This window comes from Lathyrus oleraceus, chromosome 2 (assembly GCF_024323335.1).
Source record: "Lathyrus oleraceus cultivar Zhongwan6 chromosome 2, CAAS_Psat_ZW6_1.0, whole genome shotgun sequence".
NCBI lineage: Eukaryota > Viridiplantae > Streptophyta > Magnoliopsida > Fabales > Fabaceae > Lathyrus > Lathyrus oleraceus.
In genome coordinates, this window is record NC_066580.1 from 436,216,907 (window position 1) to 436,505,264 (window position 288,358).

At 35.0% G+C, this 288,358-nt stretch overlaps 6 protein-coding genes, 4 long non-coding RNA genes, 13 other non-coding genes and 3 pseudogenes across 40 annotated transcripts; 14 read left to right on the forward strand and 12 right to left on the reverse strand.

Moving 5' to 3' along the window:
• The first annotated feature begins 29,323 nt into the window (after positions 1-29,323).
• LOC127120064 (uncharacterized) lies at positions 29,324-32,644 on the forward strand. The gene is made up of 2 exons (XR_007803032.1): positions 29,324-29,555; positions 31,881-32,644. It is a non-coding gene; the product is annotated as an uncharacterized LOC127120064 (long non-coding RNA).
• Positions 29,564-31,658, forward strand: LOC127120063 (uncharacterized). Its single transcript, XR_007803031.1, has 2 exons — positions 29,564-31,013; positions 31,181-31,658. It is a non-coding gene; the product is annotated as an uncharacterized LOC127120063 (long non-coding RNA).
• On the forward strand, positions 30,281-30,397 carry LOC127124763 (U5 spliceosomal RNA). Its single transcript, XR_007804233.1, has one exon. It is a non-coding gene; the product is annotated as a U5 spliceosomal RNA (small nuclear RNA).
• LOC127124112 (U1 spliceosomal RNA) lies at positions 31,494-31,655 on the forward strand. Its single transcript, XR_007803749.1, has one exon. It is a non-coding gene; the product is annotated as a U1 spliceosomal RNA (small nuclear RNA).
• LOC127124806 (U5 spliceosomal RNA) lies at positions 32,150-32,271 on the forward strand. The gene has a single exon (XR_007804278.1). It is a non-coding gene; the product is annotated as a U5 spliceosomal RNA (small nuclear RNA).
• A 211-nt stretch (positions 32,645-32,855) lies between the features above and the next one.
• On the reverse strand, positions 32,856-33,843 carry LOC127120059 (uncharacterized). The gene has a single exon (XM_051050440.1). The coding sequence runs from the start codon at positions 33,784-33,786 to the stop codon at positions 32,932-32,934; it is 855 nt and encodes a 284-aa protein (XP_050906397.1). The 5' UTR covers positions 33,787-33,843; the 3' UTR covers positions 32,856-32,931.
• Positions 33,844-41,311: 7,468 nt separating this feature from the next.
• Positions 41,312-41,450, forward strand: LOC127124521 (uncharacterized; annotated as a pseudogene).
• Positions 41,451-41,959: 509 nt separating this feature from the next.
• Positions 41,960-42,120, forward strand: LOC127124180 (U1 spliceosomal RNA). The gene has a single exon (XR_007803807.1). It is a non-coding gene; the product is annotated as a U1 spliceosomal RNA (small nuclear RNA).
• Positions 42,121-42,368: 248 nt separating this feature from the next.
• Positions 42,369-43,537, reverse strand: LOC127120061 (uncharacterized). The gene has a single exon (XM_051050443.1). It carries the CDS (start codon positions 43,480-43,482, stop codon positions 42,628-42,630), a length of 855 nt encoding a protein of 284 aa, XP_050906400.1. The 5' UTR covers positions 43,483-43,537; the 3' UTR covers positions 42,369-42,627.
• Positions 43,538-45,083: 1,546 nt separating this feature from the next.
• On the forward strand, positions 45,084-46,248 carry LOC127120066 (uncharacterized). The gene has a single exon (XM_051050447.1). The coding sequence runs from the start codon at positions 45,246-45,248 to the stop codon at positions 46,101-46,103; it is 858 nt and encodes a 285-aa protein (XP_050906404.1). The 5' UTR covers positions 45,084-45,245; the 3' UTR covers positions 46,104-46,248.
• Positions 46,249-48,715: 2,467 nt separating this feature from the next.
• LOC127120067 (uncharacterized) lies at positions 48,716-229,264 on the reverse strand. Of its 18 annotated transcripts, none has more exons than XR_007803038.1 (6): positions 228,699-229,264; positions 193,585-193,636; positions 192,586-193,010; positions 114,008-114,116; positions 112,710-112,919; positions 111,543-112,360 (listed from the first exon to the last, which is right to left on the reverse strand). It is a non-coding gene; the product is annotated as an uncharacterized LOC127120067 (long non-coding RNA). The 18 variants fall into 18 exon arrangements; XR_007803046.1 differs by lacking the exons at positions 111,543-112,360; positions 112,710-112,919; positions 114,008-114,116 and adding exons at positions 189,742-190,617; positions 190,967-191,176; positions 192,265-192,373; XR_007803048.1 differs by lacking the exons at positions 111,543-112,360; positions 112,710-112,919; positions 192,586-193,010 and adding exons at positions 48,716-48,777; positions 114,329-114,753.
• On the reverse strand, positions 48,784-52,101 carry LOC127120068 (uncharacterized). Its single transcript, XR_007803051.1, has 4 exons — positions 51,652-52,101; positions 51,186-51,237; positions 50,187-50,611; positions 48,784-49,974 (listed from the first exon to the last, which is right to left on the reverse strand). It is a non-coding gene; the product is annotated as an uncharacterized LOC127120068 (long non-coding RNA).
• LOC127124556 (U5 spliceosomal RNA) lies at positions 50,724-50,840 on the reverse strand. The gene has a single exon (XR_007804035.1). It is a non-coding gene; the product is annotated as a U5 spliceosomal RNA (small nuclear RNA).
• Positions 51,647-51,869, forward strand: LOC127124776 (small nucleolar RNA U3). The gene has a single exon (XR_007804248.1). It is a non-coding gene; the product is annotated as a small nucleolar RNA U3 (small nucleolar RNA).
• Positions 75,989-76,095, reverse strand: LOC127125035 (small nucleolar RNA R71). Its single transcript, XR_007804501.1, has one exon. It is a non-coding gene; the product is annotated as a small nucleolar RNA R71 (small nucleolar RNA).
• LOC127124568 (U5 spliceosomal RNA) lies at positions 114,866-114,982 on the reverse strand. Its single transcript, XR_007804044.1, has one exon. It is a non-coding gene; the product is annotated as a U5 spliceosomal RNA (small nuclear RNA).
• LOC127124782 (uncharacterized) lies at positions 115,790-115,977 on the forward strand (annotated as a pseudogene).
• LOC127125036 (small nucleolar RNA R71) lies at positions 173,119-173,225 on the reverse strand. Its single transcript, XR_007804502.1, has one exon. It is a non-coding gene; the product is annotated as a small nucleolar RNA R71 (small nucleolar RNA).
• LOC127124579 (U5 spliceosomal RNA) lies at positions 193,123-193,239 on the reverse strand. The gene has a single exon (XR_007804055.1). It is a non-coding gene; the product is annotated as a U5 spliceosomal RNA (small nuclear RNA).
• On the forward strand, positions 194,031-194,235 carry LOC127124783 (uncharacterized; annotated as a pseudogene).
• Positions 227,766-227,882, reverse strand: LOC127124752 (U5 spliceosomal RNA). The gene has a single exon (XR_007804220.1). It is a non-coding gene; the product is annotated as a U5 spliceosomal RNA (small nuclear RNA).
• On the forward strand, positions 228,694-228,916 carry LOC127124775 (small nucleolar RNA U3). The gene has a single exon (XR_007804247.1). It is a non-coding gene; the product is annotated as a small nucleolar RNA U3 (small nucleolar RNA).
• A 23,206-nt stretch (positions 229,265-252,470) lies between the features above and the next one.
• LOC127120069 (lysine histidine transporter-like 8) lies at positions 252,471-255,644 on the forward strand. The gene is made up of 5 exons (XM_051050449.1): positions 252,471-253,041; positions 253,467-253,603; positions 253,693-254,120; positions 254,721-254,852; positions 254,940-255,644. The coding sequence occupies exons 1-5, from the start codon at positions 252,614-252,616 to the stop codon at positions 255,426-255,428; spliced, it is 1,614 nt and encodes a 537-aa protein (XP_050906406.1). The 5' UTR covers positions 252,471-252,613; the 3' UTR covers positions 255,429-255,644.
• Positions 255,645-265,214: 9,570 nt separating this feature from the next.
• On the reverse strand, positions 265,215-265,287 carry TRNAK-UUU (transfer RNA lysine (anticodon UUU)). The gene has a single exon. It is a non-coding gene; the product is annotated as a tRNA-Lys (tRNA).
• A 7,230-nt stretch (positions 265,288-272,517) lies between these two features.
• On the forward strand, positions 272,518-277,182 carry LOC127120070 (lysine histidine transporter-like 8). Its single transcript, XM_051050450.1, has 5 exons — positions 272,518-272,929; positions 274,431-274,567; positions 275,108-275,535; positions 276,177-276,308; positions 276,524-277,182. Exons 1-5 carry the CDS (start codon positions 272,577-272,579, stop codon positions 277,010-277,012), a joined length of 1,539 nt encoding a protein of 512 aa, XP_050906407.1. The 5' UTR covers positions 272,518-272,576; the 3' UTR covers positions 277,013-277,182.
• A 708-nt stretch (positions 277,183-277,890) lies between these two features.
• On the reverse strand, positions 277,891-282,906 carry LOC127120072 (protein S-acyltransferase 10). Its single transcript, XM_051050451.1, has 11 exons — positions 282,539-282,906; positions 282,206-282,320; positions 281,132-281,206; positions 280,922-280,993; positions 280,669-280,806; positions 280,560-280,593; positions 280,024-280,133; positions 279,374-279,460; positions 278,735-278,818; positions 278,489-278,554; positions 277,891-278,283 (listed from the first exon to the last, which is right to left on the reverse strand). The coding sequence occupies exons 1-11, from the start codon at positions 282,630-282,632 to the stop codon at positions 278,121-278,123; spliced, it is 1,038 nt and encodes a 345-aa protein (XP_050906408.1). The 5' UTR covers positions 282,633-282,906; the 3' UTR covers positions 277,891-278,120.
• Positions 282,907-288,358: the final 5,452 nt, after the last annotated feature.

Here is a 288,358-nt window from a genome sequence, read left to right on the forward strand (position 1 = left end):
AGATTGAATCTTGAAACAAACTTATACAATTATACTTCAACTTCTATTCCAAAAATTATACGTTACAAAAAATTTATTATTAAATATCTCACAAGAGTTAATTACAATTAAACACAGTTATCACACTTTATATAATTAAGACGTTTCACCTTCAATCTAAAAAAAATAATGATAAAAAATATAACAACTACACTATTTTGTTAAATTACAAAACATCATAAAAAACAACATCTATTATCTATTATAATAAATCTAATGCAACGAGTTATGTTGCGACACATAGTATGGCATGTAGGTTATACTGAATCTTGAAACAAACTTATACAATTATACTTCAACTTCTCTTCCAAAAATTATATGTTACAAAAAAATTATTATTAAATATCTCACATGAGTTAATTACAACTAAGCACAACTATCACTTTTTATATAATTAAGTCTTTTCACCTTACATCTATAAAAAATAATGATAAAAAATATATCAACTACACTATTTTGTTAAATTACAAAACATCATAAAAAACAACATCTATTATCTATTATATTAAATCTAGTGCAACGGGATATTGTAATACCCCGTATTTCCATAAATGCCTAAATTCCTATTAATTGAGATCAACTGAGTTCCTATGTGCTCTAAAAGTTGCCAATAGGGATAAATAGAGCAAATAGTGAGTTCAGGTTGACTTAATTGATATTATTTGGAACTGGCCTTTTATTAATTGGGACATTTTGGTAACACTAATAATGGGTCAATAGCTCTGGTAGAACAAATATTACAAGTTAGTGTCACTTGAGATATTTGTTACTACCACTTCACCACTTTCTAACCACACAAATCTTAATGGCCACTTGTTTATGACCTTTGACCCACTCACCAGCATATGTTTGTGTCTTATACCACCTACTACTTGCCTTTTTGTTTTCTATGTATCAGAAAGGATAAGTAGAGAGAAAGGAAAGCATAGAAAGAAAGAGGAAGCTTAATAGAAGAAGGAAAAGCAAGGCTAGTGGAGAAGAAGAAGAAGGGAAAAACTTGGAACCAACACCATCATCTTCATCCTCATCTCATCTTCAACAACTTCTCCTCTTCAATTTCTTGAGGTGGATTCTGGTTAGAAACTTTAGGTTTCTAGAAAAGTTAGGGTTGTAGAATGTTAGATAAATCATGAATATCCATGCTATAAGATGAATGTGTTCTTGCTCTTGTTGATTTCCATGAACATGTGTCTTGATGTGTTTTATGATTGGTATGATAATATGATTTGTTATGGTTATGTTATGATGTTAAAATCCTTGTAGTTATGAATTTGGGATTCTTGTTGTACATGTGTATATGAGCATGTAGTGAGATGGATGTGTTGGAAGAATGAGTGTAGGTTTGATTGGAAATGGAGCTACAGAGGAAAATGGTGTTCTGAGAAGTGGAAAAATGAAAATATGAGTGAACCAATCGATTGGCCCCTGTTATCAATCGATTGACAGCCTTTGGTTTAGCAGAAAAATGAAACTTTTACAGGACCAATCGATTGACACTGCATGTCAATCGATTGCACAAACTTGTTGTTTATGAACAGTGGAAATTTTCAGCAGTATCAATCGATTGACACTCAGGATCAATCGATTGACACTCAGCAAATTTTTAAAAAACATAAATGTGAGTGGAACCAATCGATTGGGCTTCCCCAACCAATCGATTGACTCAAGTTAAAAACCTCAAAATCCATTTCCTAAGTGTTTCTAAATGCATTCTTCCATCCATTAATCAATTGTGATGCTATGTTTATGTTGAATACATGTTAATGGTGAAAATAACATGATGAATCTAGTAAGTTAACCTAGGATTGAAATTAGGTCATGAGTGAGGTTTATAATCTAGATAATGCGAGAATACGGTATTCTTTCGTATGACGCATTGTATGGATCATGGCATGTTATTGTTGTGTATTGTGGTGAATGAAGTCACCTATGATTGATGAATTTTGTTATGGTGCGTGTAACCATGATTGTAGAACCGATCATGTATTCAGAATGTGTGTTTTCTGTGATGGTACACATCTCTATTGTTATGCTTAGACGTGTAAGCATTGGGACTTGGGACCAATGATTCGAGCCTCAATTGGGTTTGAGTCCCAACCATGGCGGACATGGGGGAAAGGTGGACACCTATGTGGGTTAGAGTCCCATACGGTGAAAGATACCCTAGGTGGGTTAGAGTCCCATACGGGTGACGGTCGCTTGAACTGGGGATTAAGCCTCATAGAGGACCTGATATCCACCGCGAAAGTCGAATCATACGAGCATGCATAAACTGGGTCTGGCTTAGACGTAAGTCCGTTCGGGAATTGATGCGTCGTGATCTGAATAATGATCGTGGTTGAGTTATGAGAACTCAGATGCATGTTGCCATACAATTGCGAGTTAGTTTCCCCATAGCTCAAGTCTTCGTTCCCTTGTTGACTTGAGTTGGATATGAGCTGAACATCGATTAGAAAACCCTGTAGAGCCGAGTGGACCCATAAGATAGGGAACCCACTCAGATGCATGTTATTGATTATTTTTCAGGTGGTTCTGAGCAGGATAAGGATAAGGGCAAGATAGAGGGAAGTCTTGCTTACCTGAGGACTAGTGGCTTTTCTTCCGCTGTGTAGATATTTTTGAGATCATTGTCTAATGATCTAGATCAGTAGTTTTATTTTGGGCACTCTTATGTACATTTATGCCATATTGTGTTATTTTGGGCATGTATTTGGATATGTACACTATGTTGCTAGGCACTTATGTATTTCAGTACCAGTATTACACTATGTATAATATGTATTCTAGACATATATTATATGTGGGTGTTAGAGATATGTTGTGACACATAACATGCCATATAAGTTATATTTGCCACATCAATTAAAATTTGATGTGTCATCTTGAAGATTGAATCTTGAAACAAACTTATACAATTATACTTCAACTTCTATTCCAAAAATTATATGTTACAAAAACTTTATTATTAAATATCTCACAAGAGTTAATTACAGTTAAAAACAATTATCTTTCTTTATATAATTAAGTCTTTTCACCTTACATCTATAAAAAATAATGATAAAAAATATAACAACTACACTATTTTGTTAAATTACAAAACATCATAAAAACAACACCTATTATCTATTGTATTAAATCTAATGCAATGGGTTATATTGTGACACATAATATGCCATGTAGGTTATATTTGCCACATCAAGTAAAATCTGATGTGTCACCTTTAAGAGTGAATCTTGGAACAAACTTATACAATTATACTTCAACTTCTATTCCGAAAATTATATGTTATAAATTTTTTATTATTAAATATCTCACAAGAGTTTATTACAATTAAACACAGTTAGCAATCTTTATATAATTAAGTCCTTTCACCTTACATCTATAAAAAATAATAATAAAAATATAATAATTACACTATTTTGTTAAATTACAAAACATCACAAAAAACAACATCTATTATCTATTATATTAAATCTAATGAATCGAGTTATGTTGCTACACATAATATGCCATGTAGGGTATATTTGCCACATCAATTAAAATCTGATATGTCACCTTTAAGATTGAATCTTGGAACAAACTTATTCAATTATACTTCAACTTCTATTCCAAATATTATATGTTATAAAAAATTTATTATTAAATATCTCACAAGAGTTAATTACAATTAAACACAATTATCACACTTTATATAACTAAGTCTTTTCACCTTACATCTATAAAAAATAATGATAAATAATATAATAACTACACTATTTTGTTAAATTACAAAACATCATAAAAACCAACATCTATTATCTATTATATTAAATCTAATGCAACAGGTTATGTTGCGACACATAATATGACATGTAGGTTATATTAAATCTAATGCAACAGGTTATGTTGCGACACATAATATGCCATGTAGGTTATATTTGCCACATTAATTTAAATCTGATGTGTCATCTTTATAATTGAATCTTAAAACAAACTTATACAATTATACTTCAACTTCTATTCCAAAACTTATATGTTACAAAAAATTTGTTATTAAATATCTCACAAGAGTTAATTAGAATTAAACACAATTATTACACTTTATATAATTAAGTCTTTTTACCTTACATCTATAAAAAATAATGATAAAAAATATAACAACTACACTATTTTGGTAATTTACAAAACATGATAAAAAACAACATCTATTATCTATTATATTAAATCTAATGCAACGAGTTATGTTGCGACACATAATATGGCATGTAGGTTATATTGAATCTTGAAACAAACTTATACAATTATACTTCAAATTATATTCCAAAAATCATATTTTACAAAAAAATTATTATTAAATATCTTACTTGAGTTAATTACAACTAAGCACAATTATCACTCTTTATATAATTAAGTCTTTTCACCTTACATCATTAAAAAATAATGATAAAAAATATAACAACTACACTATTTTTTTAAATTACAAAACATCATAAAAAACAACATCTATTATCTATTATATTAAATGTAATGCTACGGGTTATGTTGCGACACATAATATGCCATGTAGGTTATATTTGTCACATCAATTAAAATCTGATGAGTCATCTTTAAGATTGAATCTTGAAACAAACTTATACAATTGTACTTTAACTTCTATTCCAAAAGTTATATGTTACAAATTTTTTATTATTAAATATCTCACAAAAGTTAATTACAGTTCAACGCAATTATCACTCTTTATATAATTAAGTCTTTTCACCTTACATCTATAAAAAATAATGCAATGGGGTTATGTTACGACACATAATATGCCATGTAGGTTATATTTGCCACATAAAATTTGACGTTTCACCTTTAAGATTGAATCTTGGAACAAACTTATACATTTATACTTCAAATTCTATTCCAAAAATTATATGTTACAAAAAATTTATTATTAAATATCTCACAAGAGTTAATCACAATTAAACATAATTATCACTCTTTATATAATTAAGTCTTTTCACCTTATATCTATAAAAAATAATGATAAAAAATATAACAACTACACTATTTTGTTAAATTACAAAACATCATAAAAAACAACTACTATTATCTATTATATTAAATATAACGCAACGGATTATGTTGCGACACATAATATGCCATGTAGGTTATATTTGCCATATCAATTAAAATCTGATGTATCTCCTTTAAGATTGAATCTTGGAACAAACTTATACAATTATACTTCAACTTCTATTCCAAAAACTATATGTTACAAAAAAATTATTAATAAATATCTCACAAGAGTTAATTACAATTAAACACAGTTAGCAATCTTTATATAATTAAGTCTTTTCACCTTACATCTATAAAAAATAATAATAAAAAATATAATGACTGCACTATATTTTGTTAAATTACAAAACATCACAAAAAACAACATCTATTATCTATTATATTAAACCTAATGTGACAGGTTATGTTGTGACATATAAAATGCCATGTAGGGTATATTTGCCACATCAATTAAAATCTGATATGTCACCTTTAAGATTGAATCTTGGAACAAACTTATACAATTATACTTCAACTTCTATTCCAAAAATTATATGTTACAAATTTTTTATTATTAAATATCTCACAAAAGTTAATTACAATTCAACACAATTATAACACTTTATATAATTAAGCCTTTTCACCTTACACCTATAAAAAATAATGATAAAAAATATAACAACTAAACTATTTTGTTAAATTACAAAACCTAAAAAAAAAATCATCTAATATCTATTATACTAAATCTAATGCAACAGGTTATGTTGCGACACATAATATGACATGTAGGTTATATTAAATCTAATGCAACGGGTTATGTTGTGACACATAACATGCCATGTAGGTTATATTTGCCACATTAATTAAAATCTGATGTGTCATTTTTAAGATTGAATCTTGAAACAAACATATATAATTATACTTCAACTTCTATTCCAAGAGTTATATGTTACAAAAAATTTATTATTAAATATCTCACAAGAGTTAATTACAATTAAACACAATTATCACACTTTATATAATTAAGTATTTCCACCTTACATATATAGAAAATAATGATTAAAAATATAACAACTACATTATTTTGTTAAATTACAAAACATCATAAAAAACAACATCTATTATCTATTATATTAAATCTAATGCAACGGGTTATGTTGCGATACATAATATGGCATGTAGGTTATACTGAATCTTGAACCAAACTTATACAATTATACTTCAACTTCAATTCCAAAAATTGTATGTTACAAAAAATTTATTATTAAATATCTCACATGAGTTAATTACAACTAAGCACAACTATCACTCTTTATATAATTAAGTCTTTTTACCTTACATCTATAAAAAATAATGATAAAGAATATATCAACTACATTATTTTGTTAAATTACAAAACATCATAAAAAACAACATCTATTATTTATTATATTAAATCTAATGCAACGGGATATGTTGCGACACATAATATGCCATGTAGGTTATATTTGTCACATCAATTAAAATCTGATGTGTCACCTTTAAGATTGAATCTTGGAGCAAACTTATACATTTATACTTCAACTTCTATTCCAAAAATTATATCTTACAAATTTTTTATTATTAAATATCTCATAAGAGTTAATTACAATTAGACATAATTATCACTCTTTATATAATTAAGTCTTTTCACCTTACATCTTTAAAAAATAATGATAAAAAATATAACAACTACACTATTTTGTTAAATTACAAAACATCATAAAAAACACCATCTATTATCTATTATATTAAATCTAATGCAAGGGATTATGTTGCGACACATAATATGCCATGTAGGTTATTTTTGCCATATCAATTAAAATCTGATGCATCACCTTTAAGATTGAATCTTGGAACAAAATTATTAATAAATATCTCACAAGAGTTAATTATCATTAAACACAGTTAGAAATCTTTATATAATTAAGTTTTTTCACCTTACATCTATAAAAAATAATAATAAAAATATAATAACTACACTATTTTGTTAAATTACAAAACAACACAAAAAACAACATCTATTATGTATTATATTAAATCTAATGCAACGAGTTATATTGCAACACATAATATGCCATGTAGGGTAGATTTGCCACATCAATTAAAATCTGATATGTCACCTTTAAGATTGAATATTGGAACAAACTTATACAATTATACTTCAACTTCTATTCCAAAAATTATATGTTACAAAAAACTTACTATTAAATATCTCACAAGAGTTAATTACAATTAAACACAATTATCACAATTTATATAATTAAGTCTTTTCACCTTACATCTATAAAAGTTAATGATAAAAAATATAACAACTACACTATTTTGTTAAATTACAAAACATCATAAAAAATAACATCTAGTATCTATTATATTAAATCTATTGCAACAGGTTATGTTGCGACACATAATATGCCATGTAGGTTATATTAAATCTACTGCAACGGATTATATTGCGACACATAATATGCCATGTAGGTTATATTTGCCACATTAAATTAAATCTGATGTGTCATCTTTAAGACTGAATCTTGAAACAAACTTATACAATTATACTTCAACTTCTATTCCAAAAATTATATGTTACAAAGAATTTATTATTAAATATCTCACAAGAGTTAATTACAATTAAACACAATTATCACACTTTATATAATTAAATCTTTTCACCTTACATCTATAAAAAATAATGATAAAAAATATAACAACTACTCTATTTTGTTAAATTATAAAACAACATAAAAAACAACATCTATTATCTATTATATTAAATCTAATACAACGGGTTATGTCGCGACACATAATATTCCATGTAGGTTATATATGCCACATCAATAAAAATCTAATGTGTCATCTTTAAGATTGAATCTTCAAACAAACTTATACAATTATACTTAAACTTCTATTCCAAAAATTATATGTTACAAAAATTTTATTATTAAATATCTCACAAGAGTTAATTATAGTTAAACACAATTATCACTCTTTATATAATTAAGTCTTTTCACCTTACATCTATAAAAAATAATGATAAAAAATATAACAACTACACTATTTTGTTAAATTACAAAACATCATAAAAAACAACATCTATTATCTATCATATTAAATATAATGCAATGGGTTATGTTGCGACACATAATATGCCATGTAGGTTATATTTTCCACATCAATTAAAATCTCATGTGTCACCTTTAAGATTGAATCTTGGAACAAATTTATACAATTATACTTTACGTCTATTCCAAAAATTATATGTTACAGATTTTTTATTTTTAAATATCTCACAAGACTTAATTACAATTAGACATAATTATCACTTTTTATATAATTAAGTCTTTTCACCTTACATCTATAAAAAATAATGGTAAAAAATATAACAACTACACTTAATGTGCCATGTAGCTTATTTTTGTCAAATCAATTAAAATCTGATGTATCACCTTTAAGATTGAATCTTGGAACAAACTTATACAATTATATTTCAACTTCTATTCCAAAAATTATATGTTACAAAAAAATTATTAATAAATATCTCACAAGAGTTAATTACAATTAAAAACAGTTAGCAATCTTTACATAATTAAGTCTTTTCACCTTACATCTATAAAAAATAATAATAAGAGTATAATAACTACACTATTTTGTTAAATTACAAAACACCAGAAAAAACAACATCTATTATCTATTATATTAAATCTAATGCAACGAGAGTTATGTGGCAACACATAATATGCCATGTAGGATATATTTGTCACATCAATTAAAATCTGATATGTCACCTTTAAGATTGAATCTTGGAATAAACTTATACAATTATACTTCAACTTCTATTCCAAAAATTATATGTTACAAAAATATTATTATTAAATATCTCACAAGAGTTAATAACAATTAAACACAATTATAAAACTTTACATAATTAAGTATTTTCACCTTACATCTATAAAACATCATAAAAAACAACATTTATTATCTATTATATTAAATCCAATACAACAGGTTATGTTGCGACACATAATATGCCATATAGGTTATATTAAATCAAATGCAACGAGTTATGTTCCGACACATAATATGCCATGTAGGTTATATTTGTCACATTAATTAAAAACCGATGTGTCAGCTTTAAGATTGAATCTTGAAACAAACTTGTACAATTATACTTCGACTCCTATTCCAGAAATTATCTGTTACAAAAAATTTATTATCAAATATCTCATAAGAGTTTATTACAATTAAACATAATTATCACACTTTATATAATTAAGTATTTTCACCTTACATCTATAACAAAATAATGATACAAAATATAACAACTACACTATTATGTTAAATTACAAAACATCCTAAAAAACAACATCAATTATCTATTATATTAAATCAAATGCAACGAGTTATGTTGCGACACATAATATGACATTTAGGTTATATTGAATCTTGAAACAAACTTATACAATTATACTTCAACTTCTATTCCAAAAATTATATTTTACAAAAAAATTATTAATAAATATCTCACATGAGTTAAATACAACTAAGCACAATTGTCACTCTTTATATAATTAAGTCTTTTCACCTTACATCTATAAAAAATAATGATAAAAAATATAACAACTACACTATTTTGTTAAATTACAAAACATCATAAAAAACAACATCTATTATATATTATGTTAAATCTAATGCAACAAGTTATGTTGCGGCACATAATATGCCATGTAGGTTATATTTGTCACATCACTTAAAATCTGATTTGGCACCTTTAAGATTGAATCTTGGAACAAACTTATACAATTATACTTCAACTTTTATTCCAAAAATTATATGTTACAAACTTTTTATTAATAAATGTCTCACAAGAGTTAATTACAATTAAACGCAGTTAACAATTTTTATATAATTAAGTCTTTTTCACCTTACATCTATAAAAAATAATAATAAAAAATATAATAACTACACTATTTTATTAAATTACAAAACATCACAAAAAACAATATCTATTATCTATTATATTAAATCTAATGCAACGGGTTATGTTGCGATAAATAATATGCTATGTGGGGTATATTTGCCACATCAATTAAAACATGATCTGTCACCTTTAAGACTGAATCTTGGAACAAACTTATATAATTATACTTCAACTTCTATTCCAAAAATTATATGTTACCAAAAGTTTATTGTTAAATATCTCACAAGAGTTAATTACAATTAAACACAATTATCACTCTTTATATAATTAAGTCTTTTTTCCTTACATCTATAAAAAATAATAATAAAAAATATAACAACTACACTATTTTGTTAAATTACAAAACATCATAAAAAACAACATCTATTATCTATCTATTATATTAAATCAAATGCAACAGGTTATCTTGCGACACATAATATGTCATGTAGGTTATATTTGGCACATCAATTAAAATTTGTTGCGTCATATTTAAGATTGAATCTTGAAACAAATTTATACAATTATACTTCAACTTCTATTCCAAAAATTATATGTGATCCGCTGTCGCACACGGGTCAAAACGAGTAATAATATATAGTAAACGGAAAGCGACACCTCGAGTATCGTATCGCAAGGATTCTTGATAAATTAACCAAGTATGAAAACAAAATATGGGGGTTTCAATTCGATTTAGAATAAGTGATTGTGAAAAGTGATTAAAAAAAGTGATTATAGAATAAGCTGACACGAACCAACCTACTGCATCATCTTCCGACTTATCATTGATTCTTATAAAATTCCAAATCCCTTACGGGTCTGCTCCTATTCGATTACACTTACCATTAACAAGCGTAAAGGAAATTATGCGAGTAATATTCCCAAATTCCTAATTAAGCAAACGGATTAAAAACTATTGTGAATTAAGCAGACGCAACTTGATCGTTTATGATAAAATAAAAGCTATGTTAACACGAAATTGATTCGGGATCATCATTCATTAATCGAATTTAAGGATTTTATCCTATAGCAACAATTAGATTAAGCAAATAATTGGAATTATAAGAAGAATTCAAAGGAAACAAATTGGAATTAATAAAAACCTTAAAGCGGATTCTGAATTACAGCAGGTTGATTCAAAAGGGATTAGTTCTCCATAGTCATCTTCCTAGCTCTCAAAAAATCGTACATGAACAGAAAAGCGTAACCTTGTTTTTGGCTGCCTAACCTAGGTAAAAACACCCAAACCCGTTTCACAACTCAACCGGGTCAAATGTACGATCCAGGCCCAATACAACTAACCCAAACAAAATATAAAAATAATGCAGCAGCTTCAACGAAATTTCCGGCCCTGCTACAGTCTGATTCAACTCTCGACTTCTGAACAAAAGTTGTAGTCAATCCGATACTCCTAGCTCAAGATATGATTTTTCTCGCGAAAGCTGCTAATGCTGAAAATTAAATACGAAAATTAATAAGTGCAAAAATAAAATAAATTATGAAAACACATTAAAACATAAAAATAATCAAAGCAAACCGAAGAAATGCTTAAGTACAAACATGGAAGAACGTGCATCAAAATGCACTGATCAAATTCTCCCACACTTGAACTTTTGCACTCCGAGCAAAATGAAAAACAAAACAAAACACAGACACATCAACGGTTACTCATTCTAGGCTACAAGTCATCTTCGGTTAAGTTTGCTTCGATAGGTACTAATCTTGCACACTAAGGACATTGTAAGAACATTAATCCACAGTTATGCAGACATAAACCTCCTGAATACACAAATCAACTTGAATCATGTTATTATATTAAAGCCTAACTTACTCATCCTTCTTTGGCTCTTTTTCATTCAGGCGCAATCACATTAAGCCCGTTATCTCCACACACTCATAGCAAGGCGACCGGTTAGTGACTCTGATCCTTTTTTGCACGGGGTTCTTGTACTTAAGTGTCATAACCCTTTACTTACTCAATTATAGTTGCGGGGGATCGGACCGTAATCCGCCCTACCAAGTTCAGCACCAGAAACCGCTGAACCAACTACAAAAGAGTCTTATTTCCAACTTTTTTTGAAGGTTCCACAACCGTTGGGTTAAGTGACCGGGTGAGGGTCACCAAACTTAGAAGGTGCATTCCTTTATTTTTTTTCTCTCTTTTTTTTTCTTTCGGAACACTCACTTATCTTCATCGGCTTCCCTGCGTAAAATGTGTGTGAGACGGTGCTGACTACTGAAATAAACTACTCAAGAGCTGTTAGAGGATGAGAATGTAAGGCTAAAACATAATAAAAATTCAACTCAATTTCCATATGCAGGAGACTTACGGTGTTAAAACAATACCGATCTTGTGAATTTTTCCCAAGTCTCCGCAAACTAATCTCAAATTAGTCAGTCTATAGCCTAAAACTTTCAAGAAGATGCATTTTTTTTAATTTTAAATATTAACCAAAAACAGAGAAAAATAAAACAAAGAAAACAAACAAATAAATGGTTCCCTCCCCCACACTTAAAACATACATTGTCCTCAATGAAAGAGCATAAATATAAAATAAGAGTGAGAGAAAGGAAAGAACACATCCGAGGAGTCAAGGTGGATAAGTGATTGCATAAGCAGCCTTTCCCAAAGAGATCTCTTCTATAGTCTCTTCTTCCAAAGTCGGGTTCTCATGGAGTAGCTTTGGGGAGTGTCCATTGACCTTGAAATTTTGATTAATGCATTTGTCTTGTATTCCAGGATCAAAGAAGTATCTTCGATAAGTAAAAGTGTTGAATGGATACGTGAAAGTGATCTCCTTTTTTACAACATCAAGAATTAAAGGATTATGGGGCTGCCTCACTACTTTTGTTTCATCTTTAAGTGAGATCCTATGCATACATATGGATGAGCTAATATCACGAGTGCCAACCAAGGTCCATCCAATTCCCTTCTTATATTTCTGATTAAGTTGAAGCTTTGATGAATAATATGAATCCTCGGGAAGTGGTTTAGGCTCTAAAGAATGTGGTTGTTCAATGCATGGTATGTTTGGGGAAGCCAGAATGTCAAGAGCTTCATCCAAATAAACAACTTCGTTTATACTATCACCCTGCAAGGCAGCATCAATCTCAGCACAAACAACACAAAGGTTAGTGTTAGTATAATCATCACATGAATAAACATCATCAAACTCAGATAGAGATGGAAAATCAAGTGAAAATAATTCAGAAAAGGTGTCATCAACCAACTCAGAGATCAATTCAATATGAAAAATAGAATTCTCCTCCAAGGGGTGTTTCATGGCATCGAAAATGTTAAATTTTGCGACAATGTCACCAAATTCCATGGACATGGTTCCATCGTCGACATCAATTTTTGTTTTCGCCGTTTTCATGAACGGTCTGCCTAAAATGATGGGCGATCTGCTTGAATTTGTTTCTCCATTCATGTCCAGAATGTAGAAATCTGCAAGAAAAATCAAGTCATTAACTTGAACAAGCACATCTTCCACTACTCCAATGGGGCGAGCATTACTTTTGTTCGCTAGTTGAATGATTAAACCTGTATGCTGTAAAGGACCAAGATCAAGGTTATTATAAACAGAAGTAGGCATAACATTAATGCCTGCTCCCAAATCAAGCATGTAATTGTCGAATTTACTATCTCCAATGGTACATGGAATATAAAAAGTTCCTGGATCCTTGCACTTTTAGGGTATGGCCTGATTGAGGGATGAAACAGTAGCTTTTTCAGGTGAATGTTTAGGCTGGATAAGGGCTGAAATGTTTCGTCCCAAATTTACTCTCTCATTGCCCGTCAACCTTTTCTTACTTGTGCACAAGTCTTTTAGAAATTTTGCATACTTTGGAAGCTGCTTAATAACATCAAGTAGCAGATTGTTTACCGCAACCTTTCGGAAAACATCCAGTATCTCTCTTTCTTTGTCTCCCTCCTCAATTCTTTTATTTTTCAGAACTCTATGTGGGAAAGGGACTGGTGGCCCATACTCCTTTTCTTTAATTTTTTCAGTTTCGACCACAACAGAAGAATGAGAAGAAAGTTCAGCTGCGTGAGGCTCAGAAGGAGAAAGTTCAGAAGTTACCTCAATGATTTTTTTATTTTTTTGAGGGGTTGGTTCTGTAACTTTTCCGGATCTCAAAGAAATTGCGCTCACATTAGCATTAGGACCATTCAGATTGACAACTGTCTGGGCTGGAAGTTGGTTCGAACCTTGAGCTTGCATGTTATTTATTTGAGTAGCAAGTTGTCCCATCTGTGTGTTCAAGGTCTGAATGCTAGCATCGGTCCTTTGTTGGAACTGGAGGTTGTTCACGGCCATTTGCTTAACAATATCCTCCAAGGATGGTTCGGAAGGTGCAGGGGAAGCCACTTGAGGTGAGTTCTGTTGTTGGCTGGTTTGTGGGTTTCCATATCGAAGGTTGGGATGGTTCCTCCAATTGGGATGGTATTTGTTGGTGGACAGGTCAGGAGTGTTGTTGTACCTGTTTTGATTGTAAAGGTTGGCTGCATAAGCTTGTGGCAACTCAGTAAAGGACTCGTCTCTCAGAATAGAACAAGTATCGGTCGGGTGCTCAGGAGAAGTACAAATGCCACACAAAGTTGTTGTTTGAGGTTTTGCTACTGCCAGCTGTTTGACTAAGGCAGTGAGTTCGTCAATTCTGGTCTCTAAGGCTTTGTTGGAAGAAACTTGAATTTGACTCACACCTTTGCTTTGCACAGAATTGTCTCTAGTGGTGAACTGTTGAGAATTAAGAGACATATTTTCAATAAGGGCTTTGGCAGCAGCTGGAGTTTTATCGACTAATGCTCCACCACTAGCAGCATCAAGAATGTTCCTGTCCATCGGTAACAACTCCTCATAAAAGTATTGGATGAGGAGTTGCTCAGTGATCTGGTGTTGAGGGCAGCTAGATACCAAGTGCTTGAATCTCTCCCAATACTCGGTCAGCGACTCATTGCCTTGTCTAATACCACAAATCTCCTTTCTTATTGAGGCAGCTCTGGAGGCAGGAAAATATCTTTCCAAGAACACTTTTTTCAGGGCTGTCCAACTTGCAATTAAGTTTGGCTCGAGATAATAAATCCAATCCTTTGCTGCACCCTGCAATGAAAAAGGAAAAGCTCGAAGTTTGATGTGGTCTTCAGTTATTCCTTCAGGCCTCAACGGTGTAGAGCACACAACCTTGAATTCTTTGAGATGTTTATGTGGATTCTCACCTGCAAGACCATTAAACTTTGGCAACAAGTGTATCAAACCAGATTTTAGTTCAAAAGGAGTGTCAGCTTCAGGATATTCAATACACATGCCATTATAATTCACATCAGGGACAGCTAACTGCCTTAAAGTTCTTTGGTCAGCCATAGTCAAAAACAAACACAATGAAGGAAAACGATTAAAATAAATTTAGAAAAATAAACTAACACCGAAATTAATCTAATGACGTCAATTAAAATTTTCGAGAATTTTTTCAAAATTTTCTAAAACTATCAAAACAGAAAAAAGAATCATAAAAAATAGAAAAATAAGGAATTTCGGTTTTTTAGGATGGCATCCACTATTTATCCCATAAATAAAGGCTTTTGATTACTGATTTTTTCCTAATGAATCGACAAAAAATCGGAATAATCTGAGATAATTTGTTTAAAAACAGATTTTTTTTCCTAAACCGCAAAAAGACCAAGACACAAGAAGTTTAGAGAAAAAATGCTAAAACACAATACCTAAAATTATAATATTGGTTAAGATCTACAAGAGTCCCCGGCAACGGCGCCAATTTGATCCGCTGTCGCACACGGGTCAAAACGAGTAATAATATATAGTAAACGGAAAGCGACACCTCGAGTATCGTATCGCAAGGACTCTTGACAAATTAACCAAGTATGAAAACAAAATATGGGGGTTTTAATTCGATTTAGAATAAGTGATTATGAAAAGTGATTAAAAAAAGTGATTATAGAATAAGCTGACACGAACCAACCTACTGCATCATCTTCCGACTTATCATTGATTCTTATAAAATTCCAAATCCCTAACGGGTCTGCTCCTATTCGATTACAATTACCATTAACAAGCGTAAAGGAAATTATGCGAGTAATATTCCCAAATTCCGAATTAAGCAAACGGATTAAAAACTATTGCGAATTAAGTAGACGCAACTTGATCGTTCGTGATAAAATAAAAGCTATGTTAACACGAAATTGATTCGGGATCATCATTCATCAATCGAATTTAAGGATTCTATCCTATAGCAACAATTAGATTAAGCAATTAATTGGAATTATAAGAAGAATTCAAAGGAAACAAATTGGAATTAATAAAAACCTCAAAGCGGATTCTGAATTACAACAGGTTGATTCAAAAGGGATTAGTTCTCCATAGTCATCTTGCTAGCTCTCAAAAAATCGTACATGAACAGAAAAGCGTAACCCTGTTTTTGGCTGCCTAACCTAGGTAAAAACACCCAAACCCGTTTCACAACTCAACCGGGTCAAATGTACGATCCAAGCCCAATACAACTAACCCAAACAAAATATAAAAATAATGCAGCAGCTTCAACGAAATTTCTGGCCCTACTACAGTCTAATTCAGCTCTCGACTTCTGAATAAAAGTTGTAGATCTTTTTCTTAACTTTCCATCGACTGGTAGCACGTCTCAATCCGATACTCCTAGCTCAAGATATAATTTTTCTCGCGAAAGCTGCTAATGCTGAAAATTAAATACGAAAATTAAATAAGTATAAAAATAAAATAAATTATGAAAACACATTAAAACATAAAAATAATCAAAACAAACCGAAGAAATGCTTAAGTACAAACATGGAAGAACGTGCATCAAAATGCACTGATCAATATATTACTAAAAATTTATTATTAAATATCTCACAAGACTTAATTACAATTAAACACAATTATCACTCTTTATAAAATTAAGTCTTTTCACCTTACATCTATAAAAAATAATGATAAAAAATATAACAACTGCACTATTTTATTAAATTACAAAACATCATAAAAAAATAACTTCTATTATCTATTAAATTAAATTTAATGCAACAGGTAATGTTGCGACACATAATATGCCATGTAGGTTATATTTCCCACATCAATTAAAATTTGATGTGTCACCTTTAAGATTGAATCTTGGAACAAACTTATACAGTTATACTTCAACTTCTATTCCAAAAATTATATGTTACAAAAATTTTATTATTAAATATCTCACAAGGGTAAATTACAATTAAACACAACTATCACTCTTTATATAATTAATTTTTTCACCTTACATCTATAAAAAATAATAATAAAAAATATAACAACTACATAATTTTGTTAAATTACAAAACATCATTAAAAATAACATCTATTATCTATCTATTATATAAAATCTAATGCAACGGATTAGGTTGCGACACATAATATACCATGTAGGTTATATTTGCCACATCAATTAAAATCAGATGTGTCATCTTTAAGATTGAATATTGAAAGAAACTTATACAATTATACTTCAACTTCTATTCCAAAAATTGTATTTTACAAAAAATTTATTAATAAATATCTCACATGAGTTAATGACAACTAAGCACAATTATCACTCTTTATATAATTAAGTCTTTTCATCTTACATCTATAAAAAATAATGATAAAAAATATAACAACTACACTATTTTGTTAAATTACAAAACATCGTAAAAAAAACAACATCTATTATCTATTATATTAAATCTAATGCAACAGGTTATGGTGGGACACATAATATGCCATGTAGGTAATATTAAATCTAATGCAACGGGTTATGTTGCGACACATAATATGCCATGTAGGTTATATTTGCCACATCAATTAAAATCTGATGTGTCATCTTTAAGATTGATTCTTGAAACAAACTTATACAATTATACTTCAACTTCTATTCCAAAAATTACATGTTAGAAATTTTTTATTATTAAATATCTCACAAGACTTAATTACAATTAGACATAATTATCACTCTTTATATAATTAAGTCTTTTCACCTTACATATATAAAAAATAATGATAAAAAATATAACAACTACACTATTTTGTTAAATTACAAAACATCATAAAAATCAACATGTATTACCTATTATATTAAATCTAATGCAATGGATTATGTTGCGACACATAAAATGCCATGTAGGTTATTTTTGCCACATCAATTAAAATCTGATGTATCACCTTTAAGATTGAATCTTGGAACAAAATTATACAATTATATTTCAACTTCTATTTCAAAAATTATATGTTACAAAAAAATTATTAATAAATATCTTACAAGAGTTAATTACAATTAAACAGAGTTAGCACTCTTTACATAATTAAGCCTTTTCACCTTACATCTATAAAAAATAATAATAAAAATATAATAACTACACTATTTTGTTAAATTACAAAACATCACAAAAAACAACATCTATTATCTATTATATTAAATCTAATGCAACGGGTTATGTGGCGACACATAATATGCCATGTAGGGTGTATTTGCCACATCAATTAAAATCTGATATGTCACCTTTAAGATTGACTCTTGGAATAAACATATACAATTATACTTCAACTTCTATTCCAAAAATTATATGTTACAAAAAATTTATTATTAAATATCTCACAAGAGTTAATTACAATTAAACACAATTATAACACTTTATATAATTAAGTCTTTTCACCTTACATCTATAAAAAATAATGATAAAAAATATAACAACTACACTATTTTGTGAAATTACAAAACATCATAAAAAACAACATCTTATCTATTATATTAAATCTAATGCAACAGATTATGTTGTGACACATAATATGCCATGTAGGTTATATTAAATCTAATGCAACGGGTTATGTTGCGACACATAATATGCCATGTAGGTTATATTTGTCGTATTAATTAAAATCTGATTTGTCATGTTTAAGATTGAATCTTGAAACAAACTTATACAACTATACTTCAACTCCTATTCCAAAAATTATATGTTACAAAAAATTTATTATCAAATAACTCACAAAAGTTAATTACAATTAAACACAATTATCACACTTTATATAATTAAGTATTTTCACCTTACATCTATAAAAAATAATGATACGAAATATAACAACTACACAATTTTGTTAAATTAAAAAACATCATAAAAAATAACATCTATTATCTATTATATTAAATCTAATGCAACGAGTTATGTTGCGACACATAATATAGCATTTAGGTTATATTGAATCTTGAAACAAACTTATATAATTATACTTCAACTTCTATTCCAAAAATTATATTTTACAAAAAATTTATTAATAAATATCTCACATGAGTTAATTACGACTAAACACAATTATCACTCTTTATATAATTAAGTCTTTTCACCTTACATCTATAAAAAATAATGATAAAAAATATAACAACTACACTATTTTGTTAAATAACAAAACATCATAAAAAACAAAATCTATTATCTATTATATAAAATCCAATGCAACGTGTTATGTCGCGACACATAATATGCCATATAGGTTATATTTGTCACATCAATTAAAATCTGATGTGTCACCAACATGCTAATCAGAAGTAGCTTCATCAAAGTCTTGAAAAGTCTCTGATGACACGTGGCCTCTGAAAAGCATCAGGTTATGAGACTCAAAAAAAGAATAGGGATTACTTCTAATTCTTTTATAAAAATACACGTGTCTGAAAATTGCTATGCTAGCTGGGAAGCTATTGTTGGTGCAAAGGTAGAATATATGATGAATGGAAATATTCTTATTCAGAGAATGATGGCTACAAAAAGGATTAAAAGTTACAATGATTGACACCCTATTTATAAGCCTCTAACAAACTTAAATATGAATCAAATCTAATATTTAAATCTAATATCTAACAAACTTAAATATGAATCAAATCTAATATTTAAATCTAATATCTAACAAACTTAAATATGAATTAAATCTAATAATTAAATCTAATACCATCCCTTAATTCATATTCCATCAAAACTTGTAACACCAATTTCATCCCTTAATCTGAGAAATTGATCAGTCTTGATAGCTTTCGTCAGAACATCTGCCAACTGCTTCTGAGTGCTGCAGTGTACAACTTCTAACACTCCCCTCTGAACTTGATGTCTCAGAAAATGATACTTGGTCTCAATGTGCTTGCTTCTCCCATGCAACACTGGGTTTCTGGCAAGATTGATTGCAGACTTGTTGTCAATCATCAGCTTCAGAGGTTTGTTTACTTTAATCTTCAGATCCTGCAATAGATTCAGAATCCACACAGCTTGGCATGCAGTAACAGCACCTGCAATATATTCAGCTTCACAAGTTGACAACGCCACAACAGGTTGCTTCTTGGAACACCAAGAAATGGGACCTCCCAGAAATTTGAATAAGTACCCAGACGTACTTCTTCTGTCAACTCTGTCTCCACACCAATCAGAATCTGAATAACTCTGAAGTTCTGACTCATCCTTTCTTCCAGAAGGAAATAATACTCCATACTTCAGAGTTCCCTTGATATACCTCAGAATCCTGACTGCAGCTTGGTAATGGGACCACTTAGGTTTACTCATGAACCTACTAACCATCCCAACTGAATAGCAAATATCAGGTCTGGTATTGCACAAATACCTCAGAGAACCAACCAACTGTTTGAAGGTTGTAGCGTCCACATCCTTTCCATCAGAGTCAGAATCCAGTTTCTGATTTGTATCAGAAGGTGTGACAGCAATCTTACAATTCTCCAGTTCAAATCTCTTCAGAAGTTCTAATTCATACTTGAGCTGATGCAAAATAATACCTTTCTCAGAGTATCTGAATTCCATCCCTAGAAAGTATGTCATTTTGCCTAGATCAGTCATTTCGAATTCATTCATCAGAACTTTCTTGAACTTGGCTATCTCCTGTTCAGAACTTCCAGTCAGCAGTATATCATCAACATATAAACATACCAGAGTCATATTTCCTTCAGAAGTATGCTGAACATAGACACCGTACTCCATCTCACATTTCTGAAAGCCTTGCTTCTTGAAAAATGAATCAATCTTCTTATTCCAAGCTCTGGGCGCTTGTTTCAATCCATATAGAGCTTTGTATAATCTGTACACCATCCCTTCCTGATTCTTTTTCACAAATCCAGGAGGTTGTGACACGTAAACTTCTTCTTCTAATGGACCGTTCAGAAATGCAGATTTTACATCTAAATGCATCAGAGGCCAATTCCTGTTAGCAGCTATTGCAATCACCATTCTGATTGTTTCATGTCTTGCTACAGGTGCAAACACTTCAGAGTAATCTAGCCCAGGTTTCTGTAGAAATCCTCTGGCTACCAACCTTGCTTTATGTTTGCCAATTGAACCATCTGGCTTTAACTTCTGCTTGAAAACCCATCTGACGCTGATGGTTTTCTTGTCTGTTGGAAGTTCTGTCAGCTTCCATGTCTTGTTTCTCTCTATAGCATCAAGTTCTTCTTTCATGGCCTTCAGCCAGAGCTTCTGCTTAAGAGCCTCTTCTGTACTTATGGGTTCAGAGTCTACTAACATGGCACACTGAATAACTTCTCCTTCAGAGTCTACTTCAGTGTCTTGCAGCATGTCAAATTCTGCATATCTTCTGGGGATGTTTCTGATTCTTTGTGGTCTCTGAACTTGTTCAGAGTCTTGAGCTTCAGAGTTTCTAGCTTCAGATGGTTGACTTCCTCCAGAGCTTTGATCATCTTCAGGGTCTGGCATATTTCCAGAGTCTGAATTGCCACCAGAATCTGGATTACCATCAGAGTCTGGGTCATCAGAGTCTGGATCATCAGAGTCACCTTCATCTTCTGAGTCTTCTCCAGAGTCAGAATCACTACCAGAATCAGAATCAATATCAGAGTTTACTCCAGCCTCAGAAATTCTGAACTCTGACCTTTCTTCAGAGGTTCTAACATCAGAGTCAGATTGAGACTTATCCCAATTCCAAACTTCTGATTCCTTCACAATCACATCTCTGCTGAATTCAATTTTATTGGTTTCTGGACAATAGAGCTTGTATGCACCTGTACTGTGGTACCCTATCAGAATCATCACTTTGCTTCTATCATCCAGCTTCTGTCTTCTGGCTTCTGGAACATGTTTATAGCAAACAGAACCAAACACCTTCAGATGACTAACACTTTGCTTATCTCCAGTCCACTTCTGTATTGGAACTATTTCCTTCAACTTCTTCGTAGGACATCGGTTGAGTACATACGTTGCGGTGGCAATAGCTTCTCCCCAGAGCTTCTGAGGAAGCTTCTTCTCCTTTAGCATGCTTCTCACCATATCAAGCAAAGTTCGGTTTCTTCTTTCAGCAAGACCATTGTGTTGAGGGGTATAAGGAGCAGTAACCTCATGCTCAATTCCATTCTCCTCACAGAACTTCTGGAACTCTTTGGAGTTATACTCACCTCCATCGTCAATTCTAAGAATCTTCAGCTTTTGACCACTCTGATTCTCAGCCTTCATTCTGAACTTCTTGAATTCATCAAACACCTCGTGTTTAAACTTAATAAGGGATACCCATGTCATTCTTGTGAATTCATCAACAAATAACACAAAGTATTTATTCCCTCCCATCGATGCTACTGGAAATGGACCACACACATCAGAATGTACAACTCCCAAGGCATGTTTTGCTCTTGGAGCAGTTTCTGACGCAAATGGCAATCGTGGTTGTTTTCCTTCCATGCAAACTTTGCATGACTTTTCAGGCTTCTTAATTGCAGGAATTCCATGTACCAACTTCTTTGAATTCAGATGTTTTAAGCTTCTGAAATTCAAATGACCAAATCTTCTGTGCCACAGCTCACTCTCCTTCTCAGCACTTGTTGCACTAAGACATTCTGAGTCTGCAGTTCTGACATTCACCTTGAATGTTCTATTCCTTCCCTGTTCTGACTCCATAATCAACTTCTGATTGCAGTCATACAGCTTCAGAAGATTGTCCTTCATGGTAACTGAAAAACCTTTCTCAATTAATTGTCCCACACTCATCAGATTGCTTCTGATGCCATGTACATACCACACGTTCTGAATCAATGTTGTTTTCCCATTGTTCAGAGTCACTCTGACATTTCCCATACCTTCTGCATTAAGATATTTGTCATCAGCACATCTGATCTTTGTCCTCTTTTCAGAGTCAAAGTCAACCAGCCATTTCTTGTTTCCAGTAAGATGATTTGAACAGCCAGTGTCCATATACCACCAGTCTATCAGATCCATATTATCAGATTCAGAGGCCATCAATAGCACAGATTCGTCATCAGAACTTCTGGCTATATTTGCTTCTTCTGATTTTCTCTCCTTGTTTGACCAACAGTCTCTAGCAAAGTGACCAAACTTCTTACAACAGTAACATTGGATTTTCTTCTTGTCATACTTCTCTTTTCCCTTCTGAGCATTCTTTTGTCTATCAGAGGTTGAGCTTTCTGACTTCTGACCACCATCAGATCTTCTCCTGGCTTCTGACTGCTTCTGATACCTCCTATCAGAAGTTGCTTTCAGAGCCTGCTGCTCTACTTCCCTTTCAGAAGTTCTTTCAGTCAAACGCAACTCTTGCGCTTCTAGACTGCTCTGCAGCTCTTCAATTCTCATTGTGCTCAGATCCTTGGAATGTTCTATTGCTACCACAATGTAATCAAATTGAGAGGTAAGGGATCTCAATACCTTCTCCATGATTGTTTCTTCAGAAAGAGTTTCTCCACACGCTTTCATCTCATTAGTGATCAGAATCACTCTGGAGATGTATTCAGAAACTTTCTCATTATTCTTCATGTTGAGATTCTCATATTGCTTTCTCAAGGACTGAAGCTTCACCTTCTTCACTGATGCGTCACCACCATAACATCTAACCAGTGTGTCCCACGCAGCCTTTGCTGTCGTTGAATCTGCAATCTTCTCAAACACATTTACATCAACACATTGATGAATGAAGAACAATGCTTTATGATCCTTCTTCCTTACTTCCTTCTGCGCGTTTTTCTGTTCATCCGTCGCATCTGCTGCTACCGGAACATAACCATCAGTGACAAGATCTAAAACATCTTGAGCACCGAACAGTACACGCATTTGGATCATCCAACGATTCCAGGTTTTACCGTCAAATACTGGAAGTTTGGTGTTCATGTTGCCGTTTCCGTTCATCTTTCTACCTTGCACAGTACACTCAGATTTCTCACACAGTGTTTCCCAACCCACAGAATTAAAATTCTGATCAGATTTTGTTCAAGATTCAACACGAATCTAAGAATCAAAATCAAACACACAAGACCTCACGTTCACTCGTGTTTCCCGTGTTTCCCAATGAATCTGAACCGGAGCTCTAGATACCAATTGTTGGTGCAAAGGTAGAATATATGATGAATGGAAATATTCTTATTCAGAGAATGATGGCTACAAAAAGGATTAAAAGTTACAATGATTGACACCCTATTTATAAGCCTCTAACAAACTTAAATATGAATCAAATCTAATATTTAAATCTAATATCTAACAAACTTAAATATGAATCAAATCTAATATTTAAATCTAATATCTAACAAACTTAAATATGAATTAAATCTAATAATTAAATCTAATAGCTATTTGGGCATAATCTGTAGAGTAATAATGCTTTACTCTTTGGATTCTCCATGGCCTCTCTCTCTTGTTATTTATTACTTTCTCTTAGTACTTCTTTATCTTAGTTGTTGGTTTTCCAAAAGATTTTATGTGATTTGTTTTTTCAAAATCTAGTTGTCTCAAATATTTCTCTCTCTCGGTTTTGCCTTTTCATTCCCTATTTAAATTGATCTCTCTCAATCTAAGTTTTTCATTCTGGTTTTATAACATGCCTCTCAAACCTGGTTGACACAATTGTGCAACCTTGCCCTTATTTTCAAAAGCTCATATCTCTCGTTCCTGTCCTAACCTGAGATGACCTTTATCTCAAACCTTGGTGTGAAAAACCAACTGGAGAGCATCAATGAAAGGCTAGTTCTCCTTAAAGAATTGGGAGTCTCTGACTATGATCTTATACTTCCTTTTCATTTAGGCGTAAGAATGAAATTTCCTCAAGAAATTTTCAACCTTCTGAAGATAACACTGCCTTTCTTTGAGAGAAAGTTGCTCTTCATTCCTTCTGAACGAGTTCTTGGTGAACTCTTCTCTCTGCAAGGAAAGATTGTAAGTCTGGATGAAGTTTCATTTAACCCTGAGCTGAAAAGTTACTGGTGAAGATCATGTTGGTTCTTAAAGAAAGTTCAACTCCATCTTCTTCTTCTTCCATCAGACTTCGACAGTCTTTCTAAGTTGCCTTTGCCTGATTCTTTTGAAAAAAAATTGTAGTCATTTCCTTTTCTTTTCCATTTTTGTAACTTGCTCTTAGAGCATTCTTAGTTTCTTTTTTGTGTATAGTTTTATTTTGTTTAGATTTTGAGATTTAATGTTTATGTATTATTCTTGATTATGGTTTGTATGACTTGTAAAACATCTTCAATCAATGAATGCATATTATAACATTATGTCAAATTTTCTTCTTCTTAAGACTTGTAAGTTCATATTTTTAGTTTTATTTGATGTATTTTTTTCTTCTTATGGTTAATTAGATGTATAAAATGAAAATGAAATATCAAGTCAAGAGTATTGTGTTTTTCTTTATGAATTATGAACTTCTTATCCGTTTACAATAAATGAAACAATTAATGATTAAAAGGGTGATATGCTAATTAAAAAGGAAAAATAGTTTCATTGAACTAAAGGAATAATTACAAAAAAGATGTTTGTAACATTAATCCTAATAATCCCTAGGTCTCCAAGCGTAGAATTTTTTTTAGTTTATGTCAAATATTTTAGAGTTTTTTTTTTCTTTTCAAAATTTTGTGCATTTAAATTGTTTTATTTTTTTTAGTTTTATTGTTCTTATCTTTCTTTTCAAATAATTTTGATAATGACAAAGGAGGAGAAAATGCATAGAGTATTTAAGAAGAGATTAAAGTATGAAAACTTGAACAAAGCAGTTTCTGCCAAAACAAATTTTGAAATTATAAGCCTTAATGTTATTTATATTTTTGAGTAATTTATCTTAATAACTAATTTTAATTAAACAAAGACAATGACTTAAGGAAAGCTACAAACTTTACCCTAATGAACTGTTAGACAAAAGGAAGAGCTTTCAAATCTCAACCTAAGGTGTGCCAAACTTAGGGGGCGCTTACAAACCTCAGACCCTGTTGTTAGGATTTGTTGATTAAAATTATAGGATTAAATTAACATAGATAAAGAGTTAATGAGAGCTTACAAACCTCAAACCTTGTCTTAATGGAATATCAAACTTAGGGGCAGCTTACAAATCTCACCTTAATGGACTGTCTAACTTAGGGGGAACTTACAAACCTCATACCCTAATGTTATAATGTGTTAATTAAATCATCAATCATTATTCTTAAATAAATTTGTTTGTCATCATCAAAAAATGGGGAGATTGTTGGAACAAGATTTGTTCATGCCCTTAAAAGGTTTTGATGATAACAAAGTATTTAAAGAAAAATGGGATTTACTAATGGTTGTTCAAATGTGTAGGATCAAAAGACATTAACCTTGATATAAATCAAGTTAATCACTTATAAGAATCATTAAAGAGAAGCAAAGTTATTATGAATCTAAATGATCATAACCAAGTCTGCATGATCTGAAGTCAAACTATATCAAGGTTTCAAGCCTATCAAAAACCTCAGTTCCATAAAGAAGTGATTCAGATTCTGATTGATCAGAATCTGTAAGTTATTCACCAGCATCTAAAGGCTTCAGACTCTGGTCTAGATCCAGCCTCTGATGACCACTCAACTTCTGAAAGACTGAAGAGCATATGATCCGTACACCATACCAAAGCAATATTGTATTATTAAAGCCCCATAATTCTGGACAAACTCTACTAGAATTTTGTTTTGCAAGGCTTAAGTAATAAAGATATGACATCTTCAGTTTGCTCTACCTGTTGGTAGATGTCTAGTACCTTGAAAGGTACTGAGAGTGTTACTACTATTAAATGGACAAAGCTTCATACTAAATGCTAATCTCCAACGACTCTCTTGGCATACTTCTTCAACATGCCTGCTCATTATGTTCAAACTCTCTAATGACTATTTTCCTAATCCTATAAAAGGAAGTTCAAGGATATGAAGAAGATGCTGAAGATGATTGATCAAGTTGATCAACATAGGTTCGTTGACTTTGATTGAAAACTCTAAATATGCTAAAGATTCAAATACCGTAGAAGTCTTTGAATATGTTGTTAATAGAACCATACAATACAAAGATGATATGATACAAGTAAGAACACTTATGTATATATGTTAGCTTGTATAATATAGTCTTAAGATTTCTTACCATTGCTAATCTTAGAAATCTTAGAAACATAAGGACCTGTGTTGTAACTATACACCACTGATAAGAGTATCAAGTGCATTTGTAATTACTATTCTAAACTACTGATTAGAATATGTAAGAAGTCTCTTGTCGAGTGCTTGAGCAAAAAAGTCTCTTTTTGGATAGATTGAGCATTTAAGTATCATGTCTGCGGGCAGAGCAAAAGTCTCTTTTTGTATAATTAAGCATTAAAGTCTCATGCTTGCATAGAGCAGAAGTCTCTTTCAGGGTTTGATTGAGCATGAAGTCTCTTTCCGTGGGATTGAGCAGGAAGTCCTGAACGGGTTGTTCAGACAATGAATTTTGTTGCTTGTTGTTTAATTGAGCAAATTGTAATCTGATTGATTATAATGAAAATATCTTGTGCTGCAAGGGGACTGGACTACTCTCGGTTTGAGAGGAACCAAGATATATTGTGTGTCTCTTTATTTACTTTTGCATTTATATTCCAATGTGCAACAAACTCTGATGTCTGACTCTTACTTGGATCAGAATCTGAGCTTGACATCTTAGTTTCTGAACAGGTTTGAGAAAAAGAAGTAAATTTTCATATACACAATTCAATCTCCCTTCTTGTGTATACTTTTTAAGCCTTAATATATGTCAAAGGTTCCTTATGCTAGTGATAATGGTTGTTTAATGTATATTATGGTATATCCTAGACCAGATTTGACACAAGTTGTAAGTCAAGTTAATAATTTTATGTCCAAAGTGATCAAGTGTCATTGGGAAAGAATCAAGTCAATTTTCAGGTACTTGAAGGGTATAAGGGGTCATGATTTCTTGCTTAACATTGAAAATAATGATCTTTCAATTGTAGGATATATTGATTCAGACTATGTTTGTGAAATGGATGATAAAAGATCTACAGTAGGGTATGTCTTTACTTTATTATGAGGACTTATTTGTTGGAAATCATTAGTTCAATCCATGTCGACAACTGAATCAGAGTACATGGCATCAAGTGAAGTTGCTAAAGAAGCCTTATATCTTACAAAATTGGATAAGAGATTTGGGTGTTGGGCAATGAGGAGTTCGGTTGCATTGTGATAGTCTTTGTGATATTTATTGGGTAAACAATCAGGTTTATCATGCTAGGACCAGGCATATTGATGCGAGGTTTCACAAGATTAGAGAGTTACTTGCATTTGGACACATATTACTTGAAAATATTCATACTTTAGAGAATGCAACTGATATGTTGATCAAGCCAATCATGAGTGACAAATTCAAGCATTGCTTGAACTTGTTACATATTTCTCAAAGTTAAGTAGGATATGTACCTCCTCGGTTGTCAGGATGTGATCGTCATGCATAAAGTGTTCATAGGGGTTTGATATTCGTCAAGGTGGAGATTGTTGAGTATAACTTATATTAAGACAAAGAGAAACACAATATGTGAAGATTTCAAATGAGTCTTAAGCCCAATTGTTTGTTGTGGGTAGGTGACTAAGGGTGCAGAAGCTGTAGCTCCACGCGATACAGTTTAGGGATATTATTGTAAACTGAGTCGTAGTATTATATATATTGTCTGTAACACTGTAACCCTAATTATTAGGCAAAAATCAAAGAAACTATAGTTACTCTATAGTCACATAGGTAGACATAATTGACCAAAGTCCATTAATAAAATTCATTCATGTTGATTGATTTTTTTATGTTCTAACATATTTATTCATAATAAAAAAATTAGTTAAAAAAAATTTAAAATTTAATATGATTTAAATAAATAAAAATAATTTAAAATTAAATTTGATTAATTTTCTTAGAAATACATTATGAAGTTTTTATACATAATCAAAATGAAATGGAGTATGTGTGAGTAAATCAAACACTAGCTTCAACATAATGGGCAAAAACGTGTCACAACTGACATTTGTTAAAGTGCATTGTTGCCTTGAACATAGTTAGATACGTGGCAACAAGTACAGAAACTAAAATAAAACACTTTTTTCACCATGAGAGGGAAAAAATGGATAAACGTTTTGTCTTCCTTTTGTTACTGTTTCCATTTCCACTTGCAAAGCTTTGTAAACCGCATTAACACCAGCTAGAAGCTTCCATGGATGTTCTCTCTGTGAAGCAAGCAAGGTAAACAATATCATTCATTCCTATCTCAACTTTTTTCATAAATATAGTAATTTGCAAATGATGTTTTGCTTCTGCTGTTGCAAAAAAGGGTTTTGAATCTGTAGGAACTTGCCATGTAAAATTGCTTTTCTCATCATCATTATCTCATTCTATTAGTATGTATCCAAGAGCAAAACACTTGATTAAATCCAAATGATTGATAAAAAAGTTACTACATTCATATGTATCAAATGCCTTTTTAATGTTAATTTTAAGGGATATAGGTTTCTAGTTTTCAATGATATATAAGCACCACCAGGCTAGAATTCAGGTTTGGAAAGTTCCTTTAGTTGTAGTATGAGAAATCTCTTGTTTGGCATTAACTCAGATTGTATACTCCATCCTTGCCTATCATCTTTCATTGCTTTAATTCTTCACCTTCTCTTGCAATCAAGAGTACTATCTTCTACAGGATTCTTTTCTATGCTATAGGCTCTAACCATATGATTCTTTTGTATGCTATAGGCTCTAACCATAGGATTCTTTTGTATGCTATAGACTCTAACCATAGCTTAATACAACTCCTAGGTGAGTTTTTATTCATGTGCATTGAAATTCAATTGTTGCTAGATTGGGAGGGTCAAGTGAGTGGGTATCAGATTTTAAATCCCACATTGTCTATTTCATAAAATTAACTATGCTGCTTACGTATAAACAAAAGGACCTCTGATTGCTAACAGTTACGGAGCCGTGTGATGATGACATAGTGAACTATTCTTTCGCCTTTTACTAAAGAATACCGTGTCAGCGTCACAATTAGCGGCATATGCTAGTTTTTGGAAGAGTCCTCTTAATTGAGGGTTCTGCAATTTAGTTTAAGGTTATAATATTTTTTCTACCATCAACTTCACTAGACAAGAGCAATACGGAAAGGGACCATAATGTGCAAATTCTTCTCGTAACACACATTTTTGTAAAATAGATAGTAACTAATAAATTGTTTTGTTGAAGCTTTGCATTTCTGCTATTCTGTCGTGTCTCGAGATCCATAAATTATTTTGTTGAAGCTTCGCAAAAATTTTAAGCTATTCAGCAATGCAAACAAAGTCCACTAGCGAGAATCGCGTCTCGAGATCCATAAATTGTTTTGTTGAAGCTTTGCAAAAAAATTCTGCTATTCAGCAATGCAAACATAGTCTCCTTGCGAGAATTGCGTCTCGAGATCCTTGCAAGCTGCCGCAGCTACATATAGATCACATGCTTCATTACTGAATTTCCGATTCTGGTCAGCACAAGATTTGGCAACGGCGCAAGTTTGTCTAAAAACCTAATTTTATTCTTCATCATAATCACACACTTCATGGAACGCGACTAGGAATGATATTTCTTACCATCCAGAAGAGCAGTGACAAGAGGGGCTGAAGTACTTTTAGCAAGATGCTTGTAGTATGCAGCTCGTGGAGGCATGGTGAAGAAGAGGTAGCTCAATGCTCTTTTGAGCTCTTATACCATATTAGTGAATGAAACTGAACCAGAGAGAGGCTTCAGATGCTCTTTTGAATCATCTGCTTATCTCGGACTTGTCATTCATGATTCTATCAACACCATCTTTGTCTCCTAAATATTTTTCCACTGCATGGTTTCAGATGTAGAAAAAGTAGGGGTCAAGCTGGGAAGATGAAGAAAAATGTCACAAAGTTATATTCGGCTACACATGAGGTTGCAAATGTGAGTTGGTGTATGAATTGTTGATCCACTAAACTGATATAGACCGTGTACATACAACTCCAACACTAAATCTTAGGAACAAATATGTCCTGATTTAGATTTAAATGATGATTATCTTTCACAAAAAACGGGATGAATCAATCTCATGTCATCTGAATCCCACACCGGAATTGTTAGAATGAATAGCAAGGAAGATGAGGTATAAATAACAAGTGTGTGACACATTGCAATATACTTACCTGGATGGGGTCAATGGGTGATCATGAAGGCCCATGGCCTAGGCAAGTGACTTCCATTGCACTTAAGGAGGGGTGCTTGCCTAAGGTCTACCCAAGTGGTGGAACCTACATCATAATTTGTTGCTGTGGGGGCCTGCGTTCGCGCGGCCCTCTTCAAGTTAAGTTTGTAAAATACTTTTTTAAAAGGGTCACTAGACTTGTATCATAAGGAGACATAAATAATTAAGTCTTGCTGTGCTTGACGAGGGTAAGTCTTGGGAGTAATATAATGGTTTTTGTTTGTAACTTTTGGGTTTACATAATAGAAAAGCTGCTTACAAGTCTTAATCTTTCTAGATTTTGTTGGTGATGTTCCAATGTGTAATCTGATGTTTGGCAGTAGCTCAGTCTGTATACTCTATGTGCTTGCACATTTTGGTGAGGGTGTTGTATATCATCTTTCATTGGTGAGGTTTTTAAAAGATGGAACAAATCAATTAGCTCAATACAGTTCCTCTGTTGCAAGGTGAGTTGTTACCTTTTGTTGTTTCATGTGTTATATTTGCATTGAAATTCAGTTGTCACTAGACTGTGATACTTTAGTTATTTAAGATAGGGTCAATTGAGTTGATAACAAACTTAAGGACCTCTGGTTGCCCTTAATTACAGAGCCGTGTGATGATAACATAGTGAACTATTCTTTCGCCTTTTACTAAAGAATACCGTGTCAGTGTTACAATTAGCGGCATACGCTAGTTTTTGGAAGAGTAAAGTCCTCTAGATTGAGGGCTTTGCAATTTAGTTCGAATTTATCAATTTTCATTGATGATTTTTAAGCTTAGTTTATTTTTAAAATTTTAGAAACTTTAATACTATGATTGACAAAAATTTAAATTTTATAGGTATAATGCATTATTAGGGTTCCATAAAACTAGTTGGATCATATTTCTGTGGTGTATTGTCCTTGGAACAAAATTAGCTATTTCTCTTTTTCTAGCATTTTGGGCACTTGATGTTATGGTTTTGTGGCATAAAACAAAAACTTGTGATACATTACCCTGATGTCTTTCCATAACAGTATCTTGCTAGCTACTCATATTAGATTGAGGTTTCTCTGGGTGTATCTTGGAATTATCAGAATTAGATGTGTTTTGGAGACTTCCATTCAATGGTTAATATCTACTTTGTTCTATATAAAAAAGGAATGTTGGGTAGGATTTACTCGAGATAACTTATCTGATATGAGTAGAGAGTAATCTGTTTAAAGTGCATAGGTAAAACAAACATGAGATGAGTAGAGTGTGATAATTATTTTAAAATTTTCATTGTATTTGATTGAAATGTGTGACTATTGAATTGTATGTATCTACAGAAACAAAAAATTTCAATCCTCAGCAGATCCTTAAAATTTGGATGCTTTTGCTTTGGGGAGAAAATAAAGACCCAACAAACTATTGAGTCATGTTCAAAAGACAAACTCTAGTTTTAACCAAACGCCTAAATACACTTTCCAAACCTTTCTCTAGCCCTTCAGTTGCACTCTCCAATGCTTCAAAACATTCATGTGCAACCTGCATCTTGACAACATCAGAACCTTCGCGTAAAAGGGTCCTTAAGGATGCATCCACACACTGCAGTTCATTTAAATTCTCCTCCTCACATGATGATGTCCTCCTATGCATCAACTTTGCCATTTTCAACCATTTGGTTGCCTTTGACTTGGGAGCCAAGAAAGACAAAATGGATTGAAAGATAGACATGTTCATTAGTATAACCTCTCTAAGAACTCTTATCACAGAAATGACTTCTTGATCTTGGTTCAAAAGTGTGGAAGCTCCAAATTTACTTTCCATTTGTTTTAGAGATGTGATCAACTTTTTGACATTTTTCTTCATCTTCTTTGTGAAGAAGTTATATTCGGCTACACTTGATTCGATGCTTGAATCTCCCTTTCTTCTTCTAAGAGAACAGTGAAGGGCTTCAACATTTTCTTTAATGTCTAACATGGTGTCTCTTGTAATACCACAAACATCCAAAAATTTCACCGAACCATCCAACAACTCTTCCACAAAATTCTCACCTTGATGCCGAGAAATGGCCTTTTGTGTCGATGCCATATTGAGAAAATCTTCCAATGAAATATACAAATCTTCCAGCAAAGAAAGGCCAATGGTAATTGAATCAGATGTGGATGTTGATGTGGTTTCCCATGTCTTGATTTTGCTTAGCTCTTGTTCTATTCTAGTGGAGTTAGGATGAGATTGAGAAGGAAAACTATTAGAGCGAACATGATTCTTTGTTGCCATATTGCTCTTTAATTTGTTTTTATTTTCTTCAAAGATAATTGCAAAGCTGAATGTTTGTGTGATGTTACCAAGCCCTTGAACCTCTCTTTATATAAGACCTACTCATTATTAATATCATATAATAAAGAAATAAAATAGGTAGCACTTGTTAATGGAGGTGTAGAGCATGTGGTGCTTGCATGAGTTTTCCTTTGAATATGGTAAGCATGTCACATGTCAACCCAACATTGTGAATTTATTAATGGTATTCTGCAAGATGCTTATATCATTGAAATGTGTTTTAGGTGCACGATGAATATCACTGGCATGTCTTTCAAGTGTTGGTAATCAGAAAACATCATTAGTATTCAACTAGTTTGCTATCTCTGTAGAGACATAACACTCATAATTGCCATTATAAAAATTGATGTTTCTTATTGCTTCTTACATGTCATTCATGCACACACAACCAATTAATAGAATAAAAATTGTATATAATTTAGTTTGGCTTGATCATATCCAACAAGATCTGGATCTCATCTTTCGATAATCCATTCTTTAAACTATTTAGCTCCTCAACAATGGAACATGCCAGGCAAATAGATACCTCTGAACCAAAACAACGCATTCTTTTTAATTAGAAACAAAGTGATTTAAGAAGTTTTATATTTGGCAAGAGTGTTTGGCACAAGTGTGACAAGTTTACTAATTTAAAAGGAAAACTCGTGTTTCTACCACATGCATGCTCACATGTGATGCATTATATTCTTGAATGAAGCATGAATTGCTTGGTATTATATATTGTTAGTGTCAAAGAAGATATTAAGAATGTTAGGAAGTTGATGATATAATGGATGGAGATTTTGTAGTATTCCCATTGTTGAATGAAGGTTATGAACTCACTGCTTTAAGTAGTGTGCTTAAAGAAGTTAATTGGACAAACATTTCTATCTTGTGAAGAGAACTTGGAGAGTTTCAATGAGTTGCATTGTGTCGACAGAGGGAAAAAGTAATTTGTCGACTCCATAAGTAGGCTCAAGCAACCATCTTGAAGTTGGTTCAAACATTTTTTTTCTACCATTCAAAAACTGTTTCCAACAATCAAATGTTGATTACTCACTATTTACAGAGGTTTGTAGGGATCCAATTATTATGGTGCGACTATGTTCATGACATGGTCACTTTCCAAGGCAGAAATAACAGTGTGTCAAAGAAAATATACACATATCAGAAGAAGTTGGGTATTTATTCTAGAGGCATTTAATTACTGTTTTGGTTTCAGATTTTGAATGAAATTAAGGTTGCGATGAAACATTTTGGAAAGTTAAATACTATAGTGATAAATGCGGTTATAGAGGCTTGTGTTCGTTGTGGTGATATCGATTCAGCTTTTAAATTGCATCTAGTAAGGGGTATAGTGCTTTCTGAATAAAGTCGACTGTTGTAAAATATTTTACTGATATATTAAAAAGTAATTTTTACATGTTACATCTACATGCTTTAAATAAGAGAGAATAGAAAACCTAATGGGCTTTGACTAATGGGCCTCATTACTAATAGAAATAATTACTATTTACAATCTAATATTTACAACACTCCCCCTCAAGCTGATGAATGGATATCTATCATTCCCAGCTTGCAAGTAAGTTGCTTGAATCTTTCTGTTGGTAAGCCTTTTGTTAACACATCTGCCAGCTGATGCCCGGAAGGAACGTAAGATGTAGTTATCAGTCCACTATCCAACTTCTCTTTGATAAAATGTCGGTCAATCTCAATGTGTTTAGTCCTGTCATGCTGAACAGGATTATGAGCAATACTAATAGCCGATTTATTGTCACAAAACAATGTCATAGGACCTTCACATTGTATCTTCAAGTCTTCTAGAATTTGTTTCATCCACAATAGCTCACAAATTCCTAGTGCCATAGCTCTAAATTCTGCCTCGGCGCTTGATCGAGCAACTACACTTTGCTTCTTACTCTTCCAAGCTACAAGGTTACCACACAGAAAAGTACAATAGCCTGACGTAGATCTTCTGTCACTCACTGATCCGACATAATCCGCATCAGTGTAAGTCTCCATAGTTAGATTTCCACCTCTTTTAAACAAAAGTCCTCTCCCTGGAATTGCTTTAAGATATTGTAGAACGCGGTCTACAGCCTGCAAATGTCTCACCCTCGGATCATGCATGAATTGGCTCACCACACTGACTGCATATGCCAAATCTGGTCTAGTGTGTGCCAAGTAAATCAATTTTCCCACTAATCTCTGATATTGACCCTTGTCAACTTTGTCACTTTCCTCCTCAAAGTTTATCCTGTGATTTTGTTCAATGGGAACACTTGCAGGTTTGCATCCAAGTTTGCCAGTTTCCTGCAAAAGATCAAACACATACTTCCTTTGAGAAATAAAGATGCCTTGCTTTGAGTAGGCTACCTCAATTCCCAAGAAATACTTGAGTTGCCCAAGGTCTTTCATCTCAAACTCTGCTGATAATTTCTCTTTGAGGAAATGTCTCTCAATCAAATCATCTCCTGTAACAATAATATCATCAACATAAACAAGAAGTACAGTCAGTTTTCCTCCTTGTGAATGTTTAAAAAATAAAGTGTGGTCTCCTTGACTTTGCTTATAGCCCAAGCACATCATTGCCTTTGTGAATCTTCCAAACCATGCCCGAGGGGACTGCTTTAGTCCATATAAGGCTTTCTTCAATTTACACACCTTGTTAGCTCCATTTGTTATGCCAACACCTGGTGGAATCTCCATATACACTTCTTCCTCTAAGTCTCCATGCAAGAACGCATTTTTAACATCAAACTGTTGCAATTCCCATCCACATGAAGCAGCAAGAGATAGTAAAATTCGAACAGTATTCATCTTTGTCACTGGGGCAAATGTCTCCTCATAATCAATACCATACGTCTGAGTATAACCTTTTGCCACTAGTCTTGCTTTGTACCGATCAAGTGTACCATCAGATTTGTACTTTACAATATAGATCCATCTGCATCCAACTGGACTTTTGTCTCTTTTCCTTTCAATAATCTCCCAAGTACCATTTTTTTCAAGTGCTCTCATTTCCTCATCCATAGCTTGGAACCAATTTCTATTTTGCAATGCTTCTTCAACAGATGATGGGATTTTCACAGAATCAACAGCTGCAATAAAACTTTGATATTGTGTGGAAAGATGTTTAGTGGAGACATATTGAGAGATAGGGTGTCGATATAGGGAGAGACAAGATCTTTTATCCTTCCTCAAAGCAATGGGTAAATCAACTGGATTAGTGTCACAAGTATCAGAAATGGCACAATCATCACTAGAGGAATCATTTTCAGTACTTACCTCCGGTTCAGGCGATTGAATTTGTTTCTGGAGAAGGTCAGGTTTACTTCTTCTCTGATACACTAGAGTTGGTGCTGGAGGTGCTGATTCCTGTAAAACAGAAGGCCTTGAAGGACCAGGAACACTTACTGGCTCAGATTCAGGTGTTGAACTAGGACTCAAACTCAAACTAGGTGACAACTCGGGTTCAACAGAGGGAACACTGATAGGTGTTCTAGGGAGGCTAGGACCAAGGATCAGAAACTCAGACTAAGACTCTGACTCTGACTCTAAGTCACTTATGTTCTCCCCCAGAGACTGAGAACGAGTGAAATATGACACATTTTCATGAAAGGTGACATCTTTGGGGACAAAGAATTTTCGACTCGGAGGATGATAACATTTGTACCCTCTTTTGTTGGGTGCATAACCCAGAAAGATACATCTGACAGCACGGGGATCCAATTTGTTGCGATATTGTTTGTGAACATGAACAAAAGCAACACAACCAAAAATGCGAGACTCAAGAGTGTGTAAGATAGGAACAGATGGAAAACGTGAAAGCATAAATTGGGCAGGACTTTTATTACCTAACACTCGAGATGGGACCCGGTTAATCAGATAGGCAGCAGTAAGAATTACCTCACCCCAATAAGAGGTAGGAACAGACATTTGAAAAAGGAGAGATCTAGCAACTTCAAGTAAATGACGATTTTTTCTTTCTGCGACACCGTTTTGTTGTGGGGTGTCAACACATGTGAATTCATGGAGAATGCCATGTTTACTAGTGAAGTTGGAAAAGGTATGATTGACATATTCTTTACCATTGTCAGAACGAATTCTTTTTATGCCTTTCCCAAATTGCGTTTGTACCATATTATAAAATTGGATAAATATTTGTGGTACTTCGGATTTAGTATTCATCAAGAAAATCCAAGTTACCCGAGTACAATCATCAATAAATGAGACAAACCATTTTGCACCAAAAATATTAGAGGTAGGGGCAGGTCCCCAAACATCAGAATGAATCAAATCAAAAGGTTCATCACTTTTATTAAAACTGGAAGGAAAAGATACACGATTGTGTTTTGCCAACTGGCAAACATCACACTTAAAAGACTCAACAGAATGGTGTAAGAACAACGACGGAAACATAGACTTAATTATATAAAATGGAGGATGACCGAGACGCTTGTGCTGAAGCCAAATTTGTGAGGCTGAAGAGGAAGACTGAGACTAGAAACAGGAGGACAACACCTTTGGATGGTCATCAGAGAAGTAGTATAACCCTTCCTTTTCCTTAGCAATTCCAATCGTCTGCCCCGTGGTAAGGTCCTGAAAAACACAATGGGACATAGAAAAAATTACTTTACAATTCAAATCACGGGTAAGCTTATGGATGGAAATAAAATTGTGGGAAAGTGTGGGAACATGAAGCACAAATTGCAACTGGAATGGAGGTTGCAAGTCAATATTTCCAGTGCCAACAACACAAGCATGAAAGCCATCAGCAACAGTGATATAAGGAATACTCGAAGGTGTGGTATAAGAGCATAATAATGTGGAATCAAATGTCATATGATTAGTAGCACCAGAGTCAAGAATCCACGCATTCTTAGGAATATTACCACAAAGAGTAAGAGATCGGGAACACAAACTCTTACTAGTAACTGCTAGAGACCCAGAACCAGAAGGCTTACTCATGGAGTCAAGCATAGACTTCAACCGTTCCACATCATTCTGACTGAAGGAGGAAAGATCAGTTCCCCTCTTTTCAAAGCTTTCAGTATCCTGGACATGTGTAGCAACATTGCCGGTAAGCCAATAACCTTTTTGAACGACAAAATCCTTAGCATTAAATGGGGCTGGTGGATTTGTGGGAGGTGGAGGTGGAGGTGGTTGATCGTTAATAATCTCAGCCATTGAAAGGACAATCGAGAGAAAACAAACCAAGAAACAAGATGGGTTAGGGTTTCAAAGATGAGTGAACAAAAACAAGAAGCACGATGTGCTACAACACAAAACAACAATGACCCAAACACCCAAAAACAACAACAAATTGCAAACTGCAGTAAAAAAAAACTCCGCTACAAGGCGGCTAAGGTTTAGGCGGAACCGAATCCCCCAAAATCGGGAGTTCTTGATACCATGTTGTAAAATATTTTACTGATATATTAAAAAGTAATTCTTACATGTTACATCTACATGCTTTAAATAAGAGAGAATAGAAAACCTAATGAGCTTTGACTAATGAGCCTCATTACTAATAGAAATAATTACTATTTACAACACCGACAAATATAAGTTTAGGTTCATGTTATTATATATGACGGTACGAAACTGTGCTTATAATCCAATACTCATGAAAACACCAAGTGACTTTTCAACTTCATGAAAAAAGGTCAACCACATCTAGAAGAAAAAAAGTAGTCACCTATATAAAATATAAACTGAAGTTAGATTAATAAACATCATCAACTATATGTATCTAATTGAAATTGTTGAGAATCCGTTATCAATCGGTTAGTATTTATTGATATTCAATTAGTTATAAGTGTAAATTATATTATTATCTACGGTGTATATCTATTTTGTATATAAATATATAGTATGTGTGATCTTATTATTCGACACACAGAGATACAATTACAACATGATATCAGAGTCTTGATACAATTTCCACGTGTTTGGTTTGGTCAATTCAGTTCTACCTTGATACAGTTTGATATGGCTAGATGTGAAACATATCACTTTATTTTTTTTCCTTCATTCCTCCACCGGTCAACGCATCTTTCTTGTGGTCTATGTTGATGACATTGTTATCACTGGAGACGATACATAGGGTATCCAGCGATTCAAAACTCGTCTTTTCAAAAAATTTCAGACAAAAGATTTGGATCCACTCAAATACTTCTTAGGTATTGAAGTTGCTCAGTCCTTATCAGGCATTGCAATTATCCAACGTAAGTATGCATTAGACATCCTAATTGAAATTGGTATGCTTGACTGTCGTCTGATGGATACTTCTATGGATTCCAACGTCAAGCTTCTTTCGGGTCAGGGGGAGCTATTGAAAGAATCGGGAAGATATTGACGTTTAGTGGGTAGACTCAACTATCTTACCATCATCAGACCAGATATTACTTTTGCAGTGAGCATTGTGAGTTAGTTCCTGAGCGCTTCTTGTGATACTTATTGGAATGCAGTTATTTAGATGCAGACTAGGCAGGATCATCATCGGATAAGAGATTCACTTCTGGATATTGTGTTCTTATTGGAGGAAATATGATCTCATGGATGAGAAAGAAACAAAATACAATTGAACTATCTAGTGCTGAAGCTGAATATCGTGTTATGGAAGCAACATTGAAGGAACTTGCATGACTTAAGAGTTTGCTTTCAGAATTTAGGTTGGGAGACATTTAGGTCACAAAACTCATATGCGACAATCAAGCGGCACTCAAATTGCATCCAATCCGGTTTTCCATGAACAGACCAAACACATAAATAGATTGTCACTATGTAAGAGACAAGGTACTGTCAGGAGAAATAACCATAAAATTTGTCAAATCTGAAGATCAACTGGCTGATATGTTTACCAAGTCTCTCAAAGGTTCTCGAATGAACTATATTTGTAACAAGCTAGAATCATACAATATATACAATCCGGCTTAAGGGGGAGTGTTGAGAATCCGTTATCAATCAATTAGTATTAATTGATATTTAATTAGTCATAAGTGTAAATTATATTATTATTTATTAGGTATACCTTTTTTGCATATAAATATACGTGTGATCATATTCGACACACAGAGATACAATTAAAACGTCTATTATAATATATTAAAACAGAAGCGCGCATTCTCATGCTAACAATTCTATTTCATTTGTGTCGTATCATCTCATAGTTCTATGTGACACTTCCCAAAACTCATTTTTACTATTCAAAAGGTTAGATACAATACTTACTCTATTGGAGGTCACGGGTTCGAACTCTCGCAAAGACAAAAAATATATCATTTTGAATAAAATGGTTTAACAAACCAACCATTACTCTAACTATCCAACCATTACTCTAAATATGTATATTCCCTTAATAGTTACTTCAACTAAGAATATTACAAAATTCAAAAATAACAGAGATGTGAGAATCAAAACACAATAAAATATTTTTTGTTTTCCTAAAATTATAGTAATAAAAATAACATTTGAAACAAATATTTTTGCGCTTAGGGCAATGAGGTTCTATCTGAGGCGCGTCTATTGCTGGTTGAAAACTATTTCCAAACCCCCTCTTAGGCTTGGTTTTAACTCAAGCCTTTGAGAATTTTTGGAAGGACTCATTTTTGGGTAAAGTCCTACAAATTTAGTTCAATATATTTGTATGTTTTTTAAGATAAACTTTGTAAGTAGATACTCTATTTTTTTTCAATTTATTCAAACTTTGTTTTTTATTTTAGCATAAAATATAACATAACATAAAATATAGTCCTGGAACTTACATTATAGTAACAAAATTAACATTGATCTACTTTTTCAAGATTAAAAACCTTAACTTGAAACAAAATAAAAACTGATATGAATGGTAAGATTTGATCTTAGTTGATTTCATAACAAGAGCAAAGTCATGCAATCCTAATGGAGGTTGCAAATGTGAGTTGGTGTATGAATTGTTGATCCACTAAGTTGATATAGACTGTGTACATACAATTCCAGCACTAAATCTTGGGAACAAATATGTCTTAGATTTAAATGACGATTATCTTTCACAAAACATATCATGTTAACCCTAGCCCCACATCGGAATTGTTAGAGTGAATAGTATGGAACATGAGGTATCAAGAAAAAGTGTGTGATTCAGTGTAACATACTTACCTGGATGGGGTCAATGGATGATCATCAAGGTCCATGGCCTAGGCAAGTGACCTCCATTGCACTTAGGAGGGGTGCTAGCCTAAGGTCTACCCAAATGGTGGAACCTACGTCATAATTTGTTGTTGCGGGGGCCTGCGTTCGCGCCGCCCCTCCCAATCTAAGTTTAATGTTTTTTTATGGGTTTGGTGGTCTAGTGAAGAAGTAGAGTGTTTATATGCCCATTGAATAGTAGATGGTCACTCCCAAGGATGCTGCAAACACAAAAAGGTAAAAAGAGTTCTTATGTAGTGGTCTTCTTAGAACTGAAATACACAGATCATATGTAGTGGTCTCCTTAGATCTGAAACACACAGTGCAAGCCTATAGCATATTTGCTTTGTGGTGTTTTTTAGAACAAAATTGGCTTTCAAAGTGGTAGTAAGTTGAAGCTGATGAATTGTTAAACCATTTTGAAGTTATTGTATGTAGATTTTCATTGAAAAAAGGAATTATACTACTTTTATTCTATGCTTAATATTTTAGATTTTACACATGATATCTACTTTGTTCTAGAATTTACACATGATATATGTATGTATACAAACAATTTTTTTTCAATCCTCAGCAGATCCTTAAAATTTGGATGCTTTTGCTTTGGGGAGAAAATAAAGACCCATCAAACTATTGAGTCATGTTCAAAAGACAAACTCTAGTTTTAACCAAACACCTAAATACACTTTCCAAACCTTTCTCTAACCCTTCAATTGCATTCTCCAAAGCTTCAAAACTTTCAAGTGCAACCTGCATCTTGGCAACATCAGAACCTTCGCGTAAAAGGGTTCTTAAGGATGCATCCACACGCTGCAATTCATTTAAATTCTCCTCCTCACATGATATTCTCTTCTTATGCATCAACTTTGCCATTTTCAACCATTTGGTTGCCTTTGACTTGGAAGCCAAGAAAGACAAAGTGGATTGAAAGATAGACATGTTCATTACTATAACCTCTCTAAGAACTCTTATCACAGAAACAACTTCTTGATCTTGGTTCAAAAGTGTGGAAGCTCCAAATTTACTTTCCATTTGTTTTAGAGATGTGATCAACTTTGTGACATTTTTCTTCATCTTTTTTGTGAAGAAGTTATATTCGGCTCCACTTGATTCGATGCTTGAATCTCCCTTTCTTCTTCTAAGAGAACAGTGAAGGGCTTCAACATTTTCTTTAATGTCTAACATGGTGTCTCTTGTAATACCACAAACATCCAAAAATTTCACCGAACCATCCAACAACTCTTCCACAAAATTCTCACCTTGATGCCGAGAAATGGCCTTTTGTGTTGATGCCATATTGAGAAAATCTTCCAATGAAGTATACAAATCTTCCAGCAAAGAAAGGCCAATGGTAATTGAATCAGATGTGGATGTTGATGTGGTTTCCCATGTCTTGATTTTGCTTAGCTCTTGTTCTATTCTTGTTGAGTTAGGATGAGATTGAGATGGAAAACTATTAGAGCGAACATGGTTTTTTGTTGCCATATTGCTCTTTAGTTTGTTCTTATTTTCTTCAAAGATAAATTGCAAAGCTGAATGTTTGTGTGATGTTACCAAGCCCTTGAACCTCTCTTTATATAAGACCTACTCATGAATCATGATATTGGTTGATAATTATTAATATCATATAGTAATAAAGAAATAAAATAGGTAGCACTTGTTAATGATGGTGTAAAGCATGTGGATGCATGCATGGATTTCCCTTTGAATATGGTAAGCTTGTCACATGTCAACCCAACATTGTGAATTTGTTAATGGTATTCTGCAAGATGCTTATATTATTGAAATGTGTTTTAGGTGCATGATGAATATAACTGGCATGTCTTTCAAGTGTTGGTAATCAGAAAACATCATTAGTATTCAATTAGTTTGCCATCTCTGCTGACACATACCACTCATAATTGCAATTATAAAAATTGGTGATGCTTATTGCTTCTTACATGTCATTGATGCACACAACCGATTAATATAAATATAAATTGCATATAATTTCGTTTGGTATCTATATTTTGATCATATCCAACAAGATATGGAAGGAAGAGTGTATTTGAAAGGTCGATTACTATTAGAGATGGGAACATTGAAAAATAAGGAAATGTGTCAGTAATTTGGTTGTAACTTAAGCTTAAATCTTGGAGTGAGTATCTAGCACAACCCAACAATTTACGAAGAATGATTGAAATGTCTCCAGAATCATGAATAGCTCTTACAAAAAGAGAGTCAAGAGCACTTGGTAACATCACCAAACATTAGAAGAAGAAACAACAAACTAAAGAGCAAGATGGAAGCCTTTTAATCATGGGTAAGACCTAGTTGATTTTACCAAAACAAGCATACACAAATACAGAATCAACTCATTTTCTCATGGCCTTTCAAGCGCATATTCCACAAGTATTGTATTCCATAATTGCAATATGTGCATGCAGTACATGCAGTTAACCTCTCTAAATCAAATGTGAGCATTTTCCTTAAAATTTGGTAAGCTTGTCACACTTGTGCCGAACATTGTGCACTATTAAACCGAAAACCTCATTAGTCACTAGTTACTTTCTAATATAAAAAAAGTGTTGTTTTTGATTCAGAGATATCTATTTTCTGGTATGTTTCATTGTTGAGGTGCTAGAACTATAAAATGGTTTAAATTAAACAATCGATATTACAAGGATGAGATCCAGATCTTGTGGGAAATGATAAAAAGATGCTACAATAATTTTCTGGCAATTTTCTGATATATTATTTTTATTTTTATTAATAATGGATTAATTGCACCAGTGGCATGCCATCTGAGAAGCAATAAGCAGCACCAATTTTTATAATTGCAATGATAAGTGTCATGTGTTAGAGGAAGCAAATTAAATGATGACTAATCATGTTTTCTGATAACCAACACTCGGAAGACATGCCAGCTATATTCATCATGCACCTCAAACACATTTCAGACTCATAGCATCTTTGCAGAATATGACATGTCATACTATTAACAAATTGACAATGTAGGGTTGACATGTGACAACACTGACAAGCTTACCATATTCATGCATGCACCACATGCTCTACACCATCATTAACAAGTGCTACCTATTTTATTTCTTCATTATGTGATATTAATAATTATCAACCAATTTCATGAGTAGCTCTTATATAAAGAGAGATTCAAGGGTTTGGTAACATCACACAAACATTCAGCTTAACAATCATCTTAGGAAACGAAAAAAAAAGAAGAAACAACAAATTAAAGAGCAATTAAGATGGCAAGCAAGTACCATGTTCGTTCAAATAGTTTTCCTTCTCAATCTCATCCAAGCTCTACAAGAATTGAACAAGAACTCAACAAAATCAAGACATGGGAAGCCACATCTACATCTGATTCAATTACCAATGGTCTTTCCATGCTTGAAGATTTGTATATCTCTTTGGAGGATCTTCTCAATATGGCATCAATACAAAAGGTCATTTCTCATCATCAAGGTGAGAAATTTGTGGAAGAGTTGTTGGATGGTTCAATTAAAATTTTGGATATTTGTGGCATCACAAGAGACACCTTGTTAGAAATTAGAGAAAATGTTCAATCACTTCACTCTTCTCTAAGAAGGAGAAAGGGAGATTCAAGCATTGAAAAAAGTGTATCCGAATATAAATTCTTCTCAAAGAAGATGAAGAAGAATGTCACAAAACTTATCTCATCTTTAAAACATATGGAATGTAAATTTGGCGCTTCCTCCCTTTTAAATCAAGATCAAGATGTTGTTGCTGTGATAAATGTTCTTAGAGAGGTCATTGTTATGAACATGTCTATCTTTCGATCCATTTTGTCTTTCTTGGCTTCCAAGTCAAAGGCAACCAAATGGTTGAAAGTGGCAAAGTTGGTGCATAGAAAGGAAGTATCGTGTGAAGAGAATTTAGAGAGTTTCAATGAATTGCAGTGTGTAGAAGCATCTTTGAGAACCCTTTTAAGAGAAGGTTCTGATGCTTCCAAGATGCGGGCAACACATGAAAGTTTGGAGGCTTTGGAGAATGCAGTTGAAAGGATAGAAAATGGTTTGGAATGTGTGTTTAGGCGTTTGGTGAAATCTAGAGTTTCTCTTTTGAACATCATGACTCAATAGTTTGTTGGGTCTTTATTTTCTTTCCAAAGCATCCAAATTTTATGGATCAGCAGAGGATTTTTTTAGTCTAATCATTTTGTATAGATACATATACAATTCAATAGTAATACAGTAGGATGAAATACAATGAAAAGTTTATTACCCTCTACTTATTTCATGTGATATTTTCTCCATCTTTTCTTGTCTCTCATTAAATAAAAGACTTCAAATAACGATATAGTGACCGACAAGCTATTAAACAACCTTAGAAACTTCATATATTCACCTTCCTTTATGGTAATGCTTTTGAAGATAAAATTTCTTTAACTTCATATATTTAGCACCCCCTTTGCTTTAATAGCTCCCAAATATGTGTTTCTAGATTTCCGTGGGATGCTTCTGTATTCTTGTTAATAGTATTCAAGATCACTCTGGTTTCTCTATAAATCCTTTGGTAAAGTATGTATGTATTCCAAATCATCAAGATTATGCGAAGGACAAAGTTTTATCATTAATTTATACATTTACCATGCATCATAGAGACTGGGTGTTTCCTTGCTCGAATTCGATTATGTCAGCCATTCGGTATTATTAGAAATAGTCACAACTTCTTATTTCTTTGAGTTACACCCATTGGATTGCAGAGTGAACTTGCATCTGAAATTTGCTAAGTGTTCATATGCATCAATCAGAGCACTTTCATCAAATGGAGTATCTTATACCTGTAAGAACAAATTTTTGTATCTTGAAGTTATATGGAGTTGTCGGTTTGAATCCATAGTTTACTCCTTCGTCATCAGTATGAAGTTCAAAATGTTCCAGAATACGGTTATATGGTTCATCCATATTTTCTTCTTGTTGTTTAATTACTCAAATAGCTTGCCAGATTACTCTAGCGATTCTCTCGATTTCTTGATCAAACTACAAATCTTTCAACCTCGCACCTTGCATAAACCAAACAAACCGATAACTTCAGTAGTATCTTTTCAACAAAGTTATAAATAACAGAAAATAAAAACATAATTTTAAAAAGCACTAAAATTTCAAGTAGAATCACATATATTTTCTTTATTGAAATGATCAACGATCCTCAACAACGACATAATTTTGTTGAGGTAAAAACTTATGTCGCATTGTGCCAAGAAAAACCACAAAGTGGCAAGTAAATTTTTGTATCCACGAATATTGTTTTAAGCTCGTACAAGAACAAAGTGAATGTACTTGTGATTCTAACATAATTTATGAGTAACAAAATAGGGATGCGCGGAGCACGATTGATTGATTGTGTGTATAATTGTAAATTTGAAAGTTGCAAGTTAAATTGTCAGATATGATAAAAAGTGATTAAGTTCCTCTTTTGAATCATCTATTGCTAGATGTGAGAATTTTGATGACTATTCATATAATAAATCTAATCTAATTATGACATTTTAACAAAATACGAAACGGTAGCCTTTCAACCCTTGTTATGCTCTGAGTCTCCAATCTCAAGGTGACCTAGTTCGTGATAGCAACCCCTAGATGTTTGGAGTCTCAAACTGCTAAAACAAATGTTTTGTGGCACATAAAATCAGAAGATAGTTTTACAAAACATGGATTTTCGCCTCACAGCCCCAGATGTCAAAAGTCTTCAATTACAAGGATACTTGCTTCGTCAAAGCAACTCCGCAGATGTTGGGAGTTTCCCATCGTTAATACAATTTTTTTATAGAACATAAAACTAGACTAATAAATGAGATTATTTATGTCGCAATACAAACTATCATTACAATACCGTAGTCCTATTGATCGAATAATCTAATTAACGCTAAGTCTCATTCCCTCTAGATCAATTCTCCGAATTCCATAGATAGAAGAAAGCATTAAGTTCAAAGAAAACTATATAATTACAATAAGAAGATCATTACAAATCAACCACCAAGAATTACATTGAATCACATGTTTAGAGTAGAATCCTCTGTAAGGAACCTAATATAAGAGAACTAGTCACTCATACTTAAGGGATCCATGGTTTTAATAATTGAAAAGAAAATAATAAGGCTTACAATGATAAAGAACAAGTTTCTAATGATAGCCTTAACTTTCTCATCTTCCTATAAAATTGTTTCTTTAATTCGATTACTTTCATTTGATTAATTTGATTGTTGCTTATAGGATAAAGTTGATTAAATTCGATTGTTTGTATGATCCTTAATTATAATCACGTTAGCGTAACTTTTTCGTTATCGTGTTTGATTAAGTTGTGTTTGCTTAGTTCGCGACTACTTAAATCTGTTTACTTAATTAGGAAATTAGGAACACACATCGTATAATACCAATTGTGCTTGTCAGTGAGTATTGTAATCGAATATGATTGAATCCGCTTAGGGAATTGAAATCATAAGAGTCGATGATAAAGTCGGATATTGAAACAGTAGATTAGCTTATTTATCAATTTTGTTTTTACCTTAATCATTTTTTATTGAAGTTATGAACCTAAAAAATCCCTCATTGTTACGATCATTTGGTTGAAAATTTCAAGAGTCCCTGTGATACGACTCGAATGTTGCTTCTGTTTTACTATATTTTTAAACTTGTTTTTGACCCGTGTGCGACAGAGGATTAGCCATCAATAATACTAGAAAAATTTCATCGTTGAGATTCTGACATAATGTACATAAGGAATTGTTTTGTAGTTCAATTGTAAAGTATTTCGCTGGAAAAAAATACAAATTAGTTCAATGGATATATCTAGTAATGAATTGTTGTATCAAGTAGCAAATGACTTGTATGAAGCAATGCAATTTGCTATGTCATTAATAAAAGAGCACTGTGTGAAAGATGATTTTGCAATCGTTCCGCTAGTTATATTTAATTGTTGCAACATTGAAGGATATTATCAATAACCTAATTCAATTCTATGAAGGCATAAGGCTATGTTGCTATAACTTACAAAGTTATGATAGATTGGAAAATCTATGAATTTTTTGATAATATTCATTCAATAATGGGGATACTTCAAATTCAACATCCATCTTCTTCAATGGTATGATCAACTTCGTCTTCTTTGACACTAACTATATATAATAGCAAGAAATTTACCCTTCATTCAAAAATAATAATGCAGCACATACAGCTAGTCTCTCTTAATCAATGTAAGCATGTGGTAGCAACATGAATTATCCTTAAAATTTTGTAAGCTTGTCACACTTGTTCCAAACATGGTGCTTTGTTATACATGCCATGATAATAATAATAAAATGGGAATGAGGTGTATAACTGAAATGTCCTCCGAGTGTTGGTATAGTAAACCTCAATAGTCACTTTGTTTCTTATTAACAAATTCACAATGTTGGGTTGACATGTGACAAGCTTACATATTCAAAGGAAAATCATGCATGCACCATATGCTTTATACCATGATTAACAAGGGTTACCTATTTTATTTCTTTATTATATGAAATTAATAATTATCAACTTAATAATTATCAACCAATTTCATGAGTAATGGACACACTTATGTTTTATACCTCGTGTTTCGTACTATTCACTCTGACAATTCTGATGTGGGACTTAGATAACATTGTATCGGTTCATTCTAAAGACAACGGTAAATTATCCAGCTACTTGATTTCTTTTGTCCCTCAATGCATTTCCAACGGTGATTTTTCATATACGAGTAACAAAATATTCAAGACCAAACTAAGACAGAGTAGAGTGTCTAGCCATTGATTATCGGTAACAATTAATAATACAAACATACGACGAAAAATCAACTGAACCGAATGGGAATGAGGTGTATACCTAAAATGTCCTCCGAGTGTTGGTATAACTAAAATGTCCTCCGAGTTGGAAACTAGAATAAGTAGAATTCTAAATGCCAATCATGGGGAACCCTTTTATATCTTGAAGTCTACAACCAAAATACATAGCATAATGATAAGCAAAATATATTTGGGAATTCAAAATGAAAGCCTAATACATAGCATAATGATAAGCAAAATATATCTAGGAATTCAAAACGAAAGCCAAAACAGATGAACGAACTGAAATCAATAACTAAAGCATCCCAATCAAGCGACAATTGAATTTCAACGCAAATATAGCACATGAATAAGAACTCACCTCACAAGAGAAGAGGAGCACACATATATAGCACATGATTAAGAACTCACCTCGCAAGAGAGAGACTTTACCTTATTGTACAAACGCAGGTCAGCAGATTATGCAAGCATTATAAACAAAAATACCAAATTCCAATGAAAGATAAAACAAACTGTACTCTTTATTGAACAACAAGGTGATCCATTTAACCTTTTCAAAGAAAAATACATACACCCTGCAAGAATGGTTAAGCACATAGGAGTATACAAACTGAGCGACTGCTGAACATTTCAAGATTTCAAACGTTTTATCCAATCACAGGAAAGGATTTTCAAAGGCCATCATAAAAAAGTTCTCAATCTTGTGTTCTCACTTCTAGGATGGCGGAGAGCCAAATTTCCACCATACCGGCCGCCGGCAAGCCCAAAAACCAACATGTGCTTCTTCTAATGCAACAAGGAAACAGAAACATTATAATTCAGCTGTTAAAGAATCAGTATTCATTTCAATTCAGAATAATAAATAGTATAGAGAGAGAAAATTGAACTAAAATTGCAGAGCCCTCAATATAGAGGACTCTTCCAAAAACTAGCGTATGCCGCTAATTGTGACGCTAACACGGTATTCTTTAGTAAAAGGCGAAAGAATAGTTCGCTATGTCATCATCACACGGCTCCGTGATTGCAATAGGTAGATGTCATTTCATTTTATATATGAAATCCTAATTTCTTTTATCCATTAGATGATGTGGGATTTAATGTTAGATACCCACTCACTTGACCATACCTTTTCTAAATCTGAAGCCTTTCGCGGAACAAATCTTTGGGATTATAGGCTTCTAACTGTATAAGTCCTAATCTAACATGTTTATACTATATAGTATCCTACAACATTCGTTCAAACATTGATTTGAAAAGATATTTTATGCTAATGACAAGAAACAGCACAAAGTAATGGCTTCACACTAATCTAGCGATAATTGAATTTCAACACAAATATAGCTTGTGAATAAGTACTCACCTTGCAACAGAGAAGCTGTATTGAACACAAGTTTCAGCAGCATGCTTTTGTCCTGGAAGTTGTTAACATGGCAAATGAATAGAGCAAATAGCAATCATCTATAAATCAAACCAACAATGGTCTATAAAGTTATGCAATCATCACAGGCCTAACATATTTGCATAAACATACAATATTTACACCTAATTTTATAATAATAAGAATGCTGCTCAGAAATGATCTACAAAACCCCAAATGAATAATAAAATTGAAATTCCAAGATACACCAGAGAAACTTCAATATAATTACACAAACATAAACAATATACAATAAACATCAAATCATCATTATGCACCACTCTTGTGACATTTTTAACATAAATAAAACTAGAGTTACAGCAAAAACTATTATATTCCTCCCACATCGTTGAAACCCAGAAAATCTTAAACTTTTATATATCTCAGTCTAACTGCTGATGAATACGACCTTACTTGAACAGGATCTGTTCTATAGGCTCGTACTACTGTGTCCTTGATTTCTAAGGAGACAGGAACATAAGTCTGGTGGATGAATCATGACCGTGTGATCAGAGCGTGATTAACGGTCCAGATGATCTGCATGTTGTGGTCATCATCCAAGCTGTAGATGATCGTTCTCAGTTGGTGCCTACCAACTGGGGTGGTCACACGGTGTTCTGACAGACTCAAATCCTTTTTATTTTTTTGCAAAAAAATTGATTATACCTTGCTTGGTTCCTAGAAGGAAGATGGAAGCTTCTCGTTGTATTTTCCTTATGGTGTTGGTGAAGTCCTTATCTCGTTGTATTTGGCTTATGGTGTTGTTGATGCAACTGGAAATGGTAACAGTAAATTAGAGAGCTAGGGCTCTTTCTTCTTTCATTTTTTGGTTTGGTAAAGTCATTTTTTTTTGCGGAGTTGCCACATAATGTTTAATTATAATGATGAATATTAACATTGTGATAATGAATGAATATCATTTATTTTAAACAAAAACAATTCATTAATTTTTGAAAAATTCCTTAAAGTAATCAATTATATCATACTCAGTAACCATTGGCACTATATCTAATAATTTTAATATCTAAAAGTTGAAGGTATTACAAATATTAATTTTGAAATAATATTTTGTTAAGTGACTTATGATTATCTTTTGATGGGTTATAAATTTTATAATTAATTTTGAAAAATACAATACACTATCAAATGATGTTTAAACTCAAGGTTAACCTCAATATTATCATTTGAATAAATTAATTATAATAATTAATGTTAAATATTAATTTAATATATTTTATTAAATAATTTTATAGTATATAGATTCACAATTCGTTTATCACTCTATCATATAAAAATAGTATTCACTGTATGTCCTTTTAAAATACAATCTAAGGTGGAAAGACATATATTTTTCTTCCAAGTTGAAAAGGCATATATGATACACAAATCATAAATAATATGCATTATTTCCCCGCAGTTTGTGGAACTAAGACGGATGTGTGAGTTTTTTTAATGAACAATGTTAACATTCGCATTCTATAATCAACTTTCTTGTATACTCGAGCATGAGTGACTTAAGCGTTTGTTTGTTTGCAATAGATTGGATGCGCATGGATCAAACTCTAGCAGTTAAACATTACTTTTATGCTCACGCATGGAGGCTTAAGCTTCGTTCACGGTAGAACGGAAGTAATGCGTCCTTTCTGAAAAGGTTTTAAATAGAAAATGATGCCCAAAGGCCAAAACTGAGTTTGATGAGGTGAGTTTGTTTTTATTCTGAAAAGAAAGTCGTGATTTGAATCATATTAAATCCTATGAATGGAGGTGAATACGATGAGTAACTGGGTCATTCGTCTCATACCCAAAGATATTCAGAATGAGGATAAGAATGTTTCATTCTCACCCCTTATCCATTGCTTAAGGCTTGTGACATACAATTCTAATCGTATTTGGTAATTGGTTTTGAGTTTATTCACGAAATGATTTTAGTCTTACTGAAATAAAGAAAACAAAAGGAGAAAAGGGAAACCCTAGAAGGTTGAAGTCTGATCTTCAATATGCACCTCATATCTTTATAGAAAAGCACTTAACAGTTACCTGATTTAAATTGCACTAAGGTCTATGAATAAAGGTGAATACGATGAGCAACTAAGTCATTCATCCTGTACCCAAAGATATTCAGAATGAGGATATGAATGCACTACTCTCACTCATTCTCTATTACTTAAGGCTCATGACGTGCAATCTGAATCATAACTGACGAATGTTGGTGCTCCTTTGCTTATTGATCCTGCTGATGTAATATTGTTAGTGAAGAAGAAACTTGACAATCATTTGATTTGAGTTGCGCTAAAGTTTATGAACGAAGGAGAATACTTTGAGTAGGTAGGGCCTATACAATTCTAATCGTATTTGTTAATTGGTTTTGAGTTTATTCACGAAATGATTTCAGTGTTACTGAAATAAAGAAAACAAAAGGAGGAAAGGGAAACCCTAGAAGGTTGAAGTGTGATCTTCAATATGTACCTCATATATGTGTAGAAAAGTACTTAACAGTTACCTGATTTAAATTGCACTAAGGTCTATGAATAAAGGTGAATACGATGAGCAACTAAGTCATTCATCCTGTACCCAAAGATATTCAGAATGAGGATATGAATGCTCTACTCTCACTCATTCTCTATTACTTAAGGCTCATGACGTGCAATCTGAATCATAACTGACGAGTGTTGGTGCTCCTTTGCTTGTTGATCCTGCTGATGTAATATTGTTAGTGAAGAAGAAACTTGACAATCATTTGATTTGAGTTGTGCTAAAGTCTATGAATGAAGGAGAATACTTTGAGTAGGTAGGGCATATACCCCGTACTCAAAGGTACTCTAGACAAGGGTAGGAGAGACTCACTCTCATCATTCTTCGTTACTTAAAACTCATGACACACAACTTGAATCATGATTGACAAGTACTGATACATCTTTGTTGCAACACGTTTTTGTCCATAATTGTGTTTAGATAAGATAAAACAAATTCAACTCACATTTTTCTAAGAAACTAGTAATATACATTTAAAATGATATAATGATAGGATATGCATTTGTAAATATCAAATGAGTAATTTAATTATTAATGAGTTATATAAATTATATCGTTTCTTTTAAACAAAAAAAATTCATTAATTTTTGATTTTTTTTTAAGTAATGAATTACATATACTCAATATTCATGGGCAATATATCCAATAATCCTAATGTCATTGTGGTTGATATAATTATAATTTGATGAGCTCTAATCTTATTATTCCTTAAAACAAAATTCATATCGGTCCAATGAATATAATTTATTTTAAACAAAAAAATTCATTAATTTTTGAAAAACACCTTAAAGTTATAAATTACACCATACTCAATAATTATTGGCAATATATTCAATAATTTTAATATTATTGTCGTCTGATACAATTCTAATAGCTATTTAACGGACTTTAATGTTATTATTCTTTGAAACAAAATTCGGATTGGTCCAATGAAAAAATATTTTTTTTATTTTATTATTTGGTTAATAATATCTTTTAAATAGGTTTCGACTTTTTATTGTATTATAATAAATATACAAATGAAAATTTGGTTACAAGTAAAATATTATGCGTATGCACCTCATATCTTTATAGAAAAGTACTTAACAGTTACCTGATTTATATTGCACTAAGGTCTATGAATAAAGGTGAATACGATGAACAACTAAGTCATTCATCCTGTACCCAAAGATATTCAGAACGAGGATATGAATGCACTACTCTCACTCATTCTCTATTACTTAAGGCTCATGACGTGCAATCTGAATCATAACTTTAATGTTATTATTCCTTGAAACAAAATTTGGATTGGTCCAATGAAAAAAAATTTAATTTTTTTTCTGTCATTTGGTTAATAATATCTTTTAAATAGGTTTCAACTTTTTATTATATTATAATAAATATACAAATGAAAATTTGGTTACAAGTAAAATATTATGCGTAAATAATTGAACCATAAGAAAATTGAGTGATTGAATTTTTTGAGTTGGCATAACTCGTCGATTTAGACTTATTACAAATTCAATCAATATATTTATTTTATAAAAAAAATTATTTAATTATTAATATTCTTATTAATAATTTAATATTTATAAATTTAAATAATATCATTTTCGAAATTTAACAACAACAACAACAGGTCAGCAGATCCATTTTTTTCTAGCTAATTATTTGCTTTGGTTATTTATACATCTTTAAAATATTGTCCTTTGTTGATAGTAATTCATTCCTATTCATTTAAATTCATAGCCAAAAGTTTTATTCTCAAATCCATTATTATTGTTTCTTAATTGTAGTTCTCCTCTTATCATTCAAGCTAAAATCTGTATTTAAAAAAAAACGCTCTTTATAGGATTTGATTTTGTTATTGGGCAAAAATTAAGTTGAATAATTTTCTTAAAAGTTGAAGATATTAGGAATATTAATTTATTGTTTCCTCGACACTTCGATAATAGGGTGTTTCGACAAGAACATGCTTCGACACCATGAATTATAATTTAACAAAAAAAGACATTATCTTCATTATGGAAAAAGTGATAATCCTAGACTTGATAATATTTCTAAATTATTGTTTGCTCAAATATGAATAGAGCTACATATACAAATCGATTAATCAACTCATACCAGACACCAAAAACATTAATTTAAAGGTTTAATAGGTACTATCACTCTACCATCATCTATCCTAAAGGAAAGCTTACAATAAAATAAACCATGTCGTTCTTAAACCAGAAATCAAAATTAAAGTAAAGTATTGTAGTTTAATAATTTTACTTCACATGATATTATTCTCTTATACATCAATTTTGCAAAGAAGGATAAAAGGGAATTATTGGAAGTTAGATATGTTTTTTCACAATGACTTGCCTAAGCACTCTAATCAAAGCAGCGAGTTCATAATTTTCATTCAATAATGGGGATACTTCAAATTTTCCATCCATCTTCTTCAATGGTATGATCAACACTAACTATATATAATAGCAACAAATGTACACTTCATTCAAAAAAAATAATAGCATGTGGTAGCAACATGGATTTTTCCCATTAAATTTTGTAAACTTCACACTTGTTCGAAACATTGTGAAACATTGTGCATTATTAGGCTGATATATATAAATAAAGAGAGTGTTGATTTTGGTTCATAGGCATCAATAGGCTGGCATGTTCCATTGTTGAGGAGCTAAATGGTTTAAACAATGGATTTTAAATTTTTTTTGAACGTTGGCACCTACAGAGTCTACGTTGACAAGATATGTATGTGTTAGACATTCCGAGTTGAATATCTCAACGCAAGTGTTGCAAGGTGAATACCTCCATGCAATACAACACATGTTGACACGCAGTCATACTGCCTGCTTTAACTTAAGTGTCGTGAGATGAAAAACATCCATTATAAAAGATATATATATAAGATATACAAATTTAATAATCTCGATCCGTCGAAAATGTATATTTTAGTAAAAATAAATAAATGAAATAATTAAATAATTATCAACCCGTGCGTGGGCACGGATCACGCAATATCTTTATAAATAGTAAATAAATATAGTATAGTGATGGTTAACAAATATATATATATATATAAATGATATATAAATTAAATAGTTTCGGTCCATCGAAAAGGTATATTTTAATAAATATAATTAAGTGGCCATTTACCCACAACATCGTTATAGAAAGTAAATAAATAAATATAATATAATAATGATTAAGAAATGCATGTAAAAGATACACAAATTGAATAGAATGTAAAAAAAATGCTTGAGAAGATTAAAGAGATATGTAAATTTATAAAAGACTAAATTACATTTTTAACCCTCTATTATACACGGTTCACGAAATCAGTCCCTCCATTTCAGTTTTAACCGTTTTGGTCCCCCTTTCTCTTTTCTAATAAATTATTTGATGATGTGTACATTTTTTTTTAATATGTGACATATTTTAAGTGACATTGATCTTGCTAGTTTATACTCCTACTTTATTTTACATATCATTTATTTTCTTATATTAATTAATGAAAATAATTTTTTTTATAAAAGTATTAAAAACATATTACTCCTACAACAAAAATAATTAATTAATAAAAATAGAACACTAAACTAAATTTAGAAAATAAATTATTTATAAAATTAGAATAAATTTATATATTATTCATGATCTTAATTTGTAAAGAATAAAACCATGAAAATTCAAATCAATTAAAAACAAAATAAACAAAATCATTCACATATATTTCTCCAATAATTAATATTATAAAACTCATTCAAACAACCAACGAATTCTAAACAGTGCATAATCTCTCTAAAGAAGAATGAACAAAAAAATAGAATAAAACAAACAAAATCATCTATTTCTTTTAGGGTGTGTTTGGTTTGGGATAGATGGAGGGGAGGGGTGGGAAAATTTCTAATAAAATATGTTTGGTTCAAATTTTAGGAGGGGATGGGAGTAAAATCCTCAAAAACATAATTTTTGCATTCCTCTGAATTGGAAGATTTGGAGGGGAGATGAGAGAATATGAATTTTGATATTTAAAAAATTATTATATTTACTAAAATATCATCAGTTTAACTTTAGTATTTCAAAATTATTTATTTTCTTTCGTATGTGATTTTTCTCGATTGCTTCCATTATTATAATCATTCTCGACCTTCAAATTATTTTCAAATTTTTGTATTTAATATAAATCATAATCATTGCACTTTTATTTGTATTTTTAATAATTCTTTTTTTGTTTATATATATTCATTTTTTTCTTCTAATACTATTATCCTATCATATTTTTTTATATCAAATTTTAAATCATTCATTTTATTTAGTTTTATTTATTTATTTTATTAAACATTTTGAACCATTAATATTTAATAATAAGTTATTTTATGCATTTGTTTTGTTAGATGATTTATCACGATTTAAACGTTGTTATTAATATATAGTTTAATTTGTGTTGGAGAATTATAATTTGAATTAAGTGTACTTAATTTTTTAACGTTATGTGGTAAATTAATACTTTTTTAATCATTCAATATTAGAAATTTTATTAACAAAAAAATATGAATAAATTTTTTACATTTAAATATCATATCACTTATATAAGATCATAAAAAACCCAAGTCACTTTTAATTAAAATCTCTTTCTTCCCCTTCTTGAAAACTTTAAACAGAAAAAAAAAACATCATTTGTTTGGTGTGGAAAGCTTCAAAGATCATAGAAAATAAAGTAAGAAATGAACATGAAAATCCAAATATGGGAAACAACGAAAAGATGGAAGCCAGATCTAAATCATTATCGTCTACCTTTGGATTGCGAATATTTTGTGATGGCGGTGGCAACGAGTTTACGACAATTGAAGGAGGATTTTACATAGTTAAGATCTTGCTGATGTTGATCTCTTAACACCATGGGGACAAGTCTGTCCTTAATGTTATCACTATTTGACTTTTCTTTGTTGCTACGCTGATGAATGTGAATGGAATGGAAGAACTATTCTACCAGATGTAATGTTCAAAGGAGAATCTCCAATTTCAGTTTCTATATTTTTTCAATTTATTTGTTTCTTTTTCTTTTCAATTTCTTCTTTTTAATTTAACCATTAAGGTTCTTTTTAATCACCGAAATAACCACCTTTCATTGTCGATGCGCCAGTTGAACTGTCGCATCTAGTTAGCATTCAAAGGAGACGCTCAAGTCATTGGCGCATGCAACCAAGCATGTGAAGGCATCACATGCATTGGTGCATGCATGTAGGCATGTGAGTATACGCCATATGCATTGGCGTATGCATGTGCCATGTGTGTGGCGTTTAAGGCAATGACACATGCATGTGTGTGTTGATCTATAAATACAATGCGTATCTCCTATAATTTTTCACACAACTTCTTACCCTCCTTCCATTTTCCTTCAATCTCCTTCAATTTTCTTTTCTTTAAAATATCTGAATATTCATATATTCACAAAAGAAATGTCGATTTAATATTTTCAGCAGTGCAGCCTCCGATAAAGATCTAACTTTGGAATATCGAAACGTTCAAACGTCTTAATAGGATGTTGAACCATTGGTTAGATTGAGAAATTGCAGAGGGTGAAAGGATCAAAAGAATTCAATGGCTTTAATCCACGTTCAACCAAAATGTAGAAGTTCGTGTATGGGTGGATATTAAGACTGACAGGGACGTTCACAGGATGATGTATACTGATCGGAAAAATAGCAAGTGTACTATTTTGCCTGTTATAGTAATAAAGGGGAAATTCCCCGAATGTCGATCTCAAGGACTGCAAGTTAATATTGAGTTCAATTTTTATCGTTCAATTAAACAAAAATTATAATTGAGGTTTTTAAATTCAAAACTACAAAAATAAAGGCAAATGAAAATAATAATAATAAATAAGGGTTTGCAAGGTATGAGGAACAATATCATGGAAGGTGTATGATTTATCACTGTAACAACTCTGAGTCATTATTGCATCAACAAATATCAATTACTACCAGTTCTCAAGGGTATTTTCTCTCAAGTCCTTGGTGAGAAAACTTTTAATCATTCTACCCTAATTTCTATGTCCATAGGCAATTGGGGTGAAGTTAAGCTTTATTATATCAAAAATACTCTAATTCACACAAGGTATCCCTAGTCCTAGGTGATATCTACTGCAGAGTAACCTTATAAAAAACCTTACCAATGGTGGTCCAGCCTAATTGATAACCATAAAACAATCTCGATTGGTCCGAAAGAGAAAGCATTAAACACATTAAAAGGTTACCGCAAGAATAATATTATAAATGCAATCGTAAACTCAAAGTCATTACAATTCTAAATCAGGGACACCCCCTAGCATTGGGGGATTTAACTACTCATACTGTTCAAAACAAATTCAAGAATAAAAATACACATTACAACTAATTGGATGACTTGGATCTTCAATCGCTTCCACTCATGAAAATCTTCCGCTCTCCAAATTCTTTGATCTCTGTAATCCTTGACCGTCTGACAATCATGTGTTCGCCTCGTTGCAAGATCCCCCTTTTCTATTGTAGAAACTATCCTAATATAGTGAAAATCCCTTGGCAGAAAGTGGAAATCTCCAAAACGTTCATGCAGCTTAAGCCCGGTGAAAAAACCTGAAAACTGGAAAATTAGCATTTTAGGCTGACACTGGCCGTGTCAGGTTGACACTGTCAGTGTCAGGATGATACGGGCAGTGTCAGGCTGACACGGGGCAGTGTCAGGCTAATACAGGCAGTGTCAGCTGAAACGGGCGACCGTGTCAGACCAATGTTTTGGGCATTACTTGTTCTTTCTTGGACTTCCTCCTGACACGGCCCGTGTCAGGTGACACGGGTGGCCGTGTCAGGTGACACGGGTGGCCGTGTCAGGTGACACGGGTGCCCGTGTCAGGTGACACGGGTGCCCGTGTCAGGCCTCCTGAACTAGGAAATCTTTTTTTTTCGTATGTCGAAACTTTCCACTTTCTCACATTGAACCCATTGGATCTTCTTCGTGGACCTGAAGGGCATAAACACGACAACCAAAGCATAAAATCACGAAAACACAAAATAAAACTGACAATTAATAAAATTGCTTAAATAACTTATGAGAATGAAAATTAACTTTAAAGGTACCATAATGCGTACACAATGTCTAAATATCCTTGGTTTCTTGTCGGATAAGCAACGAAAACATAGTGAAAATGGTGACTGATCACAACCCCAAACTTAGCTCATTGCTTGTCCTCAAGTAATGTCCTATACGACAAAGTGTCACTTCCCAAAATTTGTATTCTTACCATGATACTGCTGAAATCTTCCGTCAACGTCTTCACTCTTCCTTGTATAGTTCTTGCTTTTCCTAATGAGTTTTATGTCCCACTTCCTCATCGAGGTACCGCTTCACCTATCAGCTTACATCACACTCTCACCAAGTCTCTCGGGGTTAAAGTGTTTTCACTATCAATTAAGAATATGCAATATCAACTCATAAGTTTGAATATTTTCTCCTTTCGTATCAACTACACACAACACACAATTTTTGAGGTCTTTCGGGTTGTAACGGGGCTTGGGTTATGGTGTGGTAAATACAAACAAAAAGGAAAACAAGTGGTTTTGCGTTCAAAGTCAATGTTAATATTCTTTTCACTATGTTTTATTCTTTTCTTTTTCAATTACTCGGTTTTTCTTTGATATTCTCTCTTTTTTGTTGCAACTGAGTGCTCTTTCTTCGGTGAGTGCTTCTTTCGAACCATCGACTACATTTCATTTTCTCAATTTTTTTATGGTCATTTTTCTTCTTCTTCTTCTTTTCGTACTCACCTTGGTTTTTGATACTTATGAGGTTTACCCCAAACTTAGAATTTAACACATCTTAATGACATCACATTGACTCTGAACAGGGTAAGGAAGTGTTTTGGACCGCGAGTTACATTTATGTGGTTAGATAAATAAGGGGTACATGCTCAAATGGGGTTAACTAGGGATAACATTAACGGGATGACTATAAAGGCTCAGGGCTTTAATCAAACGACATGCCTCGGTGTATGTATATATCCAATGCAATTCCCAGAGAACCTACACAAAGTTAGAGTGATAAAGACATACTTGAATATCGCTCATGATGACAAATGTGTTTGGCTTTTTATGCACTCACCATGTTAGGTAAAGCTTGACAGCATCCACAATACTTCTAGTATGGTGCGACTTCTTACTCAACTCAGAATGCATAGGGAACCTACGTTAGTTGAGCTTTAGAAGTTGCGTCCGATCTTTTCTTCAATAGTATCGACTTTATGGGAAAATCCTTCACAACAAGCAACCGTAAATGGAGTGATCCTTTCATCCACTATCACTCATGGTCATCACCTAATCCAACAGTACACTAAGACCCTGAAATACATGCAGCACATGATACCTGATAGTAAAAATAAACCACATGTGAACCGGTAAAAATTAAAAATTGGGAAATAGTCAACAAAAATAAAAGCAAAAAGCATAGTAAAACCTCCCCCACACTTGAACTAAACATTGGCCTCAATGTTTTCGAACAAGATAGAAGGAGGGTGACTCACAGTTCCCTACTGAGGGGGCTGGGGCGGGAAATGCGACATGCCCACACGAAATTCAAAATTTTCAAACAAATTTCAAATCCGCAAGCCTGACACGGGCCATTTCAGGTTGTTGTTCTGCTCATTTTTCCATGTGAGTACCTTCACCCTTTTATGCAAGGCACTGTGTAAACCTACAATAACAAACAAACACAACCAATAATTAGAAATAAAAACGCATGGGTTGCCTCCCACGAAGCGCTTCGTTTAATGTTGCATGGCTCGACTGTTCATTTTCCCTTGTTATGGAGGGATTTCAGCCATAGTTTCTTTCTCTGAATCTGAGTGATCAGAGGGAACTTCTTCTTTGGAATCCAATATAGCGTTTCTGCGTCTTTGGTGAAGGGTTCTCTCGATTTCTGCGTCAAAAAGAAATTTTTCGGAGGGTTCTCCTCGCATACATAGATTAGTGAATGAAAATATATAAATGACAGAAAAATAATTTTATTGCAGAGCAACAAAATTTTAATTGAACTTAAAATTAAAATCGATATTTTGGCAGTCCCCGGCAACGGCACCAAAAACTTGATCGGAAAAATAGCAAGTGTACAATTTTGCCTATTATAGTAATAAAGGGGAAATTCCCCGAATGTCGATCTCAAGGACTGCAAGTTAATATTGAGTTCAATTTTTATCGTTCAATTAAACAAAAATTATAATCGGGGTTTTTTAATTCAAAATTATAAAAATAAAGGCAAATGAAAAAAATAAAAAAAATAAAGGTTTGCAAGGTATGAGGAACAATGCTAGGGAAGGTGTATGATTTATCCCTATAACAACTCTCAGTCACTATTGCATCAACAAATATCAATGACTATCAGTTCTCAAGGGTATTTTCTCCCAAGTCCTTGGTGAGAAAACTTTTTATCATTCTACCCTAATTTCTATGTCCATAGGCAATTGGGGTGAAGTTAAGCTTTATTATATCAAAAATTCTCTAATTCACACAGGGTATCCCTAGTCCTAGGTGATATCTACTGCAGAGTAACCTTATAAAAAACATTACAAATGGTAGTCCAACCTAATTGATAACCATAAAACAATCTCGATTGGTCCAAAAGAGAAAGCATTAAACATATCAAAAGGTTACCGTAAGAATAATATTTTAAATGCAATCGTAAATACAAAGTCATTACAATTCTAAATCAGGGACACCCCTTAGCATTTGGGGTTTAGCTAGTCATATTGTTCAAAACAAATTCAAGAATAAAAATACACATTACAAGTAATTGGATGACTTGGATCTTCAATCGCTTCCGCTCATGAAAATCTTCCGCTCTCCAAATTTCTTGATCTCTGTAATCTTTGATCGTCTGACAATCATGTGTTCGCCTCGTTCCAAGATCCCCCATTTTCTATTGTAGAAACTATACTAATATAGTGAAAATCCCTTGGAAGAAGGTGGAAATCTCCAAAACGTCCCTGCAGCTTAAGCCCGGTGAAAAAGCCCGAAAATTGGAAAATTAACGTTTTAGGCTGACACGGACAGTGTCAGGCTGACACAGGGCAGTGCCAGGCTGACACGGGCGGCCGTGTCAGGCCACTGTTTTGGGCATTACTTGTTCTTTCTTGGACTTCCTCCTGATAGGGCCCGTGTCAGGTGACACGGGATGGTGTGTTAGGCCTCCTGAACTAGGAAATCTTCTTTTTTCGCATGCCAGAACTTTCCACTTTCTCGCATTGAACCCATTGGATCTTCTCCGTGGACCTGGAGAGCCTAAACACGACAACCAAAGCATAAAATCACGAAAACACAAAATAAAACTGACAATTAATAAAATTGCTTAAATAACTTATGAGAATGAAAATTAACTTTAAAGGTATCATAATACGTACACGGTGTCTCAATATCCTTGGTTTCTTGTTGGATAAGCAACTGAAACATAGTGAAAATGGTGATCGATCATATACTATGTTCAAAATTATTTTTATGGTTGTAATCGCATAGTTATGTTGTTGTAATGACATAGTTATGTTGTTTATGTGTTGTATTTGTTAGTGATGGTATTTTATTTTTTGTAGTTTGTTGTGTTATTGTTTAAGTGTTGCTTATGTGTTGTATGTGTTGTATTTGTTTGTGATGATATTTTCTCACAAAGTTATTATATGAAATGAATGTTGTTTTTAATATAAAGCAAAAGAGTTACAATTAAAATTATCTTGTTGTATTTGTTCCAACACTGGGATAGTTAGTACGATTATGATCAGGCTGACGACATGAACTACATAATCTAACAGTTTTGTTCGCCGTATCCATTTCGGTTCGAATATTGGTGCTGTTTGGGAAACCCTTTTTCTTTCTTTGCATTATTTCATTATGCCAGAGAATTTCCCCTTGATATGCAGGCCAATAATCCTCTTTTTCTACCACTAAAAAACTAATTTTGTAAACATTGCAAAGACTTATGACTTTGTAAACATCAAATAGTAAGTAGAATGAATCTCGTCGAACCTTTGAACATGTCGTTATGACATGGGAGTAGGGCATACGAAAGGCTTTGAACTTTTTGCAGTCATACCAACCTCTATCTAGTTCCACTCTATAATGTCTCCTCGACATGCCTTCATTGTGATCCATGGGCTCAGCAACACTGTACCAACCTTTAGTACGGTCAAATAGTGTGGCCACATGTGTGTTAGTTTTGGCAGCTTCCCCTCTAATGAATTTCATTGAAGCATCATTGAACAACTGCCCACATTGTAACACTTAACTCCATTTGGAATGTCTGGTCTCAAACAGCGTCCTAGCCTGAAATAGGTTGCTTGCACTAAAGCGCTTATAATAAGTTTCGGATTCCTTTGAAGATAAAGTTCATTGATTCCATAAGATTTGTTGTCATGTGGCCCCAACGTTGACCGTTGTCGTATGCCCTCGTCCACTTCTCCAATGGAATACTGTTAGTCAACCTTACTGCATCTGCGTTTGACAATTTGATATCTTCACAGTATTGTTTGAAAGAAGGTTACGTTAATGCATACCTTGCGTTGACAACCTTCTTCTGCAACATTTTGTCTTTGATCTCCCGCATGAAATTTTGAGAGATATGTCTAATGCAGTAGACATACGTTGACGGAGGATCCTACCATCGATTATCAATGTTTTTGTAGGCACTCACTATCAACGGAGAAAATCAAAGACGAAAAGGTACTCTTTTCTCAAAATTTTCGAGGAAGAGGACGTGGTCGTGGAGGACGTGACAGTGGTCGAAGTGGTAGAGGCAGCAACTTCGAGAGAGGACAGTCGAGTCAGCAAAATTGGCGTGGCAGAGGACGTGGTCAAAGAGGTGGTAGGTCGAACCATTCCAACTTTGAATGCTACAAGTGTGGGAAGTATGATCATTATGCGAAGGATTGTAACTCATTCAAATGCTATAACTGTGATAAAGTGGGACATCTTGCAAAAGATTGTCGAATCGAAAAGAAGGTAGAAGAAACAACCAATCTAACTTTGGAAGCTGAAGCAAATGAAGGTTTTCTCTTGATGGCTCAAAATGAGATCAACACAAATGACAACGTTTGGTATCTTGACTCAGGAGCAAGTAACCATATGTGTGGTCACAAACACCTGTTTAAGGAATTGAGAAAGATTGAAGACGGAAATGTGTCTTTTGGAGATGCATCAAAAGTGAAGGTCGAAGGCAAAGGAACGATCCGTTACTTGCAGAAGGATGGGTTGATTGGGTCAATTCAAGATGTTTATTATGTACCAAATCTTAAGACCAATATCTTGAGTTTGGGACAACTTACAGAAAAAGGTTATTCGATACTGATGAAAGAACGGATACTGCATTTGAAGGACAAACTGGGACATCTGATTGCTCGTGTCGAAATGGAGAAAAATCGAATGTACAAACTGAATCTGATAAACGTTCGAGAAAAATGTTTACAAGTAAGTGTCGAAGACAAAGAGTCACTATGGCATCTACGCTTTGGTCATCTACATCATGCTGGTTTAAAAAGGTTGGCGAAAAGGAACATGGTGCATGGACTACCAGATATAGATTATGAAGGAAAGTTCTGTGAAGAATGTGTGCTTAGCAAACAAACAAGAACTTCATTTCAAAAGAAGGCAGAATATCAAGCTAAGCATATCCTTGATTTGATTCACACCGACATATGTGGGCCAATCACGCCAGAATCTTTCAGTAGCAAAAGATACTTTATTTCCTTTATCAACGATTACTCACGGAAGACATGGGTCTATTTCTTGAAAGAAAAGTCTGAAGCATTCGAGGTGTTCAAAAGGTTCAAAGTAATGGTGGAGAAGGAAACCGACAGACACACTAAAGCAGTTCGATCAGATAGAGGTGGTGAGTATACTTCGATAGCTTTTATGAAGTATTATGAAGAGCAGGGTATAAGGAGATTTCTAACTGCAACATACTCACCTCAACAAAATGGGGTGGCTGAAAGGAAGAATCGAACAGTCCTTGACATGGTTCGTTCAATGCTTAAAAGCAAGAACATGCCAAAGGAATTTTGGGCAGAAGCTGTAAAATGTGCCATTTATGTTCAGAATCGATGTCCACATTTGAAGTTAGAAGATCAAACACCACAAGAAGCGTGGAGCGGACAGAAGCCAACAGTTTCTCATCTCAAAGTATTTGGAAGTGTGGCTTATGCACACGTACCAGATCAACGAAGAACGAAACTTGAAGACAAAAGTCAGAAATACATACTCATAGGGTATGATGAGAAAACAAAAGGGTACAAGCTATTTGATCCCATAAGAAAGAAGGTGATAGTGAGTAGAGACGTTCGAATAAACGAAACAAGTAAGTGGGACTGGAACAGTTCGACAAAAGCTGTTGTCGAAGTTGAAGAATCATTTGTCGCTGTACCTTCAAACATTTCGACAAAACTTGAAGATTCTGACAATGAAGATGAACCTACACAACCCAGAATGCGAAGTTTGCAAGATCTGTATGATTCGACAAGTGAAGTGCACCTTGTATGTCTCTTGGCAGATGCTGAAAACATCAGTTTTGAAGAAGCAGTACGAGACAAGAAGTGGAAAAGTGCTATGGACGAAGAGATGAGGGCGATTATCCACAACAACACTTGGGAACTAGTTGAATTTCCAAAAGGTAGTCAACCCATTGGTGTAAAGTGGGTATTCAAGAAAAATATGAACGCTCAAGGAGAAATAGAACGATACAAAGCGAGACTTGTTGCGAAGGGATACAAACAAAAAGCAGGAGTTGATTATGACGAAGTATTTGCACCTGTTGCAAGAATGGAGACAATTCGATTACTCATATCTCAAGCTGCTCAATTCAAATGGCCAATATTTCAAATGGATGTCAAAACAGCTTTTCTGAATGGTGTACTAGAAGAAGAAGTCTATGTCGAACAACCACTCAGGTACATGAAAGCTGGAGAAGAGAAGAAGGTACTAAAATTGAAGAAAGCGCTATATGGGCTGAAGCAAGCACCGCGGGCATGGAACACACGTATCGACACATATTTCAAGGAGAACGGGTTCGAGCAATGTCCGTACGAACATGCCCTCTATGTGAAGAAAAATGGAATGAATGTAATACTTGTTGCTCTCTATGTCGATGATCTTATTTTTTTGGGCAGTAATGATCAGATGATAGAAGAATTCAAAAGCACAATGACACATGAATTCGAGATGACAGATTTAGGCCTGATGAGATTCTTTCTTGGTCTGGAAGTTCGACAAGAAGAAACAGGAATCTTCATCTCACAAGAAAAATATGCAAAAGAAATCTTGAAAAGATATAAGATGGAAGACTGTAATCCGGTTTCGACGCCAATGGAACCAGGAACAAAGTTGTCGAAATTTGATGGAGGAGAACGTGTCGAAGCAGGAAAATATCGAAGTTTGGTAGGAAGTCTTTGCTACCTCACATGTACAAGACCAGATATCTCATTAAGTGTAGGCATTGTGAGTCGATTCATGGAGGAGCCAGTTTACACACATTGGAAGGCATTGAAGCGAATTCTGAGGTACATCCAAGGAACAGTGTCACTTGGGATGTTTTACTCGAATTCAGACAAATACAAGCTGGTTGGTTACTCTGACAGTGATTGGTGCGGAGACATAGACGATCGAAAAAGCACTTCTGGATATGTATTCTTCATGGGAAATACTGCATTCACTTGGCTTTCTAAAAAGCAGCCAATAGTAACACTTTCGACATGTGAAGCAGAATATGTAGCAGCATCCTGGTACGTTTGTCATGCAATATGGCTCAGAAGATTGATGAGTAAAATGGAGCTAGAACAGAAAGATGCAACAATAATACAAGTTGACAACAGGTCAGCAACTGAGTTAGCAAAGAATCCAGTAAACCATGAAAGGAGCAAACACATTGACGTTCGCTTCCACTTCATTCGAGAACACGTGAAGGAAGGAAATGTCGAATTGAAGCATGTAGTAAGTAAGGACCAAGCAACAGACATTTTCACAAAACCACTATCAAAAGAAATCTTCGACAGAGGCAAGAAATTGATAGGCATGATGAATAGAAGAAACATTTAAGTTTACAGAGGAGTTTTGTTGAATAAACTTTAATGTTAGAGTTAATGGGTTTTTAATAATAAGTTAATAGAGAGATTTGGAAGGTCAATAGACAGTGGCCAAATTAATAGTATTTACTAATTTTGATAACTCCTAGAATAGTTAAAGTCTCTGAGTATGTATAAAGACCAAAATTGTACTCAAATGAAAATACAGAAGTTTATAAAACTACTCGCTTCTTCTGTCAATATTTTGATCATATCCAACAAGATATGGAAGGAAGAGTGTATTTGAAAGGTCGATTACTATTAGAGACGGGAACATTGAAAAATAAGGAAATGTGTCAGTAAATTGGTTGTAACTTAAACTTAAATCTTGGAGTGAGTATCTAGCACAACCCAACAATTTACGAAAAATGATTGAAATGTCTCCAGAATCATGAATAGCTCTTATAAAAAGAGAGTCAAGAGCACTTGGTAACATCACCAAACATTAGAAGAAGAAACAACAAACTAAAGAGCAAGATGGAAGCCTTTTAGTCATGGGTAAGACCTAGTTGATTTTACCAAAACAAGCATACACAAATACAAAATCAACTCATTTTCTCATGGCCTTTCAAGCGCATATTCCACAAGTATTGTATTCCATAATTGCAATATGTGCATGCAGTACATGCAGTTAACCTCTCTAAATCAAATGTGAGCATTTTCCTTAAAATTTGGTAAGCTTGTCACACTTGTGCCAAACATTGTGCACTATTAAACCGAAAACCTCATTAGTCACTAGTTACTTTCTAATATAAAAAAAGTGTTGTTTTTGATTCAGAGATATCTAGTTTTGGATTCCTTTGAAGATAAAGTTCATTGATTCTATAAGATTTGTTGTCATGTGGCCCCAACGTTGACCGTTGTCGTATGCCCTCGTCCACTTCTCCAATGGAATACTGTTAGTCAACCTTACTGCATCTGTGTTTGACAATTTAATATCTTCACGGTATTGTTTGAAAGAAGGTTATGTTAATGCATACCTTGCGTTGACAACCTTCTTCTGCAACGTTTTGTCTTTGATCACCCGCATGAAATTTTGAGAGATATGTCTAATGCAGTAGACATGCGTTGACGGAGGATCCTACCATCCATTATCAATGTTTTTGTAGGCACTCACTATTGAAGGGTGTCAGGGTCTGAGATCAAACATAACTTAGGCTTAGGAGCAACGTGCAATCGAAGATTTTTTAGGAAAAAACTTCATCCCTCAGCAGTCAACCCTTCAACTAGAGCAAAGACGATTGGAAAAATGTTGTTGTTGCCATCTTGTGCCATTGCCATCAGTAGCGTTCCTTTATATTTCCCGTACAACCATGTAACATCAATTTGTATAATAGGTTTACAGAAAGCAAAACCTTTGATGCATGGTTGATACGCCCAAAAGAGTCGGTGGAATACTCCATTACCAATAGCACAAGTCCCGTCTAGGGTATACACCGACAATGTTTCCAAATTGACAATAGTCCATGGAGCATAATTTATATGAGCCACCAACTATTTAGGAAGTTGTTTGTAAGACTCCTCACAATTTCCAAACACTTTTTCAACCATCTTAGTCCTAACTATCCAAACCTTCATATATGATAAAGTATAGTTGTGCTGTGTTACAATATGCGAGATTATTGTACTCACCTTTAACAACGGATTATCGCTAATGGCAGCCAAAATTTCATCGCATATTAACTGAGAGATGAGTTTGAGATGGTTTTGCATTGGGTTCATGATTAAACATGTGTGAACTGGACCCATAGAACCAATCTCCCAAGAATCACTCCTCTTCCTATAAGATGTTGACAATCGGAACAGGCAGAGCTCATTTCAACAATAAATCTTATACCTTGTTGCATTAGTTCGATCAACCTTGTAATCAGCTGATAATTCCATGTGATACTTTTTAATGGCTCTGACACAGTCTTCTTTTGTGTGAAATATGTCTCCTTCTTTCAATGATCCTTGAATTTGCACATAAGGATTGTAAAATATATCTGATGAAGGTTCATCTGCACCCAAATTCAAGCTTGTCATGTGTTGAGGTGGAAAATATACATGACTAGCTGGTAATGGCTCTTCTTCTTCATCATTCACCATTGAATCAACCAATAACTCGGCTTCTTCTTCTTCCTTGTCAACAACATTGACTTCAACTTATTTGTCGTTATCAGTTTCACAAAACATTTTGTGACGGATCAACAAACTGAGACACTTAATGTTGTTGTGTGAATATATATAACTCTATTCATTCTACCCAGATTTTTCATGACTGAGAAATATATGTTGAACATCATCATCATCATCTCAAATCTACAACTGATAAAACTTTATTTGGTTGTCTGCAAAGAACACCATATTTTTGTAGATGATTTGTCCCATCTAACTACACTTCAATTTCTTTTCTATTCTTTGTTTCAAATGTGAAAATTTTGATCGTCGATTTATTGTAAAACGAGTTACTTCTGTGTTGCAAAAACAAAAACCGAATAAGTGACACTCAAATATTTCACTATCGGTATGGGCACTGATCATGTAATATGATGATGAAGACATTTTTTTAAAATGTAGGTTTAGTGTTTGATGGTGAGTGCATTGATCACATATTAGCATGCAGTTAAATAAGGTAGATGGTGAAGGCAAATGTATTGATGACGTAAAGAATCTACAGGATTCCATGCAGAGACAAGACAAGGCAAACACCCTTACTAATGGCGCATGCAAGATTCTTCTGCCCTAATAAGCCAACGCATGTGCCTGCATGATTCTCTGCAAAGATGATTTTTGCCTAATAATACAAGGCAAACGCCCTTATCAATGGCGCATACAGCAACCCATACGCACTATTCATTGGCGCCTACTCCCATGCATGCTTAAACACAAGGCATGCTCCCTTACCTTTGGTGCCTACTCCCATGCATGAAAAAGTCCAATGACGCCTACACTTATACATCACATGTTGCAACTTTCCAACCTATCTCATCTATAAATATTGCAACAACTCACAACACTCAACATCTGCAACACTCAATACCTGTAACACTCAATACCTGCAACACTCAACCTCAGTGTAACACTCAATACCTGCAACACTCAACCTCAGTGTAACACTCAATACTTACAACATTCAACCTCTGCAACACTCAACCTCACTGCAATACTCAATCTCTCTGCAATACTCAATTTCTCTGCAATGATCAATCTCTCTGCAACATTATGTCTCTATTGACTATGGATGAGGAACATCGAGGAACAATTGATAATATTGAGACATTTGTATGTTATTACTTAATATTATTTATTACTTATTCTTATTCTTATTCTTATTTCGTAGCAAAATGTCTCTATTGTTTATTACTCCTTCTTACTTATTTCTTACTTATGTTTTATTAGGACCCAAAGAGATTTTGATGTCGTGTACATGAATATGTACCACACGATCCTTTGATCGAACCATATATTTGAGTATGCGATTTTGGTAATCTACTCAACATAGTCTCATACTCGGTTGACTATAAATTTATTCTTGCTTTGTTAGAGAGATAGAGACCCGAGACCCACACATTTCACCTTCCTTTCGGTGAGTGTATCGTCACACTTGAGGACATCTACATGTTGTTAGGTCTACATATCAATGGTAAGGCCGTCAATGGTAGAGTTAACCAAGATAACTCTATATGCGATGAATTATTAGGTGCCCCTTTGTGTGGAGACACAACTACGGGAAAGACTTATGGTCAAGCTAGGGATCAAGGTATTAATTTAAAATATCTTAAACAATATTATGAAAGTATAACATTAAATGAAGAATCTACCGAGTATGAAAAGATAATTAAAGCTCGGTGTTATATTATGATTCTATTTGGTAATTTTTTATTTCCTGAAAGTACTGGTAATACGGTAAATATCATGTATTTTCCGTTCTTATGAAACATAAATAAGGTAACCACATATAGTTGGGGTTCAGCTGTTTTGTTCCATCTATATAGTTGGTTGTGTAAAAATGCTAAAAAAATACTTGTACGTTTTATTATCGTGCCTATTTGCTACAAGCATGGGGTTGGTCAAGACTGCTGTCACTTGCCCCAGTCAACAAGAATCCATTCATATTCCCCTTTGCAACAAAGTAAGTTTAAAATTGTACCATCTAATTTATTAGACTTTATACTACAACTAACTGTAAATAATATTTTTCCAATCTTTTCGATCTATGTGGTCAGTTAAAGGGATGAACTACAACAGGTGTCTGAAACACGTTGTACTAGTTTATCGCAATTTTTTAGACCAAGTTGGACCAGACGATGTAATACTACTACGCAACTCTACATTTGATTTAAAAAAAATCATCCTATTACATATCATCTAATCATGTCATATTCTTGTACAGTTTATCTAGAGACCATATTTGGGTCTTGATCATCAGGTTAACCATGATGATGATGCAATTTGGACAGCAAAAACACCAATTATTCGGTTCACTACTGTGGAGATGCACCAGAGTGACCGTGTAAAACTGTACTTCGACATGCAACAACAAACTCTAGAACCTCTGACGTGTTTGGGAGATTGGCATCAACAAAGAGTCGATGGTCAATGGGATTATTCTAACTAGAGAGACTTCACAAAAGAGATGTGTCGCCATTAGAGGAATCGACGAAAACACATCTTAAACGAACCAGTCATACGTGGTGTTAGACTAACTGAACATTATATGGCATGGTTTAGGTCGGTTACAACGCCACAGTGATAACATGAAATAATTTCACATTTTCGAACTCGATTTAATTAAATTATATTATTATTTGTTCCGATTTATTTCATATTATTCGATATTACTTGGTATTTTCGCTTCTATTTATCTCAGGTAACTTATTTGAAGCATAAGTGAAAAAGGAAGAAAAGGGGGTGCAAAAAGAGAATGAAAAGCAATTCCACTAAAGCCCAGCCCACAATTATCAGCCAGAAGCGTTGAAGCTGTGACGAGCGCCACACAAGGTGTGACGAGCGTCACACCCCCAGCTAAGTGTTACGAGCGTAACACAAGGTGTGACGAGCGTCACACCCCCATTCCTATATTTTTGGGTTTGACGCGTAACAGAAGCAACGGAAGCACGTTCCTCCTCTTTCTTCGCTTGACCAATTGACATGAGAAAGTTACCAAAGGGAAACGGTTACAAATGAGAGTAATATAAATAGAGCCAAAGATCCAACCCTGCAGCTCTCTCACGCTCATCTCAATTTTCCAGTTTTCGGCACAACATTATTTTCACTACTTTTTATTATTTTCAGCACTTACTTTCCTAGCAATTTTTATTTCCTTTTCTTTTCCAGTCAATCTTTCAAGCACTTAATTAATTTTTCACACAATAGTTTCTACACCGGAAACTATTGTGTATCTTTTACTGGATCTAACCTTACGTTAGATCATAGTATTTTATCCCTTCGCTTTTATTTTGCTGTCCGATTGAAGAGTTTAAGAACAAATCCAACCGGTCTGTGGTGGAGTGTTCAAGATTGCTATTAATTATTCAGGTTCTTTAATTTATTGTTTTAATTTATATATGCCCCGCATTTCTGTTTATTTATATTGTTTGCCTGATATGGTTTTATTTAAGCATGATAATTGTTTAGACCTGTTTAGCATGTCCGGCTAATTAATTTAGATATCGGTATGTAAAGTAAGCGGAATAAGGAATCAAAAACCAAGTTGGTTTAATTTCATTTAAAAATAAATCACTCTTTTTATAGTCTCAATTTACAGGGTTAATCCCAAAGTTTTTGTACGAGAGTAAAAGACATAAAGAAGTTAAAATTAATAGAACGAAAGTTTGAGTTTTTAACTGGACAGTGTAAATTGGACATTAATTTTAAATCAGGGCGAAAGCAATTTTTAGAGTTAATTAAATTCTAATCTTTTTCAAATAGTATTTTTAAAGGTTAAATGTGAGGACGAGAGTTAAGCATTTAAGTTTAATTATATAATCTAAGTCAACAGAGTGAGAGTTTGAGACGAGGGTGTTTAAACGGTTATTATTTTAATAAAAAGAGTTTCTATAGATTCTATTGTTTTCAAAAAGCGATTTTGGACTTAACTAATAAGTGACAGCTACGTTAATATAAAGTCATGGTCTATTCAACAGAGCGAGAGTTTGAGAAAAGGTTTTTAATCAATAGTGTCTACTGAAAAGATTTCTTTTAAAACCAAGAAACCAACGAAGATTTGATTCCCTAATTACGACGAACTACATACCGATATCCGCTTAATTAATATTTAATTTAGATCTAATTTTAGTTTTACTTTTCCCCAAAACAATCAAAGTATCATCCGCCTTAGCTTTACGAAGTAACCTTAGAAAACGGTATATCGATTCATAAGTCCCTGTGGGATCGATATCTTTTAAAACTACGCGATAGAACAGTGCACTTGCAGTTAGTACCCCAATTCGACTCATAAAGTCGCGATCAAGTTTTTGGCGCCGTTGCCGGGGACTTTTATTTAGTCGATATCGTAACTCTCCTGTTACGCTTTAGAGACTAAGGCAATTTTTATTTTTCATTTTTTCTTTCGTTGATTTGTATGCCACACACTCGCTCACAAGGCGAGCCATTTTACTTATGAATCAACGACATTGAACTATATCTCTGAGTCTTACGATGAATTCGGGAATATCGTGCTGCAAACAATCTCCCTCTTATCGAAGTGCCCGACCTCAAAACTCTTCTTCCTTCGCCGATACCCGAGATGGCAGAACCAACTTGTGCTCTTCGAGATTACGCCGCTCCATCGCAAGATGAGCCGCATTCGAGTATTGCTCCACCCGCAATCGAAGCAAACAACTTCGAACTTAAGCCTTCGCTGTTACAAGCAGTGCAACAGAACCAATTCTCTGGAAATCCTACCGAGGATCCAAACCTTCATTTATCCGTATTTGTCCAATACGCTGATACTGTTAAAGCTAATGGTGTCACTTCAGAGGCAATTCGACTTCGTCTCTTTCCTTTCTCGTTAAGAGATAAAGCTAGAAGATGGCTTCAGTCTCTTCCTTCCAACTCAGTCACCACATGGAACGAGTTGAAGAAAGTCTTCCTTGCCCGATATTTTCCTCCAAGCAAAACAGCTATGTTGAGAGCCCAGATAAATGGATTTAAACAGAAAGATAACGAGTCTCTTTTCGAAGCATGGGAAAGATACAAAGACATGATGAGACTTTGTCCACACCATGGTTTAGAGGACTGATTAGTAATTCATACCTTCTATAATGGTCTCTTATACAACACAAGGTTAACAATAGACGCCGCCGCAGGTGGTGCGCTTATGGATAAACCTTATGCCGATGCTTATCAACTTATCGAAAGCATGGCCCAAAACCATTATCAGTGGGGAAGCGATCGAACAATGGTAGAGAAACCTCAAACGAAAAGTGGCATATACGAGATAAGTAGCCTCGATCATGTTAATGCAAAAGTGGATGCTCTGGCCCAGAAAATTGAAAGTTTAAATGTATCACCTCCAGCCACCGTGGTTGCCGCAACTCAAAATTGCGAAGTCTGTGGAATCCAAGGTCAGACTCCTGCAGATTGTCAACTCCTAACAGGAATCCAAGCAGAGCAAGTGAATTATGCTCAAGGAAATCCCTACTCGCATACCTATAACTCTAACTAGAAGAACCATCCTAATTTTTCATATAAGAGTAATAATGCTTTATACGCACCAGGACAAGCTCCAAGTCAAGCCCCAGCTATACCTCCGGGATATCAAAAGCCGATCCCATCTACACCTAACAATAACGTTCCTAGGAAATCCAACTTGGAAATCATGATGGAGAACTTCATAGCTTCTCAACAGCAAACCAATAAAGATTTCTTAAACCAGAATGTACACACTAGAGAACAAATTAAACAACTAGCAAGTAAAGTAGATGCCCTGACCACCCATAACAAAATGCTGGAAACACAAATCTCACAAGTAGCTCAACAACAAGCCTACTGCTGCCCCAACTGGCACATTTCCTGGACAGCCCCAACCTAACCCGAAAAGCCACGCTCATGCCATCATATTAAGAAGTGGAACGGAAGTAGAAGGACCGTCTGATCCAAGGATGGAAAACCAAAACTCTAAAAAGTCAACTGAGGAAGAAAGTAAACCTAAGGAAAAGGAAGAGAGTAATAAGGAAACCGTAGAAAAGAAAGAACCTTATGTACCTCCACCACCTTATAAGCCACCTATCCCTTACCCTCAAAGGCTTATTAAAACCAAAGATGCGGGCCAATTTAAAAAATTTGTTGACCTACTGAAACAATTAAACGTCACAATTCCGTTTACAGAAGCTATTACGCAGATGCCCTCATATGCTAAGTTCTTAAAAGAAATTCTTTCTAATAAAAGGAAACTTGAAGATAGCGAAACCGTTACACTCACTGCTGAATGTAGCGCCATAATCCAGAATATGCCTCCAAAACTTAAGGATCCTGGTAGTTTCTCTATACCCTGTCACATAGGAAAATTTGTCATAGATAAGGCTCTATGCGATTTAGGAGCCGGTATCAGTGTTATGCCTTTATCCATATGCAAGAAACTGGAAATGGGAGAATTAAGACCAACTAAAATGTCTGTGCAACTAGCAGATCGTTCTGTTAGATATCCTGTAGGAATTCTTGAAAACGTTCCCGTGCGCATAGGACAATTCTACATTCTAACCGATTTTATAATTATGGACATTAGAGAAGATGAAGTTACACCCATTATATTGGGAAGACCATTCTTAGCAACCGCCAGTGTGATCATAGACGTAAAACGAGAACGACTCACTTTCGAAGTAGGAGAAGAGAAAATTGAGTTCATTCTTTCCCAATTTTTAAAAGCACCTGCAATAGATGACACATGTTACTTTATGGATATCATCGATGAATGCATAAAAGAAACAGAGTTAGAAAATGACAAATTGTTTGACTATCGTGTAGAAGACGAACTTAACCAATGTTTAGCAATGACATCGGATCCTGCACAATGCCTTAAGAAACCAAACCTCGACCTGAAAACACTTCCCAAAAATCTGAGATATGAATTCCTAGACTTAGAACTTGAACGACCAGTAATAGTTAATGCAGACCTAGGAAAACTCGAAACCGAAAAACTCCTACATGTCTTAAGAAAATATCCAACCGCACTAGGATACAACATCACCGATCTTAAAGGAATAAGTCCTTCTATTTGTATGCATCGCATCATGCTAGAAGATTGTAAAACCTCTAGGGAACATCAGAGGAGACTAAACCCGATCCTGAGTGAGGTAGTGAAGAAGGAAGTAACAAAGTTATTAGAGGCAGGTATCATATATCCTATATCTGATAGCAAATGGGTTAGTCTTGTACACGTAGTACCAAAGAAAGGAGGTATAACAGTTATTGAAAATGAAAAAGGAGAAACTATAACCAAACGAATCGAATCGGGATGGAGAATGTGCATTGACTATAGAAAACTAAACAAAGCAACCCGAAAAGATCATTTCCCTTTACCATTCATAGACCAGATGTTAGAACGATTAGCAAAACATTCTCATTTCTGCTATCTAGACGGTTACTCAGGCTTCTTTCAAATACCAATTCATCCTGATGACCAAGAAAAGACAACATTCACATGTCCTTTTGGTACCTTCGCTTATCGACGAATGCCGTTTGGCTTGTGCAATGCTCCCGCAACCTTCCAAAGGTGCATGATGGCAATATTCGCCGATTTTCTCGAAAATATCATGGAAGTATTTATGGACGATTTTTCCGTATGCGGACAAAGCTTTGAAGGATGTCTTGAAAACCTAGAAAGAGTTCTAAAGCGATGTGTAAAAGTAAACCTAGTACTTAATTGAGAAAAATGTCACTTTATGGTACAAGAAGGAATTGTTTTAGGACACATCATATCAAATAGAGGAATTGAAGTAGACAAAGCCAAAATAGAAGTAATCGAAAACCTTCAACCTCCGAAAACTGTGAGAGAAGTACGAAGCTTCTTAGGACACGCCGATTTTTACCGACGATTCATTAAAGACTTCTCTAAAATAACTAAACCTTTGACCGGATTATTAATGAAAGATGCTGAATTCATCTTTGACAATAAATGTTTAGAAGCATTTCAAACGCTTAAACAAGCATTGATCTCTGCGCCCATAATGCAGACCCCGGATTGGAATGAACCATTCGAAATAATGTGTGACGCAAGTGATTACGCCGTGGGTGCTGTTTTAGGACAACGAAAGGATAAAAAGCTTCACGTCATATATTACGCAAGTAGAACTCTAGATGAAGCACATATGAATTACGCCACAACCGAGAAAGAACTCTTAGCAGTAGTATTTGCACTAGATAAATTTCGTTCTTACTTGGTCGGAGCTAAAATAATCGTTTACACTGACCATGCCGCCATTAAGTACCTCTTAACAAAAAAGGATGCTAAACCTAGACTCCTAAGGTGGATCTTGTTGCTACAAGAATTCGATCTGGAAATCAAAGATAAGAAAGGAACTGAAAACGTAGTAGCAGATCACCTCTCTAGACTCGAAAACCTGGAACCGGAAAGAACATCGATCAACGATGATTTCTCGTACGATAAACTTATAGCTACTTTGGAAGAAAATAAAGCTGATAAACAGGTAGAGACCACCTTAGCTATATGTGTTACACCATGGTACGCTGACTTCGTCAATTGTTTAGCTGCCGGAATAGTTCCACCTAATTTATCTTACCAACAAAAGAAACGATTCTTCCATGACATAAAACATTATTACTGGGATGACCCTTTACTTTTCAAAAGAGGCCCCGATGGTATTTTCCATCGGTGTATACCTGAAGAAGAGATAGAAAATATAATCCAACATTGTCACTCCGCTCCTTATGGTGGACATGCAAGTACATCCAAGACCTGCTTCAAAATCCTACAAGTCGGTCTTTATTGGCCAAACATATGGAAGGATGTGCATGCGGCTATCAAGAAATGTGATAGATGTCAACGCACAGGAAACATATCTAGACGTGACGAGATGCCACAAAAGGGCATTTTGGAAGTAGAGATTTTCGACGTGTGGGGAATAGATTTCATGGGACCTTTTCCACCTTCTTTCGGTAACAAGTACATACTCGTAGCGGTTGACTACGTATCAAAATGGATTGAAGCTATAGCTTCTCCAACAAACGACACACGAGTAGTAACTAGACTCTTTAAGAATATAATATTTCCGAGATTTGGTGTCCCAAGAATAGTAGTCAGTGATGGTGGATCGCATTTCATATCTAAGATACTCGAAAAACTACTGTTTAAGTATGGTGTAAGACATAGAGTAGCGACACCTTACCATCCTCAAACCAGTGGACAAGTGGAGGTGTCTAACAGAGAAATCAAACAAATATTGGAAAAAACAGTCGCCACCTCAAGGAAAGACTGGTCATCGAAACTACCGGAAGCTTTATGGGCATACCGAACCGCTTACAAAACTCCCATAGGGACAACCCCATTTAAGCTTATTTATGGAAAATCTTGCCACCTCCCGGTAGAATTAGAACATAAGGCCTACTGGGCTATTAAAAATCTAAATTTAAACTATAAGGCCGTTGGTGAAAAGCGAATTCTTGACATAAACGAATTAGAGGAACTTCGACAAGACGCCTACGAAAATGCCAGAATCTACAAAGAAAGAACGAAGAAATGGCATGATAAACGTATATCAAGAAAAATCTTCAAACAAGGCGATATAGTCCTTTTGTTCAACTCTAGACTTAAGTTATTCCCAGGAAAACTACGTTCTAGATGGTCAGGCCCTTTCCAAATCACCAATGTCTTTCCAAGTGGAGCTGTGGAAATTAAAGGCAAATCTATGGAACCATTTATCGTAAACGGGCAGCGTCTAAAACATTACCACTATGCAGAGAACAATGAAGATTTGCAAGTCCTGCACTTAGACGTAATGCCTCCAGAAGTTATAGATTATATTTGATAGTTTTTATGTCGAGCTTGCGACATTAAACAAAGCGCTTCGTGGGAGACAACCCACAAATATTTTTTATTTTTTTTTATTTTTTTATTATTCCTTTAAAATTTTATTTAGTACTTCTTCTTAATTTATTTTAACTTATAAAATTTTTCTTCTTTTCTTCTTTCGGCATTTGGCCAAATCCTGACTAAAACTCTTGTTTTTCTTTTCTCTAGCTAACACTAACCTGATGGGACAAATTGATCGTATGGGTATCAAATTCAGAGGGAAAGCTCAGAAACAAAAGTTTGAGGAACTAGCAGAGAGAGAGATGTTACCTAGTTTGTATGCTGATGATTGGGCAATGACTGCCCTTGGACTAAGAGAGAGTGTCCTGTATTTGCTGAGTCAAATAGGGTGGGAAACCACTCCTATCCGAAGACAATTCGTCACTTACCGGAGACTAACGCTGGAATTCCTTAGCTCCCTGATCTATCTACCCAGCCATGGAAAAGGAATAAGCAGAGGTTTCATTCAATTCAGAATGTTCAACATGGAGTATCAATTTAACATTCAAGATTTTACCAACCTTTTAGGTTTCCCTACCTCTTTTGATACATTCACAGTGAGCCAAGAAGACCTTTTTGAATATAGAGAACTTGAACATTTTTGGGGAAATTTGACTGAAAATGACGACCCCGAGGAACATGAGTTTCTTTCTGGAAACATACATAATCCGGCCTTTCGTTATTTCCATAAGATCCTGGCCCACACCCTTTTTGGGAAGAAGTCAAATAGTACTACAGTATCACGTGATGAACTCTTCATCATGTTTTGTGCTTCCCAGAACCGTCCTGTGAATGGTGCCACTTTTATGTTGGCGAACTTTGACCGCCTTATCCAAGATGAACGAGCACCAATTCAAATAGCCGGATTGATAACCATGATTGGTAATGCTATCGGATTACGTCAACCTATGCTTGACCTAAGCCCTTTCTGTGGCCTTGCGACTATGAGTATACCCTTCCTCTTCAACATTATGTTTATAGCAAACCTCGGGCCTGAAGAGTTTGAGCTTATAATTAACAACCAAGTTCTTTGCCTATTCACCTTGCCTAGTCCGAGGACTAGTGTTCATAACCGCAATAACTGACTCTACAATCTGAACGGAATACCCTCTCCTGCTAGATCTACTGAATCCATCCAGGACTATGAGATTTGTGACGACCAGATTCCTTATGCTGAGTCTGACCCTCAGACACCATCTGGTTATTATAATATTGACCCTCCTCCTCAACCCGTCCCGACCGAAGAGTCGGCAATACCCGATCCTAGACATCATATGCCCGGAGATAATTATAACACCATCATTCAAGCCTTGATGTCAGAACAAAACGCCCTCAGAGAAGAGTTAGCTAACATGGGACAAGAATTTCTGGGATGCATGAGCAGTATGACAAATCAATTCCACGAGTTGCTAAACCGTGTTAACTCCTTTGCTCCTCCAGCCAGAGATCATGCAAGTGGCTAGAAGTTGTTTTTCTTAGTTACTTAGTTTTAGTTTAGGCTATTTATTAATTTTGTTTCACATTATTTTTAATGTTAGTATTTGTTTTTCTTTCGCATGTTTGCCTTTGGTCTTCCAATGTTACATTATGATTATTTTATGAAGCTATTGCATTATTGGTTTATTTTATTTTGATCTATGCAATTTCTATAATTACAAGTAATGATATCCATTATATGCTATGTCTGTTAAAGAAATACATATATTATGGTAGTAGAATAGCATGCAAGGAAATTTAAAAGCATTACAATAGCAAAATAAAATAAGCATAAGCAAAACAAAATAACAATAAAATAAAATAAAATATAATAGTAAAAAAAACAAATTAGGAAGAACGCAAGCAGTGACCGTTGCAAACTTACTGTGTGACGAGCGTCACACACTCCATCACGGTCGTCACACCAAGTGCCTGTGACGCCCGTAACACCTCTGTCACGAGCGTGACACCTTCAGACTAGGTGAACGTTAGTAACCGTTGGAGACACGGCCGTTACACCACCCACTTTTTACCTTCCCCATTCATTCACCCATTTACTCACACTTACCCACATTTATTTATTTTTCACCCACTCCCTTTCCAACTTCCAAATTTTTTTCCTATAAATACCCACCATACCTTTCTTCATACACCACAAACCATTCTATAAAATACCTTTCATTTTCTTACATTTTACTTCTTTCAACCCACTTATCAGTATGGCGGGAAACCAAGCATTCGGAAATATCATCTTCCGATTCGAAGATGATAATTATCAAAGGGAGCAGTTCGAGCGTTTCGAACAGCGAGGTGTCGTATCTACCAGGTATCCTGATTTAACTTGTTTACAAGAATTAGGATTACTTCAAGGTATACAATGGATGTTCCGCCTTGCTGATTTAACCTTTCTATGCACTCATAATCAACCTACTACCCATCTCTCACCTTAGAATTTTTAAGTTCTTATTCGTACAACACTCCCACCGGTGAAGACGAGTACTTAACCGGTACCGTAACCTTCCGCATGTTCAACACCGAATACTCACTATCCCAGGATCAGCTGAGTGCCATGCTACAGTTCCCTGTAGGAGACCGAGTCCACCCAAGAATCCCTCCGAACTCCCAGTGGCAAATAAACGCCTTCGACCTCTTTAGAAAAATATCCGGTGTGGAAACCAACAACTGGGATGTGCTACTTGCTTCGCATATACATAACCCCACCATCCGGTACTTTATCCGCATCCTGCAAAACACAGTTTTTGGAAGACCGAACAACAGCAAAGTCAACGCCAAGGAATTATTCTTCCTCCACTGCGTCTTTGCAATGGATACAAAGGTAAACGCTGCTTCTTTCTTATTTCATCATATCCGCACTCTATATGCTAGAGGCCGCCAACCTTTCGTGATTGGAAGATTAATAACCTCCATAGCACTTGGTTTAAATCTAGGGGACCGACTCCAAAATTTAGAATCTTTGCCACCCCTATCTATGGATACCAGTTACTGTCGCTCCAGCCACCTAATCAAAAACAGGGTAGGCGGAGGATACTATCTTATGGTAAACAACCAAGAAGTCCCAAGCGTTGTTCTGCCTAATGTCGCATTACGCGAAAAACCGGCGGGAAAACAGAACAACAGAGCCGCCACCGTGCGTTATTTATCCCAAAAGAGGGAAAGGAAACGCTCAGAGTAAACCTGGAAAAGACATGGTCTCGCGACCAAAGAGAATGGGATCGGGAGTCGGTTATGCGAAGGGAAGGTATTAGCACCCCTACGCATTCGTCGTACTCGACGGGATCCACGCACAATAGGAAGGAAAATTGGTTGCTAAAACACTGCTCAAACACACACAGGCTGAAAGAGACACAAGGAAACAAACAAGACTGACTCGGCAGGACATCGCATCCTGGGCCTACTTAGTCTATCAAGCATAGACATCAGAGTCTAAGTAGTTCGGACTGGGGAAACGACACATGCTCGCTAGGATATCGCATCCTATGCATACGTATCTCCTTTGGACGAAGGAGAATCAGAGCATCCGTAGCTCGGCTAACACGCACACAAACAAACGCAGGCAAAGGCAAACGTGGAGCCCGACAACCAAATGATGGAATTATGTCGGCATCCGAACCGAAACACACTCAAAGGGCAAACATGGAGCCCGACAACCAATTGATGGGATTATGTCGGCATCCGAACCGAAACACACTCAAAAGGGCAAACATGGAGCCCGACAACCAATTGATGGAATTATGTCGGCATCCGAACCCAAAACACACTCGAAAGGGCAGACGTGGAGCCCGACAACCAATTGATGGAATTATGTCAGCATCCGAACCCAAAACACACAACCGCATGCAACAAGAAGAAGGGTCTCAATTGCAACTAGGGCAAGAGAAAGGGGAGGTCTCAATCGCAACGAGGGCGAGAGAAAAGAATTAGTGTTAGTGGTTAGTCAAACTCGGCAAGACATCGCGTCTCGTGCCTACGTATCTCACCTGAACGTGAGAATCAGAGTTGCCGTAGTTCGGCTAAACTATTCCTGTTGGTTTGTGTTTTTTAGTGGACGACGTCACTACGCAATCTACCGGATGCTCGACCTTTGGAGACTTACTCACCTGTAGTAGAAGGAGTTGACGTATCCTTAAGAGGGGATAATGTTTGTTTGTGTTTTAGGAAAGCTCAAGCAAGAAAGGAAGTCCTATACGAAGGAACCGTGCTACCTTAATTGACATGCAAACGAGACTACGCGGAGTCTAGCAAACCTAGGGGATACAATCACACCACACAAACATATACAGCATGAAATAAACACACCAACAAGGGGGCTCAAACATCAGGGCTAGGCTTTAGTCGAGGGGTCATATCAACCTCAACAAACAAGCCTCTGTATCGGGGTCAGGTTAGCTCTTAACCTTGCCATTGAGGGGCTAAGGTGAAGCTAGATGAAAGGTGATGAAGGGTGTGCCTCATTGCTTCTATCTCAAGTCAGAGAGAGCATCAGACAAGGGAGCGTGGGTCCAGAATGGGGGGACCCTTCTACGCTCAGGACATAGACTCGACTGTACAATGTACAAGATCTTGGGCTTGGATCTCAATGCTACAACCATGTAATGGGAGCAAGGAGAAGACTCACAGAATAGTGGGGGATAGATTGCTTATCCCTACCTTCCACCAATTGCCTCAAATGAGGACTTTCCCTGCTTAGGACAAATATAAACATGCACAAGCATTGCCTCTTAAGGAGGACTTCAGACAGTTTGCCCGGCCAAATAACGGGCCGGGTCTCCAGACTACATGAAGAAGAAGGTGCAATACCTCAATGCTAATTGCTTATAAGCAAAGCAATGCAAGTTCTTAAGAGAACTGAGCAACTAAGGGTACCTGAAAAAGTCAAACAGGATCAGCATCCCATTCAAAATCAAACATACATCAATACAATAATCAATCAACAAGGGACAATCAAACAACAATGTGCATGGCACAAGGCTCGAGTGAAGCAAACATCCTACAAAACAAACACATTAGTATACAATGATCAAAGTAAACATCCAAAATATGAAACAACTTCCTTAAGCATTAACCTTTTAACCTGCAAAATCAAAATCAAACTCAAAGGTAAGCAACAAGACCTCTAGGACAAGCCTAGGGTCCAAAAGAGGGAAAAATGTTAAAACAGCAAGCTAATCATGATCAAATTCAAAGTATTTCACATACAAAGGGATCCCAATTGGTCCCATATTCAAACTATGCTCTCATTTCAATTTATGCAACATATAAGGCAAAAGACGCAATGCGGAGTCTCATACAAGCAACCAGCGAGATCACATTCAAATAAATGCCAACATGGCATCAAAAAATCCACAAAAATTATGTTCTAACCATAAGGCATTCAACAAGCCACATGTTAATTTTCAAGTCATTTGGACTAGTAGATCAATAGGAATTAATTAAACCTATCGGAGCATGCAAAAACAACATCAAATGAAGCCTACAATTATACACCAACTTCAATTAGATGGTAAACAGTAATGGTGCATTATAAATCAGTGGGACCAAAGCCAAAAGATAGCTACAGGGGTTAAGAATTATCCTATCAATTTTCATGGTCATTAGACTAAGCGTGTGCATATGGCAACATGTAGACTAAAGGTTACACTAGTTAGGCCACAACAATGGTCGGCAGCAAGGAAAAATACTAATCAAATCGAAAATGGATTGCAAAAATCCACAAAAATTCACAGGGGGTGTTAACATGTCAAACAAGCTTCATGCAAAAATTCAAGGCCATTGGCCATAGGGAAGCATGGTAAACAATTAGAGAAACTCAGCATGTCACTTGATGTCACATTATTTCATACTCAAATTTACCAATTCATATATAATAAACCATAGACTCAAAAATTATGAAATCTATGTCAAAAAATCCAGAAGGATGTCAAGAATCAATATCTCAATTTTCATTTAATTTGGATATAGCATGTGGTCTCTATAATTAAAATGGTAAATCATGTAGAAATATGTGTACATTAAAAACATTCTATGGCAATTTATTTTTTTCACCAAGCACAAATTTAGTTTTTTATTCTATAAAAAAGTAGAGAGAAAATGATGATCAACAAAAAAAACCTTGCGTTTTTTGGATTAGAATTGATGATTATATGATTTTTTAAAGTTTTTAAATATTTATTTAACATTTATTTGACATTTAAAATGGATTTAATTAATTATATTATGATGCAGTGGCAAAGGCGTAATTATTAAACTACAACTCAAAACGCTGCGTTGCAAACAGATGAAACGGACGGCTGTGATTTGGCCTGGCAAGGAAAAACACGGAAACGCAATTGAAACGAGGACGGGACGGATCAACGAGCAAAATTTCCAGAAAATGGATGAATGTTCTTCGCAGTTCATCAGTTCTTCGCCTGCGAACTTAGGTTTCGGGCAAATCGTAACAGAAATCCACAATCTCCATACCGATCGAACCGGTTCTTGATCGCGAATATAAATATGTGAACAATTTCATCTATCAATTCGTACACAGAACAAATCGAAAGCAAGAAGGATACGCATCGAAACCTAGATTGACAATAATTCACTCAATTTTCAACGAAAACACAAACCACAAATTGATACATGATCCATGAACTACAATCTACAATATCCCTAACAAGATTTAAGCTATTGCGCGATGCGAAATCCAACCTTCTTGAGTACAGTACCGGCGGAACCGTGCGATCGAGCTTCCAATCGTGAAACAGGTACAAGACGTTGCTTCAGGATGCGTATGATGATATTCTTGCAGCTCGAGAATCTCCGAATCGAACAAATTCTTGGACTGTGATGGAAGCCAGCAGGTTTTACAACAGTTGCAAATCGACGGCGATTTCACTCCAATCTTCCTCAACAGCAGTTCAAGATTACCTGCAAGTCAATAATCAACAGAGAAATTCGCTCCAAATTGATGAAGTCTTGGTGAATGATCCAAAAAATGTTGTGAAAAATTTTGAGCAAAAATGAGAGAAATTGAGATTTTGGTTTTTGGATTTTCTGTTATGATGAATAGTGATTGCAGAGAAAATGTGATTGTGAGATTGTGATTAACCTTTTTTCTGTTATGGATTTAAGTATATATATGGATTCTTAATCCCTCCTTAACCATGATTAAGCATGAAAAAGTGATTAGTGCAAAATAGCTCATGTAGTGCATTTTGGATTTTTTTTCTTTTTGAAGCTTAGCAGCATTTTTAGCAGCATTTTTCAATTGGAAACAATCAAAAATATCCTTTGGGAGCTGGTTGCATTGGCCTCATTTTCAAATTCTCCATATTTCTCATTTTGGACGATTTTGCCCCTCCTTCTAAATAATTCACTTCAAAAATGGCCTTTTGCATGGAGCATTTTCAAAGAAATCCGATTATGCACCATTGAAGTACACATTAAATGGAGTTTGTGCATATAAAGAATTTGCAATTTGGACAATCCATGTGGTAGTTATGGCCTCCTGATTACGGGTCTTTTTTGAACTTCACTGAACCATATTTTGCAAACCGCACATAAGATTTTTGAGTTCTTGGACTTTTTGGAATGGTGAGAACAAGATCTTCAACTTTCATGTTGGACACAATTCCATTTGAAGCTTGTATGATGAAGTTATTTTGAGGAGAAAAAGTTTCCATTTTGGGCAGCTGAAATTACAGGTCCACTTGCCATTTTGGGAAACTGTCTGCCTGAGCTCAATTCCTTCAACCTTGGTCTTTGAAATGCCAAATGAAGTTTATATAGACATGAATGAGACATATTCAACCAATTCCAATCATCAAATCACTGATTAAATGTACAGTTGACCACAGTTGACTTTTATTGACTTTTGGTTGACTGAACAATGACTGGTGACTTCTGAGCATCCAATCTTTGGCCAAACCACTTCAAGATGATCCTTGGACCATATGAGCTTGAAAAATCAACCCTAGGGCTTTGTCCCAATGAAAATGGCACTTGCTTGCTTGATTGACTGATTCTCCTGATCAGTCTGACCTGATTCATCAACTGAGCTTGCACTTGGGCAAATGGACAATGCAATGTTATGCAATGGACATTGTTGATGCTATGACCTAATATGAAATGAATGTACAAAATGGTAGGGTGCAAATTTGAGGTGCTACAGCTGCCCCTATTCAATCAACTGGGAACCCGAATGGATGAGAGCAACGGCTGTCAGACTTTCAGGGTAAACAGGGATTGAATACCAAGTACCGCAGAAATTTGCACACTGCTGGGGATTTTTATTGTTTTCTTCTTTTTCTGCTTCAGAGGTACAACCACATCCAGACATCGACACACGATGCATGGGAACAGGAATCATCTCAACTAGATGCCAACGGACAACTAGGAAACACTCAACGTTTACCAAAACCAACGGAGAGGTAACTCAACTCTACTGGGGATAACCAGGAAAGGATACAACCATACGTCAGCGGACGTAATGGGGAAAAACTCAACGTTTACCAAGACCAACGGAGAGGTAGCCAGACATTAATGAATGAATGGAAGGAGAGATACAACCATACGTCAGCGGACGAAATGGGGAAAAACTCAACGTTTACCAAGACCAACGGAGAGGTAACCAATCATTAATGAATGAATGGAAAGAGAGATACAACCATACATCAGCGGACGTAATGGGGAAAAACTCAGCGTTTACCAAGACCAACGGAGAGGTAACCAATCATTAATGAATGAATGGAAAGAGAGATACAACCATACGTCAGCGAACGTAATGGGGAAAAACTCAGCGTTTACCAAGACCAACGGAGAGGTAACCAGACATCATAGGATGAATGGGAAGACTCGACCAGACGTCATCGGACGAAAGGGAGAAGGAGAAAACTCAGCCAGACGTCATAGGACGAAAGGGAGAAGGAGAAAACTCAGCCAGACGTCATAGGACGAAAGGGAGACTCAACGTTTATCGACACCAACGGAGAAGGAGGAAACTCAGCCAAGACGTCATAGGACGAAAGGGAGACTCAACGTTTATCGACACCAACGGAGAAGGAGAAAACTCAGCCAAGACGTCATAGGACGAAAGGGAGACTCAACGTTTATCGACACCAACGGAGAAGGAGAAAACTCAGCCAAGACGTCATAGGACGAAAGGGAGACTCAACCAGACGTCATCGGACGAAAGGGAGAAGGAGAAAACTCAGCCAGACGTCATAGGACGAAAGGGAGAAGGAGAAAACTCAGCCAGACGTCATAGGACGAAAGGGAGACTCAACGTTTATCGACACCAACGGAGAAGGAGGAAACTCAGCCAAGACGTCATAGGACGAAAGGGAGACTCAACGTTTATCGACACCAACGGAGAAGGAGAAAACTCAGCCAAGACGTCATAGGACGAAAGGGAGACTCAACGTTTATCGACACCAACGGAGAAGGAGAAAACTCAGCCAAGACGTCATAGGACGAAAGGGAGACTCAACGTTTATCGACACCAACGGAGAAGGAGGAAACTCAGCCAAGACGTCATAGGACGAAAGGGAGACTCAACGTTTATCGACACCAACGGAGAAGGAGGAAACTCAGCCAGACGTCATAGGACGAAAGGGAGACTCAACCAGACGTCATAGGACAAAAGGGAGAAGGAGAAAGCCACTTCACGAGGGAAAGGCACCACAACCGGAAACCGAATAGGACGTCTACTGGGAATTCTGGTTGGGAAGTCAACCAGACATTAATGAATGACTGGGAATAGGGTATACAATCAGACGTTCATGGACGAATGAGAAAAACGCAACGTTTATCGAAACCAACGGGGAGGTAAATCCACTTGGGGAAAGGTACAACTAGACGTCATAGGACGAATAGGAAAAACTCGACGTTTATCGACACCAACGGAGAGGAGGAAACTCTGAGGGGAATCATATGGTATTACCAAATGATCTGCGGGGAACAATCAACTATACGTCATAGGACGCACAGGAAAAACTCGACGTTTATCGACACCAACAGAGAGGAGTAAACTTCTGGGGACGACCCTGCGGGGAAACATATCAACTATACGCCAACGGACGCGTAGGAAAAACTCGACGTTTATCGACACCAACGGAGAGGAGTAAACTTCTGGGGACGACCCTGCGGGGAAACATATCAACTATACGCCAACGGACGCGTAGGAAAAACTCGACGTTTATCGACACCAACGGAGAGGAGGAAACTTCACTAGGGAAGAGTGAACGCAACCAAATCATCAACGGATAATTGGGAAAAACTCGACGTTTATCGACACCAACGGAGAGGAGTAACTTCACTAGGGAAGGGACGACGTTACGAACATCGAAAGATGATGTTTACTGACATCAAAGAAGACCAGACACTACGCATGACTGGGAAAGCACCGAAAGACGGTGTTTACCGACACCAAAGAAGACCAGACACTACGCATGACTGGAAATCACCGAAAGATGGTGTTTACCGACACCAAAGAAACAACACACGCGGGTGCTAACGGGATACTGACATCTACAAGATGACAGGGCAAGGCTGATCACTTGCAAGGGATCTCACTGGGGAACAAGGTCACAACAGCGAGCAAACAGGAAGGAACACCAAGGATACCGGGTTGTAGGTATGAAACAGGTGACCGACCAAACGTGAATTGGTTGTGTTCAAAAACACTCAACATCCTGAAGAGGGCTAGAAAAGCAGTCTTGTTAGAGGATGGACATCCGATTCCACAAGGAATACGAATCTTACTCGACTGGGGAGGACGACTTCGACCCAAGAGCGCGTGAGACAGATTATCTATAGCCGTCAAAACGTAGATAATAGACTCGCATGGAAGATTATCCATAACCGGGTTGGAGGTTGTTAAATGGATAAACGACCGAAAAGAAAGGCATCGGGTACCAGGAATAGGTATGCAAAGATGACCAATCAAAAGGGGATAAAGTTGCTTACTCGGAGCAAGTATCCAAAAGGAAGGGGAAGACCCACTGGGGACAATACTGCTTGATCAAGGCCAGTATCCAGAAGGGACAAGACTATCAATACCGCAAACTGGGTACTGATAACTGCAAAGAGGGGATTACATCTACCGGTTTGTAGGCAGAAAACCACAGAAAAGTAACCAGTCATCATCGGGATGAGCACAAAGGGTTAACTCCACCAAGGGGACAAAAATGGGATTTTACAACTGCCAGCTTGTGGGTAGAAAACCACAAAGATAGGACTTACAACTACCGGTTTGTAGGTAGAGGCCAACAAACAGAATGAACCACAAAGGCTACCTCTGCTAGGGGATGAAAGTGGGATTTTACAACTACCGGTTTGTAGGTAGAAAACCACAAAGATAAGACTTACAACTACCGGTTTGTAGGTAGAAGCCCACAAATTCCGCTGAGGATAAGATGAATGAGTGCCGGTTAGTGAGCAACTATTCATTTATGCCCCAGGGAAAAACAGGAGACAGCCACAAGGAAGCCAATTCGGGATCGATCCAAAAAGGCAAACTGAACCAAGACATCCTAATGAGGAAAGAACTCACTAGGGAAAACCCATCCCAAGGGGAGGGAACGGAAACAACCGTCATCCACGAGGACACAACTCGTGGGGAGCGCAGAAGGAAATGACAGACATTTTCTGCTTAAAGGGTCAACTCTACATGGAGAGATCAGACACCCCCACATCTGCTAAGGAAAAAGATCCAAGCTGGCAAGATGCTACCAATTGGGGAGTAACAACGATGGGGATACCCCCTCACTTGCGGGGTCACTTGTTGGGAAAACACCTCTCTCAACCCTGCTGGGGAACCCAATTCTGAAATCGATCCAAGCGATGCTAAACTCTTTCCAACAACCCATTCCTGGTCAATTCACCACGGCCTCGGGCTAATGGATATGCTTGCAATGCAGATGCATGAGTTTTTTTTAGCGTAATCTCCCATGATTATGGAAATGCCACGCACTAATGATGCAATATGTTATGCTTATCTACATGATGAATGCATAAACACGCGTCTCCTCCAGAGACAACACTGAGGAACTCCAGGAACTGCACTGAGGATCTCATTACCACGTCAACTTCCACCCTGCTGGGGAAAGACAAACCTTGCTGGGGATGATCTCCATCGAACCCGGACTTGCTTGGCGATTACCCTGCTAGGGGAGGCAACCCATGCTTGTCTCTACTGGGGATGATTTCACCTTGCTGGGGGAGAACCATCAACACAAACTCTGCTGGGAAGGCAGTTTCAGACTTGGAAAACAATCACAACTCCGCTGGGGATACGGCAACCTTCAGGCTTGCTGAGGAGGCACTGATCTCGAATCTGCTAGAGAGATGACACTCTCAAACCCATTGGGGAAATACGGCCTATCGGACACGGGCCGCCCTTCGATTCGTCGAACACTGGTGTTCACCATCCTACCACAGTGTTGACTTTCCACTTTTGAGAACTTCCAGAATCGTCTGGACTCTTCTGATTCATCCCACGAAGATCGAATTCCTGGGATTCATACAAACTTTCCAGTCTTTAGACTTTGAAGAGTCTTCTTGATTAAATCTTCCAGGATCGTCGTCCTTCTTTCGTCGTCCTTTCATTGTTCGTCTATCCTTTGCCCCTGGTTGGACTCTGTGGGGATCTTTTGTCAAAAGGCTTCATATCACTACTCGCCAGCGAATGAAGATATCTAACAGCACCTGCACAAGAGATTGTTAGATAAAAGCGTGCCCCAGGCATGCCAATGCTTCAACATCTTGGTCACTCAAACCTCCAAATAAGATTTCCAGATTTCAATCTTATAAGCATGCATCGGAAGGGACCTCTATGTTTCAAAATGCAAGTATTCTTTATCAAAACGAACGGATGTTTTCGTAATCAAAGCGGTAATGAAAACAAAAACATAATTATTTGACTGAACACACGCTTTATTGACTGAAACAAAAAAATGGCTCAGAATTGAGCAACCCACAGGAGGCAAACCCTGGAAAGAGGTGATTGCGCATAAAAGGAGAAAATCTATCCTAATGGCAATGTGAAACCGTGATCTCATCGGGTTCCAACTCGGTTAAACCTCATATGTCCTCAAGACTTTCCGCACTTTCGGCCTTCTGAACAAGGCGCTTCCAATCGGTCTCTGTCGGAGATTAGCTGAGATGTCTTAACCAAAGCACAAACGATCATGCTGGACGTAGTTGTTCGTTTCAATCCCTCTTTTGCCTGGACCGCCCTTTCGGGTTTCAGTCCATCGGGATACCCTTTTTTGCCCAAGTCGCCCTTGTGGGGTTTTCGACTTGCCGGGTGTACAGTTTTTTCATTATCCCTAACTTTTGCCCGAACCTTTTCTCTTTTTTCCTTGGTTCGCCGGGATGCCCTTTTTTGCCTGGACTCTTTTATTCTTTTTGTCCAGCGGGTCAATTTTTCACGAAGTATCTTTTAACTGCGTCCGCATTCACAGGGGATGGAAAATCTTCATCATTCGTGGTTATCGATCACAAAGCTCTGTCAGAGGAGACTTTTTTGACCACGAATGGACATTCATAACTGCTTATCCATTTGCCCCACGATCGTTGAGGAGGAAGGATCTTTTTCAACATCACATCTCTTCCATGCTACCCACGAGGTCCCACTTCTCGGTTAACAACACGCTTCATTTACTGGGTACAACCGCCCCATGACAAGTAACTGTCGAACTTTTTCCCGCGGTCAGGCTCGACACGCTATACCGAGTCCTCATCCACTCGCCCTTTTTCAAACTTCTCATCCATCCGGACTCTCCACAATGAGATCTGGCCTCCAGCAGGCAATATCACTTCCATCCCATATTGAATGAGGAAGGCGCTGCCCCAGTAGATGCACGTACCGAAGTACAACACTCAGGACCAACTTCGTACTCAGCCACCATCGTTGGTGCATTCAAATGTTGTCGGGGAAGCACCAGCTCATTCACTTTAAACTTTCCCCATCAGACATCAGAATCCGTTCGGATTCAGGGTCAGGCCCCTCCTCCGGGATCGGTCACTCTCAATCTTTCGATTTGAGTACCTCGAGATGTCCTCATCAGGGACTCCAAACTTCCTTGGTTGAGAATCATTGATGGGTTGTTGGGCGAGATAACCATACAATACCTCCTCTTGATTGCTTTCTGGGAGATATACCGAATATCGTATTCAGTCGACATCATTTGCCCTCTCGCAACCCGTCCGTTCAACGCTATCTCCTCAAGCACATACTTGATCAGATCCATTTTGGACATCCACAAAGTGGTATGAATCAGCATACACTGTCTCAATCGGCGAGCAGCCTATGCCAAAGTACATCAAGTTTTTTCGAACAGTGAGTGTATTGTTTCACAGTCGATAAACTTTTTGCTTAGGTAAATTGCGTGCTCTTTTCGACAAGACTAGTCATGCTGACACAGTACGCACCTCATAGACCCCTTGAGGGCTGTCAAGTACCTGATTAACAGTTGTTTCTTCCAAGGAAGGCATCAGAATCAGAGGTTCCTGCTACTCATTTTCCTTTCCATGCCCCTTGGCAGTCACCATTCCACCTGACCATTTGATTTCCTTTTTTCTCGGCTCAGGCGTTTCTTGTATTGTTTTTTTCTCTGTTTTTTTTTTGCAGGAAAAACCTCGATTCCTCTTTTATTCACAACATGCCTCGGCAGCTTGCTGGACAACACTCCATAAGTGCACTGACTTAGACTCAACAGTATGAGTTATCTCCACCGGTCAAACAACTTGATCAAGTCCACCGGGTGCCCCTCTTCTGCTTGGGACTTTGTCATCATGTCATCAACATGGCATTCGCTTTCACGATGAGTCATATCATGAAACAAAGTCACCGTAGCCCTTTGATTCGTGGCACCGGCCTTCTTCTTCACTAGAGGATAGTCTTCTCTCGATGGTAGCTCGTGCCCCATAACATGGGTATTCCACCCTGGTGTATCTGGATGCAACCAGGTGAAGATATCAACCTGCTCTTTCAACAGGGCTACCATTCTGTTCTCGACTCGCCTCTGAAGCGGCCTCAACTTTCATTTCCCTTCTGACCTCGGCGGTACTTGGGATGACAATCTTGACTTGCTCCTCGTGTGGTTGAATCACCTTCTCCTCTTGTTTCAACAACTTGGCCAATTCCAGCAGATCACAAAATTCTTCGCCTTCTTCTTTGGCATGATAGCTTGGATTGTCGAAGTCATATAGAGGTGTAACCAAATTGTTATCGATGAGATCAGGAGGGTGGTCGCTTTTGTGGATGGAACGAGACAAGTTCAAAAGGGAAAAAATGAAAACAAACATTGCCATTTTTATTTTTTTAAAACTGCAAAAAATGAAAAACAGGGAACACCGCTTTTGATCACAAAAACATCCATTTATTACTGATGCAAAATGTTGCAAAATGAAACACATGAGGTGGCCCTTACAATGGACCATTACGTTTCGGGCAAAACGTATGGCTTTCATGCAAACAAAATTAAAACACAGAAATGCTACACTTCCGGATGAGCGACAGTGGTGATTTTGGAGGCCTTCCAATTGCCTGGTACGCACGACTTTATCCACAACTCGAGCTCATGGTCACAGTCGATCTCCTCACTCACTGAACAAACATGACCAGGATCCAGCATTCCTGCACTGACAAAGGTGTACGATGGACGACGTCCTCTGTTTGGTCTAGACGACTTTTGATCTGGCCGATAACCGATCCCAAACATGTCTGCCTTTACCGGTGTTACGTGGATCCATCAGTTTGGATTTGTGGCCCCTAGCAGGATATTTGAGCAAACAAGCTATGCACACCGGTTGACACCTACAAAACAACAAATGGGTTAGTATGACTCACACATGCAATGTCTATCCGTACTAGGAATATTCTGTCCTTTGATTCCGGTTTCATCGAGACAGATAAAATTTTATCAACAACATTCTGACATCTGGATGTCTCTCAACCTGAGTCTCTGTTAAAAATAATGGACCTTGAGTACGGACAGACATGAGTTGAATGCAGATGAATGCGAAATGAGACCAATGCGAATGCATGAATGCAGGTCACTGTGCCACCAAGTCATCTGAGGACCCATCAAATCTCTGGACCAGTCACAGTCATCGGGACTAAGTCACCATAAATCCGACTTGGGGAGTTCCGAAATAAACGGAACCGGAGATTACATTACTATCACAGGAACATCCACTGAACGGATGACAGCCAGATCCTCTGAACCGGTACTTTCAAATTCAACCCGGGGATCCGAAATAAACGGAACCCGCTGATAAACCACGGACAGAACTCCGGCGTCCCAGAAATAAATGTCCATAATTCACAGTCACCATCAGTACCAAGAGTCACCAACAAGTCACCAACAAGTCAGCAACAGTACCTGTAATAATGATCCCCTCCCACTCACGGGTGTCATCTAGGCCAGGGTAAGGTCAAGAGAAACGCAGCATAAATAACCTTTCGCAGAATATCATCCTGTGCACACCCGATGTATGCACCGATAATATCCCACCAGGGTCTGAACTGCTCGTGATATCAATGTTCCGCTAAGTGGCGCCATACCACCCGCTTCCCATGAATCACTCTATTCCTAAGTTTCCTAGATTGCACTCATAGCCTGGGTATTGGGCCTTTTACCTCGAGTAACTCCCACCCCAAACAGAGAAACACAGCCAGCACAGCAGATAAAATGAATGAATGCAAACATAAATGCACACATTGGATGCAAACAGTAAATGAATGAATGCAATAAATAACAGCAGATAGCAACCAAAACCCTAACCTAGAGAGCGCTAGGAGAGACTCGCTTAGGGAAGAAGGACCAGCACAGGTCAACTTCTCTATTGTCCCCAGCAGAGTCGCCAGCTGTCGCATTACGCGAAAAACCGGCGGGAAAACAGAACAACAGAGCCGCCACCGTGCGTTATTTATCCCAAAAGAGGGAAAGGAAACGCTCAGAGTAAACCTGGAAAAGACATGGTCTCGCGACCAAAGAGAATGGGATCGGGAGTCGGTTATGCGAAGGGAAGGTATTAGCACCCCTACGCATCCGTCGTACTCGACGGGATCCACGCACAATAGGAAGGAAAATTGGTTGCTAAAACACTGCTCAAACACACACAGACTGAAAGAGACACAAGGAAACAAACAAGACTGACTCGGCAGGACATCGCATCCTGGGCCTACTTAGTCTATCAAGCATAGACATCAGAGTCTAAGTAGTTCGGACTGGGGAAACGACACATGCTCGCTAGGATATCGCATCCTATGCATACGTATCTCCTTTGGACGAAGGAGAATCAGAGCATCCGTAGCTCGGCTAACACGCACACAAACAAACGCAGGCAAAGGCAAACGTGGAGCCCGACAACCAAATGATGGAATTATGTCGGCATCCGAACCGAAACACACTCAAAGGGCAAACATGGAGCCCGACAACCAATTGATGGGATTATGTCGGCATCCGAACCGAAACACACTCAAAAGGGCAAACATGGAGCCCGACAACCAATTGATGGAATTATGTCGGCATCCGAACCCAAAACACACTCGAAAGGGCAGACGTGGAGCCCGACAACCAATTGATGGAATTATGTCAGCATCCGAACCCAAAACACACAACAGCATGCAACAAGAAGAAGGGTCTCAATTGCAACTAGGGCAAGAGAAAAGGGAGGTCTCAATCGCAACGAGGGCGAGAGAAAAGAATTAGTGTTAGTGGTTAGTCAAACTCGGCAAGACATCGCGTCTCGTGCCTACGTATCTCACCTGAACGTGAGAATCAGAGTTGCCGTAGTTCGGCTAAACTATTCCTGTTGGTTTGTGTTTTTTAGTGGACGACGTCACTACGCAATCTACCGGATGCTCGACCTTTGGAGACTTACTCACCTGTAGTAGAAGGAGTTGACGTATCCTTAAGAGGGGATAATGTTTGTTTGTGTTTTAGGAAAGCTCAAGCAAGAAAGGAAGTCCTATACGAAGGAACCGTGCTACCTTAATTGACATGCAAACGAGACTACGCGGAGTCTAGCAAACCTAGGGGATACAATCACACCACACAAACATATACAGCATGAAATAAACACACCAACAAGGGGCTCAAACATCAGGGCTAGGCTTTAGTCGAGGGGTCATATCAACCTCAACAAACAAGCCTCTGTATCGGGGTCAGGTTAGCTCTTAACCTTGCCATTGAGGGGCTAAGGTGAAGCTAGATGAAAGGTGATGAGGGGTGTGCCTCATTGCTTCTATCTCAAGTCAGAGAGAGCATCAGACAAGGGAGCGTGGGTCCAGAATGGGGGGACCCTTCTACGCTCAGGACATAGACTCGACTGTACAATGTACAAGATCTTGGGCTTGGATCTCAATGCTACAACCATGTAATGGGAGCAAGGAGAAGACTCACAGAATAGTGGGGGATAGATTGCTTATCCCTACCTTCCACCAATTGCCTCAAATGAGGACTTTCCCTGCTTAGGACAAATATAAACATGCACAAGCATTGCCTCTTAAGGAGGACTTCAGACAGTTTGCCCGGCCAAATAACGGGCCGGGTCTCCAGACTACATGAAGAAGAAGGTGCAATACCTCAATGCTAATTGCTTATAAGCAAAGCAATGCAAGTTCTTAAGAGAACTGAGCAACTAAGGGTACCTGAAAAAGTCAAACAGGATCAGCATCCCATTCAAAATCAAACATACATCAATACAATAATCAATCAACAAGGGACAATCAAACAACAATGTGCATGGCACAAGGCTCGAGTGAAGCAAACATCCTACAAAACAAACACATTAGTATACAATGATCAAAGTAAACATCCAAAATATGAAACAACTTCCTTAAGCATTAACCTTTTAACCTGCAAAATCAAAATCAAACTCAAAGGTAAGCAACAAGACCTCTAGGACAAGCCTAGGGTCCAAAAGAGGGAAAAATGTTAAAACAGCAAGCTAATCATGATCAAATTCAAAGTATTTCACATACAAAGGGATCCCAATTGGTCCCATATTCAAACTATGCTCTCATTTCAATTTATGCAACATATAAGGCAAAAGACGCAATGTGGAGTCTCATACAAGCAACCAGCGAGATCACATTCAAATAAATGCCAACATGGCATCAAAAAATCCACAAAAATTGTGTTCTAACCATAAGGCATTCAACAAGCCACATGTTAATTTTCAAGTCATTTGGACTAGTAGATCAATAGGAATTAATTAAACCTATCGGAGCATGCAAAAACAACATCAAATGAAGCCTACAATTATACACCAACTTCAATTAGATGGTAAACAGTAATGGTGCATTATAAATCAGTGGGACCAAAGCCAAAAGATAGCTACAGGGGTTAAGAATTATCCTATCAATTTTCATGGTCATTAGACTAAGCGTGTGCATATGGCAACATGTAGACTAAAGGTTACACTAGTTAGGCCACAACAATGGTCGGCAGCAAGGAAAAATACTAATCAAATCGAAAATGGATTGCAAAAATCCACAAAAATTCACAGGGGGTGTTAACATGTCAAACAAGCTTCATGCAAAAATTCAAGGCCATTGGCCATAGGGAAGCATGGTAAACAATTAGAGAAACTCAGCATGTCACTTGATGTCACATTATTTCATACTCAAATTTACCAATTCATATATAATAAACCATAGACTCAAAAATTATGAAATCTATGTCAAAAAATCCAGAAGGATGTCAAGAATCAATATCTCAATTTTCATTTAATTTGGATATAGCATGTGGTCTCTATAATTAAAATGGTAAATCATGTAGAAATATGTGTACATTAAAAACATTCTATGGCAATTTATTTTTTTCACCAAGCACAAATTTAGTTTTTTATTCTATAAAAAAGTAGAGAGAAAATGATGATCAACAAAAAAAACCTTGCGTTTTTTGGATTAGAATTGATGATTATATGATTTTTTAAAGTTTTTAAATATTTATTTAACATTTATTTGACATTTAAAATGGATTTAATTAATTATATTATGATGCAGTGGCAAAGGCGTAATTATTAAACTACAACTCAAAACGCTGCGTTGCAAACAGATGAAACGGACGGCTGTGATTTGGCCTGGCAAGGAAAAACACGGAAACGCAATTGAAACGAGGACGGGACGGATCAACGAGCAAAATTTCCAGAAAATGGATGAATGTTCTTCGCAGTTCATCAGTTCTTCGCCTGCGAACTTAGGTTTCGGGCAAATCGTAACAGAAATCCACAATCTCCATACCGATCGAACCGGTTCTTGATCGCGAATATAAATATGTGAACAATTTCATCTATCAATTCGTACACAGAACAAATCGAAAGCAAGAAGGATACGCATCGAAACCTAGATTGACAATAATTCACTCAATTTTCAACGAAAACACAAACCACAAATTGATACATGATCCATGAACTACAATCTACAATATCCCTAACAAGATTTAAGCTATTGCGCGATGCAAAATCCAACCTTCTTGAGTACAGTACCGGCGGAACCGTGCGATCGAGCTTCCAATCGTGAAACAGGTACAAGACGTTGCTTCAGGATGCGTATGATGATATTCTTGCAGCTCGAGAATCTCCGAATCGAACAAATTCTTGGACTGTGATGGAAGCCAGCAGGTTTTACAACAGTTGCAAATCGACGGCGATTTCACTCCAATCTTCCTCAACAGCAGTTCAAGATTACCTGCAAGTCAATAATCAACAGAGAAATTCGCTCCAAATTGATGAAGTCTTGGTGAATGATCCAAAAAATGTTGTGAAAAATTTTGAGCAAAAATGAGAGAAATTGAGATTTTGGTTTTTGGATTTTCTGTTATGATGAATAGTGATTGCAGAGAAAATGTGATTGTGAGATTGTGATTAACCTTTTTTCTGTTATGGATTTAAGTATATATATGGATTCTTAATCCCTCCTTAACCATGATTAAGCATGAAAAAGTGATTAGTGCAAAATAGCTCATGTAGTGCATTTTGGATTTTTTTTCTTTTTGAAGCTTAGCAGCATTTTTAGCAGCATTTTTCAATTGGAAACAATCAAAAATATCCTTTGGGAGCTGGTTGCATTGGCCTCATTTTCAAATTCTCCATATTTCTCATTTTGGACGATTTTGCCCCTCCTTCTAAATAATTCACTTCAAAAATGGCCTTTTGCATGGAGCATTTTCAAAGAAATCCGATTATGCACCATTGAAGTACACATTAAATGGAGTTTGTGCATATAAAGAATTTGCAATTTGGACAATCCATGTGGTAGTTATGGCCTCCTGATTACGGGTCTTTTTTGAACTTCACTGAACCATATTTTGCAAACCGCACATAAGATTTTTGAGTTCTTGGACTTTTTGGAATGGTGAGAACAAGATCTTCAACTTTCATGTTGGACACAATTCCATTTGAAGCTTGTATGATGAAGTTATTTTGAGGAGAAAAAGTTTCCATTTTGGGCAGCTGAAATTACAGGTCCACTTGCCATTTTGGGAAACTGTCTGCCTGAGCTCAATTCCTTCAACCTTGGTCTTTGAAATGCCAAATGAAGTTTATATAGACATGAATGAGACATATTCAACCAATTCCAATCATCAAATCACTGATTAAATGTACAGTTGACCACAGTTGACTTTTATTGACTTTTGGTTGACTGAACAATGACTGGTGACTTCTGAGCATCCAATCTTTGGCCAAACCACTTCAAGATGATCCTTGGACCATATGAGCTTGAAAAATCAACCCTAGGGCTTTGTCCCAATGAAAATGGCACTTGCTTGCTTGATTGACTGATTCTCCTGATCAGTCTGACCTGATTCATCAACTGAGCTTGCACTTGGGCAAATGGACAATGCAATGTTATGCAATGGACATTGTTGATGCTATGACCTAATATGAAATGAATGTACAAAATGGTAGGGTGCAAATTTGAGGTGCTACACCTAACATTGCCCTCACAAATGTCACCAACCCCAACCGCTTCATCTACGATCTGACTGCTCCCGAAGCTACCGAGCCTTCACACGCAAACCCGACTCCAGACGAGTTTGAAGAAATGAAGCAAGGTGATCAGGTTCCTGCACAACAATCAGGCCCGCTCAACCCTTCCGATAACGCAGCTGGTCTATCCTCACGGCGTCGTCGACGAAGAAGGCCAGCAACCAATGATGATATCATGGATGCTATTGATGGTATGCAAGCGCAGAATCTCAAAGTGATGCAAATGATGCGCCAGATGCAACAACAACAGGAAGCGAGAAATGCCATAACCGACCAGCGGTTCACTGAGTTGCTCAGCAGGTTTGACGACTTAGAAGTACGTCAACGATCACCAGGTCCATGAACAAGAGGCGGCAGACAGCATTGATTTTAGTTTCTTTTTCTTTTTTCTATTTCTTTTGTTTTCTTTGAAACATTAGGGACAATGTTCCAGTTAAGTGTGGGGGGAAAAACCTTGTTCTTTCAGCCTTCCTTTTTCAAGTATGTTATTTTCCCTTTCATTGTTATTTCCCTTTCTTATTATTATGAAAAAAAAAGTTTTATAATACATATTTATTTTAAATTAAGTCCCTAGTGTGAAAAATTTCCTATTATCTATTCCCCTTAATTTTCTTGAGCCATAACAAAAATTTAACACAATCAATAAATATAAAGGTTGTTTATTTTATCAAACTTGAGTGAAATCAAGACAAAATTATTACCATACCAACGCTCTAAACAAACCTCAACATGTTAGATCAGAAAAGTACCTATTATACCAACCCCTTGAACTTTTAGTTTTATAGTAACCCCGAGTAGTTTATACAAGAAGTCAGCACCATCTTAATAGCAAACTACGTGGAGAGCCGATGAATATAAGTGAATGATTCCCAAAACAAAAAAATATATATATATATCAGGAAATGCACTAATTAAGTTAGGTGATCCTTACCAGATCATTTAATCTAAAGGTTGCAGATCATACAAAAGCATGATACGAAAGATCCATTATGAATTGGTTCAGCAGGTATCTGGTACTGAACTTGGTAGGGCGGACTACGGTCTGATCCCCCGCAATTTGCAATGGACTAAATAACGAAGTTATCCAACTTATGTACCAGAACTTCAAGCTAAAAAGGGGATCAAAATCACTAACCGGTCACTCCACTATGTGCGCGAAACGATAAAGGGCTTAATGTGATTTCGCTAGAATGAAAACGGGTGAAATAAGAGTAAAGGAACTAGGCTAGTTATAGTAGCATGACTCGAACTGGTTTGCATAAGGTGAGGTTATCTGAGGTTGTAACGGTAGTTGTTGATGTCAAGATTAAACCCAGGATACTTCTAAACAAGCTTTACTTGCAACCTGGTACGAATTGATGTGTGTTTTGAAATTTCATCTGACCAAATTTTTAAAACGATTTCTATATTGTATCTTGCTTGAGGACAAGCAAAGGTCTAAGTATGGGGGAATTTGATAACATGAAATAATTTCACATTTTCGAACTCGATTTAATTAAATTATATTATTATTTGTTCCGATTCATTTCATATTATTCGATATTACTTGGTATTTTCCCTTCTATTTATCTCAGGTAACTTATTTGAAGCATAAGTGAAAAAGGAAGAAAAGGGGGTGCAAAAAGAGAATGAGAAACAATTCCACTAAAGCCCAACCCACAATTATCAGCCAGAAGCGTTGAAGCTGTGACGAGTGCCACACAAGGTGTGACGAGCGTCACGCCTCCAGCTAAGTGTTACGAGCGTAACACAAGGTACGACGAGCGTCACACCCCCATTCCTATATTTTTGGGTTTGACGCGTAACAGAAGCAACGAAAGCACGTTCCTCCTCTTTCTTCGCTTGACCAATTGACGTGAGAAAGCTACCAAAGGGAAACGGTTACAAATGAGAGTAATATAAATAGAGCCAAAGATCCAACCCTGCAGCTCTCTCACGCTCATCTCAATTTTCCAGTTTTCGGCACAACATTATTTTCACTACTTTTTATTATTTTCAGCACTTACTTTCCTAGCAATTTTTATTTCCTTTTCTTTTCCAGTCAATCTTTCAAGCACTTAATTAATTTTTCACACAATAGTTTCTACACCGAAAACTATTGTGTATCTTTTACTGGATCTAACCTTACGTTAGATCATAGTATTTTATCCCTTCGCTTTTATTTTGCTGTCCGATTTAAGAGTTTAAGAACAAATCCAACCGGTCTGTGGTGGAGTGTTCAAGATTGCTATTAATTATTCAGGTTCTTTAATTTATTGTTTTAATTTATATATGCCCCGCATTTCTGTTTATTTATATTGTTTGCCTGATATGGTTTTATTTAAGCATGATAATTGTTTAGACCTGTTTAGCATGTCCGGCTAATTAATTTAGATATCGGTATGTAAAGTAAGCGGAATAAGGAATCAAAAACCAAGTTGGTTTAATTTCATTTAAAAATAAATCACTCTTTTTATAGTCTCAATTTACAGGGTTAATCCCAAAGTTTTTGTACGAGAGTAAAAGACATAAAGAAGTTAAAATTAATAGAACGAAAGTTTGAGTTTTTAACTGGACAGTGTAAATTGGACATTAATTCTAAATCAGGGCGAAAGCAATTTTTAGAGTTAATTAAATTCTAATCTTTTTCAAAAAGTATTTTTAAAGGTTAAATGTGAGGACGAGAGTTAAGCATTTAAGTTTAATTATATAATCTAAGTCAACAGAGCGAGAGTTTGAGACGAGGGTGTTTAAACGGTTATTATTTTAATAAAAAGAGTTTCTATAGATTCTATTGTTTTCAAAAAGCGATTTTGGACTTAACTAATAAGTGACAGCTACGTTAATATAAAGTCATTGTCTATTCAACAGAGCGAGAGTTTGAGAAAAGGTTTTTAATCAATAGTGTCTACTGAAAAGATTTCTTTTAAAACCAAGAAACCAACGAAGATTTGATTCCCTAATTACGACGAACTACATACCGATATCCGCTTAATTAATATTTAATTTAGATCTAATTTTAGTTTTACTTTTCCCCAAAACAATCAAAGTATCATCCGCCTTAGCTTTACGAAGTAACCTTAGAAAACGGTATATCGATTCATAAGTCCCTGTGGGATCGATATCTTTTAAAACTACGCGATAGAACAGTGCACTTGCAGTTAGTACCCCAATTCGACTCATAAAGTCGCGATCACACAGTTTGTGTTTGAGACAAGGTATTTGATTGATCCAAGCCAACGAGCTTCGTCATCAAACGCCCAACAATAATCCCCGCTCAAGAACAATGTCAACCCACCCAAACCCAAAGACCAACCTCACATCATCACCCTACCATATACACCCAACCACCAAACACCCAACCTCGCAACCAATTCATGTCACACACCCAAACTCAAAACCAAGAATCAAACCCTAACCACCAACAATCATACGCAACCATCATAATAGTCTATAGCCTAGATGATTCATATGATTCAGCATCATACCATCGTAGCCCCCCACCAATGAACATATAAACATCTCATCGCCACAACACCCAACCATTGTTTGACTTTATTACAGCACATAAACCATTGCTTCATTTCCAAAATGATTCAATGTCCCAATTCGGGAAACCATATCGTCCACAATCCACCCAACCACAACGACCCAACCACGACAACATGGACACCGAACTCAATTACGGAAGCGCCATTAGCGACAACCCCCATCTATTGGTGACGAATGATGACAAATCTATCAAATATCACTGAACCTTCCACCAGACCTTCACACCAGCCATCATTGCATCATGCCAGCACTCAAAGATCCCAAACACCTCACAGAAATCGTGGGAGACCTCGAAGACAGGCTACCTGGATGTTGAACATGAGGGCGTTTCAATCGGGCGGATCATTGATTTTCTTGTCAATTTTATGTATTTTTACTTTATAATATAATATAATTTTTAATTTAAGTATTTAATTAAATTAATTATAAATTATAAATTATAATTTTTTTTTTAAAATATGGAAAGTGCATGCGTCACATGCATTGGCGCATACACTGATGTAGTATATGCATGCGCCAATGCATGCGGCTTCAAGGTAAGCATGCGCCAAGGCCATTGACGCATATGCTCATTTGCAATGCATGCATGTGCTAATGACTTGGGTGCCTCCTTTGAATGCGAATTAGATGCGCCAATTCAATTGACGCATCAGTAATGAAAGGTGGTTGTTTCGGTAATTAATTTAAAAAATAGATTATTTTATTATTTTATTTAAAAAAGATGGTTATTTTAAGAAAAAAAATTATACCTTTTCCGTTTATAAAAATATTTGTAGCAAAAAATACATTCTTTTCAATTTATAACATTATATTTTTTCATATATAAAATTAAAGTCCATCATAAAAGTATTTGAATTTTTCCCGTATATAAAAGTTTTTTTCATATATAAATATATTTGTATCATATATAGTTTATTATATTATTAATGACAAATAAATATTATTATAACAATTTAAGATAAATTTCTAAAAATAATGAATTTTCTTCCGTTAAAAGTAATCCTTTTATTCTTTAATACTTTCAAAATAAATCATTTTCCCAAATATTCTAATAGATATATTAAATTGAAAATAATAAAATAGATATGTTATATGTTATTTTAATAAATCATAATATTTATAAAAGTAATGTTTTTTTTCGATTATGTAAAAATTAATATACGTGAAATAATTAAGAAAATAATATATTTATATTAGTTAAGAAAAAAAAAGGTGATTATTACCAATTTATTTGAATGACACACTCTTAATTATATTATTTAATCTATCAAACAACTTTCATTCGAATTTTAAATAAAATAAATAATTTATAGTTTTATATATACACAAACAATTTGTTGGAATTTTTATTATTAAGACTCAATTTTAGTAGGAATATACACCACAAAAATTAAAAACAGAACCTATGTATTTTTCAAACTTTAATCTTTTTTAAGTTTTTTCTTATCAAAATCCCCATGTTTTATTTTGACACAAGATCTCAAATTTTTGTATGCACAACAAAATGGCTATTCTATTTGTACAGGTGTTAATTTATTTTCTCTGAGTTTGAAATCGCAGTCTTTCTATCTTTTTAAATATTTTTCCCCTTTAGCAGAAATAATTTCCTTATTCAAAATAGCGGAATTGTTCTTGAACTTGAGTAGTTTTGATGTATGACTTCAAGAAGGATAAACATTATTAAATGCCCCATTGATGACTTTCTTTTCATCTAATACATCAATGGATTTCACTGAGGTGGATAAATCATCAAGTGGTTTTCTTCCTCCAAAATCAACATTATAAAAATAATTAATTTCATAAAGATAATCACATAAAATCACAAAAATTTACCAATTTAACTGATACAAACTTGATTTCCCAACATATTAAAGTTCAAAAGCACAAAATATAGAAAATCAAATATTCACACATGTTATATTGAAGTTAAATTGATGTTATCGCTAAAGCTTCATCTGAATGATCATCAAGAAGGTAAAAAGTCAAAGACTCAAGTAAAGAGTGTTTGCTTATACTAAATATAGTTGTAAAGTCCTCTAGTATTTTTCTCCATTTTTCATCAGGAACAACCTAGTGGCGATTGTACAAATAATTAAGAAATTATAGAATTTAAGGAAAGAAATATTCATAAAATAATAACCATCATCGACAAAAACATCCAAAGTTCCAAAATGTAAAAAGTAAGGGTGGTAAAAGGATACAATTGTTTGTTTTGCAATCACAACATCATAACTTCCATGCAAAAAGAGTAAGTCAGTAACATTTTGATTCAACACAAACAATGAAATTAAGCTGAATCTATAAAAAAAAAACTAATTACTCTAACATCTAAAAACTGTTAGTCTCTAGAACTTGATCTGATTTTGTTTGAAACCTGATTACTTGTGCACACTGATATGATAAAGGCAAGTTGTTTGTGTTTTATTTTTGTAACCAATTAGCCAAAAGTCAATCCTGAAAAATATTATCCCTTGTTTGAAAATCTCATTGAGCCTATTTATCTCATTTTTTGTTTATAACACATTAAAAACCTAAAAATGAAAAAAAAATGTTATCACCCTATTCAAATGGTTGAAAAAGTCTTGTTTGAAGTTGTGTGAGATTATATAATTATAGTTTTGATATTTCATTCAAAAGTTGGCAGAAAATAGAAAAAGAAGAAGAAAAAAAATAGGGGGAAAAAAGAAGGATGACAATACATATTCTTTCAATTTGAAAGGTTGATAAAAAAGAGAAAAGAAAAGAGAAATAATCGCAAGGTTGTTATTGAAAGTGAATGAAGGTTTATTGAGTTCAACTCATGTAGTTTCTTTCAATTTTCTTTTGACCCTTTTAATTTTAGCCTAATACCCCTCAGGATCCATCTCACCATTACATCGGCCAGGTTACAACCCGAATAAAAGTCTTTTTGATCTTGTGCATGTATTTCAATTATGGATGTTAGAGTTTTTTCAAGCTTATGGTAATGCTAATTTTCATGATGTACTTTGAGTGTAAACAGACAACCTAAACACTTGAGAGTTGAGGGAATTTTATAATATGGGATCTTGATGTTTATGATGTGCTCTTTAGTAAACTGTCTGCTTATTTGATTTGAATGTCACGAAAAGTTACTCATTAACACCATATTCTTGAAAATTGGAATTAGGATTTTGCTTATCATTTGTCATCCTGAAAACCTTTGAAATTTCATGTTCGATTTTGTTCTTATTTTTCTGTTCTAAATTTTGAATTTGAAATTTTACTCCGAGTACAAAAGTTTAAGTTGAGGGAATTTGATCAGTGTATTTTAATACACTATCTTTTACTTTGTGCTAAGATTTTTATATGCCTTCTCAAATTATTTTAATTTCTATTAATAGATTTTTGGAAGTTAAGTTGAGTTATGCTTATTTTCTGAATAAGTGCTTATTTTCTGAATAAACCATTATTCACGCCTCCTAGTTGTACAAGTCATAACTTAAGCTACGAAAACCGGATTAACGCGTTCTAATATGCCTTGGAAATCTGAGAGGGTAAGCTACAAGTTTTATGTTGAAGTCAGAAGTAAATTCGGAGTTAATAAGAGTCGCATAATTAATTTCAATTCAGACTTATAAAAATACTTAGTTTTTGGATCATTTTTGTATTTTTTTGGGTCGGTTGCTATTATGACTGAATTCCATTGCTCTATTTGAACAAATTAGTAGTTTTAGGATTCATTATTCAGCATTCGCGACATAGAGAATAAGGCATACGAATTCTATGGAGAACTAATTCCCATAAGGCTGGTCTGTTGTATTCGAATTTCAGTTTGAAGTTTTTATAAATTCCAATTTAATTTTGATTTTCTTTTCAAGTATTCCTATAAAGTTGTTTCCTTAATTCGATTACTTTCATTTGATTAATTTGATTGTTGCTTATAGGATAGAGTTGATTAAATTCGATTCTTTGTATGATCCTTAATTATAATCACGTTAGCGTAACTTTTTCGTTATCGTGTTTGATTAAGTTGTGTTTGTTTAGTTCGCGACTGCTTAAATCTGTTTACTTAATTAGGAAATTAGGAACACACATCGTATAATACCAATTGCGCTTGTCAGTGGGTATTGTAATCGAATATGATTGAATCCGCTTAGGGAATTGAAATCATAAGAATCGATGATAAAGTCGGATATTGAAACAGCAGATTAGCTTATTTATCAATTTTGTTTTTACCTTAATCATCTTCTATTTAAGTTATGAACCTAAAAAATTCCTCATTGTTACGATCATTTGGTTAAAACTTTCAAGAATCCCTGTGATACGACTCGAATGTTGCTTCCGTTTTACTATATTTTTAAACTCGTTTTTGATCCGTATGCGACAGAGGATCAGCCATCAATAACACTAAAAAAGTTTCATAGTAGATCAGATAGAAATAATATGATGAGAAATCGTGTTAAGAGGAATAAGACATGGTCATCATCTCTGCTAAGTAGGAGCGTCAGCATAAGATCTAGGCAGATAAATCTGAACCATATAATCCAAAACCTCAACTTTAAAAGCATGGTGTGTATATGCTTGAGGTTCAAACTATGACATATCCTGAAGGTGCACATGACACGTCAATATTGACACTTTATGAAGAAAATGTGGCCATACATATTCCGAAGGATCGTATTATATGTCATTCCATTTAGAAAATTTTACAATTTATTCTCTTTTTCTAGTCTAGTGAAGTCCCACTTAAATTGTTGAGAAAACTTCAACAATAATAGTGAACCTGTTAATAGATTCAAATACATCAAGCTCTCGTTGAATTTAACTTTGATATTAAATTCATTAAGATTGAATATGTATGAACCTGAAGAATGGTAACTAAAATAAATGGTCTCAAGCAACCAAAATAACTTATAATTAGTGATAGAAAATTCGCAACAAGCAAGAGGAAAGAAATTTGCTTATTTAGTTCGATAAAAGTGATCTTCTATAGGGGATAGAGTGATTATCCGATTCATTATACTTCCTAGAATTGTTACAAGAGATTATAAAAGAGTTATAGAGAATGATAAAGATACATATTTATAATTTCACAAATTCGATAGATCCATAACGGGCCTAAAACACGTCTCATTAAACAAAAGAATTCATGAATTGATGACTATGAACCACCCAAACTAGACTTGCTATCCTAAAAATTCCGATCGGCGGACCAAACTACCGCCTCCTATCGCAGGTCGGCCACTGAAGCTCTGCCCCTTTATTGGTCGTCACCGTCGCACTATGAACCATTGGTTCTGCCATTGCAGCTCCATCACCGGTCGTGGTTTTTTCCGCCGCCACCGTGGTTATGGCGCCTCCCTTTACCACAACAAACTCAACACGACTACCACTGTCTTGTCGAATCGTCACTCCGTGAATTCTACGTCATTCGTTGGTCTTGATGGTGCTTTTCGTCTTTCTTCAACTTTGGTTTCTACAACTTTTACAATTATTCACTTTGACTTTAAACTATGGTGATGTCAATTAACCTATAAACCACCTTGTTGCTCTCTATCATATTAAAAGCATTATTCGACAACCTTGATAAAGTTCAAGCCACACTTGAACGTTGATCTTTCCACTTGGATCCACTTGCTTTCAACTACTTTTTCTGCTCATGTAGTATAATAAACCCGCACATATGATTCTTTAACCATATTTGACTCTACTGCTTTCAAATGCATCCATGATGATCTCTATATTTGAGTGTTGCAACCTTTCAGCCACATTTAAAGCATATCTATCAAAGACAACATAATCGTATCTTTGAGATGGTATAATCTGCTTCCTCTATTTATCACGATCAAATGATAATCTGAGACCTATGTAATTGTTCTCTCACTACTATTAGTATCCATAACAGGAACCTCCACTTCAAACTAAGTTTTCCCTGCTATAGTTTTTAAAATTTTCATCTCTAGGTCTTTATTCTTCCTCCCATTCTTCGGCTCGCTGAAAGTAATACATATGTGAACGGTAAACTTTGGTCCTCCAGATTCTACTTCCCACAACTCATAACCTCTTCCATCTCTTAGATATTCATTTAAGACATAATTCACAAAATAAATAAATAAAAAATGATAAGAAGGTCGCTAATTTGATTGCTCTAGAATAAATGTGGTTCTCTGATGTTATTTGATATAGACGATTGGCTAATCTTACCACCACAAATTTCAACATAATTGAGCATGAGGAGACAAGAAGTTCTAGGTCTAGAAACCCTAGAACCCCATAATAAAAGGTCAATAAAGGCATCACATTAAGTAAGGTACACAATTTCTAACTCAAAATTGCCACACACCTTTACATTCGACTCTTATTAACTTGGGCATCAGAGTGTTTGCAACTATCACCCCTATACTGAGCTAGAGCAACCAGACAATATTGGCATGACGGAATTCACCATCAGATCCAAATCCACTACTCCATCTGTGAATTACGAAGGACTCGTTGAGATTCTGACATAATGTACATAAGGAATTGTTTTGTAGTTCAATTGTAAAGTATTTCGCTGGAAAAAAATACAAATTAGTTCAATGGATATATCTAGTAATGAATTGTTGTATCAAGTAGCAAATGACTTGTATGAAGCAATGCAATTTGCTATGTCATTAATAAAAGAGCACTGTGTGAAAGATGATTTTGCAATCGTTCCGCTAGTTATATTTAATTGTTGCAACATTGAAGGATATTATCAATAACCTAATTCAATTCTATGAAGGCATAAGGCTATGTTGCTATAACTTACAAAGTTATGATAGATTGGAAAATCTATGAATTTTTTGATAATATTCATTCAATAATGGGGATACTTCAAATTCAACATCCATCTTCTTCAATGGTATGATCAACTTCGTCTTCTTTGACACTAACTATATATAATAGCAAGAAATTTACCCTTCATTCAAAAATAATAATGCAGCACATACAGCTAGTCTCTCTTAATCAATGTAAGCATGTGGTAGCAACATGAATTATCCTTAAAATTTTGTAAGCTTGTCACACTTGTTCCAAACATGGTGCTTTGTTATACATGCCATGATAATAATAATAAAATGGGAATGAGGTGTATAACTGAAATGTCCTCCGAGTGTTGGTATAGTAAACCTCAATAGTCACTTTGTTTCTTATTAACAAATTCACAATGTTGGGTTGACATGTGACAAGCTTACATATTCAAAGGAAAATCATGCATGCACCATATGCTTTATACCATGATTAACAAGGGTTACCTATTTTATTTCTTTATTATATGAAATTAATAATTATCAACTTAATAATTATCAACCAATTTCATGAGTAATGGACACACTTATGTTTTATACCTCGTGTTTCGTACTATTCACTCTGACAATTCTGATGTGGGACTTAGATAACATTGTATCGGTTCATTCTAAAGACAACAGTAAATTATCCAGCTACTTGATTTCTTTTGTCCCTCAATGCATTTCCAACGGTGATTTTTCATATACGAGTAACAAAATATTCAAGACCAAACTAAGACAGAGTAGAGTGTCTAGCCATTGATTATCGGTAACAATTAATAATACAAACATACGACGAAAAATCAACTGAACCGAATGGGAATGAGGTGTATACCTAAAATGTCCTCCGAGTGTTGGTATAACTAAAATGTCCTCCGAGTTGGAAACTAGAATAAGTAGAATTCTAAATGCCAATCATGGGGAACCCTTTTATATCTTGAAGTCTACAACCAAAATACATAGCATAATGATAAGCAAAATATATTTGGGAATTCAAAATGAAAGCCTAATACATAGCATAATGATAAGCAAAATATATCTAGGAATTCAAAACGAAAGCCAAAACAGATGAACGAACTGAAATCAATAACTAAAGCATCCCAATCAAGCGACAATTGAATTTCAACGCAAATATAGCACATGAATAAGAACTCACCTCACAAGAGAAGAGGAGCACACATATATAGCACATGATTAAGAACTCACCTCGCAAGAGAGAGACTTTACCTTATTGTACAAACGCAGGTCAGCAGATTATGCAAGCATTATAAACAAAAATACCAAATTCCAATGAAAGATAAAACAAACTGTACTCTTTATTGAACAACAAGGTGATCCATTTAACCTTTTCAAAGAAAAATACATACACCCTGCAAGAATGGTTAAGCACATAGGAGTATACAAACTGAGCGACTGCTGAACATTTCAAGATTTCAAACGTTTTATCCAATCACAGGAAAGGATTTTCAAAGGCCATCATAAAAAAGTTCTCAATCTTGTGTTCTCACTTCTAGGATGGCGGAGAGCCAAATTTCCACCATACCGGCCGCCGGCAAGCCCAAAAACCAACATGTGCTTCTTCTAATGCAACAAGGAAACAGAAACATTATAATTCAGCTGTTAAAGAATCAGTATTCATTTCAATTCAGAATAATAAATAGTATAGAGAGAGAAAATTGAACTAAAATTGCAGAGCCCTCAATATAGAGGACTCTTCCAAAAACTAGCGTATGCCGCTAATTGTGACGCTAACACGGTATTCTTTAGTAAAAGGCGAAAGAATAGTTCGCTATGTCATCATCACACGGCTCCGTGATTGCAATAGGTAGATGTCATTTCATTTTATATATGAAATCCTAATTTCTTTTATCCATTAGATGATGTGGGATTTTAATGTTAGATACCCACTCACTTGACCATACCTTTTCTAAATCTGAAGCCTTTCGCGGAACAAATCTTTGGGATTATAGGCTTCTAACTGTATAAGTCCTAATCTAACATGTTTATACTATATAGTATCCTACAACATTCGTTCAAACATTGATTTGAAAAGATATTTTATGCTAATGACAAGAAACAGCACAAAGTAATGGCTTCACACTAATCTAGCGATAATTGAATTTCAACACAAATATAGCTTGTGAATAAGTACTCACCTTGCAACAGAGAAGCTGTATTGAACACAAGTTTCAGCAGCATGCTTTTGTCCTGGAAGTTGTTAACATGGCAAATGAATAGAGCAAATAGCAATCATCTATAAATCAAACCAACAATGGTCTATAAAGTTATGCAATCATCACAGGCCTAACATATTTGCATAAACATACAATATTTACACCTAATTTTATAATAATAAGAATGCTGCTCAGAAATGATCTACAAAACCCCAAATGAATAATAAAATTGAAATTCCAAGATACACCAGAGAAACTTCAATATAATTACACAAACATAAACAATATACAATAAACATCAAATCATCATTATGCACCACTCTTGTGACATTTTTAACATAAATAAAACTAGAGTTACAGCAAAAACTATTATATTCCTCCCACATCGTTGAAACCCAGAAAATCTTAAACTTTTATATATCTCAGTCTAACTGCTGATGAATATGACCTTACTTGAACAGGATCTGTTCTATAGGCTCGTACTACTGTGTCCTTGATTTCTAAGGAGACAGGAACATAAGTCTGGTGGATGAATCATGACCGTGTGATCAGAGCGTGATTAACGGTCCAGATGATCTGCATGTTGTGGTCATCATCCAACTGGGGTGGTCACACGGTGTTCTGACAGACTCAAATCCTTTTTATTTTTTTGCAAAAAAATTGATTATACCTTGCTTGGTTCCTAGAAGGAAGATGGAAGCTTCTCGTTGTATTTTCCTTATGGTGTTGGTGAAGTCCTTATCTCGTTGTATTTGGCTTATGGTGTTGTTGATGCAACTGGAAATGGTAACAGTAAATTAGAGAGCTAGGGCTCTTTCTTCTTTCATTTTTTGGTTTGGTAAAGTCATTTTTTTTTGCGGAGTTGCCACATAATGTTTAATTATAATGATGAATATTAACATTGTGATAATGAATGAATATCATTTATTTTAAACAAAAACAATTCATTAATTTTTGAAAAATTCCTTAAAGTAATCAATTATATCATACTCAGTAACCATTGGCACTATATCTAATAATTTTAATATCTAAAAGTTGAAGGTATTACAAATATTAATTTTGAAATAATATTTTGTTAAGTGACTTATGATTATCTTTTGATGGGTTATAAATTTTATAATTAATTTTGAAAAATACAATACACTATCAAATGATGTTTAAACTCAAGGTTAACCTCAATATTATCATTTGAATAAATTAATTATAATAATTAATGTTAAATATTAATTTAATATATTTTATTAAATAATTTTATAGTATATAGATTCACAATTCGTTTATCACTCTATCATATAAAAATAGTATTCACTGTATGTCCTTTTAAAATACAATCTAAGGTGGAAAGACATATATTTTTCTTCCAAGTTGAAAAGGCATATATGATACACAAATCATAAATAATATGCATTATTTCCCCGCAGTTTGTGGAACTAAGACGGATGTGTGAGTTTTTTTAATGAACAATGTTAACATTCGCATTCTATAATCAACTTTCTTGTATGCTCGAGCATGAGTGACTTAAGCGTTTGTTTGTTTGCAATAGATTGGATGCGCATGGATCAAACTCTAGCAGTTAAACATTACTTTTATGCTCACGCATGGAGGCTTAAACTTCGTTCACGGTAGAACGGAAGTAATGCGTCCTTTCTGAAAAGGTTTTAAATAGAAAATGATGCCCAAAGGCCAAAACTGAGTTTGATGAGGTGAGTTTGTTTTTATTCTGAAAAGAAAGTAGTGATTTGAATCATATTAAATCCTATGAAATATGGAGGTGAACACGATGAGTAACTGGGTCATTCGTCTCATACCCAAAGATATTCAGAATGAGGATAAGAATGTTTCATTCTCACCCCTTATCCATTGCTTAAGGCTTGTGACATACAATTCTAATCGTATTTGGTAATTGGTTTTGAGTTTATTCACGAAATGATTTTAGTCTTACTGAAATAAAGAAAACAAAAGGAGAAAAGGGAAACCCTAGAAGGTTGAAGTCTGATCTTCAATATGCACCTCATATCTTTATAGAAAAGTACTTAACAATTACCTGATTTAAATTGCACTAAGGTCTATGAATAAAGGTGAATACGATGAGCAACTAAGTCATTCATCCTGTACCCAAAGATATTCAGAATGAGGATATGAATGCACTACTCTCACTCATTCTCTATTACTTAAGGCTCATGACGTGCAATCTGAATCATAACTAACGAATGTTGGTGCTCCTTTGCTTATTGATCCTGCTGATGTAATATTGTTAGTGAAGAAGAAACTTGATAATCATTTGATTTGAGTTGCGCTAAAGTTTATGAACAAAGGAGAATACTTTGAGTAGGTAGGGCCTATACAATTCTAATCGTATTTGTTAATTGGTTTTGAGTTTATTCACGAAATGATTTCAGTGTTACTGAAATAAAGAAAACAAAAGGAGGAAAGGGAAACCCTAGAAGGTTGAAGTGTGATCTTCAATATGTACCTCATATATGTGTAGAAAATTACTTAACAGAAACCCTAGAAGGTTGAAGTGTGATCTTCAATATGTACCTCATATATGTGTAGAAAAGTACTTCAATATGTACCTCATATATGTGTAGAAAAGTACTTAACAGTTACATATACTCAATATTCATGGGCAATATATCCAATAATCCTAATGTCATTGTGGTTGATATAGTTATAATTTGATGAGTTTTAATCTTATTATTCCTTAAAACAAAATTCATATCGGTCCAATGAATATAATTTATTTTAAACAAAAAAAATTCATTAATTTTTGAAAAATTCCTTAAAGTTATAAATTACATCATACTCAATGATTATTGGCAATATATTCAATAATTTTAATATTATTATTGTCTGATACAATTCTAATAGCTATTTAACGAACTTTAATGTTATTATTCCTTGAAACAAAATTTGGATTGGTCCAATGAAAAAATATTTAATATTTTTTTGTCATTTGGTTAATAATATCTTTTAAATAGGTTTCAACTTTTTATTATATTATAATAAATATACAAATGAAAATTTGGTTACAAGTAAAATATTATGCGTAAATAATTGAACCATAAGAAAATTGAGTGATTGAATTTTTGAGTTGGCATAACTCGTCGATTTAGACTTATTACAAATTCAATCAATATATTTATTTTATAAAAAAATAATTTAATTATTAATATTCTTATTAATAATTTAATATTTATAAATTTAAATAATATCATTTTCGGAATTTAACAACAACAACAGGTCAGCAAATCCATTTTTTTCTAGCTAATTATTTGCTTTGGTTATTTATACATCTTTAAAATATTGTCCTTTGTTGATAGTAATTCATTCCTATTCATTTAAATTCATAGCCAAAAGTTTTATTCTCAAATCCATTATTATTGTTTCTTAACTGTAGTTCTCCTCTTATCATTCAAGCTAAAATCTGTATTTAAAAAAAATGCTCTTTATAGGATTTGATTTTGTTATTGGGCAAAAATTAAGTTGAATAATTTTCTTAAAAGTTGAAGGTATTAGGAATATTAATTTATTGTTTCCTCGACACTTCGATAATAGGGTGTTTCGACAAGAACATGCTTCGACACCATGAATTATAATTTAACAAAAAAAGACATTATCTTCATTATGGAAAAAGTGATAATCCTAGACTTGATAATATTTCTAAATTATTGTTTGCTCAAGTATGAATAGAGCTACATATACAAATCGATTAATCAACTCATACCAGACACCAAAAACATTAATTTAAAGGTTTAATAGGTACTATCACTCTACCATCATCTATCCTAGAGGAAAGCTTACAATAAAATAAACCATGTCGTTCTTAAACCAGAAATCAAAATTAAAGTAAAGTATTGTAGTTTAATAATTTTACTTCACATGATATTATTCTCTTATACATCAATTTTGCAAAGAAGGATAAAAGGGAATTATTGGAAGTTAGATATGTTTTTTCACAACGACTTACCTAAGCACTCTAATCAAAGCAGCGAGTTCATAATTTTCATTCAATAATGGGGATACTTCAAATTTTCCATCCATCTTCTTCAATGGTATGATCAACACTAACTATATATAATAGCAACAAATGTACACTTCATTCAAAAAAAAAAATAGCATGTGGTAGCAACATGGATTTTTCCCATTAAATTTTGTAAACTTCACACTTGTTCGAAACATTGTGAAACATTGTGCATTATTAGGCTGATATATATAAATAAAGAGAGTGTTGATTTTGGTTCATAGGCATCAATAGGCTGGCATGTTCCATTGTTGAGGAGCTAAATGGTTTAAACAATGAATTTTAATTTTTTTTTTGAACGTTGGCACCTACAGAGTCTACGTTGACAAGATATGTCTGTGTTAGACATTCCGAGTTGAATATCTCAACGCAAGTGTTGCAAGGTGAATACCTCCATGCAATACAACACATGTTGACACGCAGTCATACTGCCTGCTTTAACTTAAGTGTCGTGAGATGAAAAACATCCATTATAAAAGACATATATATAAAAGATATATATAAGATATACAAATTTAATAATCTCGATCCGTCGAAAATGTATATTTTAGTAAAAAAAATAAATGAAATAATTAAATAATTATCAACCCGTGCGTGGGCACGGATCACGCAATATCTTTATAAATAGTAAATAAATATAGTATAGTGATGGTTAACAAATATATATATATAAATGATATATAAATTAAATAGTTTCGGTCCATCGAAAAGGTATATTTTAATAAATATAATTAAGTGGCCATTTACCCACAACATCGTTATAGAAAGTAAATAAATAAATATAATATAATAATGATTAAGAAATGCAGGTAAAAGATACACAAATTGAATAGAATGTAAAAAAAAAGCTTGAGAAGATTAAAGAGATATGTAAATTTATAAAAGACTAAATTACATTTTTAACCCTCTATTATACACGGTTCACGAAATCAGTCCCTCCATTTCAGTTTTAACCGTTTTGGTCCCCCTTTCTCTTTTCTAATAAATTATTTGATGATGTGTACATTTTTTTTTTAATATGTGACATATTTTAAGTGACATTGATCTTGCTAGTTTATACTCCTACTTTATTTTACATATCATTTATTTTCTTATATTAATTAATGAAAATAATTTTTTTTATAAAAGTATTAAAAACATATTACTCCTACAACAAAAATAATTAATTAATAAAAATAGAACACTAAACTAAATTTAGAAAATAAATTATTTATAAAATTAGAATAAATTTATATATTATTCATGATCTTAATTTGTAAAGAATAAAACCATGAAAATTCAAATCAATTAAAAACAAAATAAACAAAATCATTCACATATATTTCTCCAATAATTAATATTATAAAACTCATTCAAACATCCAACGAATTCTAAACAGTGCATAATCTCTCTAAAGAAGAACGAAAAAAAAAATAGAATAAAACAAACAAAATCATCTATTTCTTTTAGGGTGTGTTTGGTTTGGGATAGATGGAGGGGAGGGGTGGGAAAATTTCTAATAAAATATGTTTGGTACAAATTTTAGGAGGGGATGGGAGTAAAATCCTCAAAAACATAATTTTTGCATTCCTCCGAATTGGAAGATTTGGAGGGGAGATGAGAGAATATGAATTTTGATATTTAAAAAATTATTATATTTACTAAAATATCATCAGTTTAATTTTAGTATTTCAAAATTATTTATTTTCTTTCGTATGTGATTTTTCTCGATTGCTTCCATTATTATAATCATTCTCGACCTTCAAATTATTTTCAAATTTTTGTATTTAATATAAATCATAATCATTGCACTTTTATTTGTATTTTTAATAATTCTTTTTCTGTTTATATATATTCATTTTTTTCTTCTAATACTATTATCCTATCATATTTTTTTATATCAAATTTTAAATCATTCATTTTATTTAGTTTTATTTATTTATTTTATTAAACATTTTGAACCATTAATATTTAATAATAAATTATTTTATGTATTTGTTTTGTTAGATGATTTATCACGATTTAAACGTTGTTATTAATATATAGTTTAATTTGTGTTGGAGAATAATAATTTGAATTAAGTGTACTTAATTTTTTAACGTTATGTGGTAAATTAATACTTTTTTAATCATTCAATATTAGAAATTTTATTAACAAAAAAATATGAATAAATTTTTTACATTTAAATATCATATCACTTATATAAGATCATAAAAAACCCAAGTCACTTTTAATTAAAATCTCTTTCTTCCCATTCTTGAAAACTTTAAACAGAAAAAAAACATCATTTGTTTGGTGTGGAAAGCTTCAAAGATCATAGAAAATAAAGTAAGAAATGAACATGAAAATCCAGATATGGGAAACAACGAAAAGATGGAAGCCAGGTCTAAATCATTATCGTCTACCTTTGGATTGCGAATATTTTGTGATGGCGGTGGCAACGAGTTTACGACGATTGAAGGAGGATTTTACATAGTTAAGATCTTGCTGATGTTGATCTCTTAACACCATGGGGACAAGTCTGTCCTTAATGTTATCACTCTTTGACTTTTCTTTGTTGCTACGCTGATGAATGTGAATGGAATGGAAGAACTATTCTACCAGGTACAATGTTCAAAGGAGAATCTCCAATTTCAGTTTCTATATTTTTTCAATTTATTTGTTTCTTTTTCTTTTCAATTTCTTCTTTTTAATTTAACCATTAAGGTTCTTTTTAATCACCGAAATAACCACCTTTCATTGTCGATGCGCCAGTTGAACTGTCGCATCTAGTTAGCATTCAAAGGAGACGCTCAAGTCATTGGCACATGGAGCCAAGCATGTGAAGGCATCACATGCATTGGCGCATGCATGTAGGCATGTGAGTATACGCCATATGCATTGGCGCATGCATGTGCCATGTGTGTGGCGTTTAAGGCAATGACACATGCATGTGTGTGTTGATCTATAAATACAATGCGTATCTCCTATAATTTTTCACACAACTTCTTATCCTCCTTCCATTTTCCTTCAATCTCCTTCAATTTTCTTTTCTTTAAAATATCTGAATATTCATATATTCACAAAAGAAATGTCGATTTAATATTTTCAGCAGTGCAGCCTCCGATAAAGATCTAACTTTGGAATATCGAAACGTTCAAACGTCTTAATAGGACGTTGAACCATTTGTTAGATTGAGAAATTGCAGAGGGTGAAAGGATCAAAAGAATTCAATGGCTTTAATCCACGTTCAACCAAAATGTAGAAGTTCGTGTATGGGTGGATATTAAGACTGACAGGGACGTTCACAGGATGATGTATACTGATCGGAAAAATAGCAAGTGTACTATTTTGCCTGTTATAGTAATAAAGGGGAAATTCCCCGAATGTCGATCTCAAGGACTGCAAGTTAATATTGAGTTCAATTTTTATCGTTCAATTAAACAAAAATTATAATTGAGGTTTTTAAATTCAAAACTACAAAAATAAAGGCAAATGAAAATAATAATAATAAATAAGGGTTTGCAAGGTATGAGGAACAATATCATGGAAGGTGTATGATTTATCACTGTAACAACTCTGAGTCATTATTGCATCAACAAATATCAATTACTACCAGTTCTCAAGGGTATTTTCTCTCAAGTCCTTGGTGAGAAAACTTTTAATCATTCTACCCTAATTTCTATGTCCATAGGCAATTGGGGTGAAGTTAAGCTTTATTATATCAAAAATACTCTAATTCACACAAGGTATCCCTAGTCCTAGGTGATATCTACTGCAGAGTAACCTTATAAAAAACCTTACCAGTGGTGGTCCAGCCTAATTGATAACCATAAAACAATCTCGATTGGTCCGAAAGAGAAAGCATTAAACACATTAAAAGGTTACCGCAAGAATAATATTATAAATGCAATCGTAAACTCAAAGTCATTACAATTCTAAATCAGGGACACCCCCTAGCATTGGGGGATTTAACTACTCATACTGTTCAAAACAAATTCAAGAATAAAAATACACATTACAACTAATTGGATGACTTGGATCTTCAATCGCTTCCGCTCATGAAAATCTTCCGCTCTCCAAATTCTTTGATCTCTGTAATCCTTGACCGTCTGACAATCATGTGTTCGCCTCGTTGCAAGATCCCCCTTTTCTATTGTAGAAACTATCCTAATATAGTGAAAATCCCTTGGCAGAAAGTGGAAATCTCCAAAACGTCCATGCAGCTTAAGCCCGGTGAAAAAACCTGAAAACTGGAAAATTAGCATTTTAGGCTGACACTGGCCGTGTCAGGTTGACACTATCAGTGTCAGGATGATACGGGCAGTGTCAGGCTGACACGGGGCAGTGTCAGGCTAATACAGGCAGTGTCAGCTGAAACGGGCGACCGTGTCAGACCAATGTTTTGGGCATTACTTGTTCTTTCTTGGACTTCCTCCTGACACGGCCCGTGTCAGGTGACACGGGTGGCCGTGTCAGGTGACACGGGTGCCCGTGTCAGGCCTCCTGAACTAGGAAATCTTTTTTTTTTCCGTATGTCGAAACTTTCCACTTTCTCACATTGAACCCATTGGATCTTCTTCGTGGACCTGGAGGGCATAAACACGACAACCAAAGCATAAAATCACGAAAACACAAAATAAAACTGACAATTAATAAAATTGCTTAAATAACTTATGAGAATGAAAATTAACTTTAAAGGTACCATAATGCGTACACAATGTCTAAATATCCTTGGTTTCTTGTCGGATAAGCAACGAAAACATAGTGAAAATGGTGACTGATCACAACCCCAAACTTAGCTCATTGCTTGTCCTCAAGTAATGTCCTATACGACAAAGTGTCACTTCCCAAAATTTGTATTCTTACCATGATACTGCTGAAATCTTCCGTCAACGTCTTCACTCTTCCTTGTATAGTTCCTGCTTTTCCTAATGAGTTTTATGTCCCACTTCCTCATCGAGGTACCGCTTCACCTATCAGCTTACATCACACTCTCACCAAGTCTCTCGGGGTTAAAGTGTTTTCACTATCAATTAAGAATATGCAATATCAACTCATAAGTTTGAATATTTTCTCCTTTCGTATCAACTACACACAACACACAATTTTTGAGGTCTTTCCGGTTGTAACGGGGCTTGGGTTATGGTGTGGTAAATACAAACAAAAAGGAAAACAAGTGGTTTTGCGTTCAAAGTCAATGTTAATATTCTTTTCACTATGTTTTATTCTTTTCTTTTTCAATTACTCGGTTTTTCTTTGATATTCTCTCTTTTTTGTTGCAACTGAGTGCTCTTTCTTCGGTGAGTGCTTCTTTCGAACCATCGACTACATTTCATTTTCTCAATTTTTTTTATGGTCGTTTTTCTTCTTCTTCTTCTTTTCGTACTCACCTTGGTTTTTGATACTTATGAGGTTTACCCCAAACTTAGAATTTAACACATCTTAATGACATCACATTGACTCTGAACAGGGTAAGGAAGTGTTTTGGACCGCGAGTTACATTTATGTGGTTAGATAAATAAGGGGTACATGCTCAAATGGGGTTAACTAGGGATAACATTAACTGGATGACTATAAAGGCTCAGGGCTATAATCAAACGACATGCCTCAGTGTATGTATATATCTAATGCAATTCCCAGAGAACCTACACAAAGTTAGAGTGATAAAGACATACTTGAATATCGCTCATGATGACAAATGTGTTTGGCTTTTTATGCACTCACCATGTTAGGTAAAGCTTGACAGCATCCACAATACTTCTAGTATGGTGCGACTTCTTACTCAACTCAGAATGCACAGGGAACCTACGTTAGTTGAGCTTTAGAAGTTGCGTCCGATCTTTTCTTCAATAGTATCGACTTTATGGGAAAATCCTTCACAACAAGCAACCGTAAATGGAGTGATCCTTTCATCCACTATCACTCATGGTCATCACCTAATCCAACAGTACACCAAGACCCTGAAATACATGCAGCACATGATACCTGATAGTAAAAATAAACCACATGTGAACCGGTAAAAATTAAAAATTGGGAAATAGTCAACAAAAATAAAAGCAAAAAGCATAGTAAAACCTCCCCCACACTTGAACTAAACATTGACCTCAATGTTTTCGAACAAGATAGAAGGAGGGTGACTCACAGTGCCCTACTGAGGGGGCTGGGGCGGGAAATGCGACATGCCCACACGAAATTCAAAATTTTCAAACAAATTTCAAATCCGCAAGCCTGACACGGGCCATTTCAGGTTGTTGTTCTGCTCATTTTTCCAACTTTTTCCATGTGAGTACCTTCACCCTTTTATGCAAGGCACTGTGTAAACCTACAATAACAAACAAACACAACCAATAATTAGAAATAAAAACGCATGGGTTGCCTCCCACGAAGCGCTTCGTTTAACGTTGCATGGCTCGACTGTTCATTTTCCCTTGTTATGGAGGGATTTCAGCCATAGTTTCTTTCTCTGAATCTGAGTGATCAGAGGGAACTTCTTCTTTGGAATCCAATATAGCGTTTCTGCGTCTTTGGTGAAGGGTTCTCTCGATTTCTGCGTCAAAAAGAAATTTTTTGGAGGGTTCTCCTCGCATACATAGATTAGTGAATGAAAATATATAAATGACAGAAAAATAATTTTATTGCAGAGCAACAAAATTTTAATTGAACTTAAAATTAAAATCGATATTTTGGCAGTCCCCGGCAACGACACCAAAAACTTGATCGGAAAAATAGCAAGTGTACAATTTTGCCTATTATAGTAATAAAGGGGAAATTCCCCGAATGTCGATCTCAAGGGCTGCAAGTTAATATTGAGTTCAATTTTTATCGTTCAATTAAACAAAAATTATAATCGGGGTTTTTTAATTCAAAATTATAAAAATAAAGGCAAATGAAAATAATAAAAAAAATAAAGGTTTGCAAGGTAGGAGGAACAATGCTAGGGAAGGTGTATGATTTATCCCTATAACAACTCTCAGTCACTATTGCATCAACAAATATCAATGACTATCAGTTCTCAAGGGTATTTTCTCCCAAGTCCTTGGTGAGAAAACTTTTTATCATTCTACCCTAATTTCTATGTCCATAGGCAATTGGGGTGAAGTTAAGCTTTATTATATCAAAAATTCTCTAATTCACACAGGGTATCCCTAGTCCTAGGTGATATCTACTGTAGAGTAACCTTATAAAAAACATTACAAATGGTAGTCCAACCTAATTGATAACCATAAAACAATCTCGATTGGTCCAAAAGAGAAAGCATTAAACATATCAAAAGGTTACCGTAAGAATAATATTTTAAATGCAATCGTAAATACAAAGTCATTACAATTCTAAATCAGGGACACCCCTTAGCATTTGGGGTTTAGCTAGTCATATTGTTCAAAACAAATTCAAGAATAAAAATACACATTACAAGTAATTGGATGACTTGGATCTTCAATTTCTTCCGCTCATGAAAATCTTCCGCTCTCCAAATTTCTTGATCTCTGTAATCTTTGATCGTCTGACAATCATGTGTTCGCCTCGTTCCAAGATCCCCCATTTTCTATTGTAGAAACTATACTAATATAGTGAAAATCCCTTGGAAGAAGGTGGAAATCTCCAAAACGTCCCTGCAGCTTAAGCCCGATGAAAAAGCCCGAAAATTGGAAAATTAGCGTTTTAGGCTGACACGGACAGTGTCAGGCTGACACAGGGCAGTGCCAGGCTGACACGGGCGGCCGTGTCAGGCCACTGTTTTGGGCATTACTTGTTCTTTCTTGGACTTCCTCCTGATAGGGCCCGTGTCAGGTGACACGAGATGATGTGTTAGGCCTCCTGAACTAGGAAATCTTCTTTTTTCGCATGCCAGAACTTTCCACTTTCTCGCATTGAACCCATTGGATCTTCTCCGTGGACCTGGAGAGCCTAAACACGACAACCAAAGCATAAAATCACGAAAACACAAAATAAAACTGACAATTAATAAAATTGCTTAAATAACTTATGAGAATGAAAATTAACTTTAAAGGTATCATAATACGTACACGGTGTCTCAATATCCTTGGTTTCTTGTCGGATAAGCAACTGAAACATAGTGAAAATGGTGATCGATCATATACTATGTTCAAAATTGTTTTTATGGTTGTAATCGCATAATTATGTTGTTGTAATGACATAGTTATGTTGTTTATGTGTTGTATTTGTTAGTGATGGTATTTTATTTTTTGTAGTTTGTTGTGTTATTGTTTAAGTGTTGCTTATGTGTTGTATGTGTTGTATTTGTTTGTGATGATATTTTCTCACAAAGTTATTATATGAAATGAATGTTGTTTTTAATATAAAGCAAAAGAGTTACAATTAAAATTATCTTGTTGTATTTGTTCCAACACTGGGATAGTTAGTACGATTATGACTAGGCTGACGACATGAACTACATAATCTAACAGTTTTGTTCGCCGTATCCATTTCGGTTCGAATATTGGTGCTGTTTGGGAAACCCTTTTTCTTTCTTTGCATTATTTCATTATGCCAGAGAACTTCCCCTTGATATGCAGGCCAATAATCCTCTTTTTCTACCACTAAAAAACTAATTTTGTAAACACTGCAAAGACTTATGACTTTGTAAACATCGAATAGTAAGTAGAATGAATCTCGTCGAACCTTTGAACATGTCGTTATGACATGGGAGTAGGGCATACGAAAGGCTTTGAACTTTTTGCAGTCATACCAACCTCTATCTAGTTCCACTCTATAGTGTCCCCTCGACATGCCTTCATTGTGATCCATGGGCTCAGCAACACTGTACCAACCTTTAGTACGGTCAAATAGTGTGGCCACATGTGTGTTAGTTTTGGCAGCTTCCCCTCTAATGAATTTCATTGAAGCATCACTGAACAACTGCCCACATTGTAACACTTAACTCCATTTGGAACGTCTGGTCTCAAACAGCGTCCTAGCCTGAAATAGGTTGCTTGCACTAAAGCGCTTATAGGTAAGTTTCGGATTCCTTTGAAGATAAATGTAGCACCTCAAATTTGCACCCTCCCATTTGTACATTCATTTCATTTTAGGTCATTAACATTGCATTCACATTGCATAGTCCATTGCATTGCATCAGTCAGGACTGGCATCAGGAGAAGTCAATTGTGCAAGAGATCAAGTTTTTCCATGAGACAAAGGCCCTATGGGTGTTCCAATGAGCTTATGTGAACCCAAGGTTCATTTTGATGCAATTTGGCCAAGTGTTGAAAGCTCAAAGTCCATGGTGTATGACCAAGTCATCTGAGGCCCATAAAAGTCAACTGTAAGTCAACTGAGGGCTAGGAGGTGGAGAGATGGGTTGAGACGCTTCCTTCATGTCCCAAAGAAGTTCATTTGTCATTATAAATACTTATCTTGAAGAATTTGAGGTTAGAAATCATTTCGTTCTTTTCTCGAATTAATCTTGGAAATTCAAGTTGAGTTGGATGATCCGAGTTGATTACTGAAAAGTTGATTTGGTTGTGGAAATTTAATCATGGTTGCATTGAGCCCATTCTTTTCTTTTTTTGTTAAGTCCATAAGTTTGGTCCATTAACCATTTTCCAAATTGATCCATTTTCTAAACATTCATTCAATATCCACGTTTGTCCATATTTCATCTTGATAGACCATTTTCAAAAGCCCATTAACCATTTTTCAAATAATTCCATTTCATTATTCAAATCATAATCCATAATCCATTTAGTTTGATTTTAACACAATCCATTTTTTACAATAATCCATTATCCATATCCAATTTAGTTTATCCGTTTAAAACCAATTGCCATTATCCAATCATACCCATATCCATTTGTACAAAACCAAAATTCTTTTCTGCATAAAATTCTGCATTGCATTTAACAGCAACACATCCAAAATTCTGCATAAAACTGCATAAAATTCTGCATTGCATTTAACAGCAACACATCCAAAATTCTGCATAAAACTGCATAAAATTCTGCATTGCATTTAACAACAACACATCCAAAATTCTGCATAAAACTGCTATAAAAATTCTGCATCATCAAAATTCAGCATTACAAAAATTCTTTTCTGCATAAAATTCTGCATAAAATTCTGCATCATAAAATTCAGCATTAAAATTCTGCATCAAGTACAATCAAAATCCTGCATTAAAATCAAAACAAAATTCTGCATAAAATCAAAATTAATTTCCTGCATAATGAAATAACAGAAATCTTCATTCTTGTATGAGTATAAATAGTGCAAAGCCATAACAGAAAGGAGGGAGGATCCATAACAGAAAAATAACAGAAATTGGAGGAAGCTTTTTCATCCTCTAACCTCTCGTTTCTTCGTCTTCCATCTTCTTCCATTCCTCCACCATCACAAACTCTTCCAATCCTTCAACCACCGTAACCGTTTTTCAATTCACAATCACCTTCATCAAAAACTCCAAACTCCATAGCCAAACCTTCAACCACTACGAATCCGTAACCGTAACCGTAATCTCCGTTCACCGAAACCTTCAACCGCTTCCAATCTTCACTCTTCAATTCTTCCACATTAATTTATCATCATCACAACCGAACCACCAAAGATCCTGCAACAATTCTGCAGCAATTATCTCCTTTCTCGGAAGTGATAAGCAGAAGAAAAAAGAAGAAATAATAGAAAAGAGAAATCCAGAAGAGATCGGAATAATCGGAAACTCACGATCCAAGAGACTTCTTCTTCATTTCGATCGGCAATACCGGTATTACGTCTTCGTCTTCATCTCAAAGAGGAGATGCGAGCGAGGCCTTCATCATCCACCAAGAACCTTCAACAAAATCCGTAGAAGCTCGCAACTCGTAACGGAATTGGTGAGAAGCTACAATCAGAAAGAAACCGATAATTGAGGAAGCAGTAGAAGGAACCAAAACCGTAACCGAAACCGTGATCTCCACCTTCATCAAACCTTCACCTCTCTACAATTTTCCAGATTTTCTTCTTCCTTCTTTCTAGTTCTTCTTCCTGAATCTTCCACTTTCTTCTGGTTCCCGCACCATAACAATCTCACAGTAATCACTGCGAATTGAAAACCGCACCGATTCTCGCATCTCGAGATCTCACCACACCAATTCATCACGAAACCAAGCATCACAACAGAGGAAGATCGTAACGAGCCTTTGCGCCTCGATTCACCAGCAGTTTCTTCAGCGAGTTTCGACGAAATCCAAGATCTTATCCACAAAGCAACGACGCCGAGCGCAAACCGGGATTCTCCATTTCAGCGCCACAATCCAGCGATTCCTCATCCGCTCCATCAACGACGCGACGCAGCAAGTGGAAATCGAACAACCTCATTGGACGTCGAAGTCGGGGAGCTCTTTTCTCTTCAAATTCCGTTACCCGCACGTGAGAATTAACTGAATATTGATTTCGTTTCCAATGTCGAATTGGTGAAAGGATGAGTGATGAGGTTAGTCTCAAGATTTGTTTGTTTTCCTGCTTGTTTCAATGTCCTCTTTAGAGTTGTGGAATATGGATATGGAGTTGAAAATTGCTTTTGGTCCTTTCTGCACTTGCAACCCTGGTAAGGGCCCGAGAGGACACACCACACTCACTCCCACGGGCCTGGTTCTTGTCTTAGGCCCAGTGAGATACACACTCCATTTCAATTAGTGCACCCCTGCGATTGGGCTTAGCCGTCCTTTCCAATTCTAAGCCCAGTCTGCTGCATCTTGATCCACTGCACTTTGTTTTATATAGTTATTAATTGATAATTGTTTTGGATAATATTAGGTTTAGTTTCGGTTAATTAGGATGATTAGATAAATTTAGAATTAGGTATTATCAGAAAATTAGAAGATATTAGAAGTTTTTGGATTGAATTAGTGATTGATTCTAGAATTAGTTTAATTAGGTTAATCGGTTTAATTAGATTAATTAGAAATGTTAAAAACTGATTTTAGAATTAGTGAAGTTGATTAGAAATTTTGGATTAATTTTAGAGATAGGATAATAGGTTGATTAGTGTAATAGACTTTTAGGTGTATTAGAATTAATAGAGATTAGTTCAATCTTAGAATTCTAGATCTTAATTAGGAACCTTAGTTTATTCAGAAATAGAAATTTTTAGGAATGTTGGTTAGAAATTAGAATATTTTAGATATTAATTTAGCTTTAGAAATTAGAATTAGTTTAGAATTTAATTGTTTTAAATAGAACTTACCTAGAGTAGAATTTTAGTTCAATATTACTCCCTAATTGTGAAATGACTATTCTACCCCTAGGCTTAGAAGTAATTCAATCTCACATGCTCCCTTAATTTTAGGACCTATCATCACTTGAGTAAATGAATTTCATGTGGAGTTTGAGCTTCCGTTTTGGATTTTTGTTCCTCTTTAACCCTAGGCTTGTACTAGTGGTTTGTGATCTCACTTTTGAGTTGTGTTTCAGGTTAATAGCACAAATGGCCTATGCTGGATGATGTGCCTCCATTGGAGTTGACTTGTGACTTGTATATGGCTAATTTTGACTTTGTTTTGCAGGGTTTGATATTTGAGTTTGAGCCTTAATGACTTGCACCTTGGTGCATTGGCTTGTGTTTGTCTGTTTATAGTTAATTGTGAACCATTTGCTGTTTAGTTGTGTGATTAGTATACTGATGATATTTGATTGATTTCAGGTACATTAGTTGCTAATATTGCTTTGCTTTGCTTGATAAGCAATTTGCACTGAGGTATGATTTCCTTACTCCATGTAGTCTGGAAGACCTGACCTGTTACTTGGCCAGGCACCTGTCTGAAGTCCTCCTTAAGAGGCGATGTTTGTGATTGTTTACCTTTGTGCCAAGCAGGTGAAGACCTCTATGAGGCAATTGGCGGATCAAAGGGATATGCAATCTATCCCCCGCTATTCTGTTGAGTCGTCCCTCTGCTCACACTACTGTGTTGATGCATTGGGACATAAGCCCAAGATCTTGTACAGTGTACAATCGAGTCAGAGTCTTGAGCGTAGAAGGGTTCCATCTTTCTGAACCCACGCTCCTTTGTCTGAAGCTCTCCCTGACCAGGGATAAGAGCTGTGAAGTCTCATCTTCACTCACCTTTCATCAGCTTCACCTTAGACCCTCAATGTCAAGGTTAAGAGCTAACCTTACCCCGATACAGAGGCTTGTTTGTTGAGGTTGATATGACCCCTCGACTAAAGCCTAGCCTTGATGTTTGAGCCCCTTGTTGGTGTGTTTATTTCATGCTGTATACGTTTGTGTGGTGTGATTGTATCCCCTAGGTTTGCTAGACTCCGCGTAGTCTCGTTTGCATGTCAATTAAGGTAGCACGGTTCCTTCGTATAGGACTTCCTTTCTTGCTTGAGCTTTCCTAAAACACAAACGAACATTATCCCCTCTTAAGGATACGTCAACTCCTTCTACTACAGGTGAGTAAGTCTCCAAAGGTCGAGCATCCGGTAGATTGCGTAGTGACGTTGTCCACTTAAAAAACACAAACTAACAGGAATAGTTTAGCCGAACTACGGCAACTCTGATTCTCATGTCCAGATGAGATACGTAGGCACGAGATGCGATGTCTTGTCGAGTTTGACTAACAACTAACACTAATTCTTTTCTCTCGCCCTCGTTGCGATTGAGACCTTCCCTTTCTCTTGCCGTAGTTGCAATCGAGACCCTTCTTCCGCCTGTGTCTTTGTTTTGTGTTGTTGTGTGCTTGGAAGCTGATGTAAGTCCATCGAGTGGCGTTCGGGTTCCAGTGTGTGTTTTGGTTCGGATGCTGATGTAAGTCCAGTGATTGGCATTCAGGCTCCTCGTTTGCCTCCTTGTGTGTGTTTTTGGTTCGGATGCTGATGTAAGCCCAGTGATTGGCATTCAGGCTCCACGTTTGCCATTGCCTGTGTTCGTTTGTGTGCGTGTTTGCCGAGCTACGAATGCTCTGATTCTCCTTCGTCCAAAGGAGATACGTATGCATAGGATGCGACGTCCTAGCGAGCATGTGTCGTTTCCCCAGTCCGAACTACTTAGACTCTGATGTCTATGCTTGATAGACTAAGTAGGCCCAGGATGCGATATCCTGCCGAGTCAGTTTCAGTCTGTTTTCTTGTGTCTCCTTCAGCCAGTATGTGTGTGTGTGAGCAGTGTTTTTAGCAACCATTTTCCCTTCCTATTGTGCGTGGATCCCGTCGAGTACGACGGATGCGTAGGGGTGCTAATACCTTCCCTTCGCATAACCGACTCCCGATCCCATTCTCTTTGGTCGCGAGACCACGTCTTTTCCAGTTTTACTCTGAGCGTTTCCTTTCCCTCTTTTGGGATAAATAACGCACGGTGGCGGCTCTGTTGTTCTTGTTTTCCCGCCGGTTTTTCGCGTAATGCGACAGCTGGCGACTCTGCTGGGGACTTACTAGAGAAGTTGACCTGTGCTGGTCCTTCTTCCCTAAGCGAGTCTCTCCTAGCGCTCTCTAGGTTAGGGCTTTGGTTGCTTTGTGCTGTTATTTATTGCATTCATTGTTTATTGTTTGCATTTATTGTTTGCATTAATGTTTGCATTCATTCATATTCATCTGCTGTGCTGGCTGTGTTTCTCTGTTTGGGGTGGGAGTTCTATGAGGTAAAAGGCCCAATACCCAGGCTATGAGTGCAATCTAGGAAACCTAGGAATAGAGTGATTCATGGGAAGCGGGTGGTATGCGCCACTTAGCGGAACATTGACATCACGAGCAGTTCAGATTCTGATGGGGTATCATCGGTGCATACATCTGGTGTGCACAGGATGATATTCTTGAAAGGGTTGTTTATCCTGCGTTTCTTTTGACCTTACCCTGGCCTAGATGACACCCGTGAGTGGGAGGGGATGCTCATTACAGGTACTGTTGCTGACTTGTTGGTGACTTGTTGGTGACTCTTGGTACTGATGATGACTGTGAATTATGGACATTTATTTCTGGGACGCCGGAGTTCTGTCCGTGGTTTATCAGCGGGTTCCGTTTATTTCGGATCCCCAGGTTGAATTTGAGAGTATCTGTTCAGAGAATCTGGCTGTCATCCGTTCAGTGGATGTGCCTGTGATGATAGTGATATAATCTCCAGTTCCGTTTATTTCGGAACTCCCCAAGTCGGATTTATGGTGATTTAGTCCCGATGACTGTGACTGGTCCAGAGGATGAGTCTTCAGATGACTTGGTGGCACAGTAACCTGCATTCATGCATTTGCATCGGTCTCATTTCGCATTCATCTGCATTCAACTCATGTCTGTCCGTACTCAGGGTCCATTATTTTTAATAGAGACTCAGGTTGAGAGACACCAGATGTCAGAATGTTGTTGATAAAATTTTATCTGTCTCGATGAAACCGGAATCAAAGGACAGAATATTCCTAGTACGGACAGACATTGCATGTGTGAGTCATACTAACCCATTTGCTGTTTTGTAGGTGTCAACCGGTGCGCATAGCTCGTCTGTTCAGATATCCTGCTAGGGGCAATAAATCCGAACTGATGGATCTTCCCAATGCCGACATCCTCGAACTGAAAGAAATGGTGAGAGATTTGTTCAGTATTGTGCAAGGGCTTGCCTTGGGGCAGAAAGCCATGGCCGAGAGATTGGAAAAGATTGAGAAGTGGTTGATGGTGGAGAAAGTTCAGGGAAAAGCTCTGTCACCCGAGGTGACAAATCCCTCTGACTCTGTAGCAAAGAAACTCTCTGGTAGTGGTCTGCTCGAGAAAGAGGTTGACTCAAGAGGTGTGCCAGCAAAGAAAGAACGCAGTAAGGATCGTTATCATCCTTATGCTGCTGCTGTAACCACTCCTGTTGGTAATCCACATGTACCCCAGCAACAACCACAACCTCAACAGAAAGCACAAAGGGCTAAGAGCTTAGTGAAGAAGGAAAAGGTTGATCGTCAATTTGAGGAGCCACCTGTGACCTTGTATACGTGCGTTTTCGACGCCATGAGATTTGGTGTAAGAAATGATTTTTTCGACAAATGATGACATGGGTTGAAACGATTTGGTTGATAAGTGTTGATTCGACACTTCGACAAAATGGAAGTTTTGATATTTCGACAAAGATATTTGCAACTAGAAAAGCACTTTCGACAAGACACGGAAGACATTGCAGTATGTTGATAATTCGACAAAAATCCTGAAGGAAGGCGTCATTTCGACTTAATGTATAAATTTGAGTTTGAAAAGTTGTGACGTTTGGCAGAAGACGCGTGGAAGCATCTGGCGAAAGGAGGAAAGCCATGTGTCGTAGTTTTAGGATTTAGTCGTTAATGACAGTTATGTTATTTATGTATATATAGGGTAGTTATTATCTAAAAAGGGTGTGAAAAATTACTTATACAAAATTCCTGAAAACACTCAAAGTACCCGTGTGAGAGAAAAGAGTCATATTTGGAAAATGTATGTGTAAACAAACACCAATTCTTTCAAAGTTTATTTTATAAAGTTCAAAGTTCTTGACCAATCCCTTTTATGTTTTCCAGTCATTTATCTTTCTGCACTTTCTACTTTTCGATATTTTACATTTCATCAGTTAAATTCTGCCATTTACTTTATCTTGTTAAATCTACATCTACTTAACATTTTAATCAACATATTTCGACGTAAAACACTTAGGGAACAGAAATGAAAGATATGAAAGTGATTTTAGACATCTTCAAGACCATCTAAATCTGCACATGTCCTAGGATTTGTGTGGTTGATCCTGCAAGTGACCCAATTCTACAAGTTTTGGTAAACCAGAGGTTGTTCGCCAAATTTCACAGCGAACAAATTGGCACGCCCAGTGGGACTGTGCAGAAAATTTAGAAAGTTAGATAATCACTAATCAAAATTTGTTCTTCATTGTATGAGACTGAGAAGCGGTAAATTAGCCGTGTCCGAAGTAGAAATACCTAAAAGAACAAGAGTAAGGAAAATGGCGAACCAGCCAAATAATCCTAACGAATCCATCCCAGTATCTAACCCTGTCCCTTCGACAGAAGGCAATATAGGATCGGTCCCTGTGTCAGAGGCTGTACCTTCGTCAGCGGGGTCGATACCAGCGGTTTCGATGTCACAAAACGCGCCTAGTTCGTCCTTCAGGGCACAACAAATGCCCATTGGGACACCCCCCCCTGTGGGAAACACTTCCAGGCCTTTTGTAACGAATTTCACCATGCCTCCGCCTGGTAGGGAACAGCCCTTCGGAATGCCAACTTCGGTGATGGCAAGTTTACATAATTCCCCGTTAGTATATTCAGATTCAATGGCCAACGTGTCTTCACCCTTACAAGGGTCAGGATATGCTGGAAACGTGAGTAGACTGAATCAACAACCATTTTACGTGCCGCCGATAACAAATAATTCTGCGCAAGTGATTAGACAGCAGATGGACGAGAGTAATCATGATATGGTCCAAATGTTGACGCAACAAATGGGAGCGGTGTTTAATCCACTAATACAAAACACCACTCAAACAAACCAAGTATTGGCAGCGCAAATGACGCGCATTGCTGATTTCTTTGGAGTCCCTCAAACTCGACACAGAGAACAAGTGATTCATAACCCAGCGGTAGCGGTCCAGGAAGAGCCTACGATAAACCAGATACCATTAGACAATCCTCAAACGAACGTCAGAAACCAAGAGGATGTAGTCGAACAACCTCGTGTCGAAATCCCCATTCCACAAGAGCCTAGAAGGATAGTAATCCAGAGAGGCCAGGACGCGGATGCTGTATTGCAACAACGGATACGGTATAATAATCCGCCTGTCGAAAACAACTTGGCAGCCATGGTCGAAACGATAATGGCACAAAATGGGATGAACACGGGTTTGCAAAGGCCTAGTTACGCATCCCCACTATCAGAATACATTCTGCAAGAAGAACTGCCACCAAGGTGGAAAGTCCCTAAGTTCACAAAGTTCTCAGGGGACACTAGTGAGTCCACTATAGAACATGTGGCACGTTATCTGATCGAGGCAGGGGAGATAGCCCGTAACGAAAATTTGAAAATAAAATATTTCCCTAGTTCCTTAACAAAAAACGCGTTTACTTGGTTTACATCTTTGCCTGCAAACTCAGTATACACGTGGACCCAATTAGAAAGGCTGTTCCATGAGCAATTCTACATGGGACAAACGAAAATAAGCCTGAAAGAATTAGCCAGTGTCAAGAGAAAACACTCCGAACCAATAGATGATTATTTAAATAGGTTCAGATTGCTAAAGGCTAGATGTTTCACCCCAGTGCCAGAACATGAGTTGGTCGAAATGGCCGCAGGGGGACTAGATTATTCCATAAGGAAGAAACTAGATACCCAGTATCTGAGGGATATGGCACAATTAGCGGATAGAGTGAGACAGGTCGAAAGGTTAAGGGACGAAAAATTCAGGGCAAATAAAAATAAAAAGAGAGGGTAGCCTATGTAGGGGTTCGCCAAGATGACGAGTTCGACGAAAACGAACTAAATAATTTCGACGAACAAGAGATCGACCTAGCAGAACTAAAGCAAGGCCCACCTTATTCGTGCAAAGTACTAACGCCGTCGAACGGGAACCCAGTCGAAGCCAACGATAAGTTCCCCAAAAGGACTTATACGTTCGACATTACTAAATGTGACGAAATCTTCGATCTGTTGGTTAAAGATGGTCAATTAATAAAACCACCAGGCGCTAAAGAACCGCCTGTGGAACAACAGAAAAAGAGAGGTTTTTGTAAATACCATAATTTTCTGGGCCATAAGACGTCTCGTTGTTTCCTTTTCAGGGATCTCGTGCAGAATGCTATCCGTGACGGAAGGCTCAAGTTTGGGGACAAACCAAAACAACAAATGAAGATCGACTCGAATCCTATGCAAGCAGTCGAAGCCCACTACGCTGAACCATCCGTCGTGAACATGGTGGAGGCCGAAGTTGCTCCTGATGGCAATTCGGAAATGGTGGAAGCCCCTGGAAGCTTCGACGCAAATGTCAACATGGTCGAGATTACTGATGATCTCGCAAGCCAGAAAAGAATAGAAACTACTGAAGGTTTCGACAAGAAGGACGGTGACAATGCTGTCGAGAATGTGGAGTTTCGACAAGAGGAGAATTGGGACCGCTTGGGACAGCCAAGTGGGAAATATGATTTTCTTGTGAAGTACAACGCGCCGGCAAGCTATCAGATCGATATCGACACAATCCAACCAAGCGGCTGGGGAGATGCTTCTTCAGAAAACAATGAGGAAATAGTCGACGAAACGGAGCATACCCCTAATACGAAGGAGAGGGTTACTGAAGACCCAGCAATTGAAAACAAGGCTGCTGAAGGCTTTGATTCTGCCAAAACGAAGAATGGTGATATCGCCAACTGCGTCAACACTATGGGGCCCTTCAGTAAAGAAATCACAAAAATCAAAGCAGAAGCCGCTGACGGTCCTTCGAAGCCCATGATCAGTGGGATTCTGCGTAGAACAATGGAAGACCCCAGAAAGAATTGGAACAAATGCTGTTGCAAACATGGTCCCAGGACCATATCTTGGTGCTGCTGCCCAGAGAAAGAGTTCGACCAGACACCAAAAGGCGTCGAAGGCGAAGAAGAGAGGCTCATCAGGAAGATGAACGAATTGAGCATCACCGACGAACGAACTGTTGGGGTAAATATGGTAGAAATATCTCAGAAGGACCAGGTCGAAGAGGGCGAAGATCGCCGTCAGAAAGAATACCAAAGGCTGGCGTACCCTAGAGAGGAGGAAAACTTAATGGAATTCATCAAGAGGTGCCAAAGGATGAAAACCGAAGTGATGTTGTGCCCACGCTGCAGCGCAGTCTTCGACAGGAAGGCAGCAACCAACCTGGAAGCGGTGGATAAGACCAAAAGGAAAGAGAGTTGGGGAACGGTGAGATACGACCCAAGGAGAAGTAATCACCACCAGTGGAGGCACGGAGAGAGACGCCAGAACACCTATAAACCATCTGACAAAGCCACAGACGACAAATGGGTTCAACCCATTAGGGACGCCCAGGGACAGAAGAAATGGGGAAAGTTCGAGGTTCAGAGAGGCGCGTCGATGGAGGGCAAGAAGGAAATGGAAAAACACAAGCCAAGACCATACCCATCAGAGAATTACAAAGGCAAAAATCCCATGTCCAGGTCCCAATGGAGGAGGTTCCAAAGGCAAAAGAGGGCAGAAACGGAGATGGCGAAAAAGAACATGAATGGTCCAAACGAAGCAGAATCTAGCAACAATCGTCAGACAAGGAGCAGGAAAGAGACTCCCCTCCAGATCAATCCTAGCAGAGTTGTCGAATCAGTGGCGTCGAAAGAGAAGATGCAGGAAGATGATGAAGTAACCGACAGTTTTAACTCTGACTCAGAGGCATCCTTCAACGTGATTTGCAACGTTGTCTCTGTTCTCCCTAGAGACTATGATAGAGTCATGGAAATCGAGGATGAAGGAGACGAAATGGAGGAAGAAACAATGGCACACAAGCCTGTCTGCTACTATGTGATGAACAACGGATGCGTCGAAGAGCAGAACGCTTTTTTCGAAAGACCAGACGACTCCATGAAAGCGCATTTGAAACCTCTGTTTATAAAAGGAAAGGTGGAAAATGTCGGCGTGAATAAGATACTGGTGGACGGGGGAGCGGCAGTGAATTTGATGCCCCACTACATGCTGAAGAAGATTGGAAAAGACGATTCGGACGCGAAGCCCCACAACATGGTGCTGTCGAATTACGAAGGGAAGATAGGAACAACTATGGGAGTCATCCAAGTGAACTTAACTGTAGGAACCATAACAAGACCTACGATGTTCATAGTCATCGCTTCAAAAGCCAACTACAACCTGCTGCTTGGTAGGGAATGGATTCACGACGTAGGAGCGGTACCCTCTTCAATGCACCAGCGGATAGCCATATGGAGGCCAGATGGAATCGTCGAAAACATCGAGGCTGACCAAAGCTACTTCATGACCGAGGTAAACACCGTCAACAGCCAAAGCTTCGACAAAAACCTGGCTCATATACCTCCTTGCAGTCCGGCAGGATTCGACTTGAAGACGACAGACAATGCCTATTGTTCCATGTACCTGCATCCAACGCATGGATTCCAATGGGATAAAGAAGTGATTGGCGAGACTTACATATGGGGTACCACTCATATAGCGCCGACGGGATGGGGGAGTGAATTTGACAATGACGAGTGAACAATCAGCGATTGAAAAGATTACGGCTTACATAGCCGAAAACAAACTAAAAGAGGCCCTTGAGGCTGAAGTAAAAAATATGGCTGTCGAAGCCAACCAAGAGAACTCCAACAAACAATGTCCCCAAGAGGACGTTGCGGAAGATCATGTCACCAACCAAATGGGCGGATGGCAACACCAAAAGCTTGACGCCATTTACGACGACGAACCTCTGGGGTTCGAAAAAGATCCAGTGTCAACAAACGAAAAGATGGTGGCGCAGGATCCTTTAGAAGAAATAAACTTAGGAGTGGGGGCAGAACAGAGACCAACGTACATAAGCGCAAAAATGAACCCCCAGTTCAAGGTCGAAATAGTCCAGTTGCTGAAAGAATTCAAAGATTGCTTCGCATGGGATTATGACGAAATGCCTGGTCTTGACAGAAGTCTGGTCGAAATGCAGTTGCCAATAATGGAAGGGAAGAAGCCAGTAAAGCAGACTCCGAGACGCTTCGCACCAGAAATCCTGTCGAAGATAAAAGAAGAGGTCGAAAGACTTCTAAAATGCAAGTTCATCCGCACAACCAGGTATGTCGAATGGATTGCAAATATTGTTCCAGTAATTAAGAAAAATGGCAAACTAAGGGTATGTATTGATTTTCGAGACTTAAACTCGGCTACCCCAAAGGATGAATATCCTATGCCAGTGGCAGAAATGCTCATAGATTCTGCAGCCGGCCATGAGTACTTAAGTATGCTAGACGGATACTCTGGCTATAACCAAATTTTTATCGCTGAAGAAGACGTTCCTAAAACGGCTTTCCGTTGTCCTGGAGCCATAGGAACGTATGAATGGGTAGTAATGCCTTTTGGTTTAAAGAACGCTGGAGCAACTTACCAACGTGCCATGAATTCCATCTTTCATGATTTCATCGAAACTTTATGCAAGTGTATATTGACGACATTGTGATTAAGTCTGTTTCAGGAAAAAATCATATAGATCATCTTCGACAATCCTTTGAAAGGATGAGGAAGTTTGGTTTGAAAATGAACCCACTTAAATGTGCTTTTGGTGTGCAGGCGGGTGATTTCTTAGGCTTTGTGGTCCATAAGAAGGGGATCGAAATAAACGAAAATAAAGCCAAGGCCATAATGGAAGCGAAAGCGCCATCAACCAAAAAGGGGTTGCAGTCTCTGCTAGGGAAAATCAACTTTCTCAGAAGATTCATCTCCAACCTCAGTGGGAAGACACAAGCTTTCTCTCCTCTACTTCGACTAAAGAAAGAAGACTTCGCATGGGGGCAAGAACAGCAAGCGGCTTTCGACAAGATCAAGGAGTACCTGGCTAATCCCCCAATCCTGATGTCTCCTTGCAGAAAAAGAAATATGAGATTGTACATTTCGGCATCAGACAAAACATTAGGAAGTATGTTGTGTCAAGAAGATGAGAATGGCGTCGAAAGGGCCATTTATTATCTCAGTAGAGTCCTGAACGATGCCGAAACTAGATATAGCATTATAGAAAAGTTATGCCTATGTGTATATTTCTCTTGTATTAAACTAAAGCATTATATAAAACCTGTCGATGTATATATTTCTTCCCATTTCGACGTAATAAAGTATATGTTATCTAAATCTATTTTACATAGTCGAATTGGAAAATGGGCTTTAGCTTTAACAGAATACTCCTTGAAATACCTGCCTTTAAAAGCAGTGAAAGGACAAGTGGTCGCCGATTTCATAGCGGACCACTCTATAAACAAAGACGTAGAATACGTCGAACTGGAACCTTGGAAACTGTACTTCGACGGTTCCAGTCATAAAAATGGAACTGGCGTTGGGATGTTGATTATTTCTCCTGAAAAAATTCCAACAAAATTCAAGTACAAAGTTGAAAGTCTGTGTTCAAATAATGAAGCAGAATACGAAGCTTTGATCGCTGGACTTGAAATCTTGTTGAAATTGGGGGCAACAAAAGTCGAAATAATGGGTGATTCCGAACTGGTAATAAAGCAGTTGACGAAAGAGTATAAGTGCGTGAAAGAGAATTTGATCATGTACTTTGTAATAGCCAATAGACTTCTCAAGGCATTCGACAATGTCAGCTTCAGGCACATTCCTAGGTTGGAGAATCAAGAAGCGAATGATCTTGCTCAACTAGCGTCCGGATACAAGGTGTCGAAGGAAAAGTTAGAAGAAGCCATCGAAGTCAGAAGAAGAGTCGTATCCACCAGGTTGTCCCCATCAGACCTAGAGTCAATAAGATTAGGATACGGTGACGAAGAAAACTTCGAGATATTCAACATAGATGATTCAGGAATAACAGACTGGAGAAAGCCTGTCAAAGATTATCTACAAGACCCAAATCAGAAAGCAGAAAGAAAGGTAAAATACAGAGCTTTGAGTTACGTACTTTTGGGAAATGAATTGTTCAAAAAGACTGCAGAAGGAGTTTTGTTGAAATGCCTGAGTGAGGACGAAGCCTACATGGCCTTGTCAAATGTACACAGTGGAGCGTGTGGCGCGCACCAAGCAGGTCACAAAATGAAGTGGCTTTTATTTCGACAAGGAATGTATTGGCCAACAATGCTGAAAGATTGTGTCGAATTCGCAAGAGGTTGTCAGGAATGTCAAGTACATGCAGGCATACCTCATGTCCCTGCAAGTGAGTTGCACTCAATTATAAAACCTTGGCCATTCAGAGGATGGGCGTTGGACTTGATCGGGGAGATTCGACCAGCTTCCTCAAAAGGGCAAAGGTACATTTTGGTTGGGATAGACTATTTTACAAAATGGACCGAAGCCATACCATTGGCGAATGTGGATCAAGAAGCAGTCATAGACTTTATCCAAAAATACATAATTTACAGATTTGGGATACCTGAGACAATAACAACAGATCAAGGATCTGTGTTCACTGGTAAAAACATGCAGAAGTTTGCACAAGAAACAGGTTTTAAGCTCCTTACTTCGACGCCTTACTACGCTCAAGCAAATGGGCAGGTTGAAGCAGCCAACAAGGTAGTGATAAACTTGATTAAGAAACACGTGGGAAAAAAGCCTAGAAATTGGCATAAAACTTTGGATCAAGCCTTGTGGGCTTGTCGAACGTCCCCCAAAGAAGCAACAAATTCGACTCCATTCAAGTTGACTTACGGACATGATGCAGTTTTGCCAGTCGAAATATATCTGCAGTCAGTTAGAGTGCAAAGGCATCACGAAATCCCATCAGATACATATTGGAGTATGATGATGGACGAACTAGTTGACTTAGACGAAGAAAGGCTGCGCGCGCTAGACCTAATAAGAAGACAAAAGAGGAGAGTCGAAAGATTTTACAACAAGAGAGTGAGATCCAAGACCTTCTTAATAGGTGATCTTGTGTGGAAAGTAATCCTTCCTATGGATCGAAAAGATAAATTAATGGGAAAGTGGTCTCCTAAATGGGAAGGACCTTTCCAGGTTTTGAGAACATTCTCAAACGGCGCGTATGAAATAGAAGAAATAGAGAAGGATAAGAGAATCCTAAGAATAAATGGCAAGTATTTGAAAAAATATAAGCCTATATTGCAGGAAATAAAAATAGTAACAGAATAAGTGCAAAACATAATTGTGATAAGATGGGCCAAATAAAAATGGCATTCAAAAGTTATTACAAAGAAAGCCTCACAGGGCTGAGAGTTGCTAAAATAAATTCGACTAAAAATTAAAATTGGCAAAAGTATCCTTCAAAGTGGCAAACTTCTGCCTCTGGAGTTGGAGTCGATGATCACAAAGACTTTTGTGAGTAGAGAGAGTCTCAATCTCTTGACTAAGTTGATGGGCTTTCTCTGCATGTCGAATACCCACCCTCAATTCTTCGTCAATCTCGCTCTGTTTGGGTTGCTGAATGGATGCCTTACGTTTCTCCTCTTGAGAGATTTTTTCTTGAAGGGCTGCTATCTGTGTTTTCCATTTTTGAATATTGTCATTGCAAGCGGCAACTTCTTCGACGTACGTTTCAGAAAGCTTTTGCAATTTTGAAACTTTGTGAGTCGAAGTCGAAACGGCATCCCATTCAGCAGTTTGAGTTTCAGACTTGGAGGAGATTTGAGCGGTAAGATCCCTTTGACGATGGAGATCCGCAGTGGCCAAGTCAATGAGAGTCATCAACTCCATCACAAAACTTCCAATCTCAGCAGAAGTTTCCAAAACATTCACTTGCTTCAAGAGTTTCTTAAGACTAATTTGAGCAAGGGAATTCTCTTCCAAGACTTTAAACAAATCAACATCAAGGATTTTCGTTTTGATCTTGGTCAGGAGGCTGCCAAGTGATGGTGCTTCAGAAGTTGCCCCAGAAGTGGTCGAACTACTCTGAGAAGAATCCTGGAAATTGAAACGGGTGCTAAGCATGGCTTTCAGATACTCCAAAGGTCTTTGCACTTTGAGATTTTCAAGCTCCTCGCGAGAGAAACTGGTCGAACCAGCTGATTTGCTACTCCCTTGGACCCGGCCAGGAGCAGGTGGAGTGTTTCGCGTCGAAGTATGCTCGACCTCTGTTCGTTTCGACTGATTGTCCCCATCTCTGGCAGCTTCATCTTCAGGAGTATCTTCGACCACAACCTCCATTTCAATATCATCACCCTAAGGTGCAGCACGTAATCCTGGATGAGGAGGAGATTCGTCTTCAGAGGCTTCACCCACAGTGGTGTCGAACTCTCCTACGGTTTGCATATCATGGTCACTGATGGAGACATCTTCCTCTGGGGCTATTTCCTCCAGAATTTTCTCAGGCGTTTTTTCCACAACCACTTGTTCCTGGAAATAAATTCTAAGATTTAGAAGGAAAGATGTAGGAAAGGTAAAACATATGCTGTCGAAATAAAAATTACCTCAGGAATTTCAGTATTAAAACTGGACTTCCCACTCCCCATATCTTTCGACTGAGGCTTGGCAGGAGAAGCACTGGCAGGATCCTTCCTGATTGGGTTAGCAATGGACCTTTGGGAAGAGACCTTCGTGAGTTTCTTTTTCTTCTGAGGGGGAGGAATTAACTCTGGAGATTCATCACCAGACTCTTCATTAGGGACTTTATCCTCTTCTTTCTCCTCTTCATTCTTTTTCTTTTGGATTGTTGGGGGTTTTCGACTTACCTAGTCATACAGGCCAAAGCCAGTTAGTTCCAAATAATGGAAGGAAAATAATAAGAAGAAAAAAAAGTTTTGTACCTTTGTCGAAGGCTTTTTAGCAGTACTGGGCGACGCTTCGACAGCAGCTTTCTTAGCAGGGATCTTCACGGCTAAGGAAAGAAATAAAATTCAGAAACAAATATAAGAGATACATGATAAGACAGTTAGAATAACAGAAGGAAAAATCATATTTTTCTGTGAACACCTTCAAGAATGGTATCTTCCACGCGAACGTGTTCTATTCCAATATGAAGGTGTCCTGGATATTCGCCCAGATGATACTTAGTCGGAACCACACGCTCAACAGGTTTTTGATACTTTTGACGAAGATTTTTCATAAAATCCCCACAAAGGAACCAGTCTGGAAGTGGAAAACCAAACGCCACCCCAAAGTCAGCAGTTGGCAAAGGAGGAAACTTTGGTGGATGACAATTGAAAGCAAGGTCATAGCGCGCCTCTGGTGAAAGAGTGGAAGGCAATGACAGTTTTTTAAACTTCTCTGTCAATTTGCGTTTTAATTCAGCCGCTGCTTCGCATATGGTTCGACTAAGATCATCAGGTCTATACGCAGTTTCAAAATATTTTTGAAATTTCTGTATTTCCTTAATATGTCGTTGAATACCTTTTTTGGTCCGATCCTGCACAAAAGCGAAAGCATTTGTCAAATGTGTAGCAAAAGCAGCTACGTCGAAAAATTTGTTGGAATAATAATCCTTCCACCATTCATCAAACTCAGGAGTGCATAGGAATGATGGTCGAAAAATAACTGGTCGAATGTCGAGAGAAGCATCAGCTAGTTTCTTCGACAGCTCTTTGCCTTCGTCTTCAGTGTGAAGGGAGTTATAAAAAATGATGGATCCCTTTTTGGGAAATATAGGTTGAGGTTTGATTTGGATTAGACCAAACTGTCTAGAGACAAGGTTGGGTTGATAAACTATCAAAGCAATTTGATGTTTAGTGGTGGTACGGTAAGAAAAAAGGAGCCTAGGGGTTAAGAAAGATTCCCAAACATTCAGAAATGTATTTTCATCCTTTTGCATCTCCAGAGGCAGTTGTTGGGTAAACCACTTAGGTCCAATCTTTCTATCAGCAAAAGGTGCCATGGTCGAAGTAAATTGATACCTTTTAGCAAACATCATAACATAGCTTTTAAAAGCTTGTCGAAGGCCGATTCCTTCGTCAGTTGGCGTTAGTAGCACTAATCTTGGCCATTCGACAGTCCTATCGCTTACTTCTTCTTCATCTATTTCTGGTGCTACAGGCAGATTGGCTTCAAATGTGGCATTGAGCCATAGTTGCAAGAGCCAAAAAGGTCCTGACAAGTTGATTTTCCCTTGGGTTTTGGTGTTCTTTAAGAAATGTACGCTCTCGCTCAAAGATTCATAGAGATTCGCCAGAATCATTTCGCTCAAACATAGTTTCGTGCCTGCATGAAGCTGATTGGCTATGGTGATAAATCTCTTGGCAACTTGAAGAGAGCGAGAACAGAACACATATTTGGACAGCCATAATGTCAAAAAGGCTATATGTTCGACATCCAAAACTTCAGTGGTACTCTTATCATGGTAATAGGACATGAATAAGGAGTAGGGTGCAAGGCTAGTCTCGAAGGCAATGGTATCTTCACTTAAGACAGTAGGGTCGAAATCTATACCATTGGGGTGAAGACCAACAATGGCTGCTGCGTCAAAAAGGGTAGGCGTAACCATCCCACAAGGAAGGTGAAAGGTGTTGTAAGTACTGTCCCAAAAGTAGAGAGAAGCCAAAAGCATATTTGGGCAGATATTGGGTCCTACTCTCGACAACTGGATAAGGTCGAAAATGCCTATTTCTTTCCAAAAAGACCCTTTAACCTTTTCTATTTTATCTAACCAAGATACGTAGTCAGAAGGATCTTTCGACCATGGGCAGGTTCTAAATATCCTGGGAAAATTCAAATAGGCTAAGTCCAACTCTCCAATATCTGTCGAACTTGATGAATCTTTCTGTTCTACAACTTTCTCTTTAGGCTGAGGTTTTCTTCCAGCGCCTATGGGTTTTGTGTGAAAGTAAGAGGGAAAAAACTCTCTTAAATGCTCTGGTTTAATCTCTAGGTTCGGAAGGGGACCTAACATAGCGTGATAATTTCCAGAAATAAGAACAGGGATTAATACCTGAGATTTATAGATGCAGTCTTTCTCCTTTTCATTTGGAGGTTCCGGAACATACTGTTGATTTCCAATGGTCATTGGCCCTTTTAAATCATGCACAGGAGGAAAAGATGAGTCTTGTTTCTTCTTGGAGTGTTTACTGCTTGAGGGTTTTTGAGGCGCCATTGCTGAAAGAAAGCTGAAGAAGATTTCTCAGAAAATGTGAAAAGCTTGAGAAATGGGTATGAAGAAGGAAATCTGAAACGTAAAAGGGTTTAAAGAAAAGGTTTATGGGTATTTATAGGAAGAAGATGTTGAAACGTTTTAGATGGTAATGGTGTTAGTGGGACACGTGGCCATTTCTGATGGAAATGAAAAAGAGGTAGAAGTTGAAAAGAAACCATGACGTGAGGAAGTGATGGAAGTAGGCTGTGAACGTGGGCTAGACGTGACATTGTGGAGAAAGTGTAATGATGAATCTGCATTGAAAATTGAGATTATCAGACTTGCATTTAATGAGGTTTAAATGACATGGCATCAAAGCACTGATTGACAACAAATGACTGTTTCTCCAAGAACAAACAGTCGAAACGTCTTTGCTGGGGGGCAATTTGTATACGTGCGTTTTCGACGCCATGAGATTTGGTGTAAGAAATGATTTTTTCGACAAATGATGACATGGGTTGGAACGATTTGGTTGATAAGTGTTGATTCGACACTTCGACAAAATGGAAGTTTTGATATTTCGACAAAGATATTTGCAACTAGAAAAGCACTTTCGACAAGACACGGAAGACATTGCAGTATGTTGATAATTCGACAAAAATCCTGAAGGAAGGCGTCATTTCGACTTAATGTATAAATTTGAGTTTGAAAAGTTGTGACGTTTGGCAGAAGACGCGTGGAAGCATCTGGCGAAAGGAGGAAAGCCATGTGTCGTAGTTTTAGGATTTAGTCGTTAATGACAGTTATGTTATTTATGTATATATAGGGTAGTTATTATCTAAAAAGGGTGTGAAAAATTACTTATACAAAATTCCTGAAAACACTCAAAGTACCCGTGTGAGAGAAAAGAGTCATATTTGGAAAATGTATGTGTAAACAAACACCAATTCTTTCAAAGTTTATTTTATAAAGTTCAAAGTTCTTGACCAATCCCTTTTATGTTTTCCAGTCATTTATCTTTCTGCACTTTCTACTTTTCGATATTTTACATTTCATCAGTTAAATTCTGCCATTTACTTTATCTTGTTAAATCTACATCTACTTAACATTTTAATCAACATATTTCGACGTAAAACACTTAGGGAACAGAAATGAAAGATATGAAAGTGATTTTAGACATCTTCAAGACCATCTAAATCTGCACATGTCCTAGGATTTGTGTGGTTGATCCTGCAAGTGACCCAATTCTACAAGTTTTGGTAAACCAGAGGTTGTTCGCCAAATTTCACAGCGAACAGACCTACACCCTTTTGTTCAGGAGATTGAGGGATTTGGGGTTAGTCCGGCCAAGGATTTTGATTCCCATAGCACAACAGAAGAGGCCTGCACACTATGATGAGAATGCCAGGTGCGAGTTCCATTCTGAGGCACCCGGGCACAGTGTTGAGGGTTGTAGGGCTTTCAAGCATGTGGTCCAGGACATGGTGGACTCCAAGATCATCAGCTTGGCACAGATCATGGATGGGGATGTTAACCCTGTACCCAGGAAGAGTCCTGTAAAGATGAGGATGGTGAAAAAGGTCAAGAAAGGAATGGAGGTGACTGAGGAAGATCAGTTAAAGGGTCCGATGCCTGCGGTCCCAAAACCTCTGATGAATGATGGAGCTTTCCCTGGTACTGATAATTGGTGTGCGACCGTCACCACAGAGGGGTGTGTATTGATAGGAGATACGACCCAGAAGATGATAGAAGTAGAAATGGACAGTGAAAAATTTGAAACACCCAGTCAAGCAATCGAAACCGTCAAGGTGGAGAATGCTGTTGTTATTGAGAAGGAGAAGAAGTTGTCCATTTCTTCTTATAAACAAGCTTTGGAGGTGGTGAAGAACAAAGAGGCCCGAGGCTGGGGAAGGATCATTGACATAGTGGTAAAGGCAGACATGTTCGGGATTGGTTATCCAGATCAAGAGTCGTCTAGACCAAACAGAGGACGTCGTCCGCCGTACATCTTTGTCAGTGCAGGAATGCTGGATTCTGATCATGCTTGTTCAGTGAGTGAAGAGATCGACCGCGACCGCGAGCTAGAGCTGTGGATAAAGTCGTGCGTACCAGGCGACTGGAAGGCCTCCAAAATCACCATTGTCGCTCATCCGGAAGTGTAGTATTTCTGTGTTTTGATTTTGTTTGCATGAAAGCCATACGTTTTGCCCGAAACGTAATGGTCCATTGTAAGGGCCATCTCATGTGTTTCATTGTGCAACATTTTGCATCAGTAATGAATGGATGTTTTGTGATTAAAAGCGGTGTTCCCTGTTTTTCACTTTTTGCAGTTTTAAAAAATAAAATAAAAATGGCAATGTTTTTATTTCCTTTCCTTTTGATTCGTTTGGTTCCGACCACAAAAGTGATTACCCTCCTGATCTCATCGATAACAATTTGGTTACACTTCTATATGACTTCGACAATCCAAGCTATCATGCCGAAGAAAAAGGCGAAGAAGATTATGATCTGCTGGAATTAGCTAGGTTGTTGAAACAAGAGGAGAAGGTGATTCAACCACACGAGGAGCGAGTCAAGATGGTAATCCCACGTACCGCCGAGGTCAGAAGGGAAATGAAAGTTGAGGCCGCTTTAGAGGCAAGTCAAGAACAGAATGGTAGCCCTGTTGAAAGAGCAGGTTGATATCTTCACCTGGTTGCATCAAGGTACACCAGGGTGGAATACCCATGTTGTGGGGCACGAGCTACCATCGAGAGAAGACTATCCTCTAGTGAAGAAGAAGGTCGGTGCCACGGATCAAAGGGCTATGGTGACTTTGTTTCATGATATGACTCATCATGAAAGCAAATGCCATGTTGATGACATGATGGCAAAGTCCCAAGCGGAAGAGGTGCATCCGGCGGACTTGATCCAGTTGTTTGACAGGTAGAGATAACTCATACCGTTGGGTTCGAATCAGTGCACTTATGGAGTGCTGTCCGGTAAGTTGCCGAGGCTTATTGTGAACGAAAGAGGAGTCGAGGTCGATCCTGCTAAAAAAAAAGAAAAAAAAAAGAAAAAAACAATGCAAGAAATGCCTGAACCGAACCGGAGAAAAAAGAAATCAAATGGTCAGGTGGAATGATGACTGCCAAGGGGCATGGAAAGAAAAAATGAGTAGCAGGAACCTCTGATTCTGATGCCTTCCTTGGAAGAAACAACTGTTAATCTGGTACTTGACAGCCCTCAAGGGGTCTACGAGGTGTGTATGTGTCAGCATGACGAGTCTTGTCGAAAAGAACATGCAATTTACCTAAGCAAAAAGTTTATCGACCGTGAAACAATACACTCACTGCTCGAGAAAACTTGATGTACTTTGGCATAGGCTGCTCGCCGACTGAGACAGTATGCTGGTTCATACCACCTTGTGGATGTCCAAAATGGATCTGATCAAGTATGTGCTTGAGAAGTCAGCAATGGACCGGACGAGTTGCGAGAGGGCAAATGGTGTCGACTGAATACGATATTCGGTATACCTCCCAGAAAGCAATCAAGAAGAGGGTATTGTATGGTTATCTCGCCCAACAACCCATTGATGATTCTCAACCTAGGAAGGTTGAAGTCCCTGATGAGGACATCTCGAGGTACTCAAATCGAAAGATTGAGAGTGACCGATCCCGGAGGAGGGGCCTGACCCTGAATCCGAACGGATTCTGATGTCTGATGGGGAGAGTTTAAAGTGAATGAGCTAGTGCTTCCCCGATAACAGTTGAAAGCGCCAACGATGGTGGCTGAGTACGAAGTTGGTATCCTGAGTGTCGTACCTCGATACGTGCATCTACTGGGGCAGCGCCTTCCTCATTCAGTATGGGATGGAAGCGATATTTCCTATTGGAGGCTAGATCTCATTGTGGAGAGTCCAGATGGATGAGAAGTTAGAAAAGGGCGAGTGGATGAGGACTCGGTATGACGCGTTGAGCCTGATTGAGAGAAGAGTTCGACAGTTACTTGTCGTGGGGCAGTTGTACCCAGTAAATGAAGCGTGTTGTTAACCGAGACGTGTGACCTCGTGGGTAGCATGGAAGAGATGTGGTGTTGAAAAGGATCCTTCCTCCTCAAGACGATCGTGGGGCAAGTGGATAAACAGTTACGAATGTCCATTCGTGGTCAAGAAGGTTTTCTCTGGCAAAGCTTTGTTGTCGATGACCACGAATGATGAGGATTTTCCATCCCCTGCAGATGCGGACGCAATTAGAAAATACTTCGTGAAAAAGAGACCCGCTGGACAAAAAAGAATAAAAGGGTCCAGGCAAAAAAGGGCATCCCGGCGAACCAAAAAAAAAAGAGAAAAGGTTCGGGCAAAAGTTAGGGATAAGAAAAGAAAAGAATTGTACACCCGGCAAGTCGAAAACCCCACAAGGGCGACTTGGGCAAAAAAGGTCTCCCGGTGGACTGAAACCCGAAAGGGCGGTCCAGGCAAAAGAGGGATTGAAACGAACAACTGCGTCTAGCATGATCGTTTGGGCTTTGAATGACTTGGATAATCTCCGACAGAGACCGATTGGAAGCGTCTTGTTCAGAAGGCCGAAAGTGCGGAAAGTCTTGAGGACATATGAGGTTTAACCGAGTTGGAACCCGATGAGATCACGGTTTCACATTGCCATTAGGATAGATTTTTTCCTTTTGTGCGCAATCACCTCTTTCCAGGGTTTGCCTCCTGTGTGTTGCTCGATTCTGAGCCATCCTTTTGTTTCAGTCAATAAAGTGTGTGTTCAGTCAAATAAATTTTGTTTTTGTGTCATTACCGCTTTGATCACGAAAACATCCGTTCGTTTTGATAAAGAATACTTGCATTTTGAAACATGGAAGTCCCTTCCGATGCATGCTTATAAGATTGAAATCTGAAAATCTTATTCGGAAGTTTGAGTGATCTAGGTGTTGAAGTGTTGGCACGCCTGGGGCACGCTTTTATCTAACAATCTCTTGTGCAGGTACTGGTAGATATCTTCATTCGCTGACAGGTGGTGATATGAAGCCCTTTTGAAAAAAAAAGAGAGATCCCCACAGAGTCCAATCAGGGGCAATGGACAGACGAACGGTGAAAAGCCCGTGACAGAGTTGTGGCGACGATCCTGGAAAGCTAATCAAGAAGACTCTTCAAAGTCTAAGGACTGGAAAGTTTGTATGAATCCCAGGAGTTCGATCCCCGTGAAGTACGGAGGATTCGGGAATACAAGGGGATGAATCAGAACAGTCCAAGATGAGCCTGGGAGTTCTCAAAAGTGGAAAGTCAACACTGTGGTAGGATGGTGAACACCAGTGTTCGACGAATCGAAGGGCGGCCCGTGTCCGATAGGCCGTATTTCCCCAATGGGTTTGAGAGTGTCATCTCTCTAGCAGAGTCGAGATCGGTGCCTCCTCAGCAAGCCTGAAGGTTACCAAAGCCCCAGCGGAGTTGTGATTGTTTTCCAAGTCTGAAGCTGTCTTCCCAGCAGAGGTTGTGTTGATGGTTTTCCCCAGCAAGGTCCCCAAGCGGATCGAGTCCGGTGAAATCATCCCCAGTAGAGGTAAGGGTTGGTTGCCTCTTCTAGCAGAGTAATCTCCATGCAGTTCGGGTTCGATGGAGTTCATCCCCAGCGAGGATTGTCTTCCCCCAGCAGGGTGGAAATTGACGTGATAATGAGATCCTCAGCACAGTTCCTGGAGTTCCCCGGTGTTGTCTCTGGAGGGGACGTATTTTTATGCATCCATCATTTAGACAAGCATAGCATATTGCATCATTAGTGCATAGCATTTCCATGATCATGGGGCATTGTGTAAAACAAAAAAAAACTCATGCATCAACATTGCAAACATGTCCATTAGCCCTAGGCAATGGTGACCAGCCGAGATTGGGTTGTTGGAAAGAGTTTAGCATCGCGCCATTGGATCGGCTTCAGAGTTGGGTTCCCCAGCATGGTTGAGAGGTTGGTGTTTTCTCAGCAAGCGACTCCTTAGTCGAGCGAGTATCCCCAACAGTACAATTCCCCTAGCAGATGTGGGTGTGTCTGATCTCTCCATGTAGAGTCTACCCCTTAAGCAGAAAGTGTCTACCATTTCCTTCTGCGCTCCCCACTGAGTTATATCCTCGTGGATGACGGTTGTTTCCGTTCCCTCCCCTTGGGATGGGTTTTCCCTAGTGAGTTCTTTCCTCATTAGGATGTCTTGGTTCAGTTTGCCTTTTTGGACCGATCCTGAATTGGCTTCCTTGTGGATGTCTCTTGTACTTCCCTGGGGCATAAATGAATAGTGGCTCACTAACCGGTACTCATTCATCTTATCCTCAGCGGAATTTGTGGGCTTCTACCTACAAACCGGTAGTTGTAAGTCCTATCTTTGTGGTTTTCTACCTGCAAACTGGTAGTTGTAAAATCCCACTTTCATCCCCTCACAAAGGTAACCTTTGTGGTTCATTCTGTCGGTTGGCTTCTACCTACAACCCGGTAGTTGTAAGTCCTATCTTTGTGGTTTTCTACCTATTAGCTGGTAGTTGTAAAATCCCACTTTCATCCCCTTGGTGGAGTTAACCCTGTGTGCTCATCTTATCGATGACTGGTTACTTTCCCGTGGTTTTCTACCTACTAACCGGTAGATGTAATCCCCTCTTTGCAGTTATCAGTATCCAGTTTGCGGTATTGATATTCTTTTCCCCTCTGGATACTTGCCTTGATCAAGCAGTATTGTCCCCAGTGGGTCTTCCCCTTCCTTTTGGATACTTGCTCCGAGTAAGCAACTTTATCCCCTTTTGATTGGTCATCTTTTGCATACCTATTCCTGGTACCCCGATGCCTTTCTTTTCGGTCGTTTATCCATTTAACAACCAACCCGGTTATGGATAATCTTCCATGCGAGTCTATTATCTACGTTTTGACGGCTATAGATGATACGTCTCATGCGCTCTTGGGTCGAAGTCGTCCTCCCCAGTCGAGTAAGATTCGTATTCCTTGTGGAATCGAATGCCCATCCTTTAACAAGACTGCTTTCTAGCCCTCTTCAGGATGTTGAGTGTTTTGGCACAAACCAATTCACGCTTTGGTCGGTCACCTGTTTTCTGCCTACAACCCGGTATCTTTGGTGTTCCTTCCTGTTTGCTCGCTGTAGTGACCTTGTTCCCCAGTGAGATCCCATGCAAGTGTGTAGCCTTGCCCAAGCATGTAGATGTCAGTATCCTGTCAGCACCCGCGTGTGTTATTTCTTTGGTGTCGGTAAACACCATCTTTCGGTGATTTCCCAGTCATGCGTAGTGTCTGGTCTTCTTTGGTGACGGTAAACATCATCTTTCGATGTTCGTAATGTCGTCCTTCCTTCCCTAGTGAAGAGCTTCCTCCTCTCCGTTGGTGTCGATAAACGTCGAGTTTTTCCCCATCATCCATTGATGATTTGGTTGTGTTCGCTCTCCCTAGAAGAGTCCTCCTCTCCGTTGGTGTCGATAAACGTCGAGTTTTTCCTATGCGTCCGTTGGCGTATAGTTGATATCTTTCCCCACAGGGTCTTCCCCAGTTGAACCTCCTCTCCGTTGGTGTCGATAAACGTCGAGTTTTTCCTAGTCGTCCGATGATGTCTAGTTGCTTATTCCCTACAAATCATTTGGTAATACCATATGATTCCCCTTAGAGTTTCCTCCTCTCCGTTGGTGTCGATAAACGTCGAGTTTTTCCTATTCGTCCTATGACGTCTAGTTGTACCCTTCCCCAAGTGGATTTACCTCCCCGTTGGTTTCGATAAACGTTGTGTTTTTCTCATTCGTCCGATGACGTCTGATTGTATACCCTATTCCCAGTCATTCATTAATGTCTGGTTGATTTCCCAGCCAGAATCCCCAGTAGACGTCCTATTTGGTGTCCGGTTGTGGTCTCCCTTTCGTCCTATGACGTCTGGCTGAGTTTTCTCCTTCTCCGTTGGTGTCGATAAACGTTGAGTCTCCCTTTCGTCCTATGACGTCTGGCTGAGTTTTCTCCTTCTCCGTTGGTGTCGATAAACGTTGAGTCTCCCTTTCGTCCTATGACGTCTGGTTGAGTTTTCTCCTTCTCCGTTGGTGTCGATAAACATTGAGTCTCCCTTTCGTCCTATGACGTCTGGCTGAGTTTTCTCCTTCTCCGTTGGTGTCGATAAACGTTGAGTCTCCCTTTCGTCCTATGACGTCTGGTTGAGTTTTCTCCTTCTCCGTTGGTGTCGATAAACGTTGAGTCTCCCTTTCGTCCTATGACGTCTGGCTGAGTTTTCTCCTTCTCCGTTGGTGTCGATAAACGTTGAGTCTCCCTTTCGTCCTATGACGTCTGGCTGAGTTTCCTCCTTCTCCGTTGGTGTCGATAAACGTTGAGTCTCCCTTTCGTCCTATGACGTCTGGCTGAGTTTTCTCCTTCTCCGTTGGTGTCGATAAACGTTGAGTCTCCCTTTCGTCCTATGACGTCTGGCTGAGTTTCCTCCTTCTCCGTTGGTGTCGATAAACGTTGAGTCTCCCTTTCGTCCTATGACGTCTGGCTGAGTTTCCTCCTTCTCCGTTGGTGTCGATAAACGTCGAGCTTCTCCCTTTCGTCCTATGACGTCTGGCTGAGTTTTCTACCTCTCCGTTGGTCTTGGTAAACGTTGAGTTTTTCCCATTTCGTCCGCTGACGTATGGTTGTATCACTATCCTTCCAGTCATTCATTAATGATTGGTTACCTCTCCGTTGGTCTTGGTAAACGTTGAGTTTTTCCCCATTACGTCCGCTGACGTATGGTTGTATCCTTTCCTGGTTATCCCCAGTAGAGTTGAGTTACCTCTCCGTTGGTTTTGGTAAACGTTGAGTGTTTCCTAGATGTCCGTTGGCATCTAGTTGAGATGATTTCTGTTCCCATTTATCGTGTGTCGATGTCTGGATGTGCTTTACCCTGAAAAGAAAGAAGAAAACAAAAAAAAAATCCCAGCAGTGTGCAAATTTCTACGGTACTTGGTATTCAATCCCTGTTTACCCTGAAAGTCTGACAGCCGTTGCTCTCATCCATTCGGGTTCCCAGCTGATTGAATAGGGGCAGCTGTAGCACCTCAAATTTGCACCCTCCCATTTGTACATTCATTTCGTTTTAGGTCATTAACATTGCATTCACATTGCATAGTCCATTGCATTGCATCAGTCAGGACTGGCATCAGGAGAAGTCAATTGTGCAAGAGATCAAGTTTTTCCATGAGACAAAGGCCCTATGGGTGTTCCAATGAGCTTATGTGAACCCAAGGTTCATTTTGATGCAATTTGGCCAAGTGTTGAAAGCTCAAAGTCCATGGTGTATGACCAAGTCATCTGAGGCCCATAAAAGTCAACTGTAAGTCAACTGAGGGCTAGGAGGTGGAGAGATGGGTTGAGACGCTTCCTTCATGTCCCAAAGAAGTTCATTTGTCATTATAAATACTTATCTTGAAGAATTTGAGGTTAGAAATCATTTCGTTCTTTTCTCGAATTAATCTTGGAAATTCAAGTTGAGTTGGATGATCCGAGTTGATTACTGAAAAGTTGATTTGGTTGTGGAAATTTAATCATGGTTGCATTGAGCCCATTCTTTTCTTTTTTTGTTAAGTCCATAAGTTTGGTCCATTAACCATTTTCCAAATTGATCCATTTTCTAAACATTCATTCAATATCCACGTTTGTCCATATTTCATCTTGATAGACCATTTTCAAAAGCCCATTAACCATTTTTCAAATAATTCCATTTCATTATCCAAATCATAATCCATAATCCATTTAGTTTGATTTTAACACAATCCATTTTTTACAATAATCCATTATCCATATCCAATTTAGTTTATCCGTTTAAAACCAATTGCCATTATCCAATCATACCCATATCCATTTGTACAAAACCAAAATTCTTTTCTGCATAAAATTCTGCATTGCATTTAACAGCAACACATCCAAAATTCTGCATAAAACTGCATAAAATTCTGCATTGCATTTAACAGCAACACATCCAAAATTCTGCATAAAACTGCATAAAATTCTGCATTGCATTTAACAACAACACATCCAAAATTCTGCATAAAACTGCTATAAAAATTCTGCATCATCAAAATTCAGCATTACAAAAATTCTTTTCTGCATAAAATTCTGCATAAAATTCTGCATCATAAAATTCAGCATTAAAATTCTGCATCAAGTACAATCAAAATCCTGCATTAAAATCAAAACAAAATTCTGCATAAAATCAAAATTAATTTCCTGCATAATGAAATAACAGAAATCTTCATTCTTGTATGAGTATAAATAGTGCAAAGCCATAACAGAAAGGAGGGAGGATCCATAACAGAAAAATAACAGAAATTGGAGGAAGCTTTTTCATCCTCTAACCTCTCGTTTCTTCGTCTTCCATCTTCTTCCATTCCTCCACCATCACAAACTCTTCCAATCCTTCAACCACCGTAACCGTTTTTCAATTCACAATCACCTTCATCAAAAACTCCAAACTCCATAGCCAAACCTTCAACCACTACGAATCCGTAACCGTAACCGTAATCTCCGTTCACCGAAACCTTCAACCGCTTCCAATCTTCACTCTTCAATTCTTCCACATTAATTTATCATCATCACAACCGAACCACCAAAGATCCTGCAACAATTCTGCAGCAATTATCTCCTTTCTCGGAAGTGATAAGCAGAAGAAAAAAGAAGAAATAATAGAAAAGAGAAATCCAGAAGAGATCGGAATAATCGGAAACTCACGATCCAAGAGACTTCTTCTTCATTTCGATCGGCAATACCGGTATTACGTCTTCGTCTTCATCTCAAAGAGGAGATGCGAGCGAGGCCTTCATCATCCACCAAGAACCTTCAACAAAATCCGTAGAAGCTCGCAACTCGTAACGGAATTGGTGAGAAGCTACAATCAGAAAGAAACCGATAATTGAGGAAGCAGTAGAAGGAACCAAAACCGTAACCGAAACCGTGATCTCCACCTTCATCAAACCTTCACCTCTCTACAATTTTTCCAGATTTTCTTCTTCCTTCTTTCTAGTTCTTCTTCCTGAATCTTCCACTTTCTTCTGGTTCCCGCACCATAACAATCTCACAGTAATCACTGCGAATTGAAAACCGCACCGATTCTCGCATCTCGAGATCTCACCACACCAATTCATCACGAAACCAAGCATCACAACAGAGGAAGATCGTAACGAGCCTTTGCGCCTCGATTCACCAGCAGTTTCTTCAGCGAGTTTCGACGAAATCCAAGATCTTATCCACAAAGCAACGACGCCGAGCGCAAACCGGGATTCTCCATTTCAGCGCCACAATCCAGCGATTCCTCATCCGCTCCATCAACGACGCGACGCAGCAAGTGGAAATCGAACAACCTCATTGGACGTCGAAGTCGGGGAGCTCTTTTCTCTTCAAATTCCGTTACCCGCACGTGAGAATTAACTGAATATTGATTTCGTTTCCAATGTCGAATTGGTGAAAGGATGAGTGATGAGGTTAGTCTCAAGATTTGTTTGTTTTCCTGCTTGTTTCAATGTCCTCTTTAGAGTTGTGGAATATGGATATGGAGTTGAAAATTGCTTTTGGTCCTTTCTGCACTTGCAACCCTGGTAAGGGCCCGAGAGGACACACCACACTCACTCCCACGGGCCTGGTTCTTGTCTTAGGCCCAGTGAGATACACACTCCATTTCAATTAGTGCACCCCTGCGATTGGGCTTAGCCGTCCTTTCCAATTCTAAGCCCAGTCTGCTGCATCTTGATCCACTGCACTTTGTTTTATATAGTTATTAATTGATAATTGTTTTGGATAATATTAGGTTTAGTTTCGGTTAATTAGGATGATTAGATAAATTTAGAATTAGGTATTATCAGAAAATTAGAAGATATTAGAAGTTTTTGGATTGAATTAGTGATTGATTCTAGAATTAGTTTAATTAGGTTAATCGGTTTAATTAGATCAATTAGAAATGTTAAAAACTGATTTTAGAATTAGTGAAGTTGATTAGAAATTTTGGATTAATTTTAGAGATAGGATAATAGGTTGATTAGTGTAATAGACTTTTAGGTGTATTAGAATTAATAGAGATTAGTTCAATCTTAGAATTCTAGATCTTAATTAGGAACCTTAGTTTATTCAGAAATAGAAATTTTTAGGAATGTTGGTTAGAAATTAGAATATTTTAGATATTAATTTAGCTTTAGAAATTAGAATTAGTTTAGAATTTAATTGTTTTAAATAGAACTTACCTAGAGTAGAATTTTAGTTCAATATTACTCCCTAATTGTGAAATGACTATTCTACCCCTAGGCTTAGAAGTAATTCAATCTCGCATGCTCCCTTAATTTTAGGACCTATCATCACTTGAGTAAATGAATTTCATGTGGAGTTTGAGCTTCCGTTTTGGATTTTTGTTCCTCTTTAACCCTAGTCTTGTACTAGTGGTTTGTGATCTCACTTTTGAGTTGTGTTTCAGGTTAATAGCACAAATGGCCTATGCTGGATGATGTGCCTCCATTGGAGTTGACTTGTGACTTGTATATGGCTAATTTTGACTTTGTTTTGCAGGGTTTGATATTTGAGTTTGAGCCTTAATGACTTGCACCTTGGTGCATTGGCTTGTGTTTGTCTGTTTATAGTTAATTGTGAACCATTTGCTGTTTAGTTGTGTGATTAGTATACTGATGATATTTGATTGATTTCAGGTACATTAGTTGCTAATATTGCTTTGCTTTGCTTGATAAGCAATTTGCACTGAGGTATGATTTCCTTACTCCATGTAGTCTGGAAGACCTGACCTGTTACTTGGCCAGGCACCTGTCTGAAGTCCTCCTTAAGAGGCGATGTTTGTGATTGTTTACCTTTGTGCCAAGCAGGTGAAGACCTCTATGAGGCAATTGGCGGATCAAAGGGATATGCAATCTATCCCCCGCTATTCTGTTGAGTCGTCCCTCTGCTCACACTACTGTGTTGATGCATTGGGACATAAGCCCAAGATCTTGTACAGTGTACAATCGAGTCAGAGTCTTGAGCGTAGAAGGGTTCCATCTTTCTGAACCCACGCTCCTTTGTCTGAAGCTCTCCCTGACCAGGGATAAGAGCTGTGAAGTCTCATCTTCACTCACCTTTCATCAGCTTCACCTTAGACCCTCAATGTCAAGGTTAAGAGCTAACCTTACCCCGATACAGAGGCTTGTTTGTTGAGGTTGATATGACCCCTCGACTAAAGCCTAGCCTTGATGTTTGAGCCCCTTGTTGGTGTGTTTATTTCATGTTGTATACGTTTGTGTGGTGTGATTGTATCCCCTAGGTTTGCTAGACTCCGCGTAGTCTCGTTTGCATGTCAATTAAGGTAGCACGGTTCCTTCGTATAGGACTTCCTTTCTTGCTTGAGCTTTCCTAAAACACAAACGAACATTATCCCCTCTTAAGGATACGTCAACTCCTTCTACTACAGGTGAGTAAGTCTCCAAAGGTCGAGCATCCGGTAGATTGCGTAGTGACGTTGTCCACTTAAAAAACACAAACTAACAGGAATAGTTTAGCCGAACTACGGCAACTCTGATTCTCATGTCCAGATGAGATACGTAGGCACGAGATGCGATGTCTTGTCGAGTTTGACTAACAACTAACACTAATTCTTTTCTCTCGCCCTCGTTGCGATTGAGACCTTCCCTTTCTCTTGCCGTAGTTGCAATCGAGACCCTTCTTCCGCCTGTGTCTTTGTTTTGTGTTGTTGTGTGCTTGGAAGCTGATGTAAGTCCATCGAGTGGCGTTCGGGTTCCAGTGTGTGTTTTGGTTCGGATGCTGATGTAAGTCCAGTGATTGGCATTCAGGCTCCTCGTTTGCCTCCTTGTGTGTGTTTTTGGTTCGGATGCTGATGTAAGCCCAGTGATTGGCATTCAGGCTCCACGTTTGCCATTGCCTGTGTTCGTTTGTGTGCGTGTTTGCCGAGCTACGAATGCTCTGATTCTCCTTCGTCCAAAGGAGATACGTATGCATAGGATGCGACGTCCTAGCGAGCATGTGTCGTTTCCCCAGTCCGAACTACTTAGACTCTGATGTCTATGCTTGATAGACTAAGTAGGCCCAGGATGCGATATCCTGCCGAGTCAGTTTCAGTCTGTTTTCTTGTGTCTCCTTCAGCCAGTATGTGTGTGTGAGCAGTGTTTTTAGCAACCATTTTCCCTTCCTATTGTGCGTGGATCCCGTCGAGTAAGACGGATGCGTAGGGGTGCTAATACCTTCCCTTCGCATAACCGACTCCCGATCCCATTCTCTTTGGTCGCGAGACCACGTCTTTTCCAGTTTTACTCTGAGCGTTTCCTTTCCCTCTTTTGGGATAAATAACGCACGGTGGCGGCTCTGTTGTTCTTGTTTTCCCGCCGGTTTTTCGCGTAATGCGACAATAAAGTTCATTGATTCCATAAGATTTGTTGTCATGTGGCCCCAACGTTGACCGTTGTCGTATGCCCTCGTCCACTTCTCCAATGGAATACTGTTAGTCAACCTTACTGCATCTGCGTTTGACAATTTGATATCTTCACAGTATTGTTTGAAAGAAGGTTATGTTAATGCATACCTTGCGTTGACAACCTTCTTCTGCAACATTTTGTCTTTGATCTCCCGCATGAAATTTTGAGAGATATGTCTAATGCAGTAGACATGCGTTGACGGAGGATCCTACCATCGATTATCAATGTTTTTGTAGGCACTCACTATTGACGGAGAAAATCAAAGACGAAAAGGTACTCTTTTCTCAAAAATTTTGAGGAAGAGAACGTGGTCGTGGAGGACGTGACAGTGGTCGAAGTGGTAGAGGCAGCAACTTCGAGAGAGGACAGTCAAGTCAGCAAAATTGGCGTGGCAGAGGACGTGGTCAAAGAGGTGGTAGGTCGAACCATTCCAACTTTGAATGCTACAAGTGTGGGAAGTATGGTCATTATGCGAAGGATTGTAACTCATTCAAATGCTATAACTGTGATAAAGTGGGACATCTTGCAAAAGATTGTCGAATCGAAAAGAAGGTAGAAGAAACAACCAATCTAACTTTGGAAGCTGAAGCAAATGAAGGTTTTCTCTTGATGGCTCAAAATGAGATCAACACAAATGACAACGTTTGGTATCTTGACTCAGGAGCAAGTAACCATATGTGTGGTCACAAACACCTGTTTAAAGAAATGAGAAAGATTGAAGACGGAAATGTGTCTTTCGGAGATGCATCGAAAGGGAAGGTCGAAGGCAAAGGAACGATCCGTTACTTGCAGAAGGATGGGTTGATTGGATCAATTCAAGATGTTTATTATGTACCAAATCTTAAGACCAACATCTTGAGTTTGGGACAACTTACAGAAAAAGGTTATTCGATACTGATGAAAGAACGGATACTGCATTTGAAGGACAAACTGGGACATCTGATTGCTCGTGTCGAACTGGAGAAAAATCGAATGTACAAACTGAATCTGATAAACGTTCGAGAAAAATGTTTACAAGTAAGTGTCGAAGACAAAGCGTCACTATGGCATCTACGCTTTGGTCATCTACATCATGCTGGTTTAAAAAGGTTGGCGAAAAGGAACATGGTGCATGGACTACCAGATATAGATTATGAAGGAAAGTTCTGTGAAGAATGTGTGCTTAGCAAACAAACAAGAACTTCATTTCAAAAGAAGGCAGAATATCAAGCTAAGCATATCCTTGATTTGATTCACACCGACATATGTGGGCCAATCACGCCAGAATCTTTCAGTAGCAAAAGATACTTTATTTCCTTTATCAACGATTACTCACGGAAGACATGGGTCTATTTCTTGAAAGAAAAGTCTGAAGCATTCGAGGTGTTCAAAAGGTTCAAAGTAATGGTGGAGAAGGAAACCGACAGACACATTAAAGCAGTTCGATCAGATAGAGGTGGTGAGTATACTTCGATAGCTTTTATGAAGTATTGTGAAGAGCAGGGTATAAGGAGATTTCTAACTGCAACATACTCACCTCAACAAAATGGGGTGGCTGAAAGGAAGAATCGAACAGTCCTTGACATGGTTCGTTCAATGCTTAAAAGCAAGAACATGCCAAAGGAATTTTGGGCAGAAGCTGTAAAATGTGCCATTTATGTTCAGAATCGATGTCCACATTTGAAGTTAGAAGATCAAACACCACAAGAAGCGTGGAGCGGACAGAAGCCAACAGTTTCTCATCTCAAAGTATTTGGAAGTGTGGCTTATGCACACGTACCAGATCAACGAAGAACGAAACTTGAAGACAAAAGTCAGAAATACATACTCATAGGGTATGATGAGAAAACAAAAGGGTACAAGCTATTTGATCCCATAAGAAAGAAGGTGATAGTGAGTAGAGACGTTCGAATAAACGAAGCAAGTAAGTGGGACTGGAACAGTTCGACAGAAGCTGTTGTCGAAGTTGAAGAATCATTTGTCGCTGTACCTTCAAACATTTCGACAAAACTTGAAGATTCTGACAATGAAGATGAACCTACACAACCCAGAATGCGAAGTTTGCAAGATCTGTATGATTCGACAAGTGAAGTGCACCTTGTATGTCTCTTGGCAGATGCTGAAAACATCAGTTTTGAAGAAGCAGTACGAGACAAGAAGTGGAAAAGTGCTATGGACGAAGAGATGAGGGCGATTATCCACAACAACACTTGGGAACTAGTTGAATTGCCAAAAGGTAGTCAACCCATTGGTGTAAAGTGGGTATTCAAGAAAAATATGAACGCTTAAGGAGAAATAGAACGATACAAAGCGAGACTTGTTGCGAAGGGATACAAACAAAAAGCAGGAGTTGATTATGACGAAGTATTTGCACCTGTTGCAAGAATGGAGACAATTCGATTACTCATATCTCAAGCTGCTCAATTCAAATGGCCAATATTTCAAATGGATGTCAAAACAGCTTTTCTGAATGGTGTACTAGAAGAAGAAGTCTATGTCGAACAACCACTCGGGTACATGAAAGCTGAAGAAGAGAAGAAGGTACTGAAATTGAAGAAAGCGCTATATGGGCTGAAGCAAGCACCGCGGGCATGGAACACACGTATCGACACATATTTCAAGGAGAACGGGTTCGAGCAATGTCTGTACGAACATGCCCTCTATGTGAAGAAAAATGGAATGAATGTAATACTTGTTGCTCTCTATGTCGATGATCTTATTTTTTTGGGCAGTAATGATCAGATGATAGAAGAATTCAAAAGCACAATGACACATGAATTCGAGATGACAGATTTAGGCCTGATGAGATTCTTTCTTGGTCTGGAAGTTCGACAAGAAGAAACAGGAATCTTCATCTCACAAGAAAAATATGCAAAAGAAATCTTGAAAAGATATAAGATGGAAGACTGTAATCCGGTTTCGACGCCAATGGAACCAGGAACAAAGTTGTCGAAATTTGATGGAGGAGAACGTGTCGAAGCAGGAAAATATCGAAGTTTGGTAGGAAGTCTTCGCTACCTCACATGTACAAGACCAGATATCTCATTAAGTGTAGGCATTGTGAGTCGATTCATGGAGGAGCCAGTTTACACACATTGGAAGGCATTGAAGCGAATTCTGAGGTACATCCAAGGAACAGTGTCACTTGGGATGTTTTACTCGAATTCAGACAAATACAAGCTGGTTGGTTACTCTGACAGTGATTGGTGCGGAGACATAGACGATCGAAAAAGCACTTCTGGATATGTATTCTTCATGGGAAATACTGCATTCACTTGGCTTTCTAAAAAGCAGCCAATAGTAACACTTTCGACATGTGAAGCAGAATATGTAGCAGCATCCTGGTACGTTTGTCATGCAATATGGCTCAGAAGATTGATGAGTAAAATGGAGCTAGAACAGAAAGATGCAACAATAATACAAGTTGACAACAGGTCAGCAACTGAGTTAGCAAAGAATCCAGTAAACCATGAAAGGAGCAAACACATTGACGTTCGCTTCCACTTCATTCGAGAACACGTGAAGGAAGGAAATGTCGAATTGAAGCATGTAGTAAGTAAGGACCAAGTAACAGACATTTTCACAAAACCACTATCAAAAGAAATCTTCGACAGAGGCAAGAAATTGATAGGCATGATGAATAGAAGAAACATTTAAGTTTACAGAGGAGTTTTGTTGAATAAACTTTAATGTTAGAGTTAATGGGTTTTTAATAATAAGTTAATAGAGAGATTTGGAAGGTCAATAGACAGTGGCCAAATTAATAGTATTTACTAATTTTGATAACTCCTAGAATAGTTAAAGTCTCTGAGTATGTATAAAGACCAAAATTGTACTCAAATGAAAATACAGAAGTTTATAAAACTACTCGCTTCTTCTGTCAATATTTTGATCATATCCAACAAGATATGGAAGGAAGAGTGTATTTGAAAGGTCGATTACTATTAGAGACGGGAACATTGAAAAATAAGGAAATGTGTCAGTAAATTGGTTGTAACTTAAACTTAAATCTTGGAGTGAGTATCTAGCACAACCCAACAATTTACGAAAAATGTTTGAAATGTCTCCAGAATCATGAATAGCTCTTATAAAAAGAGAGCCAAGAGAACTTGGTAACATCACCAAACATTAGAAGAAGAAACAACAAACTAAAGAGCAAGATGGAAGCCTTTTAGTCATGGGTAAGACCTAGTTGATTTTACCAAAACAAGCATACACAAATACAGAATCAACTCATTTTCTCATGGCCTTTCAAGTGCATATTCCACAAGTATTGTATTCCATAATTGCAATATGTGCATGCAGTACATGCAGTTAACCTCTCTAAATCAAATGTGAGCATTTTCCTTAAAATTTGGTAAGCTTGTCAGACTTGTGCCAAACATTGTGCACTATTAAACCGAAAACCTCATTAGTCACTAGTTACTTTCTAATATAAAAAAAGTGTTGTTTTTGATTCAGAGATATCTAGTTTCAGATTCCTTTGAAGATAAAGTTCATTGATTCCATAAGATTTGTTGTCATGTGGCCCCAACATTGACCGTTGTCGTATGCCCTCGTCCACTTCTCCAATGGAATACTGTTAGTCAACCTTACTGCATCTGTGTTTGACAATTTAATATCTTCACGGTATTGTTTGAAAGAAGGTTATGTTAATGCATACCTTGCATTGACAACCTTCTTCTGCAACGTTTTGTCTTTGATCACCCGCATGAAATTTTGAGAGATATGTCTAATGCAGTAGACATGCGTTGACGGAGGATCCTACTATCCATTATCAATGTTTTTGTAGGCACTCACTATTAAAGGGTGTCAGGGTCTGAGATCAAACATAACTTAGGCTTAGGAGCAACGTGCAATCGAAGATTTTTTAGGAAAAAACTTCATCCCTCAGCAGTCAACCCTTCAACTAGGGCAAAGACGATTGGAAAAATGTTGTTGTTGCCATCTTGTGCCACTGCCATCAGTAGCGTTCCTTTATATTTCCCGTACAACCATGTAACATCAATTTGTATAATAGGTTTACAGAAAGCAAAACCTTTGATGCATGGTTGATACGCCCAAAAGAGTCGGTGGAATACTCCATTACCAATAGCACAAGTCCCGTCTAGGGTATACACCGACAATGTTTCCAAATTGACAATAGTCCATGGAGCATAATTTATATGAGCCACCAACTATTTAGGAAGTTGTTTGTAAGACTCCTCACAATTTCCAAACACTTTTTTAACCATCTTAGTCCTAACTATCCAAACCTTCATATATGATAAAGTATAGTTGTACTGTGTTATAATATGCGAGATTATTGTACTCACCTTTAACAACGGATTATCGCTAATGGCAGCCAAAATTTCATCGCATATTAACTGAGAGATGAGTTTGAGATGGTTTTGCATTGGGTTCATGATTAAACATGTGTGAATTGGACCCATAGAACCAATCTCCCAAGAATCACTCCTCTTCCTATAAGATGCTGACAATCGGAACAGGCAGAGCTCATTTCAACAATAAATCTTATACCTTGTTGCATTAGTTCGATCAACCTTGTAATCAGCTGATAATTCCATGTGATACTTTTTAATGGCTCTGACATAGTCTTCTTTTGTGTGAAATATGTCTCCTTCTTTCAATGATCCTTGAATTTGCACATAAGGATTGTAAAATATATCTGATGAAGGTTCATCTGCACCCAAATTCAAGCTTGTCATGTGTTGAGGTGGAAAATATACATGACTAGCTGGTAATGGCTCTTCTTCTTCATCATTCACCATTGAATCAACCAATAACTCGGCTTCTTCTTCTTCCTTGTCAACAACATTGACTTCAACTTATTTTTCGTTATCAGTTTCACAAAACATTTTATGACGGATCAACAAACTGAGACACTTAATGTTGTTGTGTGAATATATATAACTCTATATCATTCTACCCAGATTGTTCATGACTGAGAAATATATGTTGAACATCATCATCATCATCTCAAATCTACAACTGATAAAACTTTATTTGGTTGTCTGCAAAGAACACCATATTTTTGTAGATGATTTGTCCCATCTAACTACACTTCAATTTCTTTTCTATTCTTTGTTTCAAATGTGAAAATTTTGATCGTCGATTTATTGTAAAACGAGTTACTTCTGTGTTGCAAAAACAAAAACCGAATAAGTGACACTCAAATATTTCACCATCGGTATGGGCACTGATCATGTAATATGATGATGAAGACATTTTTTTAAAATGTAGGTTTAGTGTTTGATGGTGAGTGCATTGATCACATATTAGCATGCAGTTAAATAAGGTAGATGGTGAAGGCAAATGTATTGATCACGTAAAGAATCTACAGGATTCCATGCAGAGACAAGACAAGGCAAACACCCTTACTAATGGCACATGCAAGATTCTTCTGCCCTAATAAGCCAACGCATGTGCCTGCATGATTCTCTGCAAAGATGATTTTTGCCTAATAATACAAGGCAAACGCCCTTATCAATGGCGCATACAGCAACCCATACGCACTATTCATTGGCGCCTACTCCCATGCATGCTTAAACACAAGGCATGCTCCCTTACTTTTAGTGCCTACTCCCATGCATGAAAAAGTCCAATGACGCCTACACTTATACATCACATGTTGCAACTTTCCAACCTATCTCATCTATAAATATTGCAACAACTCACAACACTCAACATCTGCAACACTCAATACCTGTAACACTCAATACCTGCAACACTCAACCTCAGTGTAACCCTCAATACTTGCAACACTCAACCTCAGTGTAACACTCAATACTTACAACATTCAACCTCTGCAACACTCAACCTCACTGCAATACTCAATCTCTCTGCAATACTCAATTTCTCTGCAATGATCAATCTCTCTGCAACATTATGTATCTATTGACTATGGATGAGGAACATCGAGGAACAATTGATAATATTGAGACATTTGTATGTTATTACTTAATATTATTTATTACTTATTCTTATTCTTATTCTTATTTCGTAGCAAAATGTCTCTATTGTTTATTACTCCTTCTTACTTATTTCTTACTTATGTTTTATTAGGACCCAAAGAGATTTTGATGTCGTGTACATGAATATGTACCACACGATCCTTTGATCGAACCATATATTCGAGTATGCGATTTTGGTAATCTACTCAACATAGTCTCATACTCGGTTGACTATAAATTTATTCTTGCTTTGTTAGAGAGATAGAGACCCGAGACCCACACATTTCACCTTCCTTTCGGTGAGTGTATCGTCACACTTGAGGACATCTACATGTTGTTAGGTCTACATATCAATGGTAAGGCCGTCAATGGTAGAGTTAACCAAGATAACTCTATATGCGATGAATTATTAGGTTCCCCTTTGTGTGGAGACACAACTACGGGAAAGACTTATGGTCAAGCTAGGGATCAAGGTATTAATTTAAAATATCTTAAACAATATTATGAAAGTATAACATTAAATGAAGAATCTATCGAGTATGAAAAGATAATTAAAGCTCGGTGTTATATTATGATTCTATTTGGTAATTTTTTATTTCCTGAAAGTACTGGTAATACGGTAAATATCATGTATTTGCCGTTCTTATGAAACATAAATAAGGTAACCACATATAGTTGGGGTTCAGCTGTTTTGTTCCATCTATATAGTTGGTTGTGTAAAAATGCTAAAAAAATACTTGTACGTTTTATTATCGTGCCTATTTGCTACAAGCATGGGGTTGGTCAAGACTGCTGTCACTTGCCCCAGTCAACAAGAATCCATTCATATTCCCCTTTGCAACAAAGTAAGTTTAAAATTGTACCATCTGATTTATTAGACTTTACACTACAACTAACTGTAAATAATATTTTTCCAATCTTTTCGATCTATGTGGTCAGTTAAAGGGATGAACTACAACAGGTGTCTGAAACACGTTGTAGTAGTCTATCGCAATTTTTTGGACCAAGTTGGACCAGACGATGTAATACTACTACGCAACTCTACATTTGATTTTAAAAAAATCATCCTATTACATATCATCTAATCATGTCATATTCTTGTACAGTTTATCTAGAGACCATATTTGGGTCTTGATCATCAGGTTAACCATGATGATGATGCAATTTAGACAGCAAAAACACCAATTATTCGGTTCACTACTGTGGAGATGCACCAGAGTGACCGTGTAAAACTGTAGTTCGACATGCAACAACAAACTCTAGAACCTCTGACGTGTTTGGGAGATTGGCATCAACAAAGAGTCGATGGTCAATGGGATTATTCTAACTAGAGAGACTTCACAAAAGAGATGTGTCGCCATTAGAGGAATCGACGAAAACACATCTTAAACGAACCAGTCATACGTGGTGTTAGACTACCTGAACATTATATGGCATGGTTTAGGTCGGTTACAACGCCACAGTGATAACATGAAATAATTTCATATTTTCGGACTCGATTTAATTAAATTATATTATTATTTGTTCCGATTTATTTCATATTATTCGATATTACTTGGTATTTTCGCTTCTATTTATCTCAGGTAACTTATTTGAAGCATAAGTGAAAAAGGAAGAAAAGGGGGTGCAAAAAGAGAATGAGAAGCAATTCCACTAAAGCCCAGCCCACAATTATCAGCCAGAAGCGTTGAAGCTGTGACGAGCGCCACACAAGGTGTGACGAGCGTCACACCCCCAGCTAAGTGTTACGAGCGTAACACAAGGTGCGACGAGCGTCACACCCCCATTCCTATATTTTTGGGTTTGACGCGTAACAGAAGCAACGGAAGCACGTTCCTCCTCTTTCTTCGCTTGACCAATTGACGTGAGAAAGCTACCAAAGGGAAACAGTTACAAATGAGAGTAATATAAATAGAGCCAAAGATCCAACCCTGCAGCTCTCTCACGCTCATCTCAATTTTCCAGTTTTCGGCATAACATTATTTTCACTACTTTTTATTATTTTCAGCACTTACTTTCCTAGCAATTTTTATTTCCTTTTCTTTTCCAGTCAATCTTTCAAGCACTTAATTAATTTTTCACACAATAGTTTCTACACCGGAAACTATTGTGTATCTTTTACTGGATCTAACCTAACGTTAGATCATAGTATTTTATTCCTTCGCTTTTATTTTCCTGTCCGATTGAAGAGTTCAAGAACAAATCCAACCGGTTTGTGGTGGAGTGTTCAAGATTGCTATTAATTATTCAGGTTCTTTAATTTATTGTTTTAATTTATATATGCCCTGCATTACTGTTTATTTATATTGTTTGCCTGATATGGTTTTATTTAAGCATGATAATTGTTTAGACCTGTTTAGCATGTCCGACTAATTAATTTAGATATCGGTATGTAAAGTAAGCGGAATAAGGAATCAAAAACCAAGTTGGTTTAATTTCATTTAAAAATAAATCACTCTTTTTATAGTCTCAATTTACAGGGTTAATCCCAAAGTTTTTGTACGAGAGTAAAAGACATAAAGAAGTTAAAATTAATAGAACGAAAGTTTGAGTTTTTAACTGGACAGTGTAAATTGGACATTAATTCTAAATCAGGGCGAAAGCAATTTTTAGAGTTAATTAAATTCTAATCTTTTTCAAAAAGTATTTTTAAAGGTTAAATGTGAGGACGAGAGTTAAGCATTTAAGTTTAATTATATAATCTAAGTCAACAGAGCGAGAGTTTGAGACGAGGGTGTTTAAACGGTTATTATTTTAATAAAAAGAGTTTCTATAGATACTATTGTTTTCAAAAAATGATTTTGGACTTAACTAATAAGTGACAGCTACGTTAATATAAAGTCATGGTCTATTCAACAGAGCGAGAGTTTGAGAAAAGGCTTTTAATCAATAGTGTCTACTGAAAAGATTTCTTCTAAAACCAAGAAACCAACGAAGATTTGATTCCCTAATTACGACGAACTACATACCGATATCCGCTTAATTAATATTTAATTTAGATCTAATTTTAGTTTTACTTTTCCCCCAAACAATCAAAGTATCATCCGCCTTAGCTTTACGAAGTAACCTTAGAAAACGGTATATCGATTCATAAGTCCCTGTGGGATCGATACCTTTTAAAACTACGCGATAGAACTGTGCACTTGCAGTTAGTACCCCAATTCGACTCATAAAGTCACGATCAAGTTTTTGGCGCCGTTGCCGGGGACTTTTATTTAGTCGATATCGTAACTCTCCTGTTACGCTGTAGAGACTAAGGCAATTTTTATTTTTCATTTTTTCTTTCGTTGATTTGTATGCCACACACTCGCTCACAAGGCGATCCGTTTTACTTACGAATCAACGACATTGAACTATATCTCCGAGTCTTACGACGAATTCAGGAATATCGTGCTGCAAACAATCTCCCTCTTATCGAAGTGCCCGACCTCAAAAATCTTCTTCCTTCGCCGATACCCGAGATGGAAGAACCAGCTCGTGCTCTTCGAGATTACGCCGCTCCATCGCAAGATGAGCCGCATTCGAGTATTGCTCCACCCGCAATCGAAGCAAACAACTTCGAACTTAAGCCTTCGCTGTTACAAGCAGTGCAACAGAACCAATTCTCTGGAAATCCTACCGAGGATCCAAACCTTCATTTATCCGTATTTGTCCAATACGCTGATACTGTTAAAGCTAATGGTGTCACTTCAGAGGCAATTCGACTTCGTCTCTTTCCTTTCTCGTTAAGAGATAAAGCTAGAAGATGGCTTCAGTCTCTTCCTTCCAACTCAGTCACCACATGGAACGAGTTGAAGAAAGTCTTCCTTGCCCGATATTTTCCTCCAAGCAAAACAGCTATGTTGAGAGCCCAGATAAATGGATTTAAACAGAAAGATAACGAGTCTCTTTTCGAAGCATGGGAAAGATACAAAGACATGATGAGACTTTGTCCACACCATGGTTTAGAGGACTGATTAGTAATTCATACCTTCTATAATGGTCTCTTATACAACACAAGGTTAACAATAAACGCCGCCGCAGGTGGTGCGCTTATGGATAAACCTTATGCCGATGCTTATCAACTTATCGAAAGCATGGCCCAAAACCATTATCAGTGGGGAAGCGATCGAACAATGGTAGAGAAACCTCAAACGAAAAGTGGCATGTACGAGATAAGTAGCCTCGATCATGTTAATGCAAAAGTGGATGCTCTGGCCCAGAAAATTGAAAGTTTAAATGTATCACCTCCAGCCACCGTGGTTGCCGCAGCTCAAAATTGCGAAGTCTGTGGAATCCAAGGTCACACTCCTGCAGATTGTCAACTCCTAACAGGAATCCAAGCAGAGCAAGTGAATTATGCTCAAGGAAATCCCTACTCGCATACCTATAACTCTAACTGGAAGAACCATCCTAATTTTTCATATAAGAGTAATAATGCTTTATATGCACCAGGACAAGCTCCAAGTCAAGCCCCAGCTATACCTCCGGGATATCAAAAGCCGATCCCATCTACACCTAACAATAACGTTCCTAGGAAATCCAACTTGGAAATCATGATGGAGAACTTCATAGCTTCTCAACAGCAAACCAATAAAGATTTCTTAAACCAGAATGTACACACTAGCGAACAAATTAAACAACTAGCAAGTAAAGTAGATGCCCTGACCACCCATAACAAAATGCTGGAAACACAAATCTCACAAGTAGCTCAACAACAAGCGCCTACTGCTGCCCCAACTGGCACATTTCCTGGACAGCCCCAACCTAACCCGAAAAGCCACGCTCATGCCATCATATTAAGAAGTGGAACGGAAGTAGAAGGACCATCTGATCCAAGGATGGAAAACCAAAACTCTAAAAAGTCAACTGAGGAAGAAAGTAAACCTAAGGAAAAGGAAGAGAGTAATAAGGAAACCGTAGAAAAGAAAGAACCTTATGTACCTCCACCACCTTATAAGCCACCTATCCCTTACCCTCAAAGGCTTATTAAAACCAAAGATGCAGGCCAATTTAAAAAATTTGTTGACCTACTGAAACAATTAAACGTCACAATTCCGTTTACAGAAGCTATTACGCAGATGCCCTCATATGCTAAGTTCTTAAAAGAAATTCTTTCTAATAAAAGGAAACTTGAAGATAGCGAAACTGTTACACTCACTGCTGAATGTAGCGCCATAATCCAGAATATGCCTCAAAAACTTAAGGATCCTGGTAGTTTCTCTATACCCTATCACATAGGAAAATTTGTCATAGATAAGGCTCTATGCGATTTAGGAGCCGGTATCAGTGTTATGCCTTTATCCATATGCAAGAAACTAGAAATGGGAGAATTAAGACCAACTAAAATGTATGTGCAACTAGCAGATCGTTCTGTTAGATATCCTGTAGGAATTCTTGAAAACGTTCCCGTGCGCATATGCCATTCTACATTCCAACCGATTTTATAATTATGGATATTAGAGAAGATGAAGTTACATCCATTATATTGGGAAGACCATTCTTAGCAACCGCCGGTGCGATCATAGACGTAAAACGAGGACGACTCACTTTCGAAGTAGGAGAAGAGAAAATTGAGTTCATTCTTTCCCAATTTTTGAAAGCACCTGCAATAGATGACACATGTTACTTTATGGATATCATCGATGAATGCATAAAAGAAACAGAGTTAGAAAATGACAAATTGTTTGACTATCGTGTAGAAGACGAACTTAACCAATGTTTAGCAATGACATCGGATCCTGCGCAATGCCTTAAGAAACCAAACCTCGACCTAAAAACACTTCCCAAAAATCTGAGATATGAATTCCTAGACTTAGAACTTGAACGACCAGTAATAGTTAATGCAGACCTAGGAAAACTCGAAACCGAAAAACTCCTACATGTCTTAAGAAAATATCCAACCGCACTAGGATACAACATCACCGATCTTAAAGGAATAAGTCCTTCTATTTGTATGCATCGCATCATGCTAGAAGAAGACTGTAAAACCTCTAGGGAACATCAGAGGAGACTAAACCCGATCCTGAGTGAGGTAGTGAAGAAGGAAGTAACAAAGTCATTAGAGGCAGGTATCATATATCCTATATCTGATAGCAAATGGGTTAGTCTTGTACACGTAGTACCAAAGAAAGGAGGTATAACAGTTATTGAAAATGAAAAAGGAGAAACTATAACCAAACGAATCGAATCGGGATGGAGAATGTGCATTGACTATAGAAAACTAAACAAAGCAACCTGAAAAGATCATTTCCCTTTACCATTCATAGACCAGATGTTAGAACGATTAGCAAAACATTCTCATTTCTGCTATCTAGACGGTTACTCAGGCTTCTTTCAAATACCAATTCATCCTGATGACCAAGAAAAGACAACATTCACATGTCCTTTTGGTACCTTCGCTTATCGACGAATGTCGTTTGGCTTGTGCAATGCTCCCACAACCTTCCAAAGGTGCATGATGGCAATATTCGCCGATTTTCTCGAAAATATCATGGAAGTATTTATGGACGATTTTTCCGTATGTGGACAAAGCTTTGAAGGATGTCTTGAAAACCTAGAAAGAGTTCTAAAGCGATGTGTAAAAGTAAACCTAGTACTTAATTGGGAAAAATGTCACTTTATGGTACAAGAAGGAATTGTTTTAGGACACATCATATCAAATAGAGGAATTGAAGTAGACAAAGCCAAAATAGAAGTAATCGAAAACCTTCAACCTCCGAAAACTGTGAGAGAAGTACGAAGCTTCTTAGAACACGCCGGTTTTTACCGACGATTCATTAAAGACTTCTCTAAAATAACTAAACCTTTGACTGGATTATTAATGAAAGATGCTGAATTCATCTTTGATAATAAATGTTTAGAAGCATTTCAAACGCTTAAACAAGCATTGATCTCTGCACCCATAATGCAGACCCCGGATTGGAATAAACCATTCGAAATAATGTGTGACGCAAGTGATTACGCCGTGGGTGCTGTTTTAGGACAACGAAAGGATAAAAAGCTTCACGTCATATATTACGCAAGTAGAACTCTAGATGAAGCACACATGAATTACGCCACAACCGAGAAAGAACTCTTAGTAGTAGTATTTGCACTAGATAAATTTCGTTCTTACTTGGTCGGAGCTAAAATAATCGTTTACACTGACCACGCCGCCATTAAGTACCTCTTAACAAAAAAGGATGCTAAACCTAGACTCCTAAGGTGGATCTTGTTGCTACAAGAATTCGATCTGGAAATCAAAGATAAGAAAGGAACTGAAAACGTAGTAGCAGATCACCTCTCTAGACTCGAAAACCTAGAACCGGAAAGAACATTGATCAACGATGATTTCTCGTACGATAAACTTATAGCTACTTTGGAAGAAAATAAAGCTAATAAACAGGTAGAGACCACCTTAGCTATATGTGTTACACCATGGTACGCTGACTTCGTCAATTATTTAGCTGCCGGAATAGTTCCACCTAATTTATCTTACCAACAAAAGAAACGATTCTTCCATGACATAAAACATTATTACTGGGATGACCCTTTACTTTTCAAAAGAGGCCCCGATGATATTTTCCGTCGGTGTATACCAGAAGAAGAGATAGAAAATATAATCCAACACTGTCACTCCGCTCCTTATGGTGGACATGCAAGTACATCCAAGACCTGCTTCAAAATCCTACAAGTCGGTCTTTATTGGGCAAACATATGGAAGGATGTGCATGCGGCTATCAAGAAATGTGATAGATGTCAACGCACAGGAAACATATCTAGACGTGACGAGATGCCACAAAAGGGCATTTTGGAAGTAGAGATTTTCGACGTGTGGGGAATAGATTTCATGGGACCTTTTCCACCTTCTTTCGGTAACAAGTACATACTCGTAGCGGTTGATTACGTATCAAAATGGATTGAAGCTATAGCTTCTCCAACAAACGACACACGAGTAGTAACTAGACTCTTTAAGAATATAATATTTCCGAGATTTGGTGTCCCAAGAATAGTAGTCAGTGATGGTGGATCGCATTTCATATCTAAGATACTCGAAAAACTACTGTTTAAGTATGGTGTAAGACATAGAGTAGCGACACCTTACCATCCTCAAACCAGTGGACAAGTGGAGGTGTCTAACAGAGAAATCAAACAAATATTGGAAAAAACAGTCGCCACCTCAAGGAAAGACTGGTCATCGAAACTACCGGAAGCTTTATGGGCATACCGAACCGCTTACAAAACTCCCATAGGGACAACCCCATTTAAGCTTATTTATGGAAAATCTTGCCACCTCCCGGTAGAATTAGAATATAAGGCCTACTGGGCTATTAAAAATCTAAATTTAAACTATAAGGCCGCTGGTGAAAAGCGAATTCTTGACATAAACGAATTAGAGGAACTTCGACAAGACGCCTACGAAAATGCCAGAATCTACAAAGAAAGAACGAAGAAATGGCATGATAAACGTATATCAAGAAAAATCTTCAAACAAGGCGATATAGTCCTTTTGTTCAACTCTAGACTTAAGTTATTCCCAGGAAAACTACGTTCTAGATGGTCAGGCCCTTTCCAAATCACCAATGTCTTTCCAAGTGGAGCTGTGGAAATTAAAGGCAAATCTATGGAACCATTTATCGTAAACGGGCAGCGTCTAAAACATTATCACTATGCAGAGAACAATGAAGATTTGCAAGTCCTGCACTTAGACGTAATGCCTCCAGAAGTTATAGATTATATTTGATAGTTTTTATGTCGAGCTTGCGACATTAAACAAAGCGCTTCGTGGGAGACAACCCACAAATATTTTTTATTTTTTTATTTTTTTATTATTCCTTTAAAATTTTATTTAGTACTTCTTCTTAATTTATTTTAACTTATAAATTTTTTCTTCTTTTCTTCTTTCGGCATTTGGCCAAATCCTGACTAAAACTCTTGTTTTTCTTTTCTCTAGCTAACATTAACCTGATGGGACAAACTGATCGTATGGGTATCAAATTCAGAGGGAAAGCTCAGAAACAAAAGTTTGAGGAACTAGCAGAGAGAGAGAGAGATGCTACCTAGTTTGTATGCTGATGATTGGGCAATGACTGCCCTTGGACTAAGAGAGAGTGTCCTGTATTTGCTGAGTCAAATAGGGTGGGAAACCACTCCTATCCGAAGACAATTCGTCACTTACCGGAGACTAACGCTGGAATTCCTTAGCTCCCTGATCTATCTACCCAGCCATGGAAAAGGAATAAGCAGAGGTTTCATTCAATTCATAATGTTCAACATGGAGTATCAATTTAACATTCAAGATTTTACCAACCTTTTAGGTTTCCCTACCTCTTTTGATACATTCACAGTGAGCCAAGAAGACCTTTTTGAATATAGAGAACTTGAACATTTTTGGGGAAATTTGACTGAAAATGACGACCCCGAGGAACATGAGTTTCTTTCTGGAAACATACATAATCCGGCCTTTCGTTATTTCCATAAGATCCTGGCTCACACCCTTTTTGGGAAGAAGTCAAATAGTACTACAGTATCATGTGATGAACTCTTCATCATGTTTTGTGCTTCCCAGAACCGTCCCGTGAATGGTGCCACTTTTATGTTGGCGAACTTTGACCGCCTTATCCAAGATGAACGAGCACCAATTCAAATAGGCGGATTGATAACCATGATTGGTAATGCTATCAGATTACGTCAACCTATGCTTGACCTAAGCCCTTTCTGTGGCCTTGCGACTATGAGTATACCCTTCCTCTTCAACATTATGTTTATAGCAAACCTCGCGCCTGAAGAGTTTGAGCTTATAATTAACAACCAAGTTCTTTGCCTATTCACCTTGCCTAGTCCGAGGACTAGTGTTCATAACCGCAATAACTGGCTCTACAATCTGAACGGAATACCCTCTCCTGCTAGATCTACTGAATCCATCCAGGACTATGAGATTTGTGACGACCAGATTCCTTATGCTGAGTCTGACCCTCAGACACCATCTGGTTATTATAATATTGACCCTCCTCCTCAACCCGTCCCGACCGAAGAGTCGGCAATACCCGATCCTAGACATCATATGCCCGGAGATAATTATAACACCATCATTCAAGCCTTGATGTCAGAACAAAACGCCCTCAGAGAAGAGTTAGCTAACATGGGACAAGAATTTCTGGGATACATGAGCAGTATGACAAATCAATTCCACGAGTTGCTAAACCGTGTTAACTCCTTTGCTCCTCCAGCCAGAGATCATGCAAGTGGCTAGAAGTTGTTTTTCTTAGTTACTTAGTTTTAGTTTAGGCTATTTATTAATTTTGTTTCACATTATTTTTAATGTTAGTATTTGTTTTTCTTTTGCATGTTTGCCTTTGGTCTTCCAATGTTACATTATGATTATTTTATGAAGCTATTGCATTATTGGTTTATTTTATTTTGATATATGCAATTTCTATAATTACAAGTAATGATATCCACTATATGCTATGCCTGTTAAAGAAATACATATATTATGGTAGTAGAATAGCATGCAAGGAAATTTAAAAGCATTACAATAGCAAAATAAAATAAGCATAAGCAAAACAAAATAACAAAAAAATAAAATAAAATATAATAGTAAAAAAAACAAATTAGGAAGAACGCAAGCAGTGACCGTTGCAAACTTACTGTGTGACGAGCGTCACACACTCCATCACGGTCGTCACACCAAGTGCCTGTGACGCCCGTAACACCTCTGTCACGAGCGTGACACCTTCAGACTAGGTGAACGTTAGTAACCGTTGGAGACACGACCGTTACACCACCCACTTTTTACCTTCCCCATTCATTCACCCATTTACTCACACTTACCCACATTTATTTATTTTTCACCCACTCCCTTTCCAACTTCCAATTTTTTTTACTATAAATACCCACCATACCTTTCTTCATACACCACAAACCATTCTATAAAATACCTTTCATTTTCTTACCTTTTACTTCTTTCAACCCACTTATCAGTATGGCGGGAAACCAAGCATTCGGAAATATCATCTTCTGATCCGAAGATGATAATTATCAAAGGGAGCAGTTCGAGCGTTTCCAACAGCGAGGTGTCGTATCTACCAGGTATCCTGATTTAAATTGTTTACAAGAATTAGGATTACTTCAAGGTATACAATGGATGCTCCGCCTTGCTGATTTAACCTTTCTATGCACTCATAATCAACCTACTACCCATCTCTCACCTTAGAATTTTTAAGTTCTTATTCGTACAACACTCCCACCGGTGAAGACGAGTACTTAACCGGTACCGCAACCTTCCGCATGTTCAACACCGAATACTCACTATCCCAGGATCAGCTGAGTGCCATGCTACAGTTCCCTGTAGGAGACCGAGTCCACCCAAGAATCCCTCCGAACTCCTAGTGGCAAATAAACGCCTTCGACCTCTTTAGAAAAATATCCGGTGTGGAAACCAACAACTGGGATGTGCTACTTGCTTCGCATATACATAACCCCACCATCCGGTACTTTATCCGCATCCTGCAAAACACAGTTTTTGGAAGACCGAACAACAGCAAAGTCAGCGCCAAGGAATTATTCTTCCTCCACTGCGTCTTTGCAATGGATACAAAGGTAAATGCTGCTTCTTTCTTATTTCATCATATCCGCACCCTATGTGCTAGAGGCCGCCAACCTTTCGTGATTGGAAGATTAATAACCTCCATAGCACTTGGTTTAAATCTAGGGGACCGACTCCAAAATTTAGAATCTTTGCCACCCCTATCTATGGATACCAGTTACTGTCGCTCCAGCCGCCTAATCAAAAACAGGGTAGGCGGAGGATACTATCTTATGGTAAACAACCAAGAAGTCCCAAGCGTTGTTCTGCCCAACATTACCCTCACAGATGTCACCAACCCCAACCGCTTCATCTACGATCTGACTGCTCCCGAAGCTACCGAGCCTTCACACGCAAACCCGACTCCAGACGAGTTTGAAGAAATGAAGCAAGGTGATCAGGTTCCTGCACAACAATCAGGCCCGCTCAACCCTTCCGATAACGCAGTTGGTCCATCCTCACGACGTCGTCGACGAAGAAGGTCAGCAACTAATGATGACATCATGGATGCTATTGATGGTATGCAAGCGCAGAATCTCGAAGTGATGCAAATGATGCGCCAGATGCAACAACAACAGGAAGCGAGAAATGCCATAACCGACCAGCGGTTCACTGAGTTGCTCAGCAGGTTTGACGACTTAGAAGTACGTCAAGGATCACCAGGTCCAAGAACAAGAGGCGGCAGGCAACATTGATTTTAGTTTCTTTTTCTTTTTTCTATTTCTTTTGTTTTCTTTGAAACATTAGGGACAATGTTCCAGTTAAGTGTGGGGGGAAAAACCTTGTTCTTTCAGCCTTCCTTTTTCAAGTATGTTATTTTCCCTTTCATTGTTATTTCCCTTTCTTATTATTATGAAGAAAAAAAAGTTTTATAATACATATTTATTTTAAATTAAGTCCCTAGTGTGAAAAATTTCCTATTATCTATTCCCCTTAATTTTCTTGAGCCATAACAAAAATTTAACACAATCAATAAATATAAAGGTTGCTTATTTTATCAAACTTGAGTGAAATCAAGACAAAATTATTACCATACCAACGCTCTAAACAAACCTCAACATGTTAGATCAGAAAAGTACCTATTATACCAACCCCTTGAACTTTTAGTTTTATAGTAACCCCGAGTAGTTTATACAAGAAGTCAGCACCATCTTAATAGCAAACTACGTGGAGAGCCGATGAATATAAGTGAATGATTCCCAAAACAAAAAAATATATATATATATATATCAGGAAATGCACTAATTAAGTTAGGTGATCCTTACCAGATCATTTAATCTAAAGGTTGCAGATCATACAAAAGCATGATACGAAAGATCCATTATGAATTGGTTCAGCAGGTATCTGGTACTGAACTTGGTAGGGCGGACTACGGTCTGATCCCCCGCAATTTGCAATGGACTAAATAACGAAGTTATCCAACTTATGTACCAGAACTTCAAGCTAAAAAGGGATCAGAATCACTAACCGGTCACTCCACTATGTGCGCGAAATGATAAAGGGCTTAATGTGATTTCGCTAGAATGAAAACGGGTGAAATAAGAGTAAAGGAACTAGGCTAGTTATAATAGCATGACTCGAACTGGTTTGCATAAGGTGAGGTTATCTGAGGTTGTAACGGTAGTTGTTGATGTCAAGATTAAACCCAGGATACTTCTAAACAAGCTTTACTTGCAACCTGGTACGAATTGATGTGTGTTTTGAAATTTCATCTGACCAAATTTTTAAAACGATTTCTATATTGTATCTTGCTTGAGGACAAGCAAAGGTCTAAGTATGGGGGAATTTGATAACATGAAATAATTTCACATTTTCGAACTCGATTTAATTAAATTATATTATTATTTGTTCCGATTTATTTCATATTATTCGATATTACTTGGTATTTTCCCTTCTATTTATCTCAGGTAACTTATTTGAAGCATAAGTGAAAAAGGAAGAAAAGGGGGTGCAAAAAGAGAATGAGAAGCAATTCCACTAAAGCCCAGCCCACAATTATTAGCCAGAAGCGTTGAAGCTGTGACGAGCGTCACGCCCCCAGCTAAGTGTTACGAGCGTAACACAAGGTGGGACGAGCGTCACACCCCCATTCCTATATTTTTGGGTTTGACGCGTAACAGAAGCAACGGAAGCACGTTCCTCCTCTTTCTTCGCTTGACCAATTGACGTGAGAAAGCTACCAAAGGGAAACGGTTACAAATGAGAGTAATATAAATAGAGCCAAAGATCCAACCCTGCAGCTCTCTCACGCTCATCTCAATTTTCCAGTTTTCGACACAACATTATTTTCACTACTTTTTATTATTTTCAGCACTTACTTTCCTAGCAATTTTTATTTCCTTTTCTTTTCCAGTCAATCTTTCAAGCACTTAATTAATTTTTCACACAATAGTTTCTACACAGGAAACTATTGTGTATCTTTTACTGGATCTAACCTTACGTTAGATCATAGTATTTTATCCCTTCGCTTTTATTTTCCTGTCCGATTGAAGAGTTTAAGAACAAATCCAACCGGTCTGTGGTGGAGTGTTCAAGATTGCTATTAATTATTCAGGTTCTTTAATTTATTGTTTTAATTTATATATGCCCCGCATTACTGTTTATTTATATTGTTTGCCTGATATGGTTTTATTTAAGCATGATAATTGTTTAGACCTATTTAACATGTCCGGCTAATTAATTTAGATATCGGTATGTAAAGTAAGCGGAATAAGGAATCAAAAACCAAGTTGGTTTAATTTCATTTAAAAATAAATCACTCTTTTTATAGTCTCAATTTACAGGGTTAATCCCAAAGTTTTTGTACGAGAGTAAAAGACATAAAGAAGTTAAAATCAATAGAACGAAAGTTTGAGTTTTTAACTGGACAGTGTAAATTGGACATTAATTCTAAATCAGGGCGAAAGCAATTTTTAGAGTTAATTAAATTCTAATCTTTTTCAAAAAGTATTTTTAAAGGTTAAATGTGAGGACGAGAGTTAAGCATTTAAGTTTAATTATATAATCTAAGTCAACAGAGCGAGAGTTTGAGACGAGGGTGTTTAAACGGTTATTATTTTAATAAAAAGAGTTTCTATAGATTCTATTGTTTTCAAAAAGTGATTTTGGACTTAACTAATAAGTGACAGCTACGTTAATATAAAGTCATGGTCTATTCAACAGAGCGAGAGTTTGAGAAAAGGCTTTTAATCAATAGTGTCTACTGAAAAGATTTCTTTTAAAACCAAGAAACCAACGAAGATTTGATTCCCTAATTACGACGAACTACATACCGATATCCGCTTAATTAATATTTAATTTAGATCTAATTTTAGTTTTACTTTTTCCCCAAACAATCAAAGTATCATCCGCCTTAGCTTTACGAAGTAACCTTAGAAAACGGTATATCGATTCATAAGTCCCTGTGGGATCGATATCTTTTAAAACTACGCGATAGAACTGTGCACTTGCAGTTAGTACCCCAATTCGACTCATAAAGTCGCGATCACACAGTTTGTGTTTGAGCCAAGGTATTTGATTGATCCAAGCCAATGAGTTTCGTCATCAAACGCCCAACAATAATCCCCGCTCAAGAACAATGTCAACCCACCCAAACCCAAAGACCAACCTCACATTATCACCCTACCATATACACCCAACCACCAAACACCCAACCTCGCAACCAATTCATGTCACACACCCAAACTCAAAACCAAGAATCAAACCCTAACCACCAACAATCATACGCAACCATCATAATAGTCTATAGCCTAGATGATTCATATGATTCAGCATCATACCATCGTAGCCCCCCACCAATGAACATATAAACATCTCATCGCCACAACACCCAACCATTGTTTGAATTTATTACAGCACATAAACCATTGCTTCATTTCCAAAATGATTCAATGTCCCAATTCGGGCAACCATATCGTCCACAATCCACCCAACCACAACGACCCAACCACGACAACATGGACACCGAACTCAATTACGGAAGCGCCATTAGCGACAACCCCCATCTATTGGTGACGAATGATGACAAATCTATCAAATATCACTGAACCTTCCACCAGACCTTCACACCGTCATCATTGCATCATGCCAGCACTCAAAGATCCCAAACACCTCACAGAAATCGTGAGAGACCTCGAAGACAGGCTACCTGGATGTTGAACATGAGGGCGTTTCAATCGGGCGGGTCATTGATTTTCTTGTCAATTTTATGTATTTTTACTTTATAATATAATATAATATTTAATTTAAGTATTTAATTAAATTAATTATAAATTATAAATTATAATTTTTTTTTAAAATATGGAAAGTGCATGCGTCACATGCATTGGCGCATACACTGATGTAGTATATGCATGCGCCAATGCATGCGGCTTCAAGGTAAGCATGCGCCTAGGCCATTGACGCATATGCTCATTTGCAATGCATGCATGTGCTAATGACTTGGGTGCCTCCTTTGAATGCGAATTAGATGCGCCAATTCAATTGACGCATCAGTAATGAAAGGTGGTTATTTCGGTAATTAATTTAAAAAATAGATTATTTTATTATTTTATTTGAAAAAGATGGTTATTTTAAGAAAAAAAATTATACTTTTTCCGTTTATAAAAATATTTGTAGCAAAAAATACATTCTTTTCAATTTATAACATTATATTTTTTCATATATAAAATTAAAGAAAGTATTTGAATTTTTCCCGTATATAAAAGTTTTTTTCATATATAAATATATTTGTATCATATATAGTTTATTATATTATTAATGACAAATAAATATTATTATAACAATTTAAGATAAATTTCTAAAAATAATGAATTTTCTTCCGTTAAAAGTAATCCTTTTATTCTTTAATACTTTCAAAATAAATCATTTTCCCAAATATTCTAATAGATATGTTAAATTGAAAATAATAAAATAGATATGTTATATGTTATTTTAATAAATCAAAATATTTATAAAAGTAATGTTTTTTTTCGATTATGTAAAAATTAATATACGTGAAATAATTAAGAAAATAATATATTTATATTAGTTAAGAAAAAAAAGGTGATTATTACCAATTTATTTGAATGACACACTCTTAATTATATTATTTAATCTATCAAACAACTTTCATTCGAATTTTTTAAATAAAATAAATAATTTATAGTTTTATATATACACAAACAATTTGTTGGAATTTTTATTATTAAGACTCAATTTTAGTAGGAATATACACCACAAAAATTAAAAACAGAACCTATGTATTTTTCAAACTTTAATCTTTCTTAAGTTTTTTCTTATCAAAGTCCCCATGTTTTATTTTGACACAAGATCTCAAATTTTTGTATGCACAACAAAATGGCTATTCTATTTGTACAGGTGTTAATTTATCTTCTCTGAGTTTGAAATTGCAGTCTTTCTATCTTTTTAAATATTTTTCCCCTTTAGCAGAAATAATTTCCTTATTCAAAATAGCGGAATTGTTCTTGAACTTGAGTAGTTTTGATGTATGACTTCAAGAAGGATAAATATTATTAAATGCACCATTGATGACTTTCTTTTCATCTAATACATCAATGGATTTCACTTAGGTGGATAAATCATCAAGTGGTTTTCTTCCTCCAAAGTCAACATTATAAAAATAATTAATTTCATAAAGATAATCACATAAAATCACAAAAATTTACCAATTTAACTGATACAAACTTGATTTCCCAACATATTAAAGTTCAAAAACACGAAATATAGAAAATCAAATATTCACACATGTTATATTGAAGTTAAATTGATGTTATCGCTAAAGCTTCATCTGAATGATCATCAAGAAGGTAAAAAGTCAAAGACTCAAGTAAAGAGTATTTGCTTATACTAAATATAGTTGTAAAGTCCTCTAGTATTTTTCTCCATTTTTCATCAGGAACAGCCTAGTGGCGATTGTACAAATAATTAAGAAATTATAGAATTTAAGGAAAGAAATATTCATAAAATAATAACCATCATCGACAAAAACATCCAAAGTTCCAAAATGTAAAAAGTAAGGGTGGTAAAAGGATACAATTGTTTGTTTTGCAATCACAACATCATAACTTCCATGCAAAAAGAGTAAGTCAGTAACATTTTGATTCAACACAAACAATGAAATTAAGCTGAATCTATAAAAAAAAAACTAATTACTCTAACATCTAAAAACTGTTAGTCTCTAGAACTTGATCTGATTTTGTTTGAAACTATTTGATTACTTGTGCACACTGATATGATAAAGGCAAGTTGTTTGTGTTTTATTTTTGTAACCAGTTAGCCAAAAGTCAATCCTGAAAAATATTATCCCTTGTTTGAAAATCTCATTGAGCCTATTTATCTCATTTTTTGTTTATAACACATTAAAAGCCTAAAAATGAAAAAAAAATGTTATCACCCTATTCAAATGGTTGAAAAAGTCTTGTTTGAAGTTGTGTGAGATTATATAATTATAGTTTTGATATTTCATTCAAAAGTTGGCAGAAAATAGAAAAAGAAGAAAAAAAAATAGGGGGAAAAAAGAAGGATGACAATACATATTCTTTCAATTTGAAAGGTTGATAAAAAAGAGAAAAGAGAAGAGAAATAATCGCAAGGTTGTTATTGAAAGTGAATGAAGGTTTATTGAGTTCAACTCATGTAGTTTCTTTCAATTTTCTTTTGACCCTTTTAATTTTAGCCTAATACCCCTTAGGATCCATCTCACCATTACATCGGCCAGGTTACAACCCGAATAAAAGTCTTTTTGATCTTGTGCATGTATTTCAATTATGGATGTTAGAGTTTTTTCAAGCTTATGGTAATGCTAATTTTCATGATGTACTTTGAGTGTAAACAGACAACCTAAACACTTGAGAGTTGAGGGAATTTTATAATATGGGATCTTGATGTTTATGATGTGCTCTTTAGTAAACTGTCTGCTTATTTGATTTGAATGTCACGAAAAGTTACTCATTAACACCATATTCTTGAAAATTGGAATTAGGATTTTGCTTATCATTTGTCATCCTGAAAACCTTTGAAATTTCATGTTCGATTTTGTTCTTATTTTTCTGTTCTAAATTTTGAATTTGAAATTTTACTCCGAGTACAAAAGTTTAAGTTGAGGGAATTTGATCAGTGTATTTTAATACACTATCTTTTACTTTGTGCTAAGATTTTTATATGCCTTCTCAAATTATTTTAATTTCTATTAATAGATTTTTGGAAGTTAAGTTGAGTTATGCTTATTTTCTGAATAAGTGCTTATTTTCTGAATAAACCATTATTCACGCCTCCTAGTTGTACAAGTCATAACTTAAGCTACGAAAACCGGATTAACGCGTTCTAATATGCCTTGGAAATCTGAGAGGGTAAGCTACAAGTTTTATGTTGAAGTCAGAAGTAAATTCGGAGTTAATAAGAGTCGCATAATTAATTTCAATTCAGACTTATAAAAATACTTAGTTTTTGGATCATTTTTGTATTTTTTTGGGTCGGTTGCTATTATGCCTGAATTCCATTGCTCTATTTGAACAAATTAGTAGTTTTAGGATTCATTATTCAGCATTCGCGACATAGAGAATAAGGCATACGAATTCTATGGAGAACTAATTCCCATAAGGCTGGTCTGTTGTATTCGAATTTCAGTTTGAAGTTTTTATAAATTCCAATTTAATTTTGATTTTCTTTTCAAGTATTCCTATAAAGTTGTTTCCTTAATTCGATTACTTTCATTTGATTAATTTGATTGTTGCTTATAGGATAGAGTTGATTAAATTCGATTCTTTGTATGATCCTTAATTATAATCACGTTAGCGTAACTTTTTCGTTATCGTGTTTGATTAAGTTGTGTTTGTTTAGTTCGCGACTGCTTAAATCTGTTTACTTAATTAGGAAATTAGGAACACACATCGTATAATACCAATTGCGCTTGTCAGTGGGTATTGTAATCGAATATGATTGAATCCGCTTAGGGAATTGAAATCATAAGAATCGATGATAAAGTCGGATATTGAAACAGCAGATTAGCTTATTTATCAATTTTGTTTTTACCTTAATCATCTTCTATTTAAGTTATGAACCTAAAAAATTCCTCATTGTTACGATCATTTGGTTAAAACTTTCAAGAATCCCTGTGATACGACTCGAATGTTGCTTCCGTTTTACTATATTTTTAAACTCGTTTTTGACCCGTATGCGACAGAGGATCAGCCATCAATAACACTAAAAAAGTTTCATAGTAGATCAGATAGAAATAATATGATGAGAAATCGTGTTAAGAGGAATAAGACATGGTCATCATCTCTGCTAAGTAGGAGCGTCAGCATAAGATCTAGGCAGATAAATCTGAACCATATAATCCAAAACCTCAACTTTAAAAGCATGGTGTGTATATGCTTGAGGTTCAAACTATGACATATCCTGAAGGTGCACATGACACGTCAATATTGACACTTTATGAAGAAAATGTGGCCATACATATTCCGAAGGATCGTATTATATGTCATTCCATTTAGAAAATTTTACAATTTATTCTCTTTTTCTAGTCTAGTGAAGTCCCACTTAAATTGTTGAGAAAACTTCAACAATAATAGTGAACCTGTTAATAGATTCAAATACATCAAGCTCTCGTTGAATTTAACTTTGATATTAAATTCATTAAGATTGAATATGTATGAACCTGAAGAATGGTAACTAAAATAAATGGTCTCAAGCAACCAAAATAATTTATAATTAGTGATAGAAAATTCGCAACAAGCAAGAGGAAAGAAATTTGCTTATTTAGTTCGATAAAAGTGATCTTCTATAGGGGATAGAGTGATTATCCGATTCATTATACTTCCTAGAATTGTTACAAGAGATTATAAAAGAGTTATAGAGAATGATAAAGATACATATTTATAATTTCACAAATTCGATAGATCCATAACGGGCCTAAAACACGTCTCATTAAACAAAAGAATCCATGAATTGATGACTATGAACCACCCAAACTAGACTTGCTATCCTAAAAATTCCGATCGGCGGACCAAACTACCGCCTCCTATCGCAGGTCGGCCACTGAAGCTCTGCCCCTTTATTGGTCGTCACCGTCGCACTATGAACCATTGGTTCTGCCATTGCAGCTCCATCACCGGTCGTGGTTTTTTCCGCCGCCACCGTGGTTATGGCGCCTCCCTTTACCACAACAAACTCAACACGACTACCACTGTCTTGTCGAATCGCCACTCCGTGAATTCTACGTCATTCGTTGGTCTTGATGGTGCTTTTCGTCTTTCTTCAACTTTGGTTTCTACAACTTTTACAATTATTCACTTTGACTTTAAACTATGGTGATGTCAATTAACCTATAAACCACCTTGTTGCTCTCTATCATATTAAAAGCATTATTCGACAACCTTGATAAAGTTCAAGCCACACTTGAACGTTGATCTTTCCACTTGGATCCACTTGCTTTCAACTACTTTTTCCTGCTCATGTAGTATAATAAACCCGCACATATGATTCTTTAACCATATTTGACTCTACTGCTTTCAAATGCATCCATGATGATCTCTATATTTGAGTGTTGCAACCTTTCAGCCACATTTAAAGCATATCTATCAAAGACAACATAATCGTATCTTTGAGATGGTATAATCTGCTTCCTCTATTTATCACGATCAAATGATAATCTGAGACCTATGTAATTGTTCTCTCACTACTATTAGTATCCATAACAGGAACCTCCACTTCAAACTAAGTTTTCCCTGCTATAGTTTTTAAAATTTTCATCTCTAGGTCTTTATTCTTCCTCCCATTCTTCGGCTCGCTGAAAGTAATACATATGTGAACGGTAAACTTTGGTCCTCCAGATTCTACTTCCCACAACTCATAACCTCTTCCATCTCTTAGATATTCATTTAAGACATAATTCACAAAATAAATAAATAAAAAATGATAAGAAGGTCGCTAATTTGATTGCTCTAGAATAAATGTGGTTCTCTGATGTTATTTGATATAGACGATTGGCTAATCTTACCACCACAAATTTCAACATAATTGAGCATGAGGAGACAAGAAGTTCTAGGTCTAGAAACCCTAGAACCCCATAATAAAAGGTCAATAAAGGCATCACATTAAGTAAGGTACACAATTTCTAACTCAAAATTGCCACACACCTTTACATTCGACTCTTATTAACTTGGGCATCAGAGTGTTTGCAACTATCACCCCTATACTGAGCTAGAGCAACCAGACAATATTGGCATGACGGAATTCACCATCAGATCCAAATCCACTACTCCATTTGTGAATTACGAAGGACTCGTTGAGATTCTGACATAATGTACATAAGGAATTGTTTTGTAGTTCAATTGTAAAGTATTTCGCTGGAAAAAAATACAAATTAGTTCAATGGATATATCTAGTAATGAATTGTTGTATCAAGTAGCAAATGACTTGTATGAAGCAATGCAATTTGCTATGTCATTAATAAAAGAGCACTGTGTGAAAGATGATTTTGCAATCGTTCCGCTAGTTATATTTAATTGTTGCAACATTGAAGGATATTATCAATAACCTAATTCAATTCTATGAAGGCATAAGGCTATGTTGCTATAACTTACAAAGTTATGATAGATTGGAAAATCTATGAATTTTTTGATAATATTCATTCAATAATGGGGATACTTCAAATTCAACATCCATCTTCTTCAATGGTATGATCAACTTCGTCTTCTTTGACACTAACTATATATAATAGCAAGAAATTTACCCTTCATTCAAAAATAATAATGCAGCACATACAGCTAGTCTCTCTTAATCAATGTAAGCATGTGGTAGCAACATGAATTATCCTTAAAATTTTGTAAGCTTGTCACACTTGTTCCAAACATGGTGCTTTGTTATACATGCCATGATAATAATAATAAAATGGGAATGAGGTGTATAACTGAAATGTCCTCCGAGTGTTGGTATAGTAAACCTCAATAGTCACTTTGTTTCTTATTAACAAATTCACAATGTTGGGTTGACATGTGACAAGCTTACATATTCAAAGGAAAATCATGCATGCACCATATGCTTTATACCATGATTAACAAGGGTTACCTATTTTATTTCTTTATTATATGAAATTAATAATTATCAACTTAATAATTATCAACCAATTTCATGAGTAATGGACACACTTATGTTTTATACCTCGTGTTTCGTACTATTCACTCTGACAATTCTGATGTGGGACTTAGATAACATTGTATCGGTTCATTCTAAAGACAACGGTAAATTATCCAGCTACTTGATTTCTTTTGTCCCTCAATGCATTTCCAACGGTGATTTTTCATATACGAGTAACAAAATATTCAAGACCAAACTAAGACAGAGTAGAGTGTCTAGCCATTGATTATCGGTAACAATTAATAATACAAACATACGACGAAAAATCAACTGAACCGAATGGGAATGAGGTGTATACCTAAAATGTCCTCCGAGTGTTGGTATAACTAAAATGTCCTCCGAGTTGGAAACTAGAATAAGTAGAATTCTAAATGCCAATCATGGGGAACCCTTTTATATCTTGAAGTCTACAACCAAAATACATAGCATAATGATAAGCAAAATATATTTGGGAATTCAAAATGAAAGCCTAATACATAGCATAATGATAAGCAAAATATATCTAGGAATTCAAAACGAAAGCCAAAACAGATGAACGAACTGAAATCAATAACTAAAGCATCCCAATCAAGCGACAATTGAATTTCAACGCAAATATAGCACATGAATAAGAACTCACCTCACAAGAGAAGAGGAGCACACATATATAGCACATGATTAAGAACTCACCTCGCAAGAGAGAGACTTTACCTTATTGTACAAACGCAGGTCAGCAGATTATGCAAGCATTATAAACAAAAATACCAAATTCCAATGAAAGATAAAACAAACTGTACTCTTTATTGAACAACAAGGTGATCCATTTAACCTTTTCAAAGAAAAATACATACACCCTGCAAGAATGGTTAAGCACATAGGAGTATACAAACTGAGCGACTGCTGAACATTTCAAGATTTCAAACGTTTTATCCAATCACAGGAAAGGATTTTCAAAGGCCATCATAAAAAAGTTCTCAATCTTGTGTTCTCACTTCTAGGATGGCGGAGAGCCAAATTTCCACCATACCGGCCGCCGGCAAGCCCAAAAACCAACATGTGCTTCTTCTAATGCAACAAGGAAACAGAAACATTATAATTCAGCTGTTAAAGAATCAGTATTCATTTCAATTCAGAATAATAAATAGTATAGAGAGAGAAAATTGAACTAAAATTGCAGAGCCCTCAATATAGAGGACTCTTCCAAAAACTAGCGTATGCCGCTAATTGTGACGCTAACACGGTATTCTTTAGTAAAAGGCGAAAGAATAGTTCGCTATGTCATCATCACACGGCTCCGTGATTGCAATAGGTAGATGTCATTTCATTTTATATATGAAATCCTAATTTCTTTTATCCATTAGATGATGTGGGATTTAATGTTAGATACCCACTCACTTGACCATACCTTTTCTAAATCTGAAGCCTTTCGCGGAACAAATCTTTGGGATTATAGGCTTCTAACTGTATAAGTCCTAATCTAACATGTTTATACTATATAGTATCCTACAACATTCGTTCAAACATTGATTTGAAAAGATATTTTATGCTAATGACAAGAAACAGCACAAAGTAATGGCTTCACACTAATCTAGCGATAATTGAATTTCAACACAAATATAGCTTGTGAATAAGTACTCACCTTGCAACAGAGAAGCTGTATTGAACACAAGTTTCAGCAGCATGCTTTTGTCCTGGAAGTTGTTAACATGGCAAATGAATAGAGCAAATAGCAATCATCTATAAATCAAACCAACAATGGTCTATAAAGTTATGCAATCATCACAGGCCTAACATATTTGCATAAACATACAATATTTACACCTAATTTTATAATAATAAGAATGCTGCTCAGAAATGATCTACAAAACCCCAAATGAATAATAAAATTGAAATTCCAAGATTTCAATATAATTACACAAACATAAACAATATACAATAAACATCAAATCATCATTATGCACCACTCTTGTGACATTTTTAACATAAATAAAACTAGTTACAGCAAAAACTATTATATTACTCCCACATCGTTGAAGCCCAGAAAATCTTAAACTTTTATATATCTCAGTCTAACTGCTGATGAATACGACCTTACTTGAACAGGATCTGTTCTATAGGCTCGTACTACTGTGTCCTTGATTTCTAAGGAGACAGGAACATAAGTCTGGTGGATGAATCATGACCGTGTGATCAGAGCGTGATTAACAGCCCAGATGATCTGCATGTTGTGGTCATCATCCAAGCTGTAGATGATCGTTCTCAGTTGGTGCCTACCAAAGATATTCAGAATGAGGATAAGAATGTTTCATTCTCACCCCTTATCCATTGCTTAAGGCTTGTGACATACAATTCTAATCGTATTTGGTAATTGGTTTTGAGTTTATTCACGAAATGATTTTAGTCTTACTGAAATAAAGAAAACAAAAGGAGAAAAGGGAAACCCTAGAAGGTTGAAGTCTGATCTTCAATATGCACCTCATATCTTTATAGAAAAGTACTTAACAATTACCTGATTTAAATTGCACTAAGGTCTATGAATAAAGGTGAATACGATGAGCAACTAAGTCATTCATCCTGTACCCAAAGATATTCAGAATGAGGATATGAATGCACTACTCTCACTCATTCTCTATTACTTAAGGCTCATGACGTGCAATCTGAATCATAACTAACGAATGTTGGTGCTCCTTTGCTTATTGATCCTGCTGATGTAATATTGTTAGTGAAGAAGAAACTTGATAATCATTTGATTTGAGTTGCGCTAAAGTTTATGAACAAAGGAGAATACTTTGAGTAGGTAGGGCCTATACAATTCTAATCGTATTTGTTAATTGGTTTTGAGTTTATTCACGAAATGATTTCAGTGTTACTGAAATAAAGAAAACAAAAGGAGGAAAGGGAAACCCTAGAAGGTTGAAGTGTGATCTTCAATATGTACCTCATATATGTGTAGAAAATTACTTAACAGAAACCCTAGAAGGTTGAAGTGTGATCTTCAATATGTACCTCATATATGTGTAGAAAAGTACTTCAATATGTACCTCATATATGTACCTCATATATGTGTAGAAAAGTACTTAACAGTTACATATACTCAATATTCATGGGCAATATATCCAATAATCCTAATGTCATTGTGGTTGATATAGTTATAATTTGATGAGTTTTAATCTTATTATTCCTTAAAACAAAATTCATATCGGTCCAATGAATATAATTTATTTTAAACAAAAAAAATTCATTAATTTTTGAAAAATTCCTTAAAGTTATAAATTACATCATACTCAATGATTATTGGCAATATATTCAATAATTTTAATATTATTATTGTCTGATACAATTCTAATAGCTATTTAACGAACTTTAATGTTATTATTCCTTGAAACAAAATTTGGATTGGTCCAATGAAAAAATATTTAATATTTTTTTGTCATTTGGTTAATAATATCTTTTAAATAGGTTTCAACTTTTTATTATATTATAATAAATATACAAATGAAAATTTGGTTACAAGTAAAATATTATGCGTAAATAATTGAACCATAAGAAAATTGGGTGATTGAATTTTTTGAGTTGGCATAACTCGTCGATTTAGACTTATTACAAATTCAATCAATATATTTATTTTATAAAAAAAATAATTTAATTATTAATATTCTTATTAATAATTTAATATTTATAAATTTAAATAATATCATTTTCGGAATTTAACAACAACAACAGGTCAGCAAATCCATTTTTTTCTAGCTAATTATTTGCTTTGGTTATTTATACATCTTTAAAATATTGTCCTTTGTTGATAGTAATTCATTCCTATTCATTTAAATTCATAGCCAAAAGTTTTATTCTCAAATCCATTATTATTGTTTCTTAACTGTAGTTCTCCTCTTATCATTCAAGCTAAAATCTGTATTTAAAAAAAATGCTCTTTATAGGATTTGATTTTGTTATTGGGCAAAAATTAAGTTGAATAATTTTCTTAAAAGTTGAAGGTATTAGGAATATTAATTTATTGTTTCCTCGACACTTCGATAATAGGGTGTTTCGATAAGAACATGCTTCGACACCATGAATTATAATTTAACAAAAAAAGACATTATCTTCATTATGGAAAAAGTGATAATCCTAGACTTGATAATATTTCTAAATTATTGTTTGCTCAAGTATGAATAGAGCTACATATACAAATCGATTAATCAACTCATACCAGACACCAAAAACATTAATTTAAAGGTTTAATAGGTACTATCACTCTACCATCATCTATCCTAGAGGAAAGCTTACAATAAAATAAACCATGTCGTTCTTAAACCAGAAATCAAAATTAAAGTAAAGTATTGTAGTTTAATAATTTTACTTCACATGATATTATTCTCTTATACATCAATTTTGCAAAGAAGGATAAAAGGGAATTATTGGAAGTTAGATATGTTTTTTCACAACGACTTACCTAAGCACTCTAATCAAAGCAGCGAGTTCATAATTTTCATTCAATAATGGGGATACTTCAAATTTTCCATCCATCTTCTTCAATGGTATGATCAACACTAACTATATATAATAGCAACAAATGTACACTTCATTCAAAAAAAAAATAGCATGTGGTAGCAACATGGATTTTTCCCATTAAATTTTGTAAACTTCACACTTGTTCGAAACATTGTGAAACATTGTGCATTATTAGGCTGATATATATAAATAGAGTGTTGATTTTGGTTCATAGGCATCAATAGGCTGGCATGTTCCATTGTTGAGGAGCTAAATGGTTTAAACAATGGATTTTAATTTTTTTTTTGAACGTTGGCACCTACAGAGTCTACGTTGACAAGATATGTCTGTGTTAGACATTCCGAGTTGAATATCTCAACGCAAGTGTTGCAAGGTGAATACCTCCATGCAATACAACACATGTTGACACGCAGTCATACTGCCTACTTTAACTTAAGTGTCGTGAGATGAAAAACATCCATTATAAAAGATATATATATAAAAGATATATATAAGATATACAAATTTAATAATCTCGATCCGCCGAAAATGTATATTTTAGTAAAAAAAATAAATGAAATAATTAAATAATTATCAACCCGTGCGTGGGCACGGATCACGCAATATCTTTTTAAATAGTAAATAAATATAGTATAGTGATGGTTAACAAATATATATATATAAATGATATATAAATTAAATAGTTTCGGTCCACCGAAAAGGTATATTTTAATAAATATAATTAAGTGGCCATTTACCCACAACATCGCTATAAAAAGTAAATAAATAAATATAATATAATAATGATTAAGAAATGCAGGTAAAAGATACACAAATTGAATAGAATGTAAAAAAAATGCTTGAGAAGATTAAAGAGATATGTAAATTTATAAAAGACTAAATTATATTTTTAACCCTCTATTATACACGGCTCACGAAATCAGTCCCTCCATTTCAGTTTTAACCGTTTTGGTCCCCCTTTCTCTTTTCTAATAAATTATTTGATGATGTGTACATTTTTTTTTAATATGTGACATATTTTAAGTGACATTGATCTTGCTAGTTTATACTCCTACTTTATTTTACATATCATTTATTTTCTTATATTAATTAATGAAAATAATTTTTTTTATAAAAGTATTAAAAACATATTACTCCTACAACAAAAATAATTAATTAATAAAAATAGAACACTAAACTAAATTTAGAAAATAAATTATTTATAAAATTAGAATAAATTTATATATTATTCATGATCTTAATTTGTAAAGAATAAAACCATGAAAATTCAAATCAATTAAAAACAAAATAAACAAAATCATTCACTTATATTTCTCCAATAATTAATATTATAAAACTCATTCAAACATCCAACGAATTCTAAACAGTGCATAATCTCTCTAAAGAAGAACGAAAAAAAAAAAGAATAAAACAAACAAAATCATCTATTTCTTTTAGGGTGTGTTTGGTTTGGGATAGATGGAGGGGAGGGGTGGGAAAATTTCTAATAAAATATGTTTGGTACAAATTTTAGGAGGGGATGGGAGTAAAATCCTCAAAAACATAATTTTTGCATTCCTCCGAATTGGAAGATTTGGAGGGGAGATGAGAGAATATGAATTTTGATATTTAAAAAATTATTATATTTACTAAAATATCATCAGTTTAATTTTAGTATTTCAAAATTATTTATTTTCTTTCGTATGTGATTTTTCTCGATTGCTTCCATTATTATAATCATTCTCGACCTTCAAATTATTTTCAAATTTTTGTATTTAATATAAATCATAATCATTGCACTTTTATTTGTATTTTAATAATTCTTTTTCTGTTTATATATATTCATTTTTTTCTTCTAATACTATTATCCTATCATATTTTTTATATCAAATTTTAAATCATTCATTTTATTTAGTTTTATTTATTTATTTTATTAAACATTTTGAACCATTAATATTTAATAATAAATTATTTTATGTATTTGTTTTGTTAGATGATTTATCACGATTTAAACGTTGTTATTAATATATAGTTTAATTTGTGTTGGAGAATTATAATTTGAATTAAGTGTACTTAATTTTTTAACGTTATGTGGTAAATTAATACTTTTTCAATCATTCAATATTAGAAATTTTATTAACAAAAAAATATGAATAAATTTTTTACATTTAAATATCATATCACTTATATAAGATCATAAAAAACCCAAGTCACTTTTAATTAAAATCTCTTTCTTCCCATTCTTGAAAACTTTAAACAGAAAAAAAACATCATTTGTTTGGTGTGGAAAGCTTCAAAGATCATAGAAAATAAAGTAAGAAATGAACATGAAAATCCAGATATGGGAAACAACGAAAAGATGGAAGCCAGGTCTAAATCATTATCGTCTACCTTTGGATTGCGAATATTTTGTGATGGCGGTGGCAACGAGTTTACGACGATTGAAGGAGGATTTTACATAGTTAAGATCTTGCTGATGTTGATCTCTTAACACCATGGGGACAAGTCTGTCCTTAATGTTATCACTCTTTGACTTTTCTTTGTTGCTACGCTGATGAATGTGAATGGAATGGAAGAACTATTCTACCAGGTACAATGTTCAAAGGAGAATCTCCAATTTCAGTTTCTATATTTTTTCAATTTATTTGTTTCTTTTTCTTTTCAATTTCTTCTTTTTAATTTAACCATTAAGGTTCTTTTTAATCACCGAAATAACCACCTTTCATTGTCGATGCGCCAGTTGAACTGTCGCATCTAGTTAGCATTCAAAGGAGACGCTCAAGTCATTGGCACATGGAGCCAAGCATGTGAAGGCATCACATGCATTGGCGCATGCATGTAGGCATGTGAGTATACGCCATATGCATTGGCGCATGCATGTGCCATGTGTGTGGCGTTTAAGGCAATGACACATGCATGTGTGTGTTGATCTATAAATACAATGCGTATCTCCTATAATTTTTCACACAACTTCTTACCCTCCTTCCATTTTCCTTCAATCTCCTTCAATTTTCTTTTCTTTAAAATATCTGAATATTCATATATTCACAAAAGAAATGTCGATTTAATATTTTCAGCAGTGCAGCCTCCGATAAAGATCTAACTTTGGAATATCGAAACGTTCAAACGTCTTAATAGGACGTTGAACCATTTGTTAGATTGAGAAATTGCAGAGGGTGAAAGGATCAAAAGAATTCAATGGCTTTAATCCACGTTCAACCAAAATGTAGAAGTTCGTGTATGGGTGGATATTAAGACTGACAGGGACGTTCACAGGATGATGTATACTGATCGGAAAAATAGCAAGTGTACTATTTTGCCTGTTATAGTAATAAAGGGGAAATTCCCCGAATGTCGATCTCAAGGACTGCAAGTTAATATTGAGTTCAATTTTTATCGTTCAATTAAACAAAAATTATAATTGAGGTTTTTAAATTCAAAACTACAAAAATAAAGGCAAATGAAAATAATAATAATAAATAAGGGTTTGCAAGGTATGAGGAACAATATCATGGAAGGTGTATGATTTATCACTGTAACAACTCTGAGTCATATCGGTCCAATGAATATAATTTGATGAGCTCTAATCTTATTATTCCTTAAAACAAAATTCATATCGGTCCAATGAATATAATTTATTTTAAACAAAAAAATTCATTAATTTTTGAAAAATTCCTTAAAGTTATAAATTACATCATACTCAATAATTATTTGCAATATATTCAATAATTTTAATATTATTGTCGTCTGATACAATTCTAATAGCTATTTAACGGACTTTAATGTTATTATTCCTTGAAACAAAATTCGGATTGGTCCAATGAAAAAATATTTTTTTATTTTATTATTTGGTTAATAATATCTTTTAAATAGGTTTCAACTTTTTATTGTATTATAATAAATATACAAATGAAAATTTGGTTACAAGTAAAATATTATGCGTATGCACCTCATATCTTTATAGAAAAGTACTTAACAATTACCTGATTTAAATTGCACTAAGGTCTATGAATAAAGGTGAATACGATGAGCAACTAAGTCATTCATCCTGTACCCAAAGATATTCAGAATGAGGATATGAATGCACTACTCTCACTCATTCTCTATTACTTAAGGCTCATGACGTGCAATCTGAATCATAACTGACGAATGTTGGTGCTCCTTTGCTTATTGATCCTGTTGATGTAATATTGTTAGTGAAGAAGAAACTTGACAATCATTTGATTTGAGTTGCGCTAAAGTTTATGAACGAAGGAGAATACTTTGAGTAGGTAGGGCCTATACAATTCTAATCGTATTTGTTAATTGGTTTTGAGTTTATTCACGAAATGATTTCAGTGTTACTGAAATAAAGAAAACAAAAGGAGGAAAGGGAAACCCTAGAAGGTTGAAGTGTGATCTTCAATATGTACCTCATATATGTGTAGAAAAGTACTTAACAGTTACCTGATTTAAATTGCACTAAGGTCTATAAATAAAGGTGAATACGATGAGCAACTAAGTCATTCATCCTGTACCCAAAAATATTTAGAATGAGGATATGAATGCTCTACTCTCACTCGTTCTCTATTACTTAAGGCTCATGACGTGCAATCTGAATCATAACCGACGAGTGTTGGTGCTCCTTTGCTTGTTGATCCTGCTGATGTAATATTGTTAGTGAAGAAGAAACTTGACAATCATTTAATTTGAGTTGTGCTAAAGTCTATGAACGAAGGAGAATACTTTGAGTAGGTAGGGCATATACCCCGTACTCAAAGGTACTCTAGACAAGGGTAGGAGAGGCTCACTCTCATCATTCTTCGTTGCTTAAAACTCATGACACACAACTTGAATCATGATTGACAAGTATTGATACATCTTTGTTGCAACACGTTTTTGTCCATAATTGTGTTTAGATAAGATAAAACAAATTCAACTCACATTTTTCTAAGAAACTAGTAATATACATTTAAAATGATATAATGATAGGATATGCATTTGTAAATATCAAATGAGTAATTTAATTATTAATGAGTTATATAAATTATATCGTTTCTTTTAAACAAAAACAATTCATTAATTTTTGATTTTTTTTTAAAGTAATGAATTACATATACTCAATATTCATGGGCAATATATCCAATAATCCTAATGTCATTGTGGTTGATATAGTTATAATTTGATGAGCTCTAATCTTATTATTCCTTAAAACAAAATTCATATCGGTCCAATGAATATAATTTATTTTAAACAAAAAAATTCATTAATTTTTGAAAAATTCCTTAAAGTTATAAATTACATCATACTCAATAATTATTTGCAATATATTCAATAATTTTAATATTATTGTCGTCTGATACAATTCTAATAGCTATTTAACGGACTTTAATGTTATTATTCCTTGAAACAAAATTCGGATTGGTCCAATGAAAAAATATTTTTTTATTTTATTATTTGGTTAATAATATCTTTTAAATAGGTTTCGACTTTTTATTGTATTATAATAAATATACAAATGAAAATTTGGTTACAAGTAAAATATTATGCGTATGCACCTCATATCTTTATAGAAAAGTACTTAACAATTACCTTATTTAAATTGCACTAAGGTCTATGAATAAAGGTGAATACGATGAGCAACTAAGTCATTCATCCTGTACCCAAAGATATTCAGAATGAGGATATGAATGCACTACTCTCACTCATTCTCTATTACTTAAGGCTCATGACGTGCAATCTGAATCATAACTGACGAATGTTGGTGCTCCTTTGCTTATTGATCCTGTTGATGTAATATTGTTAGTGAAGAAGAAACTTGACAATCATTTGATTTGAGTTGCGCTAAAGTTTATGAACGAAGGAGAATACTTTGAGTAGGTAGGGCCTATACAATTCTAATCGTATTTGTTAATTGGTTTTGAGTTTATTCACGAAATGATTTCAGTGTTACTGAAATAAAGAAAACAAAAGGAGGAAAGGGAAACCCTAGAAGGTTGAAGTGTGATCTTCAATATGTACCTCATATATGTGTAGAAAAGTACTTAACATTTACCTGATTTAAATTGCACTAAGGTCTATAAATAAAGGTGAATACGATGAGCAACTAAGTCATTCATCCTGTACCAAAAAATATTTAGAATGAGGATATGAATGCTCTACTCTCACTCGTTCTCTATTACTTAAGGCTCATGACGTGCAATCTGAATCATAACTGACGAGTGTTGGTGCTCCTTTGCTTGTTGATCCTGCTGATGTAATATTGTTAGTGAAGAAGAAACTTGACAATCATTTGATTTGAGTTGTGCTAAAGTCTATGAACGAAGGAGAATACTTTGAGTAGGTAGGGCATATACCCCGTACTCAAAGGTACTCTAGACAAGGGTAGGAGAGGCTCACTCTCATCATTCTTCGTTGCTTAAAACTCATGACACACAACTTGAATCATGATTGACAAGTATTGATACATCTTTGTTGCAACACGTTTTTGTCCATAATTGTGTTTAGATAAGATAAAACAAATTCAACTCACATTTTTCTAAGAAACTAGTAATATACATTTAAAATGATATAATGATAGGATATGCATTTGTAAATATCAAATGAGTAATTTAATTATTAATGAGTTATATAAATTATATCGTTTCTTTTAAACAAAAACAATTCATTAATTTTTGATTTTTTTTTAAAGTAATGAATTACATATACTCAATATTCATGGGCAATATATCCAATAATCCTAATGTCATTGTGGTTGATATAGTTATAATTTGATGAGCTCTAATCTTATTATTCCTTAAAACAAAATTCATATCGGTCCAATGAATATAATTTATTTTAAACAAAAAAATTCATTAATTTTTGAAAAATTCCTTAAAGTTATAAATTACATCATACTCAATAATTATTTGCAATATATTCAATAATTTTAATATTATTGTCGTCTAATACAATTCTAATAGCTATTTAACGGACTTTAATGTTATTATTCCTTGAAACAAAATTCGGATTGGTCCAATGAAAAAATATTTTTTTATTTTATTATTTGGTTAATAATATCTTTTAAATAGGTTTCGACTTTTTATTGTATTATAATAAATATACAAATGAAAATTTGGTTACAAGTAAAATATTATGCGTATGCACCTCATATCTTTATAGAAAAGTACTTAACAATTACCTGATTTAAATTGCACTAAGGTCTATGAATAAAGGTGAATACGATGAGCAACTAAGTCATTCATCCTGTACCCAAAGATATTCAGAATGAGGATATGAATGCACTACTCTCACTCATTCTCTATTACTTAAGGCTCATGACGTGCAATCTAAAACAAGCTCCGAAGCAGTGGCATCAAAAGTTTGATGAGGTTGTTTTGTCCAATGGTTTCATTCTAAACCAAGCTGACAAATGTGTATATAGCAAATTTGATACATCCGGTAAAGGAGTTTTCATTTGCTTATATGTTGATGACATGTTGATCTTTGGCACCGACCAAAATCAAATTGATATAACAAAGAATTTCTTGTCATCAAAGTTCTCCATGAAAGATATGGGAGAAGCGGACGTTATTCTAGGAATTAAGATTAAACGGGAAAATAAAGGGATTGTAGTTACGCAATCTCATTACATTGAGAAAATGCTCAAGAAGTTCAATTGTGAAAGTTGTTCTCCAGTAAGTACTCCAATGGATCCGGGAGAAAAACTTATGCCAAATACAGGTAAACCTGTAGATCAACTCGAATATTCAAGAGCTATAGGCTCTTTGATGTATGCTATGATTAGCACTCGACCGGATATTGCTTATGCGGTTGGAAAGTTGAGCAGATTTACGAGTAATCCTAGCCGGCATCATTGGCATGCGATAACTAGGGTATTCAAGTACTTGAAGGGTACAATGAATTATGGATTGTCATATATGGGATTTCCTTCGGTGTTAGAGGGTTATTCGGATGCTAGTTGGATAAATAATGCTGAAGATTCCTCCTCTACAAGTGGATGGGTGTTCTTGCTTGGGGGAGGTGCTATCTCATGGGCTTCCAAGAAGCAAACATGTATAACTAGTTCCACAATGGAATCTGAGTTTGTAGCATTAGCTGCTGCTGGTAAAGAAGCAGAATGGCTAAGGAACTTGGTATACGAGATTCCGATATGGCCTAAACCGATATCACCAATTTCTATCCGTTGTGATAGTACTGCCACATTGGCTAAAGCTTATAGTCAAATATACAATGGAAAGTCTAGACATTTGGGTGTCAGACATAGTATGATTAGAGAATTAATCATGAATGGGGTGATATCTATAGAGTTTGTTCGGTCGCAACAAAACTTAGCTGACCACTTGACGAAGGGGTTAGCTAGAGACTTAGTAAAGAAGTCGGTAATTGGGATGGGATTAAAGTCCATTTAAATCTATTAGCTTTGATATACCCAATTCCCTTCTAATATGACGTTAGAAGCAGAATTCAATGTGGAAAGATCATAGTTAAAGATTGGAGCAATTATATTTATCTTCCCAGGGTATGTGCTCAGACCTGCAAGTGATGGTTAGGTTGAAGTATATCTTCTTAATGGTTCTTTTGAAAAATTGTAAATGCAGGTACAAGATTAAAAGAATCACCTATGTAAGCATGAAGTTTTGCCGCTTCAAGAAGTTTGGACTTGGCTTCCTATATGCTTATTAATGGATAAGGACACATGGCTTGTAAAGTGTCAAGTATGAATAGTAGAGTATTGTAAGAAACATATGTGTACTATATCTTCTGACATTCAAATGGATTGACGGGTTCAATCGCTATGACACCCAGATTTTCGAGTGTTTGAAATGTGTATTTGTACTAAAATGAAAATTCAATCGCAAGACATTTTCGTTTATGCATCTGTTTGATTGTAATATACCCTTATATATTTTATTGTATATATTAAGTAAATCAAGGATTACACTAAAATGGGGGGGATTTGTTGGTGATTTTAGTATCACCCATGATTTTAGTAGTAATGAGATTTACTATAGGCCGATGCAATTATGCGTTAAAGCTTGGAAACGAGTTAGGAGCAGTGCGGAGTGCACGCTCGTAGAGCCAACGTGTAATTGACTGCAAGTAATTGAAAACGGGGTTCCAAGGGGCGTAGCCCCTGGCGGGGTGCGGGGCAGCGCCCCGCTGGGGTTCCAAGGGGCGAAGCCCCTGGCGGGGTGCGGGGCTTTTCGTTATTACCGTTATTACCGTTTTTCCCAGCCGTTATTACCGTTTTTCTTGAAAAGGTATGACTTTTCGTTTTCAGTTTTCGTTCTCCTATAAAAGGGGGAAATCTGGCCTCGGTTCAGGGTTACACACACAAAAACCATTCTACGTTCCAGAATCTTTCTTTTGCCAGAAACATTCTTTCTTCAAGAATTATCCCCACAAAGATTTCGTGAACCCAGGCATAAATAGGGTCGAAATACTTTGTTCGGAAAGTGAACGAACACGATTCTTCGAAGATTATCCAGGATTATCATTTAATTATCTAACAGTTGATATAGTTATAATTTGATGAGCTTTAATCTTATTATTCCTTAAAACAAAATTCATATCGGTCCAATGAATATAATTTATTTTAAACAAAAAAATTCATTAATTTTTGAAAAATTCCTTAAAGTTATAAATTACATCATACTCAATAATTATTTGCAATATATTCAATAATTTTAATATTATTGTCGTCTGATACAATTCTAATAGCTATTTAACGAACTTTAATGTTATTATTCCTTGAAACAAAATTCGGATTGGTCCAATGAATTTTTTTTTTTAATTTTATTATTTGGTTAATAATATCTTTTAAATAGGTTTCGACTTTTTATTGTATTATAATAAATATACAAATGAAAATTTGGTTACAAGTAAAATATTATGCGTAAATAATTGAACCATAAGAAAATTTGAGTGATTTGAGTTTTTTGAGTTGGCCTAACTCATTGATTTAGACTTATTATAAATTCAATCAACATATTTGTTTTATAAATAAATTATTTAATTATTAATATTCTTATTAATAATTTAATATTTGTAAATTTAAATAATATCATTTTCGGAATTTAACAACAACAACAATTCAGCAAATCCATTTTTTTTCTAACTAATTATTTTCTTTGGGTATACATCTTTCAAATATTGTCCGTTGTTGATAGTAATTCATTCCGATTCATTTAAATTTATAGCCAAAAAATTTATTCTCAAATTCATTATTATTGTTTCTTAATTGTAGTTCTCCATCATTCAAACTAAAATTTGAATTTTAAAACATTGCGCTTTTTATAGGATTTGATTTTGTTATTGGGCAAAATTTAATTTTTTATTTGAATGATTTTCTTAAATGTTGAAGGTATTAGGAATATCAATTTATTAGTTTTGGTTGAAATTTTTGAAATCTATTTTGTTAAGTGACTTATGATTATAAATTTTATAATTAATATTGAAAAATATAATACACTACTGAATGCTATTTAAACTCAAGGTTAACCTCAATATTATTATTTGAATAAATTAATCATATTAATTAATGTTAAATGTTAATTTAATATATTTTATTAAAATGATTTATAGCATACAGGTTCACATTTCGTTTATTATTCTATAATATAAAACTAATATTCATTGTAATGCCTTTTAAAAATATAATCTAAGATGGATAAAAGTAATATTCTTGGTCTGCCTTTAAAAAATACAAACTCAATTAATAGCACAAGCAAATATTTTTCTTTCAAGTTGAAAAGGCATATATGATGCACAAATCATAAACAATATGCACTATTTCACAACATATATCAACATGATTGAAATCAACATTTCTTCAACATGTTAGGATTACTTGAATCATTGAAACTACAAAATAAAGACAACCTTGATCACTTACATAAATTTAATAAAAAATATATAAAAAATCTCAAAAAGGGAAGTGATTTCTTATTTTGTTCTCCATTTTGAATGAAGTATTTATTAGTAGTACCTAGGTAAGGACACCTTGGATAGCTCTCCATTATATCCGATAAAAAAAGACACGAATTTGTTAGTATTGAATGCTAACATATTTTCATAGTTTAATGTACAAAATTAGAAGCCTAGTTGAAAGATCTAACATGAAGCATAAATGAAACTGCAGTTTAGTCATCATCACCACTCATCAGGAAGCACACTTATTTATGAAAGCAAAAAAGTGTTGAAAAATTGCAAAAATAAGCAAGTCAGACATGAAAACATCTAGAGTAACAAAATAAACAATTGTATTTTGTAATCTGTTTAACTATTCAACCACTTTCCAGCTTATCATTATGTTTCAGGAAGGAATAATACATGTTGTAGTTTAAGAATGAAAATATTTACCAATTTCTAAAAATATATATAGTTGCTTTCATGGTGTCCTTAACTTTGATCTTTCTACTCTTCCAAAAAAGAAAGAAAATTGTTCTCCAATCAAATCCTCCGATTTGGCAACTCAAAGAGAAAAAGAGCAATAAAATTTCATTCATTTTACTTTCAAAACATTTGCAAAAAATAGAAGGGAAAGAGAAGCTTGACATAAATATTAAATATTTCTAATAAAATGCAATTGAGTGGAAATCCAATCAACCCCACCTCACTTCACAAAATAGGTCATTTCAGTTAATTAACTAAAATTTTGTGAGACAAGATAAACGATAGGCTTTAACCAAGAAACTAATATTTTGAATTGCAACATGACTTAATTAAATACTTAATTTGAGACAACACAAATGCATGAAATATAAACAGTGCAAATTAAGCTTACATCTACTTCATGTTTGCAATATTTCATAAAGGTAAGACCCGATTAACTTTTTGATGATGAGCTCTCTCAATATTAACGAATCACAAGTATTTTACTTTAGTGTTTGATTGTACCACAAGTGACTGCTTCTTTGAGCTCCAAAAACTAGGTAATGACCAAAGTAAACACATGATCCTAATGTTGATCTCCTGTCGTCAAGATCACTGGCCTAATCTGAATCACTATAGGCTTGAAAGGTGATTTTTGAAAAGGATTGACTGGTGAAAGTTCTAGACTATGAGTGGGAATACCGCTCAGGTATATGAGTATTCTTTTGACCATACTCCAATGAGTTTTAAGTGGATTGTCCATGAACTCACAAGCCTTATTGACACAATAGGCAATGTTGGGTCTAGTTAGTGTGACATATTATAAAGCTCAAAGTGTGGACTTGTATAATGCAATCATAAGTCATTGTATCACTACCATTGTTTCTCAATTTTCCATGGCTAAGCATAGGTGTATTATCATCATTAGAATTAGTCGTGTTAACTTTGGATAGAAGATCTTTGATGTGAATTATTTCTGATATGATCATATAACCATTTTATTGATAGTGCACTACAATACCAATGAAGTATTTTGGTGTTCCTAGATTTTTCAATCCAAATGTATCATGGATCTTAGTAATAAGATAATGAATAAGTTTAGGTGATGTACCTATTAACAAGATGTCATCAAATAAACCAGTGCATATAGTTGATGTCTTGATGCATGTACACAAAGAGTAAATGATCACACTAGCTAGATGACAAACCAAATTGAAAAAGAGCTTGATGGAGCTTTGAATACCAAGCCATTGGGTCTTTCTTTAGGCCATATATGACATTCTTTAACGTGCACACAAGAGTTGAGTTAGAATTGGAAAAACTAGGTGGTTCTTGCATATATAATTCTTCATGAAGTTCACCATTAATAAAATCATAATTTATATCTATTTGATGAATTTCCCACTTGTATGTGAGTGTTAGAGACAAAATGACTCTAATAGTGATAAATTTGACATCATGTGAGAAGGTTTCATGAAAAATAAGACCTTGTTGTTGGTCAAAGCCTTTTACTGCAAGTCTTGCCTTATCCTTGTTTATGATCCCATTTGGATTCTTTTTTACTTTGAAAACTCATTTACACCAATAGACTTCCTGTGACGAGGAAGATTGGTAAGAGTCCAAGTACCATTATTTATAAGTGAAATGTACTTGGATTTAATAACTTCACACCGTTCAAGATAAGCCAAGGCTTATTTTATGGTTCTGGGTTCTAAGGGAACAAGGAAGACCTTTGGTTTGAACCTACCTACTTTAGCTCTTGTAAGCATAAGATAACATTGATAACTAGTAATGTGTTAGGAGGTTAATTGTGGAAAAGAGGAGATTGTAACTCAGAAGACCTTAGCGTGATATAATGAGAAAAGGCATGTGTGTTGTTAATTTCTTGAGGTGACTTGAGGGTTGTCATACCTCAAAATTGACCCTAACTTTCACAAGGTTCATCTAGGTCACTAACCCTAATCATTTGTATATCCTGATGAACATTCATCTCATCTACATATCCATAATATCATAGTATATTCCACTTGCATTTGGAAAGCTCAAAATCTTGGATTCAAGGGTCTCAATCATACAAGACATGGAAGGAAGGTCGAGTCTCCAGGATAGGGTTCATGTGATAGATATGGTTGTATTGGAACTTTTCATCTTATAGGTATTCATCATGGAGCATATTGGAAACCCTAATTCAGGGGTGTTGGATTGCAAGTAATATCATGATCAATTCAAGTCCTTGAAACCCTAGTTTCTGACTATGGCATCATCATCAGTGTTATGTACATTCAAGATTGAGGTTCCATCTACTTCATTTGGTCCATTATGGATGGTTCATTTGCTTGATAAAGATTCATGGTCTTGATTCATTGATTAAGATTCATTCAAAGTTGTACATGCTCATGATCTGTTGCTTGGTTAATGTTCTTTGTTTCAAGATCAATAAATAACATGGAATACTTAAAAGGCTTCGTGATCCATATTACATTGTCCAGAAGGAAGTACGCAGTTTTATCTAAGTTGACTGTTGGTCAACTACTGACTTTTTGGTCAACCAGTTGACCAAAGTCAACTGACCATCCTAAAACCTAATCCCATATCAAGGCAAAGTCATGTGTATTAGTTTCTAGTTAGCTTTCTTCACTTACAAGCCAATTCGGCCATTTCATGTTCATGTCCATGTTAAACCAAATCATTTTCCAAGTCATAATTTGTGTTCATTTATAAGTCACTTTTCAAACCATGAACCATTTTCATTCTTAAACTTTTCAAACCATTTTTATTCTAAACTTTTCAAACCATTTTCATTACAAACCTTTTCAAACCATTTTCATTCTAAACCTTTTCAAACCATTTTCATTATAAGCCATACACTTAGAAATTTCAAACCACATTTCAATTATATTTTCAATTTCAATCCCAATTTAAACCATTACCATTCTAATTCCCAAATTCAATCATTTCATATAACTATCTCATACAATTTCAATTCTAAATTACATTACATTTCCAAAACCACTACTTCATGTTACAACAATCACAATTGTCCAAGCTTACAATATGATCCAAGTCTATACATTATGAAAACTATAATCCAAGCACTACATAAACAAAATATAAACCAACTACAAAATGTACAACAAAATCCTAGCCATTCCAAGCACACATCCAATGTCCAATAAGTATCCTAGCCATTCCAAGCAACCAAAGCCAAGCTCATGAAATCCAATGTCAAACCATGTGAACCTGCATAATTCATAACAGAAAACCAACTAAGCTCAGCCATGCCATAACTCACACCACAAAAAAAAACTTAATTTCAGAACTGAACCGGAACTCTCCTAACCTCACTTTCATAACAACCTGCCAAGGGAACGAACCACCTCTAACTTCTTCAACAAAATCCCAACCAACTAGCTACACCCTCTAATAACTCCTAATTGTCCCAAAGCTTCTTCACCAATTCAGCAAGACTTCACTCACACTCACTAACAGAATCATCCCATATACTTATTTTATAAAAAAACAATTATTTAATTATTAATATGCTTATTAATAATTTAATATTTATATTTTTATAAATTTAAATAATATTATTTTCAAAACTTAACAACAACAACAATAATTCAGCAAATCCATTTTCTTTTCTAACTAATTATTTGCTTTAATTATTTATACATCTTTAAAATAGTAACTCATTCCAATTCATTTAAATTCATAGTCAAAATTTTTACTCTCAAATTCATTATTATTGTTTGTTAATTGTAATTCTCCTATTATCATTCAAACTAAAATTTGTATTTAAAATAAAATGCTTTTTTATAGAATTTGATTTTTTTATTTGGCAAAAATTAACTTGAATGATTTTCTTAAAAGTTGAAGGTATTACGAATATTAATTTATTATTTTCGGTTGAAAATTTTGAAATTATTTTTGTTAAGTGACTTATGATTATCTGTTGATGGGTTATAAATTTTATAATTAACTTTGAAAAATATAATACACTATTGTCATATCCTAAAACTCACCCTACCTTTCACAAAGTTCATCTAGGTCACTAACCCTAATCATATGCATATCCTTATGATCATTCATTTCATCTACATAGCCATGGTCCAATACAAGAGGAGAGGTATCATGGAGTCCAAGCTTTGTGCTTGCACTTAGTGGAAGCTAAGGTTTCCCTGCAGCTAGAGGTGGTTCAAACTATCAAATCCTAATTGGAGGTAGCTCTTGAAGCTTATGTTTTGTGCCCAACATTGGTGATTCATTTGTGGCTTCTTGGTGAAACAAAACCCTAATTTGGGACCCTCACTTGATCATAGTGTCCTCAAACCCTGATTCATGGTCATCACTCTTTGGGTGTGACCTTAACCCCATTTCATTGGTCTATCATCATTCCATGGTATGCGTGTTTCACTTGCTTGGCCAAGATCTAGTTAAGGCCCACTTGTTCATGTGTTTTCTTAGTTTGATTGACATTCACCCCATGGCCTTGCATGTTCATCTATTGCTCGATGGTGTCTTTTGGTCTCAAGCCCATTCTCATGCCACCCCAAGTCCCACATGTTACATTCATAACTATTTCATCTAAGCATTCCATCTGGTTATTGCCAGTCTTATTGGGTCATACATGCTTGTTCATATGGCCATTAATCCTTTATTCAAGTCCCACAAATCCATTTCATGCCATTGGTATTTGATCCATGGGCCTTTGGTCATGTCATAGTCATTGTCCATTTTTGACATTGTTAGGTTTATGGTTCATTCACTATTGGCATCCTTTGGTTCATTTTAGATGTTTCATTCATTCCATTATCTTTCATCATTTTCAATTTCAATCTATACAATTCATTTCAACTCATATTCCATCCAAATTACACTTCATGTTCAAATTTCTTTCAAATATCAAATTCAATTCAAGAACCAATCTATTTCATCCATTATATGTCAATTTCATTCATTACAAGCATGTGAATGTCCAAATTATGAAAATTACAAAAAAAAAGTGGAACTGTTGACCAAATGTTGACTTTGGTCAACAATTGACTTTTTTGTCAACTTTGACCAAAGTCAACCCAAATTATCCAAACCCTAATTTCTCAATCCTAATCGTAAGTCCATCCCTAATTTTTTCGTGATCCATGTTGACTCTTAGTTGATCAATGGCATGTGGCTCATTTTTTCCCAACTTGGAGTGATGTTGAACCATTATGATGCATGAACCCAACCATCCCATGAACATCAACTTGCAGCAACAATGTAAACCTGCAAATTGTAGCACAAGAAACCAAATCAGCATGCACATATACCAGACCAAACATGACCTGCATCATTGTTGCAGAACCATACCAAGGCTTGTGAATTTCCAGCAACATCGGGCTCACAAACAAGGCTACAAACTACACTATACATGTAGAGCCATTACCAAGACTGTACAATCAAAACCATTATAGACATAAGCCAAATTGCAGAACCAACAATCCATTTGCAATATAGCCTAAGTCAGAACCCATTCACAAACAGTCATGGCATAATTGCCAAAGAATCATAAGCCAGAACATGAAACAATTCCATACCTGCAGAAAAACAAGAGAAAACATCATGCAAACTGCATCCAATTCATGACAGATCCTACATCAAACATGTTGCATCACCAAGACAACCATGCTGATGAATGTGCACTTGTAGCATAGTAGAACAAAACAACAGTCAACAATCATCAAGAAACAGGCTACAACCAGAGCAAATGATAGGCCAATGATTCACACAACACTCATAGCAGTGATTAACATACCAATCACCACAAGTTGGCAACTGAACCTAATGCAGACAGGCTACACATCATGGCCATGACAATCATTAAACAACACTTCAGACAATCCAAACAACTACATAGCAGAATAGCAAAGCAGTTCAAAACAAGGCCATGACAAAGAACAAACCTACTGTAACATGTCATAACCATGGCACAATCAAACCATCCAAACTTGACCAAGGTATCAAGACCCTGCAACTTACAGTAATAACAGGAAATGCATATCAATGTCAAATAGCAACCTGTTTCAACACCAAAGATTTGTTTGGAATCATGCATTTTGATCACAAGCCACCTGCACAACCAAGAACCATGTCAAGAGGTACAATGAGACAATGAAGCATCATCCATCAGCAAGGCAAGCCAAGGCCATGACCTGTCTGCAACATTAACATCAGGTCTGCATCAGGGTCATATCCCAGGTCCTATAACAAATAGATATGAACAAACAATAGTCATTTCACATCAAACCAAGCAACTGAGCACAATTGGATTAATTCACAAAAACCACATCCTCACTTTGAACCAACTAAACTTATTGAACTAACTAACTCAATCATAACTGAACATAACTAACCTAACAACAGATGACAATTGGAAATTGACTACCTCAAGCTTTAACAAATCTATTAAAATATTACACATAACATAGTTTGTATATCATCTAGGTTAGATCATGCTTTTAGAGGTTTATTGTGTATGCATAAATTTGTGTTGCATCAAACCTATTAAAACGTCTTTAAGTCATATGTGATAAAAAAAACATGTATAGGTTGGGATATTAAATTAATTGGATCAAGTAGCTTGAATTATTCTATTTTGTTTATGTCCTTGAAACGGTCATGTTCTTAGTGATACCATTGAAATATATTGGTTAAAAATCTTATTGATGAACTTTTAAGCTTTCGTCTTATTTTTTTTCGCTCCTACTCATCAAACTCTGAGTATGTATAAAGACCAAAATTGTACTCAAATGAAAATACAGAAGTTTATAAAACTACTCGCTTCTTCTGTCAATATTTTGATCATATCCAACAAGATATGGAAGGAAGTGTGTATTTGAAAGGTCGATTACTATTAGAGATGGGAACATTGAAAAATAAGGAAATGTGTCAGTAATTTGGTTGTAACTTAAACTTAAATCTTGGAGTGAGTATCTAGCACAACCCAACAATTTACGAAAAATGATTGAAATGTCTCCAGAATCATGAATAGCTCTTATAAAAAGAGAGTCAATAGCACTTGGTAACATCACCAAACATTAGAAGAAGAAACAACAAACTAAAGAGCAAGATGGAAGCCTTTTAGTCATGGGTAAGACCTAGTTGATTTTACCAAAACAAGCATACACAAATACAGAATCAACTCATTTTCTCATGGCCTTTCAAGCGCATATTCCACAAGTATTGTATTCCATAATTGCAATATGTGCATGCAGTACATGCAGTTAACCTCTCTAAATCAAATGTGAGCATTTTCCTTAAAATTTGGTAAGCTTGTCACACTTGTGCCAAACATTGTGCACTATTAAACCGAAAACCTCATTAGTCACTAGTTACTTTCTAATATAAAAAAAGTGTTGTTTTTGATTCAGAGATATCTAGTTTCGGATTCCTTTGAAGATAAAGTTTATTGATTCCATAAGATTTGTTGTCACGTGGCCCCAACGTTGACCGTTGTCGTATGCCCTCGTCCACTTCTCCAATGGAATACTGTTAGTCAACCTTACTGCATCTGTGTTTGACAATTTGATATCTTCACGGTATTGTTTGAAAGAAGGTTATGTTAATGCATACCTTGCGTTGACAACCTTCTTCTGCAACGTTTTGTCTTTGATCTCCCGCATGAAATTTTGAGAGATATGTCTAATGCAGTAGACATGCGTTGACGGAGGATCCTACCATCCATTATAAATGTTTTTGTAGGCACTCACTATTGAAGGGTGTCAGGGTCTGAGATCAAACATAACTTAGGCTTAGGAGCAACGTGCAATCGAAGATTTTTTAGGAAAAAACTTCATCCATCAGCAGTCAACCCTTCAACTAGGGCAAAGACGATTGGAAAAATGTTGTTGTTGCCATCTTGTGCCACTGCCATCAGTAGCGTTCCTTTATATTTCCCGTACAACCATGTAACATCAATTTGTATAATAGGTTTACAGAAAGCAAAACCTTTGATGCATGGTTGATACGCTCAAAAGAGTCGGTGGAATATTCCATTACCAATAGCACAAGTCCCGTCTAGGGTATACACCGACAATGTTTCCAAATTGACAATAGTCCATGGAGCATAATTTATATGAGCCACCAACTATTTAGGAAGTTGTTTGTAAGACTCCTCACAATTTCCAAACACTTTTTCAACCATCTTAGTCCTAACTATCCAAACCTTCATATATGATAAAGTATAGTTGTACTGTGTTACAATATGCGAGATTATTGTACTCATCTTTAACAACGGATTGTCGCTAATGGCAGACAAAATTTCATCGCATATTAACTGAGAGATGAGTTTGAGATGGTTTTGCATTGGGTTCATGATTAAACATGTGTGAACTGGACCCATAGAACCAATCTCCCAAGAATCACTCCTCTTCCTATAAGATGCTGACAATCGGAACAGGCAGAGCTCATTTCAACAATAAATCTTATACCTTGTTGCATTAGTTCGATCAACCTTGTAATCAGCTGATAATTCCATGTGATACTTTTTAATGGCTCTGACACAGTCTTCTTTTGTGTGAAATATGTCTCCTTCTTTCAATGATCCTTGAATTTGCACATAAGGATTGTAAAATATATCTGATGAAGGTTCATCTGCACCCAAATTCAAGCTTGTCATGTGTTGAGGTGGAAAATATACATGACTAGCTGGTAATGGCTCTTCTTCTTCATCATTCACCATTGAATCAACCAATAACTCGGCTTCTTCTTCTTCCTTGTCAACAACATTGACTTCAACTTATTTGTCGTTATCAGTTTCACAAAACATTTTGTGACGAATCAACAAACTGAGACACTTAATATTGTTGTGTGAATATATATAAATCTATATCATTCTACCCAGATTGTTCATGACTGAGAAATATATGTTGAACATCATCATCATCATCTCAAATCTACAACTGATAAAACTTTATTTGGTTGTCTGCAAAGAACACCATATTTTTGTAGATGATTTGTCCCATCTAACTACACTTCAATTTATTTTCTATTCTTTGTTTCAAATGTGAAAATTTTGATCGTCGATTTATTGTAAAACGAGTTACTTATGTGTTGCAAAAACAAAAACCGAATAAGTGACACTCAAATATTTCACCATCGGTATGGGCACTGATCATGTAATATGATGATGAAGACATTTTTTTAAAATGTAGGTTTAATGTTTGATGGTGAGTGCATTGATCACATATTAGCATGCAGTTAAATAAGGTAGATGGTGAAGGCAAATGTATTGATCACGTAAATAATCTACAGGATTCCATGCAGAGACAAGACAAGGCAAACACCCTTACTAATGGCGCATGCAAGATTCTTCTGCCCTAATAAGCCAACGCATGTGCCTGCATGATTCTCTGCAAAGATGATTTTTGCCTAATAATACAAGGCAAACGCCCTTATCAATGGCGCATACAGCAACCCATACGCACTATTCATTGGCGCCTACTCCCATGCATGCTTAAACACAAGGCATGCTCCCTTACCTTTGGTGCCTACTCCCATGCATGAAAAAGTCCAATGACGCCTACACTTATACATCACATGTTGCAACTTTCCAACCTATCTCATCTATAAATATTGCAACAACTCACAACACTCAACATCTGCAACACTCAATACCTGTAACACTAAATACCTGCAACACCCAACCTCAGTGTAACACTCAATACCTGCAACACTCAACCTCAGTGTAACACTCAATACTTACAACATTCAACCTCTGCAACACTCAACCTCACTGCAATACTCAATCTCTCTGCAATACTCAATTTCTCTGCAATGATCAATCTCTCTGCAACATTATGAACATCGAGGAACAATTGATAATATTGAGACATTTGTATGTTATTACTTAATATTATTTATTACTTATTCTTATTCTTATTCTTATTTCGTAGCAAAATGTCTCTATTGTTTATTACTCCTTCTTACTTATTTCTTACTTATGTTTTATTAGGACCCAAAGAGATTTTGATGTCGTGTACATGAATATGTATCACATGATCCTTTGATCGAACCATATATTCGAGTATGCGATTTTGGTAATCTACTCAACATAGTCTCATACTCGGTTGACTATAAATTTATTCTTGCTTTGTTAGAGAGATAGAGACCCGAGACCCACACATTTCACCTTCCTTTCGGTGAGTGTATCGTCACACTTGAGGACATCTACATGTTGTTAGGTCTACATATCAATGGTAAGGCCGTAAATGGTAGAGTTAACCAAGATAACTCTATATGCGATGAATTATTAGGTGCCCCTTTGTGTGGAGACACAACTACGGGAAAGACTTATGGTCAAGCTAGGGATCAAGGTATTAATTTAAAATATCTTAAACAATATTATGAAAGTATAACATTAAATGAAGAATCTACCGAGTATGAAAAGATAATTAAAGCTCGGTGTTATATTATGATTCTATTTGGTAATTTTTTATTTCCTGAAAGTACTGGTAATACGGTAAATATCATGTATTTGCCGTTCTTACGAAACATAAATAAGGTAACCACATATAGTTAGGGTTCAGCTGTTTTGTTCCATCTATATAGTTGGTTGTGTAAAAATGCTAAAAAAATACTTGTACGTTTTATTATCGTGCCTATTTGCTACAAGCATGGGGTTGGTCAAGACTGCTGTCACTTGCCCCAGTCAACAAGAATCCATTCATATTCCCCTTTGCAACAAAGTAAGTTTAAAATTGTACCATCTAATTTATTAGACTTTATACTACAACTAACTGTAAATAATATTTTTCCAATCTTTTCGATCTATGTGGTCAGTTAAATGGATGAACTACAACAGGTGTCTGAAATACGTTGTAGTAGTCTATCGCAATTTTTTAGACCACGTTGGACCAGACGATGTAATACTACTACGCAACTCTACATTTGATTTAAAAAAAAAAATCATCCTATTACATATCATCTAATCATGTCATATTCTTGTACAGTTTATCTAGAGACCATATTTGGGTCTTGACCATCAGGTTAACCATGATGATGACGCAATTTGGACAGCAAAAACACCAATTATTCGGTTCACTACTGTGGAGATGCACCAGAGTGACCGTGTAAAACTGTAGTTCGACATTTAACAACAAACTCTAGAACCTCCGACGTGTTTGGGAGATTGGCATCAACAAAGAGTCGATGGTCAATGGGATTATTCTAACTAGAGAGACTTCACAAAAGAGATGTGTCGCCATTAGAGGAATCGACGAAAACACATCTTAAACGAACCAGTCATACGTGGTGTTAGACTAACTGAACATTATATGACATGGTTTAGGTCGGTTACAACGCCACAGTTTGTGTTTCAGTCAAGGTATTTGATTGATCAAAGCCAACGAGCTTCGTCATCAAACGCCCAACAATAATCCCCGCTCAAGAACAATGTCAACCCACCCAAACCCAAAGACCAACCTCACATCATCACCCTACCATATACACCCAACCACCAAACACCCAACCTCGCAACCAATTCATGTCACACACCCGAACTCAAAACCAAGAATCAAACCCTAACCACCAACAATCATACGCAACCATCATAATAGTCTATAGCCTAGATGATTCATATGATTCAGCATCATACCATCGTAGCCCCCCACCAATGAACATATAAACATCTCATCGCCACAACACCCAACCATTGTTTGACTTTATTACAACATATAAACCATTGCTTCATTTCCAAAATGATTCAATGTCCCAATTCGGGCAACCATATCGTCCACAATCCACCCAACCACAACGACCCAACCACGACAACATGGACACCGAACTCAATTACGGAAGCGCCATTAGCGACAACCCCCATCTATTGGTGACGAATGATGACAAATCTATCAAATATCACTAAACCTTCCACCAGACCTTCACACCAGCCATCATTGCATCATGCCAGCACTCAAAGACCCGAAACACCTCACGGAAATCGTGGGAGACCTCGAAGACAGGCTACCTGGATGTTGAACATGAGGGCGTTTCAATCGGGCGGGTCATTGATTTTCTTGTCAATTTTATGTATTTTTACTTTATAATATAATATAATTTTTAATTTAAGTATTTAATTAAATTAATTATAAATTATAAATTATAATTTTTTTTTTAAAATATGGAAAGTGCATGCGTCACATGCATTGGCGCATACACTGATGTAGTATATGCATGCGCCAATGCATGCGGCTTCAAGGTAAGCATGCGCCTAGGCCATTGACGCATATGCTCATTTGCAATGCATGCATGTGCTAATGACTTGGGCGCCTCCTTTGAATGCGAATTAGATGCGCCAATTCAATTGACGCATCAGTAATGAAAGGTGGTTGTTTCGGTAATTAATTTAAAAAATAGATTATTTTATTATTTTATTTAAAAAAGATGGTTATTTTAAGAAAAAAAATATTCGTTTTCCGTTTATAAAAATATTTGTAGCAAAAAATACATTCTTTTCAATTTATAACATTATATTTTTTCATATATAAAATTAAAGTCCATCATAAAAGTATTTGAATTTTTCCCGTATATAAAGGTTTTTTTCATATATAAATATATTTGTATCATATATAGTTTATTATATTATTAATGATAAATAAATATTATTATAACAATTTAAGATAAATTTCTAAAAATAATGAATTTTCTTCCGTTAAAAGTAATCCTTTTATTCTTTAATACTTTCAAAATAAATCATTTTCCCAAATATTCTAATAGATATGTTAAATTGAAAATAATAAAATAGATATGTTATATGTTATTTTAATAAATCATAATATTTATAAAAGTAATATTTTTTTTCGATTATGTAAAAATTAATATACGTGAAATAATTAAGAAAATAATATATTTATATTAGTTAAGAAAAAAAAAAGGTGATTATTACCAATTTATTTGAATGACACACTCTTAATTATATTATTTAATCTATCAAACAACTTTCATTCGAATTTTAAATAAAATAAATAATTTATAGTTTTATATATACACAAACAATTTGTTGGAATTTTTATTATTCAATTTTAGTAGGAATATACACCACAAAAATTAAAAACAGAACCTATGTATTTTTCAAACTTTAATCTTTTTTAAGTTTTTTCTTATCAAAGTCCCCATGTTTTAGTTTGACACAAGATCTCAAATTTTTGTATGCACAACAAAATGGCTATTCTATTTGTACAGGTGTTAATTTATCTTCTCTGAGTTTGAAATTGCAGTTTTTCTATCTATTTAAATATTCTTCCCCTTTAGCAAAAACAATTTCCTTATTCAAAATAGCGGAATTGTTCTTGAACTTGAGTAGTTTTGATGTATGACTTCAAGAAGGATAAACATTATTAAATGCACCATTGATGACTTTCTTTTCATCTAATACATCAATGGATTTCACTGAGGTGGATAAATCATCAAGTGGTTTTCTTCCTCCAAAGTCAACATTATAAAAATAATTAATTTCATAAAGATAATCACATAAAATCACAAAAATTTACCAATTTAACTAATACAAACTTGATTTCCCAACATATTCACACATGTTATATTGAAATTAAATTGATGTTATTGCTAAGGCTTCACCTGAATGATCATCAAGAAGGTAAAAAGTCAAAGACTCAAATAAAGAGTGTTTGCTTATACTAAATATAGTTGTAAAGTCCTCTAGTATTTTTCTCCATTTTTCATCAGGAACAGCCTAGTGGCGATTGTACAAATAATTAAGAAATTATAGAATTTAAGGAAAGAAATATTCATAAAATAATAACCATCATCGACAAAAACATCCAAAGTTCCAAAATGCAAAAAGTAAGGGTGATAAAAGGATACAATTGTTTGTTTTGCAATCACAACATCATAACTTCCATGCAAAAAGAGTAAGTCAGTAACATTTTGATTCAACACAAACAATGAAATTAAGCTGAATCTATAAAAAAAAACTAATTACTCTAACATCTAAAAACTGTTAGTCTCTAGAATTTGATCTGATTTTGTTTGAAACTATTTGATTACTTGTGCACACTGATATGATAAAGGCAAGTTGTTTGTGTTTTATTTTTGTAACCAGTTAGCCAAAAGTCAATCCTGAAAAATATTATCCCTTGTTTGAAAATCTCATTGAGCCTATTTATCTCATTTTTTGTTTATAACACATTAAAAGCCTAAAAATGAAAAAAAAATGTTATCACCCTATTCAAATGGTTGAAAAAGTCTTGTTTGAAGTTGTGTGGGATTATATAATTATAGTTTTGATATTTCATTCAAAAGTTGGCAGAAAATAGAAAAAGAAGAAGAAGAAAAATAGGGGAAAAAAAGAAGGATGACAATACATATTCTTTCAATTTGAAAGGTTGATAAAAAAGAGAAAAGAGAAGAGAAATAATCGCAAGGTTGTTATTGAAAGTGAATGAAGGTTTATTGAGTTCAACTCATGTAGTTTCTTTCAATTTTCTTTTGACCCTTTTAATTTTAGCCTAATACCCCTTAGGATCCATCTCACCATTACATCGGCCAAGTTACAACCCGAATAAAAGTCTTTTTGATCTTGTGCATGTATTTCAATTATGGATGTTAGAGTTTTTTCAAGCTTATGATAATGCTAATTTTCATGATGTACTTTGAGTGTAAACAGACAATCTAAACACTTGAGAGTTGAGGGAATTTTATAATATGGGATCTTGATGTTTATGATGTGCTCTTTAGTAAACTGTCTGCTTATTTGATTTGAATGTCACGAAAAGTTACTCATTAACACCATATTCTTGAAAATTGGAATTAGGATTTTGCTTATCATTTGTCATCCTGAAAACCTTTGAAATTTCATGTTCGGTTTTGTTCTTATTTTTCTGTTCTAAATTTTGAATTTGAAATTTTACTCTGAGGACAAAAGTTTAAGTTGAGGGAATTTGATCAGTGTATTTTAATACACTATCTTTTACTTTGTGCTAAGATTTTTATATGCCTTCTCAAATTATTTTAATTTCCATTAATAGATTTTTGGAAGTTAAGTTGAGTTATGCTTATTTTCTGAATAAGTGCTTATTTTCTGAATAAACCATTATTCACGCCTCCTAGTTGTACAAGTCATAACTTAAGCTACAAAAATCGGATTAACGCGTTCTAATATGCCTTGGAAATCTGAGAGGGTAAGCTACAAGTTTTATGTTGAAGTCAGAAGTAAATTCGGAGTTAATAAGAGTCGCATAATTAATTTCAATTCAAACTTATAAAAATACTTAGTTTTTGGATCATTTTTGTATTTTTTTGGATCGGTTGCTATTATGCCTGAATTCCATTGCTCTATTTGAACAAATTAGTAGTTTTAGGATTCATTATTCAGCATTCGCGACATAGAGAATAAGGCATACGAATTCTATGGAGAACTAATTCCCATAAGGTTGGTCTGTTGTATTCGAATTTCAGTTTGAAGTTTTTATAAATTCCAATTTAATTTTGATTTTCTTTTCAATTATTCCTATAAACTTGTTTCCTTAATTCAATTACTTTCATTTGATTAATTTGATTGTTGCTTATAGGATAGAGTTGATTAAATTCGATTGTTTGTATGATCCTTAATTATAATCACGTTAGCGTAACTTTTTCGTTATCGTGTTTGATTAAGTTGTGTTTGTTTAGTTCGCGACTGCTTAAATCTGTTTACTTAATTAGGAAATTAGGAACACACATCGTATAATACCAATTGCGCTTGTCAGTGGGTATTGTAATCGAATATGATTGAATCCGCTTAGGGAATTGAAATCATAAGAATCGATGATAAAGTCGGATATTGAAACAGTAGATTAGCTTATTTATCAATTTTGTTTTTACCATAATCATCTTCTATTTAAGTTATGAACCTAAAAAATCCCTCATTGTTACGATCATTTGGTTAAAACTTTCAAGAATCCCTGTGATACGACTCGAATGTTGCTTCCGTTTTACTATATTTTTAAACTCGTTTTTGACCCGTATGCGACAGAGGATCAGCCATCAATAACACTAAAAAAGTTTCATAGTAGATCAGATAGAAATAATATGATTAGAAATCGTGTTAAGAGGAATAAGACATGGTCATCATCTCTGCTAAGTAGGAGCGTCAGCATAAGATCTAGGCAGCTAAATCTGAACCATATAATCCAAAACCTCAACTTTAAAAGCATGGTGTGTATATGCTTGAGGTTCAAACTATGACATATCCAGAAGGTGCACATGACACGTCAATATTGACACTTTATGAAGAAAATGTGGCCATACATATTCCGAAGGATCGTATTATATGTCATTCCATTTAGAAAATTTTACAATTTATTCTCTTTTTCTAGTCTAGTGAAGTCCCACTTAAATTGTTGAGAAAACTTCAACAATAATAGTGAACCTGTTAATAGATTTAAATACATCAAGCTCTAGTTGAATTTAACTTTAATATTAAATTCGCTAAGATTAAATATGTATGAGCAAAGAAGAAAGGTAACCAAAATAAATGGTCTCAAGCAACCAAAATAACTTATAATTAGTGATAGAAAATTCGCAACAAGCAAGAGGAAAGAAATTTGCTTATTTAGTTCGATAAAAGTGATCTTCTATAGGGGATAGAGTGATTATCCGATTCATTATACTTCCTAGAATTGTTACAAGAGATTATAAAAGAGTTATAAAGAATGATAAAGATACATATTTATAATTTCACAAATTCGATAGATCCATAACGGGCCTAAAACACGTCTCATTAAACAAAAGAATCCATGAATTGATGACTATGAACCACCCAAACTAGACTTGCTATCCTAAAAATTCCGATCGACGGACCAAACTACCGCCTCCTATCGCAGGTCGGCCACTGAAGCTCTGCCCCTTTATTGGTCGTCACCGTCGCACTATGAACCATTGGTTCTGCCATTGCAGCTCCATCACCGGTCGTGGTTTTTTCCGCCGCCACCGCGGTTATGGCGCCTCCCTTTACCACAACAAACTCAACACGACTACCACTGTCTTGTCGAATCGCCACTCCGCGAATTCTACGTCATTCGTTGGTCTTGATGGTGCTTTTCGTCTTTCTTCAACTTTGGTTTCTACAACTTTTACAATTATTCACTTTGACTTTAAACTGTGGTGATGTCAATTAACCTATAAACCACCTTGTTGCTCTCTATCATATTAAAAGCATTATTCGACAACCTTGATAAAGTTCAAGCCACACTTGAACGTTGATCTTTCCACTTGGATCCACTTGCTTTCAACTACTTTTTCTGCTCATGTAGTATAATAAACCCGCACATATGATTCTTTAACCATATTTGACTCTACTGCTTTCAAATGCATCCATGATGCTCTCTATATTTGAGTGTTGCAACCTTTCAGCCACATTTAAAGCATATCTATCAAAGACAACATAATCGTATTTCCCTGCTATAGTTTTTAAAATTTTCATCTCTAGATCTTTATTCTTCCTCCCATTCTTCGGCTCGCTGAAAGTAATACATATGTGAACGGTAAACTTTGGTCCTCCAGATTCTACTTCCCACAACTCATAACCTCTTTCATCTCTTAGATATTCATTTAAGACATAATTCACAAAATAAATAAATAAAAAATGATAAGAAGGTCGCTAATTTGATTGCTCTAGAATAAATGTGGTTCTCTGATGTTATTTGATATAGACGATTGGCTAATCTTACCACCACAAATTTCAACATAATTGAGCATGAGGAGACAAGAAGTTCTAGGTCTAGAAACCCTAGAACCCCATAATAAAAGGTCAATAAAGGCATCACATTAAGTAAGGTACACAATCTCTAACTCAAAATTGTCCACGCACCTTTACATTCGACTCTTATTAACTTGGACATCAGAGTGTTTGCAACTATCACCCCTATACTGAGCTAGAGCAACCAGACAATATTGGCGTGACGGAATTCACCATCAGATCCAAATCCACTACTCCATCTGTGAATTACGAAGGACTCGTTGAGATTCTGACATAATGTACATAAGGAATTGTTTTGTAGTTCAATTGTAAAGTATTTCGCTGGAAAAAAATACAAATTAGTTCAATGGATATATCTAGTAATGAATTGTTGTATCAAGTAGCAAATGACTTGTATGAAGCAATGCAATTTGCTATGTCATTAATAAAAGAGCACTGTGTGAAAGATGATTTTGCAATCGTTCCGCTAGTTATATTTAATTGTTGCAACATTGAAGGATATTATCAATAACCTAATTCAATTCTATGAAGGCATAAGGCTATGTTGCTATAACTTACAAAGTTATGATAGATTGGAAAATCTATGAATTTTTTGATAATATTCATTCAATAATGGGGATACTTCAAATTCAACATCCATCTTCTTCAATGGTATGATCAACTTCGTCTTCTTTGACACTAACTATATATAATAGCAAGAAATTTACCCTTCATTCAAAAATAATAATGCAGCACATACAGCTAGTCTCTCTTAATCAATGTAAGCATGTGGTAGCAACATGAATTATCCTTAAAATTTTGTAAGCTTGTCACACTTGTTCCAAACATGGTGCTTTGTTATACATGCCATGATAATAATAATAATAATAAAATGGGAATGAGGTGTATAACTGCAATGTCCTCCGAGTGTTGGTATAGTAAACCTCAATAGTCACTTTGTTTCTTATTAACAAATTCACAATGTTGGGTTGACATGTGACAAGCTTACATATTCAAAGGAAAATCATGCATGCACCATATGCTTTATACCATGATTAACAAGGGTTACCTATTTTATTTCTTTATTATATGAAATTAATAATTATCAACTTAATAATTATCAACCAATTTCATGAGTAATGGACACACTTATGTTTTATACCTCGTGTTTCGTACTATTCACTCTGACAATTCTGATGTGGGACTTAGATAACATTGTATCGGTTCATTCTAAAAGACAACGGTAAATTATCCAGCTACTTGATTTCTTTTGTTCCTCAATGCATTTCCAACTGTGATTTTTCATATACGAGTAACAAAATATTCAAGACCAAACTAAGACAGAGTAGAGTGTCTAGCCATTGATTATCGGTAACAATTAATAATACAAACATACGACGAAAAATCAACTGAACCGAATGGGAATGAGGTGTATACCTAAAATGTCCTCCGAGTGTTGGTATAACTAAAATGTCCTCCGAGTTGGAAACTAGAATAAGTAGAATTCTAAATGCCAATCATGGGGAACCCTTTTATATCTTGAAGTCTACAACCAAAATACATAGCATAATGATAAGCAAAATATATTTGGGAATTCAAAATGAAAGCCTAATACATAGCATAATGATAAGCAAAATATATCTAGGAATTCAAAACGAAAGCCAAAACAGATGAACGAATCTGAAATTAATAACTAAAGCATCCCAATCAAGCGACAATTGAATTTCAACGCAAATATAGCACATGAATAAGAACTCACCTCACAATAGAAGAGGAGCACACATATATAGCACATGAATAAGAACTCACCTCGCAAGAGAGAGACTTTACCTTATTGTACAAACGCAGGTCAGCAGATTATGCAAGCATTATAAACAAAAATACCAAATTCCAATGGAAGATAAAACAAACTGTACTCTTTATTGAACAACAAGGTGATCCATTTAACCTTTTCAAAGAAAAATACATACACCCTGCAAGAATGGTTAAGCACATAGGAGTATACAAACTGAGCGACTGCTGAACATTTCAAGATTTCAAACGTTTTATCCAATCACAGGAAAGGATTTTCAAAGGCCATCATACAAAAGTTCTCAATCTTGTGTTCTCACTTCTAGGATGGCGGAGAGCCAAATTTCCACCATCCCGGCCGCCGGCAAGCCCAAAAACCAACATGTGCTTCTTCTAATGCAACAAGGAAACAGAAACATTATAATTCAGCTGTTAATTGAACTAATAAATAGTATAGAGAGAAAATTGAACTAAAATTGCAGAGCCCTCAATATAGAGGACTCTTCCAAAAACTAGCGTATGCCGCTAATTGTGACGCTAACACGGTATTCTTTAGTAAAAGGCGAAAGAATAGTTCACTATGTCATCATCACACGGCTCCGTGAGTGCAATAGGTAGATGTCATTTCATTTTATATATGAAATCCTAATTTCTTTTATCCATTAGATGATGTGGGATTTTAATGTTAGATACCCACTCACTTGACCATACCTTTTCTAAATCTGAAGCCTTTCGCGGAACAAATCTTTGGGATTATAGGCTTCTAACTGTATAAGTCCTAATCTAACATGTTTATACTATATAGTATCCTACAACATTCGTTCAAACATTGATTTGAAAAGATATTTTATGCTAATGACAAGAAACAGCACAAAGTAATGGCTTCACACTAATCTAGCGATAATTGAATTTCAACACAAATATAGCTTGTGAATAAGTACTCACCTTGCAACAGAGAAGCTGTATTGAACACAAGTTTCAGCAGCATGCAGAATTATATCTCCCATGCTTTTGTCCTGGAAGTTGTTAACATGGCAAATGAATAGAGCAAATAGCAATCATCTATAAATCAAACCAACAATGGTCTATAAAGTTATGCAATCATCACAGGACTAACATATTTGCATAAACATACAATATTTACACCTAATTTTATAATAATAAGAATGCTGCTCAGAAATGATCTACAAAACCCCAAATGAATAATAAAATTGAAATTCCAAGATTTCAATATAATTACACAAACATAAACAATATACAATAAACATCAAATCATCATTATGCACCACTCTTGTGACATTTTTAACATAAATAAAACTAGTTACAGCAAAAACTATTATATTACTCCCACATCGTTGAAGCCCAGAAAATCTTAAACTTTTATATATCTCAGTCTAACTGCTGATGAATACGACCTTACTTGAACAGGATCTGTTCTATAGGCTCGTACTACTGTGTCCTTGATTTCTAAGGAGACAGGAACATAAGTCTGGTGGATGAATCATGACCGTGTGATCAGAGCGTGATTAACGGCCCAGATGATCTGCATGTTGTGGTCATCATCCAAGCTGTAGATGATCGTTCTCAGTTGGTGCCTACCAACTGGGGTGGTCACACGGTGTTCTGACAGACTCAAATCCTTTTATTTTTTTGCAAAACATCATTTGAAAAAAATTGATTATACCTTGCTTGGTTCCTAGAAGGAAGATGGAAGCTTCTCGTTGTATTTTCCTTATGGTGTTGTTGGTGAAGTCCTTATCTCGTTGTATTTGGCTTATGGTGTTGTTGATGCAACTGGAAATGGTAACAGTAAATTAGAGAGCTAGGGCTCTTTCTTCTTTCATTTTTTGGTTTGGTAAAGTCATTTTTTTTTGCCCCAAGAAGAAAGTACTCTGTTGGCGGAGTTGCCACATAATGTTTAATTATAATGATGAATATTAACATTGTGATAATGAATGAATATCATTTATTTTAAACAAAAACAATTCATTATTTTTTGAAAAATTCCTTAAAGTAATCAATTATATCATACTCAGTAACCATTGGCACTATATCTAATAATTTTAATATCTAAAAGTTGAAGGTATTACAAATATTAATTTTGAAATAATATTTTGTTAAGTGGCTTATGATTATCTTTTGATGGGTTATAAATTTTATAATTAATTTTGAAAAATACAATACACTATCAAATGATGTTTAAACTCAAGGTTAACCTCAATATTATCATTTGAATAAATTAATTATAATAATTAATGTTAAATATTAATTTAATATATTTTATTAAATGGGTTATAAATTTTATAATTAATTTTGAAAAATACAATACACTATCAAATGATGTTTAAACTCAAGGTTAACCTCAATATTATCATTTGAATAAATTAATTATAATAATTAATGTTAAATATTAATTTAATATATTTTATTAAATAATTTTATAGTATATAGATTCACAATTCGTTTATCACTCTATCATATAAAAATAGTATTCACTGTATGTCCTTTTAAAATACAATCTAAGGTGGAATGACATATATTTTTCTTCCAAGTTGAAAAGGCATATATGATACACAAATCATAAATAATATGCATTATTTCCCCGCAGTTTGTGGAACTAAGACGGATGTGTGAGTTTTTTTAATGAACAATGTTAACATTCGCATTCTATAATCAACTTTCTTGTATGCTCGAGCATGAGTGACTTAAGCGTTTGTTTGTTTGCAATAGATTGGATGCGCATGGATCAAACTCTAGCAGTTAAACATTACTTTTATGCTCACGCATGGAGGCTTAAACTTCGTTCACGGTAGAACGGAAGTAATGCGTCCTTTCTGAAAAGGTTTTAAATAGAAAATGATGCCCAAAGGCCAAAACTGAGTTTGATGAGGTGAGTTTGTTTTTATTCTGAAAAGAAAGTAGTGATTTGAATCATATTAAATCCTATGAATGGAGGTGAATACGATGAGTAACTGGGTCATTCGTCTCATACCCAAAGATATTCAGAATGAGGATAAGAATGTTTCATTCTCACCCCTTATCCATTGCTTAAGGCTTGTGACATACAATTCTAATCGTATTTGGTAATTGGTTTTGAGTTTATTCACGAAATGATTTTAGTCTTACTGAAATAAAGAAAACAAAAGGAGAAAAGGGAAACCCTAGAAGGTTGAAGTCTGATCTTCAATATGCACCTCATATCTTTATAGAAAAGTACTTAACAATTACCTGATTTAAATTGCACTAAGGTCTATGAATAAAGGTGAATACGATGAGCAACTAAGTCATTCATCCTGTACCCAAAGATATTCAGAATGAGGATATGAATGCACTACTCTCACTCATTCTCTATTACCTAAGGCTCATGACGTGCAATCTGAATCATAACTGACGAATGTTGGTGCTCCTTTGCTTATTGATCCTGCTGATGTAATATTGTTAGTGAAGAAGAAACTTGATAATCATTTGATTTGAGTTGCACTAAAGTTTATGAACGAAGGAGAATACTTTGAGTAGGTAGGGCCTAAACAATTCTAATCGTATTTGTTAATTGGTTTTGAGTTTATTCACGAAATGATTTCAGTGTTACTGAAATAAAGAAAACAAAAGGAGGAAAGGGAAACCCTAGAAGGTTGAAGTGTGATCTTCAATATGTACCTCATATATGTGTAGAAAAGTACTTAACAGTTGCCTGATTTAAATTGCACTAAGGTCTATGAATAAAGGTGAATACGATGAGCAACTAAGTCATTCATCATGTACCCAAAGATATTCACAATGAGGATATAAATGTTCTACTCTCACTCATTCTCTATTACTTAAGGCTCATGACGTGCAATCTGAATCATAACTGACGAGTGTTGGTGCTCCTTTGCTTGTTGATCCTGCTGATGTAATATTGTTAATGAGGAAGAAACTTGACAATCATTTGATTTGAGTTGTGTTAAAGTCTATGAACGAAGGAGAATACTTTGAGTAGGTAGGGCATATACCCCGTACTCAAAGGTACTCTAGACAAGGGTTGGAGAGACTCACTCTCATCATTCTTCGTTACTTAAAACTCATGACACACAACTTGAATCATGATTGACAAGTACTGATACATCTTTGTTGCAACACGTTTTTGTCCATAATTGTGTTTAGATAAGATAAAACAAATTCAACTCACATTTTTCTAAGAAACTAGTAATATACATTTAAAATGATATAATGATAGGATATGCATTTGTAAATATCAAATGAGTAATTTAATTATTAATGAGTTATATAAATTATATCGTTTCTTTTAAACAAAAACAATTCATTAATTTTTGATTTTTTTTTAAGTAATGAATTACATATACTCAATATTCATGGACAATATATCCAATAATCCTAATGTCATTGTGGTTGATATAATTATAATTTGATGAGCTCTAATCTTATTATTCCTTAAAACAAAATTCATATCGGTCCAATGAATATAATTTATTTTAAACAAAAATATTCATTAATTTTTGAAAAACTTCTTAAAGTTATAAATTACATCATACTCAATAATTATTGGCAATATATTCAATAATTTTAATATTATTGTCGTCTGATACAATTCTAATAGCTATTTAACGGACTTTAATGTTATTATTCCTTGAAACAAAATTCGGATTGGTCCAATGAAAAAATATTTTTTTTATTTTATTATTTGGTTAATAATATCTTTTAAATAGGTTTCGACTTTTTATTGTATTATAATAAATATACAAATGAAAATTTGGTTACAAGTAAAATATTATGCGTATGCACCTCATATCTTTATAGAAAAGTACTTAACAGTTACCTGATTTATATTGCACTAAGGTCTATGAATAAAGGTGAATACGATGAACAACTAAGTCATTCATCTTGTACCCAAAGATATTCAGAATGAGGATATGAATGCACTACTCTCACTCATTCTCTATTACTTAAGGCTCATGACGTGCAATCTGAATCATAACTTTAATGTTATTATTCCTTGAAACAAAATTTGGATTGGTCTAATGAAAAAATATTTAATTTTTTTTTGTCATTTGGTTAATAATATCTTTTAAATAGGTTTCAACTTTTTATTATATTATAATAAATATACAAATGAAAATTTGGTTACAAGTAAAATATTATGCGTAAATAATTGAACCATAAGAAAATTGAGTGATTGAATTTTTTGAGTTGGCATAACTCGTCGATTTAGACTTATTACAAATTCAATCAATATATTTATTTTATAAAAAAAATTATTTAATTATTAATATTCTTATTAATAATTTAATATTTATAAATTTAAATAATATCATTTTCGGTATTTAACAACAACAACAGGTCAGCAGATCCATTTTTTTCTAGCTAATTATTTGCTTTGGTTATTTATACATCTTTAAAATATTGTCCTTTGTTGATAGTAATTCATTCCTATTCATTTAAATTCATAGCCAAAAGTTTTATTCTCAAATCCATTATTATTGTTTCTTAATTGTAGTTCTCCTCTTATCATTCAAGCTAAAATCTGTATTTAAAAAAAATGCTCTTTATAGGATTTGATTTTGTTATTGGGCAAAAATTAAGTTGAATAATTTTCTTTAAAGTTGAAGGTATAAGGAATATTAATTTATTGTTTCCTCGACACTTCGACAATAGGGTGTTTCGACAAGAACATGCTTCGATACCATGAATTATAATTTAACAAAAAAAGACATTATCTTCATTATGGAAAAAGTGATAATCCTAGACTTGATAATATTTCTAAATTATTGTTTGCTCAAATATGAATAGAGCTACATATACAAATCGATTAATCAACTCATACCAGACACCAAAAACATTAATTTAAAGGTTTAATAGGTATTATCAGTCTACCATCATCTATCCTAAAGGAAAGCTTACAATAAAATAAACCATGTTGTTCTTAAATCAGAAATCAAAATTAAAGTAAAGTATTGTAGTTTAATAATTTTACTTCACATGATATTATTCTCTTATACATCAATTTTGCAAAGAAGGATAAAAGGGAATTATTGGAAGTTAGATATGTTTTTTCACAATGACTTACCTAAGCACTCTAATCAAAGCAGCGAGTTCATAATTTTCATTCAATAATGGGGATACTTCAAATTTTCCATCCATCTTCTTCAATGGTATGATCAACACTAACTATATATAATAGCAACAAATGTACACTTCATTCAAAAAAAATAATAGCATGTGGTAGCAACATGGATTTTTCCCATTAAATTTTGTAAACTTCACACTTGTTCGAAACATTGTGCATTATTAGGCTGATATATATAAATAAAGAGAGTGTTGATTTTGGTTCATAGGCATCAATAGGCTGGCATGTTCCATTGTTGAGGAGCTAAATTGTTTAAACAATGGATTTTAAATTTTTTTTGAACGTTGGCACCTACAGAGTCTACGTTGACAAGATATGTCTGTGTTAGACATTCCGAGTTGAATATCTCAATGCAAGTGTTGCAAGGTGAATACCTCCATGCAATACAACACATGTTGACACGCAGTCATACTGCCTGCTTTAACTATAAGTGTCGTGAGATGAAAAACATCCATTATAAAAGATATATATATAAGATATATATACAAATTTAATAATCTCGATCCGTCGAAAATGTATATTTTAGTAAAAAAAATAAATGAAATAATTAAATAATTATCAACCCGTGTGTGGGCACGGATCACGCAATATCTTTATAAATAGTAAATAAATATAGTATAGTGATGATTAACAAATATATATATATATATATATATATATAAATGATATATAAATTAAATAGTTTCGGTCCATCGAAAAGGTATATTTTAATAAATATAATTAAGTGGCCATTTACCCACAACATCGCTATAAAAAGTAAATAAATAAATATAATATAATAATGATTAAGAAATGCAGGTAAAAGATACACAAATTGAATAGAATGTAAAAAAAATGCTTGAGAAGATTAAAGAGATATGTAAATTTATAAAAGACTAAATTACATTTTTAACCCTCTATTATACACGGTTCACGAAATCAGTCCCTCCATTTCAGTTTTAACCGTTTTGGTCCCCCTTTCTCTTTTCTAATAAATTATTTGATGATGTGTACATTTTTTTTTTAATATGTGACATATTTTAAGTGACATTGATCTTGCTAGTTTATACTCCTACTTTATTTTACATATCATTTATTTTCTTATATTAATTAATGAAAATAATTTTTTTATAAAAGTATTAAAACATATTACTCCTACAACAAAAATAATTAATTAATAAAAATAGAACACTAAACTAAATTTAGAAAATAAATTATTTATAAAATTAGAATAAATTTATATATTATTCATGATCTTAATTTGTAAAGAATAAAACCATGAAAATTCAAATCAATTAAAAACAAAATAAACAAAATCATTCACATATATTTCTCCAATAATTAATATTATAAAACTCATTCAAACAACCAACGAATTCTAAACAGTGCATAATCTCTCTAAAGAATGAACAAAAAAAAATAGAATAAAACAAACAAAATCATCTATTTCTTTTAGGGTGTGTTTGGTTTGGGATAGATGGAGGGGAGGGGTGGGAAAATTTCTAATAAAATATGTTTGGTACAAATTTTAGGAAGGGATGGGAGTAAAATCCTCAAAAACATAATTTTTGCATTCCTCCGAATTGGAAGATTTGGAGGGGAGATGAGAGAATATGAATTTTGATATTTAAAAAATTATTATATTTACTAAAATATCATCAGTTTAATTTTAGTATTTCAAAATGATTTATTTTCTTTCGTATGTGATTTTTCTCGATTGCTTCCATTATTATAATCATTCTCGACCTTCAAATTATTTTCAAATTTTTGTATTTAATATAAATCATAATCATTGCACTTTTATTTGTATTTTTAATAATTCTTTTTCTGTTTATATATATTCATTTTTTTCTTCTAATACTATTATCCTATCATATTTTTTTATATCAAATTTTAAATCATTCATTTTATTTAGTTTTATTTATTTATTTTATTAAACATTTTGAACCATTAATATTTAATAATAAGTTATTTTATGTATTTGTTTAGATGATTTATCACGATTTAAACGTTGTTATTAATATATAGTTTAATTTGTGTTGGAGAACTATAATTTGAATTAAGTGTACTTAACTTTTTAACGTTATGTGGTAAATTAATATTTTTTTAATCATTCAATATTAGAAATTTTATTAACAAAAAAATATGGATAAATTTTTTACATTTAAATATCATATCACTTATATAAGATCATAAAAAACCCATGTCACTTTTAATTAAAATCTCTTTCTTCCCCTTCTTGAAAACTTTAAACAGAAAAAAAAACATCATTTGTTTGGTGTGGAAAGCTTCAAAGATCATAGAAAATAAAGTAAGAAATGAACATGAAAATCCAGATATGGGAAACAACGAAAAGATGGAAGCCAGATCTAAATCATTATCGTCTACCTTTGGATTGCGAATATTTTGTGATGGCGGTGGCAACGAGTTTACGACGATTGAAGGAGGATTTTACATAGTTAAGATCTTGCTGATGTTGATCTCTTAACACCATGGGGACAAGTCTGTCCTTAATGTTATCACTCTTTGACTTTTCTTTGTTGCTACGCTGATGAATGTGAATGGAATGGAAGAACTATTCTACCAGGTATAATACTCAAAGGAGAATCTCCAATTTCAGTTTCTATATTTTTTCAATTTATTTGTTTCTTTTTCTTTTCAATTTCTTCTTTTTAATTTAACCATTAAGGTTCTTTTTAATCACCGAAATAACCACCTTTCATTGTCGATGCGCCAGTTGAACTGTCGCATCTAGTTAGCATTCAAAGGAGACGCCCAAGTCATTGGCGCATGAAGCCAAGCATGTGAAGGCATCACATGCATTGGCGCATGCATTGGCGCATGTGAGTATACGCCATATGCATTGGTGCATGCATGTGCCATGTGTGTGGCGTTTAAGGCAATGACACATGCATGTGTGTGTTGATCTATAAATACAATGCGTATCTTCTATAATTTTTCACACAACTTCTTATACTCCTTCCATTTTCCTTCAATCTCCTTCAATTTTCTTTTCTTTAAAATATATGAATATTCATATATTCACAAAAGAAATGTCGATTTAATATTTTCAGCAGTGCAGCCTCCGATAAAGATCTAACTTTGGAATATCGAAACGTTCAAACGTCTTAATAGGACGTTGAACCATTGGTTAGATTGAGAAATTGCAGAGGGTGAAAGGATCAAAAGAATTCAATGGCTTTAATCCACGTTCAACCAAAATGTAGAAGTTCGTGTATGGGTGGATATTAAGACTGACAGGGACGTTCACAAGATGATGTATACTGATCGGAAAAATAGCAAGTGTACTATTTTGCCTATTATAGTAATAAAGGGGAAATTCCCCGAATGTCGATCTCAAGGACTGCAAGTTAATATTGAGTTCAATTTTTATCGTTCAATTAAACAAAAATTATAATTGAGGTTTTTAAATTCAAAACTACAAAAATAAAGGCAAATGAAAATAATAATAAAAAAATAAGGGTTTGCAAGGCATGAGGAACAATATCATGGTCTATGAATAAAGGTGAATACGATGAGCAACTAGGTCATTCATCCTGTACCCAAAGATATTCAGAATGAGGATATGAATGTTCTACTCTCACTCATTCTCTATTACTTAAGGCTCATGACGTGCAATCTGAATCATAACTGACGAGTGTTGGTGCTCCTTTGCTTGTTGATCCTGCTGATGTAATATTGTTAGTGAAGAAGAAACTTGACAATCATTTGATTTGAGTTGTGCTAAAGCCTATGAACGAAGGAGAATACTTTGAGTAGGTAGGGCATATACCCCGTACTCAAAGGTACTCTAGACAAGGGTAGGAGAGACTCACTCTCATCATTCTTCGTTACTTAAAACTCATGACACACAACTTGAATCATGATTGACAAGTATTGATACATCTTTGTTGCAACACATTTTTGTCCATAATTGTGTTTAGATAAGATAAAACAAATTCAACTCACATTTTTCTAAGAAACTAGTAATATACATTTAAAATGATATAATGATAGGATATGCATTTGTAAATATCAAATGAGTAATTTAATTATTAATGAGTTATATAAATTATATCGTTTCTTTTAAACAAAAACAATTCATTAATTTTTGATTTTTTTTTAAAGTAATGAATTACATATACTCAATATTCATGGGCAATATATCCAATAATCCTAATGTCATTGTGGTTGATATAGTTATAATTTGATGAGCTCTAATCTTATTATTCCTTAAAACAAAATTCATATCGGTCCAATGAATATAATTTATTTTAAACAAAAAAAATCATTAATTTTTGAAAAATTCCTTAAAGTTATAAATTACATCATACTCAATAATTATTGGCAATATATTCAATAATTTTAATATTATTGTCGTCTGATACAATTCTAATAGCTATTTAACGGACTTTAATGTTATTATTCCTTGAAACAAAATTCGGATTGGTCCAATGAAAAAATATTTTTTTATTTTATTATTTGGTTAATAATATCTTTTAAATAGGTTTCGACTTTTTATTGTATTATAATAAATATACAAATGAAAATTTGGTTACAAGTAAAATATTATGCGTATGCACCTCATATCTTTATAGAAAAGTACTTAACAATTACCTGATTTAAATTGCACTAAGGTCTATGAATAAAGGTGAATACGATGAGCAACTAAGTCATTCATCCTGTACCCAAAGATATTCAGAATGAGGATATGAATGCACTACTCTCACTCATTCTCTATTACTTAAGGCTCATGACGTGCAATCTGAATCATAACTGACGAATGTTGGTGCTCCTTTGCTTATTGATCCTGCTGATGTAATATTGTTAGTGAAGAAGAAACTTGACAATCATTTGATTTGAGTTGCGCTAAAGTTTATGAACGAAGGAGAATACTTTGAGTAGGTAGGGCCTATACAATTCTAATCGTATTTGTTAATTGGTTTTGAGTTTATTCACGAAATGATTTCAGTGTTACTGAAATAAAGAAAACAAAAGGAGGAAAGGGAAACCCTAGAAGGTTGAAGTGTGATCTTCAATATGTACCTCATATATGTGTAGAAAAGTACTTAACAGTTACCTGATTTAAATTGCACTAAGGTCTATAAATAAAGGTGAATACGATGAGCAACTAAGTCATTCATCATGTACCCAAAAATATTCAGAATGAGGATATCAATGCTCTACTCTCACTCGTTCTCTATTACTTAAGGCTCATGACGTGCAATCTGAATCATAACTGACGAGTGTTGGTGCTCCTTTGCTTGTTGATCCTGCTGATGTAATATTGTTAGTGAAGAAGAAACTTGACAATCATTTGATTTGAGTTGTGCTAAAGTCTATGAACGAAGGAGAATACTTTGAGTAGGTAGGGCATATACCCCGTACTCAAAGGTACTCTAGACAAGGGTAGGAGAGGCTCACTCTCATCATTCTTCGTTGCTTAAAACTCATGACACACAACTTGAATCATGATTGACAAGTATTGATACATCTTTGTTGCAACACGTTTTTGTCCATAATTGTGTTTAGATAAGATAAAACAAATTCAACTCACATTTTTCTAAGAAACTAGTAATATACATTTAAAATGATATAATGATAGGATATGCATTTGTAAATATGAAATGAGTAATTTAATTATTAATGAGTTATATAAATTATATCGTTTCTTTTAAACAAAAACAATTCATTAATTTTTTATTTTTTTTAAAGTAATGAATTACATATACTCAATATTCATGGGCAATATATCCAATAATCCTAATGTCATTGTGGTTGATATAGTTATAATTTGATGAGCTTTAATCTTATTATTCCTTAAAACAAAATTCATATCGGTCCAATGAATATAATTTATTTTAAACAAAAAAATTCATTAATTTTTGAAAAATTCCTTAAAGTTATAAATTACATCATACTCAATAATTATTTGCAATATATTCAATAATTTTAATATTATTGTCGTCTGATACAATTCTAATAGCTATTTAACGGACTTTAATGTTATTATTCCTTGAAACAAAATTCGGATTGGTCCAATGAATTTTTTTTTTTAATTTTATTATTTGGTTAATAATATCTTTTAAATAGGTTTCGACTTTTTATTGTATTATAATAAATATACAAATGAAAATTTGGTAAAATATTATGCGTAAATAATTGAACCATAAGAAAATTTGAGTGATTTGAGTTTTTTGAGTTGGCCTAACTCATTGATTTAGACTTATTATAAATTCAATCAACATATTTGTTTTATAAATAAATTATTTAATTATTAATATTCTTATTAATAATTTAATATTTGTAAATTTAAATAATATCATTTTCGGAATTTAACAACAACAACAATTCAGCAAATCCATTTTTTTTTCTAACTAATTATTTTCTTTGGGTATACATCTTTCAAATATTGTCCGTTGTTGATAGTACTTCATTCCGATTCATTTAAATTTATAGCCAAAAAATTTATTCTCAAATTCATTATTATTGTTTCTTAATTGTAGTTCTCCATCATTCAAACTAAAATTTGTATTTTAAAACATTGCGCTTTTTATAGGATTTGATTTTGTTATTGGGCAAAATTTAATTTTTTATTTGAATGATTTTCTTAAATGTTGAAGGTATTAGGAATATCAATTTATTAGTTTTGGTTGAAATTTTTGAAATATATTTTGTTAAGTGACTTATGATTATAAATTTTATAATTAATATTGAAAAATACAATACACTACTGAATGCTATTTAAACTCAAGGTTAACCTCAATATTATTATTTGAATAAATTAATCATATTAATTAATGTTAAATGTTAATTTAATATATTTTATTAAAATGATTTATAGCATACAGATTCACATTTCGTTTATTATTCTATAATATAAAACTAATATTCATTGTAATGCCTTTTAAAAATATAATCTAAGATGGATAAAAGTAATATTTTTGGTCTGCCTTTAAAAAATACAAACTCAATTAATAGCACAAACAAATATTTTTCTTTCAAGTTGAAAAAGGCATATATGATACACAAATCATAAACAATATGCACTATTTCATAATATATATCAACATGATTGAAATAAACATTCCTTCAACATGCTAGGATTTCTTGAATCATTGAAACTACAAAATAAAGACAACCTTGATCACTTACATAAATTTAATAAAAAAATATAAAAAATCTCAAAAAGAACGTCATTTTCATTCCAAACTTCAAATAATCAACAATGAAAAATTGCATTGTTAATGTTAGCACCATAGCAGCACAGACAAAATAGATCAATGCACCATAGCAGCACAGACAAAATAGATCAATGTATTATCTCTTTCTCTTGCGATTAGAGAGGGAATAGGGAAGTGGTTTCTTATTATGTTCTCCCTTTTGAAGATTATCTCTTTCTCTTGAGGTTGGAGAGGAAAGAGGGAAGTGATTTCTTATTTTGTTCTCCATTTTGAATGAAGTATTTATTAGTAGTACCTAGGTAAGGACACCTTGGATAGCTCTCCATTATATCCGATAAAAAAAGACACAAATTTGTTAGTAATCAAGTGCTAACATATTTTCATAGTTTAATGTACAAAATTAGAAGCCTAGTTGAAAGATCTAACATGAAGCATAAATGAAACTGCAGTTTAGTCATCATCATCACTCATCAGGAAACACACTTATTTATGAAAGCAAAAAAGTGTTGGAAAATTGCAAAAATAAGCAGGTCAGACATGAAAACATCTAGAGTAACAAAATAAACAATTGTATTTTGTAATCTGTTTAACTATTCAACCACTTTCCAGCTTATCATTATGTTTCAGGAATGAATAATACATGTTGTAGTTTGAGAATGAAAATATTTACCAATTTCTAAAAATATATATAGTGGCTTTCATGGTGTCCTTAACTTTGATCTTTCTACTCTTCCAAAAAAGAAAGAAAATTGTTCTCCAATCAAATCCTCCGATTTGGCAACTCAAAGAGAAAAAGAGCAATAAAATTTCATTCATTTTACTTTCAAAACATTTGCAAAAAATAGAAGGGAAAGAGAAGCTTGACATAAATATTAAATATTTCTAATAAAATGCAATTGAGTGGAAATCCAATCAACCCCACCTCACTTCACAAAATAGGTCATTTCAGTTAATTAACTAAAATTTTGTGAGACAAGATAAACGATAGGCTTTAACCAAGAAACTAATATTTTGAATTGCAACATGACTTAATTAAATACTTAATTTGAGACAACACAAATGCATGAAATATAAACAGTGCAAATTAAGCTTACATCTACTTCATGTTTGCAATATTTCATAAAGGTAAGACCCGATTAACTTTTTGATGATGAGCTCTCTCAATATTAACGAATCACAAGTATTTTACTTTAGTGTTTGATTGTACCACAAGTGACTGCTTCTTTGAGCTCCAAAAACTAGGTAATGACCAAAGTAAACACATGATCCTAATGTTGATCTCCTGTCGTCAAGATCACTGGCCTAATCTGAATCACTATAGGCTTGAAAGGTGATTTTTGAAAAGGATTGACTGGTGAAAGTTCTAGACTATGAGTGGGAATACCGCTCAGGTATATGAGTATTCTTTTGACCATACTCCAATGAGTTTTAAGTGGATTGTCCATGAACTCACAAGCCTTATTGACACAATAGGCAATGTTGGGTCTAGTTAGTGTGACATATTATAAAGCTCAAAGTGTGGACTTGTATAATGCAATCATAAGTCATTGTATCACTACCATTGTTTCTCAATTTTCCATGGCTAAGCATAGGTGTATTATCATCATTAGAATTAGTCGTGTTAACTTTGGATAGAAGATCTTTGATGTGAATTATTTCTGATATGATCATATAACCATTTTATTGATAGTGCACTACAATACCAATGAAGTATTTTGGTGTTCCTAGATTTTTCAATCCAAATGTATCATGGATCTTAGTAATAAGATAATGAATAAGTTTAGGTGATGTACCTATTAACAAGATGTCATCAAATAAACCAGTGCATATAGTTGATGTCTTGATGCATGTACACAAAGAGTAAATGATCACACTAGCTAGATGACAAACCAAATTGAAAAAGAGCTTGATGGAGCTTTGAATACCAAGCCATTGGGTCTTTCTTTAGGCCATATATGACATTCTTTAACGTGCACACAAGAGTTGAGTTAGAATTGGAAAAACTAGGTGGTTCTTGCATATATAATTCTTCATGAAGTTCACCATTAATAAAATCATAATTTATATCTATTTGATGAATTTCCCACTTGTATGTGAGTGTTAGAGACAAAATGACTCTAATAGTGATAAATTTGACATCATGTGAGAAGGTTTCATGAAAAATAAGACCTTGTTGTTGGTCAAAGCCTTTTACTGCAAGTCTTGCCTTATCCTTGTTTATGATCCCATTTGGATTCTTTTTTACTTTGAAAACTCATTTACACCAATAGACTTCCTGTGACGAGGAAGATTGGTAAGAGTCCAAGTACCATTATTTATAAGTGAAATGTACTTGGATTTAATAACTTCACACCGTTCAAGATAAGCCAAGGCTTATTTTATGGTTCTGGGTTCTAAGGGAACAAGGAAGACCTTTGGTTTGAACCTACCTACTTTAGCTCTTGTAAGCATAAGATAACATTGATAACTAGTAATGTGTTAGGAGGTTAATTGTGGAAAAGAGGAGATTGTAACTCAGAAGACCTTAGCGTGATATAATGAGAAAAGGCATGTGTGTTGTTAATTTCTTGAGGTGACTTGAGGGTTGTCATACCTCAAAATTGACCCTAACTTTCACAAGGTTCATCTAGGTCACTAACCCTAATCATTTGTATATCCTGATGAACATTCATCTCATCTACATATCCATAATATCATAGTATATTCCACTTGCATTTGGAAAGCTCAAAATCTTGGATTCAAGGGTCTCAATCATACAAGACATGGAAGGAAGGTCGAGTCTCCAGGATAGGGTTCATGTGATAGATATGGTTGTATTGGAACTTTTCATCTTATAGGTATTCATCATGGAGCATATTGGAAACCCTAATTCAGGGGTGTTGGATTGCAAGTAATATCATGATCAATTCAAGTCCTTGAAACCCTAGTTTCTGACTATGGCATCATCATCAGTGTTATGTACATTCAAGATTGAGGTTCCATCTACTTCATTTGGTCCATTATGGATGGTTCATTTGCTTGATAAAGATTCATGGTCTTGATTCATTGATTAAGATTCATTCAAAGTTGTACATGCTCATGATCTGTTGCTTGGTTAATGTTCTTTGTTTCAAGATCAATAAATAACATGGAATACTTCAAAGGCTTCGTGATCCATATTACATTGTCCAGAAGGAAGTACGCAGTTTTATCTAAGTTGACTGTTGGTCAACTACTGACTTTTTGGTCAACCAGTTGACCAAAGTCAACTGACCATCCTAAAACCTAATCCCATATCAAGGCAAAGTCATGTGTATTAGTTTCTAGTTAGCTTTCTTCACTTACAAGCCAATTCGGCCATTTCATGTTCATGTCCATGTTAAACCAAATCATTTTCCAAGTCATAATTTGTGTTCATTTATAAGTCACTTTTCAAACCATGAACCATTTTCATTCTTAAACTTTTCAAACCATTTTTATTCTAAACTTTTCAAACCATTTTCATTACAAACCTTTTCAAACCATTTTCATTCTAAACCTTTTCAAACCATTTTCATTATAAGCCATACACTTAGAAATTTCAAACCACATTTCAATTATATTTTCAATTTCAATCCCAATTTAAACCATTACCATTCTAATTCCCAAATTCAATCATTTCATATAACTATCTCATACAATTTCAATTCTAAATTACATTACATTTCCAAAACCACTACTTCATGTTACAACAATCACAATTGTCCAAGCTTACAATATGATCCAAGTCTATACATTATGAAAACTATAATCCAAGCACTACATAAACAAAATATAAACCAACTACAAAATGTACAACAAAATCCTAGCCATTCCAAGCACACATCCAATGTCCAATAAGTATCCTAGCCATTCCAAGCAACCAAAGCCAAGCTCATGAAATCCAATGTCAAACCATGTGAACCTGCATAATTCATAACAGAAAACCAACTAAGCTCAGCCATGCCATAACTCACACCACAAAAAAAAACTTAATTTCAGAACTGAACCGGAACTCTCCTAACCTCACTTTCATAACAACCTGCCAAGGGAACGAACCACCTCTAACTTCTTCAACAAAATCCCAACCAACTAGCTACACCCTCTAATAACTCCTAATTGTCCCAAAGCTTCTTCACCAATTCAGCAAGACTTCACTCACACTCACTAACAGAATCATCCCGTATACTTATTTTATAAAAAACAATTATTTAATTATTAATATACTTATTAATAATTTAATATTTATAATTTTATAAATTTAAATAATATTATTTTCAAAATTTAACAACAACAATAATTCAGCAAATCCATTTTCTTTTCTAACTAATTATTTGCTTTAATTATTTATACATCTTTAAAATAGTAACTCATTCCAATTCATTTAAATTCATAGTCAAAATTTTTACTCTCAAATTCATTATTATTGTTTCTTAATTGTAATTCTCCTATTATCATTCAAACTAAAATTTGTATTTAAAATAAAATAATTTTTTATAGAATTTGATTTTTTTATTTGGCAAAAATTAACTTGAATGATTTTCTTAAAAGTTGAAGGTATTACAAATATTAATTTATTATTTTCGGTTGAAAATTTTGAAATTATTTTTGTTAAGTGACTTATGGTTATCTGTTGATGGGTTATAAATTTTATAATTAACTTTGAAAAATATAATACACTACCGTCATACCCTAAAATCCACCATACCTTTCACAAAGTTCATCTAGGTCACTAACCCTAATCATATGCATATCCTTGTGATCATTCATTTCATCTGCACAGCCATGGTCCAATACAAGAGGAGAGGTATCATGGAGTCCAAGCTTTGTGCTTGCACTTAGTGGAAGCTAAGGTTTCCCTGCAGCTAGAGGTGGTTCAAACTATCAAATCCTAATTGGAGGTAGCTCTTGAAGCTTGTGTTTTGTGCCCAACATTGGTGATTCATTTGTGGCTTCTTGGTGAAACAAAACCCTAATTTGGGACCCTCACTTGATCATAGTGTCCCCAAACCCTGATTCATGGCCATCACTCTTTGGGTGTGACCTTAACCCCATTTCATTGGTCTATCATCATTCCATGGTATGTGTGTTTCACTTGCTTGGCCAAGATCTAGTCAAGACCCACTTGTTCATGTGTTTTCTTAGTTTGATTGACATTCACCCCATGTCCTTGCATGTTCATCTATTGCTCGATGGTGCCTTTTGGTCTCAAGCTCATTCTCATGGCACCCCAAGTCCCACATGTTACATCCATAACTATTTCATCTAAACATTCCATCTGGTCATTGCCAGTCTTATTGGGTCATACATGCTTGTTCATATGGCCATTGATCCTTTATTCAAGTCCCACAAATCCATTTCATGTCATTGGTATTTGATCCATGGGTCTTTGGTCATGTCATAGTCATTGTCCATTTTTGTCATTGTTAGGTTTATGGTTCATTCACTATTGGCATCCTTTGGTTCATGTTAGATGTTTCATTCATTCCATTATCTTTCATCATTTTCCATTTCAATCTATACAATTCATTTCAAGTCATATTCCATCCAAATTACACTTCATGTTCAAATTTATTTCAAATATCAAACTCAATTCAATAACCAATCTATTTCATCCATTATATGTCAATTTCATTCATTATAAGCATGAGAATGTCCAAATTATGAAAATTACAAAAAAAAAGTGGAAATGTTGACTTTGGTCAACAATTGACTTTTTTTGTCAACTTTGACCAAAGTCAACCCAAATTATCCAAACCCTAATTTCTCAATCCTAATCCTAAGTCCATCCCTAATTTTTCCATGATCCATGTTGACTCTTAGTTGATCAATGGCATGTGGCTCATTTTTTTCCAAGCTTGGAATGATGTTGAACCATTATGATGCATGAACCCAACCATCCCATGGACATCAACTTGCAGCAACAATGTAAACCTGTAAATTGTAGCACAAGAAACCAAATCAGCATGCACATATACCAGACCAAACATAACCTACATCATTGTTGCATAACCATAACAAGGCTTGTGAATTTCCAGCAACATCGGGCTCACAAACAAGGCTACAAACTACACTATACATGTAGAACCATTACCAAGACTGTACAATCAAAACCATTATAAACATAAGCCAAATTGCAGAACCAACAATCCATTTTCAATATAGCCTAAGTCAGAACCCATTCACAAGCAGTCATGGCATAATTGCCAAAGAATCATAAGCCAGAACATGAAACAATTCCATACCTGTAGAAAAACAAGAGAAAACATCACGCAAACTGCATGCAATTCATGACAGATCCTACATCAAACATGTTGCATCAAGCAGTCATGGCATAATTGCCAAAGAATCATAATCCAATGAATGTGCACTTGTAGCATAGCAGAACATAACAACAGTCAACAATCATCAAGAAACAGGCTGCAACCAGAGCAAATGATAGGCCAATGATTCAAACAACACTCATAGTAGTGATTAACATACCAATCACCATAAGTTGGCAACTGAACCTAATGCAGACAGGCTACACATCATGGCCATGACAGTCATCAAACAACACTTCAGACAATCCAAACAACTACATAGCAGAATAGCAAAGCAGTTCAAAACAAGGCAATGACAAAGAACAAACCTACTGTAACATGCCATAACCATGGCACAATCAAACCATCCAAACCTGACCAAGGTATCAAGACCCTACAACTTACAGTAATAACAGGAAATGCATATCAATGTCAAATGACAACCTGTTTCAACACCAAAGATTTGTTTGGAATCATGCATTTTAATCACAAGTCACCTTCACAACCAAGAACCATGTCAAGATGGACAATGAGACAATGAAGCATCATCCATCAACAAGGCAAGCCAAGGCCATGACCTGTCTGCATCATTAACATCAGGTCTACATCAGGGTCATGTCCCAGGTCCTGTAACAAATAGATATGAACAAACAATAGTCATTTCACATCAAACCAAGCAATTGAGCACAATTGGATTAATTCACAAAAACCACATCCTCACTTTGAACCAACTAAACTTATTGAACTAACTAACTCAATCATAACTGAACACAACTAACCTAACAGCAAATGACAGTTGGAAATTGACTACCTCAAGCTTCAACAAATCTATTAAAACATTACACATAACATAGTTTGTATATCATCTAGGTTAGATCATGCTTTTAGAGGTTTATTGTGTATGCATAAATCTGTGTTGCATCAAACCTATTAAAACGTCTTTAAGTCATGTGTGATAAAAAAAGCATGTATATGTTAGGATATTAAATTGCTTGGATCAAGTAGCTTGAATTATTCTATTTTGTTTATGTCCTTAAAACGGTCATGTTCTTAGTGATATCATTGAAATATATTGGTTAAAAATCATATTGATGAACTTTTAAGCTTTCGTCTTATTTTGTTTTCGCTTCTGCTCATCAAACTCTGATTTTGTGTTAAAAAATTTTAAATTGTTTTTAAAGGGGATCGGTCTATTCATAGACCTTTTCATATTTATATTTCCAACCAATAAGTAGCCTCAGAACTGTTCTTTTGATTGAGTCTAAGTGACTTTAAAAGTCGGAAATAGAAATTCTTTTCGATCCAAAAAAGTTTATTTTAGAAGCTTTCTCATCTAAGTAGAAACCAAGAATATTTCATTGATTTCCTAATGATTAATTCATCATTGACTAATCAATATGGAATAATGTCAAGTAATTCCCTACTAGGATGTTGTTTGATCATTAATTGCATTAATAAATTCTCTATGTTTGATTCATTCAGGATTGAACTAACAAAATTTTGAGGTGTGTGCAGGATTAACCGAAAATCTAGCATTATGTTCTTTGTTTTATGTTGATGATTTTCATAAAAGCTAACAATGTATTGTCATGTAACAATTGTTTTGAATTATGGAATGTCGGGAATGAAAGAAGAAGCATCTCCTATTGACCTACTTTTCTAAGGTCCTTGTGAAAGAAGATGAAGATAGTTTGTGAAAATTGGCAATGTTAATTGATTTGTCAATCAACTATCAAAGGATTAAAGCATAATGTTTTGGAAGAGTCGTATCATCGTCAAAGTGTTGAATAAGTTATCCAAGATTGTCAACCATTTACCAACTCATGCATCCAACAATGTGCAGAGAATGACACATCTTAATATGATTGGTGTTTCCCTTTAAGGGAAACACATATCAAGAATTCTTGATAAAAGAGGTATACATTATATTTAGGCTAAATTAATCGGATAACACTGATTAATCCTTTAAAATAGTGAATTTAATTTTTCCTCATCTCAATAAAATATTTTCACTAATAAAAAAGATGAGCTTCTAAAGTGATTTTAGAAAGGAGGTGAAATAAAGCTAAATGGAGGAGGATATGACCACCGCGAAAGTTGAATCATACGAGCATGCATGAATCCGACTTGGCTTAGATGTAAGTCCGTTCGGGAATTGATGTTTCGTGATCTGAATAATGATCGTAGTTGAGTTGTGAGAACTCAGGTGCATGTTGCCATACATTGCGAGTTAGTTTCCCCATCGCTTAAGTCTTCGTTCCCTTGTTGACTTGAGTTGAATATTGATTAGAAAACCCTGTAGAGCCGAGTGAACCCATAAGATAGGGAACCCACTGAGATTATTATTTCACCCTATGTTATTGATTATTTTTCAGGTGGTTCTGAGCAGACGAAGGGTAAGGGCAAGATAGAGTGATGCCTTGCTTACCTGATGACTGGATGACTTTTCCGCTGTGTAGATATTTTTGAGATCATTGTTTATTGATCTAGATCCTAGTAATTTTATTTTGGGCACTTTTATGTATATATTGTGCCATGTTATGTTTCTTTTGGGCATTTATATATATGTACAATGTGTTGTTAGACGCTTATGTATTTCAGTACCGGTTTTACACTATGTATAATATGTATTCTAGACATATATTATATGTGGCTGTTATAAATCTATTGTTCTAAGTTATTTATTTGATATATATGATTAATGCATTTTATTTATTGATCAATAACAAATTTTATTGTGGTTTAGTTTGTGAATAAGCAAAATAATTAAAACATGATCGGATATAAAACCGGTGTAAGCCTCTCTCTCTCTAAGGTTGCAGCTGGTACGGGATTATCTAATACATATGTGTAGCTTTTATATGACATATAAATAGAATAATCCACAACTAATATTTGGATTCCTAGTCTTTAGTACCTTTTGTATAAGAATTGTATGGACTTAACAAGACCATATTGTCATCGTTTCGCATTGAATATGAATTCTTATCTAACCTTGATATCTTTGAACTACTTTTATGGTAAACATGACAAAATCGTCACTAACATTAGATGCCCAGGTCTCTAACTCTATGCCTTGTTACACCTCATTATGAACAATAAGTCTTACAATTTTAGCAAGTTATTAAGAGACTTGGTACATGATTTCATGTATCACCTTATGCAAATGTTGTATGGTAAACGTTATGAACAATAAGTCTTACAATTTTAGCAAGTTATTAAGAGACTTGGTACATGATTTCATGTATCACCTTATGCAAATGTTGTATGGTAAACGACATTGTAACTACCATCGATTACTCATTCAGATCAATTAACACTTCTCCAAAAGCAATGTGAGGAGACACATATCTTGATATTCCCATTGTTGGCGGAGGTCCATTAGGTCGTTGTTGGCCTAACCTCCTCGTTGATAATGGTGATGATTTACCCGTGTTATTAAGTCTCTTTTAGACAGTACATACGAAAAACATAGTCTTAAATGGTGGATGCAATCTTTCAGTGGTTCTGACCATATTATCCTACCAGATATGTCAAATTTGTTGTCGAACTTGAAAGTTAGCCGATGGATATATCGGCTAATAGTTCACAACAATGATATCTTTTTATTCAAGTGATTGAGCTAAGGAAGGAATGTTGTATCTCGGTTGTAAATTTAACTATTCCAAAGAGCGTTAATTAGGATTAATTAGGATACGTGGAGATGTTAAACTACTAAACTACAAAATACATAAAAATAAAGTAAAGTAAAACTATAATATTTTCTCTATCCCAAATTATAAGTCACTTTACACTTCCAATGCAACATTAATGACTTTTTTCCTAACATTCTCTCTATTATTTATTCTTCCAATTCTTTAAATTTCTTTTTCATCTATAATAAATGAAGGACAATATTGTAAAGTCATCCATAATTTTTCTTTTCTATACAATAATAATTATGTTTCTTAATTTGTGTGAAAGATACAAAACGTCTTATAATTTAGGACAGAGGGAGTAATGCATCAAATATCTTGATTTGATTGAATGCATGTTTAAAAATGATTACATAGTCTATATTTATAGGCAAAACATTAGTCTTGTTGGTAGATCGATGTGACCTATATAATTTAGCCTTACACGACTATTTACATGGATAAAGCGTGAATCCCTTTTTGTAGGTGGTCACTTCTCCCCGCGTTAAATTCAACACCTTCTATTTTATCATATTTTGATTGTACAATTGTTCAATTCTACCCTATTTTGATTAAGTCTAAAGTTTTAACTTCGATGATAAACTTTAGTATACTTGAGATAGATTTGTAAGTCTAAATGAGACAATTTTGAATACATGTAAATCTATGATCGACACTAAAAAGTGATGTAAGGCATGTGTCAAAAAAATAATGATGGAAGAGAGGCACTTTGACATAATTAACATAGATATAATTTGAATTTGGGGAAAGTGTTAAGATTTTGATTGCTTTTTCCCAGTTTTCTGTTCATTATGTTTCCTGTTTTGCCCCTTCTTTTGCATATATTTTTCATATATGCAAACAAACCTGCCACCAACAACATGGTACATACACTGGGGATTCGGATCCCCTGCTGGTAGTTGAAACTTGAAAACTCACAATTCCCATGAGGTGTATTTTGTTGACCAACAAACAAGTGCTGCTTGAATCGCCCTATATATAATATAAATAAATTTAGTCAAAAAAAAAATGTACATATAGAAAAGGACTCATTTCTATGACCAAAGAGAATAACAACATGCTGTAATGCTAATGACTATATTCCTTATCATAGAATAGGAGTAGTAATTATTATTTGTCACAATTAGCACAAATTGGCTGCCATTTTATATAATACGGTCAAACTCAATGTTCACAATAAATTAATAAATTAATTAACAGTTAATCACCAACTATATATGCTTAATTTAATAATACTGAAAAAATATCCACCAACCTAGGTAGCTATTTCCATTCAGCCCTGGTCACATAAAGTCTCCTATTTGTCTTTTCAAAATACACACACCATGTTTGCATTATGCATACTTACCGGCTTGACCATTATTTTAAGGTCATCGTTTTGTTAGTATTAAATTAATTCTCATTAAAATCATAAATATTACTTAACCGACCCAAAACAAGTAACATAGTTGTCAAATTTATACAAATGAAAAAATATGTATAATTCCTTATCATGAATTATTATATATTTTAATTTTATTTATATAATTTTATTATATGTTGATGTATTTATTTTTACTATAAATATAAAAATATTTAACTAAAAATAATGTAAGTAGTGTGAATAAATTACATAGAGTAATCAAAATAATTAATTTTGTATTAGAATTTGAAGTAATCGGTTATTTTGGATTTTTTTATATAAATATTTTGAAATGAATAGGACAAATTTTTATTTTATTTTTGATTAAAAAAATCACCGTAGAAAAATTCATGCACACTAACAACAGCATCCCAATAGATTAAATGTTTTTATAATGTTTTTGTTTTCTTTACGAGATATCATAAATATTAGTTTATTATTGTGATGGCTATTATAAACGAGTTTTATATTCAACAAATTGTCAAAAAGTAATATAGAAACTCCATGATTCCCTATCCTTATAAAATTATGCATTATTATTTCACACCTATCTATATATACACACACAAACCACAAAGTGCAGAACATAGGAAGAAACAAACAACACAATACAAGGTACAAAAAACAGGAAATTGGTGAAACATAACATGGGTGAATCTAAGGAAATATGGTCAGCACCAATAACACCAAGAACAGGAAATTCATTGATGGGAACACCTATGGTAGCATCACCACCAGTTTCATGTCCACCTTCACAGCTTCACTCACCATCTCTCACAAGATCACCACTTCTTCAATCAGAAAATGGAGATGCACCACATACAAGGAGCAAGACTCCAAAGACACCTAGAACACCTAGAACACCAAGAATGTCTTTGACTCCAAGGTTTATTACTCCTTTGGCAAGTCCTATGAGAAAAGCTTTGAAACTAACTAAGCTTGATCCTCAAGATGCTTGGTTACCCATAACTGAGTCTAGGAATGGTAACAAATACTATGCTGCTTTTCATACTCTTTGTTCTGGTATTGGAATTCAAGCTCTTGTTCTTCCTGTTGCTTTCACTATTCTTGGTTGGTGAGTTTCATTCCACTATTCAATCTTTTATCTTTCAAATTTTGTTTTTCTTTTTAATGGATAAATATTAGTTGTTAATTCTGTCATAGTGATCTAAATGATAATTTATCCTTTTGTTTTTGTGAAGGAGATAAGACTAATATAAAAAAATCATGTGATAGTTTTTATTTTGTGAAATAAGATAGTAGGTAAGGGGATGGAAGACTAGTAGTAATTATTCATTTTGGAATAAAATATATTTAGAGATGGGTCACTCAAAAGTTTATAGTTCTAATACTTTCCTTTAGAGTTATAATGATTTTAAACTCTAACATTCACAACTTTTTAATTTCTATTTTTGAATAAATTTTATCCAAATTAATTCATATATATATATGTAACAAACTTTAGTAAAATCAAAATTAATTTGCCATTAATAATTGCAGGACATGGGGAATAATAAGTTTGACAATAGCATTCACATGGCAACTATACACCTTATGGCTACTCGTTCATCTTCACGAATCCGTCGAGAACGGTGTTCGTTACAGCCGTTACCTTCAACTCAGCTTCGCCACATTCGGTACCAATTTCTTCCCTTCTTTCCATCACAATCATGCACATAAAACGATTTCACAATAAACTAAACCTTAAAATTTGTATGTTTTTCAGGTGAGAAACTGGGGAAATTGCTAGCATTATTTCCAATATTGTACCTATCAGCAGGAACATGCACTACACTGATCATCATAGGAGGATCAACTGCTAGAACATTCTATCAAGTTGTATGTGGAGATTCATGCACTGCAAAACCTATGACTACTGTGGAATGGTACTTGGTTTTTACATGTGCGGCTGTGGTTTTGTCTCAGTTGCCAAACTTGAATTCTATAGCTGGAGTTTCCCTCATTGGAGCTGTCACTGCTGTAGGCTATTGTACCTCCATTTGGGCAGCTTCTGTGGCACAAGGTGCCTTACCAGGGGTGAATTATAATCCTGTGAGGGGTGGGAACAAAGTTGAAAATGCTTTTAGTGTGCTTAATGCTTTTGGCATCATAGCTTTTGCTTTTAGAGGTCACAATCTCATCCTTGAAATTCAGGTACGTGACATGATTTTCTATTTATCTTACCTAATTAAATTCCAATTTGAAGTTTTTTTTCTCCTGTTTAGTCTTTTGAATTTGTAGTAATGAGAGAGATACATTAGTTTTTTTGACAATTTGATGAGAAATACTGCTTTCAAAGTTGTTGAAAAACTTCATTAAGATGTGCTGAGTCAAACACACAATGTTGAATTATTTTTGTTTTTACTCACATAATTTGAAGTTAGTTGATGACTTTTTCATTTTATATTAATTAGTTAGTCCACAATGATGTTCAGAAAATTGAAAAAAAATTAGGATAGGTAGTGAATAATAGTCAATTTTATTTCACTCAATAAATAGATTGAGTTCTGGCTTTATGTTTACTAATCCAACTCACATTGAAATTACTTGTACAATCTAGATATTTATTTTTCAATCATTTTGAGTTAAATTTCAGCTATTTGATTGGGTGTAACTTATGGCTGTCCATGACTTAGAATTCAATTTATAAACTAAATCAATGATGTAAGAAAAACAAACATTATTACTTGTTAAATGATGAACTTATTCTTGAAGTGTTTTTTGTGATCTCATGAATTTATAATTTTGTTGCAGGCTACTATGCCTTCAAGTGAGAAGCATCCATCACATGTGCCCATGTGGAAAGGAGTGAAGGCTTCTTACACACTCATTGCTGCCTGCATATTTCCCTTAGCTATTGGTGGCTATTGGGCATATGGCCAACTCGTATGTATCTAATTTTTAGTCATAATGGATTATCAATATAATTTTACACCGTCAATTAATCACGAATCAATGACTTAAACTATACAGATTCCTGCAAATGGAGGAATGCTTACGGCCCTATACATGTTCCATTCGCGTGACGTATCAAGATTCGTCCTAGGGTTAACCAGTTTTTTCGTGGTTGTGAACGGCTTGTGTTCGTTTCAAATATATGGCATGCCGGTTTTCGATGACATGGAATCGGTTTACACAACAAGAATGAAGAAGCCATGTCCATGGTGGCTGCGCGTGATTTTTCGCGTCTTCTTTGGGTGTCTGTCCTTCTTCATAGCAGTGGCACTGCCGTTTTTGTCGAGCTTGGCTGGTTTGATTGGAGGAGTAGCATTGCCAGTGACATTGGCATATCCATGTTTCATGTGGCTCAAAATAAAGAAGCCAAAGAAGTATAGTTTGATGTGGTATCTCAATTGGTTCTTGGGAACATTTGGGATTGGTTTAAGTGCCATATTAGTTACAGCTAGTATATATGTTATTATTGATACTGGTGTTAATGTGAGCTTTTTTAACCCTAAATAGTATCAACCAAAGAGGAAAAGACTTACTATGAAACTTATGTATCAAGGAAAAAGGAAGACTATAGTTGTCTTTTTAAAGTTTTGTCTTAGAATTTCAAAATTGTATACCCCAGTTTGTAATTGTAACTTGTACACCTCCACACACCAAGCAAACTAAGAAAAGTGTATATCTAGCATAATTGCATAATTGAAGCAGATATACTAGATTTTTTATTTATTTATCAAGTATATGAGTATAAGAAATTTGATGAATCTGGTTTCATGTGTATAAAATAAATTAAAATTTGGATGGGAACAATTAGCTAAAATACATTTATATCATCTAAAATCTAATTTACACAGTTCATCTTATAGTCCTGATTAGAAATTGTTTAAATTGCATTCTACTATCTTCTTTCATTAAAAAGAACAAATTGATAATGTAATTTTATATATATATATATATATATATATATATATATATATAAACACTTAACAACAAACGAAATAGCTCTTATTTTATATAAACAAATATATATATATATATATATATATATATATATATATATATATATATATATATATAAAATAAGAGCTATTTCGTTTGTTGTTAAGTGTTTTTTTTATATATTCAAAAACATCTTGAAGAGTTGTTTTTGAGACACTTGTATATTAAAAAAAAAAAATCAAGAGATTGAAGTTTGGAAGTCTTAACTTTGAAAAATAAATTAAAAACGAATTCAACTTGCCCCTTATTAGGTGCCATTAAGATAATTTATATCTTTTGATATAAATTTGGCAACAAAGAAATTCTTTTTTTGCAACTAGGGACAATAAGGAAGCACATGCAAGATTGTTGAGGTGTAAAATTAGCTTCTTTAGGGGTGTAAAAACAAAAATCTAGACCCGTTGACTAAAATGTGACAATAATCTAGGCCCATTAAAATTTGCACCAATAATTTGCATAAAAACAAAAATCTAGGCCCATTGACTAAAATGTGACAATAATCTAGGCCCATTAAAATTTGTCTCCATTAAAATTTGCAGCATACACCAACCCAAAAGCATACTCACAAATATATCGAATAACACAACCGCTGCCATACATTGGAAAATTTTCCTGCCACCCTACATATGTATTAGACACCTCACATATTTTAATAATGTCAAAATTATCCCTCTTAATGTTTTCCTCTGAAAATTTATATTTTTTACAAAAGATTTATACTTCAAAAATATGTAAAATGCGGAAAATCTGGTAGTTTTATTAGAAACCCGATATGTGTTTTTATTGGATTATTCAAAATGTTGGTGTATAGTTACGGTTAAGAAAAAATTTCAAATTTTTTTGTATAACAGACATTTTCTCCACCTCTAAAAATCTAGTAATTATATTTTTTGTACGATTCTGATTGCAATGACAGTTTTATAGGGTTGCGATTGCATCGACATTTTTGTATGGTCCATAATGATTTAAAATTGTATAAATATGTATCATATGTTGTTAACAAAAACATCTTGCAATGTCTCAATTTTGATATCTCGTCTTTATTTACTTAAACGACGCGAGTCATCCTTTTGAATTTAGGGTTAAAAAAGACACCTTTCTTGTATATTTGAAATCCAAACTGGATAATCTTTTGCATTACCCAAACAATTGAAGGGTGGTTAAGATTGAGTCGATTGATAATCAAGGGAATATTAGGTTCAATAAATTTGAACTGAATACGGATGAAGATCCCTAAGAGTTATGTGGAGTATATTTCCATATTACACAATAAAGAGTCCAATTGAGATGAATGTGAAACTTGAAAAATCTACTAACAATATTCTTAAGATGATGAAACATCTTGAATTATCAGTCAATGGTTAAGCTATGTCTATGTTAGGTTCATGTTATGTTATTTTATATTCATGTTGAGTTATCATGTTATCTTCATATCACAATAATGTAATGCTAATTTTCATGTAAAGAAATATTAATATAAAATGTCAACAAAATAAAAATAATTAAGTATAATACATAATAGTCGAAAACAACCCAAAATAATGTCAAAGACAATTAATAATGAACAAAACAAATAAAATCTAAATTTGTGCACCACGGACAATGTGTGGTGTTTTTGGTAACCCTACATAGACATCACCATTTGGGTTTACCAAACCCATGAGGTTATTAAAAAGAAGTGATATCATCTGCAAACGTTGTTGATCAGTCATACTAGGTGGAGGCGGTGACACATCATTTGAAAGTCCTCCATCATGTGAAAGTCCAATATCATTTGCATACTCAACATGTGGGTGTGTGATACTCTAAAGTACCACTTTAAATAACCATCTAAATATTATCCAAGAAAAGATACCCCTACTGCATTTTCTCTAATAACACAACTGTTGCTCGCAATGTTAGACTCAAACCATTTATCAATGCCCATAGATGGTATAACATGGACTGATTTAGGAATGTCTTGAACATAGTCAAATTGACGCAGACACCTCAGGTAAATATGCAGCAGCAACAACACTCTTCCATCGCATATAACCTGAAAAAAGGATAGTCTCATCGAACTCCCGATATACTTTATAATTTTCCTAGGATGTCCACATGACATCATCCAAGATCAGAGCATTCATCCTCCACATGTACTCTAGAAGATCGCCTGAATGAGAATTCCTTGATCTCCATCTAGTGGCCCATGGGAAGCCATTTGTGATAGGACCACGATTTTGCTTGTCACAAATGGACGAGAAATGTTCGTATATCCAACACTATAGTAATATATATAATTATACAACAAAATATTAAATGTCTTTAATAAATACTCACGAAATAAATGAAACATAATAAATATTCATACCTAAAAATAGACTCATGTATCCGAGAAGTTGTCTCGTCAAAGACAATCGCCTCTCTAAGGCCATTATATAATATCGTCATGGTAACACCTCATCCCAATGGGGAGACTCGAAGTCAACAAATAGGTATATGTACCTAAAATCAATGTATACATGAGACTTATTCGCTAAAATAGTACATCCAACAAAATGTAACATGTATATCCTACTTGTCGCCTCATATTGCATCAATGACTCATTACGTTTCCCGGAGCCAAGAGATACGAAAAGGATCACCACTATTAGACTTTAACTCCTCCAATACCAACACTAGTGTAACACTCAGGTGTGTCTTAGCAACCATACATGCGATCTCCTGGTTCAATAGTGGAGTGGTGAATAATTCACCAGCTAGGAGGAGATGGAAGAGGTTGGAGACATCATCCAAGATAATCGTCATCTCACCAAAGGAAAGACGGAAGGTAAATAATTTGTTACACCGACTATTGATGTTGCTAAACCAAACAATGTTCCATAGATTTCTGTTTGGATAAGAATAAAAAAAAGGATACAAAAAAGAACCAATTGAATAAAAAAACTAGAATTGATGATGGAAGAATAACTCTATTCCTATAATACCTCTCATCATTATCTGTCAGAAAGCATATCACCTATGAGATATCGTTGAAATGTGGCACCGTAATTGGCGGTGGTTGTGGTCGAGTTTGCACGACAATTGTGGAATGGTTCCAGTTGGTCATTTAATAGGTGGTCGTTCACCACCACAAACCTTAGAACACAATACTTGCTAATATCAGTGAAAATATATTATATTTCAATTCTTGTTAATAGTGAAGATGATTTGTATCACTTAGTTGTATTATATTATGATATTTCTCAATTAATTTGATTTTTTCTCCATAAATTATTTAAGTTTTTTTAGTGGATTATCATCTTTTTTTTACTTTCTAATTGATACAAACATTTTAATGGATGTTCAAATCGCTGAGTAGGAAAATATTTTTGGAATTAACCTAAATGTTGGAGATAATCTAAACCAATCTTGATTGAACGAGAATCAATATTTCTGACTAATCGTTGTTCTCATTCCTCACTCTTAACTTGAATGATTCAACCATACCTTGGTTTTGATATGATTCCGCCGCACAATGATTTAAAATAAAATTGGGCAAGAAAAGAGAAATTAGGGTTTTGGGAGAAAGGGGAAGAAGATAGATAAAATTCTACATAGTTTCTCTCTACATTTATTCTCTCTGAATTTCTCTTGTTCAACTTACTAATAATAGTAGAGTACCTCCTCATGTATAGATGATATTACTTTCACACCATGTAATCTCTAACTAACTAACAAAACAAGATAAATTATAAGTTTAACTATGTCGAGGTTAACTCCTTCGATAACTACATACTTTGACTGCTTAAGATTGTGTTCAATTACTACTCTTTTGAATACATTTGACTTCTACTTTATCGAATCTACATAATATTTAACACAAAGAATTAAATATTTAACACACCACCTAATTCATTGTGTTTAAGTTGTCTACATTCATCATAGTTATCAATCTCTTGAGTAATTCGACATGCACAACCTTCGCCATGATGTTTGCAATCTAATTCTCAATTTTGCAGTGTTCCAAGTTCAGCTTCCCATTTGCTACTTGCTCTCAAAGATAATGGAACCTCGTCTCAATGTGTTTGCTTCTTCCGTGTGCTATTAGGTTGCTGGTAAAGTTGATAGCAGACATGTTTTTGATCTTCATGATCATTGCTCCATAATCTTCTCTTGAAATCTCCTCGGTTAGGCTTACCATCCATGTTGCTTGACATGCACAAAGAGAGACAACTATGTACTCGACCTCACATGATGACAACTCTACTACTGGTTCTTTTCTTGAACTCCAAGCAACCAGGACACCCCCTAACGTAAACACATATCCAACTATGGATTTTCTATCCTCGACATCACCATACCAACTTGAGTCAGTGTACCCCACTAGTTTGCATTCCTTTCCTTCATTTTCTGTAGGAATCAAAATGTCATAGTCGAGACTTCCTTTGGGATACCTTAGTATCCTCATTGTGGCTGCAAGGTATGATACTTTTGACTTCTATTGGAATCTATTCACCATACGTACATTGTATGCTAGATCAGGCCTTGTCTAACAAAGGTATCTTAATGATCCAATTGTTCTTCTATATTGAGTTGGATCGACATCATCTTCATCTGAGTCATTTGATAGTTGCAGTCATGGTTCAGTAGGTGTCAAAGTTGCATTGAAGTCTTCCAACTTAAATCTTTTGAGTATTTCACTTGCATATGTTCTCTGATGCATCATTAGGCCTCTACTACCCTTATAGAATTCGATACCAAGGAAGTATGAAATGTTACCCAAGTTATGCATTTCAAACTCCTTGCTCATATCACATTTGAAGTCTTTGATCTCATTCTTGCAGCTACCGGTTATCAACAGGTCATTGACATAGAGACATAGTATAAGTAGTTCACTCCCGCTTCTTCTGACATATACTACATGCTCAGTTGTGCATTTTGCAAATTATTTCTCTCCTATAAAGCCATATATCTTCTTATTAAAATCTCTTGGATCTTTCTTGAGTCCATATAGGGCTTTATGCAGCATGTATACCTTGCTTTCTTAGCCTTGTTTCACAAACCTAACTGGTTGTGTAACGTAGATTTCTTCATCTAAGGGACCATTTAGGCATGCACATTTCACGTCAATATGACACATATGATAGTTGTTCAAGTTTGCTAGGCCAAAAACCAACTTGATTGTTTAGATTCTACCAATTGACGCAAAGACTTTGTCAAAGTTGATTCCTTCTCTCTAAAGAAATCCTTTAACTACTAGTCTTGATTTTTGTTTGGTTACTTTTCCTTTTGGATTCAGCTTCACTTTGTATACCCACTTCACATCAATTTCCTTATTTCCTTGTGGAAATTTTACTAGTGACCATGTATTGTTAACTTCTATAGACTTCAGTTTTTCATTCATCGCATGCATCTATTTTGACTCCTTCAATGCCTCAGTTATATTGACTGGCTCAGTATCTGCATAGAAAGCATAATAGACAAGTTCACCTTCATCATCAACCACGTCATCTGATATAATCACACATTCCCACAACCTTGAAGGCATGTTTCTTATTCTTTGAGATCTGCTTCTGCCTGTTTGACCTCTCATTTCTTCTTGTCGAGTTTCTCTGTCAGCTTCACTAGTTTCATCACATAGAATTCTTACTTAATATTTATTGATATTGTCTTTCCAATCCCACTCCTTCATCTCATATATGATCACGTCTCTACTGATCACAACTTGCTTTTTCAAAGGATCAAATAGTTTGTATCCACCATTCGAATGATATCATATCATGATCATTTGGCTAGACTTGTCATCAAGCTTTCTTTTCAACTGATCAAGCACATGTCTATGTGTTATAGATCCAAACACCTTCATATGACTTAAGCTAGGCTTGACACCAAACCAACATTCTTTTGGTGTGATTCCTTCTAGCTTCTTATTCGGACATCTGTTCAGGATATATGTTACGATCGACACAGCCTCACCCCATAATTCATTAGGTAAGTGCTTGCCTCTTAGGATAATCCTTACCATGTTCATGATGGTTCTATTGTCCCTCTCTATAATTCCATTTTGATGCGGAGTGTAGGGTGGCACCACCTCATGCATAATCCCTTCTTTCTCACATAACACATTCAAATCTTTCGACACATACTCTTCACCACCACCATTTCTCAGAGTTTTAAGCTTTTGACCACTTTGTCTCTCCACCATAGATTTATACTTTTTGAACACTTTAAGCACATTAATTTTCTTCTTGATTAGGTATGTCCATAATTTTTTACTGAAATCATCAATGTGATAACATATTTGTTGCCTTCAATCAAATCCACTTGGATAAGACCACAAATGTTTGTGTATATGACTTCGAGAATTGACATCTACTTGTTTCTCGCATCTTTGCTGAAGTTATTCTTGTGTTTCTTTGCTTGAACACATTCTTCACGCACTTCATTTGTAATGTCGATTTCTCGTAATCCTGAAACCATGTTTCTTCTTTTCAGATTTATGATGTCTTTGAAATTGAGATGGCCAAGTCTATAGTGTCATAGAGATTTATCTCTGTTAGTTGTAGTTGCCAGACACTTGTGCTTCATCACATTGAGTTCAATCTTTAAGGTTATGTTCTGAGACATAGGTACCTTCAATATTAACATACCTCTTGAGTAGAGAACTCTCGTCATCTTATCTTCGATCAACACTTTGTAATTTTTCTCGACCAGTTGTCATATACTGAGAAAATTGTTTTCATGTTTGACATGTATAATACATTGAAAAGTATTGACCTTTTTCCATCCTCACTCATAATCAGAACATCATAAATACCTTCAGCAATTAGGGTATTGTCATATCCGAATTTTACCTTGTTCTTTATCGAGAGACTTATGTTGACAAACCAATCTTTCCTTCTAGTCATGTGTGATGAGCAACCTGATTCCAAGTACCATTGGTCCTTGAATCTTTCTTCACATTTTGTTATGACCATCAGCAACATCTCTTCTTCTTCTTCGTGTTTTGCAATTCTTGCATCACTTTCTTAGTTGTCTTTCTTGCCTCCTCGACATTGACTTGCATAGTGTTCATACTTATGATAGTTGTAACATTAAATATGGCTTTTGGTAGGTTTTCTTCCATCGCCTCTTCCTCTAACTATAACACCACCTTTATAATTGCTTTGGTTTGAAGATTATCTCTGATTTGATGAACTAACGTCTTGTTCGTTTTCTCTACCAGTCAAATTGTTGTAACTTCCTCTACCTTTGTTACCATTCCATCTTACTTTGTCTTTCTTTTCTTTTGTTAAATGCGCCTGTAGAGCTACACCACCCTTTGTCTTGCTTGTAGATCTTTCAACCATTCTTTGTTCATGAGATTCAAGTGTCCCTTAAAGCTCTTATTTTGTCATGCTTGACAAATCCTTCGATTCTTCTATGGCTACTACCATGTGATCGAATTTAGAGTCAGAGACCTCAAGATCTTTGTAACTACTGATCTTGATGTCAATATTTCTCCATACATCTTGATTTGATTCACCGGTCTTGTTACCCTAGTGAAGAAATCAAGGATGCTTTCATTTTCTTCCATTTGAAGCAATTCATATGTTCTTTTGTGAGTTTGTAACCTCACATATTTCACTTTCTCAGTACCTCCAAACGATTTCTCCAGGATGTCCCATGCTTACTTTGTTGAGTCTACATCACCAATTTTCTCAAAGTTGTCTGGATCAATACATTTATGAATTATAAAGAGAGCTTTATAATTTTTCTTCTTCAAATCTTTGTGTGCAACCTTTTGTTCATTCGTAACATTCTCTCCAATTGGTGTTACTCCATTCTTCACAAGATCCCAAAGATCTTGATAACAGAAAACAACTTTCATTTGCTTACATCAATTCTCATAATTCTTACCATTCAAGATTAGAAGATTTGCTGGAAAATGTCCATTCGGATGAGAAGTCATTACTCTATGCCTCCCAAGAATCACAATCAAGCTTTTATACCATATGTTGGAATTAACCACAATCTTGAAGATAATCCAAATCAATCTTGATTGGACGAGAATCAATCTTTCTGATTGATCTTTCTTCTCGTTCCTCACTCTTCACTTGAGTGATTCAACCACACCTTCGTTGCAAGATGATTCCACCGCACAATGATTTGAAAGAAAAAGAGAAATTGGGGTTTTGGGAGAAAAGAGAAGAAGATGAATCAAATTCTACAAAGTTTTTCTCTACGTTTATTCACTCTGAATTTCTCTTATTCAACTTACTTATAATAATATGGTATCTCCCTATTTATATATGAGATTACTTGCACAACAAGTAATCTCTAACTGACTAACAAAACAAGATAAATGTTAAGTTTAACTCTTGTCGAGGTAAATTTCTTCGACATCTACATACTTCGACTGTTTAAAACTATATTCGACTACTACTCTTTCAAACACATCCGACTTCTACTCTGGCGAATCTACATGAGGGGGATAATCCGCTACACCACAGAAGAGATTCGAATCATCATACATAAAGAATTTTATATCTATACATCACCAATATTTTATTCTTCACCGGAATAACTACACATTCATTATGAACAATTTAGTTATATTAAAGTAGAATAAACACAACTCATATTTATTAATGAAAACAATGAGGAGTGTACTTACAACACTTTAGAGAAAAGAGATGGAAATAAAAATATGATAAGAAAAGAAATATATTCAGAGAATGGGTGTAAAAGTTAAACTTGTGAAAAACAGGTTTGATAATAAAAGCTACTAGTAGATGTCTCTGTCTAGAAACTATACGTGAAACTTGAAACATGAACCTTTCACAAATTAGACAAAGAATGAACAACAGAAATCATACCACAAATAGACTAAAGCTATAAATTACTCATCTAATTAAAACAAAATTGATGCGTTGACACAATCTATTACTAACTTACTTTTAGTTTTTACTAAAAATAAATAAAGAAATAAATTATGTACCAACCATATTAGATATACTTTTATTTGGCCGGTCACACAAAGTCTCCTAAATAATTAAATACATGCTCGCATGGATTGTTCCTATACGTCTCTACACACCTAGCTCGAGGCATAATTTTCAATTGCATGCTTAATTGATCTATATCGTATATCTTATGAAAACGATTTTTCTCCATTATTTCATTATGAAATTAAATATTTTTTGATAAAATAATGAACACGGATTAGTTTCTTTGTAGTAGTACTACATGCGTATTTCGTCCGTCCGTACATTTTAACAAAGTAGGTTTCATTAAATTAAAGGATAAATGTTGGAAAGAATTAAAAAGAAGAAAAATCAAAATTAATTAAAAAATTTTCGCCGTCTGTGGGAATCGAACCCACGACCACGTGGTTAAAAGCCACGCGCTCTACCAGCTGAGCTAAGACGGCTTGATGTTTTATGATACTCAGGGTTTAATGGTACTACTTAAATTTAGTTAAAAAAGATTATTGTTCATTTATTTGGGACATGAATCTTTGTATTTTAATTTCATTTTCTATAATAGATAATTGTTCAAATTAACATCACAAGCTGGTTTTTAGTAACTTATAATTGCTCATGCAACACATGATATTTAATCAAATGTATATTGATTTTTAATAACTTATAATTGCTCATGTAATAGTTGATGCATACGAGTTTTAATATCATATACTGGTTTTAGTAAACACAATATATTGGTTTTAGTAAACACAATACATCACAAAATATGAATGTAACAGTATAACATAAATTCACAACACAATATGTTCAGAAAATATTACTTACAAACTTGTTCAATTCAACTAATAATTCCATAATACAGATTTGCTCACAGAATTTTACGGTATTACACTAATTTCAAATAAGATTTACAATATAAATTGCAAACAAAATTCTGATTTTAAATAAATTGTTACACACATTATATTAACAACATCAAATACTATTGACATCTTCAATTATCTTTATGTCTTAACAAACTCATTTTTCAATTTGAATTTTTTCTATTGCGTTATAATCTTTAAATCTTTTTCATCAAAAATGAAGAATTTACAACATATGTCCATGTGATTTATGTAGTTTCTACACCTATAACTTTTTTTTCAAAGTTCAAGTTGGACATGTTAGTCACATATTTAAAAACACATTCCTCTTAACAACTTGAAATAGAACAGAAAAATAATTTGGATCGAAAAGTGGGGATGAAGATGAGCAATTATGAAGAAGATGAGCACATTGAGCAATTGGTTGGTCCAAAATGAAGATGAATTCTAAAGATATCTTGTGGACGTATTAAAGTGATAAGAAGAAGATGAAAACGTTATATGTCACCCTGATCAAATATGTCAATTAAGCATAACTTAATATTTTTTAGCTAACATCATAAAATGTCATTTTTAGTTAAACTTTACATAAATGATCCACTTAATTATCAGAGATGTTTTTAAGGGATATGAAAGTAATGGTTATTAACTAAAAAATTCAATATAGAATCGTAAATTAAGTTAAGGAACCATAAGACATAAGTCTAAAAACTTTATACTAAATATAGTGTTAGAATCAGTAGGGAGAACAGGCAGACTCATTTTGAGTTTTAACTAACTTTTAATTTCTAAAGATTAGTTAGTTAAAAATAGAAATTGTTTTGCTTTTATACATGACAAAACATATGACTTGCTATAGTAGGTTTTTGATACACCAAGTATCAGTCTTAAGACCTATGCATTTGTTATTCAAAACATTTTATAGACTTTGTTAATCCCCCCCCCCCCCCCCCCCCCCCCCCCCCCCTCAAACCCAAAAAAAAAACTCATGAGGAGGTTACAACCCGGAATTTGTGTTTTAAGATCATAAATCTAGCGGATGGAAAAGACTTGGTCATAGCATATTCCTGCTGACCAGTGTCGGGCACATGAAGAATCTGAAGATGCTTATCTAGAATCTTTTCTCTTACAAAAAAGAGATCTATATCCATGTGCTTAGTCTTTGAGTGCATGATTGGATTATGAGCCAACAACACAACATATTGGTTATCACATAGGATGGTAGGAACCTTGGTAGAGATACACAATTACTTGAGAAGAGTTTGAACTCACATTAGATCTGCAGTGGCCTGAGCAAGACTTATGTACGCAACTTCGATGTTGGACCTAGCAACCACATGTTGCTTCCTAGACCACCAAAAAAACAAGATTAGGACTAAAGAAAATGACAGCTCTAGAAGTAATTCTTCTATCATCTAGGTCAGAAGTCCAGTCAACATCACATAAGAATTAAATTGAAGGTGAAGAGATGGTGGATAGAGGAGTTAGTTGGAAACCATGTCCAAGAGTGCCCTTAAGATACTTGAGGATCCTCTGGACTACTATCCAATGAGTTTCAAGAGGATGAGCCATGAATGGATATACTTTGTTGATAGAGTATGAAACATCTTGTCTGGTAGTTGTGGCATATTGTAGTGCGCAACAACAGATTTGTACGTGAATGGACCAGTCATGGTAGCTAGAGGTGTAAGCAAATAAGAAAAAACCAATTAAATCGATAATTCAAACCAAACCAAACCGGAAAAAATTGATTGTTTTTTGTTTGGTTTTGTTTTGTTCTCGGTATTAGATTTTAGGAACATCCAAACCTATGAACCAAATTGACGACTATAAAAACCTATTTAATCTTTTACCTTTTCTGTTTCTTCAACGAATTTCCTTCTATTCTTGTTAAAAAATAATTTTGAGGTGTGAAATATGTTAATTTATGTGTATTTGAAAGCTTTTGTTATTATTGTATATTTTATTTGTTAATCTTTCAAATCTCTTCCCAACCTTCTCATGCCAAATGCCAACTTTGTTATTCGATAGTGAACTTATTTCAGGATGCAATGAAAATCATGTCAATGCTTCGTATGGATTAAGAATAACTTGTAACTTGTTTGAAAAGTAGACCATGGAATATATTATATGAAATGTATTATTTAAAAAAATAGCATAAGTTACATCGAAAAAACATGATAGCAGAGAATACACAAATGAATGTAATGTTTAAAAAATGTTAAAAACCGATCAACCAAACTAAACCAAACCGGTTAGTTTGGTTTTGTTCCATTTTTAAAAAATACTAAAAACCAAACCAAGCCAAATTTACAGAGATATCATCGGTTGGGACAATTTTTTAACCAAAAAACAATCCAAACCAAACTGATTACACCCTAATGGTAGCAGAGCTAGCCTTTGTCAACTTCCAGGAGGCCTGCAATGGTGTGGTGACAGAACTAGCTTCTAGCATGTTAGTCTTTTAGAGGAGATCTCTGATGTATTTAGATTGAGTCAGAATGAGAGAATTTTGAGCAATTTTTTTAACTTCAATCCCTAAAAAATAGTCTAGATCACACAAATGTTTGAGGGAGAATGTTACATTCAATTTTCTAATAAAGGTTTGCAAGATAGGTGATGAACTTCCTATGATGATGGTGTCATCTACATAGACTAGTAGATAAATAGTGTTGCCTTGAGAGAAATAGGTGAAAAGTGAAGGATCGCACTTGCAAGTCTTGAAGCCTAGTTGGAGTAAGGCAGTGTTAAGCCTCTTAAACCATTGTTTAGGTGCTTTCTTTATGCCATAGAGAGAGCCTTGTTAAGTTTTCACACGAAGGAGGGATTGGAACTCTCAAGCCCTTTAGGTTGCTCCATATACACTTCCTCATAAAGAATACCATTGAGGAAGACATTATTAACATCTAATTGTTAAATTAACCACTTGTAGGTAATTGCAATAAAGAAAATAATCCTGATGGTGATTGGCTTCACCAGAGGAGGGGAGGTTTTAGTGAAATCAAAGTCATACCTTTGATAAAAACTTGTAGCTACAAGTCTAGCCTTATACTTATTAATAGTTCCATCAAGATTCTCCTTGATTCTAAAAACCCATTTACACCCAATTGCTTTTCTTTGACGAGAAAATGGTATAAGAGTACAAGTGTCATTATGGATTAAGGCCTCATATTATGCTTGCATGGATGCTTTCCGTTGCAAGTCAACAAGGGCTTACTTGATAGTCCTTGGTTCAGAGGTGGCAAGTAAGAGTCTAGGTTCAAGTATAGGTTGGGTGAACCCAGATTTAGCTCTGGTCTTCATGGTATGAGTGTTGACATGTATGTGAAAAACAAGAATGACATGAGGTGAAATATCAACATAGGGGTAAGTAGATACCTTGTAGTTATCAAAACTTGACATGATTACTAACTCACTAGACTAATTAATAGGATTGTGACTAGAAACATAGGACTGGGTGGAAGAAGATGATTAGACATTAGGTGATGATATTATCTCATTGGAGGAGTCGAGCAGAGATTCTGACTCTTGAGGGGGATGACTTGTAGAGATAGGAGTATAAGGAACAATGTTTAACTTAATAGGGGATAACTTAGATATGGGTGAGACATTATGAGAGGGATTATTGTTTGAGGGTAAGAGAGGATAAGGAATGGTATGAAGGGGTGGTAAGGTAACATTTTTAATACTAGAGGAGGTAGGAGATAACTTAGAGAATAACTCTTGGTAAGGAAATCTAAGTTCATTAAACAACACATTTATACCCTAGGAGATGTAAAGCTTATATGTATATTTGTACTCCCAATATGTTTGAGGTAAAACCTTTGTGAGAGGTCTAAAGCCTACCACTAGGAGAAAGACATATATACCCTTTGTGAGAGGTGGAATAGCTTAAAAAATACACTCCCGGGACCTGAAGTCCAGTCTCTGAGAGTGATAAGGCCTAAGGAGAGGAAAGGAAACACACTTAAACACTCTAAGGAAGTTATAGTTTGGGTTGACTTTAAACAGGAACTTAAAGGGAACCTGAAAATTGTGTGAGGCAGAGGGAAACTTATTAATAAGGTAGAATGCAATGGAGGAAGCATAATCCCAATATGTGAGAGGGAAAGAGGTTTGGCTTTGCAATGTAGAACTATTTCAATAATATGCTTATGTTTCCTCTAAACCACTTCATTTTGGTGATGAGTGTGAGGACAAATAACTCTATAAAGGATACCATGCTCAGTCAAGAAATTGGTAAAAGGCCTAAACTCACCACCCGAGTCAAATTGAATGGGCTTTAATAGGTAGACCATGTTGCAACTCAACCTTGGTCTTGAATTGTTTGAAAATTGTAAGAGCTTCAAATTTGTTTTTGAGAAGGTAGATCCAAGTAAACTTAGAAAAGGCATCCACAAAGGACATGTAATACTTAGACCTAAAGTATAAGCATAAGGGGAATGCCCATATAGATCACTATAAACCAGCTTTAAGGGAGAGGCATGAGTGGTGTGTGGAATAGGTGAATGTAACCTATAAGCCTTACCCATAGAACATGCTAAACAAACCACATTAATATATTTATTTGTGAAAGAAACATTACAATCATGCTAAACAAGTTTTAATGCTTCAGAATTAGGGTGACCTAATCTCAAGTGTCGCATATTAGGAGTACAAACAGACATAGAAGTTGGATTAATAGTAAAAATAGACTGAGTAGGACACACTGAAGTAGACAGCGACTTAGGCTAGAGCACATTGCTAGTCAGGGTGAAAGAAGAGAACTCATAGAGTTTATCCTTGCCAGCTTAACCTTCAAGAAGAATTTCATGGGAGACCAGAGAGTGGACAAGACATTTGTCAGCAGAGAATATACACATTATTGTCATGATAGAATTGGCTAACATTCATTAGGTTCTTTATAATAGTAGGGATAAGCAAAAGACTATTACATGTGAGAGGTGTGGGGGGTGAGTGAGAGAGGTGAAGACACTAGATCATGTTGCATAAATATGAAAACCTTGGCCATTTCCTATGAAGATTTGGTCAGGACCTTCAAAGGGAGTCATATGTTAGATATTCTTGGCATCATTGGTGACATGAAAGGAAGCCCCGGAATCTGGAAACTAAGATGCATAGGCAGTTGGCACAAAGTTAGCAAGAAAGGCACTAGGAGGATCAGAAAATATTTCTACATTCCTTGTAGGTGTGAGAGGCCTTGTCGACACATTGGGAGAGAATGAGCTAGAGGGATACCGGGAGCCATGAGTGTAAGGATTACCAGCTAAGGCTGAAGGATTATAACTTTGATTAAACCTATACCAACAAGTCAAAGTTGTGTGACCGAATTTGAAGAAAACTTGACACTTAATAGTAGAGCCATAAAACCTGCCTCTACCTCTACGATTATGACCACTACGAGAGCCTTTGTTACCACGAAACTGATGCAAAGCCTGATTTGAATTAGGTGCAGGAGATAGAGAAGATGAAGATTTAACACTAGTAAATGACACATCTTTAGAATCAAGAGGATTTTATAGAGCATGAGTTAAATCGAGAGAGACCATATCAGGTGCAAAGACTTCCATAAACTTATTAAGACGATGTTCATGTGATAGAATAAGGATTTATACTTCATCTAAATCCATAAGGCCAGACTTGCTCTCAACAATAGAGACAACTGGCGAAAAGTCAACAGGAAGACCTTCAAGGATTACATCTATGTGATGAGATGCAGGAATCAAATCTCCAATAGAAGCAAGAGTGTCAACAATGGTACGAATCTTATGAAAATACTTCAGAATAGAAGAATTGTCAAGAGTTAGGGCACAGAGCTCTACATGAAGCTGCCTAGCACGTGCTCGACTATGCTTCTGAAAATAACAAAACAAATTAACCGAAAGATTAGGTGCATTAATGCATCCAAGCACACGCGATAGAATCTCATTGAATAACCTAGATTGAAGCCAAGAAAGAAGCATTTGATCCTTTTTGAAGCCAACGTGAGTACTCAGGGTTAACACTATCAGTTGCGCGAGCATCATCATCAACGAATTCCAAAAGAATTCGTGTAAAAATAACGAAATTTGTTAGACTGTGCATGTTGATGTACGGTTCAATTTGTTGGCGCCATAAATGAAAGTTTTTCTCATCCAATTTGTGCGTGATCCTGATAGAGAAGTGAAGACGCCTTAATTCTTCAACAGAATTCGTAGTTGCGATCATTGAAGACGGTGAAACTTGAACGAAAGCTGTCGACGATAATTTCAGCTGCGAAGATGCATCCATGGTTATGACCTAGATCATAATCTAACAATCTGAAATATCATGTTAAAATCAATAAAAAGAATAGATAAACTCCTTTTAAATTCTAAATAACTTTTAATTTCTAAAGATTAATCAGTTATAAATAAAAATTGTTTTGCATTTATACATGTCAAAACAGAAGACCTGCATAACAGGTTCCTGGTACACTCAAATTAACAAGTGGCAGTCTTGGGACCTAATGCATTTGCTATTCAAGACATTCTAGATACTACTCTAATATATAGGCTAGTTAAAATATGCAAGATATGATAATAAAAAAATTAAATATGTAGTTTTAAATATAAAAGTTTGAATTTAACAAATGTAAATAAAAATAAAAAATAAGGAATTTAATATTAAAATAAATAAATATATAATTTACTAAATTTTTAATAATTAAAAATAAAACTATTATTTAAAAATAGAAATATTAATTCAATACTTTAAAAATTAAATATAAAAACATTTTACTCATCTGTCCATAACAATTAAGTAATCGCTTCATTATATTATTTTAATTCTCCCACAAACCTCTATATATACATCCAAAATGCAACACAAAAGGTGAAGAGAAGAGAGTGAACATGGCTGAAACAAAGGAAATCAAATCTCCACCAGTGTCATGTCCACCCTCTCAGCTTCAATACTCACCCTCTCTCACAAGATCACCACTTCTTCATTCAGAAAATGAAGACACACCACATCCAAAAAACAAGACACCAAGAATGCCTTTCACTCCACCAAGGTTTAATCTCACCCCTCTCGCAAGTCCTGTGAGAAAAGCTTTGAAACTAACTAAGCTTGATCCTCAAGATGCTTGGTTACCAATTACTGAGTCAAGAAATGGTAACAAATATTATGCTGCTTTTCATACTCTTTGTTCTGGTATTGGTATTCAAGCTCTTGTTCTTCCTGTTGCTTTCACTATCCTTGGTTGGTAAGTTTTATATTCAAGTGTGAATATTTTAGTTATGAAATTGATTGCTTTGTGAATATTTATTCATTTTTAAGATTCGTTTTGTCATTGTTTTTCTCCTTCATGCTACTACTAGAAGATTTTGCCAATGTAATCAGTCAATTATATCGTATATGATATAATTGAAAGATTATTGTATAAAATATTTTTATATTATTGATAGTTAAATATTTGTTTAATTAGGTATACTAATTTTTAAAAATATTATTATACTGTTATCAATTAAATATATAAAATATATTTTTAAAATAAATTTCGGCAATCATTGCATATAATAAAATAATAAAAGATGATTTAGAAGCTTGATTAAACAATTTATTTTAGACATAATTTAATGAAATCTCTGCATTTTAATCATGCTAATATATAATATCAATAGTCAAATGTAATAAAGCTTATAACACACACTTAGACTACTGCTTAGAAATAATTTGATGATACACAAGATTTTCAAAGCAGTTCACATGTTTCCCATTTTGTTTTTTTTTATATATATATATAAATGACAACTCAAAGTTGCATAACAATTAGCATTATTCTTAACATTGTAATATTTATTTTATTTTATAATATCTAAAATTAAAATATTATTTGCATACAAATTAATATTTAATAATATAAACTTATATATTCATTTTATAAACAATTATCATAATAAGCTCAATACTTTCAGTCAAAAAATAATAATTTCAAAACATAATATTTAATATAATAATCATGTTTTATAATTTATAGAATCATTTAGTCTTTTACACTGTCTTTATTTTATTTACAAATTATAATATATAATTGGTATTTTTATAAATTAATTTTAATATCTCACTATATGCATAAATCAGTCTATATGCAATAGTTAATAGTTAATGATATATAATTATTTATATACCAGTGTAAAAATTATTTACTTTGTTCATTAAAAAAATAATAATTTGTTATTATAATTCATATGTGTTATATATAAAACAGCAGTTTTTATATATTTATGTATTAATATAAATAAATTATTAATATTTATAAATTATATTTGAAAAAATACAAATATTTATTATGTTTGAATGTACAGAAATGAGTGACGTATGTTTGACTAATTTTATTATAAAACAAGCAAGCTTCTAGTAAATCTAACAAAGTTTTTTTACTTTAAGTAAGAAAATACTACAACCTTTCCAAAATAAATGGATTTTTTTTTTTTGTATAAAAGAGCATTTATTTCAATTTTCAATAAACATCAATTATTATTATTTTAATTATATTATTTAATTAATTTCATTGTATGATTTTTTAATTTAATATTTATAAAAAAGAGAATACGCTAATACTTAACTCTGTCATCTCCTTCAAATAAAATTACAATCAAATATCTTTATTTTTTCTTGTAAAGTCAAGTTTATTTCAAAACCTTTTGTTCAGACGCATGGTCTTAAATTAATGTTAATGAAACAAAATGTGTAATTGGTTGCAGGACATGGGGAATAATAAGTTTGACTATAGCATTCATTTGGCAGCTTTACACTTTATGGTTGCTGGTTCATCTTCATGAATCAAGGGAGGATGGTGTTCGTTATAATCGATACCTTGAACTCTGTTTTGCTACTTTTGGTATGATGTCTCCATTTATTTATTTTTATTTTTTATTTATTTTATTAAAGATAGCGTTTCGTTAAATCAATCTAGTTGATAATTTTGTAGATATTCGACTGCAGAGATTTCTGAATACTGAAACTTGAATCGGTGACATTTTATAATATTCATCTTTGAAAAAATAAAATTTGATCATTTGAGTGTTAAAAGTTAGATGTTTGCAATGCAACAAGTGATTGATATTCACTTAAAGCAACAAATTTTAGGTGGAAATGTAAACTATAGATGTCATTTTCATGCAATAAATATTGATTGATCTATGCTTCATGGCTAGTTTGCATGTGAATTCAGTAATAAAAACACAGGCAAGTAACATGACAATATTGGTAAACTATTCACGTATACCATACTTTTGAAAATGGACATGTTGTAGTATTGTTCATTAAATTCTCACTCACTTTTACAAACAATTCTCCTAATTGTTATGACAATTTATAAACAATTATATAAATTTTAATTGAAAATCAATTGATTAAGTGTTAGGATGGTATGTTGCAGGTGAAAAATGGGGAAAATTGCTAGCATTATTTCCAATATTGTACCTATCAGCAGGAACATGTACTACATTGATCATCATAGGAGGATCAACCGCTAGAACATTCTATGAAATTGTATGTGGAGAATCATGCACTTCCAAACCTATGACTACAGTGGAATGGTACTTGGTCTTTACATGTGTTGCTGTGGTCTTGTCTCAGTTACCAAACTTGAATTCTATAGCTGGAGTTTCCCTCATTGGAGCTGTCACTGCTGTAGGCTATTGTACCTCTATTTGGGTGATTTCTGTGGCACAGGGTACCCTACCAGGTGTGAATTACAATCCTGTGAGGGGAGGGAATAATGTTGAAAAAACTCTTGGTGTTCTTAATGCATTTGGTATTATTGCTTTTGCATTTAGAGGTCACAATCTCATCCTTGAAATTCAGGTATTTGGTCATAACATTATGTTCCTTTTAATCACTATTTTTTTAAAGTTAGTGACAAATGGAATTATAAGAGTAAAAAGAAGAAACTTTGGTTTATTGATGTATCATAGAGTACTTGTTGTCATTGGTTAGAGTTTTATTTGCTAAAGTGCCCAAATTTGAAGTTTCTTTGCTTTTTTTATCTTTTGACTTTTGTAGTAATGAGATAGGTACATAGAACTACTGCTTTCAAAGTTGAAAAGTTGTTGAGGAGGTTGGATGAAGTATAGAAAATTGAAGTTAGTGGATGACTTTTCCTTTTAGATTAATAAGTCCAACTAAGGTAGTTGAGATGTTGAGATGAAAAATTTACCATTTAATTATATGAATTATGTATCTTAAGATTTTGTTTATTTTTGAGAAATCTGCAACCATTTTTTATGTAAAATCTTTAGAGAGAGTTGAAGAGATTTAAATGAGTAAGCTGTAAATCAATATGTCAGTCCAACAATCAAGCTTGTGGAAATATCTAAGATCTTATGAAAAAACTAAAGGACTTGTTAATTACAAATGGATTACTAAAAAAACTTGTTATTGTTAATTGAATGACTAATTAATTCTTGAAATATCTTTTGATTCTAATGAAAGATCTTTTGTTGCAGGCTACTATGCCTTCAAGTGATAAGCATCCATCACACGTACCCATGTGGAAAGGAGTCAAGATTGCTTACACACTCATTGCCGCTTGCTTATTTCCTGTAGCCATTGCTGGCTATTGGGCCTATGGCCAACTGGTAATGCATCCTATTCATACAGTTGTACAGTTATATCCGAATGCGGAATGGTTGATTCGAATCTGTGTTATTTCACTAATTCGGTCAAATTTCGGCCAGAAGGCTATTAGTGGGATTAACACTTATAGAAATATTTTAACTTGTTTACTCATGGGATTAACAAAAAAATATTAATATTTTTAACATTTACATTTTATTTGTTTCAAAATGTACAGATTCCAGCCAATGGAGGAATGCTCACAGCCCTATACCAATTCCATTCTCATGACATATCAAGATTTGTGCTTGCATTAACCAGCTTTTCCGTTGTAGTAAATTGCTTATGTTCGTTCCAAATCTACAGCATGCCGATATTCGATGACATGGAATCAAAATACACAAAAAAGATGAACAAGCCATGTCCATGGTGGCTCCGAACAAGTATTCGGATCTTCTCCGGATTCGTATCCTTCTTTGTAGGAGTGGCGACGCCATTTTTGGCGAGCTTGGCTGGTTTAATTGGAGGAGTAGCATTGCCAGTGACATTAGCGTACCCCTGTTTCATGTGGCTCAAAGTGAAAAATCCAAAAAAGTTTAGTGTTATGTGGTGTATCAACTGGTTCTTAGGAACATTTGGTATTGGTCTTAGTGGCTTATTGATTGGTGCTAGTATATATGTTATCATTGAGACTGGTGTTAAAGTGAGTTTTTTTAACCCGAAGTAGTCTCAATCTTATAAAGAGGAAAGAACTAGTATAAGGGAAATTACATTTGGAGGAAATTAAGATGATGATTGATCATGTTGCATTTAACTTTGTACCCCAAATTTCAAAATTGCATACTCCTTATGTGGTTTTGATGTTAAAGTAATAATATTGATGATATTTTTAAGGTATTACTAGCGTGCAAGTATGGTTAGAGGTGTCAAATGTCAATGCGAGATGTGTGAGCAGGTTTAAATTAAGCTTACTTTCTCTCTTAAGGATATATATTTTTTCAACAATGTCACTTTGACTTTCTTGCCTATTGAAAAGTGAAAATGTTGGTCTTAATCAATTGGTGCAATTTTCAAAATGTTTAATTTTCATCCTTAGATTCTTTTTACTTTTAGTAGACTAATTTGAGATTTATTTATTTTTTTGTATTTTTCATTCGAATTATAGATTTGTTAGGTTAAACCGAAGAGGTGTGAAACAGTTTTCTCCTTATTCAAATCTATCCCCACTTGGTATTTATTCCAATTTGCTCTTCATAAGCCATTATGACAACAGATTTAGTTGAGTAGTATTTCCTATGCCTGTTGGGGCAATTAAAATAATTATTTATCGTTATGTGTGAGTGCTAACAGGCTAGCCCCTGACTTTTGTGATGTACCACAATTTTGTACACCAACTTGAATGCTGAGCCCCTGTTTGTCAATCGATCGGCATTTGTACTATTTTGGAAACAAAAATTATCTTAATGCAAAAAATATGATTTTCTTTTTTAAAATATTCTACTGTGATTTGCATTTCATGACAGTAGTCAGTTTGATGGTAGCTATAAATATCCTGGTCTAAAAAATAACAAGCGTAAAGCAAAAAACATACTACAGCACTGCAACTATACAATAAACTTGAAACATTGACCTTCAAAAATTAGCAAAGAATGAATGATAGAAGTAGAGAGATCGCATCCATAATATCCTAAAGTTAACATCTAATCAAACAGATACATTGACATACTCTATGCACTCAGTTAACATCTAATCAAACAGATACATTGACATACTCTCTGCATTCACAAATATAATGTTGGACGAAAGGACTTTCTACTTGAACAAAACTTAAACCATCAGCAACACCTGCAAGTTACAACATCAGAGCATGTGTATTGCCTTGACTTTTCCTCTATCTCTTGCGGTGTAGGTATTGGTTCAAAACGGTATGAACAGCAGAAGCTGTATATATTTCTGCAAACTCCTTCACTAAAAGGGTGCACTCTTTCTGGAATTCCCCTGCAGATTAATATAATTTAATATGCTTAACATAGATATCCGGAAAACAGACATCTAGCCATTTACAATCAACATACACATATAGCTGAAACATTCAAAGCAATGTAACAACCACAAAACAGAATTGCATTCCTCAAAATACTGTCTTTAGATGATTAGGTTAAAAATATGAAATAATACAACATAAGGGGATTACTTATCTAACCTTAGATAAGAAATCCGTCTTCTCCTTACAAGTTCATAGGTAGTCTGATTGGTTAGAATTAGATAACTGCAAAAAGACAAATAAGAGTGATGCTCTTACTGCGTTGTACCAGGATGCTCAATTATAAAGGCAACACCATGGAGATAAAGCGCCAGAGTATAAAAGGGGAAGAACAATGTTGATATTTTATTTCACATATGATATTGACATAATGAACTCCTAATACTTGGACTAGATAAGTATTACCTATGAAATAGCAGTAGGAGAAGCAGAAAGATAAGTGAAATTGACAGCGCGATCAAGAGTAGTATCATGATGGCATCCTGCCACCTGACAGCCAAAAAAATTAAGCATCCAATTTCAGATTACATAATGTACAGATAGAAGGAGGATTGGACTTTCTTCCTTTGGATTATGGCAGAATTCATAATTCATAATAAAGTACAAGCGGAATGCTAACAACATATTCTCCATCAAAAAAGTATCATGACGTGAATTTTACTAAATAAAAAGCCCTGGTTATCTAATAGACCAACAAGAAACTCAACCAATAACAAAATTATTATAAAAAAGATAATACAAAGAACATGTCCCTGTTAGAATAGAAAAAGTAAACAATCATCACCAATACTAATTTATCTGATTTTTATCCCCAGTGACCACCAGCTGAAGCCGGTAATATTACATTGGTGTCAAGAGAAACTGAGCCTTAGCAAAAAGGTAAGTCAGAAGCATCATTTATACTCGTGAGGGATTGACCACAGATCCCCATCCACCCGAACTCCTGATATACATGTCATTCTTCTGAAGGAAGGATTTGACTAATAAAGATTTAGAGTGTATGAGTTTCAACATTCATCCTAAATCATTCTAAAGAAATCATACCAAACCATTGTAATGTGAGCCGTCAGGTGTGAAATATACAAGAAACCAGTCCAGATGCACACTGCCGTCTCTTCACAAAGGTACCACCTAAAGTATTTTGACAGAAAGGAGGAAAATTTGGAGTAAGAAATAATGTCTGCAAATATGCAAAGGAACTGATAAAATTGTTGTTATATGGAGAACATAAGGTAAAATTCTCACTCAGCATTTCTACAAGTGTTCAAGTAAAGCTGTTAAATGGTACATTAAGGTGCTCTCACACACATTCATACATATGTTGCTTAAAACCATCTGTAAATATTAATCCAGATAGTACTTAGTAGAACATATAACTCAATCGGAAAATAAAAGCACGTTTTAAAAATAAATAAATGATTCGTGCAAGGATAACATGCTCAAGATACTTCTAAGTTTATCAAACTCAATTCAACTTTTTTAAAGAAAATGAATAGTGATGCATATTGCAACTAGAAAATTAGGAATCATGAAACAAACAAAAGACACTACTGATAATTTGTGGTGAACAAATGCATTTCCAAGACATTTATACTTCAGCCAAATATTGCTAGTAGTAGTTTAAAAAATATCACCAAGCTAATATTTCATTTTTGGTAAAAACGAAATTTCATATCTCAACATTATCAACTCACCAAAATTGGCAATGATTACCCTGGCCAATGCAATTTCCAAGCCAAACACAGTGATGATCAAACTGAAGAACACATTTGTCACAATCATGACAATGCTTTGCCCGTGGAGGCTGCATAATGTTCATCAACAAAATAATTGAACATTAAAATCAAGAGGATAAATTATTAGAGCACAAAATTGTAGTGAATGGAGACATATCCATTAATCATGGTAAAAAAAAACTCATAATGTGCTCAAAGTAATGTATAGAACATAGCAATTCGTAAAGTGAAGTACAATACATCATTTAGATTTGGATAGAAGTATTGCTTTCTCATGCTTATTTATAACACTCAACTCAGCATGACAAACTTGACAAATTCATGCTTATATGGTACTATGTTTAATATAATGCTGTACAAAATAAATTTGAGTACTTAAACCATCAAACAAATGCCACACTATCACTGAAATATGCATTGAAGAAGCAATAAAAAATTACTTATCAATATCATGACATAATACAAATTAAATTACATATCACTATTCGCAATACCTGCTCCACATTGCAGTAGGTGCACGTCCATGTTCTGCAAGGAAATGATTATTCATAAAAACTAAATCGACAGTGTATGGAATCAGATATCTAATAGATGGATGTTTACCTGATTGTTGATCCAGGAGGATACAATCCGGACACCAACTTTGACCAATATGTTGCATTGCTTCCAGCAACACCTTTTTCAGACTGACTCCCCTCGATGGAAATTACAATGCTCCCATTTTTGCTTGAAGCTGGTTGACTTTGCTTAAGCATTCGGAATTTGAAAATAAATAGTTAGATGAGAACTTACTTTATGTGTTATCAGATTCTTATTTAAATGATAAATTTTAGAACGGGAAAGGATAGTTTCTTACTTTGATGCTTCCGATGTCTTAGTGTGTACTACATTTCTCTTATTTAAGTTCTTCATGACATCCAAGACATAACTGTACATTAGAAAGTAGCAAAGGAAAATAAATCACATCAGGAAGATATAAATTTATTTCACCATAAGGATTTCAAAAAACACTTTCTCATCACAATCAATATTCATTTCCCCATAAAGAAATAAATTGTTTTATTACCCTGGGTTGGAAATAGATATAGCATAGTATTGTCCTAAAGTAACAACAAACAGCAGCAAGTATAAAGCAGTGAACCTGAAACAAAAGCAAGTAAAAAATAGAAAGTAAGAATATTAAGCAATAATCTTCAGGCTACAAATAAAGAAATCAAGTAAGAATATTAAAACGGCTTGGAAGCACTAAATGATAAGAGAAAAGAATATGCTGCATAATGTCCTTCTCAAAAGGATCGTTGTCACTGATTTCTTCAGGCTACAGAATAAACAACTAAAAGACGCATTATAGAAATAATCTTCATTTCTTCACTTGTGTACCAAGTTGTTTGAATTATGTAATAAAAAAAGTTGATTGTGTTAAAAAATTCATTGCATGCCAATTTGAGGTGTGTTTTGAATTAGCTCAAGACAAACGGGCATGCCTCTGCCCTACAAAAGCTTGCAAAAAAAACGAGGTGAGGCGGAGCGAGCATGGTCGAAGGAGTGAGCCTACAACCTTGCCCTGACTCACGGGAAAAATGAGGGTAGGGTGGGGTGGGGCGGGCATGCGGGCCTTGCACCCTAAAGGATAAAATTGCAAAAATTCTTGTTAATGTCTGCACCAGCAAAAAAAACGGAGCTGAGCGGGGCGGACATATTAGAGAGTGCGGACCTAAAACTTTGCTCCGCCCCAGAAAAGATACAAACAAAACGAGCATGTCCGGCGGGTCGGACCTGTTTTGCCATCCCTCCCTTACTAGTCAGTTAAACTAAGGTCAGTTTTGGATTGATTTTTCAGAGGTTTTAACTTGATATATTTATGATTTGTAAGCTGCTGGATATTCATGGACATATTAAATGAGATTCTGAAAGAAGAAAAAAAACTAGATGCCTAATTTCAACTGATACTAGAAGATATTGTACATAAAAACTCATAGGCATCACAATATTTCTCTTTATATCTTCTTTTTCACAGGCATTCCCACTAAACTGCAACCTAATCAACAAAATCCAAAAAATGCCGCTTCAATTTATCCCCAAAAAAACTGACAAAGTGTGTTCTATTATAGAACACACAATTAGGCAAGGGAAGACCTACCACGGTTCTTTCTTAGTCTTCTCCACCAAATCTCCATCAAATAAGAAAAGAACACCAGCATAAATCAGATGGGTCAAGAGCAAGACCAGCTTCAAGCACGAGGAAGACCTTTGAGCTAAAATTCAAGTTTCAAAATTCATCAATTAAAGAAATAAGTACACCAAAAAGATTCAAGAAAAACGAAATTCATAGTAGTCATACACAGCATTTCAACACTTTACATACAAAATCAAATAAACCATAAATTAAACAGCAGAAACAACAAATCGAGTGGTAAATTAATCAACTACATAGGTAATAAAACAGAGTGTAAAAGGGGTAATTGAAACGCACCAGGATCAGAGAGGCAGGGAAAACTACGGAAGCATAGATCCATTGTTTGATTCGAAAGGGAACTTGAACGGCGGCATATATCGACGACGGTCATCGACGGTGGGAGGAAAGGATTCGCATCGGAGATGAGAGAGTGTGTTTGTTTGTTTCCCGGGAAAATGAATTTCTCAGTTGAACGAAATTTTCTCGAGAAAATGAACGAGTTGAAGCTGTTAATTTAACTGCTTATCGCAAAAATTCGATAGAGTGGGTGCGCAGTGCGCATCCGGAGCGTGATTTAGCATAAACTATCGGTCTAGGTCGAGAAAAAGCCAGATGATTGACGAGATGAACTGGTAAAAGACTGTTAGTTGTTACCTAATAAAATGAACAAATAATTTCTTTAGGCAGAATAAATAAAAGCATTTTTTAACGTAGACCACTTGCATTTAATATTTTTAAGTTAAAACTTATTAATATAAAACCATTGGTTTCTATAAAAGTGTGTTATATTAACCTACACTTTTAGGGTATTTTAAATAGTTTTTAATTTAAAATTTTCTAAAATAAATTTTTATAAAAAATAAATAAATAATTAATAAAGTAATACAAACGATGATAGTGATGATTTGACATAATCATCAAAGTATTAGTTGACAGATCTACCTCTTCTAAAATATTTATTTCATTATCTTACATTCAAATCGGAAATTAATTTCATTATCTTACATTCAAATTGGAAATTAATAATATATATCTCCCAATTTAAGGGGAGTATTATATCACATGAGAAGAATAACTAAATAATTGGAAGCTAATTACCTTGTTCTAACTTATTTTCTTAATCCTAACTTGTTTGTATATTGTGTATCAATAGTTGTTTTAATCTCTCTATGAATTTTTTTTAAATAATCATATTTTTAAATTAATTTTTAAAATAACCAACATTTTATAAAAATTATCGGAATAACCACATTTCAAAACAGATGTGTCAGATTAATTGACCTATCCATTTAAAAGTAAGAGGAGGCGCCAGTACCATTGGCGCATGCTTTAAAAGCAATGTATGGAGGCGTCAAGGTTGCCGGTGCATGCATGTGATCACATGTGTGACATCTAACCCTTTGGCGCATGCATTTTGATACTTCTTCTATAAATAACTTGCCCTTCACCCATATTTTTCACATAATTTTTACCCTACAACCACATTTTCTTTCATTCAACTTCAATCTCCTTCAAGTTTTTGAGTTTTAACCATGTTTGAATACATTCACAAGAGAAATTCCGATTTAATCATTTCCGTCGTCGCGTCTCCGATAAGGATTCGACTTTGGAATATAGACTCGTTTGAACGTCTTAATCAGACGTTAAACAGTTTGTTAGATGGAGAAATTGGAGATGGTGAAAGGATTAGAAGAATCCAATGGTTTGTGTCCACGTTCAACCAAAATGGAGAAGTGCATGAATGGATGTATGTTAAGACTGACAAAGACGTTCATGGGATGATTCATTATATGTTCAAAATTATTTTGATGGTTGTAATCGCTTAGTTATTTAATGATATTTTAATTGTTTGTGTTGTTTGTGTTATTGTTTATGTAATGGTATTTCCTCACAAACTTATAATATGAAATAAATTTTGTTTTTTTATATATTGCAAAAAAGGTACATGTGAATTTATCTTGTTGTGCTCGTTCCAACACTATGACAGTTAGTACGATTGTGACTTGACTGACGACATGAACTACATAATCTAACTATTTTGTTCGTCGTATCCATTTTGGTTCGAATACGGGTGCTGTTTGGGCGACCCTTTTTCTTTCTTCGCATAACTTAGTTGTGTCAGACAATGTCCCCTTGATATTCTGGCTAGTAATTCTCTTTTGCCACTACTGAAAAATTAATTATGTAAACATTTAATAGGCTTATGACTTTGTAAACGTCAAATAATAAGCAGGATGGATCCCTTCTAACCTTTGAACATGTCATAATGACATGGGAGCAGGGCATACGAAAGGCTTGGAATTTTTCACAGTCGCACCAATCTCTGTCTAATTCCACTTTGTATTGTCCCATCGGCATGCCCTCATTGTGATCCATGGACTCAGCAACATTATATCAACTTTTAGTACGTTCAAACACCGTAACCACGTGTGTGTTTGCTTTGGCAACTTTGTGTCTAATGAATTTTATTGAAGCATCACTAAACAACTGCTCATATTGCAACACTGAACTCCATTTGGAATGTCTGGTCTCAAACAACACCCCTAGACTGAAATATGTTGTCTGCACCAAAGCGGTTATAGGTAGGTTTCGGATGTCTTTGAAGACATAGTTCATCGATTTCACAAGATTTATTGTCATGTGGCCCCAATGTTGATCATTTTCGTATGCCCTAGTCCACTTCTCCAATGGAATATTGTCGATCCACCGTACTCCATCCCTCGGCAGTCTCCCCTTCAACAAGGGCAAAGGCGATTCCTCAACAGTTTCCCCTTCAACAAGGGCAAAGGCGATTGGAAAATTAACTTTACCATATAATTAATAACACTTTATATTACAATTAAATGTACATAATATATTTCAATTGTTTATTATCTAGGTGGTCAGTTAGAGGGATGAACTACAATAGGTGTCTGAAATACGTTATTGCAATCTATCGCAATCTATTGGATAACATTGAACCAGACGATTTAATACTCCTACACAACTCTATTTTAATTTAAAAATACTTATCAAATTATTTATCATTTAATCGTGTCGTATTGTTGTACAATTTATTTGGAGGTCATATCTGGGTCTTGATCATCAGGTTAACCATGATGATGTTGCAGTTTGGACAACAAAGACACCAATTATCCGGTTCACTATTATGGAGATGCACCAGAGTGATCGGGTAAAACTGTAGTTCGGCATGCAGTCACAAATTCCAGAACCTCCGACGTATTTGGGAGATTGGCATCAAAAAAGAGTCGATGCCCAATGGGATTATTCCGACTGGATAGACTTTGCAAAAGAGATGTGTCGTCATTGGAGGAATCGACGACAACACATCTTAAACAAACCAGGCATACATGGTGCTAGACCAACTCAACAATATATGGCATGGTTTAGGTCAGTTACAACGCAACAATTTGTGTCTGAGCCACATTATTTGATTGATCCACGCCAACTAGCTTCGTCATCATACGCCCAACAATAAGTCTCCGTCCAACACCAATGTCAAACCACCCAAATTCAACAACAACCTCACACCATCACCCTACCACATACACCCAACAACCAAACACCAAACTTCGCAACTCATTCATGTCACCCACCCAACAACCAAACACCAAACCTCGCAATCCATTCATGCCACCTATCATACGGTGAACTGGACTTTTTTGTGGTTTTAATCGCAATGTCGCGGTTAGCAAGAGTCGCCACCGACTTTTCTTTTATCCAATAAGAAAAGGTGGAAAAGAACAGGAAAGACCTTAATTTTAAATTCTTAGGTTCGGGAGGTACTTTATACAAAGGGAAGGTATTAGCACCCTTTGTATCCATGGTTATCCAAGGGCTCTTAATTGCTCAATCATTTATGTTTTCTAGCTTGAAAAAGGTGGTTGAGAAAGGTGTGAAAAATGTTTTGCAAAATGAGAATTTAACTTTGTAATGATTCTTGCATGAATGTATACAAAGTGGTTATCTCGTTTTAATTTAGAAAATAGTTTAGAAAAATATAACTCGGCAATGATCCTAGTGTGGATGTATGCTAAGTGGTGATTTTCCAAAAAGATGTTTGAAAGGTGTGAGGTGAAAAGTATGTTTTTTGGTTATGAATGAGCAATTAAGGTTATACCTGTCTGAGGTCTTTCCGGGCGTTTCCTATCCTTATGAGGGTAAAACTGTCCTTACTATTGAGAAGTAAGTAGTTTTATCCTTGGGATGTAGAAGGGTCATCGTAGGGTCATCGATTGGTCATTGAAGGCAACAGTTGTGAGGATACCTTAGCATTCGAAGGGACTATCATCATTTAACCGTAGGCTACACCGAAGGGTCATCGAGGGACAAAATCGTATTCTCGAAGGCAACATCCGAGGGACTATGATGATTTAACCGAAGGGTCTTTGCTAAGGATATCCCACATTCGCGGGGCATGACCGTAATATCGCAATTGTGGGGTAATAAAGAGAGGTCCGATATCATTTATTTAAAGTCCATGTTTTAAGTTCATTAGGTAATTATGGTGATACCGCCTTAAATCGATACATTAAAATCAACACATTAAGGATCACTATATTAAAATTAATTAGGCAATCAATATGAATCTTCACATTAAAGTGAAACAATTTAGAATCCATCTCCATGAAAGCTTCCCATGCATAAAGCGGAGTACCTAGCCGGCTATTTCTTCGGAAGTATGCTAGCCTTTACACCATGAACACACGGATTAAAGCATCGAGATAAAATATAATGGGAAATTGCACCATAAGATAAATATAACAGCCAGGAATTTAAGCCAAATAATGCAGGATTATCATCAGGTAAACATGAAATGGGCAGCAAAAGGGCAAAGCAGCCCCTGGCCTGGTCGCCTCTGCTTCGCCTAGCGAAGGCTCAGCGAAGGCTCGCTGCGGGCTCGCCTAGCGAGGAGCTAGCGAGCGGCCACGGGTTTGAAATTTGAGAACATTAGGACCTCAACCTGCAGCATGGCTTATGGCATCCAACACATAATTATATGGTTCAGTTTCACAATATTCAAGCACATTTAAATTCTCATGCAAAACTCCAAAATATTTATGAATTCAATTATAATATCCTCCACAAATTAAGAACATGAAGTGATACCATATGCCAAATGAGAGTACAAAACGATATCATATGCAAATTAAGACACTAAAGTGGTACCACATGCCAAAATAGGGACACAAAGTGATAATCATGTGTAGATTAAGACCCTAAAGTGATATCATATGCCAATTAAGAAACTACAGCGATAATAGTGAGGCAAACCTGTTTGCAAATCGAGTTGCAACCTTGAATTGGCGAGCCGGATTGAGTTGGGCGACGGTAGCTTCGGAGCGGGTAAGCGGCCTTCAGGGTTTCCGCCTTCTGAACTCTTTGGATCAGCAGGGTTTCGGTGTTTCTCCTTCTGGATGTGTGTTTCCGTCCGTCTTCGTCTGTCTCTGTGTGTTCTTTTTCGTGGCAGAGGAGTAGGTATTTATAGTAGTGGTAATGGTGACCTAGTGGGCTTAAAATGAGGTCCAAAGATTCAAATTCTCGCAAGCTTCGCTAGGCGAAGGAATGGCTCGCCTAGCGAGCAAACTAGGTCTGGGCTTTTTCCTGGATCCAACGCTTCGCTGGGCGAGTGGCATGATGCAATGTTCGCTAGGCGAAGGAGCTGCTCGCCTAGCGAGCCAGCTGTTTTGGGCCGCCTGTGGATTGGGCCTGTTGTGAGTGGGCTTTTGTCCATTTGATATCAGTGCCTTGCAGAACAAGTCAGAGGGTCTTGGAAAATGCTTGGTAATGCCAACGGGCAAATTTTGGGGTATGACAGCTGCCCCTGTTCAATATTCTCGAACCGAGAGAGTAGAATGGCATGTGCCGTTCGTGGTCTGGAGGTGAAAGATTATTGAACACTTAGAATGCCCCAAAAATTTGCACTTGTCCATTTGTCTTGACGGAGATGGGCTTAGAGATGCCATCCAGGAAACTTGATGAGGAGATTTCCCGATTGTGTCGTACGTTAGACGATATCTGGAGACATGGGTGTCACACCGGGTCGTACATCAGACCGTATAGTGAATCATCCATCATGCTGTTGACTTCGCTGGGGAGTCAGAGTATGCTATACTG

What these genes read in the sequence shown, in the direction of transcription:
- LOC127120059 (XM_051050440.1), bottom strand. Translation starts at nt 33,786, where the DNA reads ATGGCAACAAAGAATCATGTTCGCTCTAATAGTTTTCCTTCTCAATCT.
- LOC127120061 (XM_051050443.1), bottom strand. Translation starts at nt 43,482, where the DNA reads ATGGCAACAAAAAACCATGTTCGCTCTAATAGTTTTCCATCTCAATCT.
- LOC127120066 (XM_051050447.1), top strand. Translation starts at nt 45,246, where the DNA reads ATGGCAAGCAAGTACCATGTTCGTTCAAATAGTTTTCCTTCTCAATCT.
- LOC127120069 (XM_051050449.1), top strand. Translation starts at nt 252,614, where the DNA reads ATGGGTGAATCTAAGGAAATATGGTCAGCACCAATAACACCAAGAACA. An exon ending in GCTTTCACTATTCTTGGTTG is followed by an intron (nt 253,042 to 253,466) that starts GTGAGTTTCATT and finishes TAATAATTGCAG; the next exon opens with GACATGGGGAATAATAAGTT. An exon ending in ATCTCATCCTTGAAATTCAG is followed by an intron (nt 254,121 to 254,720) that starts GTACGTGACATG and finishes ATTTTGTTGCAG; the next exon opens with GCTACTATGCCTTCAAGTGA.
- LOC127120070 (XM_051050450.1), top strand. Translation starts at nt 272,577, where the DNA reads ATGGCTGAAACAAAGGAAATCAAATCTCCACCAGTGTCATGTCCACCC. An exon ending in ACTCTGTTTTGCTACTTTTG is followed by an intron (nt 274,568 to 275,107) that starts GTATGATGTCTC and finishes GGTATGTTGCAG; the next exon opens with GTGAAAAATGGGGAAAATTG. An exon ending in ATCTCATCCTTGAAATTCAG is followed by an intron (nt 275,536 to 276,176) that starts GTATTTGGTCAT and finishes CTTTTGTTGCAG; the next exon opens with GCTACTATGCCTTCAAGTGA.
- LOC127120072 (XM_051050451.1), bottom strand. Translation starts at nt 282,632, where the DNA reads ATGACCGTCGTCGATATATGCCGCCGTTCAAGTTCCCTTTCGAATCAA. An exon ending in ATATCTATTTCCAACCCAGG is followed by an intron (nt 280,994 to 281,131) that starts GTAATAAAACAA and finishes TCTAATGTACAG; the next exon opens with TTATGTCTTGGATGTCATGA. An exon ending in GCTCACATTACAATGGTTTG is followed by an intron (nt 278,819 to 279,373) that starts GTATGATTTCTT and finishes TTTGGCTGTCAG; the next exon opens with GTGGCAGGATGCCATCATGA.